The sequence below is a fragment of the Argiope bruennichi genome, chromosome 4 (assembly GCF_947563725.1).
Source record: "Argiope bruennichi chromosome 4, qqArgBrue1.1, whole genome shotgun sequence".
NCBI lineage: Eukaryota > Metazoa > Arthropoda > Arachnida > Araneae > Araneidae > Argiope > Argiope bruennichi.
Window position 1 is genome coordinate 127014041 of NC_079154.1, and position 243793 is coordinate 127257833.

The 243793-nt window shown below is 30.6% G+C and overlaps 3 protein-coding genes and 1 long non-coding RNA gene across 4 annotated transcripts; 2 read left to right on the forward strand and 2 right to left on the reverse strand.

Annotated features, from left to right (window-relative positions):
• Window positions 1-14799: 14799 nt before the first annotated feature.
• LOC129966928 (serine/threonine-protein phosphatase 5-like) lies at window positions 14800-39539 on the forward strand. The gene is made up of 14 exons (XM_056081543.1): window positions 14800-15001; window positions 20644-20813; window positions 22847-22918; window positions 23751-23898; window positions 26208-26329; window positions 29095-29160; window positions 30718-30816; window positions 31518-31623; window positions 31707-31767; window positions 32741-32822; window positions 36146-36233; window positions 36635-36854; window positions 38154-38235; window positions 39315-39539. Exons 1-14 carry the CDS (start codon window positions 14932-14934, stop codon window positions 39369-39371), a joined length of 1443 nt encoding a protein of 480 aa, XP_055937518.1. The 5' UTR covers window positions 14800-14931; the 3' UTR covers window positions 39372-39539.
• A 966-nt stretch (window positions 39540-40505) lies between these two features.
• LOC129965735 (nidogen-like) lies at window positions 40506-97851 on the reverse strand. Its single transcript, XM_056079869.1, has 21 exons — window positions 97549-97851; window positions 81873-82009; window positions 79255-79396; window positions 75027-75235; window positions 73862-74124; window positions 71667-71900; window positions 70281-70481; window positions 67842-68051; window positions 63894-64037; window positions 61321-61443; window positions 60454-60687; window positions 56335-56560; window positions 54495-54651; window positions 52251-52627; window positions 49758-49933; window positions 47203-47442; window positions 46167-46338; window positions 44962-45119; window positions 44658-44781; window positions 42103-42218; window positions 40506-40759 (listed from the first exon to the last, which is right to left on the reverse strand). Exons 1-21 carry the CDS (start codon window positions 97759-97761, stop codon window positions 40626-40628), a joined length of 3990 nt encoding a protein of 1329 aa, XP_055935844.1. The 5' UTR covers window positions 97762-97851; the 3' UTR covers window positions 40506-40625.
• A 30737-nt stretch (window positions 97852-128588) lies between these two features.
• LOC129965701 (potassium channel subfamily K member 4-like) lies at window positions 128589-233159 on the forward strand. Its single transcript, XM_056079812.1, has 6 exons — window positions 128589-128878; window positions 191876-192026; window positions 207962-208138; window positions 212841-213173; window positions 226236-226462; window positions 227401-233159. Exons 1-6 carry the CDS (start codon window positions 128864-128866, stop codon window positions 227917-227919), a joined length of 1422 nt encoding a protein of 473 aa, XP_055935787.1. The 5' UTR covers window positions 128589-128863; the 3' UTR covers window positions 227920-233159.
• LOC129965702 (uncharacterized) lies at window positions 232648-243109 on the reverse strand. The gene is made up of 4 exons (XR_008784231.1): window positions 242336-243109; window positions 239829-239949; window positions 238615-238723; window positions 232648-232785 (listed from the first exon to the last, which is right to left on the reverse strand). It is a non-coding gene; the product is annotated as an uncharacterized LOC129965702 (long non-coding RNA).
• Window positions 243110-243793: the final 684 nt, after the last annotated feature.

The following is a 243793-nucleotide window of genomic DNA, read 5'->3' on the forward strand; positions in this document are numbered from 1 at the left end:
TCAAAAATAGAATTTAATATCAAAATATTTCTATATTTATTCGAAATTTTACAAGTCTAGTTCACGCACATGCGCAGAATTCATTCGTATTCTTAGCATTGTGCTTTTAGACCAGATTGTCACCGTATTTAAAATTTTACTGGAGAGTCGTAATGAGACTCTTTGACCCTTCAGAACCTCTCGAGTTACGAGGCTTGGTGGCCGGATCGGAAGACTGTTCTGCTTAGTTTTGCATGTCTTCATTTCGTGTTTCGAAGCCTACAAATATTTTTATATATTTGTCTTTATTTTTCATTGATTTTATCCAGTTTTCTCCACCATTCCTAGAGATAAATTCAACAATTCCAAATCATATACGTCAAAAATAGAATATAATATCAAAATATTTCTATATTTATTCGAAATTTCACGAGTCTAGTTCACGCACATGCACAGAATTCATTCGTATTCTTAGCATTCTGCTTTTAGACCAGATTGTCACCGTATTTAAAATTTTACTGGAGAATCGTAATTAGACTCCTAGACCTTTCAGAAGCTACCGGGTTACGAGATTTGGTGGCTAGATCGGTAGAGTGTAGCGCTTAGTTTTGCAGGTCTTCCGTTCGTGTTTCGAAGCCTACAAACATTTATATATATTTTTATTCTTTTTTTAAATTTATTTTAGCCAGTTTTATCCATCATTCCTAGAAATAAATTGAATATTCCAAATCATATATGTTTAAAAAAGAATTTAATATCAAAATATTTCTATATTTATTCGAAATTTTACAAGTCTAGTTCACGCACATGCGCAGAATTCATTCGTATTCTTAGCATTGTGCTTTTAGACCAGATTGTCACCGTATTTAAAATTTTACTGGAGAGTCGTAATGAGACTCTTTGACCCTTCAGAAGCTCTCGGGTTACGAGGCTTGGTGGCCGGATCGGAAGAGTGTTCTGCTTAGTTTTGCATGTCTTCATTTCGTGTTTCGAAGCCTGCAAATATTTTTATATATTTGTCTTTTTTTTTTCATTGATTTTAGCCAGTTTTCTCCATCATTCCTAGAAATAAATTGAATATGCCAAATCATATACGTTAAAAAAAGAATTTAATATCAAAATATTTCTATATTTATTCAAAATTTTATGATTCTAGTTCACGCACATGCGCAGAATGCATTCGTATTCTTACCATTGTGCTTTTAGACCAGATTGTCACCGTATTTAAAATTTTACTGGAGAATCGTAATGAGACTCTTAGACCCTTCAGAAGCTCACAGGTTTAGAGGCTTAGTGGCTAGATCGGTAGAGTGTAGCGCTTAATTTTGCAGGTCTTCAGTTCGAGGCTCAAATCGGACAAACATTTTTATATATTTTTCTTCTTTTTTTAAATTTATTTTAGCCATTTTTATCCATCATTCCTAGAGATAAATTGAACAATTCCAAATCATATACCTTAAAAAAAGAATTTAATATCAAAATATTTCTATATTTATTCGAAATTTTACGAGTCTAGTTCACGCACATGCGCAGAATTCATTCGTATTCTTAGCATTGTGCTTTTCGACCAGATTGTCACCGTATTTAAAATTTTACTGGAGAATCGTAATGAGACTCTTAGAGCCTTCAGAAGCTTTAGGGTTACGAGACTTGGTGGCTAGATCGGTACAGTGTAGCGCTTAGTTTGGCAGGTCTTCAATTCGAGGTTCTAATCGGACAAATATTTTTATATATTTTTCTTCTTTTTTTTTAAATTTATTTTAGCCAGTTTTCTCCATCATTCCTAGAAATAAATTGAATATGCCAAATCATATACGTTAAAAAAAGAATTTAATATCAAAATATTTCTATATTTATTCGAAATTTTACGAATCTAGTTCACGCACATGCGCAGAATTCATTCGTATTCTTAGCATTGTGCTTTTAGACCAGATTGTCACCGTATTGAAAATTTTACTGGACAGTCGTAATGAGACTCTTAGACCCTTCAGAAGCTCGCAGGTTACGAGGCTTGGTGGCTAGATCGGTAGAGTGTAGCCTTCAGTATTGCAGGTCTTCAGTTCGAGGATCGAATCGGAAAAATATTTTTATATATATTTTTCTTCTTTTTTTTTAAATTTATTTTAGCCAGTTTTCTCCATCATTCCTAGAAATAAATTGAATATGCCAAATCATATACGTTAAAAAAAGAATTTAATATCAAAATATTTCTATATTTATTCGAAATTTTACGAATCTAGTTCACGCACATGCGCAGAATTCATTCGTATTCTTAGCATTGTGCTTTTAGACCAGATTGTCACCGTATTTAAAATTTTACTGGACAGTCGTAATGAGACTCTTTGACCCTTCAGAAGCTCTCGGGTTACGAGGCTTGGTGGCCGGATCGGAAGAGTGTTCTGCTTAGTTTTGCATGTCTTCATTTCGTGTTTCGAAGCCTACAAATATTTTTATATATTTGTCTTTTTTTTTTCATTGATTTTAGCCAGTTTTCTCCATCATTAATAGAAATAAATTGAATATGCCAAATCATATACGTTAAAAAAAGAATTTAATATCAAAATATTTCTATATTTATTCGAAATTTTACGAATCTAGTTCACGCACATGCGCAGAATTCATTCGTATTCTTAGCATTGTGCTTTTAGACCAGATTGTCACCGTATTTAAAATTTTACTGGAGAATCGTAATTAGACTCTTAGACCCTTCAGAAGCTCGCAGGTTACGAGGCTTGGTGGCTAGATCGGTAGAGTGTTTCGCTTAGTTTTGCAGGTCTACAGTTCGATTCCCGAAGCGGACAAACATTTATATATATTTTTATTCTTTTTTTAAATATATTTTAGCCAGCTTTATCCATCATTCCTAGAAATAAATTGAATATTCCAAATCATATACGTTAAAAAAAGAATTTAGTCTCAAAATAATTTTATATTTATTCGAAACTTTACGAATCTAGTTCACGCACATGCGCAGAATTCATTCGTATTATTAGCATAGTGCTTTTAGACCAGATTGTCAGCGTATTTAAAATTTTACTGGAGAATCGTAATGAGACTCTTAGACCCTTCAGAAGCTTTAGGGTTGCGAGACTTGGTGGCTGGATCGGTAGAGTGTAGCGCTTAGTTTTACAGGTCTTCAGTTCGAGGCTCTAATCGGACAAATATTTTTATATATTTTTCTTCTTTTTTTAAATTTATTTTAGCCAGTTTTATCCATCATTCCTAGAAATAAATTGAATAGTTCGAAATCATATACGTCAAAAATAGAATTTAATATCAAAATATTTCTATATTTATTCGAAATTTTACGACTCTATTTCACGCACATGCGCAGAATTCATTCGTATTCTTAGCATTGTACTTTTAGACCAGATTGACACCGTATTTAAAATTTTACTGGAGAATCGTAATGAGACTCTTAGACCCTTCAGAAGCTGTCGGGTTACTCGACTTGGTGGCTAGATCGGTAGAGTGTTGCGCTTAGTTTTGCAGGTCATCAGTTCGAGGCTCGAAGCGGACAAACATTTTTATATATTTTTATTCTTTTTTTAAATTTATTTTAGCCAGTTTTATCCACCATTCCTAGAGATAAATTGAACAATTCCAAATCATATAAGTCAAAAATAGAATTTAATATCAAAATATTTCTATATTTATTCGAAATTTTACGAGTCTAGTTCAAGCACATGCGCAGAATTCATTCGTATTCTTAGCATTCTGCTTTTAGACCAGATTATCACTGTATTTAAAATTTTACTGGAGAATCGTAATTAGACTCTTAGACCCTTCAGAAGCTCGCAGGTTACGAGGCTTGGTGGCTAGATCGGTAGAGTGTTGCGCTTAGTTTTGCAGGTCTTCAGTTCGATTCTTGAAGCGGACAAACATTTTTATATATTTTTATTCTTTTTTTAAATTTATTTTAGCCAGTTTTATCCATCATTCCTAGAAATAAATTGAATATTCCAAATGATATACGTTAAAAGAAGAATTTTATATCAAAATATTTCTATATTTATTCGAAATTTTACGACTCTATTTCACGCAGAATTCATTCACTCTATGCGCAGAATTCATTCGTATTCTTAGCATTGTGCTTTTAGACCAGATTGTCACCGTATTTAAAATTTTACTGGAGAATCGTAATGAGACTCTTAGACCCTTCAGAAGCTTTAGGGTTACGAGACTTGGTGGCTAGATCGGTAGAGTGTAGCGCTTAGTTTTGCAGGTCTTCCGTTCGTGTTTCGAAGCCTACAAATATTTTTATACATTTGTCTTTATTTTTCATTGATTTTAGCCAGTTTTCTCCACCATTCCTAGAGATAAATTGAACAATTCCAAATCATATACGTCAAAAATAGAATTTAATATCAAAATATTTCTATATTTATTCGAAATTTTACGAGTTTAGTTCACGCACATGCGCAGAATTCATTCGTATTCTTAGCATTCTGCTTTTAGACCAGATTGTCACTGTATTTAAAATTTTACTGGAGAATCGTAATTAGACTCTTAGACCCTTCAGAAGCTTTAGGGTTACGAGACTTGTTGGCTAGATCGGTAGAGTGTAGCGCTCAGTTTTGCAGGTCTTCAGTTCGAGGCTCTAATCGGACAAATATTTTTATATATTTTTCTTCTTTTTTTAAAATTTATTTTAGCCAGTTTTATCCATCATTCCTAGAAATAAATTGAATAGTTCCAAATCATATACGTCAAAAAAAGAATTTAATATCAAAATATTTCTATATTTATTCGAAATTTTACGACTCTCGTTCACGCACATGCGCAGAATTCATTCGTATTCTTAGCATTGTGCTTTTAGACCAGATTGTCAGCGTATTTAAAATTTTACTGGAGAATCGTAATGAGACTCTTAGACCTTTCAGAAGCTTTAGGGTTACGAGACTTGGTGGCTAGATCGGTAGAGTGTAGCGCTTAGTTTTGCAGGTCTTCAGTTCGAGGCTCTAATCGGACAAATATTTTTATATATTTTTCTTCTTTTTTTTAAATTTATTTTAGCCAGTTTTATCCATCATTCCTAGAAATAAATTGAATAGTTCGAAATCATATACGTCAAAAATAGAATTTAATATCAAAATATTTCTATATTTATTCGAAATTTTACGACTCTATTTCACGAACATGCGCAGAATTCATTCGTATTCTTAGCATTGTACTTTTAGACCAGATTGACACCGTATTTAAAATTTTACTGGACAGTCGTAATGAGAGTCTTAGACCTTTCAGAAGCTACCGGGTTACGAGATTTGGTGGCGAGATCGGTAGAGTGTAGCGCTTAGTTTTGCAGGTCTTCCGTTCGTGTTTCGAAGCCTACAAATATTTTTATATATTTGTCTTTATTTTACATTGATTTTAGCCAGTTTTCTCCACCATTCCTAGAGACAAATTGAACAATTCCAAATCATATACGTCAAAAATAGAATTTAATATCAAAATATTTCTATATTTATTCGAAAGTTTACGAGTCTAGTTCAAGCACATGCGCAGAATTCATTCGTATTCTTAGCATTCTGCTTTTAGACCAGATTATCACTGTATTTAAAATTTTACTGGAGAATCGTAATTAGACTCTTAGACCCTTCAGAAGCTCGCAGGTTACGAGGCTTGGTGGCTAGATTGGTAGAGTGTTGCGCTTAGTTTTGCAAGTCCTCAGTTCGAGGCTCGAAGCGGACAAACATTTTTATATATTTTTATTCTTTTTTTAAATTTATTTTAGCCAGTTTTATCCATCATTCCTAGAAATAAATTGAATATTCCAAATCATATACGTTAAAAAAAGAATTTAATATCAAAATATTTCTATATTTATTCGAAATTTTACGACTCTCGTTCACGCACATGCGCAGAATTCATTCGTATTCTTAGCATTGTGCTTTCAGACCAGATTGTCACCGAATTTAAAATTTTACTGGAGAATCGTAATCAGACTCTTAGACCCTTCAGAAGTTCGCCGGTTACGAGGCTTGGTGGCTAGATCGGTAGAGTGTTGCGCTTAGTTTTGCAGGTCTTAAGTTCGAGGCTCTAATCGGACAAATATTTTTATATATTTTTCTTCTTTTTTTTTAAATTTATTTTAGCCAGTTTTATCCATCATTCCTAGAAATAAATTGAATAGTTCGAAATCATATACGTCAAAAATAGAATTTAATATCAAAATATTTCTATATTTATTCGAAATTTTACGACTCTATTTCACGCACATGCGCAGAATTCATTCGTATTCTTAGCATTGTACTTTTAGACCAGATTGACACCGTATTTAAAATTTTACTGGACAGTCGTAATGAGAGTCTTAGACCTTTCAGAAGCTACCGGGTTACGAGATTTGGTGGCTAGATCGGTAGAGTGTAGCGCTTAGTTTTGCAGGTCTTCCGTTCGTGTTTCGAAGCCTACAAATATTTTTATATATTTGTCTTTATTTTTCATTGATTTTAGCCAGTTTTCTCCACCATTCCTAGAGATAAATTGAACAATTCCAAATCATATACGTCAAAAATAGAATTTAATATCAAAATATTTCTATATTTATTCGAAAGTTTACGAGTCTAGTTCAAGCACATGCGCAGAATTCATTCGTATTCTTAGCATTCTGCTTTTAGACCAGATTATCACTGTATTTAAAATTTTACTGGAGAATCGTAATTAGACTCTTAGACCCTTCAGAAGCTCGCAGGTTACGAGGCTTGGTGGCTAGATCGGTAGAGTGTTGCGCTTAGTTTTGCAAGTCATCAGTTCGAGGCTCGAAGCGGACAAACATTTTTATATATTTTTATTCTTTTTTTAAATTTATTTTAGTCAGTTTTATCCATCATTCCTAGAAATAAATTGAATATTCCAAATCATATACGTTAAAAAAAGAATTTAATATCAAAATATTTCTATATTTATTCGAAATTTTACGACTCTCGTTCACGCACATGCGCAGAATTCATTCGTATTCTTAGCATTGTGCTTTTAGACCAGATTGTCACCGTATTTAAAATTTTATGGAGAATCGTAATCAGACTCTTAGACCCTTCAGAAGCTCGCAGGTTACGAGGCTTGGTGGCTAGATCGGTAGAGTGTTGCGCTTAGTTTTGCAGGTCATCAGTTCGAGGCTCGAAGCGGACAAACATTTTTATATATTTTTATTCTTTTTTTAAATTTATTTTAGCCAGTTTTATCCATCACTCCTAGAAATAAATTGAATATTCCAAATCATATAAGTTAAAAAAAGAATTTAATATCAAAATATTTCTATATTTATTCGAAATTTTACGAGTCTAGTTCACGCACATGTGCAGAATTCATTCGTATTCTTAGCATTGTGCTTTTAGACCAGATTGTCAGCGTATTTAAAATTTTACTGGAGAATCGTAATCAGACTCTTAGACCCTTCAGAAGCTCGCAGGTTACGAGGCTTGGTGGCTAGATCGGTAGAGTGTTGCGCTTAGTTTTGCAGGTCTTAAGTTCGAGGCTCTAATCGGACAAATATTTTTATATATTTTTCTTCTTTTTTTTAAATTTATTTTAGCCAGTTTTATCCATCATTCCTAGAAATAAATTGAATAGTTCGAAATCATATACGTCAAAAATAGAATTTAATATCAAAATATTTCTATATTTATTCGAAATTTTACGACTCTATTTCACGCACATGCGCAGAATTCATTCGTATTCTTAGCATTGTAGTTTTAGACCAGATTGACACCGTATTTAAAATTTTACTGGACAGTCGTAATGAGAGTCTTAGACCTTTCAGAAGCTACCGGGTTACGAGATTTGGTGGCTAGATCGGTAGAGTGTAGCGCTTAGTTTTGCAGGTCTTCCGTTCGTGTTTCGAAGCCTACAAATATTTTTATATATTTGTCTTTATTTTTCATTGATTTTAGCCAGTTTTCTCCACCATTCCTAGAGATAAATTGAACAATTCCAAATCATATAAGTCAAAAATAGAATTTAATATCAAAATATTTCTATATTTATTCGAAATTTTACGAGTCTAGTTCAAGCACATGCGCAGAATTCATTCGTATTCTTAGCATTCTGCTTTTAGACCAGATTATCACTGTATTTAAAATTTTACTGGAGAATCGTAATTAGACTCTTAGACCCTTCAGAAGCTCGCAGGTTACGGGGCTTGGTGGCTAGATCGGTAGAGTGTTGCGCTTAGTTTTGCAGGTCTTCAGTTCGATTCTTGAAGCGGACAAACATTTTTATATATTTTTATTTTTTTTTAAATTTATTTTACCCAGCTTTATCCATCATTCCTAGAAATAAATTGAATATTCCAAATCATATACGTCAAAAAAAGAATTTAATATCAAAATATTTTTATATTTATTCGAAATTTTACGTATCTAGTTCACGCACATGCGCAGAATTCATTCGTATTCTTTCCATTCTGCTTTTAGACCAGATTGTCACTGTATTTAAAATTTTACTGGAGAATCGTAATTAGACTCTTAGACCCTTCAGAAGCTCGTTGGTTACGAGGCTTGGTGGCTAGATCGGTAGAGTGTTGCGCTTAGTTTTGCAGGTCTTCAGTTCGATTCTCGAAGCGGACAAACATTTTTATATATTTTTATTCTTTTTTTAAATTTATTTTAGCCAGTTTTATCCATCATTCCTAGAAATAAATTGAATATTCCAAATGATATACGTTAAAAGAAGAATTTAATATCAAAATATTTCTATATTTATTCGAAATTTTACGACTCTATTTCACGCACATGCGCAGAATTCATTCGTATTCTTAGCATTGTGCTTTTAGACCAGATTGTCACCGTATTTAAAATTTTACTGGAGAATCGTAATGAGACTCTTAGACCCTTCAGAAGCTTTAGGGTTACGAGACTTGGTGGCTAGATCGGTAGAGTGTAGCGCTTAGTTTTGCAGGTCTTCCGTTCGTGTTTCGAAGCCTACAAATATTTTTATATATTTGTCTTTATTTTTCATTGATTTTAGCCAGTTTTCTCCACCATTCCTAGAGATAAATTGAACAATTCCAAATCATATACGTCAAAAATAGAATTTAATATCAAAATATTTCTATATTTATTCGAAATTTTACGAGTCTAGTTCACGCACATGCGCAGAATTCATTCGTATTCTTAGCATTCTGCTTTTAGACCAGATTGTCACTGTATTTAAAATTTTACTGGAGAATCGTAATTAGACTCTTAGACCCTTCAGAAGCTCGCAGGTTACGAGGCTTGGTGGCTAGATCGGTAGAGTGTTGCGCTTAGTTTTGCAGGTCTTCAGTTCGATTCTCGAAGCGGACAAACATTTTTATATATTTTTATTCTTTTTTTAAATTTATTTTAGCCAGTTTTATCCATCATTCCTAGAAATAAATTGAATATTCCAAATGATATACGTTAAAAGAAGAATTTAATATCAAAATATTTCTATATTTATTCGAAATTTTACGACTCTCGTTCACGCACATGCGCAGAATTCATTCGTATTCTTAGCATTGTGCTTTTAGACCAGATTGTCACCGTATTTAAAATTTTACTTGACAGTCGTAATGAGACTCTAAGACCCTTCAGAATCTCTCCGGTTACGAGGCTTGGTGGCTGGATCGGCAGAGTGTGGCTATTTGTTTTGCAGGTCTTCAGTTCCATGCTGGAAGAAGACAAATATTTTACTTATTTTTCTTTTTAATTGATTTTAGCCATTTTTCATCATCATTCCTTGAAATAAATTGAATAATTCCAAATCATATACGTGAAAAATAGAATTTAATATCAAAATATTTCTATATTTATTCGAAATTTTACGAGTCAAGTTCACGCATATCAGAATTCAATCGTATTCTTAGCATAGTGCTTTTAGACCTGATTGACACCGTATTTAAAACTTTGCTGGACAGTCCTAATGAGACTGTTAGACCCTTCAGAAAATTCCGGGTTAAGAGGCTTCTGGCTAGATCGGTAGAGTGTAGGGCTTAGTTTTGCATGTTTTCAGTACGAGGCGCGAAGCAGACAAATATTTTTATATATTTTTCTTTTTTTTTTAAATTTATTTTAGCCAGTTTTATCCATCATTCCTAGAAATAAATTGAATAGTTCGAAATCATATACGTCAAAAATAGAATTTAATATCAAAATATTTCTATATTTATTCGAAATTTTACGACTCTGTTTCACGCACATGCGCAGAATTCATTCTTTTTCTTAGCATTGTACTTTTAGACCAGATTGACACCGTATTTAAAATTTTACTGGAGAGTCGTAATGAGAGTCTTAGACCTTTCAGAAGCTACCGGGTTACGAGATTTGGTGGCTAGATGGGTAGAGTGTAGCGCTTAGTTTTGCAGGTCTTCCGTTCGTGTTTCGAAGCCTACAAATATTTTTATATATTTGTCTTTATTTTTCATTGATTTTAGCCAGTTTTCTCCACCATTCCTAGAGATAAATTGAACAATTCCAAATCATATACGTCAAAAATAGAATTTAATATCAAAATATTTCTATATTTATTCGAAATTTTACGAGTCTAGTTCACGCACATGCGCAGAATTCATTCGTATTCTTAGCATTCTGCCTTTAGACCAGATTGTCGCTGTATTTAAAATTTTACTGGAGAATCGTAATTAGACTCTTAGACCCTTCAGAAGCTCGCAGGTTACGAGGCTTGGTGGCTAGATCGGTAGAGTGTTGCGCTTAGTTTTGCAGGTCTTCAGTTCGATTCTCGAAGCGGACAAACATTTTTATATATTTTTATTCTTTTTTTAAATTTATTTTAGCCAGTTTTATCCATCATTCCTAGAAATAAATTGAATATTCCAAATCATATACGTTAAAAAAAGAATTTAATATCAAAATATTTCTATATTTATTCGAAATTTTACGACTCTCGTTCACGCACATGCGCAGAATTCATTCGTATTCTTAGCATTGTGCTTTTAGACCAGATTGTCACCGTATTTAAAATTTTACTTGACAGTCGTAATGAGACTCTAAGACCCTTCAGAATCTCTCCGGTTACGAGGCTTGGTGGCTGGATCGGCAGAGTGTGGCTATTTGTTTTGCAGGTCTTCAGTTCCATGCTGGAAGAAGACAAATATTTTACTTATTTTTCTTTTTAATTGATTTTAGCCATTTTTCATCATCATTCCTTGAAATAAATTGAATAATTCCAAATCATATACGTGAAAAATAGAATTTAATATCAAAATATTTCTATATTTATTCGAAATTTTGCGAGTCAAGTTCACGCATATGAGAATTCAATCGTATTCTTAGCATAGTGCTTTTAGACCTGATTGACACCGTATTTAAAACTTTGCTGGACAGTCCTAATGAGACTGTTAGACCCTTCAGAAAATTCCGGGTTACGAGGCTTCTGGCTAGATCGGTAGAGTGTAGGGCTTAGTTTTGCATGTTTTCAGTACGAGGCGCGAAGCAGACAAATATTTCTATATATTTTTCTTTTCTTTTTTAATTTATTTTAGCCAGTTTTATCCATCATTCCTAGAAATAAATTGAATAATTCCAAATCATATACGTTAAAAATAGAATTTAATATCAAAATATTTCTATATTTATTCGACATTTTACGAGTCTAGTTCACGCACATGCGCAGAATTCATTCGTATTCTTAGCATTGTGTTTTAGAGCAGATTGACACCGTCTTTAAAATTTTACTGGACAGTCGTAATGAGGTTCTTAGACCCTTCAGAAGCTCTCGGGTTACGAGACTTGGTGGATGAATCGGAAGAGTGTTCCGCTTGGTTTTGCATTTCTTCAGTTAGAGGCTCAAAGCCGTCAAATATTTTTTATATTTGTCTTTTTTTTTTAATGTATTTTAACTAGTTTTCTCCATCATTTTAGAGATAAATTGAATAATTCCAAATCATATACGTCAAAAATAGAATTTAATATCAAAATATTTCTATATTTATTCGAATTTTTAAGAGTCAATTTCACGCATTTGCGAAGAATTCATTCGTATTCTTAGCATTCTGCTTTTAGACCAGATTGACACCGTATTTAAAATTTTACGGGAATAGGAATGAGACTCTTAGACCCTTCAGAAGCTATCGGGTAGCGAGGCATGGTGGCTGGATCGGAAGAGTGTTCCGTATAGTTTTGCAGGTCTTCAGTTCGAGGCTCGAAGAAGACAAATATTTTTTATATTTTTCTTTTTTTTTAAATTGATTTTAGCTAGTTTTCTCCATCATTCCTTGAGATAAATTGAATAATTCCAAATCATATACGTCAAAAATAGAATTTAGTATCAAAATATTTCTATATTTATTCGAAATTTTACCAGTACAGTTCACGCGCATGCGCACTATTCATTCCTATTCTTAGCATTGTGGTTTTAGACCAGATTGACACCGTATTTAAAATTTTACTGGACAGTCGTAATGAGACTCTTAGATCCTTCAGAATCTCTTGGTTTACGAGGCTTGGTGGCTGGATCGGCAGAGTGTGGCTTTTTGTTTGGCAGGTCTTCAGTTCGATGCTGGAAGAAGACAAATATTTTATATATATTTTCTTTTTAATTGATTTAAGCCATTTTTCTTCATCATTCCTTGAAATAAATTGAATAATTTCAAATCATATACGTGAAAAATAAAATTTAATATCAAAATATTTCTATATTTATTCGAAATTTTACGAGTCAAGTTCACGCATATGAGAATTCATTAGTATTCTTAGCATTGTGCTTTTAGACCAGATTGACACCGTATTTAAAATTTTACTGGACAGTGGTAAGGAGACTCTTAGACCCTTCAGAATTTCTCGGTTTACGGGGCTTGGTGGCTTAATCGGTAGAGTGTGGAGCTTAGTTTTGTAGGTTTTCATTTTAAGGCTTGAAGAAGACAAATATTTTTTTTAAAAAAATTATTTTAGCCACATTTTTCTATCATTCCTAGAGATAAATCGAATATTTCCAAATCATATACGTCAAAAATAGAATTTAATATCAAAATATTTCTATATTTATTCGAAATTTTACGAGTGAAGTTCACGCATATTCTCAGAATTCATTCGTATTCTTAGCATTGTGCTTTTAGACCAGATTGACACCGTGTTTAATAACGATTACCAATTGGACACATTTGAGCACTCCTAAATAATACTTTTAGTCAACAGAAAATGTTGATAATCCAATGTACGATTTGTGTCTTTTTTAATTTCCAACAAATTTTTTAGGCCAACACGTAGTAGTGAAATATAAAAGTTTAATTTTCATACTTATAACATCAATACCATTTAATAACGAATACCAATTGGACACATTTGAGCACTCTTGAATAATACTTTTAGTCAATAGAAAATGTTGATCATCCAATGTACGATTTGTATCTTTTGTAAGGTCCAACAAATTTTTTAGGCCAACACGTAGTAGTGTAATATAAAAGTTTAATTTACATATAACATCAAAACATTTCATTCAAAATTCGATGTGTATACCCTTGTGTTAAGAATTAATGAAACCTAGATAGAGTGCATCATCTAATTATCATTTAATTCCTATGTCAAGGTTGGAATTTTAAAATTTTTACAGAAATGTTTACTTACTTATTATAATTCTGAATTATAATAATTTATTTTTTATAATTCAGAAAACTAAATATATTGGACCTTATTAGATTCATATTAAGAACGATTTTCAGAAAGTATAATACAAAATTGAATTATTTTCTACCTTGTAGGTTCGTCGAGGAAGATGATAGGTAGGTTGGAGAGTAGTTCCTCAGCAATATAACCATCTCCTTTGCCCTCCAGAAAGTTGGCTAATTTTATTGTTTTGTCGCTCAGTTAAACCTAGAGCCTCCATGCATTCGTCAAGGTTATTCAGAAAATCCAATGAAATTTTTGATTTGTTCAAAATAGAGAATTTTTGAACCACCAATATCTGAAAACAATTTTTAAAACCCTTAAACCTTTATTTTGAGAACTGAAAAGATTTTCGGTATTTTATGTTTACTTAAATGATAACAATCAATATTAAGATATATATAGAAAGAAAGTAAATCGGGGACTCCGTAAGATTTATGGTTTAATACAGTGACTGCGTCGTGACTCGCCTTTGAGTCACATCCAACTGTGTCGAATAATGTACTTTATTAGATTCTTTTCTTCTCTTCTTCAGGTATGACGAGCTTCATAACTCCGATGTACCCTAGTGATCTCGTCTGCCTTCCAGATTCCCCTCCCCTCAGTCTGCTACTTTGAGCTTTAATTGTTCCTTCCCTCTATGACAAGCGAGGGAACTCTCCATAAGAAGCTATCGCCGCTCTGTTTGCTTCTGTCTTTTCACCGACAGCTATTGGCACCCCATTAGATGGTTGGGGCACTGTGGTACGTGGTTCATCAATCTTCCGGTAGCTAACAATTTGAGAGCTTAGTCTGCTACGAATAAAGCGAAGGAGTAATTTTTTGAGCTTGGCGTTAAGGGTGATCACTTTCTCCGGGGGTGAATCTCAGCATATGTGTTCCGGCTAGCGCTAAGATAAACGGTGGGCTGAGAATGGTCAGAGCCGGTGGCTGCCTTCCCGCATTTATTTGTACATATTTAGACTAAGTACCGAACGATTGCAAATGTTCACCTCCAATAGATAAGATCGGAGTTGAAGCTGCAAAGCATTACACCGGAAATAAAGTTGAATCACTTGAAAAATGTGATATTAAAAATATAAAAAAGTGTTAAATACACCTTAATTTTGATTTGAAATCGTATAATATTTAATTGGGTATGCATTCATTCTTTTATATTGATGATTCTAATTATAACCACATAAAAAAAAAAATTTCTAATTTGTATCAGAAAGTAATTGTTAAATGTAGAATGGCAACATTATGATGCAATGGCTCAATACATGCCTTTTGTAAAATCAATCTAAAATATCGCTATAAAGTCTCTAAATGTATTGCTCATAAATTATTATTGTATCTTAAGAGTTTTTAATTTCGCACAATCAAACGTATTAAAATGTCTGTCACAGACGACTCAAAAAAGAGAGCGGAAGAGTTGAAGGAAAAGGCTAATGAACATTTTAAGAGTAAGTGCCGGCCTATTTTACCGGTCAGATAGAAATATTTTCCTCCCCATACATTGATGATATTATTATTATTATTTTATTTTTTTCTGTACTGGGTTTCTTCAAAGTTTCTGTGATGTGTATTCATAATTATCATTGTTTTATATGTAGATCTCTCTTAAATGAATAGGCTTTCTTCCTGTTTGATAGTTAGAAATTTGAACTCTTTTTTTAAATTCATGAAGAGTACACGTGATTAACAAATGATATATTTTGATTGTGAATTATTTGTTTTGTAAAGAATGATTCAATATTTATTTTAATAACATTTTTTGATTTCTTATGATATTATTTAATTGTAATCATAAGAATGGAAGTTATGTAAAATGCAAAACGATTTCATGCGATTTAGTATGTTTGAAGATAATTTTGTTCTTTCTTTTAACACTTTAAGTGCCAAGATTATTTTGGCGTCCTTTCTATCCTATCCGCAATATCCAATTTCTTTGAAATGATGATACAAATTTTTGTAAAGTTGTGAAAAGATTGCATGCATTATTTTGTTATCTCTTGAGTTGAATTTATTAATAGAATATAACTTTAAAACTGTATATCATCAATTAAAAATGCCTAATACAGCTTAAAAAAATTATATTGTTGTCTACAGTGACTGGTGTTGCCTGAAAAAAAATGTACAAAGTCAGGCACCATAGCCTGATGAAGTACAAAATGAAAATTTATTGTCAGTCATCAGTATCCGTCACTTTGTGTGTTGAATGTAAAACTAAAGCACTTACTTATTGGACAAGGTAAAATCTTTTCATTACTAGCAAAATTAATTTGTTAAGGAATGTTATTATTGAACAAATTGAATGCGACGAATTGAAGTTGAAAAAATTAACATGATTTTTATAGCCTAGATTTGTTTACTTATATTCTTAACCTTTTCAAGGAACTGGAATATTAATGAATTAGCAGTACAACCCCTTCCTCCTGCCCTTGTACTATTAGCTACATTATTATTAATTGATTTAAGATATGCAATGAAAGTTTTTTAATAACATTTGTCAAAAGAAGTATTCAATGATTCTTAGTAGTATTTTATATGTATATTTGTATGAAATTGAATACTTAATTAATGCCCAACTTAGTTTGTTTCATTCGAATTTATAGTTCTATAATAATAATAAAAAAATATTAGTTTAAGGTTGGTTCTTATTTTTTCTTTAAAGGTGTTTAAAAAGTATTTATAAAGTGTTTGATAAAATTAGTCTATGCACCCTGATTGAAAAATCTTTGAAAACAAAGCAAGTGAATTTTTACATTCTGTTTTGAAATCAAAAAAGGAATGACACAAACCAGACATATGACTTCAGTTTTTATGGACCATTCAATAATTGGTGACAGATCATGAGAATTCTTTAATTATGTGGTAAAATTGGATTTGAGAAAGGATTGGTTGTCAGAATAATCTAGCAATAAATGGGAAAATCTTTTGAATTGTTGAATAATGAAATGTTAAAAGGATTTTTCCAACCTTTTTAATAAATGTGACAATAAATGCTTACTACAATAATTGTTGATAATTTTAGTTTGCATGATGTTAACGATTTAATTAGAATTGTCAATAATTCAGTCAGCCCTGGTGAAATAGTATCTACATGAGATATTGATCAGTTTTTATATATTGGTATCATTTATTCAAAAATTTGCTTGTGAAAAAAGAAAGCTACCTAAAATTTTCAAAAAGCGTGTATCCTTTTCAAAACTTTTTGCAGAACTAAGTGGCTAGGAAATGCAGCTGGTGCTGAACAAACAATTAAAATGTGAAACTAATTGGTATGACCATATTGTTATGAAGAATGTATTGTGAAGGTTAAAAACAAATTCATATACCAGAAGCTAAATAATATAAATTTGTTACAAATTGTAACTAAGATCCAGTCCTGCTTTTTAAGCTGATATTTTTCTTGTAATTGACCAAAATTATTCTATATATATTTAGAATTTTATATCAAATTTTAACACAGGATATTAAAAAAAAATTATCAATAGCTATTTGGAAACATTTAGTATCATAAAATATACTGTTGAAAACTTTAATGACTATATATAGCAGCTATAATACAACACATAAAATACTACTACGAATCACTGAATACTTCTTTTGACAAACTACTTCAATACTTCTTTTGACAAACCTTATTAAAAGATTAGCAATTCAAAGTAAAAAATTTTTAAAGATTTTTGTCATTATCAGTAGTGTTAAGGTAAGATTCAATGGAGACAGAAATGGTAAGAAATAAGTATCATGAAAAATGAAAAACAATGAAAAGTAAATAGTTTGATGATTAAAAGCATGAATGTCTGGACTTCTTATATTATTTCTCTCATAAAGTTTTGAATGAATCTCCTGCCAAGAATATGAATTGTTTGAATTATGAGAGAATGGCGAAACAAGTCTAAAAACGATCCTGCTATAAAAAAAGATAAAAAGCCATTTTATTCTGTTATTTTTAAATGTAAGCAGTTACAAAAAATGCAATTCTATTTTATTAGAATGTAACAATTTTTTTCAGTGATATGATGTGCAACTCTGGAGAAACTGAGGAATTTGACATATTCATGAATCAGATCTATCCCATTGTACAGTTATAGTTAAAAGGAAATTTTATTTAAATAAAAATATTGAGGTTGAAATTGTTAATAAAACATAAAATATTTGGTTTTAGATGAATTAAAAAAATATCAATAAAAGATAGCTTTTTTTTCTTTTCTGGATAAATTTGGAATCTAAAGTATATAAACAAATTGAATAGGCAGACAAGACTATTTTCTGGTATGTAGCAAAATCAAATATTTTTAAAAATTAAGGTTTCAACAAAACAATTAATGGAGGGCTGCTTGCAATTCATTTATTTAAATGCAAGAGATTCATGTGTAATTCATAATTTTTTTAATGAATTTTGTTTTAGTTAATATGTGTGTCTGCAAAGTGAGATTTAGCAATAATTTGTACAATCAGCATCTAATAATAATCATGTGATGCTATTATTCATTTTGAATTTGGAAACCTTCTGTGATTTTGCACATGTGTTGTGAGGCATTTATTTTGTCTAAATAGGAGGAAAGATGAAAGGGGAGAATATTTATATTTAGCATTAAGGTGAATTCAAATGACTGCGGATTTACAGGCATAATAATCATGCACCTTTTATGTGCATCGCTCTTTACTGAAGTACAATCTTCAAAAAGTGCTAGTCTTTCAATCCTACAACAAATAGTATTTTCAATAGTGTTTGTATTTTGGTCTTGAGCTGTAAATGTTGACTTATTAGCTGCAAGATTGTGGATTGTGCGTAACAAGTACTATTAATATTTTTTATGTAAACATCTAGAAATAACAAGCAGGAAAATAATGGTATAATTGAATGCTATTGGTAAAAATATTTAAATTTATTTGCACTTTTATGTCTAACCAGGATTTTATGGTTGAATTCTTTTAGAGACATCCCCCATTGCTTTTATAAAAGTTTAAAAACCCTGTAAAAAAAATTTGAAAAAAGTTTTTAAGAAATTTAGTTCTTTTTGCAGTTTAAGAATAAAGACTGTTTTTATACAAAATAATCTTATTTTAATGAAATGATAAAAATTTTATAAATGTAAAAATTATCTTTTGAATGATACTAATTTTAAAATCTTGCAAATTTTTCTTGAAATTTAACAAATTTTTAAAAATATTGTCTTGCTTTATTTCCAACAATAGATTACATTCGTACCCTAGAATTTAAACTGCTTAAGTTTCTTCCATTTTTAAAATCTTGGCTTTTAAGAAGGATTCTATTTAATATCTGTACAAGATGGATAAAAAGAAATGTAATAGTATCATAAAATTTAGAAGATAAATTGCACATTTAAATTTTTAATACCACCATGATGTCTTAGGACCAGGCTCGTTTAGAAAAGTTTGTGAAAGCACCAAACAGAACATATGTAAGGCAATTAAAATAACACAGCTTTAATGTCTGACAATTTAATGGAATCAGTGGCATTAAGTTGTATTTAAATGATTTAACTGAAATTAGATTTAATCAATATCCCTGGAGAATTAGCTGGTCAATAGAAATACCTAATCTTTATTAATAATAAAGATGATTGTAGTTGATACCATTCTACAGGCCAGTCTGTTTGACCTACAGCTGCCAAACTTAGCATATATATATCCTAGAGGATGAATATGTGCATTTCATTATAATGTTTTTGAAATTTTAACTTATTAATTACAAGGGCAGGCCCATACCATGTCATATGAATTTAAACTTTGCTCTTCTTTCTGGTAATTGAAGTATTCTATGATTGAAAGTATAAAGAATGTGGGCTGAAAATTAGAGAAATGCTTAAACACTGAAGAGAAAATTCAGGCTTCTAAAACAGTATAAACTATGTCTTTTAAATCAGGGGGGGGGGGAATTGATAAAACTGTTAAAGACCAAAGTTACAGAAAAAGTTTATTGGAAATTTTTAGCAATCATTAATTATAACCAACTTACTGGTCATTGAAGGCAGCAAATAAAAAATAATTTATATGCTTTAATAAAAATATGTTGTATTCTATAACTATTGGCAAATCAGCAATACATAAAGGAATTTGAGTGATCTCATGGCTGATGAATGATATATGAATTGCTGTGTGTGTGTATATAATAGTTAAAAGTTCTCTATGAAATTAAACAACTTTTGCTTTAAATATAGAATTTGATTATATGCATTATTGGTTATGAACACTTTCAACGCTACCGACGAGATATCTCGTCTTTCGGATACTTCCAATTACAGATTTCTGCCAGCTAAAATTTGTCTCTTGTGCCAGTTTAGGTAGGTTGAACTTTTGAAAAAAGTAATCGTATTCTTCAGATATGTATTAGAAAGTTTAACATAATTAAGCTGGCATAAGAGACAAATTTTGGCCCACAGAAACCTGTATTGGAAGTATCTGAAAGACGAGATATCTCGTCGGTAGTGTTGTAAGTGTTCATAACTAGATTTAAATTTAGATGCATTAATAAGTAATTATGTTTTGAAAAATGTAAACAAACTTATTAAAAATATCAAGATTGTTGTTAAAATGAGCAGTAGAAGTCTAAATCCATTTGAATTTTGAAGTAAACATGCTCTATTGAATATATCTTGCGGTGTTTGGTTATGATGTTTCAAGATTGATGCAATAGTCAATTTTGAAACAAGATTTTAGTGCAATGATAAAGAGCACAAAAAATCTGATGAAAATTTCAAGATAAAGAAAGGGAAAACATACTAAAGATTTTTAAAAAAATCAAAATGCATTGGAATGTAAAATAAAGTTATTTTTCAGCTTGACTTTCTGACTTCATGACATATATGTTGAAAGATCGGGTAATGAAATTTTAGAAGAACTTCTTATTTTTGTTTATATGACCCAATACTAATCGCCCTTCATGTGTGGTACCATATTTTGTATGAGGATGCCAAAATTTAACTTGATAACTATATTGTTTGGAGGCTCTGAAGAGTAATTTTCTAGTTTAAATGTTTTGACTTAATCAAAATGATGTAGTTATATTTGGGCTCTGAATAATTTGAGTTTTAATGTCTTTCAGTATTAATATAAGTTTATTTTTTTTTAGAACAAGAATTTGATAAAGCCATTGATATGTATACTAAAGCTATTGAGGTTAATCCAAATGTAGCAGCTTATTATGGCAACCGAAGCTTTGCATACTTGAAGACAGAATGTTTTGGATATGCATTAAATGATGCTTCAAAAGCAATTGAACTTGATGAATCTTATGTCAAGGTATGTGTTTATATGAAAAAATGTGAATATTTCTTTTATTGAATTTGAATGCTGTCAAGGCAATCCTTGATGATGAAATTCTTTTTTTTAAAGTGATAAATATGTCAATAGCAAACAAACCTCTTGGAAGAGAAAAATCCATCAAGTTGTGACTTAAAGCTCATTTTCAGGAGTATTTTGTAATTAACATTTAAATTTCATTTAAAATTTTCTATTTTTAGAAAGTAATCGCATACAGGTACATTGAAAATAATGTATCAATAAGGAAGAAAGGTACAATTATGAAACTTCGCAAATAAGTATAGTGAAATCCGATATGCAAATTATCCAAGTGCGTATAATTGCACTCTCTCAAGAAGCGGGTCCTATACAAGATGGCACATAATATTTCAACTTGAGAAGGACTTTAATAAGTGAAGAATGCCAGGTAAATGTGTGAGAAAACATTTTTCACAGTTAAGGGGGTTTGAGAGAAACAACCCCCTTATTGTCATTAAATTAATCATTATCATAATCTTCATAAATAATTCATTATTGTCATGAAAATTGCAAGCTTGCTGTCATACTGCATTACTTGTCAGATTAATTGTTCAGAGTGTGTCATAGGATCATGTTTAGAGCTGTGGGCATGACCAGGAAGTTGATAAGGGTGAGAATCGTGCTGCAAGCACTCATGGTTCCCATAGTGAATTATTCCACAATACAATCAAATGTGGGGCTAACAGTTCCTCAAATTATTTCCAGAATGCCTTGCAGAAGCAAATTAGATAAGCATCCTGTTCGTGTACTGTCTTTAACACTGACATTGTGACAGCTCTGTCTACAGTGGTGCCAAGCCAGAACGATGTGGAGAATGCCACAGATTGACCAAACATGGCATTTAATGAAGAATTGTTCCGGGGGGAGGGTAACAGCATATGGGTGTGGAGGTGCCCTGGTGAATGATACAGCTCCATTCACGCTGCTGTAAACACTGCCCACATAATGGTCTGGGAGATCATAGCCTAGGATAGCTGCTCATCTTAATTGTGGTATGTGGAACTTAACACATCAGCATTTTATTGGTGACATTCTTTGAAATGTGGGATCTTTCCTAAATTGTCTTTTATGGGCAATTGTCCAGCAAGATAATGCTTGTCTGCATACAGTTTGACTTGCTCATGACTTCCTATGCCCTCTTCTATAGCTGGCCAACACCCTAGACTTACCACTTGTAGAGAATTTTTTAGATCAGCCGAAATACCAGGTGCCGTGATGACACTATTTGCGAGTCCAAATGCCTAAGGATAACATCAGACGTCTAATGTACACATAATTATACACACTATTGTATAATTATACATACTATTTAAGTATCTTGATTTTATGATCAAGCAAATCTGTATCATTATGTGTATTAAATTTCATTTCAATGTAATGCTCTCTTCTTGATTCCCTATTTCGAATGTACTCGTGTATATTGTTCATAATTTGTTACACAATAATGAAAGAAATGGAGTTATTTTCTTCAAAATAGCTTTCTTTAAAATTGTATAAAATATAAATAAAGAATATAAATAATGGCTTTAATTTTATAACATTATTTACATATATATATATCTGTATGAGTACGAAAAATCAACCAAATATGAAAAAGATCTTAAAATAAAATTTATTTATTCATAATTTTTTATCAACATATAAATTTAATAATCCACTTTAATTGAGTATGATCTTAATTTAAAGGATAAAGATTTCTTCAATCTAAAAGATTTTTTTTAATTGAAAGGCGAAAGTCATCTTTCCTTATATATTGCCTTCAACTGATTTCAATAATTCATAATTATTACTCCATTAAAAAAATATTACTTTGGGGTAAATCTGTTTGTTTTTTATATGTATGATTGAATCTAAATATTTTTTAAAAACAAAAGTGTCGAGAATTACTGTTTTCATGTTCTTAAATATAATCTCAAATTATTCTGATATTCTCTATAAATGTGTTTAGGTATGTGATTTAAGCAAGGTCAATAGTATTTTGTGTATTTTTCTAGGGTTATTATAGAAGAGCTGCAGCTTACATGTCCCTTGGAAAGTTCAAACAAGCATTAAAAGATTTCAATGCTGTGAGTATTATGTATGTGCATTTTTTGAATGAATCATATTTTCTTGAACTGTAGATTACTATTTTTTCAATGTGCAGTTAAATCTAAAACATATTTTATGATCAAGACTTTTGAGCTTTTCAAGCTTCAAATTGGCTTTTTCCATTTTTCATGTTCATTTCTTAAACAGGTAATTTATATATTTTAGTGTATTTATTAAAACTATTAGAATTAAATGTTCATATGATTCCGAAGACTCAATTATATATCTAAAAGATTTTTTATCATGCGAGAACATAATGTTGTTTTGGTTAGAGGATTTTGAAGTTCGAAATAGCATAGGCAATGAATAAAGCATAAATGGCAATTGTCATCATCATCTTTTAATCCCAGATAGCTTTTTACCTGCTTTTGCCAGTCTTGCATTATTATTATGTATGCTTCTGTAAAAGCAGATGCGTTTTTAAAAGGTTGACATAGAACTATGACATCATAGCTGTTATTTCATCTCAAAAATGGTCTAACTCCAAAACTTCGTTTGCCAGCTATTTTGTGTGCCTATGTATGTGTATAATATATTAAAATGATCAGGGAAAAGTTATATTTAAATATAAAAGTCTTCATATATCATGAGATAGTATTTTAAGTAATTTTTATGGTATTATTTCTAGTAGGTTGTAAGGTACCTTTCTGAAACTTCTGCATTTCTTTTCATTTAGTTGAATAATAACATAGGCATGCTTATGTAAATGTTTTACTCTTAGCAATATTTACTTATTTATTAATTTTTGATCTAATTTTTGATACATACTTGGCTGTTATATGCTTTTAATTTTGAATGTGTATTTCTTAGGTTACAGTTGCCCGCCCCAATGACAAAGATGCAAAGGCAAAATTCTTAGAATGCTCAAAGATAGTTAAAAGAAAGGCATTTGAAAATGCTATTGCTGTTGAAGAAACAAGAAAATCTGTTGCAGATTCCTTAAATTTAGAAACAATGAGTAAGTTAAATTGTCTAAATTTAGTTTAATATGTTTTATCAGAAAAATAATACTCACACAAAATATACTTTTTTATCCATGATACTCATATAAAATATCCTTTTTTCAAATTATGTTTATTTAATTTAATATTTATCTTCTTTATCTTGTATAAAGTAGTTAAATTTCATTAATATATATATAATATTAATACATTGTTGTCAGGAAATGAAAAAAGTCTTTGAAATACAATTTTATATTTGATTTTTTTTTTTATCCTTTGTGATATACCATATTTTTTAAAGGGCTTTTGTCTAAATTAATATAGATAATTTTTATTAGTTGCATGTGATAATTTCTCATCATGTAGGCTTTAAAATGTATGTATTATAAAGCATTCAAGAAATTTTTAATTTTGTTTTAACTTGAGCACAATCCAGAAACAATATATGGTATTTTGAAGGTTTTGTTGTTTAATTTTAGTTATTTTATTATTAATTCAATTATTTGGTAATAAATAATGATTACTTTATATAATACAATGCAAAATGCTAATAATTAGACATGCAATTTTTCTCTATTGGAAAATTTTTATTGATATTTAAATCTAATTTTTAATTCTAAGTATGTTAATTGCACTAAATTCATGATTGCCCATGTTATTATTCTCAAAATGTCGTTAAAAATCATTAATGAATGTGTTTGACATAACAGTAAAGAATAACTTTTTATTAAGAAAAATAAATCAACAAACTTACAATTGCAACAATCAACTGTTTATTCACAATTGTATGTATTGGCCCCAACTATATGTAAATTTGCATTAAAGTATTTTCCTGCTAATTTCTGTCCCTTCCCCCGCCTCCCCCTATTTTATGGATTAGCTGAGTTTTTCTTATCATACTTACCAACATTTTACAAATCTGAATGTTGCTTCCCAACATGGGTAGTTAAATCACGGAAAAGACCATTTTACATTGAGCTTTGTTTGTTGATCAGATGCCAAGTCAGTGATCCCAGAGCTTTGTGACAAAATAGATAATACTGGAATCTTCCAGAATTTTGGTGCTAGAGCCAATTTCTTAAAACTCAAGCAATTTGAGAATTGAGCTGTGCGCCAAATCCAGGTGTTTATTGTAGAAGTAGCATCAAGTCATGTGCGAAGTAGCAATTGTGTAGTGGTGAGTCGGTGGTTGGATACAGCTAAAACGAGGTGAAAGTAGAGAATTGCAGGCATTTAGAGAGACCGTAGAGTGAGGCTACGTAGATTCCCTCCTCCTGCTGAATTCTGTTTGGCAACTTTGTGCTCTGGTTGTTATTATTACCAATTACTACTTGTGGGTTACTGTTTGTCGTAATGTGTTACTTGTGTGCATCTCGGCTCTGTATTTGTTGTCTGCATATTCTTATCTTCATGTTAATAAAAGTCGTTGTTTGTTACTAATGTCTGTTGATTGTGTTTCTTCACCGACTAAAAAATTGAAATAACTCAGAATTCATAACAGTATGTAAAATTTGTACTAAAATATTTTCCTAATGATTTCTGTCTTTTTTTTTTTTTTTTTTTTTTTTCTAGCCATTTTATGGATTATCTGTGGAATATCGTAGTTTCAAAAATTTTAATTCCATGATAATTGAGAGTTTACTACAATTTCAAATAGAATGTTTAATTGCAATATATTTAAATAAGCGAAATGGTGCGGTACTAAGCTGTTATTTATACGACCAATTTAGATTAACAATATTATTATTTATTACCTGGATAATAATTCTTTATTTAGTTTACTTTCTGTAAGAATAGAAAATGCTTTTTTTTATCATATGTTAATGAAAATAATTATTTCATCCTCATTTAAATTGATATTTAGTTTTTTATCATTATATTTGAATAATGATACAAACTACAGATAGTTTCCTTTTATATATATAAATAAAGATAAGTTAGGACATAAGTAACTTTATTATTATCATTATATTTATTATTATGAATTTTGAGTAGAAATAGAAAGCAAATTTTGGAAGTGATTATCTTGAAAGGTAGCACTAAAGTCAAATCATAGTCTGAGATCTACAATTATTTCCCCTTTGGATTAAACTGCAAATATTTGCAAATGGGGTGTCATTCTAGGTTTCAATCCTTTCCAATTACAGAATCAAATTTTAAATATACATTTTGTTTGATCTTTCAGTAAAATCACTTGAAATCTAATATGACTTATGATTAGATTTTAAAGAATAAGAAAATTGCTAGTTTAATCAACATTTTTCTTAAAATTTATTTTTGAAATTATGGTGCTAAATATGTCTAATACCTTTGTACTTCATCTTAGCCATTGAGGATTGTTATAATGGACCTAAGTTAGAAGATGGCTTTGTCACATTAGATTTCATGAAAAACCTAATGGAAACATACAAGGAAGGAAAAAAATTACATCGAAGATATGCATACCAGGTAACTTTATCATTTTCTAAAGTATTTATTTATTTGACTATATAAGTAAATTATTACCATTAGAAAATCTCTGTCCTAGGGATTTTGAAGATGCTATTATCTTTTTCTTTATTATTCGTGGTTTTGTTTCAATCGAAATTTTACCATTATTTACATTTGGAACAAAAATCTACATTAATAAATCATTACAAATTCACTTCCCTTATATTATTTGTCTTTGCTACAATTCTTTATCTAATTATTTTACTTTAATTTTTTGTGTTAACTATGTCTATGTAAAGGATAAATTGACACCTAATAAGGAAAAGAAAAACTAGTTATTCTACTAATAATAGAATGTATCTGACAACTTCATTTGTCAAAATTTTATTTGCAAGACTATTTTAGTTTCTTAAAACCAATAATCTTGAGTTTACTTGCTAAAAAATATATGCTTGTTTATATATTGCTACATATTGAATATTTTTTACTTTTAAATTTTATGCCCCCTCCCTTTTTATATAGTAAACTTTTAAATTTTAATAAGAGAATTGTTTTATAATTTTAATTTTTGAACTCCAAAATATTTATAACCATCAAATATTTTATATTTTATCTTAAATGGATTTGTTTCTTAATTTATATGGCACCATTAGTATTTTGGTAACAAAAGATATTCTTGTGTTTCTAATTTGAAATTTTTTGAAACAAGTTTCTATACAAATCTATACTTATAATAAAGCTCAATGTGTGTGTGTGTGTGTGTGTGTGTGTGTGTGTGTGTGTGTGTTGGCGCTCTACAGGTCAGGTCATTTGACATACAGCTATCAAATTTGGTACATGTATACCTTAGAGGTCGGGAATGTGCACCTGGGGTCCCTTTTTTTGAAATTTTAATTAGAATTTTAACTATTAGTTAAAAACTAACTTTCCCGCCAAAAAAATCTTCCATTTTCCCCACCGCCAACTTTTCCGCCAAAAAAATCTTCCATTTTCCCCACCGCCGACTTTCAGTTATTTTTTTCTCCCAACAGAATTGAGGCTAGGGTTAACATTTTTCGGCGGATTATTTCAAACGATTCTGTTTATTTTCTTAATGTTTTATGCATTTAAAATTAAACATTGTTAATTAATCCATGTTTCACATTCATTCTGAAGTACTTTTGAATTAAAATAACACAGAATAAAGGAAATTAAAAATGTATAATCTGCATAGCGTTACCCCAACTGGCGTAGAAAAATTCACGCACTTGCGTTAACGTAACTGGCGAAGAAAATTCACGCATGCGCATTGTTTTCTGACTGTTGACATGGCAACCAACGGATGATTTAAATTATTTTTAGGTTAGTTGCATGCTTTTTTAAGTAAATTGTAATTATGTTAGTTATATATTTTTTGTATATGCTTATAGTTTTAAGTACATCGTTTTTTAAGTAGTTTTTTTTAACCTATTTTCAATGATTTAAATTATTTTTAGGTTAATTGGATGCTTTTGTAATTAAATTGTATTTATGTTAGTTATATACTTTTTTGTATATGCTTATAGTTTTAAGTACATCGTTTTTTAAGTATTTTTTTAAACCTGTTTTCGACCGATTATTTTAAACGATTCATTTTATTTTTTTAGTGTTTGATGCATTTAAAATTAAACATTGTTAATGAATCGATCTGTTCATGATGAATCTGAGAAATTTTTGTTGACAAATTCTTGAGGTATTACATAAATTAAGAAAGATATTCTTTAGTGCCCATAAAGTGTAAACGCTCAGTGACTCTATTATCAGTAATCATAGTATTAAAAAAATGCTTTGTTTCAGTAAAAAATATTATTATATTAATTGCAGATTAATCATTTACACTTTAATTTAAAGCATAATTTCTACGAGGGGTAACAGAAAATTAGAGAGATACATATCAGGCTATGACTGAAGGCCCTTATAATATTATGAGTGAATTATATGACTATCAAAATTTGAAGTTTTAAAATATTTTGCCGAAGAATCTATTAAAGTTGGAATTGCGTAAAATATTTAATGGTACGACCGGAGTTTAACCTCCTGCTTGGAGCAATTTTTAAAAATCGCCAACAACGACCTTGCGAAATGTTCAAAAGCAAAGGAGCAGATGTTCAATTATAGTGCATAATAAAGATTGCCAGCTTTGGAGCGTTATCGCAACTTGGCGAAGAAGGGGGTTAAATTAAAATTTAAACGAACATTAAGATTGGCGAACCGGCTGGTCGCCAAAGGCGGCTAGTATAAAATAAATTCATAGTTACAATCATATTGATGACTTTTTGTAGTATAATGTCAATCTAAAAGATGTAATCTTATAAAAGAGATAAAGATGTAATGTTTATATTCATGGAAGCATGTTCATGGAAAAATGGATGCATGTTCATTTCAGAATTGTTTTGTCATGTTAACAAATTGATAAATTTTATTTAATGTTTTCCCTCAAAGTATTTATCATTATTTAATTTTTTTAATCTTAATACATACTTTATTTTTAATGCTTGTTTTTTATTTCCAACCAAATATCACTATAGGTGGTTAGCTATTTTTCAATTTATTTTAAAAAAAAAATGCTACATTATTGAATTTCTTTTTTTTTTTTTTTTTTCTTCTTTTTTTAAAGAATCAATTAATTTTGTATTCTTGATAAAAGTTTTAACTATGATTATTGATATATTATTTCATTTTAATCCTGTAATAGATATTTTGAAATAGCAAATAGTGTTTAATGAGTTCAGTTTAGTCATAAAATTCTGTGCATGTCTTTACAGATTCTCCTTGACGTAAAAGCTCTTTTTGAAAAGCAACCTACAATGGTGGAAGTAACAATACCTGATGTAAGTTTTTTTTATATATATTTATTAATATGGATTTTTTTTGTTGCTATTTTTGTCATTAATTCTTGTAAAAGATTAAGAAATTCTAATCTAATGGTCTTAAGACCTATTCTATATAAAACATACACTATTCATGCATTGTTGTAAATAATTGCTATATTAATTTTCATTATTTCAAATGGAAAGTTAGAAATAAAATTATTATTTTTATTACTAATTGCAGTAATGTTATTTTAATGAATATAATTAAAATAAATTTTCATTTCAAATTCAAAGCCGCAATTAACATTGACATATTATAAGCAACATATTTATTTATCAAGTTATTAACCATTAATCTACAATATGTGATATTTTCTTTTTCCATCACTATACTGTTTAGGATTCGAATTTTATTTGCTACAGATTCCTTTGACTCTTTGTCACATTCTGCATTGTAAACCCCTTTAATATGCATGGTAAATTCTCTGTATTTATTGTATTTTAATGATGAGATTCTTTTTTGTTACTTCTATGTGTGACTAAACTTTTGTTTTGCTGTCATTTTGATTGACACATAATGTAGTTGCATTTAGATTAGTAATCTTATGAATGAATCTTCATAGTCAGCTTAAATAAATATTTAAAAAAATAATATTGACTTGGCTATAGGATTTTCTAGGAGAGTTTATTAAACACTCTCTCCCCCATAAATTGTTGAATCACCATTCTTTACTTTATATCTGCATGGAATTTCTCTAATTCAAAGATTTGAATTTGAAATTGCATATAAATTATACTGCTTTATAGCTGTTTTATTTGAAGTAATGTATATTATTTATTACAACTTATTTAAATGACAGTTTGTTATTCTTAATTAGGTTTATTAAAATTACCAACTTTTTTAATTTTAACTCTTACCATATGTATTTCATGTTTTTTTTTTTTTTATCTGTTATGATCTGTTTTCTTTAATTCAAAATTTTAGATAGTTTGATTCACAAAGTTTTACTATCTTATGCTGTTATCTATTTGTCATTTAAATTGTTTTAATTTTTTTTCTTGGATATTAGATTTATTCTTAAACATAATAACTGTTCAAGATTTTTCACAAAATATGGGTGTGATTAGTATTGTGTATAATTTAGATAAATATAATTTTTTTTAATGAATTTAGGTATTGGATTATTGTTGAACTTTTGAAGTTGTCAATTCTTGAAATTTGAATATTGTTGCATTGCACTGAGAAAAAGTACCTTAGCTTGTTACTGTTCTTCAATATTAGTGAAAACAAAAATTGGCATATACTACTTAAATTTTTAATTTTGGCACATAAGAAAGCTATAAAAGCTTTTTTCAATAATGCATTTTATATTTCAACAAATATTCTGCATAAATGTCTTTTAATATGCATGCATAAGAGTTCATGAATTGTACATTTATTTTGCATATTTGATATCATCTATACTCTGATCTACTAATAGTAGTTGAAATTTTATTATTGTAACTCATGGAACATTCTAGCATTTTAATGAATCTGTAAAAGCATTTTTATTAATAGTAGTATTTTTGTTTCAGGATAGTAAATTCACTGTGTGTGGTGACATCCATGGTCAATTTTATGATCTTCTAAATATATTTGAATTGAATGGTTTACCATCAGAAACTAATCCTTATGTATCCTTTAAAATTATTTCACTATCATAAAATTTGCTTTTAATTTTCTTTCCATATTAAGAGAAAAGAAATTAATGAATTAGTTTGGTTTCAAGTACTAGTATGTTAAAAAAAGTTTTTGTATCTTAATGATGGATACACAATTAATATTCTATGATATATATTAGTTGAATTAACAATTGTAATCGTTATAAAATGTATATTAATTTCAATTTTGGCATTTAGTTTTGTTTAATTTTTATCTGAAGATATTCTCTTTTACCCTCCATTTTCATATATTTATATATCATAACGAAATACTAGAATTTTTAATCAGTTTTTTCAGCAAAAACATAAATGAATGGACTTTCCATGATTTTGAAAGAATGAGAGGACCTAATGAAACTATAAAGGATCATCTACAACAGTTATTCTTTATTTATTTAATGGCACATTTTTGTACATATACTCCTTTTTTTTTTTTTGTTGTTGTTGTTGTTATCGTCTTATAACATTTCTCTAGAAAATAATGAGATTTAATGCCTTCAGTACATTTAATACTTCCAAACAGTTTACATTTTTTTCTCATTGTTGCCAATTTGTTCTTTGTTCCATTATTTTTTAAAACTAGTATTTTTATATAGTTATTACTCTCTTATGTCTCTCTTTATATGTAAGTAGAAAGAGAGAAATTTCATGCTTAAATTTTCTTAACATATCAGTTATTTAATGGCGATTTTGTCGACCGAGGCTCCTTCTCTGTTGAATGTATATTTACTCTATTCGGTTTTAAATTGTTATATCCAAATCATTTCTTCATGTCCAGAGGTAAATAACTTTAATGAAATTTATATTAATTAAATGAATTTTATATTATTAATGAACTTTTATTTGATTTTTTTTTCTTCCAGGTAATCATGAGAGTCAAACTATGAATCAAATGTATGGTTTTGAAGGCGAAGTAAAAGCTAAATATCCTTTTCAGAATTCTTTATACATATTTTTAAAATAGAATTTTTAGTTTTTCTGAAATGCATTTGGTTCTTACAAATTTTTATTTAGCTATATTTTTGACACATTTTAACATGAAACAGCTTGGTAAAATTAATAAGGTAAAAAAATTATCAATTTTTACAAAATTGTGTGATATAATATTTGTAAAAAATAAAAACAAAGCATTAAACTTTTTATATACAAAAAAAAATGCAGCATTTGTTTTATTTGAATTTTTTTTAACTATTTGTTATTAGTCATTGACTTAAAACTCTTAATTTTTTTTTTCTATTTTGTATTAAAATAGAAAAAATGCCTTTCTATTTTGTATTAAAATAGAAAGGCATGCAAATTTAAATATCTTCTAGCAATTTGGTATACAATATAAAATATTTATCTATCCCAGTTATTTGTACTTAATTATGAATATTTGCCAGATCTAATGCTGAAATTTACATTGTCCTCAAATATTTAGTATTTGTTTTCTGTTTAATAGAACCTATTTATCTTATGTATATATTGGTAATTTACAATTTTATTGAAGTGTTTAAAAAAGAGAAAATATATTTTAGGTTATAAATAATTTTATAGTCTTTTAAGTACTGGAATTATTTTGTATGTTGCATAATCAGGTTTAAAAACTTTAAAATTATTTGGTATATCTTCCTAGGTCCTATCATATTTTGACATGAAGTGTGACAATGTATTGATAGCTAATAAGCATTTTACTAAAAAGTTTTTTTTTTCATTGTGAATTAAAAATTTGTTTGAATTATCTTAAATAAGCAAGGAATTGTGTTTTTATCTAGAGAAATGTTGTGGTAATTCATTCTTTTATTTATGATAACTTAAATGTTTCATAATATTATCTTTATTATTTCTCTTTATGACTTTAATTCATTCATATTATCCAAATGTATTTTTGTTGAAGAAATTTCTTTAATGATCACACATATTCTTCACAAATGGCAGACTTATTTACTGAAGTATATAACTGGCTACCGCTATGTCATTTATTAAATAAGAGAGTTCTGGTTTGTATTTCTTTTTTATTATTTAAATTGTGTTTTGTGTATATTTATTTTTAATAGGTGGATGAATAGAACAATAAAAAAAAATGGAATTCATCATTCTATTTAAACATATTTCAATCTCTGGCTTAAAGCTTTGTAGAAGAATAATGTTTTAGGTTTTATTAATGTATGTTTATTTTATTTTTAAAATTTGCTCTTAATTACATATCAGTAATAATACATATACGTAAAAATTTATTTAATATTCCCACAACACAAATTAGTATAAATCTACTTATTGCAACAATGAAAAAAATTGTTGCAAAAAATGTATTAAAGTAAAAGAAAATGTACAAAATTGATATCACCGGAAAACTTGTTAAAGGTCAAATTTGGCTTTTGGGCTACTAAGATATTGCACAGTTGTTGGAAGGAAAAAATATAATAATTAAAATGAAATTTTAATTAAAAATTAATTAAAAGATTGAAAAATCTTTTCTTAATGATTAATAAGCAAGCAGATAATCCAAGCAGTTATGTATTCTAAATTTGATAATTAAATATCTAGCACTCTACCTTGCAGAGCAGATTTTTTGATCATGCATGCTACTATTTACAAATATTATGCCAGTAAACATTATGATATTATAATTATTATGTGTGCACTTTAAAACTTTCCATTTATTTATATATTTTTTTTAAAATTTTCTTGTTCTCTAAATGAATTTTATAATACAAATGGTTTATCTTTTATTGTTTTATTTATTGAAATAGTTTTTAGTATAACATATTTGATATAAAAGAATATGGTTTATTACCTTCAAAAGCAATGCTTCAAACAATAACCTAAGTTCCACTAAATAAACAGATTGATGAATTTTCTCATTACCTATTATAACTCACCATTTTTTAATATATATTTTTGTCTAAGAGAAATAAATATTCAGTTGTTCATTGTTAAATAGTGGTCTTCACTCATGTGTTGGAGGAAATTAATACTCTAATAAAAAGGAAATTATTTTATTCTTGTGATAAAAAAAAATTGTTAAGATGATTTTCTCCTATTTTAATGCACAAAATAAATTGACTCTGCTAATCTAGATTTGAATATAAACTGTGGGCTGTTAACAAAAGTGAAACCATTTAAATTATTAGAATGCTTAAAGAATCATTATCTTTAAAATTATTGTATATTTTTAAATAAAAGTGTTCAAAAAATTATCTAGGATGATTTCATGTAGAGTTGGGAAATATTTTTGGATTGTCTTTTTGTATTAATTGATTAATTTTACAAAACTTAACTTTTTATATTTCTTGGTGTTACAAGACAGTATTTTGCTATCAGTCCTCTCTTGTTCGTTTTATATGATACATTATATTAGAATTTTCATATATTTGCCAGAAAACGTACAGCATTCAAACACATGGCAAATATCCAAGAATAAAAAAGGCACATAGTAAAAATAATATTAATTTCCTTTCTTATTATATATTTCATTTTTATTTATTTTATTGTAATTATTGTTTCCTTATACAATTCATTAATCTTAAAAATTACAATAATAGTTGTCAGAAAACGTTTGCGTGCAAATACAATAAAGGATATACATTTTTTTTTTTTTTTTTTCCCCTGTAAACACTTATTTAAAGCAGGAAGGTAAACTTAAAATATTGTACTTTTGGGGATTTTGGAAGATAAAATTAAAATGGATTTCAATGAGAAAGAAATTACTCCTGAAGTAATGAAGATTTTCTTAAAATTAAGGAATTAAAGCAAAACAAATTTGAGAGATATTTGGAAGAACTTATTCTTCTGTCTGAAGATTTATCAGTTATTACAATTCGTTGAAATCTCTTATTTCAAAACCACGAATGTCTATTTAAGCTACTGCACATGAAAAGATATGCATATTTAAGTCTGTATATCTAAGAATTACTGAATCTTAAATTGAAAATGATATTAAAGAGAAATTCAAAAAACTCTTTATGAAAGCACCATGCATACAATTTTGAATAAAAGCTGATTATCGTAGCTCTGCAACTCATAGAAAACCACATTTATCATCTGCTTGTAAGAAAAATTTTGCAAATGAGTATATAGATAAGCTTCTATATTTTGGGGAAAAGCTCTTTTCCATTTTGAGTGCAAAATTCTTTATCTTAAACGTCAAAAGGCATAAGCTGGTGTGGAGAAAAAATAAAACTTTTTTGAAGTGGAATATTGTGCCTACAGTTAGGCTTAGGGGAGGAGGAGTAATAGTTTGGGCATATTTGGCTGCTAGTGTTGGAGGTCATGTAACCTTTATGTTTTAATTAAAATCATATAGAGTATATAAACATTTAAAAAGAAAATTTTAAGCAGATTGCATAAAATTTGAAGTTTGTCTTGCTTAAACCAAATATCATCTCCAAAGATCTTATACATACTACTCTCATGTGTGACTCTGACTGCTATACAATATCAAAAATCAATTAGTCTCCTTCACTATCACTGGATATGAATTATATTGAACATTTTTTGGGGCTATGGGAATGCAAGATTTGCCATTGTGACAGAATCTTGAAAGATGTTTTAAAAACATTCTTATTACAAAGTAGAGCAATATATGTATATTTTTTTCTTCTGAAAAACATTAAAATTATCTCATTCTATGCATAAACAATTGAGTAAGGTACTTATCTAATTAACTTCTAGAATTCAATTTATAATCTTTGGAAATGAATACATAGATTTTTTATGTGTATGTAAATTTTTTCTTGTGATTTTAAAGTTTAATTAATTTTTATAAAAAATGCATATTGTATTTCTGAAATTACTTTTAAAATAAAATGAATTGTGTAATCAATATATAAATAAAAATGAAATTAATATTATTGTTATAGTGTGCTTTTTTAAAATTTAATATTTACTATGTGTTTGCATGAAGACTTTTTCTGACAACTGTACTTTATTCACATAATTGTTTGTGATGACATTTATTGTTTTATTTTCATATCTTTAATATCAGTTATTCAAATCATTTCAATGAATTTGTCTTCTCTATGTGTGTCCACTGTCTTAATATGAGTATGAGTAAAAAGAAATTTCCGAGATCCCATTTTATATATTAGTAAATATCATAAGTTGGATTTTGAGAAGCTCTTCATCTATGCCTACTATTGTTAAAATAAAAATTTTATTTGTTTTTCAATTTTATTTAAATGCTTTATATTTTTCTGTCTAAATTTATATTAAAACTAAAAATGCCTAAAGAAATTATAGTCTAAACAATTAATATTAATTGAAGATGAATAGAATTTTCAGTGAAAAACTGCAATATAATCATATTATTTTGATATTTTAGGTCATGCATGGAGGCTTATTCTCAGAAAATAATGTAACTTTAGATGATATTAGAAAAATAGACAGAAATAGACAACCCCCTGAAAAGGGTAAGTGATTTTTTTTTTAATTTTTTTTTCCTTGATCGAAGTAGAAATGCTTGCAGCTTGTAAAATCATTGAGAATTACATCAAAATTGAAATTTAAATGTGGCTGGGCTCTGTTATTGTTTTTATTAATGAAAGAAGTTAACTTAAAACAGACTAATTAGTTTCTGCAAGTATCATATTATTGCAATATCGTTTTATCTGATTATGTCATTGTTATGAAATTTCTGAGTTGAGGAATTCTCCATTAATTCTACAAACCTAATAATTCTTAATATCTTTTTTGAAAAATTAATAATGTAATTGACCTTATATTAAAATAAAATTTAGAAATTGTATAATTACTATATTAATATGTTATTTAATTATTGTATTTGTAATATATAAATTATTTTCTGTTCTAGGTTTAATGTGTGAATTACTGTGGTCAGATCCTCAACCTCAAACTGGTATTTCTCCCAGCAAAAGAGGTGTTGGTATTCAATTTGGGCCAGATGTCACCAAGAAGTTTCTTGCTAAAAATAAATTGGACTATATTATTAGGAGTCATGAAGTGAAGGCCAACGGATATGAAGTAACACACGATGGAAAATGCATAACTGTCTTCTCAGCACCAAATTACTGGTAAAGAATTTTATATTTAGTAGTCATTACTTTTTATGTTCTCCATGGTCAGGATTTATTGTCATAGGTTTGGGGAAGGAAATTTAAAGTTTTAAAATGTATATATATATTTTTTTAAGTTAAGATTCTTTTATTCTGTATAAACTATAAATTTGTAATATTAAATTCAAGGCTAAGTATATTTTTTTATTTATTTATAGATAGATAGACAGATGCTAATATTACACTTTTAAATAAGTTTGGTTCAGTGTTTCCATTTTAAAAAATTAACTTGAAACTAGCCTCAACTTATTAGTTTAATTATTTCCCTCTTCATATCCACTCATTGCAACTTTTGGACTCTCTCTAAATTTAACGAAATATTCTCTATAGAGAATCTTTCACATGTTATTGAGATGAACTATCTCTTCTGCACTGTCCATGTGACCATAAATGACTGCACAAAGTTTTATTTGTGTATACAAATGCACAAATAAAATTAAAATTTTGGACTCCTTCATTATGTTCAGATTTTTCTTACTTGTCATTGTTAACAAGCAAGTGTTTGTTATTTATAATCAGAGCAATCATTTTGAATTATTCTGCATTTTAAATTTTGACATTTATGACTTCAAGTTATGAGGGTGACTGAAATTTTTTAAAAACATCAGTCTTTCTTATCTGAAGAAATAAAGTCTTGATATATGCAATCCTTGTTATTTGAGGACATTCTGGATTATTGTATTTAATTTCTACTATTTCTGAGTAGTTTTAAAATGAATTTGTAATCAAATATATAATATCAGCAATAACAAAAATAGTGAATGAAAATGTACTTTTTGCATTATATCTGTTAAAGCACTAACATATTTACTTTTGTATCATATTATTTTAGAGTTTTATTTTTAAACTTTTTTGCTCTTGCATCTCTCCTTATTCTTGTATTAAAAAAATTCATGAATTCTTGTATAAAAAACACTAATTCTTATATAATGAGTTCAGAAAATAAATAAGAAAATAAAGCATCTATTACTGAATAGCAATGGTAATAATTATAAAGAAATTTGAAAGCAATTTAGCAGATTTCTATTTTAAGGATTATTTATTGCTTTCTACAATCTTTTTGTTATAATATTGAATAATTTGAGAGAAAGTTATGTAATATTTTTAACATCAGTATTGCTTTGTACAGTCCTCATTATATTGAGAAACAAAAACAACAACAAAAAAAATCTTTATCTAACATGCATATTGGAAAAGCTTTGATTGTTTCCCAAGTTATGAAATGATATATATACATTAATTCTTTTTATTTGCTAGTGATACCATGGGCAACAAGGGGGCCTTTATAACCATGAACGGAAAGGATATGAAGCCTAAGTTTGTGGCATATAATGCTGTTGTGAGTATAACAAATATTTTAAGAAAATTTATTTATATGTAGGATTTTAAAATTAGTTGACAGTTTGTTTGTTTTTTAATGTCTTGTCAAAGATGTGATATTATATTTTGTGTAATGAATATACTGTTTTAGTTGAGTCTTAATTCATGTGTGATAGATGTAAATAAAGAGGTCTCAAATCGGGTATATAAATTTTCATATATGTCAGTTTTGCTTTTTATTGTAATGAAAAGATTATTAAATTTTATTTTAATCACTGGAAAGAATTGGGGGATTTTCTAAACAAATCTATTAGTGATGCTTATTTTTATTCTGAATATGTATGGCAAAGAGATTAGCTCTCGAGTGATACAGCATCTTCATAATTTAATAAATTTTTCTGTTGTCTTATCTATAAGGTATTGTTTAATAAGTAATATTTGCATGTAGTCAATCAATCAAGAAAAATATATCTAAAATGTTTCATGAGCAAGAAATTTTTTCAATTATTAAAAGTTTTATATCTTGCATTATATTAACACCAAGTTCTATACTATATTATATAAAGATCAGTTTTACTTGTTTCTATTTCTAACTAATGATTTTTAGCATCAAAGCCCTTACATTAGCTTTAATTGATGACAGGATTGGTGAAAAGTGCAGTTTTCGAGAGCATTAGGTGCATCTGTAAAAAGTGTTCCCCTACTTTTTTTCCCCCTCCAAACTTTGAAAATGCATTAGAAAATGGTGAATAATTTATGATGAATATTAATAAAATGAAAATCATTTTGCCCCCCTTTTTTTTTCTTTGTAAATTGGAAACTGTTTTATTTATTTTAACCTTGCATTGAATGATTTTTTTTAATTGTTCAGCTACAGTTATGCAAATTTTTTAAAGATTAAAATGAGGAATGTAGAAAAAACAATTAAGAATTTTAAAAAAAAAAATTTTGAAACTTATTAAAACTTTTTCTATGTTAAGTTGAATCTACTTATTAACTTTCATTGACTAATTGGGTTAGACACAGTTGATGAATATTATTTTCACAAATTCTATGATGTTGCTAGAAAAACTATACAAATGCTTTTGTTAATTTCAGCCCCATCCAAATGTGAAACCCATGGCATATGCAAGCAGTCTGCTTGCTTTCATGTGACAGTGGCCACCTTAGATAATCATAGTTTCTCAGGAAAATCAACTCTGTAAATACAAGAGAAATTCACTCCTTGTTACTCAAGCATCTATACATAAGAAATACCTATAAATGGTATTTATATTTAGATGTATACTACTGTTTTAATAAATTACTGTATATACTTTTTATTACAGTGCCCAATTTTGTCATATTAATGAATCCTTCCTTTTATTAATACAGTACGTGTGCTAGTATTATTTGATGGCTTCTACTGAATTAGCTTTTATAAACTTTCATGTATACATTTTAGGGATGGGTAAATTTGGTAGTTAATGTTTTGAAAAGTTTTATGGAGGTGCAATGAAATTTTGATTTGATTTCATAATATACAAGGTGCATTCTAATCTTAACCCTGTATCCAATTTCTAAATTGTTAGACATGGGCATATACTTTCAGTTAGAAAAATACTTTAAAGGACATAAATAATTATACATTATTTCAGTAAATCAATGTACTTATGAACAAAAATTATAACTCTTTCATAAGTTTTCTTGCCCTATTAGGTAATATATTATAGCATTTTAAATTTTTTAAAAATGTTCTATTTTTTGGAAAGTATTATTTATAAAATAATAAAACCTTGCATATAATTATTTAAGTGATTTTAGACTAACTCATTTACCACTTTTAGGATCCATCAATCAGTAGGCAATATTTATTCCCATTATTGTTAATTGACTTTAAAAAAATGAAATTGAAAACTTCATAAGTCAACCAGTTGACATACATACACTTTATTAAAATATTTTTGATAACAAACTTTTTTGTTTAAATATGTCTTATAGGATGAAGAAGGGCCAGTTGTATGCTATTTATTTCTTAATTAGTAATTTTTCTGCAGTACACTTATTGAATGAAATATATGCTTTAAATAAAAATTATTTATTATGTTGAAACAAAATTTTAAAATGCATTAAAACCTGATTTTTATTAGACTAATCTAGGAAATTAACTTTTTTAAAACTTGATTCTTTTAATGACAGTGTGTCAAACTTTGTTAGCTCGTCCATTGGTCTATGGTGTAGCTAAAGTTGCATTTAATTAAAATTTAAGTGATTTCAAAAATTTATACCATTTTAATTAGATTTTTATGATAATTAGAAAAGATGAAATTTTATTTCAGAAAGATAAATGGTTCATGAAAAATGATTTGCACAAAACACGACATTATTTAGACAAGATTCATTGATGATTTTTAAAGTTCAAATATCCAATCAGGAGGTTGAGCATTCAAACTCCGTTGTTCCATCTTCACTAAAATCTGGGCAGACACATGAACGGCCACCTCTTCCGGATGGAAGACAAAGATATTTGCAGCCACCATTTTCTACTGCACAGTAACTTGTCACTAGGAAAAAGAAGTCTATTAAGTTAATTGTTCATGATTTTTTATATGATACAACTTATTCCATTTCATTATCGAGCTGCAATTCTTGGATGTTTCCATTTATTTAGTTTGATATTTCAATCAGTAGTTACCTTTAATGTATTTTTGTATGAGATCCCACTAATAAGTTTAGCAAATACACTTATACCAGTGAAGTGTATAAATATTGAAGGATTTCAAATGAAATTCAGTATAATTGAGAACTACTTCTAAATTACATTTTTTTGAAAAATATCTGCTTATGCAAAAAAAGAATAAAAAAATGTTTATGCCATATTTTTCCCCAAATTTTTGTATTAGTTAGAGCATGTTAGGAATGATTACCTCTTTCTCCTCCAAAGAGAGAATTCAAAAAACTGAAAATCAGTGTAATAGAACCAGGCTTATATTAATGAGAACTGTGCATCACTATCTAATTTTTTTAATACCTTTGTTAAAGGTGGAATCTTTGTGCATCAATTTATTTTTGTTTGGGATATTGAAAAAAAAATTCAGGGCTGTTAATGAGGGCTTTTGTAATTTTATTATTCATCAGTGTAGTAATGATGAAGTCTACCATTATTTTTTTAGTAACAAAATAAATAAAACTTTTAAAGTTGGACAGCTCATCTGATAATTTAGATCAGAATAGTTTGCTTATGCCAATAAAACCTCCTCCTGAAGAAATAAAAGGTGAACTGGAATGTGCAAACAGTTTACTTGATAAAAGAATGCCACAAGACATTCCTAATTGCATATTTTTTTCAAGATACATAGCAATGTAGATATTCTTATTTAATGGAGAACATTCAATAATTATTTTTCTTTTTGGATGATAGACCTATATCAACTAATTTTTCTCTTGTAAATTTCCAGTTTATTTGTATTATGGCAGTCTTTTTCCAAGTAAATATTACCTAGTTTATGAAATATATAAGTCATTATATCCAGTCAAATTGAGTCTGAAAGTCCTGCTTTTCAGTGTAAATTAATGAAAATTTCTTTGTTAAATATAAAAAATATGGATGTATTGTATGCTTTTTTTTCCATCAATATTTTGTTACTTTCTTTATTTGCAAATTCTAATGTGAATTTTTGGAATTTGATCAAGTCAAAGAGTGGGCATTTTTTCTTTTAGAAAGTCGGCAGTTTGGTGCTAGAGAACTAGTCATCATCTGGACTGTTAACCTCTATGATTAGTTTGTGTTAATGAGATTTAGAGTTAATAATTTTAAGTGTCAAACTTTATATATATGAATAATGAAGCTTTGTCCATATCGAGCAATTCTATGAAGGAATCTAAACGAGAAATGGTTCTAACTCACCTGAAGGGCAGTAGGAAGGCAAAGATACTATTCCATACATTTTTCCACTGCCTCCTGCAGGAATTTCGAGAGGTTCAGCTTCACCACCATTCACATCCACTCGGTGAAGAAATTTACTAAAACAAAATACAAACCACTTCAAATTATTTCTTTTTGTTATGAAAAATTTACTAATACCATCTACATGCATATAAAAATTATTTTTCCAAGAGCTCAATAAGAGATTTTATTGAATTTGTATTATGTTTGTAAAAATGGAGTTGATTCTAATTGAATAGTCGTGCCATCAAAAATAAGCCTGGTAATATGTAAGGATTGGTTTTGGAGAAGTTGCTTTAGAAGAACTTCAGGAAGAGGCATATGTATTATTTTTTAAATTGTATATGTGTATATATTATATTTCTTTTTATTTCATAAACTTCTATGTATTTTCAAAAATATTACTTCAATGCTATTTCATAATATATTGTTTAGTCATTTATTTTTAGTGATATCAAATGAGGAGTGTGAATTAATCTAATTACTTAAATTTTGATTCTTGTCAAATTTGATCCAGCGTTTAATGCTGATCAATCTTTAAAAAGCATAGAGAATTAGTCCTGGCAATATTTTGCAATGTTTCTTTTTTCGTTTGCATGATAACAAAATTGGCTCTATATTGATAAAATGACAAATATTAGTGGGAATATGAGGTGGAATGATAAATGCTTTTTCTTGAACTTATTTTTGATTATATGATTGGAAAACATAATGCAATTCTTTTAGACTAGTTCATAATGATTTTCCCCCCCTTCAAATATTCAATCATTTGAATTATCCCAAAAAGTCTCCTATTTAAATTATTTAAAACATTTTAATCAGATTATTTTTATAGTTTTTTTTTTTCAACCAGTAATTGTCTTTTATATAATACTTTTTAATATTCTAGCTTTCAGTTTTATTATGCCAATGTTGATAGAATACCAGGAAATGCAATTAGTGTTCAAAAACATAAGGATTCTGTTTACGATTACATATATGGAAGCATTTTTCTTTTTATTTGTCCATATATTTTTTATTGCCTCAGAACTGAAAATTTAACATAATGCATAAATATGTAAATAACTCTTTAATAGTTAATATTCATACACATTTTGAAATCTCTGAAATTTTTTTTAATCTAAATTCTTTAGGTGTAATCATTTTATATACAAATTGAGTTTCTTTTCTAATTATATATTTAAACTAAATTTGCACTAATATTTTTGAAATAATTTATATTATTCATATACTGAATTAATTCTTCATGAAATTAGACTTTAGATTTCGAATTCGCGATTTCTCAAAACTACTTAATTTAGCATGCAGAATGCATAAATGTTTTTTGTGTGTATGTATGTGAAGCTAAGAGAATCTAGATTTAAAAAAAAAAATATTAAGAAAATAATCTTTTAAAAATTGCTCCAGCATTGAAAAAATAAAATATTGAGAAATATAGACATAGCCAACACAAAATGCAGTTGCAATATCTTCTATTAAAAATATTTTCATATCGTTATGTTTTAATTATTTTATTAGATGGAAAAATACAAATACTTTTATCACACAGATGAAAATTCCTCTTTCTTTGAAGAAGTCCTGATAAATCGATATATTAAAAGGAAATTTTTTAAATTTATTATTGCAAAAATAATATGTATTGAGAAATATCGATTTATCTTGGAAGATATATCACGATGATGAACTTCAATCACCACCCAGCCCTTGAAATTTAGCAACTTGGGAACATTTTATTTACCAAAAGCTTAAAGTAGATGCAATATTTCAGTCGGTCTCTATTAACTTACTTATACACAAAGTTATCATAGATCGAACCAATAAATAGATGAAACTGTGAAATATTTTCTAGTATATGAAATATACAAAGAGAAACTAATGAAATCAAACAGTTCGAACTCAGATTTTGACAAATCTTCACTTTTCAGACATCCTTGAATAAGAAAAAACACATTTTGGGAAGTTTGTCTATCTGAATACAATAATTCAAAAATACTTTGAGTCAGATTGATGAAATTTTGTATATACACTTTGCCCCATATACATTCAGCTGAAGTCTGTCTGTCAGCTGACAGTAACTATAAAACTAAAATAGCTTAGATGGATCAAATTTGACTTTAGCATCTGAAAAGATGTAGATCCGTTGCAAATCTTCAATCAAATTAGTCTGGAGGTTGATTGTCTATCGGCTTTATTTTCGCAAGCATGTAAACGCCATAACTCTAGAATGCAAAGACTTAAACAAATGTGCGAAATTCGATCAATAATTTTGTAACTACAATTATAGTTATATTCAAATTTCAGTTTTAATCGGTCCAAAACCAAAAAACACCCAAATGCAAATACGTTTATAACTACATCTTTAGAAATGAATCGCCAAAGATCGCATGCTGTTTAGTCTGTTTCATAATCATTGTTCGTTAGTAATATACTAGTCCATTTATCAGTGAATGTGCAAGAAATTTTGCGGGGATAATCCCCCTGGTTAATAACAAAAAATTTGATTGAGATAAACTTACATTTCCCAATCTGTCCAGTAAATAAATCCTTCGTGAATGGTTATTCCAAAGGGATAAGGGGCGGGTGTGTATACAACTCTTCTGCTTTGTCCATTCAAGGCAATGCATTCTATTCTTCTGAGACCTAAGAAAGTAATTATGTTTTATTATTAATGAAAGATAATCTATAGTGAAAATGGTAGATCCTTCCAGTTGAGGTTAATACTAAGACTCCACTTCTTTTAATTATCACACTATGTATTTCTTTTTCAAAAAAAATAATACAAAGGAATCGAACTAAGACAATAAGCTAACTGAGGTTTACCCGAATCGGTCCAACAGAGATTGCTCCTGTCGTAATCGATGACGAGCATGTTCGGAAGACCGAGATTTTCCTTTACGAGTTCCGTCCTTCCAGATCCGTCCATGTTGGCCATCTCTATTTTGGGGGCATTCCTATCCCAATCTGTCCAGTACATCTTTCTGCAATAAAAAATGATTTCGTCTTTTTCCTGATCATTTTTTCTTTTCTCATCAAAATACACTTAGAGAAAGTATGGTGATCACCGTATTAATGACACCTCGAAATATTGAAATGTCTCATGTTTTAAACTTCCCTTGATTTTGAAAAAGATTGAAATGATTTCTTCTATGCATAAAGTTGCAATTAGCAATATGTTAGTAGGTGAGATTTAATACGTGGTTTTAACATCAAAGTTGTGGAAGTATGGACGAAATTCTGGCCGTGTGGGTATGAATATAACTCAAAAACAACACCCTCTAGATTAGTGATTTTTTTTATTTCAACTACACTTGCAGGTGTGTGCAAAATTTTGGGCTAAATATGATAAAGAATTTTGTGTATAATGTTGTAAATATGTGCTTTGTTGTAATCAAAATATGTGCAAAGATTTTTCGTGGTAATAATTAATTGGTCAAAGTGAAGAAGTGTAATATATAAACTCGATTTTCTTTACAGTAGCACGGAGTTGAACCAATTCCATATTATATCGGTAACTAACTGGTATCCGGCGCAATGCTGCTGCAGAAGAAAAAATTTTGGAAATATCATTTCAATCGTTATTTATTTTGTTTAAATTAGGAATGATACGAGAGAATGATATTTATTTTCTTGTAGACAATGAATGCATTCATTGAAACTAAATGATATATAAAGGAGAAATATAAATAAAATTTATTCTATTTTTTTTTTTTTTTTAATTTACAGGCAATTATTATATCTAATCTTCGCGTAAGTGAAAGCAATAAGTTGGCAAAGTTTTAAGCAATCGGATGAATCGGATCGCCAGCGCATAAAATACGAACAAACAAAAATTCATTTTTATATATTAGATTATATATTACAAGAAAATCAAAGAAAAACACTTCTGTTCTACTTTCCCCTCTTCCTTTTTAGTTTTCTATTCCAATACTTGCTGCTCTTGCAATAAAGAAGAAAAAAAATTAGAACTTAATGTTTCATTGAAGCGAAATCCTACACTGAATAAATAAAACATTAACAATTCTTACCCAAGTCCAGGATGGACGGCGATACCTCTGGGATTGCTCAAACCCTCCGAGATGAGTACTTTTCTGTACTTCGTCGTTAGGCTTGCAACTTCAATCGTATCTTTTCCAGAATCAGTCCAATAAATGTTTCTTGCCAACCAATCCACAGCAACACCTTCTGGTGACAGCATATCTGGAGTAACCAATAAAATAGATTGCGTGGTGTTATCCATTATAAATTCTGGTAATTTTTAGTTTAATTTAGTCTTCTAATTCTGTTATTTATCAAAGACTTGATTCAGATGGCTGATATCGCAGACGCTGAGGATAAGTATTAAAATGTTTACTTCTAGAGCAAGAGAAAATTTAAAAGCAGTTATCTAAGGTGTGTTTTTTTACACCATATATAATTTTATATAAATATATATTTTGATTTAGTTCACATTCGCTGCGAGTACTTGTTACTTTCTTGTATATAAAGGAAAAGTATGATAATCACCATCACGAATAAAACCCTACATTTCAGCTTCTTTAAAAAAGCATATATTTTTAATATATTTCTTTACAAACATGGTAATTCAAGAGCGAAGAGAAAAAAATGAATTTATTATGTGACCTTTTCTCTAAATTTCCAGGTTTTTATCGAGTTTTGGATTAGATTCTTGCATGAGAAGTCAACTCCAAAGTCAGATGGGTGAAATTAATTATATAAAGATTTATCGGTAAAATTGTAGATATGAATTAAATTTCGGATTAAAAAAAGTCTGTCGGTCTATATGTTTTTGAATTATCACATTCACATATTTGCAATGATAAAGATAAGCGGAATTCGATATGTGGTCTGGTCACTCACGTTATAGATATGTATGTATCAATGGGAAGCAGGGATGTAAAATCTATACACTGTTTTTTTTCACTGTACAGTAAAGTACGAAATGGTCTGTATTGCAGTAATTTATAAGAATGTCTTAGGTATCATAATCCTGCTGGTGCAGTTTGATCTTCAGTTCTTGATACTTTCTGATAGAATAACATGATAAATAAGTTTACTAGGTACCATTCGAGATTGTCATAGTGACGTCTGATCCGTTGTAATTTGCCCTTCTTATGACTTTCAGAGATGCATCAGCCCAATAGAGATGTCCCATCTGACAGTCGGTCGTCAAGCCCACTGGTGTCTGATTGGGTTCCATTAGCAGCAATTGTCCCGGATTGCTTTTGGTGGGAAGTGTCGGCACTCGAAGGAGGGACATTCCGTGAGCAAATACTAGATACCCTCCGCTGTGTTGTGGCGCAGCTGCAAATATGAAATCATTATTGAATAAGTGTTATAATTATCCACTGGGTAGATAATTTCTGAAAAAGAAGTCATTTAGAAGAATTCATTTCTTTTCTTTTTTTTCTTTTTTTTTTCGAAACATGACTCATGCTTATTAAAAGTAAAGTGGATGGGCTTCATAACTTAACCGTATTGGCTTCATAACTTAACCCTTTTATGGGCCATTTATTTCTCTTTTGAATCTTTCCCAGTTTTTTTTATGTTTTGTTAACAATTAAAATATAGCATTTAAGGAAATATATTTTATTTTGCCAAATTTTATATTTACATTTAAATTTCTGGGTGAGAAGCATATTTCCTATGGAACCATTTGCAATCACAAAGGAAATGAAATTTAATGTTGATTGTTTGCCATGAAAAGATGAGAACCATATTACAATACACAAGAGTATATCACATTATGTACACATGTAAATGGGTTTTCTTTTTTTGTCCCTTTGTGCTACATTTCCTACATCGTCTGATTTTTGGAAACCATCTTTGCTATATGATTTTCCACACTGGCTAAGCATGCATTATCCGGAAATGCAGAATTCTTTGCCTGAAAGTTAGCAAGACGTCCTTTCTTTTTTCTTTGAGAAATATCCATCTATTAGTTAACAAGCTAATGCTACATGGAATGTTAGCTGTAAGATAATGTAGGTGGGAAGTAATCTTCCCAATGCCCACAAAAGGGTTAACATAGAATCCAGATTTTCGCTCAGGAATTTGAGCGAGGCGGAATGATTGACCACGACCGATTGTAAATTCGGGTCGAATTTGTGCCGAAACAATTTTTAGGAAATTATCGTATTGTTTTAAATTAGATAAAAAGCTGAAAAATCTTCAGATTTATAATGGCTTACATATTCTATTCTTATTTAGTTAAAACTGAGAGGACTCTAAGATTTAAGTTGAAAATAACTTGAAAATTTGAGTCCGTATAGGATTTCTGCTATGCTGCAAATCGATCAATATTTGGTTGGTCTGAAAAAAATATCTGGAATTGAAGTAAAGCAAAATGAAAAATCATTTAACCAAGCTACATAAATTATTATAAATCAGTTAATGCCTTCTTTGATTTTAATTTTAAAAATCTCGGTTTTAATTTTAAAAAAAATCATTAATTTTTTTGGGAGGGGTATTATTAGCTTTTTAGGTATATTTTAAATTTATGAGATTAGTTTTAAAATGGAATTTATCTGAATGTTAAAACTTGTTCTGAAGGTTACAATAATTTTGCATTGCATACCCGCTATTTATTTCTGTTACGATATTTTCTTATTTTTAAAATTCCTCCTTAAATTCATTCCAAATTCCTGATGAAAAGGACAAAATAACCTTAGTGGAATCAAAGTTTAAAAAAATATGTTATATATATTTGAAACCGAAAAGTCTAAATTTATTTCTTAAACTGCAACGATTGCTTATGCTTTTGTCTGTACCTGTAACTATCTTCAGCTAACATTCTTTTGTGTTTTCAACTTGTCTTAAACAATCCTTTGGGATTTTTAATGGAATTCCCTTCGGAATATGTTCGAAGGTTTACCTGCATCCGTACCAAACGATCTGTTCAATTTTCTTATAAAAGTCTAATCACAAATTGGCTATTTTGTCCCGTCTTGATTCACACGGATAAATCTGAATGACCGAGCAGCAACAACAGCATTGGCGGGAACTAAAGTTGGATCCTCAGGTGAATTACCGACTACGTTACAACCCCTCACATAGGAGACACGTCCCGCCATCGGTTGGAGGTGAGTAGCCAGATCCACACCATTTTTGTACCTACTTGGATGTCAAGAACCAACCACCATACCGGAAGATTCTCATCACCATGTCTTGAAGTGCCTCCCGGTGGGAGTATCAAAGTCTAACGTTTCGTTTCTTATTCTTATTTTAATTTTTTGTATTACAAAAGTCAAATGTGATGAGGCATGAATTAACGTTAACACGTCAAATAATATCTGTATGAGATATAATTGTACCTTTGGCGCCCCTTTTCCGGACCCTAGCTGGGAAAGTGGCGCAGAAAGTAAGTAATATGTGTGATTTCTTTTTCGTCCTCTGTCAGCATCAGTGATTAAGTAAATATAAATGGTGCCAGAGTATGGTTTTATTCTTTCACTCTTTATATCTATATTTGAAAGATGTAGTAAAGTTTTGTTTCCATGTTTCCTCTTAAGACCTACTTCTGTAGAACCTGCTATCCCACTAAACTGGGATCATTTCTTCAAAGAAAAATTTACTGTTTTGAATGCCATGAAAACAATTTAATTTTCCCTTGTACTTACGAGCGCATGTGTTGCCATCCCCTATAAATCCTTGGTTGCAGCGACAAACGTAATCTCCAGTGGCCTCGTGAGGTACACATTCCGCATTACGGTCGCACAAGTAGCGGTCCTCTCGGCAAGATCTCTGAGACCTACATGTGTGACCATCCCCATCATATCCAGGTAAACAACGGCACCTGTTAGAAAATATAAATACCGTGAGATAGATGCATCATTTGCATTTCTTAAAAATGTATTATATACATAGTGTTTCATAATTGTTTTTGAAATTTAAGAAGACAGCAAAAAAGTTCACACCACCAATACAAGATTTGTAATCGTTCTTGGTGATGCGACATATTTTAAGCACTCGTTATATCACCCCAGCATATTACCATCAGTGTTAATGATTGCATATGTGATCGATAGTTCCTTGTAACCGTCTAGCGATTCCTTATTTTGAAATTTGAAATACTTCACCATTCAGAATATTCAAATGATCCGCCTATAGAAGATTGTGAAAAGAGGCGGAAAAAAAAAAAGTGTAATTTAATATGTTGTAGCACGTTTAGTCAGTGAAACTCGCAAAAATAAGAACAAGCCTCAACGTCACGTAGAGATGATGAAACGAACAAAAATAATAATTTAACAACATATTAGCTATACAATCTCGTGGTATATAGTATACAGAGTTGGAAAGGGGGTGATAGGAGAAAATCTTTCACAAGTATACGTAAAGACGTCACTGTTCGGTCTCCAATAACAAGAAATTACTCTCAGTTAGCTTGGAATAATAATTTAAAATCTCTGTTAATATGTAACATCCTTACAATCTCTTGGCATGTGAAAAAACCATCAAGCCATGAACAAGGATGACCGAAAAGAGTCGTCAGCAACTTCCTCTTCAAGGGAAAAAATTCATAGGATAATTAAATTTATCAGTGAAAATAGATATCTTTTCTTGCCTTCCTAGCTTTCAACATTAAGTGTCATACTCACAAAGACTGGAAGGGGGGGGCACAGTAGTTCCTTCACATACATTTGTATTCATAAATATCAATCAAACAGAATAACATTTCTTTGTTACCATTAGCCAAATTACTTTCCATTTGATTTTTATAACAGCATCCTCATCTGCTATGTCATGATAACAAGTGAACGCTGAATTCATGTCTTTTTTCTTACATTTTATCTTTCTGCATGTTATTATTCTTTGTAAACTGTTTCATTTTATTACCATTTCTTAAATGTTTGTAAATTGTGTACATAGGTATTTTTGGTTTTTTCTACTGTAAATATCTAGTATTTCATAAAATTCCCATAACATGCGCATCAAACCGTTTAGTGACCAGAATGGTTACAGATACGGGGGTATGAGACGGCGTTCTGTTAATATGTAATATTGAAGCCCGTTATGCCTAATCAGGTAAATCCGAAAGCGCGTTCAGAGAACAGTTAATATCAGCCTTTCCTCTTCAGCAGAATCATTCTAGTTTCTATTTTTCTGCTGCGCCTCAATTTTAGTTTCTTTTAAAATCTACTAACAACCGTCTAAGTGCATTTCTGGGATATATGAATGCACGGAAAATTTTTATGCCTATAATTTTTCTACGAATCTTTTTGAACTGAAGATGATCCTAATAGTATATGAAAATATTTGATATATTTGGAAATAAATATTTAGTGTAATGAAATTTTGTATTTGAAACGAACTTATTTAACACTTTCATCGCGACAATGGCGCGCATTTGTCTCACCCACTGCGCTAAGATATATATATTTAAGATGCGCTGTAAAATATAGAAAAACTTTGAGTAGAGGACGAGTTATCTCATCACTCGCGCATAGTGAATATTCCTGGAAGACGAGTTATCTTGTCTCTCACGATGAACGTGTTAAAAATGCAGGAAAACACACACACTTTAAAAAAAAAAAAAAAGATTTGATTGGACTCACTTTGCAAGAATGGCTTTCGATGTCAGCATTTCACTGAATTTTTATGATTTTTAAGTTTGACTTCGACAGAATCGGCTGCAACTGCTGTACGGTATCATACGGTTTCAATAGAAAAATTATGTTAAATATATGATATATCTTGGAACGTATGCTGTATATATCAAAAGATAAACAAAAGGATAAAGGTCAATAATAATGTAATTTCTTATAGAACGACAAGCATTTTTTTTATGTCGAATTACACTGAATGACAGGTAAAGATTTAAGAAGAAAGTTTAATCAGTCAACAACATTTTTAGAATCAACTAACATTGTAAAATTAGAATTCATGCGATCGAAATTTTTTATTTATTCAACCTGAGATAAAAATGATGTATGGTTAAATAAATTTGAAAATATTTACACCCCTCCCTTCTTCCTTCCATTTAGTATTTGAACTTCATCACTATGGCACTAGTTTTGCAGTTACTATGCTGCTGAGAAATATCACCTATTTTGTAATATTTTCGACCATTTAATTCATTTATAAAGCATACTTCCAGTATTAAATTGTCTTACTTGTATCCTCGAGATGGTGGATCGTATTGGCACTCTGCCTTCACATGACAGCTATTGATGATATTACAAGGAACTTCGGCCTTCTCGCATCTGTATCCATCTCCGTTGAAACCTGGTTTGCACTGGCACCTATAAGTCAAGTCCACTGCGTCGTACGTGCAAGTGGCACTTTCGTGGCAGTTGTTGCGAACATTACAGGCGACGTCTGGATCGAGACTGCACGTTCCCTTGGTGCCTCTGCCCCTGAATCCTGGCAGGCACTGGCAGTGAAATCGTTGCCCATCGCCGTCGTACAGACATTCAGCGTTGTTGTCACAATCGTCAGGACTGTTGCATTCATCGAGGGATGTGCAAGTTAAGCCATCCCCGTCGAAACCCTGGATTATTTAAAGAAAAATATATGCACTTTTTTATCAAAAAGTTTTATAGACTGGATTTCAATGAAAGTTACCATGTAGACATTTTAGGTAATAATACGTGATATTATTTGAATATATCTCTATTAGCACACTATATTGTTGCATTTTCTTCGCAATATTACCTGGCATTTAGACTATCGCTCAGCATCGTGGAAATATACAATATTTTATGCTAACTTGGATGTTGGATTTCCATTTTTAATTATATTCATTTGATTTTAATAGTATTTTTTTTTCTTTATGGATAAATTTTTTACTTTCCTTATAAGCCATTTATTGCATTATCATTATAAGCGTAATACATTTTTTTCACTATTCTAATAAGTATTTATTGGCGCATAACTATTTTCTAAGATTGAATTGTGATTACTGCTCATTTTATTGGACACTTGTTATTCCAATGATATTTATTGGCTGCACTGAAGTAATGCTTAAGTGGAAGTGAAGTTCCAAAATCGTTTGGAATCAGATTTGGCGTTGTTCAATGATTGATAAGAAAAATTGCGAGATTTTAGCATTATCTTGTTACCTTCAATCAAAATGAAGCTTTTCTGCTTTTAATAAGCGGGGTCTTTTTTCTATAACATTTATTAATTTTTTTTTTTAATTTTCTGAGTTCTCTCACTCGATAAAAAAAAATATTTCACTAGTCAAAAAGTATACTCTCAACTTGAACGGGAAATTCATATTCCATTTACTGATCTTCAGAACAAAGTGGTAGAACAAAGAACCAACATTTTATTATTGAGATTGTTAAAATTACTATAGATATAATTAGTGCTCAAGGTAAAACGGCATTTATTGATGTTAGTTAAAAAAATTGCCGTTTTGTCATGTCAGAAGAATGTAGCAGTTGGTTAATCGTTTCTTCCTCACTTAACTTTTCATATTCTTCATTAAACTATTATGTCAGAAGAATAGTAAATATCGATAATTAAATATTAATTAATTAATTTTGTCCTTTTCATTATTCAGATAAATTATTAAAAGTGACTGAGTGTCCAGTTCTGAAAAGATTTTAAATTTATAAAGCCTTTTCTGTAGCTCAATAAAAGAGTATTGGACTGTATTTTTATAACCCTTAACTGGGGAGTTGAAATTTTAGGACTTAACTGGGGAGGTGCGGTCTAAGGGACCGCGCGCAAACAAATAACTGAATTATTTAAAAAAACATCTGCTGAAATCGGTTTAAAAAGTGCACATGTATTGAAGGTCACAAAACAGGAAGCTACAGGGTTAATCCATTCAATCGAGCTAAAAATAGAATAGGGGTGACCGAAAATTGATCGCTAGCGGTCTCACAGACCGCACGTCCCCAGTTAAGAGTTAAAACAGTTTATTGTGAAACTCAACGCATTAATCAAATTATGATTTGATTAATGCTAGTTAAATTATCAAAAAGCATCACAAAATTGCAATATTAGATCACACCCTCGCTTAATAGTAGGTATATGTAAACAATAATAGGAATTTCCGCTCCTGCTTAGTAGAAGAGCATCTGTCTCTTGATCCAGCTCGCACGAGAACCCAGTCTCAACTGAGGGGTTTCCTTTTTCGCCACCCCAGGAGGGGCTGGCGCTACAAGTAAGCGTGAACAAGGATGAAAATATCTCATTTTCAATCCTTGGAGAGTAACTATAGATTTTCTGCTATTTTCTGTATTAATGGGATGCAACTTTTATTTTTTTACTCAGTTGTCATAAAACATAATTCTATATTTAGTTCTATATAACATTTTAACTAATATAAAATCAAATTGTATAAATAATGAAAGTTAAAGAAAATTGAAGCGATGATTACCTGTTAAATCGAGACTGCAACTTACCTCATTACACTGGCAAAAATGTCTTCCCGTTACGTCATCTCGGATACATAAGGCATATGGCGAGCATATGTTTGCTTGGTCGCATGTCAGTTCTTCTATAACTCTGTTGCACGTTTTGCCGTCTCCTCTATAACCGGGGTTACATTGACAGTGGTATCTAAATAAATACAGAAAATATATAATTAAATTTATAAGAATCGTTCAATATTATCAGTTAGGATGATTGACTATCTTTTATACATAAAAATTTTAAATGGTTTACTAAATTTTGCAATAAAAGAAAATTATTATCATACTTGAAAAGTAAATATTTAATTGTATTCGAGAGTCAGTTTGATTTTTAAATATTCAGTACAATAAATATTTAATTAGTAAAATAGTATTATGTACATTTGCTAAGGTTTTGTCATTTTCAGAGTCTTGAATGTTAATGATTGATATGCATTTCCAGACAGTGAAACTGAAGCAGTTGCTTCGACTTCTCTGTATTCCACAGGAAAACAATGAACAATATTTGAAGCAGGCTGAATGAAATAAATACAATATTCGCAAAAATATACAGTACTGAAACTTGGGCATCTCGAGCACATGTTGCGTTTGTCGACGAAGTATTGCTCTCAAGAGAAGTTTAATAAGACGGCATCAAGTAACACAGTTATGCTGTCTATAGTTACGATATTTCGCCGTTCTGGCAGTGCACTGTGTCAACGGAAGGGGAATGTTAAAAGAGAGTATGTTCAATTGTGAAGATCCACCAAGAACTGTACTTGCATTACCTGAGAAAATCAAATCTTTCTGCAGGAGTATGCAGAACCTTTGAATATATTTGAGAATCTGCGAGACAATATGAAAACAGTCTACAGCGATACTTACATTATGCACTCCGTAATAAATCAACACGTAGTATACATAATAGTGTGTATATGTGTATATTAATTTCTTCTGAGGGAAAAATAAACTCACAGATGACAATAACGTAATTTTGTTCATCTTTTAATTTCAATGCTATGTAATTTTGTTCATCTTTTCATTTCAGTATTGTCTATTTTGTCGCATACTGTATTAGTCCACAAATGCCTAGTATATGCCTATAATATCTGAATGCCATGTATATTCAGTGCATGGCATGTTTAGGTGACTTCTAAACATTATAAAGTTTTCGAGCTCTTGTCACATTTGGTGTTATAAATGTGTGTGCTACTATTCTGTTTTCAAGCTATTTTCAAGATTAGTCATCGCATATCTTTACTTTTTTGTCCTTCTATTACTACGTTTCTGAGTACATCGGCTTTTAGCTCAGTTGCTTTCAATAAATTCAATTCACACTTATTGAATACACTTTAAATACGCCTTACTAATCAAATTTTAGTATATATTCAATAATTTGCAAGCTAAAAAAGAAAAGACTTAACAACTCAGTAAATCTTGGTCTAAGGTAATTGCGACCGCTCACGAGTTTTCTTGTGTTTCGTACGCCATCTGTTAAAGACCACTCACGAGCTTTCTCGTTTCCACATTTTAATTTCGTTTCTTAAAATGCATTATGATCTGTAGTTTTAATGATTTAAATAATGAACAAATTGTCTATTAAAATGCGGTCACTGGCATATGCTTTAGAGATTTCTTTGCGATACGCAATGTGTTAAATCGAAAAATTAGATTTTTAATGACATGACTTTGAAATGAGAAGTTGCTCCTATTTACTTATTCTTTACAAAGGAAGGAATCTATGGATGTTTGATGCTTATCGCATATAGTAGGTATTAAATCCACTTATATCTCAGAGAAATGTCTCAAGTTATAATATACATGATGATTATAAACCCTATCAGCTACTCACCTCTGTATCTGAGCGTCGTAGATGCATTGTGCCTGTGGATGGCAGTTGTTAACCACGTCACAGCTTTGGAAGGTTTCTTCTGGCAGGCATACGTAGCCATCACCGGAGAATCCCGGTCTGCATGCACAATAGTATGCCTCTCCTTCGGCGTCGTACAGGCAGCTACCGTCAGGGCTACAGTTGTCGGCCACATCACAGCTGTCCTCCACGCATACAACGCCGTCGCCTGAAAAATAATGATATACTTATTCGTCAAGTATGTGATAGATAATATTACAAGTATGTGTTACTAAATAAATAACTTGGGGGGACTCATCTAGAACAATCCTTCCCCTCCTTCATGAGCAATAGCTCAGTTCCTGATGATCACCATAAACCCTGTAACCTCCTCACCTTAGCAAAAATCTGTCAGACTGAAAAAATCATGTTATACAGCAGGGGTGGATATTAAGTCGATCGCGATCGACCGGTGGACCACTAAGACATTTTGGGGTGATCGCCTTTAAAGACCTAAGACGCGCATATTTATGGAACATTGTATTCTCTTTATCTGACGAAAGCAAAGTTTTTCTCCTTCAAAATGATATAATTTTAAAAGCACGTTGTTCAGAACCTAAGTATTACTTTTGGAATCTAATGGAAGTACCTAATTTTAAAAAAGTTGTATATCATTTAAAATCGTTCCTTGGCTCTACCTACCTGTGTGAATCTGCATTTTCAACGATGAATGTAATGAAGATAACATATCGTTCCTGTCTCACAGACGATCACTTAGAATCCAATGCAAGATGAACAGTTAGTAATTATATATCGAGATATTGGCGGACAGTATGTAGCCGAAGTATGTAACGTAATGTATGACAGTATGTAATGAAGAGAACTGCTTTAGACGAAAATGATTTATTTTTTAATGCATTGTCATGTTTTTGATATTAAATGCATCGTTTGATATTATTATATTTGTCGTTATGTAGGTAAGTATATATTCCGTATTTATTGTTAATTTATAATAAATATTGTAGACCTATGCCACTGGGTCTTGACACCTGACAACTCCTAGAAAAAATTAAAAGTAGCCCGTACCCTGAAAAAGTCTGCCCACCTCTGTTATAAAGAATAGGAAATTAAATTAGCTCTTTGGGTAATTTGACATCAGAAATTTATGCATTTATTTGGATTTATATATTTCAATTTTTTAATTGCCTTAAATAATCTTAATATCGTATAGAAATACGTATCATAGATAATATGAAATAAACGAATTCATGGATAAAATTTATAACTTTTATATGCCCCAAAAATTAAATGTGCTCCAAATGTAAAAATAACAAAACAAACAAAAAAAATCAGATAAATAGTATGTATCCAAAGTGTTATCTTCACTCTATTCATAAATGCATATAGTATAAATGACGTATTATTTACTTAAAGATCACTTTAATTCGAAGTCCAAATGTTCAACTAAATCAGTTTGAAAACAAAATGATACAAAATAATGGAATCAGTCAAAATATTACTTTTTTCAGACTGTGCCGCCATCTGTGGATGATGCTCACAATGAGTTGTTATTTTATAATCTGCGAATTTATATTAATGGTTTTAAGACTTTATAAAACTGATGCAATTCAGACAGTGTTACTTTAAGTTGGATAAATTCTTGAAAGATACCTTCTTTTTTTCTCCATCTCTGTATACTGAATGATGATATGAAATTCATATGAACAAGATTTTAAATAAAATTCATATGAACAAGATTAAAAATTAAAATAAAAGAAGATTTTAAATCCAACATAACGTACCCCATTAAGTTGATTATATTTATATATACAAAGGGAAAGGAATTAGCTCTTGATTGCCCTGTTTTAACTTTTATAATTAATATTGATCTACTAACGTAATTAGAACAAGGATGGAATTTCATCATAATGGTTCCTTTGAGCATATTTTCTGTATTGTTAAGAATATTATATCTTCACAATCGTGCGGCGTTTAATGTGGTGGAAATATCGTAATATGGGTGCTTTCTTTCGCCACAGAAAATCCCCAAACTTGGAATCTCTAGGATTCCCTGTCGGTAAAAGTATATAAGTGGAAAAATTTATTAAGGTGAAAACAAATTAAAGTTTACATATGGTACGTAAAAAGATAACTATATACAATACAATGATGATGAAGGGAGAGTTCGGTGGGAACTATGAGTTGAGGAATTCTTCTGAAGTAAATATTTCTCGGAGAAGGACTTGATTGAGGTACGAGACGAAAATTTATTCAGGGCTTGGGTTTGGGGGGATCATTTCTTCGTTGTCTTGCAGGAACCGCACAAGATTTCTGATTTTGACTTTGAACGCCTTGTTTCCCATGACGGTGATCCACCAAATTCGTTCGAGGTTGTGGGTGGGTTTGTTAAAATGGAAAGCGGTGGTGAGCTAGTGACATAATGAAGAGGATCGCCTACTTCACCGCAGCCACATTTATCTGATCTTTTAATTTTAAATCGCGTGAAATACGAAGGAAAAGGCCATGTCCAGTTGTAAAGATGATATCTAGCCTGTTACTAATATGGGTAGTTCCTGCGGAAAGAGAATTGAAAGAAAAAAAAAAATGCAAAAACAGAGGAAAAAATATGCAAACAATAATAAAATAAGCAAATTGTTCACATGTTGCGAGAGTGTATGATAGCTTATATGACGATGTCTACTCTCTTTTCGTGAAAAATCTTCATTCTGCTAATTATTCGTGGAAAAAATAAGCGTTCTTAACTTTACAATCATTATAAATACTGTGTTTCGTGATGTAAAAGTTTTTCCTCCAAGGGAACAATAAATTTTGAAAGATCTGGAATACCCTCATTTTCTCAGGAGCTTCACTCAAGCTTTGTATGTCGTCTTCCTCAATGAAGGAACTGTTCGACTGACTCACTTTAACTCTGGACCTTCCTATTTGGAGTAATCGGATCAGACTGTTTTTAATTAAAGTTGGGGAGAATTTGATAGGGTCTAGATGGCAACATGATCTAGTTATAAATGAATAATGAGTGAATAATTTTAATTAACCGATCTAGATATAGTTAACAAAATTAATTATCCTGATTTTTTTATTTTTTAAACTAATAAATAATAATTTAAAATGGAAGGTTTTATGTGCTTCTAGTTTTGATAAAACAGTGACATAATAAATATATTTTGCCAAGAATGATTTAAATTTTCAGGTTATGAGATATTATCAAAATGAGAAACCAAAAAGCAGGTCCATCGTAATTCTTTTGAACATTTCCACTGACATCTTACAGTACCCTAAGTTCATAACTGAGAAGTCTGTCTTCAGAATAAATAGAAACTGTAAGAGCTAAATAGTAATTGCTTCATTCTCTGCTAATGGCACACAAAAAAGGAAAGATAATAGACAATATTGGTCGACTTATACTCTTAATACAGCTCTTCAAACGCATAAAAAAATGTTAATGCATAATAAGACCTTTTTAATGATAAGTTGCACATAGTTAAATAGCAGGGAGAATTCAATAGGCATAAAGAGATAGTAATTCCCCATTAAATTACTAAATAGTAATTTCCCATAGTGTCCAAAGAAACACTATGGGGAATTTTATTTTGTTTTATTTCAAGAACTAAAATGTCCTTCGTTAATTGAAGATCTTTATTCAGAAATATTGTTGCTTATGACACTTGTCGTAGACAAGCCCATTGACGAAATCAGTGATTTTAAGCCTAGTTTTAGCGTCTCTTGTTTCAGTAGCGCCACCCAGGGAAAAGAATATGTCTTAGCTACTCATGCGTCACAGCCCTTTTTAAGGGACGGACTTCATTCATACATTTCATTTATAAATGGTAATTAAGACCTGAATCAGAGAAAGATCATCTCTGATCTAGTACCCCAATGGTATTGACTCGATTTGGAGGACTTCGTGGCTACGACAGATTTAAATGTGCATCAGCCACCATGTACACGGAGAGTCTTCGGCTGGCGGAGTTCGAACTCACAATACAAGGGATGAAAATCCAATGCTCTACCAACCATGCTATCCCGGCCTTTTCATTGAGAAATAAGAATATGAAGCCTAATAATATTCTTAAAAAATTGTGAAACACTTGTAAAGTGTACCTGTAAATCCTCGCCGGCACTTGCAAGTGTGTCTGTGTGTCTCTTCGTCGTATACACAGTCAGCTCTCCTGTCGCAGTAGTTGACACTCCTGCAGTCATCACCCTCCGCAGACTCACAGGTCTGTCCGTTACCAAGGTATCCAATTCGACAGCGACACTGAGGGGGCCTCTGCAATGTACCCTCGATGCAATCGGCGTTGGGGTCGCAGTTGATGTCAGCACAAGTCTGTTTACCTGAAAAGGCCATTCGAAATTAGATGGATGTTTAACAAGGAAACTTCAAAATTATAAAAAGTGAAAAAGATGTCCTGAAATATTTTATCGTCACTTCCAAAAAAGTATAGCAGAAGCAGAGGGCATATAATTTTAGATGTGTTTTTTTTTTAAACTACGTTGTTATTAGGACACAAAGAAATTGTGAAAATTTTCTTTTTATCAAACATCATTTCACTAGAAAGTCAAAAAAAAAAAAAAATCGCTAACTTTAAAGGCTTGAAGAAATACTGTACTGAAATTGTGATTTTAATAACATTTGTAATATATTTTAAGCTTTAATGGAGGTTTAGAAATATTATAATGTCTCTATAATAATCTACGTTTTATGTTTACACAATTTTATTTTCATGTTTATTTTTTTATCAAGAATTATTTTTCTATAGTTAAAAGTTCATTAATTAAAGTAGGTTCATAAAAAAAACTTTATAATAATGTATTAAGAAAAACGAAAATTAAATACATAGCCCGAAATCACAAAAATCAATTTTCTTCTAAATTAATTAAAAGTGTATTAAAGTTCAAATTTCCTTTGTGGGGATAGAAAAATTATTCGAATTAACTATTCCAGTGGGGGACAATTGATGTACTTACGTTCGCAGTTTGTTCCATCCCCGAAGTATCCTGGCTGGCATCTGCACATGAACGACCCAGGTAAGTTCAAACAATCAGCAAACACATGGCAGTTGTCCCTACCAAGAACGCATTCATTCACATCTGTCGAAGTAGAAGTACCGAATTAGAATCATCGGTAAGAACTAAAATCAATCAATTTTAGATAAAAACTATCAGACTAAAAATGTTATTCTATTATGGGTGACAACATGATATAAATGACGGGGAAATGATTCTCCAATTCAGAGAGAATGAGATACTATCTTCTGATAAGTATAGCATGAAATGCAGCCTTTACACAATACTTTAGAGATTTTGACGTCATCGTATAAACGATTAATAACCATCCCTCAGTGTACCAGTGATTTGATTTCAAAAACCTTTCGAACATTCCGATTTCTAATTTAACTCCTTAGCATAGCCCGTAGTACGATGATCGGGAAAAACGTAAATATCACGGGCGTAAACCGTAGTACGATGATCGGGCCAAACGTAAATATCACGGGCATTGCCCGTAATACGATAATCGGGCCAAATGTAAATATCACGAACATAGCCTGTAATATGATGATCGGGGCGGAATTACAAATAAATGTTATTGATTTATGTTAAATTTTAGAGATTGATAATAGTTCTTTTGAATATCTACCACAATTATTATATCAGGTTGTAATTATCTATCAAATATCCCACAAAATGAAACCAGTTGTGTCCACAATATTACATTATGTAAGTCGTACAACTTAGGACTGATTTGCCGAACCGTGGAATGGCTCGAAGTCATACGACCTTGTTTACGTTTTTGGCCCAAACTTTTGGTACTCAAATCATAGGTTAAGGGGGTTTAAAATATCAAGAATAGGACCAGTATATATAGATGTCGTGATAAAAAAAAAAGAATAAGAAGACAAACTGCAAAGATTAAACAGGCCTGATTGATTATGATATTTGAATATTCAGTTGTATCGAAGGAGCCAGCTGTACTAAACCTTTTCTGAACTTATTAATATTAGTCTCTAGCCGATAATGATTTTGACATATCTCTGTCTTTATACACAGAGAAAAATGTTTTGTTCAATACAGCAAGAATATTTGATTATCAATATTCACGAAATTTACCAGGAATTATGTACTGCATAAGATACTTCTGGGTCTCTTGAGTTAGGTATTACATTACCTCTGTTACAGGCTAATTGACATAATGCCTGCGGTGTCATCCGAATTCGGATGAACGCAAGAGCTCTGATTCAAGGCAAAATTTGTTGCGAGTAAAAACGCCTATGTTTAGTTTAACTTTTTTGTTTTAATATATTGTTCACAGAGTGAATCCGTCTGTGATACACACCTAATATCTAATTAGATATTATCTTCTTTAATACAAATAAGGGATAGCGAAAAAGTAAGCATCTTATTAAATAATGGTCCGATTTCGCAGGTATGAATCATGGCAGATAATCGTTCAATCGATTATAAAGGAAATAAGATTTATATGCATGGAATAGATACACATGCCATGATAATTGTTTCATATATTTAATATACGTCTCTGTTTATTGTATGCGATATTAATTTTTTATGCATCTATAAAGCAGTTTTAAGCCAGATTCTGATTCTATTTCCAATTATTCCTATAAAACAGTACTTATATACAAATGTGGACTTTTATTTTAAGGCAATACATTAAAATGCCTTACAATCAAATCTCCAAAAGTCATTTACAGATTAGATGGAAAAATTCAAACCCAGGGAAAATTAAATCAGAAGATATGCTTGGTGTGGTCTCCAGGACATTCACAGATACGCTGGAATGAAATGGCGGGCGTACTCGCAAAAATGGTCAGTGAGTCCCACCCATTGCTGGAGTGGATTGCTTCAGAAGATTTAATTTCTCATTATCAGGAAACTTAATTATATTTTCCAAAATAGCAAATATCAAGAATCTATTGGCGATGTTCCCACCATGTTTTCCCTTAATCCATGGCTCAAAAATAGAAAAGAAGATATCATAACTGCACTTCTTTTAACCCGGATGATTATAACTCCAGCTCTGATCAATAGATTCGATTTACACGATTATCCTCACAGCCAAGTTTGTGATCTTAAAAACAACATTGAACATATCATCTTGTTTTGTTCTAAACACGAAACTCATAAGTCAAATCTTTTAAAAAACTTAATATTGATCTTCATTCAAAGCGTTTATTCAACAATCTGTTTCTAATAAGCAGCATCTTCGGATAATTCTCCAATCTCTGAATTTTTAAAAATATCTATTGAATGCACTCTTTCGTCATTAGCGGATGACCTTTGTTGTCAATAATCCCATTCTCTTCCAATTTTAATCAATCAATCAAGGCAATACATTCAAGAAGTAGGCATGATATTCTCATGCCTACTATGTTGAGTACAATTGGATTTCCAAAATATACATGGAAAATTTTTTAAATAAAATATTTTTCGCTTGAAAATATTGAAGAATATGACAATTTAAATTCTGGTTTAAGTGAAAATAGCTATGAAAGGAATTACCTAATGACTATTCAGAAACTTACCGACGCACGTTGTGGATCCATCTCCAGATTCGTCATAAATTTGTTGGTACCCTTGATTGCAAACGCAGCGGAAGGCATCGCCCTCAACGACACAGTTGCTGTTGGGGCCGCAAGATTGTCTGCCTTCCTTGCATGGATCATCACCTAGGCAAAAACATTCTTTTTAGTGAAAAGCAATGCATTTCGATTAATATCTTTTTCATACATCTACATAAAGGATCTCGTGATTTTAAGATTGTAGTCAAATGATGATCTAAAACCAGAATTTCCATTTCTGACTTAAACGATGTATTGCATTTCACCACGGCTTCCTATTTCGTGACCTTCACTACACGTGCACTTTTTCAATCGGTTTCAGCGGAAGCTTTTAAAAATATTTCAGTTATTTCTTTGTCCGACGTCTGTGAGACCGCACCGCTTTTTTAGTGTTCCAGTATTATATAAGGCTTAGCAGATAGCTCTAAAACTTAGACCTAGAAGTATCATCCAACCTACTGATTCTCGTTATGAAGCAGAGCCTTAGAGACTTATAAATGAAGCAGAAAGTGATGCTTGTGATGAGGATAATTGTACAGAAGATTTTTCCGGTGAAAGTTTGCATTCGACAGATTATGATATGTCAGTTCGAATATAACAATTTTTTTTAGTGAGATTTTGAAAAATTTCTAAAACATATTAATATATCAACAGAATTATCTACAGAATTTACAGGCTGATTTTTATGCTAGCACTTAACCTGTATGTTTAAAATGCCCTCGAAACCTTTGCTGTGATGCTCACAAGCTTCAGTGAAGAAATGATGCCGATAAAAAAAGAGGGTTAATTTTACTAATTTTTTTTATTTTTCAAATAATTGTTGAATTTTCCATTATATTGTTTTCTATATACCTTTGTATACTGGAAAAATAAATATGATTTCAAAAGTAAAAAGTAATATGTTTTATTAAGAATATTATTTGTTGTGGCATATAATTTCAGAAGAAAATGTATGCTCAAACGCAGTTACTTTTTTTCAATGATAATATACTTAGAAAAATTTCTAAAACATATTTATATATCAAAAAAAAAATTGTAGAATATATTGGTTGATTTCTACACTAATATTTTCATTAGAAAATTTAATTCCAGTGTAAAGAAAATGTGGCGTCGTAGACCTCACCTCCCCAGTTAAGGGTTAACAAACATGAAACCCCATTTATAGTGAATCTTTTGGTAGAATCAAACTTCAAATCGGCAACCTGCTGTTACGAATACTAAAATTCTATTATTTGGCCATCAATGCTAGACGATAAAGAAAAACTCACTGGAAAAGAAAAATGTACATCGTTCTTGAATAAGTTGGAAATTACAATATTATTTCTTGGTGACCTCTCTCTTGTTGTAAGAGATTGATAAAAATGCGAATATGCAATCCAAGTTCGTTCAATTGGAAGAGTACTCAAATTATATAATGTTTTTCCATGTTTGAAAAACTCTCGAAGAACTTGCAGTCTTCGTCAGTTTTATGTTAGAAATTATTCGTTATTGATGCTATAAGCGATCTCTGAGTCTCTTTCCGAATAAATAAAATTCAGGACTTTGTTCACTCAAATAATATTATATAAAAGTGTAAGTTCAATGAAAAAGTCACCATAAGACAATCCGCAACATTGGAATATATACATTATGAAGGGCTGATCAGATTAGCATTTAAAATAAATAGGATCATTTTTATCATTACTGTTGAAAGTAAGGGTTTTCCTGCATAAAGCATCTTGGAAAGAGCACACGAGAGAGAGTTGTATGAATATATCTGGGCAATAAGGAGCAACAGGTTACCAGAATGGTTGCGTCTATACTAAAAACGTTCCAAGGAACTATGTAAGTATGGCGCCAACTTTCTTGCTAATAAAATAAAACTCAAGAAATATCAGTAAATGAATAGTGAGAAATTGTTATACATCTTTTTGCCAAATTAGCGGCGATATCCTTTTTCCCGATGTCTAAGAAAGAAGTAGTCCATTGTAGATTAACCTCATAGAAGAAAATGTATACTTTTATTAAATTTTCACTATGTTAGCCGTATCACCCACTTTTTGATCGAAAATTATATATACCTTATTGTGGTCGGTAAAACACAAAATAATTCCCGAATTCAAGATGTTATAGTAGAATTTCTTTATTTTGGTAAAATTTCTTCACAAAGCTTAGTTTTTTCCTTGCAAAATCGTCATTTGTGATTTCAGTAACTAGAGGAAAGTGACATAAAAACGGTGTTCATTCAGCAGTAACGAAGTTGAATATATTTTATTTAAACAACTATGCTTAAAATTTGCAGTATATTTTTAAACAGAAGATTATTGTTAATTACACATATTTTCATTTTGAAATAATATAAATTTGTCAAAAAAAAAAAAAACATTTTTGTGTTCAAACTTTGGGCATTCTTCAAACTTTTCATAATTACCAGAGGTGAATGTTTGTAACTTTTACATTCAGAAATCATTAAGAGTCATGTTTGTATAACTTCACTACTCACAATCGTAAATAATCTTCAGTAATGAATCAGAATGAACTCTTTCATAGAGGATGCAATGCTATATTACTCTCTTGGTATTTGTTGAATATAGGGGAAATTTCCCTTACGAAGTATTTCTGCATTGTTCGTGAACACATACCCTGTGCTCCTGTTTGCAAAAAAAAAAAAAAAAAGATTCTACGCAAGAAAAATCAGCAAACAGTTTTCTTAGCTTGTCATCCATTTATTCAAATCGAGCCACACTTTAATTTTATACAATTTTAGATAAGCAATTCCATACCACAGTTGCGAATATTTCTTAAAGACAAAATTATTTTCTTCATAAACAATTAATTTCACAAGTAACTCGCTGGGTTTCCACGTGATCGTTAAAAAAAATTTGCTCTACTTTTCCTCGCGAGCTACTGATCGCTCACACTCTACGTGACCGTCTGCTTTTCTTGATTGCCAAGCAAACAAGAAATATTTTCTGCATAACTTTCAAGACAACGGGAATAGGCTACCATCTAGGGTTAGGAAGGAGAACTAATCCCGATAATATCTACGACGTAACAAGTTATGCGCACTTCAAATGTTTGTAAATTCAGTCAACACCACAAAAAATTTTATGAGTTGATACAACTAGTGAAAATTCGAGGAGATCAATGCCTTTCATAAGAAGTCCAAATCATTTGCGAAATCAGTGTATTTCCTAAGAGTACTTGCAAGTGTAAAAGGAAGAGTAACTTATGACTTTACTCCGAACCCAGAAATAAAAATAAGAAGATACCATCCACTGATAATTCAAATTATATCAGGACAGGGGGGATTTCCCGCATATTTCCAAAGATTTGGAAGAATGCAGGAAGGTAAATGCATCTGCGGAGGAATCAATACTTTTTACCTTTATTTAAACGAATGTATAGAAGTCTCTGAACTAAGAAAGAATCTAAAAGTTGGAGCTAATTACTTAAGCTCAGTATTAATGGTGCCAGAAAATCTTAAAATACTGAAAGACATGCTGTTGAAAATTGACAGTTTCTTTTGCGAAATTTAAAGTTTAAAGGTGTTTGTCTTTCTTCTGTTGTGGGATGCACATTTGGAGGAATACAGAGAATTTTGTGAAGGTTTTCTCAAAGTGTTGACCTGCTGCTCGTAAAACAGGATGATAAATGTACGGGAAGATGAAGAGGAAGGTCAGAGATTAACCACCTGTGGCTTAGGGCCAACCGCCTTGAAGAGGATGCCAGTTCGGTGAATTTGTCAGTAATATGCATGAATTATGTTAAAGCCAACAGTCGGTCACAACAAATTCTGTCGATATTGTCTCGTTCAGTGGTTGCGGGATGGTCGGCTGTACACAAGAAGAAGTACATGCAAGTGATCTTTCGAAATCAGAATATCTCGCAGAATAAGCGAAGAGGTAAAATGAGTTCGTAAGATGCACCTACCTGTTAGAGGCGATATCTTATTGGTCATGGCGTATCTGACTATTTGTTCCTGGGGATCGTAGACAATGAAGTTTCTGGCCACTTTCAACCTGGTACTGGTCATATGGGTGTTGCATTCGGAATATGTGATCGTTTGGTCAAGAGTGAAAGGAACTTCCAGGTTGTTGCCCTCCAAACGGTAGCTTCTTGAGGCACGAGATCGAATAGTTCCTGTAAAAAAAATTTCTTTTTTTCAGAATTGATAATTGCAAGATATATTTAATGATTGGATTGACTGGTATGAAACATTTTTCCAAACATTGAGTTCAACATGTGACAAATTAACCACTCGGAACACCTTTAACCCTAGGAAATAAAATGGAAATGCCAAAAAAAAATGTAAATTGATTTTCATTTTAATTTTAAAATTGATTTTGTTTAATAATTAAAATAAATTTATGATAGATTCTAAATTGGTTTCTGAAAATTAATTTGAACTTGCGTGGATTTAATAAGTAAAATTAGATTTCAAAAATAAAAAGCTAATTTTCCACACGATTTTGTTTGAAATGATAGAGAGAAGATAGGTGACTAAATTTTAGTAACTTTGTCAATTTTAGAATTAAGTAATTCAATTTAATTAGCGTTATGTGGGATTTATTAATTGGATTGTGGTTTAAGAAATCATTTCTTTTTAATGAAATTTATTAATGTATTCTATTATCATTAATATATGAATTGATTAATATATTGCATTGCTGATTTGTGATTTCACTATTTATAGCATACACTTCCATGCAAATTAGGTAATTAAATTTTTGTTGATAAATTATTTGGCCTGCTCATTGTATCTATTAATGTCATCAACTCTCTCATGAAGTTCGTAAATGCTTTCAGCAAGGATAATATATTATTTGAAGTAATGAGCCGTTGTAATTTTATAAGTACAAATTATATATTATTTTTGATGACGTCATCTATTATATTAATATGGCATTGAAATTTAAATAAAACTAAGTATCGTTCTATATGATCTCAAAAAAATAATCAGTTCATCATTTGTTATTGAAACAGTTATGTTACGGAAAAATAAATGAATGTGAAATTTCAATTCATTCAACGTTGCAATAAATTATTCTGAGTAAAATACGTGAAATATGTAGGAATAATATCTAAAACCGGAGAATTATTTTATGTTTTATTAAGATTGCTCAATCTTATTCCTGAAATCTCTATCCTGCAAGGCTCTATTATGCATTTGTGATAAACTACATCTGTGGAATTTAAGATAATTCGTCATTTTGTAAACATTAACTTATGCTAAATTAATATTAATTAACATTAAATTATACTAAACAAAAAAACATGTCATTATTTTTACTGTAATTTTTAGTATATAGAATTGAATAAATAAATGAAAAAAAACTTTTTAATATGAAATATAGTTGTATCAGTGAGGGATAATCTATAAATTAATAAGTAAAACTTCGAATTATCAATTTTCTAGAACTTTGAAAATTAAAATAATCAGTGGACAATCATGAGATCAAAACATACTTTTCTTACACATTTTCTTTAATAAAGAATGTAGATTCATTGAATCACAGGAGTTCAAATCGTTTATAAATTTCTATGTTTAAATCTAAGATCAAATTTTAACTTGCTTATACATTAGATCTTTGAAACTCCCTAAGGAAGAGATTGAAGAATAAATGGGAGATCGTAAAATGAAAAGGTGACTTTCTTTAGTCAATTTTTTTAAATGATAATACTAAATTTTTTTAATTAAAATTCGTTTTTTGAATAAGAAAGTAGTGTTGCAACATATGCTCTTCGTTTGTTATGGATAAAGGAACTGCATATTTTTGTCTTTTGTTATTAACAATTAAATTATTAACAATACGTGTCGTCATGCTATAAGACAGGAAAGTAGCTCTCTCCACAGGCTGGTTAAAGATTCAATAGTCAACTCGATAAAGAAGTGAAATACTAATGGCGTAGTAGTACAGCATCTTCTGAAATGGTTTTTCAAATTTGGTGGTGGGAGGGGATCGGAAATTTATAACAAAAAAACACAGAAAGTATGATCTGAAAAATCATCTGAGAAGTATTTGAAAATGATTAATCAAAAGGTATTCTTGTCTTCATCTTTATTATATGCTTACAACAGATACCCAAAGCATTAATAATCGAACTCGGGGGAAAAAATTCCAGTATTTCACAGATGTTGCTGACATAAATAGATATTAACTCAGTTATTTATTTGTTATCCACCCAAGTCCATCTTGCTGTCAACATAAGGATATTTATGTCTCTTTCCCTAAAAAAGAAGCCGCTGAAAGATAAATTATGTACTTACATTTGATTCAGCGATATTCGGGAGTTAGGGTAATCTTCCTCATTCTCTTTCATGTTATATCATTTGTAAAAGAAAATATATGCTGTTAAGGTACAACATACCTGGGGACACTCTGGTGTACTCTTCCTCATAGTCTGGAACTTCAATCTTTGAGCCCACGGGAACTGAAGGCACGCTTCCTCTTAATCTCACCTGCACCCTCATGTAGTTGAAAACATCCGGACCGAGAAAGGATTCTTCGATGTATACGTGATGTCCAGTTTGCGGGAAATCGACTTCGACAGTTCGGTTGAATGCTCCTCCTGTGGAAAATTTAGTCAGTCTGGTTATTGAAAAATTATATTTGCCGTAACAAAATCACATACCAACTTTGATATATATAAGTCATCGAGTTTTTAAGTTATTGCGCTTACATGTTTCTTAAAATACAAACCTAGAGATGGTCATTCCCTCGTTGGATTTGGCTGAAAATTTGATAGGTGTTTCCATTACAGATGCTAGATCTGTGCCCTGAATCTTATCCATTTAATTATGTTCGTTTTGTAATTAGCTTGTTAACTATATTGTAACAGCCGAATAGAAGACTAAACGGATTTTGCTCAAAGTTTGATAGAAATCCACAAATCTGGTAAATACGTACCAGACCAAATTTTAAGTCAAAATCAAGATATGCAAAGTAAACTTACGGTTTCAATTGTTGCATGAAATGTCTCTTAGTACAGCTTCTGTCTGCTACAGTTACAGAATTTTGCATAAAATCATGTGCACTGTAACCTGGGAATGTCCAGTGCTCATAGTATTGAGCGGTCAGTTACAGTAACGTTGGAAGAACATGCAGATGCTTCAGCTGTTGCAAATGCAACTTCCACCACAACTGCTGACTCTGTTAAGCCCCGTTCCGACTACATGTGGCCTTACGGATTTGGTCATAAATCTGCCAACTGACCCATTGTTGGATCGCCTATGTACGGTGTTCGGAAGCTTCTCGCAAATTGTCAGTAAAATGAACAGACATTAAAGAACCCCAGGAAACCACAAGAGAGGGAAAAAAAGGAAAAATGTGCCAGACTCAAGGTAGGCACAGATAGTTGGAATAGGGCTTTACAAGTTCCCAATGCAATGTGATAACCGGTTTTATCAAACTTGCGCATCATGCCTTTAACTGCATTTACGGACTTTAAATTTTGCATGCTTCGGGAAGCACGGAGTGCTACTGGTAAGAGTCTTACGAACAATAAACGTTCATTCTTGGTCAGCAGAATATTCACTATGGGCGAATGATTTCTTCGAACCATATGTATTGTTTTTATAGCGAAATTAAATGAGGTGTTTATTAGCATATTATTTTATACAGTACAACGGCATTAACTGACAAAATTTCAAACTATTTTGTTCCGACAGAAACCACAGCCCATAGTCTAAGTAAAAATTTGCCTAATTTGAATTTGAGCTAAAAAAAACTCAACTAATTACTATTGCCATCTAACCTGTTATAGTGAATCCATTTGGAGCATCGCTTCTAGATACGGCAAATAGCCATCCCACAATGCCTCCGAGAGGGGTGAGCACTTGCAGGTCAGATCCGATCCCTGGGGGCACGCGACTAACAGCTGTGTAGGTCCGGCCGTCCTCAGTGACGATGTAGGCATGCAGGTCTGCGTCCTGTAGTTGAATGTCATTAATGCTGCCACTCACTTTGCCGTTCATGCGCTGAGGAGAATCTGCAAGAAACGGCCGATTTACATGTAATTACCATTAACAAAAATTCTATAAACAATCTTATCAAATATTGTTTTTTATGTTTTAAGAAGCTATTTTCTAAGCAAAATCTTTAAACTGTGAGTTAAAGAAATTCGGGGCAAATTATAGAATTATATAAATCAATGAATGTATGTAATTACGTTAAAGAAAATCGATTTTTGGCAAAAATATTAATTATATTAATTATCTATTTTTATTCAATATTCTTACTTTTTGAACACTTTTCTTTATAAAACTTTTTGAATTTGTTTCGAAATTCAGTCTGCGAAAAACTAAATAAAATTTTTTTACATTAAAAAAAATTTAAATAACTTTAAATTAACTTTATAACTTTATTTTACATTTTTAAATGATATATTCTCGAGTTTTAAATTTTGGTAAAAGAAAATTTCTTAAATTAAAATGTAATATTATATATATATATTATGTGTGTGTATGTAATGATATCTCGTAATGTAATTTAAATCCTAATTAATTTCCTAATTTTTTATCTTAATTTAGTCCATTCTAACTTCATTCTTAAATGGTCTCTTATTTCCTGATCCAGTTCCTGCTTTTTTATTTAATTAAAGCAACAAAAGCTCCGTAAAAATGCTTAAATCGGCAATTTCCACACTCCGAGTGAAGGGATAAAAATCTATCGATCTAAACTAATTCTTTTAAAAGATTCTAAAATTCCCCTTCCTAAATCGACACTTGTAAAGAAATCCCTATCAGAATCTCTTAGTAAAAAACGAGCGGGAAAACTATTTCTGTCTTTTGTGCTGTAGATTGACGTACCTCGTCGCTTCTTGCTTGTGCATAAATTATGCCTCCAGGCCTGGAAAAAAGCGAAGTTTAAAAATTCAAAAGTGTCTTCTCTGTCTTCGGCCGCGAAACTGCTCGAAAATATGTGTTTTACATATATATATATATATATATATATATATATATATATATATATATATATATATATATATATATATATATATATATATATATATATATATTTCGAATCTGGCAGAATAAGCAAACTGATAATTTAGAAAGATTTTATAATTGTTTTAATGCTTCACAATGCGAAAATATAATATTATTCAGTAATCCGACACTAATATTTAAAGACGATAGAAGTGCAATTTATATCTTAGTTCAGCATTTAAGTAATGCTATTTGCAAGAATTTTAATAAATCATTTGATAAACTAGACGAAAAGTAGCTCTTGCTATGCACATGTTTTTAACCCACCTTCCCAAAAAACCCTCTTTTATACCTTATTTTTTCCAAACTTTCATTTTTTAACTGGCATAATTTTGTTTTACAAGTGCGGGGTTTTTTTTATATGTCGTATGCAAAAATACAAACATATAAATTTTTTATAGCATTTTTTATTTATTCCGAACGCAGTCACCGTGCAATAGACTAAAAATGGTAAATGCCAGAAAGCATTTTTTTTTTCGCATCAAAATGTCAAATGGTCTTACAAAATGGTAAACGTGAAAGTGGTTGGTAGTCCTTTAAATAATTCAAAATAATGTATAAAGAGGTCGCTAAAAGAATGTTCTCATAATTTCCACTATTAGCACTTATAGCGCTTATTATTTTTACCTTCAAATCATTCTGCTTCCTTAAGCATTTTTATTTAAATTGAGTTATTTCATTTTAATAAAAATGGAATTTTGCAATATATTTTGCATTTATGCACTGAAGCGTTTTATAAAATTTTGTGAAGTCGTTTGTTCTCTATGACAATGCATTACTACTGTTTTCTGGACTTCATTATAAACTAATCTATTCTTTTAATTAAATATTGTTTCTCTGAAAATGGCAACAGCTAGCAATGGATTTAACAAAAATCACTTTGAAGATCGCATTACATTTATGAATGTAATACATAGTAAATTAAAGATAAAAAAAAGTACAGAAAATTAATTTTTCTTACTCTTTTCCACGCAGTTCCTTCCATTTCCAAAATAGTTATCTTTACAGACACAACAGAAGCCTTTTCCATCTTGGTGGTCCACGCAAGTCGAATGGGGTGGACATGGGAGCAAAGTGTCCGAGCAAGTGGCAACTGTCTGACCACTTGTCCTGTCATCAGACCCATCTGCAGATTCCATATCAGGTGGCATGACGTTCCTTTCCGTTCCTGTAGGACGGCCAACGTGAAACAACCACATGCCAGCTTTCTTGGCATTCGACATCCTATTCAGTAAAATAAGATTCAACTTTGTCTTATATATCGCATAAAAAATATTTAAATATTTAAAAAATCGCGACCTAAAATTAAATTTCCCAAAATTAAAAATAGGCAATATGATTGAACGAAGCTAAAACTTAATTCATTTTTAAGAGCATCACCGTAAATTAAATAAAGAGATTTAAAAAAATGAATCATAGTGTGCAAAACATTTTGTTATTCATAATTCAATAACGTGTTTATCGTAGAATTTTTAAATATTTATTTTAATTATTATTTATAATTTCTTAAAGTTTTTGTTAAACTTGTTTTCAGGTTTCGATGCAAATTCGTTTTTGGATTTCAGGCATTTTTCCTTTCACATCTTCATAATATGTTTATGTTAAATGGTGCTTTTTAAACTATATTTCGGATTATTTGAACAGAAAACACATCTTAAAATAATCTCTACTATAGCTTTATAAAATGATCTAGTTTTTATAGCTTTTAATCACTACTTTTTGTGAAGTCATAGATACAAATTACTTTCAGTTGTATAGTTTCAATGGCAGTGCATATACATTCAAGTGCAAATGAATTGCAACATCCGCTCATTCTTGTGCTAATATAACATTTTTACTTTTCTTACAGCAGAAACTATTTAAAAAAATTAAAATACTGAATTAAAATTAACTATTTTCCTATCTAGTAACTTAACATACAGTCTCCGAAATTAATTCAATTTTTCATTAAAAAACATTTTCAGCGACAGTTAAATTGATCCAATTCAATAAACTGTTATTTAGTCCTTAATTCCGTATTTGCTTTTGTATTTCTGCATATAAATTTGTACATCTGATTGTAAGCATAACAACATAACAAAACTATATAAACATAATAACATAACAAACAACATAAAACAGATTACCTGTCAAAATTTCTCGCCTGTTCAGTGCCTGATCCCCTGACTGTGTATAATCTTCCATCTCCGGACATGAATCCGGCTTGAGCCCGAGCATCTGGCAAGTTCGGATTCTTTCCCTGACTTTGAATCCATTGTACACCATTAGATGGGTATAAGAAATAGACATAACTGTCTTCTCCGTCCGAGGCTATGATGACTTGGAAAGTATTCACCTGCGAAGGAGGGTTAATTTATATTCAATTTAGACATACGTCTTAATTTCTTAGGCGATTTCATTTATATTCAATTTAGACATATTTGGCAATGAATGTCTTAATGTCAAGCTATACATGGACTATTTCAAGATGGATTTCGACATTTTTAGCCGGACAGGAGCAAAAATTGAGCTGAATGCCCTCTCTCCAAATTGTTGTAAATTTAGTTTAGTTATATATTAACGTCCCGTTTTAAAACCACACTAGGCTATTTTGGGACGGATCTCGTAATTTTTAACCGTGGTTAGATGACGAGGACGACAGTTGAGCTCACACCCTCTCTCCAAGCTTCCACACCATATTAACGGGAGGGCGTTTGGCTCCGACGGATTTAACAGGTACCAAGCCCTCTTACAAGACGGTTCTTCGGTGGAATCGGGTCTCGAACCTGAAGACCTCTGGTTCCGAAGCCAAGACCTTACTACCAGCCCCCCCCCCCCCCCTTTTTTATAAGACCTCTACCAAAGGAAAATGGATGAGACAAAGGTCTTTGCTGGCGTCTTCCAGATTACTTACTGAAACTTATCAGGTGGCTTTCAGTTCAGTTTTTGCCAAAGGTTGAAAAATTGTCTTGTGTCACATATCAAAAATTTTTATACAGCAATTAAAGAGATATTTTCAGTATCGGAAGCAAAAATACTTGTTTGTTGTATTCAAGAATTTTAAAACTATTTAATTTGTTAATATTTTGTCAATGATAGAATGCATTTGTTGTAAATACAATGTGCAAATTGTGAATTTTTCGACATTCTGTCAATTAGATATTTTCTTCATTGTATACAATGGATAGAAAAATTAATATTTTTTTATCTAAAAATTAAATAAATCAAACTCATTTAAAAATAAGGTATTCGGTAAATACTAGTATTTACCAAAATTTTGTATTTGGTAAATACTAGTATTTAAGCTGATGTTTTGCATTTAAATAAACATGTAACAAAACTATCGAAGAAGTTAATTTTCATTTTAACACATTATCTCAAATATAAATTGTTCCTTCTATTAATATTATTTTTATATTTTATATAAAAGTTCTGCAGCACTATGGTTTATAAAAGAAAGCAAAATTTCATTTTCTGCATTAAGATCTTTTATCTCCAAGTTTTCATGTTTTCTAGAAAAAAAATATTATAAGAGAACAGTTTTTCAAGATCTTTCACAAGTTTAATAATTTGCAGAATAAGTGTTCGTAAAATCTTCAAAGACCTAGAAGACATATTACCTGGAATAAACTACGAGTATAAAATAAATGGCGTGGATTACAACTATAATTGAGATAAATAAATTGGAGCTTGAGAGAACTAGTAATCCCGATTGCTTGAGTTTCGCGAACTGCTTCAACGCACATTTAGTAATATAATATTAATTAAATATAGTATGCGCCAAAATATAAAATACTGGAATGAAAAGATGAACAAAATTACATTATTGTCATCCGTGAGTTTACTTTTCCTCAAAAAAAAATTAGCATACATACATATACGCTATTAGCTGTTGATTTAATACGTTATGCATAATGTAAGTGTTGAAAGTATGCACTGTGGTATGCACCGCCACTGTAGACACTGTATCGATCACGCAGATTCTCAAACATATCCCGAAACAGAAGTTGCCGCAGACTCCTGCGAAAAGAGATGGTTTCCTCACGTAATGCAGCCACAGTTCTCGGTGGATCTTCACAATTGAACCCACTTTCCTTTAACATTCCCCACAAGTAGGCATTTCCTTCCGTTGACACAGTGCACTTCCAGAAATGTCGTAACAATAGACAGCATAACTGTGTTACTTGATGCCGTCTTATTAAACTTCTCCAGAGATTGTTCTGCCACCTTTTTCAAACTCGGTCCACCATGACTGCTTCCGTATGAGCAGAAATAATGCTCAGCTACAAATACTTTTTACTCCGTCGAAAGACCCATTTCCAAAAGCAACTGCACAACATAACTTCCTTTTCACTACTGCTAATACGTGTAGCTGGAGCTATGCCTCGTCGACAAACGCAACCACGTGTTCGAGGTGCGCGAGTTGAGCTTCATTACTGTATATTTTGGCGCATGCTGTATTTAGCGTATCATATTGAGTAATCTTAATATCAGCATTGTGATCTGGTTTCAATTAACATCTTCATTTATAATTGACTGAAGTACTTTCGCCTCGTGATCTAAATATCAAACGAAAACAAATAAATACAAATTGGCCAAACTTTTCTTCATATTGAAACATAAAAAACTCATTTGAAGTGAGAAATATTTAAATTTTGCCATGTTGCTAGGTAAATGTCCGACTGAAAGACTTCGTTCTATAAACATTTTACTCGGTGTTAACCCCTTAACTGTTTTATTTTCTTTACCTAGATGACACCTTCTATTTTAGGAATATTTTCTTATTTCGATTCAAATGGAAATCCATTGAATATTTGACTTTTCTATGTATTCGAAATCATTTTAATATTGAATTATAATCATTATGAATGGTTTATTTTTCGCTTACAACTATAAGAATTCGATAAATCAATGCACGTAAGGCACTCGGGCAAAATAGTTAAGCGGTTAAAGAAGCAATTAACATAACTAACCAGCGTCTTTACGGTAGAAATAGTACACCAGTTAAGAAAGAGAATGAAGAAATTTAAATTAAACTAGTAACTTTAAACGAATTGAAATAGATATTTTGGATTTCATACAGTAATTCTGTATCTAAATTAATATCCTAAGTTTATTATAATTTTTAATGCAAGCGGTAAGTATTCCCAAGCTTTTAAACCTTATGATTCACTTTTTAGAAACCACATCTACGGCGACTTACTTCACCGTCAGATCATTGAATTTTTTCAGAGATATACAGAACGTTCTTTCAGTAAGAGACTTTATTACCGAAAAGGAACTTTTGTGGAGAGATAAATATACATTATTAAATATAATAAATATTGACACAAATAATAACAAACCGCTTCGAAATCAATGAATACTCATTATAAACTGAACATTCATAGCGAAAATGAAATTCTGATTAAGTAGGTAGGGCCTGAGATATGGTAAGCAAAGTCATAGATCGTCGCAACAGATGCATCATGCATAAAAAGCGGGTTCTTGTTGTTGTTGCTTATCCTCAAATGATCTGACATATGTCAGATCAGCTCCATTAAGTTGTTGACCGCCAAAAAAGCTATAATAATAAGGGGATAGGATGTTAAGTTTCCCTTAGAAAGTCCGATCCAACCCAGAATGTGATCCGGTGATGTCAGATGGTCATAGCATTTTTTTACAGGTAAGATGGATTTTTCTATCACTTTCAAAGGAAAGACACTTAAGGGGTCACTTTTTAGTCTAGCCTGAACAGTCTGGAACCCATGGTCACATTTGATTTCCAGCAGAGTGCCAGAGATATTCCCGAGTACCATTCATTCCCACCATTCCCCCTCAAGTTCTGCAGGTCGCCTGAAAGTGTGCTCTTAGCCGGTGAGAGGGTGTACTTGGGAGGAACGGGCGAAGCACGTCGGGAGAATAATCTCTTGGTAGGGTCACCCAAGGCGTGAAGGCCGTTCCATCATGCTCATCTAAGGCCTGCAGGTAAAAGAGCAAAGACAGACTTCTATCCCTGTCCAGTCTTTTTGACTAACAGAAGCTGTTCACTCCCTCCTCCTTATGGTCTTGTTTAGCGGGTTCTTTATACATGATTATCTGCACGTTGTAAAGATATTTTTTTCTTCTACTTTTCTTGTTATTCAACCAGAGCTAATTATTAGCGTATTGCGCTACCTTTTCGTTTTTTGTTGCTACTTGTCCTGTGACTTGAAGAAGATTTTTTTAAAGCCACATCACAACTATATATATTGTGGAGAAATAAATATACATTCAAGATCTTTTTTCTACTCCCAATTTTGGAACAAATAATGTAATATATGCGATAAAAATGATTCTTAATTAGCAAAAAAAGCAATAAAAATATGATGCATGAATGAAGAGTATAAATTTTACCTTGTCAGTTGCCCTTTCATAATAGCCAACTTCATCCCAAGTGGCGATGAATAAGCTTCGCGGATGGAAGGACCCGGCATTGGAGAAGTGGCTTCGAATGTCCCTCGCTGCTCGCTCCAGAAGTGCATTATCCTGCGTTTCCCTAAAGGCAAGGAGGCAATAAGTTTTTAAAATTTACTTTATATGTGATTTGCTATAATTTATTACGATGTCTTTGGAATAACATTTCAATGGCGTCTACAAAAACAAATGACTAACAAATGAAGGTGTGAAACCTTTTCTAGATAATGGAAAAACTGAATACTTCTGAACACATTTGCAGAAGAGAAGATAGGAAACATTATTTAATGAAGACTTGAGCAAACTAGATTCAGTCAAATGGTTTAGGTTATGAAGCATTTAAAAAATGGTCATATAAGTATACTTATCATAATATCAGTGAGTATTCTCAGGTATTCAACTGTTTATAGAAAAAGCTTCCATGCTTCCAATATGGTGCTTGATTCTCGTTTTTCTGACGGTTGTAGCACTGGTGTGGGGTCGAGTTACCACGGCTCTGACGTTGGACGCACACATCCTGGTCACAATACAATACCTGCTATGCGTGATTGTATTGTGACTAGTGATGGCCATTAGGATTTAGCCTTAGTTCACACCTCAGAGAAGACGATTATTCAATTTAAGTTTCAATGCCTTTGGAAAGAACATTGTGATTGGTATTAAAATTTCGAGAGAGGCACCTGGAATCTGTACTTACAATGAATATTCTTCTTTTCTTTCGCTATAATAATTATGATGAAATAGTCAACACACACAGAGAGTTTCATTTCTGAAAACAGAACATACATTCTGAATATTCGATGCTTGTCAAGCTCCTAATAAGGTCTAATATGAGTGGCCCACAACATCTGTATCGAGTTTTTTACTGTGGCTTGCTATTCAGATATATTTGTGATTAGATAGAACGATTCTTTATAATTATCAAGCATACCCAAGAACATAGTACAAGAATGGTTACATGATAGTCTGAATTTTGTTGAATCTATTTTCATTTATTTTGCAATTGCTTTTATTTGATTATTCCAGTATGGCATTATTCAATTACAAAATTTCTTTTGTATTTAATTTGTGCTTTTAAATTGTAATTAATTGTCCCAGACTGCGATAAAAAAACTTGCAAAATATTCATTTACCATTACCTTTCTTAAATCCTTCACCACCAATCACCAAATCATTTAAATAATAGCAATGTGGTTTAGCAAAAATAAAGATACATTTTGAGAAGACACATCAGGATGAGTATAAATGTATATTTCAAATCAAAGTTAAATTATAAATATCATCTGAGACTGCACATCACAAGAGAAATTTAAAACCGAAAAGATTCCGAGAAGGATAATTTTTAAATTGTGTTTAAATGTACCATCTTAAGCGACGGCAGTTCTTTAAAAGAAGTTAAATTCAAAACCATCTTATTCCGTCATCGTGCCGGTGTTTATCACGAGAATCCAAATACAATATACAAGGAAGGATATTTTAAATTTCAAAAATATTCAGTTAAAACTTTTATTATCTTTATATTTTTATAATCGTATCATTTCAATTGTTTATTTTGAAAGTAATGATAAAGCTATTATTTATTGTGCAGTGAGAGATTTTCTAAATTTAGGCGAATATCATTTGTTAATATTTTATTTTATAAATCAAAAATAAAATCGCGTAAATCCTTATTTCGTGTACCTTAAGTATGTATTAGACGTTAACAGTAGTAAACTAAAAAAAGATGAATTTAGTTTTTCTACTTTAATCCTTTTAGAAATTTCCATAAAAAGAAATTTCTTTTATTCTTCTACAACCAATTTCAAATGTTTTTATGCCAATATTTACACGTTTCCAGATATAAGTTTAAATGTACATCTTGGCTTATCTTTCATTAAGCATCTCACACTAATGAATAAAAATACATGATAGAACAAAAAAACAAACAACTTAAGATCGGATGTCAAATTTTTTTATAACGATTTAATTCTCTTTATAGAGTTATAAATGATACAAACATCTTACTAAATTTCTGTGATTTTCTAGAACGACTTATGAAGATGAGGCTTTAGTTTGTCCATTTTTTTTCATTTGCATGGACTTTGTAAGTGCTTTAAAAATGCCCACTTAGCTGAATTATTAAAAGCTATATCTCTGTTTTCGCGTAAAATTTTCGGCTAGATGGATTATTTCAGTTTAATTATATTTACATCCCGTTTTAAAGCAACACTAGGGCTATTTTCGAACGAACCTCGTAAGTTTGAACTGTGGGCAGATAACAAGGACGACACCTGAGCTGCCACACCCCTGTCCAAACTTCCACTGCACTTCAGCGGTTAGATTTAGACCCGGGAGGATTTGATGTATCACTCCAGGGGATGGACATTAAGCCCAGACGGATTTAACGTGCTCCAGACCCACTTACACGAGGGTTCTTCGGTCTAATCGGGTCTCGACGATTGAAGCTCTAAGGTCCCGAAGCCGAGACCTTACCACCAGGCCATCGCAGCCTATCGACCAGATGGACGAATCACTTTTTTGTAAAGCTTCATTGTTTATTTTAGATAGTGAGGGCTTACCTGTAGTAAATTCTACCAGCCGCCCTTGTATCAATATCGGAATAGAGAGGAGCGATGATTGGATAAGTGAGAGGGAACTGTGCATTGAAGAAAGACGGGACTTCCGTCAGGAACGATAGCAAACCATTATCATTTACCTGAAACAAAACGGAAAGAGTGAGTCATAAAGTTTTTTTTAATATCGCACCTTATCATATTAGGGTAATTTTTTTTTTAATGTAAAACATTGTAAAATGTTTTTGTATAGTTAAAAAATTCTGTCTTTTGCATTAATCATGGGTCTAATAATGAATATTGACTTTTTAATCATGTTACCAATATATATGTTACGGTCATTCTGAATAATCGGTTATTATTAATGCTAACCGGTCATTATTAATAATAACCGCTTCTTTTGGTCAAAGTGAGAAATATCTGAAATTATTCACTTTAACCTGTTATTATTATTATTAATTCCCAATGAAGTTTGGCTAATTTGATTAAATGGTTTATATAAATGGTATGGGTGTGCCTCTTTGTATATGTTTTTTAAACTTGCTATGAAGTTTTTCTACGATATTTTTTTCTAACTTCTTTTTCTTTATTTCATAATTAATTATAGTCTGTGTATTTTCTGCAGGCGGTTCAAGGTCACATTTTCTACCTCGTTACTATTACCAAACAACCAATAACGAGGTATAAAATATGACCTTGAACAGCCTACAGAAAATACACAGACTATAGTCTCGTCTTTTTTTGAGGGAGTAGGAGATTAGTTAATGACAATCCCAATATCTATTCTGTTGAAAGGAAAATAACGATAGACATTTTAGATTATTCATGAATTATTAGAAAATTCTCGTTCAAACAAGTAAAATAAACAATCTGATCTTTTACATTTTGCACTTGAACAATGAGTTTTTCAACACTACCAATTCTAACAATATCATATATCGATACTCGTTGACAATCTTCTGGTTTTTTTGTTTTTTTTTGTTTTTTTTGACACACGTCTTCTCTTTGCTCTCCTTAACTTTTGCGAAAAACAAATTATATTCTTCTCTTGTAAATAACTGATGGTTTTCCCCCTTTCTTTGATTTGAGCATGTCTAAATGGTTGTTGAAACGTCACTTCACGACTTCTCAATCATCATCCATTGTGTCGCAGTAGAATGAATTAAAATAACTATCTTAATTTGTGAAAACAATAATGTAAACTCCAAAAGCTGACAATGAAAGAATCGGGAGCCTAACTTGTAAAATAAACAATCAACTGATATTGTCTAGCTGTTGCCAACACATAAAAAAAACTGACATTTGCCAAACTTCATTGGTTATTATTAATAATAAATGGTTAATGGGATAAATTCTCCTAAATTATTCACTTTAAGCGACTTATTTGTTCATTATTAATAATGATCGGTTAGATAAAGATTAGAGATTATTAACATTGACCGTAACATATACAAATGGAAATACGATGGTGTATTTCAGAAAATCTTAAAAAATTTACTTCAATATATGTCAATTGTCAAGCACAACGGATTCTAAACTCTTTTCATTTAGTGGCTGATACTTTATCTAATCACTTCGTGGCATAAGAATTTTGATAGCCTTAATAGATTAATATAGGAAGAATAGGGCAAAATCAACTGACATCAAAGGATAAAAAAATCCTTATCTCAGGATTATCTATCATTTGTTCCAAAAATAATTAAATAAATTCCTTTACTGATGTCTAATGAGAATTATTCCTTAACAGTTCGCTTATATATTATTCTTACTCTTATTTCTTGCGTTTGTTAAACAATGCTGCAAGCCAGGTTTCAAATTAACAGATGCTTGACTCTTCCGTTAAAGATTTTTTTTCAAAGATTCTTCCCAGTCGGAATCATCAATATTTTTTGCTTCCGACTATTAATAATAATATTTTCTGCTTTGCTTGGTAAAAAGGTAATGCCTTTTCAAAATTTTGTAAAGAAACTGAAATTTTCAATTGCGCCGCAGGACAACGGTGTTTGATTTTAATTAAATTTTCACGCATGTTTATGAATTCAATTTTATGTTTAATCCTCAAATCAGTTTTTTAATCCATTTTGATTTCGTAACTTAATCGCCGGCAACAATGGTTTACGGCTGTACAACAGATTTCAAATAAGAATTGTGCAGACCAAATAAAAGAATGTGAATTCTATGGGGAAAATACAGGGTGTCCCACAAGGTATGTACCATCTAAAATTTACTGATTCGGATAGAACATGTCAAGGCGAGAATTTAAATGTATAACATGTGGGGTCACCAAATATGCGTCATACTTTAATTAAGGTGTGAAATATGAGCTATGAAAACCTCATAAGACTTATTTCTAATAAATCAAAATTTTTGAAAAAAGTAGTTTCAATGTTATTCAAATATCGAAATCCAAATAATACTGCACGATTCTAAATATCATTATCAGAAACTTTTCTATACTTTCTTAACTTAACATTCGGCGATTTTTACTTAATTAAATGTGGGCGTAATAATTTTTTTAATTTTAAATCTTTCTCATTTAACATTTTCTAGTGGTTACTCTTCGCTCGTTGCAGAATTTGGTCTGGAACGGAGCAAATAGAGTATTACTGGTTCTTTGAACGGTCTTTCAAATAATGCACAGGAAAACATATATTCTTGAAAATCACAGTCACAAAGGAGACGGAAATTTAGTTTAAATAAAGAATATACCTCATTTAATGGCTGTTTGCAGGTCATTTAAAAAGGTAAATATCAAAACTTTTCTAGAAAAAGGAGAATTGGTTATAAAAATGATTATAAAATCTTCAACGAAAATAGAGCACCTTTCTCCAAGGCTGAAAGTATATTTAATGAGGAATAAAAATTCTTAAGGTCAAGCATTTTGAAAAAGATTAAATTTAGAAAATTTGACCTTGGCCAATATAGTAACTCTGCTTCTAACCATAGCATTTTATGTCAATTTTTTCATATCCGAATTGTTTTACTGCTGTTTAGTTATATTAATGTCACGTTTTAAAGCAACACTAGGGCTATTTTGGGACGGATCTAGTAATTTTGAACCGCGGTTATAAAAATTTCTTCTGAAGTTTTCAGGTGAAAAATCACAATTTGAAGAAAGATAATAAGTAAAAAAGACATGAAGGCTTCAGACACAATCAGATGATTTTAAGAAGATTTTACAATTGATCCCACACCGACAAAATTTATTTATTTTATGAAATAATTCATTTAATCTATATACTTAGAAATTGTAAATTATATACTTAGCTAATCAAAAAATAATTACTAATAAGGATGCTTTAAAGAAGTAATAGGTTTTATTTTTAGTTTGTCTCTTTAAATTGTTTAAGACGTGTTATCATAATGAAAATTTATACTTTAATGCATTTAATTATTTATTAAGCTTATACATATTTAAAAGTTTATCATGAACATATATTCATTATCATGTTCAAAGTGGTGTAAAACGCTGTAACATTCCCCGTTTCCCAGTACTGATAAGACATTTACAGCCTGCTGTGTCGTCGCTGTTACTTACTAAACTCGAGATAGCCGGATGGTGGATCTTTTCACCTGAGTGGTCTCGCATCTGTTCATTAGCTACTACAATGAAAGACCACATGTAGAATTCCTCGTCCAAGAAGTATTGATAGTACCTTAAAAGAGAAAGGAATGTTCAAACATCTATGTACTAGATGTTTCTCTTTGTGAAAGGGCCTTCCCACTACCCACTGGCGCCGCTGAGAGAGCATATTGCTGAACCGCTATTGGCCGAAAGAGAGCTCAAATGACCAATGTAAATTAAGAGGTGGAGATTGTCGCCGAAATAAAGTGCGGATATATTTTATTTTTTTTAGGGAAGAGAAGAAACAAATTGCAGGAGACGGTTGGACTACGCCCACGAGTTTGGAGTCTGAGAAACTACCCTTGGAGTGGTCGCGTTGACGTAATGGAGAGCTGTGTTTCAAGAAAAACCTTCGACTTTGACTGTTGTATCTCCTACTATAGGTGTAAATAACTACTTATTTAACCAAGATTAGAACAAGTTGTTCTTTGTATATATAAGGCTGTAAAATAAAGAATTGTCTGGAAATTCTGCTTCGTTATTTGATCACTCTAGATCAGGACATTACAACGCTTTGTATAGTTTAGTTGCACCTGCTGTCAATTTATTGAATGTGATCCGTATTTGTTATATGCTGTCAGAAAGTTCTATATGGCGCTATATATTTCAATTTTATATCATAATTTCATATTTTGATGGCTCTAGATTCCGTTGGTGAAACAACAAAAAAAAAAAAAAAAAAAAAAAAAAATTGGATATAAAAGAAAAAGGTGGTGAGCTTGGTGTTGAAATGATTTGAATCAGAGCTCATCAGGAGTATATTGGAAACAAAAAGACAGACACACTAGCCAAGGAAGCTTTAAATTTAAGAAATATTTTTCCATGAGTCCAAAATCCAACTCAGAAATGAGACTAAAAAAAACTAATAATTAAGGATTGGCAGGAGAGATGAAACAATTCCATCAAGGGGCGAACAACCTATCAACATTTTAAAAACATTTCATTTAACCGAATTGAGGTTGATTTTTATCTTAACCAAGTATGCACTAGCCCTGGTGTATTTTCTGTGCATCAAAGTCGTTTCTTTGACCAAAGTTCGACTTGTCAGTGTCGCAGCTCAGAAAGTTCTATAATTCACGTGATCAAAGCCTGTGCACTATGGCGAGAACACAGACTCAGATGGCCAAGAAATTGGATGCCTCTTGAAGTCGAAGAACTCATAAAAATTCCAGGTATTAAATCTTCTATTAGGGACATGTTGTCAAATCATTTGTTTTTAGATCTTTCCTAATGTAAAAGTTAATGCTCATTTAATGTATTTTATGCCTTTTTAATGTTTCACAACTTAATATGTAACGTAAAATGTAATGTTTTGGTTATTATTCTTTTTCTGTACCAATATGCGTTTTTTCTAGCGTACGTCATCAAGTGTAGTTTGTTTTTTCGTGATAGGTGGAGTTGCTCTTCGGCAGCCAAATTAAGTTTCCCACATGGCCTCTGGCTAGGTCGCCGTATCGCACAGTATCATAATTTCATACATTTTGTTATGTTTACTTTTTTGACGTACGACATTTTAGTACCACGGCGATAATATATTAGTTTTTTCACATTTCTGAGAATATAATATTTTCTTCAGTCTATTAATTTAAATCGATATCATTAGATTTATTACATTTTTAATATTTGTTTTTATGCTAAAATAAAAATATTGTTTTTTTTTTCAGTATTCGTTTTTATATATTTTATATAAGCTGTTTTTAAAATTCAAAAACTGATATTATCTCTAATAAATTATTTTTTTTAAAACTGCTTCTAAATAGTGATTGAAAATATTCTTTCATAACTACTGTTATAGAAGCAGAAATATTTGAACATATTTAATACATTATCAAAATGAATTTTCCAATTATTTTTAAAATTCTAAAACTTAATTGGAATTAAAAATCAAGTTCTAGTAACTTTTTTTTGAAGTTGAAAAGGAAAAATAAAAAAAAACGTGCTGATTATGATTTTAATACGTGGGTTATTTTTTGCTCAATAAAATATTTCCACATTAATAGAAAATAAGGTGTGCATAATTTAAAGAAGGCAATCGCTACCATTATCTTATTTTTCAACATCAGTTTTATAAACTGAATTTGCTCAGAAATAAAATCTTACTCCATTCAGCAGATGATCTCATAGTTTATGGCGGCATTACTCAGAGAGCTTTATCTAACATTCCTATGATAAAATGGAGAGTAAGAAGTAAAAATGACATAAAAGTGACGCAGAAAAACCACAAAGTTGGGAAAATTCTTCACTTCACTTTTTCTTATACCATCACATAAAGTTGTTACGTGTTTTCAGTGATAAAAAAAATATTGCGCAGCTAAATATGTCCGATTGACATCTAAAGAAATTTCATTAAAAAGAGGCGGAGTTACCTTTTCAACGCCATAATATAATTAGTGCTTTTTTCATTTCGTATCTTTTACACTTTTAGGAAATCATTTTGGAATTTACTTAAAAATAACAATTTTTAATTTATCTTAAAATTTAAAAAAAATTATATATTCAATGATATTAGGTTTATTATTAACATGTTTAAAGCCACAACTCTCAACTGATAAACGGACCACCTATCTAATTAGATGATCCCTTTCCTATTACAGTTAAGAGACAGTAAAGAAGGAATCATCTAATTAGATAGGTGGTTTGCTAAAATTAGGTAGTATTTGTGAGACATAGGTAAGGCGTGGTAAGATAGTTTTCTTTCATTTCCTCATTTTAATTAACAACCGTGATATGAATAAATTTATTGATTATTTTTAAGGCTTATTATTGTGGTGATAACACACTGTCAGGTACAGATTTCCGCGCGAAGAGAACAGACATTTTTTATTATATTAACAGACAAGTCAGTCATTTTTATTATCACTGTCAAGTACAGAAGACAGTCATTTTGATTATATTAGCTATTAAATTTGAAATGAAAATTTATAAAGTCAAAAATACGAGTGTATAGCACTCATAATTAAGATAAACTTGTGGAATAGTTTGATAGAGGAACAAAAATATTCTTTAAAGATTGAAAAATTAAAAAAGCTATTTTTCTATTCACTTTTATTTTTTTAATTGATATAATTTATGAATATAAAATTTAATTTTATCAAATAGTGAAATAAAATTATGAATGGTACGAAGATTTAATTTTTAATAGCTTTATAAACAGATTAAATTAGGAGAAGTTTCAACGTGAAATTTGTATCAATTACGTAAAAAAAAAAAAAAAAAATCAAAGATTTGATTTAGCATTGACATAGAACAATGCTGAATCAAAGCTTCCTGTTTAATGTAAGCGAAGTTCATTGTTAAGGGATAATAACCAAATAAACATTTCGTATTTATATTCTCGCATTAATGAACTAAACGGCAGTAAATCTTTTAAAAATTTGAAACTGATCAACAACTTTGGCGATTATACCATATGTACCGAATGCCTACTGACTTTCTCATGGCACTTGAGAAAGCCAGAAACAAGTCTCGAGGAAGAATGGTACAGGAGAGTTGCATCGAATACCCTTTCACGGGTATTCACTCCATAGTAAACCATATTCATAAATACCAAGACTCTTCAAGACTACACAATAGCTGAGACCAAAATGCCACTTGTCAAAATCAGCCGAAATTATAACTTCAAAAGTCCCTTAAAAGTGCAGTTCTCACGAAGGCAATCAAAACCACAGGACTCAGACGGACACTCTTCAGTGATTATTTATATACTTATACATGTCATACAGATGTTCTTAATGTAATTTATCATTTTTTTTAGTTAGTAATCTCATTTCCCTGTGAGTTCAACTCAAAGTCGCCATTTGTTTAAGTATTCTTGTCCCTTCCATCCAGTTATTACTTCACCAAAAAATGAAATACAGTCGTGTAGGATTTGACACCGATGGGATTCTCTCTGGAGAACTCTGGATGGTCTGTCGTCTCTTTCTTTCTATCAATAATTTTGTTTCTTTTTCCCCCTTCCATATTGTGCTCATTCAACTGGTTAGATAACTTAGTGTTAAAGGGCCGGGGGCACAGGATGGCGTTATGTTATGTTATACCATATGTACTCCATGTATCTGATTCATTGCGCTTTTGAGATATCTTGTTCAAATATAGACGGCTAGATAAACAGTTTTCCTTCAGTTCAAAATTTGACAGGAATCTATAATTTTGATATTAGATTTCATATTAAATTTCATCGGTCCAACTCAAACTTTTGAATTACGATTTTGAGAAAGAATTCTCGACATTTTTTCGACCTAAGGAAAGTATAAAAGGAAAGGAAATCCTGAAGTCTAAATAGAGAGGATTTAGATATTTTACAGCGTGCCTTATGAGGTAGCTAAGTAACTTAAATTATGATGCTCCTAGGCAGAGTGCATTATGAATTCTTCGGAATTCTGGTGTCGAAAATGAGTGGATTCAAGTATTTTGTAACTAACATTTTAGGGACTTAGGCAGCGTAAGTTATGAGGTGTCTCCTTGAATAAACTGTCCAATTTAGGTCCCTTTTAAAAAAAAAATGTATAGTTTGTTAAAACAACAGGGTACCATCTAAATAACTTTTTTTAAAGTTTTTAATAGTTGGAATTAGATTTTAATTGTATTTTATACAAGCTAATAGTCTAACAATTCTTTATAAAAAAAAGTTGGGATTTATTTTAAAGTGTTTCTTAAAATGTTTTAAAATAAATTTTCTAAAAGTATTTTCACTATTTTATTATTCCTAAGACTTTTTTTCAAATATACATATTTTTTAATCACAAAAAAAAAATCCAAAAGTACACTAATTTTAATTTAGAAACTTTAAAAAAATTACTACATTTTTTAGAATATTCTTCCCCGTGATCTGGGAATCCTGCGTTCGAATCCTAGTTCGGGCATAATTATTCTTTACCCTTTCTATCTGTGAGGTGTGTGAAAGAGCCCCCCCTCCCCCCCCCTGTAAAAAAGGGTTGTGCAGGCGAGTGTGTAAGTGTTATCTTCATATGAGATAGAGTCAAGAGTTCTGCCCTCGAGTGCTCAGGGGTCTTTACCCTCAGAAGCTACTGCACCCCTCTCTCCCCGATCTTTTGGACTTGATATGAATAGGTATTCACCCCAAGGGGGATAAGCAACAACAACAAATTCATAAAACATTTCACACCTTTGTTTAAATTGTTTTAAGAGATTTAGGGATTCTAAATTACAGTATGTGAACAAAAATACAGTATGAAATAATATCAGTTTAAAGTTATTATTCCTCCAGTAGCATGATTTAAAATCTATAGAATAATCTATCACTTAAAAAAATATTGTTTAAATTATTTTATTATTAAAAATGCTGGAATTTAAGATAATAAAGCAATACTTTTAAGTAATGAAGGCATAAAAGAAAATGACTGTATAAAAGATCAATATTCATAAATTATCTTGATAATGATTAAAAATTAGATATGTATCATTAAAATGATTTCAAGCACAGTTCAGCTATTAGCCTAAATTTACAACACGCACAAAAATACTTATAATTATTTCTATTATTTAAAAGGTTCTGATTGTACATATGCAAAATGCAAAAGAATCCTAGAATTTGAAACTTTTGTTGTTATAAAAAGGAAAATTCGATATATAAATTATGCCAGAATTCAAGAAAACTATCCATATACTTGTTTAAATAAATAATTTAGGCTTTATTTAAGATATTTCTGAAATATATGCATATTTGTAAATAGTGATAAATATTGAAATTCAATATTTATCTGACACTTTTTTATCAAAAAAGTGGGTGTGGTTTACTTTCCTGTTATTTATCAAAAAATGTTAAATGGCAATAAAAATACATATTTAACTCTGGAATTGAACCGGTATATACCAGATATATGATTCAATAAAAATATCGATATTTTGATGAATTTAGGGTTCCACGTCGTCTTAATTTATTATAAGTTAATCTTTCTTATTTTACTAATGTTATGAAAATATATTTGCTTTTATTTATAGTTTATAATTCCAGCTTCCTTGGTATCCAGGTTTGTATACAATATCACTGAAGCAGAAATTCGATGAGCAAAACACAGAGATTTACCTAAATTTCGAGGTCAGATGGTTAATGATTATTATTTATGTTTTTCTTCATGTACGAATATTTGCAACCAATACCGCCATTCTTAGATAGCATAAGGATCCACAAATTGTCGCTACGCAACCGCAACAGCACACGACCCTTTTACAGTACCGGCTCATCGGCTGGAAAATAAGTCATCCCAAATAAATACGCTAGCCTTTTATTCACTAAAAAAATTGGTAATGCCCGATCTAGCCCTATCCAAATATTCGACCATCTCGTCCCCTTTGTAAATGAGTACAAATAGGGTTAATTTTAGACGCTAAATTAAGCTTTAATAGTCATAAAAGTGGCCCTCACTAAAACTACCAATTGCTCCATGGAATAAGTTCTCGATTAAGTTCAAGCTTCTGCTCTACAAAGTAACTTTACATTAGTGTTAATACATGGTAGAACATTAAGAAGGTGAAATAAAACATTAAGAAGTTGAAAGTTTTTAAAAATAAATATCTGATGAATATTGTTAATGCCCTCTGGTACGTCAAAAGTATAATACTTCATAATGACCTCAAAATTGAACCTGTTTCCGAATTTATCAAAATAACATCAATTAAGGTCTTTGAAAAATTACCCCAGATTCGTAAGGAGTAACTTCACATGTCAGCATATGATCCGGTTGTGCCTAGCTCTAGGAAAAGACCTAGGACAAAAACTGACAATATTTATGTTAATTTCCCACCCGTAAAAAAACTGAGAATTCACTAACTTTGTTACCAATCTGGTAGATTAAAATCTCTCAAAATCACTCCAGTTTCAGCCTTAAATAGTTACGATGGGCAACAAGCGTGAAATTTCTGAAATTTTTCGAAAATAACCAATCAATATAGTTAAATCAGTCCCCATAGAAAAAGGCATGTGCAACGTAGTTCCATTAAAGTTCTATTTCCCCTACAAATGATCAAAATATTATTTTATATTAATAATTATATCATAAAAGTTTTAATCTAACAATTCTACCAAATTTCATGATGCTAGAGCCTTATGCGTTCGTTTAAACTAGTTTCAATTCATTTTAATCTTTCTCTAAACTTACAAATTATAATAACTATTCCAAATTTTGATGTGGAGGTGCTCGTGACCACTTTGTCGTAGCACTGAACTCTGAAATATCTCGACGTTGTCGTTCAAGTACGAGAAAAACAAACATAATAATTCATTGGAAGAAAAAATTTGAAAAAAAAAATTGAGTGGAGATGGGAGATGGGAGTGGTACAAAACGTTTCTGGAAAAACGGAATTGAGGATGGAAAGATTTCAACTGCTCTAGTTTAAAGGAGTCCAGAACTCCTCTGAATTTTTCCCCACGTGTGTTCGCCTGTTTTTTGAATGAATGTGCACCTGCGAAGCCTTGGATTTACCAGATCCGCCAGCACAGCTGACAATGCTATTAATCAGACGAATTAACTAGAGCAAGTGAATCAGGAAGGAAACGAACTCGTCATCTTAACCAGCTCCAGCGCGTTAGCTTCGATTGTTGTCGTCGATCCCCCCATCCCCCCCTCCACTCAATGAGTTATAAAGCTTGCCAATTCGTTTCTGCACAACGACAGCAGTTTAATCTATTTTTAATCCAATGTCGCGTCGAGGCATCAAAATTGCTTGAATGAAATCTAGAATGTTGACAAAAACGCTCTAGCCACTCCCGTTATCGTTTGCTCTCATTCAAAACCTTGGGGGGGGGAAATCAACAAGATGATAAGTAAACTAATTTCTCACAAACAAGTAAACGATGTTTTGCATCCATCACGAGTTTATGTTAATAATCAGGCGAGAAATCTCTTGTCAATCAGGGTGTTGCGACATGTTGTAATCATTTCAGATTAGAACAACTGATTTTTAACAAGGAAAAAGAATTCTTGTAAGGTAGATAGGGAATGCTCTTTCTAAATTCAATAAACAGATAAGAGGAGCACGTTGTCGATAAGTGCTCTAGAAGATACTGGTGCCGCCTCACGGTGGTATTTTTCAATAAGTCAAGGAACTACGCATATCTCTTATCGATAACTTCGGCTCTCTAAGAGGCAGAGATGTAAAATATCTCTTCACTTATTTTTGCCGTGATTTCGATCCTAGAACAATTAGCATTAACAATGATCGAAATGAAAGGAAATGATCATGAGTTCTTAGAAAACAATAAAAAAATTTTGAGAAAGGGAGCGATTTTTAGAAATGAAATTATACATTCAGTTAATAGAAAATTCGGTTGCCAGCCTTATATAAATAAAGATCAAAAATAACAATCGTAAAGGTGGTAGAGTATCAATTATTTAAAATTCCAAATTTTATTGATAATAGCGCTTCACCTCTTACCACTACACTTTGAACTTTCATTAATGCGAGAAATTTGGCCCACGATGAGAAAGTTAATGTTTACGAGGCTCATAAGTTCGATGGATTTTCAATTGAATAAAATACCCAGCTGAATTCATAGCCTCTTAAAACATCACCAAATCACTACAGCCTAAAATATTGAAAAATGTTGTGTGAAAAATCTTGAGATACTAAAAAGAGTAATTTAAAGCAGAGACTTATGACGGCGATAAGGCCGTGAAGCATGTTCTATCATTTTATACGTGCAAAGGTTATAAGCATTGTGCCTCTTTTTTAAATCAACTTTTTGAAACTGGAGCCCAATGCCGAGACCTTGCCTCTAGGCTAAGTAGTTCCTAATTATACAGGGTGATTTAAAACTTATTATTCAAACTTCATGGGTAAGTAAAGAGGGAATATCTCAGGAAATATATTTCACATAGGAAAGTATGTCCGCAAATTTCATCTACATGGACAAAATGGACAAGTGAAGTGAACACAAGGAAACAGTACAGTTAAGTGGTAACGAATGTGACCTTTATCCCAATAAGGTAAAACTCATTCGTTGCCAGTAAGTGCTTGACTATAGGTGTTTAAAATTGCGACCATTTACACGAATACAGGATTCACAGCGCCGTTGTATCGATCACCGAACATTTTCAAAAACGCCTGGAATATTTCAGAAAATGCTCGCGGCACATCCGCCGAGATATGTGGTATCAACATGACGGGACTCTAGATCATAACACAGTTGTTGCACATGATTATCTGAACCGAACATTCTGAGCTCGATGGATTGGCAGAGGTGGACTGATCGCGTGGCCGCACAGGTCACATGACTTATCGCCCATAGATTTCTTTTAGTGCAAGTCTATGAAAGACCCTGCGTACGAGACCCCTGCCGACAGTGAAATGGACCTTGTTGTACGAACAGTAGCCGCTGCAGGCATTGTCTGTGATATGCCCTGTGTTCGTGTAATTGGTCGCAATTTTGAGCACCTACTGTGAACTTGTATTTGACCTTGCTAAAATTAAAATCACATTTGTTACCACTTAACTGTACTGTTTCCTTGTGTTCACTTCACTTGTCTATTTTGCCCATGCAGATGACGTTTGAGGACATACTTTCCCATGTGAAATCGGTTTCCTGATGTATTCCCTACATCCCTATGAAATTTGAACAAAAAGTTTTGAATGACTCTGTATAAGACAAAGTTTAAAAAAATTTGGACAAAATACTTCAATGCTGAAATGCGACACGGAATCATAAAAAATTGCAGAGTAGGAAATGTCATCTCAAGTGTTAGTGTGAAGAATACATAAGGAAGATGTAGAAGACATCTAAAAGTGCATATTAGATCCAGCTATTATACATGCTAGACTATAGGACCACTAAGTCGCTCCACATTTATTCAATGCGTGCAATAACGTTTTAATATTGAATGAAGTTTTGTCTCAAATCGACCTTGGTTTCACCTTGTTCGCATCATACTTTATTACCCAGTGACTGCTAAACACTTTGAGCATTCGAAAGTTTGGGAAAATTTCTTGCAAAGATATTCATTACCTTTGCATTATGGACAATCTCACTGAGATGAAGGCCAAGTGTCCCCAGTATCAAGATAGAAAAAAAAAAACTTTCTTCTTGTCAAGAATATTTTATTTTTATCCGTGCCATAAGAAAGCCGGCACGAAAGCATATTTTTATATTTATCTTTTCATTTAAACTCGGACGTTATCATTGTATTAATAAAATTTTTTAAAAAGGTGATTAGAAATCAGATTTTCATAACAATACATGATATGACCAGACAATCATATAAAAGACTGTTGCCACAGATTAGTCACCACAGTTATTATGCCAGATTTTAAATCGCGACATAAAGAACCCAAGAAAGCTGTTCTACCCATTTATTGCTAATGAAATTTCATATACCATTATAGATGGTTGTTTTACATTAAGTCTGGTTTATTTACATTTATAGGCATATGTTTTAATATGTGAAGGCAGTACCAGAATTACACTTGATGAAACCTAAGCTATTTGCGATATGATGTCCTTTACAAGTCCATTTAAATAAAATATATATATCACTCGGGCAATTTTTTGGCCTTTCCTACCAGAAAGTGGGGTCCTAAGCTATAACTCATAGGTAAATCTGACCTAAATGCCATTGCTTTGTTCCAAGGCCTGGCTTGCTTCTCTGTATCCCTGCGTGCATTAGATGTACTGGCATGAAGAAGGTCCACTTACATAACCATTGATATATTTTACTAAATACTTACTACGAGACACTTACTGTTCTTCGAAAACATCCACTATATATGATAATATTTTTAACATGTGCATGTTTATAACTTCCATGTATCTTTGGCATTTAAGTCATTTTAAAGCGATAATGAGATAATCTAAAAGTCATTTTTTTCTCTCTCTTTCTGGGCACTAAGAAATTATAATTATTGAATCTGAAATCATGAAGAAGTAAGGAGATTCTTTAAATATAAAAGAAGAACAGTCGTTTATGTATATAACATATGCATACACATAAGGGATAAAATTCAAAATTAGTTTGTATAAGATGGAAATTCAAATTACGGTATATACTTTTTTTTACAATTTTACTCACAATTGCCAAGGAAAAATAAGGAAGAGTTTTAGAAAAATGATTGAAGTTTTGTATAAGAAATTAGTAATTTCTGAAAGTGTATATAATTATTATGTTGTTAATATGGTATAAGATTTTTATTATAAAAAATATCACATGGGCCGCTGAATGAGTAATGCTTTATTTTCAGCTGAAATGATGATTATAGCTTTTCTAAATACATTTGGTTAAAACTTTTCACATCGGGAGCATTTACTTTGTTGAATTCATCAATAGAAAACTGGAAAGAAATTTTTTCCTTTTCCAAATTATTTAACTACTTTAATTTTGCATTATGTGAATATGTTTGAAGTTTTGGAAAGAAAATCGTTTAGACAAATTTTACAAAATTTCAATTTCGTTCTCTAAATAGTTGAAAATAACGTGTAAAAAATGGGAACTTCCCACGGTCAATATAAGCAGTTTATTGATATTTGCCAACATTTACGCTGTTGGCATTTACACGTTACTACATTTAGTTACCACTTCGATTATTACATATTTTCTTCAGTTTCTCATTTAGTCATTTTACGAACTTAGGGCCTTCTTTAAAAAAACCCGGCTATTTCAGTTTAACAATAAATATTTTTAGCTTAAATTATATTATAATAATGTATTTAAGCTATTTTTTTAGAAATTTTTAGGAAAGGCACGTATTTATTTATTATGGCTGCTAATAATTAATTAACCTTTCATATATAAAAAAATAACTATATTGATAAGAATATTATCTAAATATTTTAGAATTCAAATTATTTACATTACATTTATTGATGGGGCAGTTACCTTAATAACAATTTTTTAATCGATCCACTTAGGGTCACCTCCACCCCCTTTCCCTTTATTCCAGCTGTTTAATCTGTCTATGATACTTTACTATTTTTAGTAGGAATAGGCGATAGAAGAAAAAAAAATGAAAATAAAAATGAATATAAAAACATGGAAACAATTTTAAAAAATACATCACTAGGTCACAGGAACAATGCAAAGTTTGACATAACTAAAGAACCATACTCACGTAAATGGTCCGGTACTCATTTCCATAGAATATAATTGGCACCGTCAACGGTACTTCAGGGGAACTGACATCATCCTCCGCCGGTAAATATTGTTCCCTTCCAAAGGGAAATAGCTCCGATTTTGGTAAACCAAGACCACCCCCCAAAACACAAAAAATTATCGCCGCGATGCGCAGCAACCTTGCGTCCGCCATTTTTGTCACCACTTTCATTGACTCTATCGCGAACACGACTCGACACCAGAGAAAAAGATCTTATCCACGGAGAGAGAGAAAAGCAAAATCGAGTCGCGACCAAAGGTAAAAGCTGCTGATAATCACACTTCCTGTTGTTTGCTCTAGGCTCGACACACAAATCAAAGTCTACTTGAACTCGGTGAACTTATTGAGGATAGGGCAAGTGTGTGAAAAATGAGGAGTATTTCGAAATGGTTTACTTCTGAAATACGCTGTGCTCCTTATTTCAGAAACGTGATTCGAGGCATGGAGGAAGATCAATCATCAGATCGACTCCGCGACAAAACTCAAGGAAGGGCGTGATAGTTAACTAACAGTTTATGTTCTTATTAATAGTAAACATGAAAGTGTACATGAGTTTTTAGCACCCTACAGGCCAGACCGTTTGACTTAGAGCTGCCATATACTTTAGAGGGCAGAAATGTGCACCTCAGAGGGAGTTTCTAAAAATTTTAATTAATTAAAAATCAAGCGAACTTTGTACGTTTTTTAAATTTATTTTTGCTATAACTCCAATAAATATTATTGTATAAAAATAAATTTTACATAATTTTAAAATGAGATCAATTGAATAGTAGTACGAATTTTTCCAGGTTATAGGCAATTTTCTAAAAAATATTTCTTTTTCCTAATATTTAACATTGGATTACATTGTTCCCCTGAAATTCTAACCGTTTTCATTTTTCATGAAATATTTAATCACGTGATTTCCTTCCATTGTTGAAAGCTAAGGAAGAAGAACTCTGTTTAATATTTGTGTAGTTTACAAAGCGAATTTTTTTTAAAAAAAGGGAAGTTGCAATATCGTGGAATTTAGAAGAACAGATGAACATGGCAATTACTTTTTTAGAAACGCTTTTATTTTAGGTGATTGTTTCCATTAAAGGTTCATATATGCAATAAATAGAACTCAAGTGTAAGATAATTAAAATAACATGGCTTTAACGTCTGACAGTGTGGCGGAATTTCGGACGAAATTATATCTAAACAATTTATCTGAAAACAAATATAAGTAATAATCCTGGCGAACTAACTGGTCTAATCTAAACTAATTCTGTATTATTTTAATGATTATTTTTTTTTTCGAAAACTATAGTAGCTATCATTACTATACCAATTGTTTTATAAATTACATCAACAAAGCATTTATAAGTTTGATCCATATTACTATACATCTTTATTATCTTCTAATATACAAAGTATCTAAACAAAAGGTGCTGCAAAGGTAAAAAATTTCGATCTCGTTATCTTGACAAATCTACATATTTCAAACCTTCCTTAAGGTTGAGAAACATATTTTTGAAACTGTATCTCTCTGTCTGTGAACACGAGAACCTAAAAACCTGTAAACTTAAATCGTGAAGTTTGGTTTGTGATTTAAACATCAAATTTTCATATTTCTATCCAATTTTGAACCAAATTTATTCGCAGAAGTCTGTCATTAAAGTGAGCATTTTAATTACAAAATGCAAAGAACTTGATAGATATAATTTGGTTTACAATTTCAACATTTAAAATTTATCTACATCTCAAATTTTGTCGTTGGTCAATGAATTGTACGTTCTATCAATCTATTTGCATGTATATAAACGAGATGTATGACTTAGATAATTTGGTATGTGATCTTGTTACTTCAATTTTGATTCTATGTCAAATTTCTGTTTTAATAGAGAGAAAAAAAAATGTTCCGAAGTGCATATTTGATTTTCTTTATTACACTACAAGACACGAAAAGCCCATGAGCGGGTTTTGAAAATAAAAATGATCACTCGGGACGTTCACGACTTTCCTTAATATCAAGAATTTTTATGAAATGAGGGATTTGAGGATGCATCAAATATGCCCCATTATAAGGGATTATATGACAAAGTTTGGAAGTGAGCATTCCCAATGGTTTAATAGGTTTCATTTTTATAAAGACGGAGTTTATAAACCGATTCTTCACTCACTTCTTTACATGCTAGAGTTATGAAATTTGATATACTTGTCGATTCGTGGTGACAATATATTCTTATATTTTCAGAACATAAAACAATTTAATCAATAAATTTAATTAAATAATGATTCTTTGTTCAGGAGGCTATACAGCTGTTATTTTCAGGAATTTTAATAATCAATTTTTTTTCTCGATGTTTAAAATAAGGAATTATAAAATTAAGACAAAAAAGTTATTAAAATAAAAAAATCCTCTTTTAATTACATTAATACATAATAAAATTATGTTTTCAAAAACTATTCTTATAAAATTTGCATCTATCTTTTTATGCCATTTCAGACGGCATCGCTCACCAAAATTTCAATTCTTTTTCTTTGCCGTCCACTATCGTTTGATGCAATTTTCTTGCACGCTCTCTATTTTCGAGAAAAAAAAGTTAACGAATCCAAAAATATACATAAATCTTTTGCGATGACGTTGCATTAATCTCCACAAACTCATAATCGGTAACTGTATTAAAAGGAAGAAAATACCCAGGTGATTTTACAATAGTTTATTTCAAAAATAAAGCTTTCGGTTTTTAAGAAGCTACAAGAACAAAAATAATTCCTAAAATGCCACTGAAAAAAAAACCTTTCTCACTGTACCACGGTAATTTAAAATACTACAAAGCGATTAGATCAAAATCCGAAATTGCTTCTTGGTAATAGATAGAATTAAATTTATTACTGTGTTAATATCTGTTTTAATTTTTTTTAAAAAATCGACCAAAATTTTCTGTTTTTCAATAATTTGGCATAAATTATTATACAAAAACTATTGATTTTAATGCTTTTGTTATTAATTATTGAAGAATATCATTTTTGGTAATTATTTGAAGAATATTGTTATTATTCTCTGAATAAAGTATCGAATTTCTAAAATGTATTTATTTTCAATAATTCAAAACTATTCTTATAAAATTCTCATCAATATTTCTATGCCATTGCTCGCCAAAAGTTCAATTCTTTTTCTTCCACTATAATTTGATCAATTTTCTCGCTAATTAATAACTAGAAACTAATAAAGAGATATGATTGTATTAATATAAAAACATAATTTATATCTCCATTTACATTTGATAAGAAGTTTACGTATATATATGTGTATAATTATATATTTCAAATAGTATTTTCTTATAATCGTTTCCGGTAGTATTTTTCCAAGAATCAAGTACTTCATTGCGGTATTTGTGAAAAATCACAGACTGACTCTCCGACCCGCTCGAAAGGACACGGAGAAGCCAAAATGACCGCACCGCCGAGACAGCAACACTGGCGAGAACTGTGGCTGAGTCTTAAGAGCCATCACCGGGCACGATACAACCCTTCCCTAAGGAAGTACGTCCCGTCATCTACGAGAACCAACCGCCATACTGAAAGCTTTTCATCCTCAATTACAAGGCGCCCCCGGAGAGGGGGGGGGTGGAATTTGTGAAAAGCAGATGTAAATAAAGAATTTTCCACATTCCTCATTCTTTAAAAAAGCAGACATTTTACTACAGAATTATTTTTCAGTTTCTCAAAGCATAAATAGTTAATTCATAGATTCTTTTCAATCAAACTTTAAAAAATTCAAATAAGTCGTCTAGAATCCAAAATATTAATAACTACCATACTAATAAAAATGATGCGAACAAAACTAATAACGACAATTTCAACTAATAATCCATTTCAAATTCTAAATTTGAGGCACCATCTATAAATTTCAAAAGTCGAATCCAAATCGTTTCTAAAATCAGACGAGACGCTTTAGAAATCTATTCTACAGAGCTGTATATAAACCTCTTCCACAATAAAAGTTATCCAAGGCAAACGCATTATTTTGGTAAAAAAAATATGTAAATAACTAGTAAGCATCAAGGTAATGAAATCATTAAGTTTATGAATAAACTTAAAGGATAATACTTTTTGATAAATATAATACATAATACATATAAAAGGATATCACTTTTTTGTGTATTTTATTCTATTTATTTATTTGACCTCTTGAATTGTTATTAATGCAAAATGAAAAAAACATCAATTTTTTTTTTTTTTTTTTTTTTTTTTTTTTTTTTTTTTTGCATTTTGGAAACATCTTCTCAGAGAAGATTTGAGCAATTTTCTCCAAATTTTAATAGAATTGTTTAACAAAAGATTTTTAATTTTTTTTCTGAAACAATAAATAAATAAAAGATCAATCAGTTTTTGCAAAAATTTTTTCATCTAACGGTGTAACACCTATTAAAATTCTATTGAATGCGTATGCAAAGCTACAAAGACTTTAGAAGCAAGAATTATCAGAACGTAAGAAATCAACAATAAAATATAAATTCCAGATTATGTTGTTGGCATTGCACTGCCCTAAGTTAATTAGAATATCTTTCGCATAGAATATTTTCCGAACATCTTGATTTACCGGAATCGATAGCGTGGTGATAGCTATTCAACTGCAAAGACATGGAGAAAATGTGCTTGGTAAGCATAAAAGTTCAGTTTATCAAAGTTTCAAAGGATTTTGATTTACTGGAAAGATTTGTCGAAGATGTGGTCAAGGGCATCTAAATGCAAGTGGAAGGCCGATATCTGTTCATAATATTCCACTGAAATATAACACATGAAATGCCATTTTTTTCTTTCACGTATAAGTTGTATAGACGAATTATAGTAATCCTAAAAAAATTCGAACTCTAGATTTTCACGAGTATCCAAGTATCAGACTTCCATGCGTTCGAAAAACGCACTTTTGGAATATGTTCGTCTGTCTGTCTGTGACAAAGATGTTAAGATATGCTTTGAGCTAGACTGTTGCAATTTGGTATACGGTCTTTACACAAAATTTTTAGATTTATATCAAATTTTGAAAAAAAAAATCCATTTAGAATTCTTTCCGGCTGTTCGAATGTAAATTAGCAGGATAATTACTAGATAACGAAGAGATCTAGATAGATAATATTCAGTGCACAGATTTAACCTCTACAGTGCAGACTCAGTCCAATTTTGAGCCAAATCCAAATAGGAGTTGACCGTCTGTCGGTCTGTACTTTCAGAAAAAAAGTAAATGCGATAATTCAAAGCTGCAGTGACATAAATATATTAAATTTTGTATGGGAATTTGTGACTACAAGTGCAGTTTTGTATCAAATTTTTGTCTCAATCGTTTGGAAAAAGTGTGTTTAAAACGCAAATTTGATTTTTGGATACTTTAGCGCATGCCAAAGTTTAATCACCAAATGGCTCGCCAAGGATGACGCTACAAACTCAGTAAAAATGCTAAATTAACTCCAAAGGTTCATGTTACATAACTCTTATACGATAATGTCATGTAAGGAGTTCTCTGGTATGATAAGTTAATAAAGAGGGTAAGCCAAAAGGTTTTAGGGAGACAACTTCCATTGATTTTGTAAAGGAAATTTTATCTTTTTACATCATAAACGACGGTTGTTGATTCAAATTTGGGAAATCACGTTCGAAAATATATTTTGTAAGCATGTGGACGCTTTGTTTTCAGATTTATAATTCGTAAAATGAAATGAAACTGGCAGACAATAATTAAAGGGGGAAAGATAATGATGTTCAATTCTCTTTTCCAAAAGCACCTGTAAAGAAAAGAATTTTTGCAATTTTACAATTTTTTTGTTTAAGATTCTGTTATAGGCCAGAATATCATCACATTTTGAACTGAAGAAAGCATGGTATGAGGAATAATTCCAATTTTATCTGCGAAAACTCATTTAATTGCTGTTGATTTGAATACAGAAAAAACCACACACATATATATTACTGGAATGGTAATTTGAAAGCAAAAGATATAGGACGATTGCGCTTTCCAGAAGAGTGTAAGACATAAAATGTCACTGAGGGAGAACCAAAGTCCTAACATCAAAGATAATCCCCTCACCTGGCACTCAGCCCACTTACACTGTTTATTAGATTTCAAGGGGGCGGAAACAAAAACACCATATAAACACACACACAGGGTGATTCAAAACGTATCGTTCAAATTTCGTGGGGAAATAGGAAATATCCCAGAAAATCGATTCCACATGGAAAAGTATGTCCTCAAATTTTTTCTGCATGAACGAATTGGACAAGTGAAGTGAACACAAGGAAACAGTAAAGTTAAGTGGTAACGAATGCGACTTTTATTCCTACAAGGTAAAGTAGAATCGTTACCAGTAAGTGCTTGACAGTAGGTGCTCAAAATTGCGAAAATTTACATGAATACAGGATTTACAGCAACGTAGCACCGACCACCGAACATTTTTTAAAATTCCTGGCATATCACGGACAATACATGTGGCACGTCCGCCGATATATGTGGTATCCACATGACAGAGCTCCAGACCATAGCACAGTTATTGCACATGATTACTTGAATAAAACATTCCGAGCTCAATGGATCGGCAGAGGTAGACCGATAGCTTGGAGACCCAGGTCACCCGATTTATCACCCATGCATTTTTTTTTCCTGGGCCATGAAAAACCATATGTACGAGACCCCCGTCGACTGTGAAATGGCCCTTGTTGCACGAATAGTGGCCGCCTCAGGCATTGTCCGTGATATGCTAGACGTTTTTTTGAAAATGTTCGACGTACACTGCAACGACGCTGTGAATCCTACTTTCGTGTAAATGACAAATTTCGTGTACCTTGTAGGAATGAAAGTCACATTCGTTGCCACTTAACTGTACTGTTTCCTTGTGTTCACTTCACTTACCCGGTTAGTCCATACAGATGTCGTTTGTTGATATATATATATAAAGGAGAAGGAATATTATGAATTTAACAGTAGAAAATAGTTGGATATTTTCTTTCCACGAAAGAAATACAAAGTTGTCAAATCATTCAATATTTTAAGTCCACTCACCTGGAATTGCGTTATGCAAACTGATAAGAAATAATAATAAAAAAATCGAATGACTGTTTCTTCTTTCACATGAATGAAGTCAAAGCTGCCTTTTATTTTTTATTTACGCTTGAACTTATCGTAGTTGGATTATTTTGAATAGACAAGATAACGTCTCATTTTTAAATCAGCAGTAATTCTGAAGTAATGGCATTGATCGAAGGACATTCAATTGTGTCACAGATTGTTGAATCGTAATCTATGATAAAATCCTTCACAATTTTATCAAGCATGGAAAATATGTACTTGTTTGGAAATTCTTATATTACATGTTCGACGTCATTCAGGATAAATTTAGAAACAACGAGGAGGAATCATTTTCCATTGAATGATTATTAGCCAAATTAAGGTTCTTTAAGATCTGACAGGGATTTTTAGTAGTTAGACTGGCGGTTAGTTTTAAGTTGATCGAGAATTTCTTAATCTGTTCTATTAAAATGTATCAATTAATTATGCTAAACAGAAAGGTAAACCCCCACTCTGTATTAGCATCCGAGGCCTTTGGAGATTAATCGAGCGAGCTAGCTCTAACGCTGTCACCGGACGGACAAGTTGAAGAGAGAAGATATCCAACCTTAGACCACAGACAACTACAAAGAAAAACCACATCTACTTCAACACTATATCCGTTTCTTCATTGCTATAATCATGTGTCAGAATTCCCCCAAAAGAGAAACGCTTTCAAAAATTTGGAGACAGAAAACAAACAAACTTGATAGTAGCTTCTAACATCAGTATAAATATTACGGTTTATGTGAATAATCGGTTTTTATTAATGCTAACCGGTCATTATTAATAATAACCGAACCGGTTATTATTAATAATGACTGGTTAATATCTATACATAGTATAAAATGAAGTCTCCTGAAAGCGTCTGTATGTTTGAACTTTAGGCTTTAGTATATTGAAGTCATATTAAAATAAAAAAAGGAGTTTTATAATTGCGATTTTAATTATTTTCCGACTACGATTCGCGCATGCATTAAAACAGCAGTATCTGTGCATTGCACTTATCAGCACATGCGGAAATAGCAAGAGCTGTGGTATGCATATACGATACATTTTTTTTTTGTTTACGTCAGATTTTAAACAGCGATTCAAATCTAATTATCCTCAAAAATTAACTGATATTGGAGATATTTGTACCATTTTGTAAGGCATTTATTGGGGAAGGTTTTAGTATATTGATGTCCATGGACAACTTTATGTGGCACTTTCTAGAGTTACATCCAAGCACAATCTTTTTTTCTTGGCACCAGGAGGAAAAACATCGAATATAGTTTACCAAGAAATATTATGAAGCAAGCTGAATTTTATTTTCATATCAGATTATACAGAGTAGATAAACAAGTGTGGAACAGTGGATACAATGAGTTATTTGTATATTTTAAAATTTTAAAACAGCTTTTCTATTGTATATTTTTAGTGAATCTGGAACAGCTTTGATATGCAGTCATTTTCGCTAAAAAATAGTTTATCGCCAAATTTTAGCGAGATGGCCAAATGAGGCGCGAACGGCAGCAATAGCGTAAAGGTAACAAAAGCGCCACCGAAAAATTGCCAACCTCGCAAGGCGTCAAATAACTGCATATCAAAGTTTAGCTAAAAATTGGTTTGAAGTTATTTTTGATGATTTCTAAATATATTTTGATGTTTGTTTGCGTTGCGTGGCATGTCCATGTCATATCGGGTAGAGACTAGACTTGAGTTTAAAGCTAATTTTTCCTCTTAGATATTATGCCACGGGCAACGCTATGCCGGTACTGATAGTTAATAATAACCGATCGTTCACATTGACTGTAACATTTATGCTATCCAAATATACATAAAGATTCAGTCCCATTACTTGAATTATCGCACATTCGAAATTTATAGAATATAGTAGTAATTACTTCCACACATTGGAAATAATAACATATTTCCATTTCTAAAATTTGTGGCCTCTGGGGATATCTTGCATATACCTACTCAATAGTTCCAATTGGCGTAGTTTGGCCAGATATGGCTCTGGCACCATAAAACTCCAAACAAACAATCAATAGTTATGATCTTCCAGGTTGTATGGACCATCTGCTGTGTAACAAATATTTTGAGGCCCACTAATTAATTATACAAGTAAAAAAAGTCAAGCATTATATTATATAACTCTTATTATAAAATGTTCAAAAGTACATTCTTTCGAAAACAAATAAAAGATAGCATTGTTATTGCCTTTTAAATCACATCAATTCACACCGTATTTTTTAAGAAAATTTAAAAACATCCTATCAATATTAAAAAACAGGAAACAATCAGAGGAATTTTTTAGTAATACTTGTCCATCACAAGTGAGCCAATATATTATTGAAAATTTCGGTGTCAATCATTCTTTTACATTCAGTTTTGTTTCTATACTTACATTTTAAAAAATTAAGTTAAGAAAACATGTTCACAAAGATATAAGTATTCGATAACCCTATCTACTGTTGTAAAACAAATTCGATCATTGCTTGATTTTATAGCCGGAATATTTACTCAGAATGGGACTAATGATGCTGTTATAAAAATGATTTTAGAGGCTAGCAACATAATAGTTCAATTAACGGGCTTCCTTCGTTTGATGTTACTTACACTTTCATTTTGTAATGTTCTCGAAAATTTCTGATCCATTGGTTTTAAGCTTAAATTTTCGAAGAGTAATACTAAAACAAACAGGAAAAGGCCGTTTCATGATCCACTAATACACCATTCGCGGCTCTCAAATAGGCCGCAGTTCATAGTTCAGTCCATAGTCTAAATGATGTACTAGAGAATGTATAAGTATGGCACTTCAGCATGTCACAATCTCGTTTCGAAATATTTTTTTTCATTGAATAATTCTACCGTGAACTGTCGACATTTCATGTCACCTGTGATGCATGAGGATTGAAGAGGTTAAGAATCGTCGCATTCGACATATCACAGAGGCCGACCGATAAAGCTCTTTAACATTTGCAGTGAACTTTCTAATAATGTTTCCGAAACAATAGAGAGGAGCATTTGAAGTCGCAGCTGTCACTCATTTATCTTAGTCGTAAGAATTAAACAAGAGAATGCTAAGCACACATTCGGGTCAAAAGGCTTCTTTCATCAACAATCGTTTTCTGAATTCCTTTCCACGCCTTGTTTGGGTTCAATAGATTGCCAAACATTTAAGGCTGTTTTTCCAAGAAAATAGGCCATGAATGTACTGGAATTCAACTGTACCTATTCAGGACATTATAGGGATAACGCGTAGTGATCATGGAAATACTGAATTTTAGTGCAGGGGCGGCCAGACTTTTTCAGGATACGGGCTACTTCTAATTTTTTTTCAAGGTGTTGCGGTCCACCCAGTGGGGTATGTTTACAATATTTATTATAACTTAATAAATACGGAATATGTACTTACCTAAGTAAGTATAAACATAATAATAATTGCCACATATACAATAATATTGAATGCTGCATTTAATGACAAACAATTCAAAATACATTAAAAAATAAATCATTTTTAAAACTAGTTTCGCAATTATAGTTAGTAGAAGACTTCTACTACATACTGCCCGCCAATATCTCGGTATATAATTACTAACAGCTAATCATGCACTGGATTCTAAGTGGTCGCCTGTGAGATGATATGTTGTCTTACTTATATTCATCGTTGAAAATGCGGATTCACACAGGTAGGTAAGTCAACCTTCTAACTCTCCGACCCGCCCTAAGGCACACGGATTTAAACCATAGAACTGAATGACCGGACCGCCGCAACAGCAATTGGCGGGAACTGTGGTTGAGTCCTAAGGGCCGTCACCGGCCACGGTACAACCCTCCCCAAAGGAAGTACGTCCCGTCATCGATGGGGGGAGTCAGATCCCCCACCTATTATTGTACCCTCCAGGGTGGCGAGATCCAACCACCATGCCGGAAGCATCTCATCCTCATTTCGAGGTGCCCCCCCGAGGGTCCACACAGGTAGGTAAAACCAAAGAACGACGTTAAATGATATGGAACGTTTTAAAATTAGGATACGTCTATTCGATTCCAAAAATTATTCTTAGGTTCTGTACAATGCACTTTTAAAATTGTCATTTTGAAGGACAAAAACTTCGTTTTCCTCAAGAGATAAAGAGAATACAATGCTCCATAAATATGCTTCTTTTAGTATGCTCGTCTTAGATCTTAGTAAAAGTGGTCACTCCAAAATGTCTTGGTGGTCTACCGGTCGATCACGATCGACTTAATTCCCACCCCTGTATTTGTGGTATGCATTTCCATACACGGGATACAAATCCTCGTCGAGAAATTTGAAAAAAACATTGAAAAATAACCCTTTTTTATAATACTTTATTAATCAATACAATGACGTTCATTAATTAACATTTATATAATTAGCACCACTGTGGTATGAATCAAATATGATTCGTGCTATATTAATTCCATGCGCGATGGATTTATTGCTTCGCTCTGACATTTTTGTTTCAGATTGCTTAGTTCACTTGTGATTCATTACTAGGCAAATGAAAGGTGAGAAACCCTCTTAAATAAATTCATGTTGTAGGTGTATTAGAATTCCAAAAGAATTATTAGGACAATGATTAACAACAGATCTAAGATTTTACATATAAATATATATCATTAAATATATCGGATTATAACTCCTAAATATTAAAAATTTATTTACAAAAATGTCAAAAACAAAACAGTGAAACTATTTATAACTACATTAGATAGAATTTCACACGTCAGTTATTTTAAACAATGTTCTTTTTCGTAGTCTTCTGTATTGCAGTAATTCATAATATTTTTCGCCGGCGTCCGGGCATAGGGGTAGTGCGTCTTCCCCGTGATCTGGGCGTCCCGGGTTCGAGTCCCGGTTTGGGCATGGTTGTTCTTCCGTTATTCTATCTGTGAGATGTGTGAATGTGCCCTCCTGTAAAAGGGGGTTGTGCAAGCGAATGAGTGATGCGTGAGTAGCAAAATCGTACTCTTGGCCCTAGTTGGCCTAGAGTAAAAAAACCTAGTCTAAAAAAACAAGAGCTCCCCTACCGGCTTAAAAATCGCTGACTTCGTAACAGCCGACTTGTTCATGGCAAGTGCCATAAGAAACAACACAATATTTTTTTTTTATTAAAAACAAATTTATTCCATTGGATAAAACAATGAATGCTTATAATCATTGTTTAAAAATGAACACACTTGGTGTCTCTATGATTCATCTGTCAGTGCGAATTATATAAGATCCTGTCGATACTGCTACGTTCAGTGGTCGGCTGTACGCAAGAAGAAGAAGTGCGACTCAATCAAATAAAGTCTGCAATGCAAAACTGGCAGCTCCCACCCAATATCTCAAGTTGAAGTCGTGAAAATCGAGTGCTCGAGATTCAATACCATCTGTTTCTTCTAACCCTTCTTTTCAAAATATTTTAACAGTTCATTCGGGGAATATCGACTTGCTGAATTTAGTGTCTATTTCGATCTTAAATTAAAAATTTGTAGCTTAATTTTGTTATATTAACGTCCAGCTTTAACGCTAGGGCTATTTTGGGACGGACCTCGTAATTTTGAGCCACCTTCAGATGACGATGACGACACCTGAATTGTTTCCCTCTCCAAGCTTCCACACCATACAAGCGGGAGGATGTTTCTCCCTGACGGATTTAACGTACACCAGAGCCGTTTAGTCAACGGTTCTTCGGTGGAATTGTGTCTCGAAACTGAAACCCTCCGATTCTGAAGCTGAGACCTTACCACCAGGCACCGCGGCCGGCCTAAAAAGTTATAGAGTTTTCAGAAATTAACGCATATAAACATCCTAGCGAGACCTAAAAAACCTAAAGACCTAAAAAAAGAAATTTAGAAAATATGACTTTTTGGTAAATATCCAAAATGGCAATGTTTGGATTGAATCTTTGCTTTTTGAGAACGAGAAATAACAAACTTTATCCAACACCTATCTTAATGTTTTCCTCAAAAAAGGAATAGTGGGATTGCTGTAGGATTGAATAGTAGGATCTATAAAAGTGTTCATTGCGAATCTAGAGCAGTTTTTCAAATAATTTTTCCGATTATTTTGATAAATTTAAAAACAGGTTGGATTTTTTGGTGGTGATGGTGAAAACACATTTCCCCTTACTTTAATAGCTTTCTGCACGCGACTTTAGACTCACTTCCTTCAATAGTCTCTGGACACAGCACAACGTCTCTTTTGAAACAAACAACTGATAATTAAAGTCAAAACATTTATATGCAATTAGAAAATATTCAAAGTGTGCACAAAATACAGGTTTCAAATTGACTAAACATCCAGCTTTCCTGATCCATCTCTTTACTACTTTTCAGTGTTTTGAACGGACTAAAGTTACTGTGTTTTTTCCCCTCACACCGATTTAAACCACCCAGTAGGTGAAATGCTTGATATGAATTAGCGTGAAGAGAACTGAAGTTTAGAAAATATAGTCTCCTATTTAGCTATATCGACGAGGTCTTTACATTGAAGTTTCCAGCTTTTGGTAGGCCCGCGGTGGCCGGTGATAAGATCTCGGCTTCAGAACCAAAGGGCTTTAGGTTTGAGTCGATTCCACCAAAAAACAGTCGTGGACGCAAGTCTGGTGCATGCTAAGGGGGTGCCAGTTAAGATGTCGTCCTCGTCATTTAACCGCCGTCCAAAATTACGAGATCCCTCTCAAAACAAAGCAACATAGTGTTGCTTTAAAGTAACATAGTGTTGCTTTAAAGCAACATAGTGTTGCTTTAAAAAGGGACGTTAATAAAACTGAATCCAGCTTTTGATTGAAAGTTTTGATGCCTTCTGTATATTTCCGAAAGCAAAAATGTTTAATTATGAACTCGAATGATATTAGCTAATCATAAAATTATTAATAGGTGACTGCAGTAGAATCCTGAAATAATTAGATAATTCAAAACGAATGAATTTTTTATACATTTACGCTTAAAATTATTGCAATTAAAAATTATTAAATTATTTAAAATTATGGAATTTAAAATTATTGCTTCGTTGAAAAATATGACGAGGAAGCATTAACAGCACATCAGGAGAAATAAAAATGAAAGAAGTCAAGTTATCAAAAATGTCCATCCACACTCGTGATAAGTTTCATTTTATAACGCCTCTGTTTATCAGGCATCATTATTACATTGACCTATTTGCTTCCGATTAACTTATGGCACGCTTTAGTTTTCTAGGAAAGAGATTTGATAATCTTACAAAAATCGTTATCGCATCCGGTGCGTGAAAAAAATGCTGTTCGAAAAAAATTTAAAAAAAAAATTGAAACAAGAATAAATAAAACATTTATAAGGCACTCTTTTATTAATATTCATTAAAAAGTGTGAAACAATTTCCTTATGAAAATCACCCGACATTAAAGCAATATAAAGCAAAACGTGAGACTAATAGATTTGCTCTAATTATAATGGATTTTTTAAAAAATCACGTTTGCAGTATATTTCTATTTTTTTAATAAGAATTTCTTGTGAAATTCACCGTGCTTTAATTTATTATCTTATATTTAATTTTAACTTATAACTTTTTTTTTGTAAATTAATAAAATTATCTTTTAAAAAACTTCATTCTTCTTGTTTTCAACATTTTATTAAATATATTTCCTAATACATTATTTGACCATATTATTCATTTTTTAAATATTTAACCTCGTTCATTATTTATTCTTTGGCATTTTTTCCCGAATTCCCTCATACAGAGACACATTTTATTAAAATAAAATGATTAGCATAAGTAAATTCTTTAAATATTTTACTAATTAAATATACAACTAAATAGTATTGACAAATAATCTTACAAGAATAGTATAAACAAGTATAATTAAATTATTATAATTAAACAATTATAACAGTATAAACAATTAATCTTACAAGAATATTCTAAGCACATCAATCTCATCATAAAGTCGTATGAAGGTTTCTCTTGAGCGGAATTTTAAAAAAATTGATGCATTAAATTAATAGTCATCTGCATAAACTGACCATCAAATCTCCAGCATAAAGTCTGTAAAAATACAATAACATTATATTGTAATGACAATATTATAAAGGGTATACCAAAATTAACGCAAGATTTGAATTTGTCACCATTCCTACAGTAAAGTTTTGACAACCCTATTAAAAATATTTAACAGCTGATAGTTTAAGATTAGTAAAAATGAAGCATTACACAATAGAACAATATTTCAAAAAAGAATGAAAATCTGACGGCCACAGTTCGAAAAGTTGAGAATTGGTCCCCTAGATTGTATATTTAACAACACTGGATTTTTTTATGGAGTTATTTGATGTCAAAGATCTATGCCAACAAGCCCACAAGCGCGAATGTATTAAAGGAGGAAATTCAACGCTGCATCAATGAAATTCAGTCACGTTTATGCAAAATGGTCATGGAAAATGTCGACAAAAAATTGCGTATGTGCCAGCAAAGCCGTGGAGACTATTTACCCTATATGCTATTTCATGCATAACCCCATCCTGTGTACATTACAATTCATTAAAAATATAACAATGTGAAGAAAAAACTGTGTGTGTGTGTGTGTTTTATTAAATTCAGATCTTGCGTTCTATCGTGTAACGATCCATTTTTACTAACCTTAAACTATCAGATGTCAAATGGTTTTTTTATAGGGTTGTCAACACTTTACTGCATCACGAATGGTAGCAAATTCAAACCTTGAGTTAATTTTAGGACACCCTTTGACATTAAATGAAACGATAAGTAAAGGTATCTCGAAAGGATTCAAAAATTTTTAAAATGCATAAATTTTGAAAAGACTTTGAAGTACTTAAAAAGCTTGATTCAAATCCATTTTTTATTCCTTATAAGGAAATTTTCTTTTTGAAATAAAATGACATTATAATTAATTAATTAAGTATGAAAAAAACTGAATCTAGGATTTGCATTCTATCCTATTAAAGCCGATGTTTTTAGAACAGACAATTTCGAAAGCTTCATATTCTGCGTCTCCCAACAATGAAAGTTAGTTGTCTTTATTTTCGTTTTCATTTGGCTGTTGTCCAGTGTTATGTTTTATTTCTGTCATCCCCTCCCCCTCCGTTCCCCCACTGTCATTGACGAGGGAGAGTTTTGTATTTCATTTCAGTTAAAAGGGCGTCAAGCGTTGACTTTTTATTTCGTTTATGTTTATAGATTCACAGCTGAGTATATTCAAACTTCAGTAATTGTTATAACGACGTAAAAATTATACTGACCTTTATTTACTCTATAAATCAGAAAAAATGGAATCATGGATTTCTATTCAACTGCAAAATGAAACCATTTCTTACGTGATAAATATGAAATGATTTCTTTCCTCGCCATATGCCAGAGACGAGACAATTTATTTTCTTGCGGAAGAAAGTGGTGTAGATTTGTTTGACAGGATTTTTCAAATTTAATAAGAGTAAAAACATTTGTTACTTGCCTCGCGGAATACGATACTGTTATTTTAATGATTTAGTAAGCATTTCGATAGTACTGTTGCTTTTATAAGTCCTTTTTTGGAATTATAGGAATCCTTATCCTTCATATATATCCTTTTTTGGAAGTAATGTTAAAATGATCCGATTCCGAATTGCATGCCGGATCTATCTTTTAATATGGATATCTAAAACTGCGGGAATAAAAATTATATCACTTTTTGTTAAAAATAATTTTATGACATGCAATTAATAATTAAATAAATATTGTATTCATTATAATTTTTGTTGTTGTTGTTTTAAGCATTTTCAGAAGTAATGCATCTTCCAATATTAGCATCAAAGTTCGTTGAAGCATTTTATAAACTATAAACTATGCAATTAACAAGCAAATTTCTTCAACAATATTCTGAGAAATGTCTGTAAGTAGCACAATCTTGTCTTAAAGACCAAGAAATCCGAAAATAAAAATTATTTGCTCAATTCTGCCAGACACAGATAAGTGACTAACACCCGTTTGTCAATGGTTTTTTTCTATTTTGCTGTTTAAAAGTACAAAAAGAAAATAACGTATAAAAAGTTTGTGAAATATTTTATTGAAAGTTAAGAAATTACTTCGCTTGCTAATTCCCAAACTAATTCATTAATTTTATGCTTTCATGCATAATCTTAACGAATTGCGTACAGCGCTGTGCACGCTTAACGCGCTCCCAGAGCCTGCATATTTTTGAACACTCTAGAAGCAGGTTTCGAAAGCAGTAGAATGCATATATGCACATTGCTTTTGGTATTATATTTACATAAAGTATTCTTAAATATTACTATATATGTACATGTATACATGTATTTATTATTTAAGATTTTTTTTTTTTTTTTACACATTTTAACTATTATTTATTTCACAGGAATAATGCTTTAGAGTGTAATATTTGGTAAAGCATAGTCCCTTGTGCAAAAGTGTTCGGCACGATTTACAGCAGTGTCTTGTTTTAAGACATTAAGGACCGCTCACGAATTTTCTCGTATTTCGCGTCCCATCCGTAAAGGACCGCTCACGAGTTTTTTCGTGTTTCCCTTCCCATCTGTTATTTCTTCATAAATAACATAATGATTTTTGAATGTACAAGTTTGCTCAAAAACGTATTGCCCTAGGCTTATGTCTTATGGATTTCTTTGCAGTTCTTGATGTGTTAAATATTTGCCTCTGGTTGGTTATGCATCGATTTAGCCGGGGGGGGGGGATGAAAACGAGATATCTCGTGACCCGGCCACAATGTTCGACCTGCTAAAAATGGGAAATCTCGTGGCCCATACGCAATGTGTTAACTACTCTTGAGCAACCAAAAAAATTTATATTCGTTTTCCAAAATCACTTTAGCATTAGCATTGTTTGAAAAGCGATTGCGCAAAGATTGCTAAGGCAAATTTACAGAACAAAATATAAAACGAAGACAAAAATGACAATTCCCTTCTCCGAAGAGAATTCTTTGTTAAAATAGAACCGAAACAAACACAAGGATAAGTGGGTGGGTAACATAATTAAGTTATTAACTATACTTAGCATATAAATAATATTTTTTACTCTCAATTATACCAGGAGAAAGTATTGTAATAATTAAAAAATCGAACTTGGGAATTTGATAAATTTCTTCGTTTTAGTCTTGAGCTTGGGAAACCCATTGTTGCTATTACGTCCTTCTGTAAACATAACTCAACAATGCTTTGAACTAGACAGATGAAATTTGGTATGTCAAACCTTCCATCAAATCCTATGAGTAATCCTTTTACAGGCTGTCTTGTTGTCCGAATATTCGAGAATAGGATAATTATAAAGTGAAAATAACTGATAGATAAAAAATGCCATACAAATTTAGCATCTAAAGTGTAGAGCCTTATGTTTTCAGCCAAATGTGTCAAAGGGTTGACTGTCAGTTGGTGTGTACTTTTGCGTGCATGTAGACGCGATAGCTCAAAAAATGCAACGGCTCAAATAAATAAAATGTGATCTTGCTACAAAAACTGAAGTTTTGCATAAAGTTTTGGTGTTTGCATATTCCATTTTCTTTATTATACTGCGAAGAGCCACAGTGGTGTGGAGTAAGGTCTCTGCTTCAGAACCAGAGCATTTCAATTTCGAGGCCCGATTCCACTAAAAGACCGTTGTGTAAGCGGGTCTGTTGCATTCACTTTAAATCCGCCGGGGCCGAACGTTATCCCACTAGTGTAGTGTGGAAGTTTGGAGAGGTGGTGCCAGCTCAGGTTTCGTCCTAGTCATCTGATCGCGGTCGGTCTCAAAATAGTACTAGTGTTGATTCAAAACTAAATAAACTTCTTAATGTAACTAAACTAAACTTATTATATTGCGAAACACTATACTCATATGCGGAAGTCTTAAAATAAAACTCAGATCACTTTCGGCCTTGAATAAAACTGCCAATTTTTTGCGGGAGAGGGAGGAATAACACTTTTATTAGAAAATAAGCAAGAAAATTGAGGGAATCCTCTCCTGCTGGTTCAAAAAAGGGCTGAATGAACGATAAGGATCCACGGCGAAAGGGGAGAAAAAAATGAATTATTTCCGCTTGCAGACGAGTAGTGACGTCTGTCGAAGTCATGTCTGACACACTTAACATAAACAGTGCCACGTCCGAGCGCACAGTGCACTCTCTCTCTCTCTCTCTGTCGGAACATGATGCGGGGGAAAAAACTAATTATTATTCAAGGTAAAAGATGCGGGTATTCCGTCAAGGGATTGCAAGAAGATGTGCAACCTTAGGGTTAGCTGGTATCACTATTCTCAAGATACGTGTTACCCAAAACCGCAACTGTTTTATTCAGATTTGGCCTACTAATGGTCTTCTTCCAATTAAAGTGTATATTTTAAGAGCTTTCATTGAAAAGGGGATTTCGTGTAAAAATTTTGAAATCGCCAAATTATTTGGCAGATTTACATATTTCGGTTTCTTCAATAAATGATGTAAATACTTTACTTTTAAGAATTTACTAGCCAAATGTGGCAAGCAGGTGGTTATCCAAACATATCGGTTGGATTTAATTTCACTTAAATCTTTTCTGCAAACTTCATGATATTCTATCATAATCTATCCACAAACTACTTTTAAGCATTAAGTGGCCTTGTATATGCTGTATTCATAAGATACGTGAATTTTTTTAATGGAGCGTGGATACGTGAATTTTTTTAATGGATTTAATTTTTCATGACATCTTTGTGCTAATAATAACCTAATTGTCGGTTCGTCTATCAAGCGATGCTGTAGCCTCACTTTTTTTTTTTTAATTCGCCATGCAAAGTACATAGATATTAAAAAGAATCCTTCTTCTATAGCTTTCAACAATAGAAGTAAACCACGCTATTAAATATTTGACGAAACAATGAAAATGGCTTGAATCTCAGGGCAACTATTAGTGTTGAAAATTCGCAGTTTTTTTTTAATTGTGAGAATTCAGAAAAAATTTGCATGGAAAATGTGTGTCATTGGAAGATGATTTTTAAACATTTTATTAAAATGTAAAAGTTTTTTTTTTTGTTCTGCAATATTTTCGGATGTCATAATGGGAAAAAATGCTTTATTTTTAATGAAGTAAAATTTTAAACGAATTTGCAAGAAACTCATTCCAAGATGCGCATTCTTACCCTCCTAAGTATATGTGCGCCTAATTCGGCGACTCCAGGTTGAGTGATATAGTCTTTAGAGTGCCAACGCATATACACATAAACATTTATCTTATTTGCAGAGAACTGCTTTGGAGGTCACTTATTGGCCAGAATTTATAGATGCTAAGTATTTTAATTAAATATTTTGCATAGCTTAGTTTTAATAATTTTCTAAGCAAAATATTTCTAAATTTCCAATTTTGTTAGACATATAACTCATGCTATTATAGAAAACTTACACCATTTTCTTCATTTGCTAATTTTCTATCAATATCTCAGTATACCTAGTAATATAATATGAAACAGCAGCAGTGTTTAAAACTGGAAGCGTTTCAATACATCTTTTTAACCATTGTTCGATTATCGATGTAAAATTTTATAGTAGTATAATTTTTTTTAATGTAAGCATGCCTTTTATTAAAACCTATTCAACACAGAAAAATAAACCGCATCTGCATATCTTGACTATCAGCAATCAAGCAAAAAAGCTGCCTTGAAATATTAGTAGGAAGAATTAAAAACGGTTTAAGTTTCCTTTCGACAATGATATATATTGTACAAAATATCCTTAAAATATTTTTTTATTTATAACAAATAAAGAAAATTATACTTTAAAAAATTGAAATCATTAAAAAGATGGTTCATGAAATTTTAAAGCGATATTAAAATTATTTTCGTGCAGTATTATTTTTGGAAATTACGGTGAAAAAACTTTAAAATTTAGACTAATTTTTAATTATTTAAAATTTGCATTATATAAAGTTGCACGCTTCCACCTTCCAAAGTAAGTATATGCCAAGTTTCATACCCTGATCTGTAGATAGCCAAATCACACACACATATATCTTTCTTATTAATAGAAAATAAATATTTTCACCATTATAAATAGCATGACATTTTGAAACTAGTTTCTTTTTCTGAAATTCTCAGGTGGTGTCACTCGAAACAAGTGAAAATTTAATTAATTGTTTAATTGATAATCAAAATATTATTGAAATGCTAGAACTCTATATTTTTAGAAGTGCATCCTCGGTGACGATACAAAGTGTGCGAAATTTTAGAATTTCAGCACAGAGTGAAAAATTGATTACAAAATTTCATCACTGCGGTTATGAATAATGCTTTTTTTAGTTGAAGAATTTAACTTTTAACTGGGGAGGTGAAATTTTAGAACTCAACTGGAAAGGAGCGGTCAACGAGACAGCATTTCATTTACACTCAAATTAAGTTTTCTAATGAATGTATTAGTATGAAAAACTGCCAATATATTTTGAAGATATTTTTCTTGATATATAGATAAGTTTTAGAAATTTTTCAAAAAATATCAGCATTGAAAAAAGTAAATGCATTGGAACATATATTTTCTTCTCAAATTAAATGCTACAATAAATAATATTCTTGAAAAAATATATTACTTTTTACTTTTAAATCACATTTATTTTTGCAGTATACGAAGGTACATAGAAGACAATATAATTTAAAATTCAACAATTATATGAAAAATAAAAAAATTCTTCCCTTCTTTTATTGGCTTGTGTGACTTTCATAGAACGGGTTTCTGGGCATTTTAAACATACAGGTTAAGAACTAGTATAAAAATCAACCTATAAATTCTCTCTATATATATCTCTCTTGGTATATTAATATATTTTATAAATTTTTCAAAATACATTATCACTAGAAAAATTAATTATGTTTGAACATACATTTCAGAATCAGTTGAATGCGAACTTTCATCGAAAAGTTCTTCTGTACAATTCACCTTATCACTAAAATTACTTTCTGCTTCATTTAAAAGTGTCTGGAGCACTGCTTCATAATAGGATCAGTAAATTGGATGATATTTCGGGGCTCAAGTTTTAGCGCTATCTGCTAAGCCTTGTTTATCACTGGGACACTAACAGGGAGGTGCGGTCTTAGAGACCGCGCTCAAAGAAATAGCTGAATTATTTTAAAAAGCATCCGTTGAAAAAATGCACGTGTATTGAAGGTCACAAAACAGGAAGCTACAGGGTCAATCCATTCAATTGAGCTAAAAATAGAATAGGAGTGACCGAAAATCCATCGCTAGCGGTCTCACAGACAGCACGTCCCCAGTTAAGGGTCAATCTACTTTTGTCGAGCAAAGATGATATTGTAAGTATCTAAAAAAATATGTTAAAATTTGATTTCCGTTTAGGCCTCATTTTTTTGTTGAGAAAATAAGGTATAATCACTAAAAATATTTTTAGAAATTAGAGTTAAAATATATGACATTTCAAGACAGATGAACAGAGAGAATAAGCTTGTTCGTTGTTATAAATGTGATGATAATCAATAACTTTAATATCATTGTACAAAATTTTAACACTTTCGTTGGAAATTTCTTTATCGAATATCTCCCATAAATTCGAATTATTATAAAAACAACTTTATTATATGAAACAAATTCCTCGTATGATATTGTATATTCTTATAAGCACGACGACAATGGCTCGTGTGAAGGGCCTAGTATAGATCTTAATGCTACTTAACTTGAATCAGATATATCAAATTCAAGAAATTTTAAAGAAATGATTTCCTATGGTAAACGTCTCACGTGTGGCTCATCTACTTTGATTTTCTAACATAATGGCGCATTTTTTTACTGACTTTCTTAGCATCAGAAAAAAGTTCAATAACCATTTTATTCTTTTTTTTGTTTGCTTGTTTGTTTGGTCAACTGCATCCAAAATTTGACTCAGATCTGCACATCTGATATACGGACAACACAATGAATTTCATTTGTATAGGTTGCCGATATGTTGTGTTATTACACTCAAATGCATATGAATAGAAGGAACGGACAGACAGTTACCCTTTGCAGAAATTTGATACAGATCTGCAACTTTACCTATAAAAATGTGTGCTAAATTTCGTGTTCCTAACTCTTTGGGGTTTTTTTATTTATGTTGTCATCTAGATAAATTTGAATAGAAAAAATTCCTACCAAATTTGACTCTTTACCAAATATCATCCAGCAAACTAATTGGGCTTTTAAAGTATAACGTGTTCACAAACATATAAAATCCAAAAATTGCTTCCTTTTTTTTTAGATTCAGCGAGATTTTAAAAATAAAGATTCACTAAAGTCTCGAGGTCTAATTTTTTTTCACAGTTGCAGTACTTTCTCTTTATGTTCCTCGTATTCAAGAAAGTAAAACTGAAGAAAATTCATTGGCTATCAACTATGTTAGGATCACTCACATTCTCCCCCCCCCCATTTGTTTCTTTACAAAACTGTCTATGATCATCAACAAACAAAAGATGTGAAAAAATTCCCCCAAACTTCCCCCGGCCCAGTTCGTTTGCACTATCTATTGAACCATGTGAACTACCACAATCTCAAAATATCTTCAAAGTACCAAGCACAAGTAATTATCCATCTCAAGGACTTGTTAATTTTAGATCCTTTTCTCTTTTCTTTCCACCATTTGAGCCGAAGATTCGGTCACATCAACTATTGAACTAAAGCAAGAAGGGTTCCAGAAGTGCTGCCGAGCCATAAAGTGTTGGTTTTCCTCGCCAACGTCATCTAGGAAAGAAAGGGGGAAAACAAAAGAAAGAAAAACACAAAACAAAACACCGAGGCTCTGTTGAATCATATTCAGAACAACAGCAACTGGTGTCTTCGGAAAAGACACAGCTAGTTCCAGCTGGCTGTTGGCCAAAGGCGTCAAAGCAAAGCACATAGCGAAGCTTAATCGTAGCACAGAGAAAATTATCATCGCTAGAATCTTTACTAGAGACAATAGATCAGCCCTTATCTCAAAAACTTAAGCCATGTTGATCCATTTAACGAATAGAGTAATTACTTAGATTGGCCAAGCTTTCCAACGTTGGAAATGGCTGACTGTTAGTGGTGTTAACGCTGTTAAATAACACTGTTACTGACCTTTTTATTTTTAAAAAAATTGGAATTTGCCGTCGTGAATTTCAAATTATCTTGTGTCGATATTCGCTTTTTATCTGGAACATCTTTGGATACTCACCAAGAAGATCGTCATAATAATTTCTATTCCAGAAATTCACGATTTTTTTCATTTGTGAGAGAACAAAACAATTAACTAGATAGAATAATTGAGATCCTAATTTGAGGAAATTTTTTTATTCATGTTCAAGAGAAAGAAAAAATGTGCACTATTGGCGCTAACTATAATTCTTTTAGTGTCTGACGAATATTGATAGACTTACCAATCACAATTGCAATATTCCAGCTATATTAACAATTCTTCTGGAAAATTATTTGCACTATATTTTACACTTTTTTTATCATTTGAAATATTACAATAACATGAAATTTGCCATTGAGTGGTAACCATCAGAACAACGAAATGAAGTTATCTTACACCGTGCCCAACTCCACAGTACTTTTAGTTGTATAATATGTTAGAATATAACCGCAAACATTGTACTATGTCTCCAACAAAAACTTAAAAGTTATCATGAGCTAAAATGAAGTGTTTAACATGACATTTTTAGTGAATAATTATTATTCAAAAAATAACTGCCTGTGAAATTTAGTAATTCTTGGTCAAAGAATTTATCCTGCATTGATTATAAAGCATTTAAACAATTTTTGTATCCCCATGCTGAATTTTCGTTAGTCAATATTTATTGATTGCATCCAAATTATGAACATCAGCATGGTATATCGCTTAAAAGATCATTTATTCCTTACAGCACTGGGCGATTTCAGTAGAAAAGGAGAATAGATACTCTTTAACCTGTTACAAAGGGGAAAAGTTTCATCTAAGTGAATCTTGGGGCCATAACTTGAAAATCTATATTTTCTGATTTTTCGCACTATAATTATAAAAAAAAATCCGGTATGGTTTTATTATTTGAATGATATCTGTATGAAATTTCAGATTAAAATAGACTTAATGATTTGGACCATAAAAAGGGAAATAGTCTGTACATGATTCAGAAACTTTCGAAATAAAATAATGAATTTGATTTTTTGCTTCAAATTTTGGTTTCTGTAGATCGATAATGGTGCTTTTAATATGCACATTCGGTTTTCTTTACTATACTAAGAAACATAAAATGCACTTGAGCGGTAAGTAAAAATCTAAGAACTTGAACAGTTTTACGTTACAAAGGTCCACAATCCTGTTAGGCGATGGGAATAGTTTAGTTCAGTTTAATTATATTAACTTCCCATTTTAAAGCAACACTAGGGCTACTTTGAGGCGGACCTAGTAATTTTGAACCACGGTCAGATGATGAGGACGACACTTGAGCTGGCACTCCCCTCTCCAAACTTACACATCACACCAACGGGAGGGCGTTTGGCCCCGACGTATTTAACGTGCACCAGATCCTCTTACGCGACGGTCCTTCGGTGGAATCGGGTCTCGAACCTGAAACCCTCCAGTTCCGAAGTCGAGACCTTATTACCAAGACATTGCGGTCAGCGGCGATGGGGATAATGCCTTTATTCAGGTGTATGCAATCAAGTTTCGGTGTGAACCTCTCACGCTGATTTGAATATTAATACCATATTAATTGATCATCAAAAATCTTCATCTCATCTCAAAGATATCTCATGAATATTATAGTTCATTCCTGTTAGAACTTAGTTGTAACAGAAAAAAGATCATGTGTCACAATTTCTGTTGTTAAAGAATACCGAACATTTAGATTTGAAATATTAAAGTACTGAATGCAAAATTTTTCTATTGTGAATTCCATTCTGAAAAAAAGCTGTCATGTGCTTGCTGAGCAATGTCACTTTTTTTTTCTTTACAGAATTATACCAAATTACCCTGACCTTTCACTCGGAGGTTACACTGAAGAAATTAGCTCACTTTGTCACCTGTCTTTCCAGAAACACTGCTCGCTGTTGTTCTGTTTATGTTTGAAGAGCACCCGATGCTTTGTTTAGTTCGTTTGTCTTCCATTTTGCTGCCTGTTGGATGGTGGGCGAAAAAAAAATGTCATTAGTAAAAACTCGGGGAGTTGCAAAATTAACTCCAGTCTCTTTCGTAGCAAAAATTTTAGTAAAAAGCTTCATAACTCAACACGTACAATAATTTTGAATTTTTAGAAAAAATTTATGTTAATGTAACTTATGTAACATTTTGCATTATTCTTATGTGATTTGAATTAATGCATCTGCTGAATGTGGATATATTACTTAAAAGTTGATTTTAAATTAATAAATAATATAGTGAAAATATTTATTGGCTATCCTGTAGCAACTAGAATTTGGGAGGATTAAAAATTGGTTAATATATTTTACGTGTCCATAAATTAATTTTTAAACAGCACCATAATGTAAAATCACATTTTAACCTCCCAAGACTATGTTGTAAGGAGAGTAAAAACCTTTGATAAGTTCTTCGAGGGACCATCTAGTCCAAAAAGGGTGGCAATAGTGGAAAATTGAAATATTCGTGTCTTTATAATATCTTTACGCCTGAAGGTAGAAATATAAATTAAATTAGTGCCACATTCAGACGAACAACTTGAGTGCTAAGAGTTTTTCAATAGCTGCAAGTGCATAGTAATTAGGACTGAAAATTGATTTTCAATCTCTAGTTCCGACTATTTTTAACATGATTTGTATTGCCACAAATTAATAAAAATTTGTGAAATTTAATTGAATAAAAATTCATTCGTTTACATTATTTCCTTAATTTGAAAATGTTTAAAAGCACATGGACAAAAGCTTAAGTTTCAATAAAAGTAATTCAATAAAAATAAAGAACATACTTTGAACATATTCCCGTGCATTGTCCGACGAATTCAATCGTATATCAAAGAACAAACCTTTAAAGCAAGTTCACTTTCAGTCATCAAGACATTTCGTCTCTTAAAATTCTGATCCAAAAAATTGTTGTTCATAAGGACTTTCTATAAATCTCTCTTGGTTTATTGAAATTTTTTGATATTTTCTAACTATAATTCTCTGGTATTAGGGGATGACAGACTTTGCTGCTAAAAATTCCAACAACAACAATAAAGAATAGGAATATTTGTTGAAAGCATTATTTAAAAATTGTCAGCTTAGGAAAGCTCAGTAGCTGCGCGTGCTTTAGTTCATTTGAATGTATTTAATTATAAATTTTTAATCCAGTGATGCAGATCATTTCAAATATTTACTTTCCAATAAATGCTTAATCATGCGATGTCAATAAAACCATTATCTACAGTCGCTTCAATAGGTAGTTCATGGTTTCTGCTTATTGATTGAAAAGAATATGAAAATATTAATTTGTATTATAAAGAATTTAACTTTACCTTTCAGCTTGCCGAGAGAATTTTTAAAAAACTTGCCGATAAAAGGATTTTTTATTGTTATATAATGAAACCTCGCATAACGAACAAAACAAAATGTTAAAAAAAATGACTCATTAATGAACGATGTTTAGCAGAACAAATGGCGAGGAAGCATGTTAGATAGGCCTATATCGGACTGCATTGAGAGTTTTTTTAAAGAAAATATCTATATAGAAGAAGTTTTGATGGATAGCGCTGATGCACTCGACTTCTAGGTCGTGTCTGTGAAACCTTAATCGACGAGATTTTGTCTCTAGCTATAATCACGAGCTATGACATCGATGGACAGGATAGCAACGACATAGATGGGTTGCACATCAAAATATTATCTTTATATTAACTGATTCATTAATTTTCTTAATTTTCAAAAGCGCATTCATTAAAATTTTCCGTATGCTTTGCAAAATTTATAAGCAGAATGAAAGAAATCATTTCAGCATTTTGTATTTAAACAGGATCTATTAAAACGTCTAAGCGCTTCATTTTTTATATAATATATTATGTTATTCAAATTGAATTTTAATGTCAGATTTAAACTACATACAAATAAAAAAATCCTTTAATAAAAATATTTCTTGTGGTTTTGACCAACTTTTAGATTCATTTTGTGTTCTTTTTATTTTCATCATCCGTAGGATTTGTAACTGTCATCATTATTTCAAATCGCAGGATTTCTAATTTTTTAACAGCATTTTAAATTAACAAATTGAGTTTACGAACTTCTGCTAAATCATCATGTTATATAAACAAAAAGTACAGCTACAAAAAGAATAAATGTTGCCCTATTTTTCAGTAGAATAAAATTTTCCCTTACAAAAGTTTTCCAAATAAATAGCATAGAGAAGAAAGCCTTTTTTAAACACTACCAAATCCTTACAAGCCATTGAACCGTACTGACAGATAAATAGCAGTTGAAAACCGTTGAGTAGCTTACCTGAGCTAATGGAGAAAAAAGTTATTTTCTTTCTACGACTTTCTCATATATTTACATATAAGGATGCCGATCATAACAAGATCAAATATTATTTTGATCAAACGCTAAAAAACTAAAAGTTTTCTACTGATTTCAATAAAAATTCTCCAAGAGATTCCAAATGTCTTTTTCACTAACAGTTTATCAATACCGTGTTTTGGTTTCAATTTTCAATAGTTTTTTTAATTTTAACTATTTTATTATTGTTAAAGCTAAAATGCATAAATTATTATAAATGTCTCGAAATGCTGAAATCTTATGTGTAGAATAAAAATAAAATGATTTAAGTTAATTGATTTACGAAAATCTCCAAAATTATTAAAACAATATAATGGCAAAAAAAAACCATACAAGTGTACTCCAGTTCATTAGTATAGCACAGCAGAAAGTCAATGAAAAATCGATCATGATATTCCGTCTTTAGAAATGCAAAACAAATTAAATTAAGAATTTTATATTCTAAAGGAGAAAGTAAATTGTATATTTTCCATCTACTTCGATAGTCGTGTTATTTTTTTTTTCTTAATAATTTTCAAATTTTTTATTTTTAATCACAAATGTGATAGCCTTACTATAAATAATTATATTAAATAATTTGTCAGTAGACGTTATAAGTAAAAATTATTAATATATATTAATTTGAGAGGCAACACACAGGGAAATATATAAAGCAATAAAAAAATGCATGTAATATTCTCAATCAAACAAATGGTAAATGAAATGAAAGAAATCTTCATATGAATCATTTTTAGTGGTTTTTCTTCATACTAATATGAATCTCATGTATGAATTTTTAAAAAAATTACTACCAATTTTATCTAAAATATAATACAAATATGCACTTTTGATGGAAGATCTACATAGTCAATTTCGTAGAATTAGTACTATTCGATTTTGAATCAACAGCGAACACTCACACACAAATGAACAAAAATGCGGAATTCGTTTTTAAGAAAAACTTAAGCCTAATAAACTGAAATTCGGCGAAAGTTTGTGATCAAATTCTGCAATCTTTTCTCTCTATATATATTTTTAAGAGTAAATATTTGTGAAATGTTAAATAAGAATGTGACAATTGTAGAATTAATGATTCGATATAGATTATTAAAGTATTCCATTATTTCGTTTCATTACAAATTTAAATTTATTAGAAATGATTGAAGCGAAACGAACTCATTGGTCACATAAATCTTCACTGATAATATACAATAACTCCATAAAAATTATTATTACTACGGCATAATATATTTATATATCTTATTATAATATAAAAGTTTCTCTGCAAGAATATAATTGAATGATATGAATTTAAAATGCTTTATTCTTTGGTTCTGAACATTTTCTTTCGGTTAAATCGATTTTTAATCATAAAATTTTAAAAATAGTACACAGTGCTTATGTATGAATTTATGGTTATTATATGTATGAGCTATGCACGGAATTTTAAAAATTTGGGAACTCTTACTCCAAAGGAAAAATTTAGCATGAACCAATCACATTTCTTTGTTACAGCATATGGAATCAGAAATGCAGATTCTGAAATAAAAACCTTTTACCATCAAAATTCTGCAGATGGCGCAGGTTGAAAAACTTAACGACTTTTAATGTAATAAAGCTCGCCAATTTCATATAGGTGGTGCCATTTCATGCAGATCAAAGCGCAATTGTGTGAAAGAATTGGATTTCCATATAAGTCATATTATAACTTAGGGACTCTACTTTCTTGCCCCCCCACCACCACCGCAAAGATTATCCAAATGAGCCAATGTTGTATATGTTAAATATACAACTTAAATAGATTTATAAAGAGTTCCATATCCGAATGACTTTAGGCCTCATCAAATCTAAATCCAGCATTGGGAGAGGATAAACACGTCTGCGGAAATAAATAAATAAATAAAAAGAGAAGGGAATATCTTAACGATGCGAGCTAATAAAAGTGTCTACATTAAAATGCTGGGTGTCCCACAAGCTTACAGAGTTTAATACTTGATGTATAACATATAGGTAATTAGAGTATAACGCTATATTCAGGGATCCCACACATTATGCATCAAAATACTCATCTTAACGTGTTCTATCTGAATCTTTAAATATTAAACGATGCATACTTTGTGGGCACCCTGTAAAAATAATAGAAAAGCAATTTCTAACTCGAAACTCTGATACTGCTAAATTCTTACACTCAAAATCTCCAAAATGTGTCTAAGAAAATGATAAATATAGTTGGGGGGAAAAATTGAGGACATTTTTTATTTATTTATTTATTTTGCATCATGTCGTGTTGCTAAAGATATGGATCTCTCAATATGAATTACATAGAAAAAATGTTTTTCTTAATATTAAACTATTAAAGAAAATCTTATTTTTTGCAGGCGCTTTATATCTGTGCCAATGAACGACAGAAGGCGTGACAAACATCCCACATCAATAGCTTTCTCCTTCGAAAATATTCAACCCTTCCAAAACAACATTCCCATCGCAGTCGCTTTAAAATCGCGGTGCATAACAAAGCCTCGCATAAAACGTCGGTAATGTCGGAAAAGAAAAGGGTAGGTCTTGCAAAACAAGCAAACGAAATGGAAATAAAAAACAGGGGGAAGAAGAGAGGAGGGGGATAGGCTGCGACACAGAAGCAACTGGTGTCGTCCAACTGGAGTCGTTCCAAAGGCAGCAAATTCGCGCGAGAGGAGTTAGAGACGGAGCAAAAACTAAAAATACAGTCGGTGTACAGTGAGGCGCGTGCGGGACATGACGATGCGCGAGGATCCGATGAGGACTGCGGAGGACAAGTCTTCGCCGACCCATCGAGAGGATGATCCCGAGAACGGTAAGAGCACCCCCTCTCTTTCTGTTCGAAACTTGTCGATTGAATCATCGCATATCCCCTTCCCTCCCCTTATGGTGCAAGGTCAAGGTGCCAGGTGGATTCTGTGATGACTGTCTTCCTAACAATATCATTGGTGGAACCGACGATGACACTGAAACAATTCTGGATAGATGATGGATTTTACCTTGAAAACAATTGTTTTGTCTCTGCTGATGAAGCGATATTTGCATCATCAATGGTGATATGCAAGATGAAATTTCGATGAATATTTCATGTCGATGAACAGCTAAATAGGATATTCATGCTTCTATCATCATTTTCTGAATTCTTTATCGTTTATCATAGCATGTAGGGATTGCAATACCGGACCAAAATTTCAATACCGGTATTCGGTATTTTTTAGATCTTAATACCGTGATACCGGTTTTAATACCGGTATTAGAAATTTTAGAAAAAGAAAGAAAACAAAGGCGTTTCTTTGTTTTATTTTCTAGTTTCATTAGAAAGGGTAAATATCAGGAAAAATAATTTGTAACTTATAAATTATAACAGTATATAAAGAATCACAAAAAAGTAAAGGAACAACTTATTTATTTAAATCACAAAAAATTGTAAATATCACTATTCAGTCTGTGGTACTAATACAAATTTTTGAAATGTGTTCTTAAAAAACATAATGCATCAATTGTACTGTCATTAAGCCTGAAAAGCAATTTTTGCAAAAATTACTAGCTGTTGAAAACGCTCTTTCGGCATCTACGATAGTTAGTGGCACTGATAGCAATGCGCGATATACTTTTCTCAAGTATTTACCTCTAAATCCCCCATCTTCAAATAAATCAATTTCTTATCGGATGGTTTTGGATATAGTTGATTTCTGTATTGTATTTTGGTTCGTTGAAATTTTCTTATTTATCGTTAATTCTATTTTTTGTTCAAGAGACAATTCCTTTTCACTATCGACATTAGTGTCGTCATAATCTTCGATAACTGAACCGAATTCTTTTGAATGTGGATAGGTTTGTGGGTAAAATATTTTAAGAAAATTTACTATAAACTTAATCAGATTTGAATTGGTTATTTTCTTTTCATCTTTTTCATTTTCATTTTTAAAATCATTATAATTATGTAAATATCATAAGATATTTTCTATTTCGATATGCCTTTCTTCTGTGCGATTTTTTCAATGTAATATATAATCTTCAGATAATGATGTGTGCTGTTAGGAGTAAACGGTTTCCAACGTGTTTTAAAATCTAATATTAACATATATTCTGTTTGATTTTCAGTTAGTATGTATTTTAGTAATATGTCATCTTTTTTAGGGGAACGTTTAAATATCTTAACAATTTTTCGAACTTTATATATTATAGGAAGCAATTCTTGATGGGTTAATATTTCATCCTCATTAGGAATATCTTCTTCAACAATTACATTGTCATTATCTTCATTGTCAATATCACTTTCACTCAAACTCTTTTCAAAGTTGGTATCCGAAGTTTCTATATCCACAGTATTTGGATTCTTCTGTTTATTTTTTTGGTATAATACATCTATTACTCTTAACTGAATTGCATGAGCATAGCACAATTGCTGATTTGCACCAATCAACTTTCCAACATTTTTCATAACTGTTGTTCCATCAGTCATTATGGATACAATTCCTTCTTTCAGGGATAATCCATGTTTCTCTAATTTAGATTTAAGCAATTAATTAAGCCATTAATTAGTTAATTCATTTCGCCCATTAGGGAGACATAAATACAAAAACGTATACTATTTTGTTATGTTGGCAATCCCTGAACATATAGTGGAGACAATTTAAAAAATTTCTAGTAAATACCGAAAAACCGGTATTTAAACTTGCGAATACCGGTATTACAAAATTGTACAAATGGCTCAAAATACCGGTATTCGGTATTCCGGTATACCGGTATTGCAATCCCTAATAGCATGTGATCGCTTTAATTCCCATTAGCACTTAATGGATATGTGACATTCATTTCTAATTAGCTCTTGTTGGTGATCGATTCCATTGGGGTTGACGATTATATTTGCATTCATTCTCCTATGCGATCAAATATCATTCTGAAAAATCACGTTTTTATTAGGATTCTTATGTATGATGAATTTTTCCTTCTGATAAAATGATTTGAAGGCTATCTTGAAAACAGCCCTCTTGAGTTTTCCAATCCTACGACTTGAATAATTAGTTGCAATAAGCAAGCTAAAATGTAGATGATTATTTTAATCTAAACCATTAGCTAAAAGGATCACGAATGTATACTTGTTTCTACGTGTATTTCGATCTAGTGCTAATTTTTTTGCATGTTATCTGTTCTATTTTTGTGGTATACTGTTCAATTCATTTAATTATAAATAATATCAATCAGCAATTAGTAACTTTTGTCTGAACGATACATTCTTGTCTGCTTATCAACAACATATTTTATTTTGATTAGAGGTTCTTAATTACCTATTTTTTTCATCCTAGTAAAATTATTTATGATTCTCCCACACACCATTGATTTGACATATTCTTAGAGATTATTGAAGTATAGTGTTTCAATACTTTAGATGGCATATCTTAAATGAGCAATGTGGTTTGATGGTGGTTAAAATATTGTTCTACATTATTTAAACAATATCATCAGTTTCGCTAATGCAAAATTGCTTATCCAGTATTGTTTTAGATTGGAAGGCGTTTTGTTAAGTTACTCTTATCTCTTGCTTATAAACATTTCCCTGTATTCTTTACAGCTTGGATTATTAAAATTTATATAGAAATAATTGCTCTTTGGATATGTTTTATATGGAAGCGAGCACACGGTGATTAGCGTTCATATTCTGATTACCTTCAATTTCAAATAATTCCATTCTCTATAATCTAATAATTCCATTCTCTTACATGCGATTGATTTTGCATTTAAATAAAATTGCATGCACATGGTATTGCATATAAAATTCAAGTTTCGATAAATATATTTTAATCATAGGTACCTAGATTTACTGCATAAATCTATTTGTATGCCCTGGTATCGACAAATAGTATGCTTTTGTCAGATAAATTATATAAAAAAATCATTTTAGTTTCGAAAGATATCATGAAAGTATTACATTCTAATAGGCTTTATTAATAATCAAGTCGTTTTTATCGGTAGCTTTCATAGATCGCAAAAACAATACTGCAGGCATGTAAACAGAATATTTGATGTCAGTTATACCGTTGATTATATTAATATCATAATTTTTAGTCGGATAATTAACGCGTATATGAGATAAATTACATTGTGAATAACACTTTTACGAAACTTATTTTCTTTTGATTCGCAATTCTATTCAAAACATCGATTAAACTTTCATAAGAGCTCATTTCGATCGATTTTTCCTTCTCTACATTTTCCATTAGAAATTTGATTACGATAGACATTTTCAGCTTTCAAATGTAAAATATTAAATAAAAAAATCTATAAAGTTTCAACGCTTTGAAAAATGCAATAACCCTTTCATTTATAAATATGTAATATTGCTGTATTTTGAATTTAAAACTGTTGAGAATCTTGAGAAAATATTCTTTTATGATTTTTATATCGTTTACAATAAATATACATTAGTTGTGATATGCAAAGTCGCGCATATAATGTTATGCACATCACCAGTTATAGGTTATTTTTGTTTAGCATGTTTATGCGACACATTTTGTTATATCGAAGCCTAAATCGTCAAAGTATCGCCTAAAATATTAATAACAAATTTATTTATTGTTTCATAAGGCAATGGGCAAATATTCCATGTATGTAATGTTCTTGTTCCGATTGCAGAGAAAAACGGCATTCGAAATTCCGTAATGGTGCTAGAATAATTACCATTCCTTATATCAGAACTATTCTAAATAAAAAAATTGTTTAAAAAAATCTGAAATTTTCGAACTATACTATTTATTCTATTTTATAAGAATGCATGTTTTGAATGAAGAAGAATTTTAAATATAAATTCCATAATGAAACAGTTATCAAAGAAATGTGAAACTCTCTCTATTTATATAAATCTATAAATTTAAAAACAATTTTGGAAGAAAATACACGGTAAGCAACAAAAACTTACACATATTTTTTTTAAATATTTCAAAATTGAATTTCTGATAAAAAAAATTTTAATTCTTTTGAACAATATAAATATGATTCAAGGTCAACATCCATAAAATTATATTTAACATAATTACAGATAAAAGTAATATATCTTATCCACCAGAAATTATCACCAAACTGAAGAATAGAGACTTTAGATAATGAATAAGTCAAAATAATTATAATCAATAAATAATTTCAGCCATTGTTCTGAAATGATTCTGGAATTTCATTATGATTCTAAAAGTGGACGAAAAATTCGGATAAAAGTTTTAATGACTTAGATTTATATCCAAAATTAAAAAGGAATTAAAAGCTTCAAAATTTAAGACATGTTGATTTAAAAAAATTTTTTTGTATTAAATATTAATTTTTTCTGAGGGTTTTTTTTTTGTTTTGTTTTACTTAGTTCATTTTTGTCATTATATATTTAAGATAAAGTCATTCTATATGATCTTATCATATATGATAAAACCATTCTTTATCATATATTAAGATAAAATTTTCTTCTGTACTAATCTGAATGATTAGTATTTAATCAATATGAGCATATTAAAAAAATAGGTTTATAATAAACCTGAATGCGCCTGAAATTTTTTTATTTGGATTAAGTGTGTTTATTTATTCTGCGTGTTTGTCGAAATGTAAAGTAATGAATGTACCTCATTGCCGTAATAGTGCTTATTTTTAATGGAAAACCAAGGATAAATATGAATTAATAATTGAATTCGCTAAAAATAAATTCTAGGCTTTCATTACATTTTCCAGTCGACAACTGGATTGTATATATACTTGTTTGATTGCAAATATACCGCCAATCTTTTATATTATAACTAACGTCAAGAATAATCGTGCATCAAATCGTTAATGTGAGATTAATTCCCAACACCGAGATGCCGGATACCGAAGCTGAGTGCTCAACCATCAAGCAGTTGCAGGGATTCTGAAGCTGAGTTCTCAGCCATAACGCAACTGCAGCCTTTACCTTTAAAGATAATCATTTTGAATATTTGAGAAAAGTTCGTTTTTCACTTTTTTATGTTTTCGTATACGAAGTTTAAAAAGTGAAAATATTGTAATTGTCAAAAAATTCGAATTCGAAATTTTGACGAATTTTCACTCTCCGGAACTCTCTAAATCCATAAAACACATTTTTGGAATTATGAGTTATTCTATTCCTGTTTTTGAATACAATAATTCAAAAATGATTTGAGCTCGATGGTTGAAATTTGGTATACGGTCTTGATCCCAAATTTGTTAATTTTTGTCAAATTTTGTGCAAATTGTATTTACAGGAAATCTGCCAGATTCTTCGAGAACAGGTGAATACCATAAATACAAAATGTAAAGGACTAAACAAATTTGCAATCAAACTCGTCAAGGAATCTCCCTCCTGCTAAGGTGTATTTTTACAACTATGTAAATATGAAAACTCAAAAAGGCAATGATTTAGATTAACTAAAATTTGATATATGATTTTATGACTACAATGATAGTTCTGTGTCAAATTATTCTTTCAATAGGTTGAAAAAAAGATAAAAGATGTTAAAAATGCATATTATTTTTTCTGGTACTTGTATAAAAATTCCATTGCAGCGATTCATCGTCAAAGATTCATACGCCAACAGGCTTTTTCGTAACTATTGTTCGTCAACGGTATGTGGTTAATAATGCCCAATATTTATTAGAGATTATGAGAGAAAGTTCTTTTTTTGGAGGGGGAGGGTGCATTCCTGCCGGATTTTTATTTGTCTACTTACAAATCACACAAAAATGGAAGTACTGTATTCAACGAATTAATTTTACGAATCTCAACATTTCATTCTCCCCGGTACGCAAAAAACATTTTTGGAATTTTGTTAGTATCTGAATGAATAGGATAAATCAAAAATGGGAAAATCTGGATTATCAAAATTTGGCGTGTGACATTGTACATCCATAATGTGAATTTTGTGTCAAATTTTGTATGAAATGTGTCCTGGGAAAATATATCTGCCTGTCTACATACGGACACAATTACCCAAAAACACGAGTCTAGTTCGTTGATGGATGGTTCAAATTTGGCATTCGGCCTAAAACATAAGGGCAACTATTTATATAAGTTAGGTATATAGTTTTATAACTAGAATTTTAGATCGATATCCAATTTTTCTAATTGTCCTTCAATTTGTTTATTGGGTACTGATTAGTTTTTAGGTTAGTTTAGTTATATGAACATCCCACTTTAAAGAAACACTAAGACTATTTTAGAACGGACCTAGTAATTTTTAACCGCGGTCAGATGTCGAGGATGACCCTGCAGAAGCAGGTTAATTAAATAACAAACCATATTGAATAATTATTCAAAAGAACGGGGGAAAAGGCATTCCTATTGGGTTTTTGTTTTTATTTTCAATTAAGACGTATCTGGAAAATGTTATGAATGGGAACTGCTTGTAAAAAATAACTTTTTATTTATTTATTACGCATTTATAAGACAAAGATAAGGGGACAAAAGAATGATGTACACACATGTCGGATTCGCGTATAACTTCCTAAGTGAATTTTATTTAATACGAGGCAAGTGCTAAGAAAACAGCTATTTGGAAGAAAGGTAATAAAAAGTCCAGTTGTAACATATATATGCAAAAGAGTACGCATTAAAATTGTTACACAAATTGAGACTGTTTCGATAATAGCTTCATCTAATGCACTCATTTGATCAACTATAGACCACCTATATTTTTCTTAGTTAAAATTCTCTCATAGTAAGTTAATATATATATTTTTATTCTTTAACTTGTATCTAGAATAGTTTCATAACTAAAATTATTGTCTTGAAAAATTAAATTGATTTTTGAGAAGGGCCGAGATGATCTATTAAACTTGTAATTATCGTTTGTTTTTCCATTGTATCTAGACCTGAGTAATCAGCTCCTTTAATAGTATTTTCTTAGCATATTTGCCAGATTATTGTCAGTCCGCTCTTTGTTATGCAAGTTCAAAAGCTCAAGGTCGCCATTATCCAATCGCTCGAGCTCATTGTTCACAAGCATTCATTATCCAATCGCTTTGACTTGCTCAAAATTGTGACAATTTATTCTATTGCATGAGTGATCTGATCTATGGAAGGTATTTTTTCCTGTTCATTTTTGAAAAAGGATCAGATAGCTTTTCACTTTATTTCTACTTATAGCCCAGCGGTCACATCTATTCCTGTAAGCGACTTAAATAAGCACACTAAAAGGCTTCTTTATTCCAAATTGCAAGCTCAGTGGGACCTTGAAATTAACAATAAACTACATGCTATTAAACCTTATGTACAACCGTGGTCTTCATTACCTAATCGGAAAGCAGACACAGTATTAACCCGTTTACGTATTGGTCATACGAGATTCACCCATCTCCACTTGTTGCTAGGTGAACAACCACCTCTATGTTCACAGTGTGACTGTCAAATGTCTGTTAAACATATATTGTCAGAATGTCCAAATTTCAATGCTCAACGTTTGCACTTCTTTCAAAATACGAATACTCCATTACATTTCTTACTTGGTAAGACACCACATGTTCAAATTTTTGCATTTTTGAAATCAATAGGTTTTTATCCACATATTTAAGTTTTCTTCATCTTTCTCAAGTTTTCATTTTTTTTGTTTGTTTTGTTTTTGTTTTGTTTTGTTTTTATAGCTGAAATTTTATAATTTAATCTTGAAAAATACAGTTTGGCGCAGCATAGCCAACATCATGGCTCTTGTGCCAATAAAATCCGCAAAATCCAAAATCCAAATCTACTTATAGCGTTTATTTCATAATTTTATACTTGCATTATATTCTAAAACTTTTTATGTCAACTAGATGGCTCGCCAAGATTGATGGTTGCTGAAATGTTCAAATGAATTCCTTTTCGTTTCATTGTTTCCTCAATAAAATACATTCAATTTTGATATAGATGCAGAAAATATTTTCAGAAGCCTTATATTGATTTATTTATTTTGTGCTGTGGCATCTTCTTCATTTTCTATCTTCTCAACTAAAATTTGAGCTTTCATTTGAAATCGGAACAATTAAACTTCAACTATTATGAACTTTCCTGCTGAAAGCATTTCAAAGTTCAAAGACATATTTTAAAAATCTTTTACCATTACTTACTTGTAAAATCATAGTTGTAAGTCCAACAAAATTTCAAAAAGTTTTTAAAGGCATATTTTATTAAGAATCTATTCATCATGAGAAAATAAACTGTGTCATCGTACTTCACCATCCATAATGGAAGAAATATACCAGATGAAATATTTGTGGCATGAGTGAAAATGAATTGTGTTTCTTTACAGCAATGAAATGTATTAAAAATATTTTTAAAATTTTATTGAAAATTGACAAAAAAACCCTTTACAGCAATTAAATTAGTAACATCCTAATTGCTTGAATTTTAAGATGTAAAATTCATTTTTGAGCTGTAATAGTTTCGAAGATTTTTAGGAGAGGGGAGGGGAGACTTCAAAATTTTAAATTAAAATATTAAAAAAAATGCTTCTTAGTGTGCATTCTCAATCTCCAAATTGCCTCTGCAATAAATTTGGTAGCTTTAAGTTTGGCGGTCTCTAGAGCGCCAACATTCACATTACCTCTATTATTAGTAGCGATGCAAAATATTCGTAACTTAAAAAAAAAAAAAAAAAGTGAGAAACCACGTAATTTTGAATTTATGAAAATAACGGTAGCATAAGTCGATATATTACTGTATTATTATAGCGTGTTGAATCGCACAAAGTATTCTCAATAATATGTAAAAATAATACTTCTCATTATATTTATTCTCATGAAATTTGTAGATTCGTTTTTGTTTATAAACCGCGATGTGCCATTCCCTAACTCTTAATAGTTTTATTATACATTTTTTCTTGTTAAATAATAAATATTTAAGAGTTTGATCAAAATGCCTTTATATATACTAAATGCTATTTTAAGAGGCTTAATACATGCTCAATAAGATGTCAAAATGCATTCCTGAGCCTATAGAATTCAGGATAATACTTAAATTATTGAATGCAACAACTTTTTCATTTGTTTTTCTAAATATTCCATCATATCTCTTCCTTCAGATTTTTATCTGTTTTAGAATCCTTATTTTCGTTTCAGTTCTTGTTTGCTTTAAAAAGTTATACTTCAAACTGACGAAAGTTAACTTCTATCAAATGTTAAAGGAAATCCACTCGTATGATGTTTATCTGTCTGTTAGTACGAGTGCAGGTAAACACGATATTTGCTAAGTGAAAAATTCGACATACAGCTGTAGCATCTAAACTGTAAATTCGTATCGAATTTTGAATCAGATCTGTCAATGATTTCGCTGTCTATCGGTCTGTACATTCGCGTGGATGTAAATGCAACAATTCAAAAACCCAATGACTTAAATGAATGAAATTTCGATTGTCATCTTGTTACTAAAATTGTAGGTTTGCATCAAATTTTGATTTCAATTTGTCATATATAATGTATCAAAAATGCATATTCGGTTTTCTACTCTAAAAACAAAATGACCATGTGTTGACTCATGATTCATTTTCAGAATTCTGAAAATAAAAATCTGCGTATCCATGGCGTTCTCAACCCCACCGAATCTCAAAGATTTTTATGGTTTAGTTTAGTTAGATTAATGTCCGGTTATAAAGCAACACAAGGGCTATTTTGGGACGGGCCTCGTCATTTTGAATCATGGTCAAATGACGAGGACGCCGCTTGAGCTGGCAACCTCCTCTTCTAAACTTCCGCATCATATCAGGGGGAACGTTTGGGCCCGACGGATTCAACGGGTAACGACCCGCTTACACGAACGGTTATTCAGTGGAATCGGGTCTCGAACCTGAACCCCCCTTTCTGGTTCGGAAACCGAGACTTTACAACTACGGCTCAAACATTTTTATGGAGTATTTATTAGTTAGTGGCCGTGAAAATTTAGAGTTACGAGTTGCTCCGTGAGTAAAAAGTTGCTCCGTTAGTTAAGAGTTGCTTCTGAATTCTTTATCTTATATTAAATTAATTTTTGCTTTATATCATATAAACAAAAATCCGTTTTTTTTTAAATTATATTTCCTTAGTTATTATTCTTTTTCTTATTTAATTTCCAATATTGTGGTATCGATAAAATATTCATACTGGACGAGAAAAGAAATGTTTCTTTGGAAAAGAGACGTCGAATAGATTGAATGAGAGAAAATCCGCCTTAAGCAAATCGGGATAATACTGCAGAGCTAGAAGCAGGTTGGAAATAGCATATAAATAAGTACTCTTTAAAAACACAAAATATTAACTAGTTCCCAATTTAAAAATAATAATCCCTCAAGGATAAACTATCGAAAAGTGCTGATGAAGCTTCCCTTAAGAAAATGATGGTCATGGTTTGTAAACTCTGATTCAAGTTGAACTTCAAATTTACTTAAACATTCTTAGAAGGAAATGTTTGAAAGGGACGATATTGAAAAACAAACATGGAAAATTTTTAGTTTTAATTTTGCACGTGAGAATATAGCGAATTGTTATTTTTTTAAATTCATTTTGCTGTTCTAAGTGAAGTATTTTTTGTTCTTTGGGCAGCACTTTGTTTTGTCTGTAAAATATTTTAAACGTTGATGTACTCGAACGAGTCATTTTAACTCTTAAAAATTAAATAGTCACACACGAATAAATGGGATTTCAGAGGCAGATATGGGAGCAGTTTCTACACTAAAATTTCAGAAAATGCAAAGATTATTATATATTAAAAAATAAATGTAAAAATAAAGTAAATGAAAAAAAATATCATACATTTCTTTTTATTTTCCTTATTTTTTTATTAATTTATTTATTTGAAACAAAAAAAAACCCGTTTTTAACTCATTATTAAGTTAACACGAAACAACCGTGAAATATTTAGAAAATAAATATTTAAAAAATCATTTGAGAAAGAAATAAGTACACAAGAAAAGAAACCAATATTATAACAAATTTAAAGACAAACTCTAATAACATTTGTTAATTTTATGATCTCGAGAAGATAATTTTAAGTATAATGCTATAAGGATATCACTTTTTTTTATCCCATTTTAATCCTATGAATGTTGTTACTAGTAAATAACTTTAAAACTCATATTTCAATACTCTTTATCGTATATATGCTTAAATAAAGTTTTTTTTTAAATAAAATTTTTTCTTTCAATTTAAATTTACATTTTTCCATTGTAAATTGTAACTAATTTCCATTAAAATATTTAAATATATATATATTTATTTATTAAATATATATATTTATTTATTCCAATTTTTTTTTTGTCGTAGAAAATATTAAAAAGCAGAAAGAGTGGTTCCCCGAAATTTTCTCCTATTCCCCCCAATAAAGATCTTATCCCCCCCCCACCTCGCACAAAAATTGTGGACCTTGGGTAAGGCCAAGAATGCTTTGCATGGCATTGGCGAACAATAGCTCCAAAATATAGATTTTTGACATGAATTTAGCATTTAATCTAAAGCATGAACATTGTATTTGGACTTTTTCCGACCCATTGAAACCAGAATTTGACACAAATATATGACACAATATAGTTGTGGTGACAAGATCACAAACTGAATTCTACTGATTAAACTCATTGCGTTTGTAAGCTATTACATAATGTATATGCGAAAATACAAACTCTTTCACTCATTTGTTTTAAAATTTGATAAATACTTAGATTTTAAGATTGTACACTAAAGTTTATCTATCTAGTTCTTCACAATTTATTTATCTTCTCTTGTATTAGAACAGAGAATACTTATCAGAGTTATCAGAGACGAAAAAAAAAACCAATGTTTTCAAAAATGTATTTTCCGAACTTAGAAAGATAGAAAACACGGAAATTTCTCAAAATCTCGAGTTTTGCTGGTTTTTTTTTTTTTTTTTTTTTTTTTACGATTACAATACTTTCTTTGTACATCGTACAAGAGAAAGCAAAATTCCACAAGTTTTTAAAATTACTTTTAAGATTACAATGAATTTATAAGCATTTATTAAATAAGAATGAGATGCTTATTTTAAAATACAAAATATGGATAAAGTTACATTAAGAAATAAAAAAATATTTCAAGTCAATCACAGACGTTTCGACGTCTTTATCCTTAATAAATGTCAATCAAATCAACAACAACGTAACCGTTTTGATCCGCCAATAGTTAGTTCAATAAACCATTTTGAAATGCTGGTTAAGAAAAGTTTATAACAGAATAAATATCTGTTAACATTTAAAAATATATCAATGTACCTTATAACTCTAATTTTCTTTTGCGCTGAAATTATTTTACTTTTACCTGTCATCTGAATTCGAACTAATTTTCGTGTACAGATTATCTCAGAAATTTAAATGGAACTTTCAAAGAAATAATTTTAAAAACCTTGGCGCACTTGAATGTGATTTACATCTTTTTTTTTTTTTTTTTTTTGAGACGTACACACGAAAAATATATTGCCAATAATTAAAGCTTTAAAGTCTTATTTCTTGCCAATCTTTTATCATTTCAAAGAGGATAGGAATTATACATACAACAATAAGAATTTTAACAATATTTGTTGTGCGAAAAAATTTATTTTTTGGCAACCCAACATGTGTAAATTGCACACTGACGCAGCAATATCCTAATTTATCATACTTTTTTAAATGTTATTCAAATTTATAGGACACATAACATAATCCTGAAGAATGAATTTTGAAGTGTATGTTTTTAAAAGAAGCTTATATATAATAACTTAATTCCATGATAGTTTATTAAAAAAGTGTATTAAAGTATGCAAGTATATAAATATGAAAAGTAATAAAAGTATTTTACTATTGAATTCTTCATTCTGTTCTATTTTTAAAGCATTTTTGGTTCCAAGTTGAAATTTAAAAAATTCTGATTTTTTTTTTGTTAGTTTTGGGTTATTTTTTATTTGTTAGAAAATAAATTGTTTAAATAATAGTGCGAATTCTTTCATACTGATCTCATAGAAAATGCGTTAAATACTTTTTCACATCCATTACATTATATTATGGCAAAATTATTACAATGGGTCACATAAATAAACTGCAAATACCGGATTTTTGTTTTTGATTTGTTTTCTTTTCTTTAAATATTTTTTTCCTTTGTTATGTTTATAACTTATTTAACTTCATTTGAAATCATTAAATGATTTAAATGATTACGATAACGATTAAAATATTCTTCCTGTATAGCTAGAAAGCAATCAGCTCAATTATTGAAGTGATATCTTTTATTTACTGTAATGGTATGTAATTCATTTCCTGGTCATTTACTGTAATATTTTCTTTTACTGTAAATGCATTGTAATTCATTTCCTTCCAATATAAGTTTGAATTCAATTGAATCAAATTCCTTAAATCAATTTAAATTTAAAAACAAATTTCTCTATAATGGATAGTCATGGTAGCCTAATGATAAGAATTGATCGAAAAGTTCCAGAGCCGAGACTCGATTCGTCCAAAAATCCACTAATTTAAATGATGCACACACTAAATCAAATGATAGAATCAAGCATCTTTTCACTGGTATGATGTAGAAGTTTGGAGTGGAAAGATCGGAGTCATCGTTCTGAACTTTATAATTCAAGCCAATCATCAAATATAATACGATAATATAGCAAACTGAATAAAAACGAGATGATTTCTACATTTTAAGCTATAAGGATTTTTAGCGATAAAAGTATGATTAATTGTAATAATGACAATGATTTTTATTGAACTGATTAAAATTTTAAGTTTTATTTTGTTACAAATTGATATTCTAAGCTTTAGTTTTTAATAAATTAACTATGAACTAAAATCTCTTCTAGAAAAATGAATTCTTAATTTATTAATTTCCACAGAATCGCATGAAATTATTTAAACATGTCTTTAACAATTGTTTTAAAAACAAAAATATTTCAGTAATTCTCAGTTATTTACTTTAGAGTGAGAGTTTCCTGATTACTTGAGTGTTTGCTTGATTAGGGTAACAAATAATGCAATGTACCATCGATCGGGTTCCGAATGATTAATTTTTTAAAATTATACAATTAATTATGTTAAAATGATTTGTGCCCATTCTGTAATTAAAACCAAACATTTGTGAGTAAACTTTTGCTATCTTTTAGTAATTTATGTAATTTGTAGAACATATATTTGTTGGCATTTTCATCACATTTTAATTAGAAATCTATATGGATTTTACTTAATATTACTTTGTTGTACATCGCTTAAATACGATAATACTCTACCTAACATTTTGTCAACATAACCCATGGAGGAATAACGAATTCTTCAATTGTTTTTATTTTTAAAAAAATATGTTTTACATTCGATGAATCAATCGTATGAAAATATTAAAGAGGAGGTCAGATATGATCAATAATTCAGTCATTTTATAGCATTTAATTGGTGCTAAATGAGCGTATTTAAAAAGTCGAATATGCTCCAGTGCTTTTAGTAAGAGAAAATAAGTTCATTAAACATAACTATATCATTAGAACAAAAATAACTCCACTAATTATCGCTAATTTCGTATCCAATCGAATCATTTTACTCTTTTTCATATATAGAGAAAATTTTAAATTCGAAAAAAAAATCGATTTAAGTAATTAAGGAAATGAGATAAATAGAAGCAATTTGAAGCTGTTACTTTTAAACTCAAATCAAACTATAATAAAACTGCGGAAAAAAAATTCGCTAATTTATAAAAAAAAAAAAAAAATATCAGTTCTTCAAGAATGTAAACATTAAATACATTGTTACCCATTCTGAAAGGAAATATCATATTCAATCTCAGTTATTACATTTTTAACAAAGCAAACTTGAAGTAACGGAAAATCATAAAAATAATCAAACTTGTATTTTGATATAAGAGTGCTATTTTTGAATATTAGGATGTTGTAAAATTTAATTTAAATTTCTTGTTCGTTTAAATGTTTTCAACCAAAAATGTTGAACATCGATAATAAAGATACTCTTGTGATTTTTAGAATATTTTATTAATGTCAGCCAAGAATAAATAGTTTCATGTTCAATAAGAAAATGATACTTCTTCTTTACGGTTGAAATGCATAATGGAATGTGCAACAACAAACTTTCTTTCATATAATTCTTATAATTTAAATATTTATGTTCGAAAATGTTCTTTGTTTTCGGTTAAATTCATTATTTTGGATTTTGTCCAATGCATAAATCAAACTCATTTTTTGATCACACTTGTGTGTTCTAATTTACTTTCAAATTCATTTTGAAGACAGTTTGTTGATTTTGATAATGTTTGTTTCGTTATGTTACAATTAAGATGCAAGAATTAAGATTAAGAATCGCAAATTTAAACTATCACAGACATGAATCTCTTATTTTTTTAAATAGAGACGGTGTCATTCGTTTTTCTGTCAGAAGGTTTGTGTTTTCATTCTGCGATAACCATAAAATAGATATTTATTTAATTATTAGAATTGAGTGAAAAAGATTGTATTTAACCATTTCAGGAGCACTTTTAATAATTTGTTTCGATTCTATATATGACATTTGTCTAAAAACTTATAGAAAAAAATACTAATTAATCATACATATCCACATATTTTCTAAACACTCATTTTTGAATTTTACGATTCTAATAAAAATTAGAATAAAAAATTGAAACTTGCTTGTTGTATATAGAATCAAAAAATTTGTATGTTTTTTTGTATTTGTACATTTTGTATCATATTAAAAATCGACTTAATATCCAGGCTTTAAAGAATATGCTCCATATGTTTCTTGACTAAGCAAATTGCTCAAATTGAAACTATTTATAACTTAGACCTTTAGAAGAATTCACTTTTCGAACTATAACTATTATTAGAACATAGCTACTCTATTCTAGTCAGTTTCATGCCTTAATTCTTTTGAATATTATTAAACTTTTATGTATAAGCTCATGACTGCATTATAAAGTGCCAAATCAAGGCATTTAGATAATCTAAATTTTGTCTTCAAACTTTCAAAACAAAATATTTTCTATTGATTTTAATTTAATCATAATATAAGTAGTTTTATGCAGAAAATTTTGTGAAAAAAAATAACAAAATGAAATGATAATTTGTAGATCACTTTCTAAAAAGTTGATATCTTTTTATAACGTGTAAAGAATGCTTAACTGAAATTTAAATAAAATGTTAAAACGACTACACTTTTTTTTTTGCCGTTTCCTTCAAATTTCAAATCTATCTAAAAAAATATTTAATAATAGAACTAGACATGTCTTTACTTATGAAGACTTTAAATTATGAAGTACCGTAATTTTTAGAATTATAAGATAGTATAAAATTTACAAAATATAGGAAATAAGATTGCGATTAGAATTATGTTCCAAAATTAATTTAATCTCTTTATCTTCGTGACCTGCATCATATGGTTTTCGAAATATCGCTTTTCAATTTTATAAACTAAAATTAAATCGTCAAAAGATACTATAATTCGATACAAAAATATATAAATAATCTAAAAATATTAGACAGATTTATAACTGAATCAGATAAGATAACACATTTCCGAAACGAAATGCGTCATCTAATTGTTATATAAAAAGAAAACAGTTTGGGTATAATTAACGATAGAAAACAATTAAAACAATATTTGATTTTGAAATCAGTTGCATAATCTTTATAACTAAATGAAAGTAAAAGATGTAATAATTTTCAAAATAATATTTAAAAAATTTTGACTATTCAGGACCGGAAATTTGGAAAGTCCGTAGGCAAATACAAGATATACCGGAATTTTGAATAAAACATCTTTGTCTATAATTTATCCAGCAATGGACAGCAAAAAAAACACCAGTAAAAGTAAATCATGCTCATGGTATGCATATCAAATTGTAAAGCAACCGAAAATTACTTAAGACTGATTTCCGTTTCACATCTGAGTGGTTATCGACTCCTTCGTTGAAGTCCAGAAAAGTCTTACATCCAGCATTTATTTTCTTATAATTATATTAACATCCCATTTTAAACGAACCCTAGGTCTATTTTGGTACGGTTTTCGCAATTTTGTACTCCGGTCAGATGACGAGGACGACACCTGGGTTGACGTGCATTCACCAAATTTCCACACCATACCAACGAGAAATCTGGTTTCGAAGAATTTGATTCGTACCAAATTTTACCCGGCAGTTCTTCAGTAAATTCGGAATTCGAATCTGCAACCCTCCGGTACCGAGGTCGAGACCTTACCACCATCATCCATAAGTCTACTAAATTGTGATGTATCGTAAGATAATTGAAAGATTATATTTATAAAATTAATGATTCATCAATCGATTTATTTTCAACAATGGCTGAAATTCGTGTACATTTCGATTCCACATATGCGATTTCCTTTTTTTCCCACTACACTGTGTTAACTACAATATGTTAAAAAGTTAAAGTAGTTAACAACAATAAAAAATTAATAAAAAGAAATAATTTTTTTATTAAAAATTTTTTTTGTATTATTGTATATTAAAGATGCAATTTTCCAAAATACGGCAACTTTTCTCCATATTCTGAAACAATTGCCATTCAGTTTTCTTGTTCGTGTGAATTATTTTTTTTCTGTATTTTTTCTAAATAGGGATATTTTAATACTCTCATATAAATATTATTTATATTGCTCTTTATTCATAAAACCAGCGAGAGTAGTCTCCTCAAAACATTCTCGCATATTCTCTAATAAAGCCGCGAATTTGTGTTTTAGAAGTGTTTTTTCTTCAAGCCGATTAGAGCCAAAATTTGAAATGGAACTAGAATGGCAGTCACTTGTTAATAGGTATCCACAATTTAAATGTTAAATCCTTGTACCGAATTTTATTCATTTCATTCTCTTCGTTTTACAGACATCGCCTTTACTTAGATTCGAATAACCGAATAGACAGATTTACTCTAATAGGTATTGTTCAAAATTTGAAAAGGTATTTGAAATCTACAAATTTGCTTTAAAGACCGCATACCGAATTTCATTCACCTAGCTCTAAGCGTTTTTTATTTATATCTGTCATGGACAGATAGACAGATAAACATAATGCCGAAAATGTGTTTTTCGGATTCATAGAGGTCTAAAATTTAAAGATTCATCAAAATTTCGAGTTCTTATCTTCTAACTATAACAATAATTTCTCTATATTTCGTACACGAGAGAGTTAAATTGTTGAATTAAAGAAATCTGACGGATCAAAATCGATACCTTACAAAGAAAACTTTTCTGCTTTAATGACAACGAGAATATGTTTTGGCAAAGTCTCTCATGATTGATCGCCAACACAATATGTTTGCACATAATTACTAACAGACACTTAAAAAACTCCAACCAGTTCACCAATACCTTTCTAAAACTCCACTAATTCCGATGATTCACCACAAACTATCTTTAAACTGCAACGATCAGCAATTGCCAGTACATTCCTTACAGTTCACTAATTGTTATTCTACCTTTAGCGACTCCCATGTCAGTGTACACAACCGCTCCGCCAAGCAGTAAGAAGCATCGACTAATTGTAGCTGTAATGCGTCTTGTATGCTGTAACTCTTTTAATTCTAACTTTCGGTTTCTCAGAATTCAAACCTTTTTTTTCTTTGTATGTTGGAGAGGCGTAACCAAAAGACCTCGGCGGGTTCAGAATCTACGTCAAGAGAGACCCTGAGCCCTAGTGTGACAAGATCAACGTCATTCCCAGAAGCTGGGCTCTAAATTTAGTCCATTCCCAAAGCACATTTCTAAATCTATTATTACAGGGAAGCGATTATTCCAGGGTAGTTTTCGAACCATTGTTTTTCAGACTCCATTAGTTACATCCACAATGTTTAACTTGACAGACGATTTTAAAGAAAAATCACTGTTTAAAGGTAATGTTTGCAAATCAAAAATAATGCGGACTTTTACGATATGTTATGTGATAATGACATGATATAATTCAAATCTGTAATAGTAAAAGATGTAAACATTATCCCGTGATAATAGCTAAATCTAGGATAGTTTTCGGATCATTGTTTTCAGACTCCATTAAATTTTATGCAAAGCTTAACTTGATAGTCGATTTTTAAGAAAAATCAAAGTTTAAAGACAACGTTTGCAAATCAAAAATAACATGAGCTGTTATTATATATAAACTGATAATGGTATAATTCAAATCTGTAATAATAAACGATGGAAATATTAGCCCGAGAAAATAGAGAGATACAAAGGAAAATAGACCGATTTTCAACCGCGAATATCGTGTGAAAAGCATTGCAAGGCTAAATTCAAGTGCAAACACGAAGTTTTTACCGGAATTTGTATCAGCCTCATTCCAAATTTTCCATCAAATTAAGATTACTTTATATAAGCATAAAAACCCTCGGGGGGGGGCACCTCGAAATGAGGATGAGATGCTTCCGGCATGGTGGTTGGATCTCGCCACCCTGGAGGGTACACTAATAGGTGGGGGATCTGGCTCCCCCCATCGATGACGGGACGTACTTCCTTCGGGGAGGGTTGTACCGTGGCCGGTGGCGGCCCTTAGGACTCAACCACAGTTCCCGCCAATTGCTGTTGCGGCGGTCCGGTCATTCAGTTCTATGGTTTAAATCCGTGTGCCTTAGGGCGGGTCGGAGAGTTAGATGGTTGACTTATATAAGCATAAAACGATAAATATCTGGCACACAAAACAGCAAATATGGAATGTTTCAACAACGATCTATCGATGGGGTGCTTTCTTTGTTTCGTTACGTTCTTGGCTTCATTCATAGCGATACAATTTTCCAAATAAAATTATCCATTATTATGATTATAGTTTTTGTATAATTTTGCAACTCTCTTTGGTATTGGCTCTAGAAAAGTACAATGAAAGTTTCTTTTTTATACATTCCGGTATAAAAATTATAGAAAGTTTTGGAAAAAAAATTTTGACCCTGAGATTTTAATGAATCTGTCGAAACCTTTTCATGGTTTTAACAGAAATTTTTGTAATCATATCTGTTTGAATAATCAGAAACTGGACAAGTAAAAAAAGTGAAATTGGAATGCCAACATTCCAGATTTTTATCAAATTTTGGGCGAAGTTCGAGAAGAGGAAAAGGCAAAGATATAAATGGGTGCAACTTTATGCATGATTTTATGAATAAAACTTTAAGAATATGTCAGATATTAGAATGAAATCATCAAAGATTTAATTGTTAGTTGACTTATTATTCGTGTACATATAAAAACGGGAGCACAAATTATAATTCCGCATACCTACAATTGATCACATTTTCAATTGGTTCTCCATGAGCCCGAACTTTTGTAATTATATTGTGATACAATCTGTGATTTTATAATTACATCTGTATGTGATAATATAATATTAATCATAATTGCAATATCATTTTTTGTATAACTACAATTATATACAATATATTATTACGCATTTTTATTTTTAATGTCTTCGTTTTCCATACCTAGTCGTAAGTATCATATAACATCAAATTGCTATCTAGTAATCACTTCGTTAGTATTATATATCTACTAATATAGTGTTCTATAACTATTTTGAAAACTAATATTTTTGGAAACTAATCAAAACAAATATTCCGATAGGCACAATTAAGGAAGATAAATTTTTATTTACCAGAAAAAAAAAGGATAACTTTGATACGAATTCTTTTTAAACCAGAATATTTTAATCCGAAGAAAGGGAAGAGTTCTCGAAATGCTGCATATTCTCTAATAATTAACATCCCCTCCCAGCATAAAAATTGCGGACTTTTTATTTTCAGTCTCCTACATCAGCGTTCTGTGCATAATAAAGGATGCTTTTTGAATGACACATTTCAATCTAAACTTGCAATGTATTTAATATTAGACTATGATTTTAGTAAGAAGATCACATACCAAATTTCATCTCTTTAAGTTGTTTTATTTTTGAGTTATCATGATATAGGCGTAAGAATGTATAGACCGACCATCTGTAGGATCATAGATTTGGTTCAAAATTTGATATAAATCTATACTTTAGATGATAAAACTGTGTATCGAATTCATCACTTTAGGCAGGTCAAATTGTTTTTCAGGTATCCTGTTCACAGGCAGACAGGCGTAGTTCCAAAAATGATTTTTTTTTCTTCGGATTCAAGGAAGTCTGAAACGTAGGGATTCGTCCCAATCTCGAGGCCAAAATTTCTTTACTATTATAACGCTTCGCTTTGTATACTCGTAAAAATGGAAGGTGAAACACTCCTGTTTCTAGTGTAGTTTCTGAATAGGTTCAAACATTATTTCTGAATGCTCAATATTCTTAATAATAAATACTTCAGAAATTCAAATTTACCGGGTATTTTAAATAGAATTTATGTTGTTTATCACGCTTTTCTATTTTGTTCTTCAGTTCCTGGTTTTCAAAAAACTTTTTAAACAAGAATGATTTTTTTAATTCTTTTCTTCTATCAAAGAGCTCGTTAATTGTAAAACTTGAGACTCGAGAAATATGTTAGAACTTTTAATATTTAAAAAGAAATTTCCAGCTTAAAAAATAAAATTTTCTTCATAAATGGTCTTGTACAGTGTGTTCTAGAAATTTGGCACAATTTTAAAAATCCAAAATTATCAAACAAATGAAAATGAAAAGAAATTATTGTCCTAAAAATACGGAAATGAAACCGAAGTTTTAAAAAATAAATATACTACAGTTGCATATTTTTTTCAAAAAATCTTATAAATTAATTAAATTTTTGAAATTTTGTATCAAATAGGTTACAAAATCACTTATGAAACAAAAGCTTATTAATTAAAAGACAAAAACGCTTTGAAAGTTAGATGAAATATGTTTTTGTTATTGCTTTTAAAAAGAAATATAATGGAAAAATAATCTAATATAGAAGTTTATCAATTGATTTATTTAATTTTTTCAAAGGCCTTTAGAAAGATACTGACTTATTCCTCAGCTAAGAAATGGACCTTATTTCTGTTCAGTAATTGTTTGCAAACGTCTATAATAGAAAATAAGATATTTCCAAATGCTTTTGCATTATGAAGCATAAAAACAACTGTAAAATATTTCTAAATGAACAGATTGCTTATTTTGTAGTTCGGTATTACTTATTTAGTAGTTCAGATTGCTTATTTAGCAGAACAGATTATTATGCGAATTTTGAAAAGTAAATAGCATTGGTTTGAATTTATGAGGTTTATCTTAAGAAGATTTTATCAAAATTTAGAATATGAAACGACAGCATACAAAGATATAAAATAGATTTAAAGGGTAAGTTAAGAATGCTTATCTATGCAGCTTCCTAAAGAAAAAAAATCAGAAGTAAAATTGTACCTATTTTATGAAGAAAACTGTTTAGAAATTAAGATTATTCAGTAAAACGTTTTTCAATATTTTCGCTAAAAAATGACTTTTTAATAAAATCACCTATCTTAATATGCAATTTAAATCACCAGTACTTTACAATTTAGTTTTCCCTGCATATTTTGATTGAAAAATAGCTTTCTATTTCGCCAGTTAAAGATTTCTTTTTAGAAAGTTGTTCGATTTTCATTTTAATAATTATTTTAATTATAAATCAAAATTTGAATCCTCTACAGAATTTACAAAAAAATTATTATGTATTTTCAGCCTCAAAAAAATCCCAATCCGTTGAGAAGATAAAAAACATGACAAAATGCAAAGGCTTTCTTAAAAACATTTTTCATCAATTTAAAATGAACTGTCTGCAGTGACTTTCTTAAATAGTCTATGTCCTACTTTGAAAAAAAAACTTTTATGAGTTCTAGTAGTTAAAACCATAAATTATTCAAAATGTGATTATGTTTAAGTTGATTTACGATAAAATGCACAGAAGGGGTGTTGTGCAAATGCCGCAAAGTGAGCCCGACAAAAAGATTTCGAAATTCTTACTAGTCAGAAACGTGGATGTTCTATATTTAGAATAAGAATGACAACTTCTGTGGTTTATCTGCGTTTGTAGCGACGTATTACATTGTCAACAAGCACAGACAGAGTATTCTGCGCTAAGACAAAATGGAAAACAGGAGTGCAGCCTCTGAATTAGATAATAGCAACTTTTGAACGGGTTTTGGAAGAAAACCTTTTAATCTGTATTGGTTTCCGAAAAGAATGAAATTTTTTTGTGTGATTTATAAAATTAATCATCGTAAAAGTTTACAATTCGCGAATGAATGAAGTTATTAAATTGTAATTTATACAAAAAGAAAGTGAATGTAAAAAGGTTTTTACTTCTCGCATGCGAAGAGAAAATAATGTAATCATCATCAAAAAAAGAAAGAAAATTCGACCAAAAGATTTTAACAAATTTCAACATTTCAAACCTCCTTTGAGTCTGAAAAATACATTTTTGGAAATATATCTGTCTTTCTGAATTTGATAACTCAAAAATACTCTGAGCAGATGAGATTTAGTATGCAGTCGTCTTTACACCAAAATTGTAAATTTCTCTAAAATTTTGAACGAAATCCATTTACAAGAAGTTTGCTGTCTGTCTCTCAGAGTGCAAGTGTACGCGATAGTTATAAATCAAAGAATTAGATAAATACATTTGGTGCACAGTTTTAGTATCCAAAATGTAGTTTTGTTTGAATTTTGAAAATATCCGTCAAGTCGTTGATCATCCGTCAGTCTGTATTTCCCCATACATGTAAACATAATTCAAAAACACAAAGACTTAAAAAAATGAAATTACGTATATGATCTTGTTACTAAAATTGCAGTTCTGCCTCATATCTTGATTTCATTCAGCCTACGAAAAGACATCCAAAACGGATACTCAACTATTTCTTAAAGTTATTTCCTTCTGTTACAAATCACAAAACATTCTTGTGAGGATCTTTGAAAATAAAAATTTGAAAACTGTTTGTTTTCACAGATTTGTCGGACCCTAAATTTTTGCGAGGAGAAGGGAGACAACATCTTTTTTAAGAAGTATTTGAAAAAATTTCTAAGACCATTACTGAATATTTTTGTGATGAAATTGAACTTGCTAATGGCTCACTTTAAAGTGTAAATCATCAGATGAACCTACCATTTTCAGAAAGATGCATGACATAGGTTACGATAACTGGTGAATTCGCAGCTAAAAATATTCAGTGAGTTGCTCTCGATTCTAGAACATAATCAGCAGACAAGAAAACTGTTTTCTTAATAGAAAAAAAAAATTTTTTTCGTATTTTTTCATATTATGATGTGGAAAAGGGTAGGGTTTCACTCTTTAGTACGTCTAAAAGAAATAATAATATAAATAATTATATTTATACTATAAATAATTATATTTTAGATGAATTATTTGTCAATCATTCTATATAAAAGATTACCAAAAAATAGATTAAACTTTTAAAATGAATTTCCTTTTAATTGATATGAAAATTTTATTTTAAATGCAGTAGACTTTTTCTCAAAACAAATTGTTTTAATGCACACAAAAAAATTAGTAACCTATAATTTCATGCATAATCCCATTTTGTTAGGAAGGGATAAAAAGCGTTCATTGCGACGCCTAAAATCAGTAAAATAAATCGATGGATCATAATTTTTTTACTACACGAATTAATGAAATAAATCATATATTAACTTCGTTAAACGAAGCAATTGCATATAAAATGGATTGTTAAAATACTGTTAGAATGTTTCTAACCCAAACCGATCTATTTATGATAAAAATCTCTCGGTATTTATTTAAAAATATGTCCAACTCTGAGAGACGATTTTCTTTCACATTATTTACGCTGAGTGTCAGTGTCAAACTTTTCTGCCAAGTTAGCAAAAATAAATCGTTCATTTCAAAGAAACCGATTGACACTGTAAAAAATGCCATATTTTTATTATTATTAGTTTTTAAATAAAGTATCTCGCGTGCAATATTTGTATTATTTAGGCAGTTTTTCTTATCAAGTTTTATCATACAAATTGTTTTTTAAACGTCTACATTTTTATCATAAAAAGAATTTTTTTTAAATATTTAATCCAAAACAAATTATTTTTGGTGACAAAAATTTCTTGGAATTTGTTATTTTTTTCAAAGATTCTACCCCTTTCCAATTACGTACATCAAACATTACATTATTTAAATCGTCTGGAATATTTAAACTAGTGAAAGCCATAAAAATTTACAGGTAATAAGTTAAATTTTTGTTTTGTATATGAATTATATTATTGTTATATCCATCCTGCTTGAATTGCAAATTGGAAGAAAATAATAGAAGTTATTAAATTTGAAGAAATCAGAGAACAAAAATTAATGATTTCTTCTAAATGCTTTAAAGCATAAATTATCTACTGAAGTGATCTATCTTCTATTTTCAGATATTCCCATATATATCGTTTCTCTGATTAATTTCGCATTATTGTGAGAGAAAAAATCGAATACTTCTAAAAATTTGATTTTTTTTCCTTCTTATATGGATGTGTATTTTGTTTTGCTTATAAATGGAGTTGCGAAATATTTTTGTTGCCAAAATGGGATTAAGAAATAAAATATTTAACGAAACATTAAGATATTTACTATATATGATAAAAAACTTTTGACCAAATGTAGTTAAAACGATAATTTATGAATAGTTTAGTTTTGTTTTTCGATTTAAGGAGCTATAAAAAGAACATACCAGGAAGGCTTAACATTTTAGAGAAATTTGAAATTATTATGCATTTATTTTAGAAATTTTTATATAATTTTATTCAAATTGTGTTGAATCCGATCGCCAAGAAATTCGATTTCGACATTTGTTGAAATTACACTAAATTTAAGCCATTTCGTGTCCGAAAAATGCATTTTTGGAATTGTATCTCTTGTCATGAAATTTTGGAATTGTATATTGTTTGGAATTGTATCTATCGTTGTCATGAAATATGACAACGATAAAACAAAAAATAAAAAACTAGATAGTTGATTTGTACACTAAATTCTACTGATATGCATTAAATCTCGAGTAAAATTATTGACGAGAATTCTTTCGATCTATCTAAATGTATGGGAACAAGGGTATTCAAAAATGCGACATTCTAAAGTGATTAAAAGTTGGTATATACTTTACATCTATTATCATCAGTATCGAATTTTGGAACCAATCGGTTCTTAACCCCTTCCGGTAAAATGATGAGTATAGCTCGTCACTGGTTTTTCATATCATATAGCACAATGGCAAGCTATACTCTTCATGCGACTAAAGTTACAGTTGATATGCTAATAAATTTGGTTTAAAATTTGGTATACTGAATATGGCAGCACTTTTATTACCTCCTATGTCGATATCAAAGATCTCTAGCACATATTGTTTTCCGTTTGATTGTCTTGGTACAAGTTACGGCCCAATTGTTGTTAGTCAGTGAACTTCATTCTTATAAACAGTGTGAACGTCTGTCTTACTGAATCAAAAACATGCTGTGAAATAGACACTGTAACAAACAATAAAAAAATAGGTACTAATCTGAACTCATTGGTGGTTTTTGAAAAAGGGTTAGATATGAACTGACAAATTACAATTATATCCATATCAATAATATAATTTTAATTAACAACATGTAAAAGTTATAAAATGAACTAAGTTTTTCTAATAAAAATTAAATGGTTATTTCATGCACAAATGTTCATTATTAAATTTTACTGAAAAGGATTAAAAAGAGTATGTTCCAAAAAGACACTAGATAGACACTGGATTCTGTTGGCTAAATGATGAAAAAGGATACCCTTCCCTTACCCTTCCCCCCAAAAAATGTTCTGTTAAATGGCATATTTTTCCTCCTGTAAGTTGGAAAGTAGATTCCAATATTAAACCATTATTAAAATATTATTTAATCATTATTTTTTCTCCTGTAAGTTGAAAAGTGGATTCCAGTACTAAACCATTCCAATATTACTCCGATTTCATTCATACCTTACCATAACCATAAACATGAAGTACCATAGTAACTGAAACTGTAAAAGAACTCAATGGATAAAAACTGTGTAAAGAACCATTTTCAAAGGATTACCAACGTCTTCGACTTAAATTCATATATTTACACAATGATTCAGGTCATTAGTGATATTATGACGTCTTTTTTTCCCTTCAATCTTATACTGTGCACTATAAAAAGAAGAGATGGCTATTTTTTTATCCCGAATAGTCGCCAAATCTCCCCTTATCCCGTTTCTCCCAGGGCTTCCGCCGTCAATTTTTTTTCTCCAGCTCGGTGTCAACTTGACAATCTTTGTAGATGACAGCTCTGAAATTGAAACATCGCGGAGGAAAGTGTTGCTTTTCTCCACCCTTTTTGGCTTTTTGCGAAAGGGTTCTCTCGAAAGGCGTAAGGGAAGTTCACTGACTCCTCTACCCCTTTTGTTAAGGGATACTTTTTTTGCCAACAGGTTTGCGCAGTCATGGGAAAAAAAAGGGGGGGATGGCACTTTTATTTTTGACTTCAAACGAGCGCAATCTAAAAACAGATACTAGACAGTAGGATATTTGATAATGTTGTTCTTGGGTCTCTAATTAGTGGAAGTTGAAATTTTCTTGATCAAAAGGTAGCATTCTAAAAGTAAGATGAGATCAAAAGGTAGTATTCTAAAAGTAAGCAAAGATCAAAAGTAACAAATGATGCAACTGCCAAAAAGATATCCAATAACGTATTCATATTAAAATGCAAACTTAGCAGAGCTTTATAATTTAACTCTTTGATTGCAATTTCTTAAAATCTTTTTCTCTGCAATCACGTAGAAAAAGAAGATAATAGCTTCTGTAATAGACAAAATTATTCGATTTTTTTTCCTTCATATGTTTTTAAACCCCTGCGGCATAGGACATGATGGCCAAGTACATCCTCCCTCTCTCCCACTAAAACAAACTGTTTTTATTTTAAACTATTTAAGCTGATTTTAACACGCTTGTGGGATGCACATGTCCCGTTGGTAATCAAAGGGTTGATAAACATGAAAAGCGGCCGGTAGTCTTCTAATTAGTTTTCAAAATAAGACATGCAAAGAGTTTACTAAAGTGATTATTTATACTGTTAGTGTAAATAGTTGTTTGTTTGTTTGTGTGTGTGTGTGCGTGCGTGCGTGCGTGCATGCGTGTGATTTTTTCAACATTTCCGATTTTGGCACTTGACTTTACCACTTTTTAGTTTTACAAAACCCGAATTTTCTCCAATAGATAATTACCTATTTATACAGCAATTTCTAAACTACAGATAATATACTTTTTAATGAAATCAGAATGAATTAATCACGATAATGTTCCAACATTATTTTAGTCATCTTTAATTCATTTATAAATCCTACAAAGATGTTTTACTTAGAATGCGCAAAATAAATATTAATCGGAATTATCATAGCACTTTTCCCATGTATTCATAATATAGGCTCTTTTACGTTCGGATTCGTTTAAAAAGATGCCAAATTACCCATAATGCACTCTCTTGGCAATCCGGCAGGTATCAAACAAGAGAACAATCGGATTAACGAAAGCGTTTTGGTTCTTTCGGTTCTTTCAAAGAAGTGCTTTTTAATAACTTACCAAAAAGATTCCCAAACATTTAAATATTGCAATTTACCTTTTATAAATCGAATCTATAGCGAAAATTGAAATCAGAGATGAAAAGCACATGTTCATTATGAAAATGTTTTTATTAACCAAAAAGAAAATCTCGTGAAGAAAAAAAAAATATTAATCATCATCTGTTCATACTAATGATTATGAGCCACTTCAAAATCAATGTAAACTGATTTGAAGGCTCAGAGTGAAAGTTTGATAATTTTCAATGAAGTTACAGATTAGAACAACAGATGACAAGACAGATTTAAAAATATTTTTTTAAACCAACGGTTATGTGTGCACTTCTTTCGCACGTTGAAAAATCTGTTTTGTTTCTTCATCTCTTGGAATTCGACATAAGTCGCTTGTTTGCTTGTTACACATTTCTTTTTATTTATTTATTTTATTGTCACTAAAGGGCTTGATGAACATTTCGAGTTCACTTCACATTTATATAAAATGAAGAAATATATATACATATTCGAGATTTTGTAGCGACCCTACAAAAATTGATTCATGGCCCACAATTTGGGAACTCCTGACGTAATCTATATATATACATTGTACACAACATACAAAATTATGTAAAAATTATTTTTCACAATAAAGATTGCGAAATTATGAAAACATGAAACCTAATTGAGACATAGCGGATTATGCTAAGCCCATTATATTTTTTATTAAGTTTTAAGTTATCGGACAGATGGACTTCCACCTATAGAAATGCATAATTTTAATGTAAATAATACATAACCATTTTCCTATTTTAGCTCTTTCCATTGTTTTAGTTTAAGTCGACAGTCAGACATTGTACTAAAAATTGTACAATTATCTTGAAAAAATATTATCTTGAGATAATTTTTTAAAGAATACAAAACTGACTTTTTATATTTTGAATAGAAGAATAGTAATGTGAGAGAAGAAGAGAAATCTGGGATATTTTTCTTCTGAAATAAATTTATTAAACGCGGGGAATAAATTAATCTACAGAACTTCAGTTCACAATTTCTGAATAGAAGTTTGACGGAAAACGGAATAAGGATGTTGTGAAAGATTAATGGCCAACCTCCCCTCTATCTTTTTGTTTCTCTCAAATACGTGTAGTTGAATCCTGCAAATTTTTAAAAGATATCGATGATTTGAAATTAAAATCATCTCAAGAAAATAACACTTGAAAAAATTCGTTGTTGTGCTCCGTTATTGAAATGGATGAATTTTATTTCTAAATCCAGTGTGAGGGCAATAAAGTAATCAAATATTTATTGTCACTTGGGTTTTTCTTATGTATTAAAATTAAACTTGACAGATAAATTAAAAAATTTCATGTGCTGTAAATGAAAACTAATAAATTATAATTGGTATAAGTTAAGAGTTTTTCGTTTGATAATCCTAGAATTTTAAAATATGCTATATGGTGTGGAAATCTTGGAGAGGGGGTTGTCTTCGTTATTTGAATGTCACTTAAAATAGTCAGGGACATCCCAAAATTGAGTTAGCACCAAACATTTAAAAAAAACATTAAATTAAGGACCAACAGTTATTTAAATAAAAGTACAACAGAAATTTTGTTTTTGTTTGCGGGTATGATTAATATTATCATTTTATGATTTTCTTTTCAGTAAAAAAAAATAATAATAATCGTTAAGAGACATTAAATACTTTTGAAAAAAATATAAACAATATCTGACATAAAAACAAACAACAATTATTATTTTTAGAAGTTATTTCTACCTTATGTGTTTTGTTTTTATACTCGTTTATTTTTATCGAATTATTTCACGGTTGAGAAGATAGAATCTCTCACTTCCTAGTGCGCCAGAGTTATGAAACTTTTTTTATTTGTGTATCCAAAATGATAATACACAAATTTAATGTTTTAAAAATTAAATTATCAATTAGTAGATCAATTAAATTTTGATTTCATGCATGTGGCGCCAATTGGTAGTGGTATTGAGAAAGAAAAGGCTATTTCAGGTTTTCAAATTTAATAAGGAATTATGAATTAAAAACTGCAAAAATATTTTTTTAAACTGTAAAATTTAAATAAAATGAAAAAAAAATAATTTTAAACTTATTTTCTATAATTTGATTACTTTTCATTAAAACAAAAACAAGTTGCGATTTCCTTATTAATTTTAAAATTGGTTATAATCCTTAATTATTTCCTTATTAATATGCAAGTAAATATAAGCAACCATATACAGTATATGACAATATTATATATTTTTGGTATTTATTTATTTTGACGAGGGTTTATTAGAAATTAACACTTTGTTTTTTCGTTACGATGTATACAAAGATAAAAGTATCAAAATCATCGAAAAGTTTGAGGCATTATAGCAAACTTGATAAATGATAAACAAGAATGGCTATTAATGTAATAGCAGCACTTTTCACCCCTACATTCTCCATGTTACTGATAATCAGGCTCGAATTAACCCCTCTAGGCAATGCGTCTTCGGAGTCCTCTTTTCCAATCTCTACCTTCCTACTTAAGATTTTTTTAGTGATCTTAATTATTTGTGTCAACAATTTTATGCAGTAAATTCTGATTTCTAGCTAAATATTTAATTACAAGACCCTTTCGAGATTCAAATTTAAAATAATTTTAAATAAAACAGTAGAAATAAATCCTTACACAAAATCTTAATATTGTTTAATTATAAAAACTGACATTTTTAAAAAAATATAAAGAATTATATATATTTTTTTAAAAATTAGCAACAACTTAAAACTTAGTATCAACGTCCAAAGCTATGTTACCAGAAAAGTTTTGCAGATTAAAATTATAAACTTTATTCGTCAAGTCTTCAAGTTCATACATTATTTTTTGTCAAGCTCGGCCAATTAACTTTGAAATGAAAAAAAATCTTATATTTTTATGACAAATCATATACGTGAAAATAAAACTACAGTTGCATGATTGAAAAATATTTACTTTTGATATTAGGCATAAATAACAATACTCCTGTCAATGCAAAAAGTATAAATAATTTTAATAAAATGTTTAAATACTTCTTTAGCATTAACTGCAAAGTATTTTTGTTTACCCTTTTAATGACTTTATGACATTTAATTAATTTATAATTCATCAGTATAAACAAGCTGAAATCTTGGAATAAGATTTTCTCTGATTCATTAATTTTGAATTAACTGTACCAAATGGTAAAATTTTATTAAATTGAACAATAAAATGATAAATAATATAATAGCTATTAATTAGGATTATTAGAATAGTTTTTAGAACTTAAACAATTTGAGTACATAACCTTAGTAAATTAAATGAAAGCATAATATGAATAGTGCCAAAAAATATAAAAGAATATGTCGACATTTTGGAGTCTCCTATTGTTATGGGTTCACTAGGCAGTTGTATGATTTGCCTGTTTGATAATCCGATCTTTCTGATGACATTTAAACCGATATTTTTCAACTACTTAGACTGGGTTAGATCTTACATTGTTTCGTAGTTGAAAACTTAGATATTTACTTCATTATAACAAGTAAAAAAATTTTTTATAATAATGCATTTTTTAATTTTTTTTTTTTTTTTTTGCAGTCTTCAATCGTTTACAAACAAGCAAATAAATAGCAGCATCACATAAAACGATGCATTCCCCTTCCCCCCCTACTCATAATTCAGTTCCTTAAAAGCACCGCTGTTGACTTCCTAAACTCTCTGGATGAAGCGTGAATTTTGACTACTGTCCAATGTCAACCCACCACATTTCAACTCGGTTTTGTCCAAGAAATATTGAGCGGCTTTATGATAAATATTTGTCTCATTTTCTCACTAAAATGAGGACTGCCTGACATTCATCATTCTAAAGTAAACAACGCCCAGAAATTCGATGCGGTACATTTCTTTTTTGCTTATAGGCGCTCTTTTAGGAGGATTTGTAAGCTTTGACTGGCAAAGCTCAGGAAATTAAAAAAAAAAAATGTCAAGGCTACCAAGCGAATCAAATTAATAAAACAATAAGTAAGAAGAGGGCAATTTTAGTTATTTTCTTAGCGTTTACTTTAACGATCTTTACCGGTTTAGGATTTTTTATTTGTTTTTTGAGTCACAGGATGTATGCAGTGCAGCTGAAATAGCAGTGCTTCATAACATTGGCATGGTTCATCTGAGCGACTGAAGTTCATTGTTTTACTGAAAAATCTATTTGATGATCCAATAAACATTGGATAAAAATTTTTCTCTTCTGTTTTAATTCCATTTTTTTTATTACTGTAAACATTTTAAAATCCTAAAATAAAAATTTAGAAATTAAATCAAATAATAGAAACTAATTAAAATATATATAACTAATAAGAATATTCAAAGAAAATTTCTCTGATTCAACAAAAAAATTTTTTAAAAAAATTCAGGGCACTGAAATAAAAAAAAACAATTTTCGAGTAATAATAAGAATACTTTTATACATCCAATTATAACCAATTAAAAACAGTTTTAAAAATAGCCGCACTTTAAAAAACTTTGTGAAGTAGGAAAGATAATAAATGTGGAAGTATATTTAATACATACTTCAAATAGAAACATATTTATTATGGAAAAATAAGCAGCAACTTCATACTTTCATCATCAATAATAATAAAAAAGCCGCCTGAATAAAATATTTGTAGCAAGAAGGAAAATCATAGGAGTTTTACTCTATCAATGAATTATATTGTTGTACAATATGCTTAAAATAATTTTTTTAAAAAAACTGAATAAAATTGAATTTACTGTTGCAACATTTTCTAAAGCTATCGTGGAAAAGCTTTAAAATTTTGCTTAGTTTTTAAATAAAATTATATATAAAATTTTTAAAAAAAATCGCTCCATGGTGCACATTTCCACATCCAAAGTATATATATATATATCAAGTCCGGTATACTAAATCAAATGCTAATATACACACAGACACATGTTCATTCTCCTTATTAGTAGTAGAGATCATTACCAAGTTTTTATATGAAAGCCCAAAATAATATGAAAAATATTGATTGAGATCCAGAAATACTGTTGCATCTAACCTGGCTTTCCATATAAATAAAATACGAAAAATTAGATTCAAATAAATTTGTATAATGAATACAAGGACTATAAAAACTAATATTAATTCTGTTTTATTATTATTAATGTGTTATAAGTATCGCTATTTAGATTTTTAAACAAAACTATATGTATTCCTTTCTTGCATTAAAAATCAACGATTTTATTCTTTTTTTCACTGGAGGCCACATTTTATGTCTGTATTAAAAAGTAAAAAAACATGGAATAAATAAACGATATAAAATTCAATTAATAATTTGTCTACACTGTCACTGTAGATATTAGACCCAAGGTAATATGACAGTCTAATCGGTTAATAAGATCTGTTAATGTGCATCTTGTTAAACTGTTCCGCGCTTGACTATTGTACTAAATGCTCTTGCTCAGCGATTGTTGTGATTTAACCAAACACATCAAAATAAAGCGACACAGAACAGTGTGAAAAGTAACGATGAGATATCCCAGTAACCAACTTAACTGCAGACGACAATAATAGCTACTGCAGCGTTGTTTGCGGCGGAGGGTTTTCGTGAGATGTCAAAAATAGGCCTTCTACAACCTGGGATCGACTAATAATACAACTCTGGAAACGCTCGCCCCTCCTCTCCTCCCCATTGAACTGAATCTTTATCACTGCGATTATCTTTCAGCAAACTGCTCTTTGTCGGGAGCTCCCTTTTACTCGAATGTTGAGAAAACAGAAAAGTTCGTTATTTTAGTTTTTTTAAGAGTGTTTGGGTAGTTTAAATGAATTGCTGCCATTTGGTGCAGGCAGAATATATTTTAGAAAAATAAAGATATCTGTATAGATTTCTTTCGTTATTTGCAGTCATTGGCTGATATATATTTAACTTCAAAATTTTCTTTTCTTTTTCGGAAACATTTCGGGTATGAATGGGAATGTAGTTATGAATGAAGTTGCAAAATGAGAAAAATATTGTAATCACCGAAAAAATTCGAAAAATCTACATTTTAACGAATATCTAAGATTCACATCTCCCCAAATTCTAAAAAAAAGAAGAAGAAATTAGATTTATGTCTATGAAAACACTTTTGAAATCGCTATGAGATGGAAGAATAATATTTACTATTGTCCAATGTTTGCATCAAAATTGCTGATTGAACGAAATCTTTCCGCTTTCAGAGATGAATCGAGGAGTACTTGAACTTGAAGTTTTTAACCTCCGTATTAAACAATACTGAGAGAAAATATCAAACAAATGCAGTTACATAAGAAAAAGAGGATAATTGCAGAAGAAAAAAAACCCTTCAAAACTTGTTTTTTCCAATAAAGTTGATTTTTAAAAAAAAGGAAGTATTGATCTGAAATATTTACCTGCTATTTCCTTCTATTTAAAATATGTTTTAGTGCAATTAACAAACATTTCAATGAAATTTAAATAAATAAATATATTTCCAAAGTGGCACTTTTTAAAAGTTGTTCCTAATCTAATTAAGCAAACATTACATTTCACAGATCATTGCATAGGCTTATTAATATATGCACACTTTTAGTATTAACCTTTCTACTTGGATTAATAACTTTTTATTTAAGCACAAAAGCACGGCATTTAAATTTCTTCCTTGTCCTTTTATCCTATGACATATCCAGGTGTAAACTTAGAGATTCATTTTGGGTGATCAGTTCAATAATTTTACTCTTTTTTTTCAATAAAAATGTTATATATATATATATATATATATATATATATATTCCAGGGAAAAAATTGTTTATATATTATTATTATTATTACTTCTATGATTCTACCAACTTTAATATTCATTTAAATCCTTTTCCTCGAATAATAAATCTAAAGTGACTGCCGAAAAATTTAAATCTACGAAAATGCTTGCATGACACATGATTTTTTTAAGAATGCTATTTGAAAACACATTTTAACACACAAGCACAATCATTTTTATTCGCACAATAGAATAAAACAGGAGTACACGAGAGTACACTTAAATTTTTGAAAAGGGACAAAATGGACGTCTTTGTCACAATGAGATAAAAACTGTTGCAATGTCTCGTGTTAATACTTTTAAGTAACCATATATCTCATTTGGAACGCTGCATTTTTAACATTCTTTGTAGCTTATCATTCAGTCTGATTTCTAAATAAAAAGTTTCGTTTTTAAAAGTTTTTTTTTTTTTGTACAGATTACAGAAAATGGGACTTACCTTATCTTTCTACTTATTTAAATTAGCGGGGGTGGCATTTAAGAAACTTTCTCGAAAATTGCCTCATAAATCATTACCCCCCCCAAGTATAAAAATTTTTAATCCTAAGCAAAATCGATATTTCACTAGTGTTCAATTTAGTTAGTTTAGTTTAGTTATATTAACATCCCGTTTTAAAGCAACACTCGGGCTATTTTGGGACATACCTTGTACTTTGAACCGTGGTAAGATGAAGAGGGCGACACCTGAGCTGGCATCTTCCTCTCCAAACTTCCATGCCACACCAGTGGGAGGACGTTTGGCTCTGATTTAACGTGCACCAGACCCGTTTACAAGACAATTCTTCGGTGGGATCGGGTCTCGAACCTGAAACCCTCCAATTCCGAAGCCAGGACCTTACCACCAGGCCACTGCTGTCCATACAGTGTCTAAAATTTATGTAGTTGCATCTAATCTGAAATTCCGATTATTTGAGATGTTTCTCTTAAGCTTAACCTCTTCTTGATGAGCTATATGAATCTTGTGATATTTCTCTAAAATCAAATGTTAATTATTTAACTGCCAGTACATTGAGTATCAAACCTTTCTGCGGGAATTCTGTTTTTACATTCCGATGCATTTATTGGGTTGAAATGTTGTCCCAGCAAACTGCAGACATAGCAATTATTTCAAATTGTTAAGCAATAGAAGGAAACAGACATTTCCTTAAAACATTCTAACAACTGGTGAAAGTTCACGTTCCTCGAGTCTGAAGCAGGTTGAAAAATATCTTGATGCTGTTCAGATGCCTAAGAACACGAAACATTGAACATCTGACACTTTTTTTTACAGCTATTGGTATAACGTACTATGTTATTTTCCAGAATTTTTCAAACCATTTATGAATCTTAAGAGCATTTAATTTTTGATGTTGTATGAATTAGAAACTTTTTGTTTTTCAGATGAGTGGCTGTTTATAAAACGTTTAGTTTTATGTGAAGAAGTTTTGAATTACTTTCACCTAAAATATCCCATATTATGCGAAAGATATTCATGTTCACTTGATAAAAAAGAGTATAAGAAAACTAATTATGAACTAATTGTTTTGGCAGCATTTATGCTGCATTTGTTAAAAAATATTGAATCGGGCAAAAAACTGTTGTTCAGATGTTCTTCAGATGCCTGAGAACTCGAAACATTGAACATCTGACACTACAACTATTGGATAGAATATATTATGTTATTTCCTGAATTTTTCAAACCATTTAAGAATTAGAATAGCATTTGATTTTTGGTGTTGAATCAGTTATTGGAAATTTTTTTCCGATACGACTGATTCTTTAGAGAACGTTTGTTTTATGGGAAGAAGTTTTGAACTATTTTCACATAAAAAAAAATTCGACGTTCACGATATTTGTGTCCAATTGATAAAAAAGAAAACAAAGAAATTAATTATGAACTAATTGTTTTGGCAACATTTTCGCTATATCTATTAAAAAATATTGAATTGTAAAAAAAAAGTTACATAAATTCCTAAAATGTACAAAATTATTGTGGCGAGATGTGATATAATAAAAGGCTTTTCAAATCACAAAAATTTACTTTTTTCCTTCATTTCTGTACAGAATAAAATAGTTGCAATTAATTACAATGAGCTAACTGAAAACATATCATTTAATTGCTTATATGCTGAAGTCATGAAAGCGTGCTGCAAAATTATTAAGCAAGAACCATAGCACAGTCTTCAACAATTAAGTTTTTTTTAAGATTAATTATTTTTGAGACTAAAGTAACTATTTATAAGGATTACTTTGGTGCTATATTCATTTTTGGAATAAAATGCACTGAAACTGAATGAAAGTCTTTAAAACTACATCCAGTAAATAATTTGAAAATAAAATCCTAAACTGTTATAAATAACTAATTGCTGAGACAAAGAAGTGAATGAGATATCAAGCATTTTGTCAGCATATAGAAATTTCCTTGATAAAATCAGCCGTTTTTAAATAAAGAAAAGTTTAAACTGACTTCTGCCTAATTAAATATAGTAAATCACAAACGTCTAAATTAAAATTTTAAAGAACTATGTATAAAAAGATAAACATTCAAACAAAATATGTATCGCTGACTTCGTCAACGGGCTTGTCTATAACAAATGCCATAGCAACAACAACAAAATATGTCGCAAAGTCAAAGTATGTCCACAGCATTTGCAATCAGTTGCAATTTGTTAAAAAGTATTGTGAATACGGATGCATTCGGTAGGAAATGTCATTATATGGGAGCAGCGTTATCGGAAGAAATTTTGCAAGTTCAACATGCTTCTAAAATATGATAACGATATTGCTAACGAAATCGTATTTTTTTCTCATGAGGTCTCATTAGGTTTTTTCTCAGAATTAAGAGAAAAATATTGTAATCGTCTGAAAATACAAATTCGACATTTTGTTGAATTTCCAATTTTCAAACTTGGTTTCGTCTGAAATATTCATTTTTGGAATTATGTATGCCTGTGAACATTATAGCTCAAAAATATATTCGTCTATATGGATGAAATTTGCCATGTAGTCTTAACATCAAATGTGTAGGTTTCTATCAAAATCAATGAAATCTATTCAGGGGAAATATGTCTGTTTATATTAGAGCAATTGCTCAAGATAATTATAAAACATATAGAGCTCAATGAATAAAATTTGTTAATTTTCGTTTCTAATATGTAGATCCATATCAAATATCGAACACCATCTGCTGTAGTGTTATTCTGAACATTTGCACGCATGTCAACGATAACTCAAAGATGCAGTGACGATTTATTGATAAATGAAATTCAATCTTGTTAACTGTAGTTCTATGCCAAATTTCAGTTTCAGTCGTTCAATAAAGTGGTTTTCAAAGTGCATATAGCGTTTCCGTCATTTTAACATGAAGTACAAAACGCTCATGTGTGGTATTTTGAAGATAAAAATTTGCGTACTCTTGGCTTTCATGGTCTCGTTCAAAGGAAATAACCTCTTTATTAGGGAGTATGGGAAAAAGTCTCGTTAGTTTATACAGTGAATTTTAGATGTTCGTTTTTACATATTACGCATGTTTGGGTCTTTTTTTACATTAAAATTGACCAAAAATTTTCCATACTGTTATACGAATTCAATAATATGGGAGCGAGTTATACGAGTATACTGTATATGCTTTTAATTAATTTCTGGTTTTTGATTAGCAATGAGAACATTTTTTTTTCAGATCAAAAAATAGTTTGGACCTATAAAATAATTATTTTAAATTATTTTGCATTTGGATCATTTTGATGATCAATCAAATATTTTTATACGATTCTATAAAACAGTGACATCAAGAGCATCAAAATCGGGTGGCTTGAATAGAAACTGAAAGCAAATTATGGAAGAATATTCTATTTTCTTATAAATATACATAAAAGTATTTTTCTCTTAGGAACTAATGAAAAGAGCTTATTTGGTTGGGTTTGTACTGTCTGTTTTGCACATTCAACTGCTCCTTTGTAAAAGGAGTTACGGTGAATTATAAATACATTTTTGTATTATCGGTGAATCGCAGGTCCGACAACTTATTCAACCGACACACTGTATAACACTGGTTGTCTTTTATGCAAGTTAAATCCATGGAATTCAAATATCCGTGTATTAGTATGTTGTATGGAGAGGATATTGGATCAGGTGTTGTTCCCTTTCAAAACATGGCTAAAAATTACAAAATCTTTACTAAAATTGCTATCTGATAATCTCGAAGTATACCATTAATGTAAATGAATTAAAAGTTCGCAAAAAAATTAGGAAATGTATTGTTTTTTAAAATTCATGAATCTTTTACAAGTATTGCAACGAAAAATTTTCAAAAAGAATTTAGAAAAAAGTTTTCTTCATAAACTTCTATTTAACTTGATTTATCTCATATTTTTAATCATATGGAATTATCTTTTTGATGAGCAACAATTTTCATATTTTTACACCTCTGTGTTCGCGGTGAAAATACAGTATCGAATTAAATTTTGATTCTATGCGTGAGATGTTATAAGTAGATTTTTAAAAAATACTTAGTTCAAGTGTCTATGCTATGTATAACAATGAATTAAAAGGTACTAAACATTAAAAAAAAAATGAAAATAATTTACTTTCCAATACTCCTTAAGAATGTATTTTTTGAAAACTGTTTTCCTTTCCCTTCAATCATTTGACAGATCAAAAACATTGTGTCAAATATTTTGTGACATAGTTGGGAAATTAAACTTCAAAAAAAAAGCTTTCATTAGTTATTATTTTATTAGTTTCATTTAAAGCTTTCATTAGTTATTATTTAATTAGTTATTATTTAAAGCTTTCATTAGTTATTATTTAATTAGTTTCATTTAAAGCTTTCATTAGTTATTATTTAATTAGTTTCATTTAAAGCTTTCATTAGTTATTATTTAATTAGTATTAATTAAGTATTTGATTAATTAGTATTTGATTTCTGGTTCTTTTTTGTTTTTTGTTTGGATTTTGGATTATATTTTTGAATAATAATTCAATTACGGAAAACAGTTCTCACTGTTATTTATAAATAAATGGAATCTTTAATATTTTTACGTCAAAAAAAATCCCAAGAAATTATATTATGCAAAATCGTGTCACGCTAAGACATCGAATCCCCGAATTCCCCATCCTACTACATTATGCAGTAATTTAAATATGAGAGGCAGTCTCCTAATCAAAGTGAATAACCTCCATTATGAGAAGGAGTTCTCCCAAATAAATGCAGATAGGGTCACGATTTATTAATTATTTTTACTGAAAAGTTATCTCAAGTACAAAAAAGTTCCCTAAAGCTTTCCCAATTTACCAACAAACAAAATTTCACAAGAAAAGTAGATCACAAATACACCCTCCACAAAATCCCTGAAAAAAGTCACGGCATGATGGCGCATTAAATCAGTTCAAACTCTCTTTGAGCGATACCGCCAACAGACATCCTATTTTCTCTGCTATTATTCTCAGCCTGTCTCATATCCTTTCCATTAAAACCTGGCAGGTATGGAATTGCTTAACACCGGCTTGGGCTTTGATAGAGCGCTCAACAACTCGGTTGACGGGAGAGGGGTTGTTGGGTCAGGGTAAAAACTCGGGAAACTGGAGCAAAGGGATTTCGTTAATTATATTTTTAGTAGTAATAATAAAAAGGGTCGTACAAGATGGAGTGATGTCTTCGGGTACGTTCTGCTCCAGATACTGGATTAAAACGATTAAAAAAGAGCAAAGAACTTTTCAGTAAGATGCAATGAAGCCCTCTTTTAAATACGACTCACAGAATTAATTTGTCAAAGAAGCAGACAGACGGAGATTAGAGCATGTATTTTTATGCATGGTGCGTGAAATATGGCAACTACAACCTTTCGTTGCAGTTAAAAATATAAAAAAATATTATATTTTTGACATAAAGGCTAGGCTTGCATATTTTAGATTAATTTCATATTGCTAATCTTAGTAAACTATAAATAACTGCTCGAGCACTCTAGTTATGTATATATATTTATATCAGAAACATGCAAAATAAACACTCTTTGAAGAATGAATAAATTATTACTTGAAGACTTGTTTGACTATTCTTTACTGCCAGATTTTTAGTTAGAAATGTCTGGCAAATTAGAATTTTCAGTTTTAAACTTGTGGCTTGCTTGCCTTTAGATGGCACAGGAGCCAAATTCAAAATTTGGAAGTAAAATAAAAAGAAATTGTATCCATTTTTAATGGTTTTGTTTCATTTAAAAGAATTCATGAAATATTAACCCTACGCCAATAGAACATCAGTTTTTTAATTTTGCTTTTATATAGGAAAATTATTATACATGTAGTGTATTCCTGTTGATGCAATATTCCTTATCCAAACAATACAAACATCTGTAATTCGGTGTTTTTATATGTCAGTATATATTTTATAGAAATTCTGTTGCACCATTCAATTTGAATATTACTTTCACAAGTTTCTGATTATCATAGCAGCGGAGATAGAAGTGTGGTTTAGACTCGACTTTGGGAGCAAATGTCTGTTTGAAACTCAATTGTGCTATAGATTCGCCATTTCCAAATGCCTGGTACACGTTAATTTTATCAGAATTAAGTATTCGGTTGCTTTAGTGGTTAAGAAATATATGTAATGATATTTTAAACTCTAATTTCAATTTAATTAATTTCCAAGGTTTTATCATAGTTTATCCCATAGTAACTTCATTCTAAAATATTCTCTTATTTCTTCATCCAATTCCACTGTCTCTAATTAATTCAAGAGAAGCTTTATAAAATTGCTGAATCGGCTTAACGCCGACACTTTCTCACCCTCTGCGTGAAGGGATAGAAAAATGTCCAATAAGCGAATTCTTTTTTAAAATATCCCTGTATTTCCCTTACTTGTGATTGACATGCGTCGGAAATCCCTATCAGAATCTTATTAATCTATTAGCACTGTAAAAAAATATTTTTCCTATCCATATCTCATGTTATATAAGACGAGGGATAATTTATTTCTCTCTCTTCCCCACTTCTGCTTTTGTGCCGCGCTATGGCGGACGTGCCTTGTTCGCACCTTCTTGTAAAATGGATTAAAACGAATTTAAAAACGCAAAATGTCTCTTCACTGTCTTCGAAATTGCATTCTGCTTTACATAAAATAATGCTTACATATACATATTTGTAAATATATCCAATATAACTAATTATGGTTTAGAGATATGAGGAACATTTCACAATTATCTTCGTTTTACTTCAGTATAAGACATTAATATTCTATGCTTAAAAAATCCCAGATAAGAGTCTCCATGATTTTCATTTGGCAAAGAAAAGCATTTTTACAAAGAGTATCTGCCTGTCACCCATTTTTGTTTTAATGGGAAAGTTGTTAAAAGAAAATTCTAAAAAGAAATTCATGTGCCCTCTCCAATCTTTGATTCTCCCTTTTTTTTAAAAAAAAAATGTGTTGTTTGTAATACGGCAAAAATGTCAAACCCAATCATAATTTATCAGTTTCCTGTTAAGTTCGTAGATTGCAGTTATGAATTTTACATTTTGGTCACATTTCTGTATTAAACTTTTACTAAGAAACGAAACTTTTCAAATGAAAAATTGGAATTACCAAAGCTCAAATCAATTCATTTATCATTTCAATAAAAGGCTGGAAGAATATTTTTGGTTACGATTTTGACAGAAAATATTTTTAGGGTAATTTTAGGATAACAAATTGAATAGTTTATTAATAATGCTACAGAATAAAAGTATATTCTATTCTTTGCTGTTGATGTATCGAAATCGCTGATCTGAATTTGATCCCTGGTACCTTATCAATAGGATTAAATAAATATAATGAAATCAAATTTAATAATTTTTATGAATGAACTAAAAATAAAGGCTTATTATTTTAATTTAATTATTTTCTACTGCTAATTTATAATTTTATGTACTATTTCTGTTGTCAACATCGATTTTTATCAATTAATACTAAGCTCACAATATGCCTCAAATTATTTATTAATTATTTTTTTTACCGACACCGTCGATAGCGCAATCATTATGAGTTTCAATGCATCGTTTGTTTAAAAATTCGAACTGAATATTAAGTTTGAATAATTTGGTCAAAATTTCTTGAATATGATGAGCCGAACGCCGAGAACTTAATCGAAACTTTTATTTACTCAACATATTTCAGTAGGAAAAAATTATTTAGAGAACTTTAATATTAACCTCATGCCATTGGTGAAAATAAGTTACGAAAGAGCCTATTTGTGTACAATCTTTGGCAAATAACCGCTGTCGTGAGGCTTATAAACAAGTTCTAGGAAAAATTTATCAAAGCCATACATCTTGTTTGGATCGAATTTGTGCTGCTTATAATAACATCACACTCTGAATTATTAGATTTTAATAATCGTTTACAAAATAATTTTATTTTCATAATTTTTTTCTAATGTTCTTAAAATTTCTACTTATTTCGTTTTGCATATTTCTCAAAAGATCTTTGGGTACTATGAACGAATTTCTGAAGAAGGTCTCATTCAGGTCAATTTATTTTCAATAAAAAATAATTTACAGTTTCAAAATGAATTTTAGTTTAAATTTCTTTACATGTTCCGGACAGTATATATTATTTGTGTTGCGAAATAATTGAAGTCATTCCAAGCAAATGAGCTCTTGAAGAATTAAGAGGGACTTCTCTCCAGAGATTGAGGGCAAGCCAGATAACAGGCTGAAGACAACAATGATTTGCAACTTTGAGACAATCTAAAAGAGCACCGCATCCCAGGCAAAATGATCAATGATGGCGGATTTCTAATTAGGCAGAAACCTAGGGATCATTAGCCTGAGAGGGTTGCACGTTGATCAAATAAACTATATTTTCCAAGTTGCGAATTAAATTTGTAGAAAACGTTAATTCGGTAAATGATAAAATATTAGAAAAAAATTAAAACTTTATCAAATATAATTGATCAGATTCTTTACATATGTTTCATTAGATTCATTTAGTCATCAGAATATCTGTTTCAATAATATTGTATGCAGACAGGGATTCAGAAGTCATGTTGTTGTTGTTTCTAATAGCACTTGCCATAGACAAACCCACTGACTTTAGAAGTCAGTGATTTTAAGCCAAGGGTGCGTCTCTTATTTTTTCAGTAGCGCCATCTAGGGCCAAGAGTACGACTTAGCTACACACACGTCACAACCCTTTTTACGGGGCGGACTTCATGCATGCATTTCATTCACTCATTCACAGATCGTCATTTAGACCTGAATCAGAGAACGATCACCCCTGATCCAGTACCTCCAGTGGTATTACTCTCGACATGGAGGACTTTGTGACCACGACAGATTTATACGAGAGCCAGTCACCACACACGCAAAGAGTCTTCGGCCGGCGGGGTTCTAACTCGCAACCCAAGGGACACGAATCCAATGCCCTACCAACCAGGCTATATCCCAGTGTGCAGAAGTCATAATAGATAAAACAATTTCATGAAGCTAATACAATATATTAAGCTTCAATAAATCATTTACTTGTTAATAACTCATTGCCCATTGTCAAAATCTATATATTATTTATATCATTATAAATATAGGAATAAAACCGAACGTCATTTTGAATGATATGGTGTACAAATGTGGAGCCAAAAGCGTAATAGATCAAACAAATTCACAAATACCATATATTAAGCTTCAATAAATCATTTATTTGTTAATAACTCATTATTCATTGACAAAATCCTATATATTATTTATATCGTTATAAAAATAGGAAAAAAAAACCCGAATATCTTCTTCAGTGATATTGTATAAAGCCAGAAGTCGTAATAGATAAATTAAAAATTTATAAAGCTAATAACTTTCCATAAATCTTTTACTTATTAAAGATATGCTGAAATCTAAAACTTAATTGACCAACTTATTAAAAGAAGTTCATCACAAAGAGCACCGACTAGGGTCATGAAATACTTAAAAATGTTTATCGATTAATAACAATATCACACAACAATCAGAATAGGCAACGAAGCAGTGGAAGTTGATAAGTTCGTCTCAAACTAAATGAGCACTTCTTCAGAACTCTACCGCTGAAAGTAAACATTAGAAGAAAACGAGAACAGGACAGACTCCAAACATATTATAATTTAAGGAAAGGAAATTAAGGATTTTGCAAATGGAGTGTGAGGTGACAAAACTTTCTATTCCCATAGCCAAAAACCTATATATTATTTATATCATCAGTATTTTCTTCCTTACTCAATGTAAAACTGGCATCTAAGTATAAGGCATTCATTAATAGAATGTTTTTTCCGACTGCTGTTTCACTCATTTTGCGCTAAAACATACTAAGCTGCCAACAATGTCAGCAACTTCATTAATGCAGCAACAATGCAACAATGTCAGCAACTTCATCAATGCAGGCGTATGTTGTGCGAAAAAAGTTAAAATATCAACAAATACGTTGCCCAAAACATAAAACGGAATTTTATACGAGTTAAGTATATTTTAATTATTAGTTATGTATATGAGTTAAGTATATTTTAATTATTAGTATACTCTTTAAGTGCAAAAATAAAATTATTAAAAAGCTAAAATTCCTCTAAACGGGTGCACTAATGAGAATAGCGAATCCAATAGCTGAAGTAAAAATCATGAAAGAAAAAAATGAATTCTAAAAGAAAAGAAGGCTATTATAAAATTCACGGCCTTATTAATGATGGCGAATTCACCTGTCTGTTTACATTCCCCCCAAATCATAATATTACCACTCAACTGAAATAAAAAAAATAGATATTGACAAAGGAAAATTCACAAGAAAAGTGTTTCAAAATAATGTAATGAAAATATTAATTGTGTACAAAAATCACATGAGTTCGAGTGCCTATTTGAACCTGTAATTTGTTTTGAATTCATTTCCATTTATTCAATGTTAATGACAAAACTTTCAGTAAGAATGTCTGCTTTAGATTGATGGAAAGGCATACAATCATATCACTCGAAGACGCTTGCCAAAGAGGAGTTGCGACTCTAATTGTGATCCCGTGCAATAGTATGATAAGAGGGCTAATAGATATCCAGTGATAACCCTTAGATTTCTAATGTTAATTTCTATACTTTTTTCGTCATGAAACTAGAATTTACTACTAGCAGTGCTTTGTCATATTAACTACCATTGTATGACAGAACAAGAGCAATAGAATTGCGACTAATCACTATAAAAAAGTGCGGTTTTTCATTTGACAACTGAGCTCCTGAATGAACGAAAACGGAAAAAAAAAAGTTATACTGAATATTTATAAGCGGTCTTAATGAATAATAATGACTTAATAATAGCTGATCCTATGTAATGTGTAGTTCCATCACGTGATGGAATATCCATTTGTCCTAAATTTAAAATTTGTTACCTAAAAATTCCGGTTTCACTTCCATTCAATCTGAATAAAACATATCATTTTACGAATAAATTCTGTTTAATATTACAAATAAGTTTAAATTTCATCCTGTTTGCGCATATCCGGCTATCCTTTTTCAAAATATTTTTGCTTCATGGCACAGATAATTTAAGGTTTTGGTAAAAAATAAAAAATAAAAATGATTTCATTCCCTCCTATTAATACAATCCATTTTTTTAATTCCTTTTTATCTTTATTAGATTGCAGATTATGGATATTTAAGTTGCTACGGATTTCCAAATTACCTGCTTCTATTGAAAGATGTATTGTGGAGGAATTGACTTCATAGATTTTGATGCTCTCACATAAAATTTTTCTATGTTTCGAATAAGTAAAGCAGCGGAGTAGTCACCCCAAAACGTACTGGCATACTCTCTAATAAAGGTGTTATCACAAATAACTCCCACGTCATTAGCAAACAGCAGTCAAGAAATATCAACCTTTGGCGTGAAATTAACTATATTTTCACGCCAAATTGTCTATAATTTCGTGGCAAATCCGGTTATATGTCTACGAAAATCGAATTTGTGTTTTACACACGTTTTTCCCAACCAATTGGAACCGAAATTTGATACAGAACTTCAATTTTAGTAAAAAAAAGCACAAATCAAATTTGATATATTTAAGTCATTCAGGTTTTGAATTATAACGTTTACTTGCTTCAGAAAGTATAGGTGGACAAACGATCAATCCCTTGTGGAATTTGGCAGAAAATTGAAAGATGTCTACTTTATATACATTAAATCTGTCTATTGAACTATAGGGATTCGATATGCGCGAGGATAGAACCTGGGACCTTGCGGTTCGCATCCCATTAACATGACCATGATACAAAAGCAATTGCTCGAGCAGCGTAGTTGTTAACTGGCTTATATACTATTCACTACAGACTCTCCCTCCAGTGAGTCGGAGGTGAGACGAACGATATGGCTGTTGAGTGGTGATGTATTTGCTGTTGATTCTAATGCACCTGTATCCATTTGAGTAGCGCCAAGCGTTATGGTGAGCGTGTGTGCGTCAAGTGAATCTGACAACTTTTGGGTTGCTGCGCCAAGTGAGTCTGACGACTTTGGTTGCGGGTAGATGGTGCCACAACAGCTGTACGAAGGTTGAAGATTTATCGTCCGAGATCACCAATATGGCGGATTGTGATGAGCGAGAATAGAACCTGGGACCTTGTGGTTCGTATGTGGTTCGTATCCACGTGGTTCGTATAACATGACCACGATACAAAAGCAATTGCTAATTGTAGATATGCATCAATTTTTGGATTAAATCCATATTCCGGTTTATTATTCTGTTACTTCATTTGTATGTGCGCAATCATTCAAGCGTACAAGAAGTTAGTATCCGATTTTTCGTGTAAAATTTTGTACCAAAAAAATAAACGAATAGGATAGCGCTTTTTAAAATCCATATACGAATCTCTTGAATGTACCAGAAAGTTCCATCATGTAAAGAAGAAATACATAAGAACAAATACGAAAATTAAATCGAATTGGTTATTTTTATGCAATAGCCGGCAATTAAAAAAAATCAAGATCTTAATATAAATAGCAAGTCATGATTCTGTTTTAGAAAAAGCGCGTATATCTTCTTCCATCAAAGACTAACCGCAAGATCGCAATCAAAATCATAATTTCTGTCGTTATCAAAGCCCTCCTGTCAAGATGCGGGATCTAAAAATTGGGTTTCAAAAGGTTTCTGAACTCGTCACTGCCGTCATTTTCCCAAGAAAGCAGAAACTGACGACAGAACTTCGCCACAAATGCGGAGCAAAATCTCGAGCTTTCTCGGAAAGCGAACATTAGAACGATTCGTGTTAAAACAGTCACGCAAACTCACACTTAATTAACTCTATTTCTGGCTCACAGGGAAGATGAATTTTGAAGTTAATTTGAAAAGAAGGGTTTCGCTGTTCCAAAGTAAATATATACGTGAAAATGAAAAATCTTCTTTAATTTGATGAGACAGTTGCAGCATTGTTCACGCTTTTTCGGCTTAAGTCGGCAGGAGAAGGGGGGTGAGAGAAGATTTTTAGCATTTAAAGTTTTAATTTTAGAAAAAAAAGGGGGGATGTTTCTGCGAAGAAACGGTCGAAGACGGGGGAAAAAATTAGTATTATAAGATGAATCATATATCTCAAATGACAGTATTCCTTCTATAGTCCGGCATTTGGCAAGTGAGAAGCTTTGTTAAAACAGAATCAAGGCACGTTAATGTCAGTTACCTTGAGAAGACAGCAGTACATTGCTGCTCATGAATACAGTTATAGTATAGTATGCGTTGCAGAAATGTATACTGCAATATTTGCTCCATACTACAGTTACCTCACCGAGCATATAATGGCTTGCATTAAACGGTTGACTTTAAAGTTTTTATCTTGTGAAACAATTTTAATTGGTAATGAAAAATCCTTTTTTTTGGCATTTTTTCGAAGGCTATATATTAAATAAAAAATAATTTTATTCATAAATATATAATTAATAAATAGTATAATTTTTATAAATATAAATTTATTCGGTTTTTTTTTTTTTTTTTTTTTTTTTTGCTAAAGATGTTTTGACTAAGCTGCATCTTACTCATGCAGCTGAAACATTTATATCAATTTATTATAAAATCAACATAAGAATTGTGAGCAAACGACTCAAAATACTGTTATGGCAAAAAGATGATGCAGAGAAGCTAATACTAGAAACCATTTAATTACAATAAAATTCTACATTTTTTTTATAAAACGGAAAAAAATGGATATAACAAGTTTTAAGCAGTGTTCACATGAGGCCAACTGTTGCGTGCAATGGAGGGTCGCTCCAACCTCAGGCAAGTCATGCGACTCCAATCAGGACAATAGCAAATGGTTTTCTCATCGGGACAACGATTTGTCATTCTTCCATTGTGATCACGTGGTCTTTCTGAAGTAGGCGTGACCTTCTATTGCAGCCTCTTGTGAACACTGCTGTAGGAGCAAATCACACAATTTAGAATGAAGCATTTGAAAAGATTATTGGACGTTTTGAAGCAAATTGTGGGCACTCCTTAAGACAATTTTAAACAGAATAGCAGTTACAATTTGAACAAAAAAAAGTTCAAATTCTCTCAGTAGTAGTTATTAGTGAGTAAATTGCATGTGACTAAGAAAATAAATTTTCTTTACGATTTCGTATATCTTGTGCAACAAATAGGTTTTACTTTTAACCACTTGCAAGTGGTAAGCAATCTACAGGCGCCGAAACAGTGCACTGTAACTCACAATCAGGCTATACAAAGTATCCATTACCTAAGAAGTCGGGAAAAGATTTACATCTTCTAAATGAATTAATTTTCGACCTACGAATGTTTTCCTGTAAACTGTGTTCCGGCAAACAATCTCAATCGACGGGTTGCGAATATCGTTTTTAACCGAAGGTTTACGGGACGCGCCCTTTTGACGCATTTCGAATTTTTTTAGGAAAATTACAAAAACCGTACGCATTTTTATTTTATCTTTTGTGCTGACTTTTGTCCTTTATATACCTCTCTCTCCGGATGTGCTTCAATTTGACGTGATCGCAATGTATATAAAATTTTTAGTAAATTAGTTTTACAAATGCAAAAATTACAACAGTAATAAATATGAATGTACCGACTAGACCTCAATCCCGTTATCTCAAATCAAATGGAACAAGCCCGATAAACAAACAGTAGGAAGAACGGAATACAAAATGTGAATTACGCCAGAGTGCGAAAATATTTTGAAAGTTGAAGTTGCTATTAGTTCGATTATTGAAAAATAAAGTACTATTTTTTGAATTAATAATATTATTGTAAAACTCAATTTTAATTTATTTTGACAAAAAGACCTTCTTTATCGTATATCATCTATATATGTCTAGAAGAGAAAATAAAATTTTGAAAAACATAGTCAGTATTAGATATATGTATTTGTTCATGCGTCAAATGGACGCGTATTCGTAGAGATAGGTATATAACAAATGTCCGTAAACCTAGTATTAACTTCTGTGACGCCTGCCGACATGTGTAATACGTCAGCAGGCAGTTGGCGATTCTGTGCCACAACCATCTCAACGTGTGTGGTACGCCTTTCCCCACAAGTGGTTCATCTCACGATTCTCTGGTCTAATACTCGCCCGTTAGAGATCATTGTATAAATCGAAGAGAAAGGTAAATATTAAATTGTTTCCTACACAGACTACAACGATTCTTCTATTTAATGAAGATTAAAAGCTAATGAGTGTCTGATTCACCGGTCTGGAGGAAAGGAGCAGAGCTTTAGTTATCTCCTTTATAGTAGAATTTTTACCGTTTATCAGTTCAATACTGTTACTTCAGAATTGTATCAAAAATTTCCTAACTTTCACGCTCATTTTATTACATTTCCTTCCTTCACGTTGTTAATTATGCGGCCTAAAGCCCAGATTGTTATATTATTTTCATAAAACAGGCAATCAAAATTTCAATATTTATTTTTACTTTGTCGTATATGAAGTATGTAATCATCAAAACATGCAATCTCGAAATTTAGATGAAACTTCACGTTTTTTCTTCCTAAAACGCAAACGCCGGGGTGGACACCTCGAAATGAGGATGAGATACTTCCGGCATGGTGGTTGGATCTCACCACCCTGGTGGGTACACAAATAGGCGGCGGATCTGACTCCTCCCATCGATGACGGGATGTACTTCCTTCGGGGAGGGTTGTACCGTGGCCGGTGATGGCCCTTAGAACTCAACCACAGTTCCCGCCAGTATTGCTGTTGCGGCGGTCCGGTCATTCAGTTTTATGGTTTAAATCTGTGTGCCTTCGTGGTGGGTCGGAGAGTCAGATGGCTGATTTCCTAAAACTCAATTTTGGAATTGTATTTGTCGGTCTATTAGCAAAATTATTCAAAGACGCAACGTGTAACAACCATTATCAACATTTCAGATTTCTATGAAATTTGAATGAAATCTGATCATATTTTGCCAGTCGTCTGGTCACGTTGATATAATTAAAACAGAAATATATAGCTAGCTGAATGAAATTAAGCATATTAAATTCTTAAATTTCCAATATCTTTTGAAATTAGTAAATCTATTCAAAACTCCAACGACTTAGCATATGAAATGTGAAGTTGTCAGCAACATTATATTACTTATTTTTCATTTCAGGATCTTGCGACTCGCACTTTCCGACCATTGTATTTTTCCTAAGGGGTGGTACGCTGAAAGATGAGTAGTTATTACATCTCCTAATTCCGTGAAGAATCTGCGTTGATTCGATTGATAAATGCATATATCTCCTCCTTTTATCTTTCCTCTCGTTCCTTTTTTGACGAAATAAATACCTCCTGACGCATGCGCAAACACACTGCGAGTTTCCGAATCCGGGAATGAATAATACATATTAATCGTATGCCATCGATAAATAGCCAAATATCGTACGTTTATATTATATGTTCTTTCATTTCCAAACTTTGACAGCGTTCTTCAATGTTATGCGATTAATTCGTAGTAAGAAACAGGTGAAATTTGTGCCATTTTTTTAATTTATTTAATCGGTAAAAAAGAATGTATCCAAAATGTATGAAGTAGAAGAGAGTATTTCGTATGCGAAAATTTCTAAGAAAAAAAGCATTCCGGCAAGTTTTAATTTATTAAAATAACATTTAACAAGGATCAATGGGATTTTATGGAATGGCATTAATTTTTTAAATATTAATGATAATAATTTCTGCTCATTATTTTATTTATTCATTTTTATTTTATTTACTTCTGCACGTTATTTCTAATTATTGCTTCTATTTTTTTCTAATTTATTATATATAATTAATTTATTTCCTTACTCTTCATTGTTATATTCATTTTTTCATAGTACTTTTTGAAATGAATAATCTGATTTTAGGAATCAGACCTAATGGTTTTAAATAAAAATAAATAGTTTATACATAATTACTATATATATTTTTATATGAATAGTTTATATATTTTTATAAATATAAAAAATGGAATCCAGTGTAGATCGATTATCTAAGTTATTTTGCATGTGGAAGATCAGAAAGAATGATTTATGACAAAATAAAGGAAATGCTTTTAAAAACATATCCGATTTAGATAAACTCAAAATATTAACTACCAATTTCTATGCATTTTTTTTTCTTACTGAATTTCAAGTGAAAGGAATTCAGTTCAATAAGAATGTATATAATTCTAAAATAATATCCGCATATATTCCATCATTTTTTTCGAAATGAGAGTTGTTTAATTGAATTATCTGGTGGGAAAACATTTTTTTCCCCTGGGGAATGGTTATTTTCAGCACTTTAAGGGATTTTTTTTTTATATTTATAACTAGCATAAATAATTTTCGTGTCATTTTTAGTCCATCCAATGAAGTGACTGAAATTGAAAATACTCTTTGTTGATTCATGCATTTTTTTTTTTTTGGAATATAATCAAAAACTACTGAAATCGTATTCGAAAGATGAAGGAGTTCAATACCTTCTTGAAACAAACAGCAGCCATTCAAAAGCGAAATGGAAGTCATTTCGAAAGAATCCCCTTAATGCTACTAGAATGCAGGAAAAAACAAATGAATTTAAAGATGTCGAAATGTAGAAAAAAGCATAAACATAAGCAATATATTTAAACACGATCGCAATGAGGAATTTGAGACAGAATACATGGAAGAAAGAATTGCAAAATGTTCAAATTAATCACGTCTAAGCTTCCGAACACCGCTTAAAGACAATAATTTAAAAAGGCAAACGACTTGTAATAAAAAAAAAAACATTGATGTTCAGAAAAAAGCAAGAATTTTGGTAGCCATTAGACTGGTACCAAAATTGACAGTTCGCCAGGCGCGTGGCAAGTTTTTGCTTCAGGCACTTAAGCCTGAATTTTTTTTTTTTTTTTTTTTTTTTTCTTCCCAGATGGCTTTTTGGTACTGATGGCATTACAAAAAATTCTTACAATTTCCTCCTGTTATCCGCAAACTTGTTCGCAAAATTGAAGAAAAATCTCAAATAAAGATGCTGTACTATTTTGCATTCCGGAACTCAACAAACTTATGGAATGAAAAGGCGGATTATATGGCAAAATCGATCGCAGAACATATTTCATACATTATATGGATTGGGAGAAAATTACTCAGGAAAAATAACTTCCCTCATCAAACAAATTTCAAAGAAAAGAAAACCAGAAAATTTTAGGCATGATTAATACAATACAGAACTTTGAGAAATTGTAGAAATAAAAACAATCATTAAATGAACAATGAACAAAAATATTATTAGAGCACAAATTTTCAATATAAGAGATATTCATTATTAACATGAGGCCTTTTAATAAATTTAATCTTTCGAATAACTCAGTGATATACACAAAGATATTGATAATTTTGACCGTATTTTCTCCACTGCTTATGAAATTCAACCAATCAATGTTTCCTTTAAAATAAACAAAATCAGTTATCTTCAGGTTCTAGGAAACCAAAAGCAAAATCTTTAAAAATAAAAATAAAATCTTCATATTTTCCTTCAATATCTGAAATTTTCCGAACTTTGTATGGTAGAATTATGATAACTATTACATTTAAAAATTTCATCAAGAATCAATTAAACACAACGATTGAGCAATCCCAGTCTTTTTTTCTGCCAATTTCTTCTAGCTTCTTTAAGAATCGTAGAGTATGAAAACAAAAGCACTAGAATTAATGTATCTACTTCTTTTAGTATATCCTCCATAAACTGTACATAACAAACGCATAATAAGTTAGGAAACACTTAGCTTCGGAGCACTTCTGGATTTTTTTAAACTGGAGTTCCGTGGAAGTGGTGGAAGCGTTAACAATTCCCCCTTACTGCGGTTACTTCCTTTTATCGGGCTTTAGAGCCTCCTTCACACGCGTTGAAAACTTTTCAAGTAGCTCAACTGGGACCCTCCACGTGATGGCTCCCGTCCAACGCTAAGTTCTGGGTAAAAAGGCGGAAATTAAAAGGTAAAGACGCGTTTATTTCTTTTTTTGAGAGTCCACAACCCCCTCTCGTATCGCTTGGACTCGCTCGCAGACGCGTTTCGGAGGAGGATTCGGCAAGGTAAATAACCGTTCATAGAGTGGATTGGATACATTAATAACCGCGAGGCCGCTGCGCGAAGAGTCACTCATGTCTTCCAATGGTAAAGCGGTGTCCCTTACACTGTTTATTTTTCTCACGTGTGCCTCTGCCTGTGAAGTGTTGATCGTGAATATGGTTAATTACGAATCCGTGTTGAATTTCTTGATTGGTGAGAGTCGTGGAGAGATGTGCGTTGGATGAAAAATTACCCATGACTTTCAATGGTAATGCTGTTTTTCTCTGTGCTTGATCCATGCTTATAATTTGTAGCAGTGGCGGATTTAGACATTTTGTGGCTTTAGGCAGATCCTTTTTTTTTAATAAATTGGCTAATTTATTTTGAAATTTTAATGCATTTTTATCTTAATCAGCCCGATTTCCTTTAATTGACTTACTTTGCAGAAATATGTATGCTTTTATTTATTATTTATTTATCGCTAGTGATTGCGAGATATCTATATTTATACACAATATTTCTTCAGCAGTTGCTTGATGTTTATATATACTATAATGACAAAGTGGATATAATGAACTTGATAGTTTTTTTTTTGAAAAAAATATTAATTTTATTCTAATATTTCATTATTTACAGAATTTGTGTTTTTTAGAAATTCATTTCATTTGGCAACAGTCCAATAACGTTCTTTTAACTAACCCTTACTTGTGGTCACTCTTAGAACAGCAGTTCTGCATCTTGTTGTGAAGTCCGTGAAGTATGATGAACAAATAAGAAAGAATAGTATCAAATATGTAAAATTCAAATTTCAAACATTCGAGGAAGTGAATCAATCGTAAGAGCTTCATGGCGCTTTTCTTGGAACAGTATTATCATTAATGTCCATCAACTGGGTGCATTTCTGAATCACCTTAATAGTAACTTTAGCATTTGCAAGATTATGGAATCTAAGTTTGTTTTCTGTATTCACAAGATTACAAACATGAAACCTTTCTCATTTTAAATATAATGCTGGGAATTTTATTCCGGTAGCCACGTTTAAAATAAGGGAATAATAAACTTAAGATCCAAAATGGCAAAAAAAAAAAAAAAAAAAAAAAAAAAAAAGACTAGCTTAACACTTTTTTCTACAAAAAATAAATTATGCGAAACATCGGATTTAAGTGAGGGGATGGATAAATTTAGTGAATTAAAATTAGAAAACTTTGTAGTTTTATTTTAATATTAATGTGATGTAATTTAAGTCATTATGAAATAAGCAGAAAAAAAGCAATTACGTTTGATAGAATGAGAAATTTATTTATGATGCATTAAGTTAGTGAATACAAAAACAATGCTGTTTGTATTTTTGGGTACTTTACATATTGTATTGAAATATCTCTACTTCAATAAATCAGAGAAAGTCAGCTGTCTCTTTGATTGTACTCGTTTTTATTTGAGAAAATTATGTTTCTAGTGTAACTTTCTCCTGTCAAATTGGCATAACTGAAATTGGGATAGTTTGATTACAGCTGTATTACTATCGATGTGAAAATAAACGCCCTGTATGTTCCTTTCTTGCATTAAAAATAAATGATTCGATTTACCAATTCTCTTTTTTTCCCTTTTACGTGTCACCTAACATATAAATCTGGACACGTCCAAAAATTGATATTTCCTAGCCTCCGCGAATATTTTTCTGCAGTTAATTTTCTCCTATTTATAATTTGAAACGGTAATCAAAAAGTATTGTCTTCGTGAAAAAAGGTAATGCAGAAATAATTTTTATTATTTAATACATCCAAGCATGGAAAAAATCTACAAAAAGTCCAAGATTTTAAAATACCCAAAAGAAGCATTTTATTATGTGCATTTTTTGAATGATTATATGGGTGTATGAACTCGGAAACTTGGTATCAATTCAGCAAAATTAAAATAAGGTACTAAGATGTATCCTTTACACTTGGATCAGGAACCCTCTCTCTCAACACAGTGCATCATTTTGACGTTTTATTTATTTATTTATTTCGAATATTAAAAATATTTACAGAGTGTAAAAAAATGTAGATTAATTTTTTCTGGGGCATTCAACTAAAAAAAATTATATATTTATTTTTCTGAGCAATAAAAAAATCCTTGTATTAAATGAATAATCGTGCATCGAATTACTTTCCCAAGTACAAAGGATAATGGAAATATAGAATTACAACATTGCAACTCTATATCGATTTAAATAAAGTTGTAATTCTAAATTAAATCTACGGGAAATGATAATTTTCCTAACATACTCGGCATTCCTTCCTGCACTAAAACTACGATGGCTATAATTACAAAGATTTTTTTTTTTTTTGCAAAATATATATTGCATTGTTCACTGAAAATATTATGTCTTTTTAATTATTTATTTATTTGCACGTTGTTTCTTGCATACAAAAGATATCACATACATTTATGCAAATATTACCGTTTCTATATATTTTAATTTTTTTTAATTATAAAAACATAAAAATTTATAAATTATAATAATAGTATATAGCAAATATAATTAAGAAAGCGCGAGTGTAAAAAGAGTTCAATTTAATAGTCGGTGTCTATCCTAATTGCTTGAATTTTAACTTAAAAATGAATGTTTTTCTTGTATAAATTTCTGAAGTTATCTTTACAAAATATCGAAATTTTGCTCCTCCATCTCTGATAATATGATAAAATAGAAGTAATCGAAGTGGGTTTAATAGAAGGAAAAGTAGAATTCTTCATCCGAAAACATTGAACTTCTGTAACACGTGATTCGGATAAATTTCTTATCTATATATTGCATCGTTCCATCTATTGCTAAGCTATTTAGTGATATAAACTGAGAAACTATTGAGCAAATAAATTTGTTTTTGCAATAAAAAAATCCAATATTTTTTTCCTTTCATTGAAAATAACATCTCTCTATTCTATGTCACAGCAAGAAAAGGTTCGTCGTTACAAATAAAAAGAACTTATAGAAAAATGTATTTAAAAAATTCATCAATGAATGCTTAGACGATTTTTAATGAAAGGCCTTTCATTTTAAACTACCACTTTTCTGACTGTTGGGTCGTCTTGATTATGGTTGTTAAAAATTATAATGACATATTTTGCTTAATTTCATTTTTAATAGTTTTCTCAACAAAATAAACAAATTAACTTATACTATTTTTGAAGCCTTACTGCGTTCAGTTCCTTATGCTATGCATTTCCCAAATTTCTTATTTATATTCTTATGTATCCAATCATATAAAGAAAAAAGTGGCAGTGTTTAACCCTTTGGGTCTCACCGTGACATATATATCTCGGTGATATTTTTAAATCATTCAAAGGGGAATTTATTGAAGTGCATGTTTACATGGTTTTCTGTGATTAAATTCATATGTAGTGTCATTTTTAACTACATCTTAGCAATAAAGTAGTAATAAAGAAACCCGAAAGAAAACTGTATGTGCCATGAGTAAAGTTGCACTCTGCATGCATCATACATAGAAATGTCATGCATAATGTTGGTTATGTAAGAGTTTGCAGAAAAGTTGGTTGATAAGATATAAATATGCAGAAGAGTTGGTTGATAAGAGTTTTCTTGCAATAAAATTGTTTTAATATATTATAAAAACTGAAGACCCAACTTTTTACTGTATTTTATAACCTCAATCCCTCAATTTTATAACCTCAACTCCAATGGGACACATGTGTCCCACTTAAAAAGACCACTGGGACACATATGACCCACCTCAAAAATTGCACCTTTAGTTAATTTTTTGTTTTTATTTTAGCAGAATATAGCTATTTATACTTCATTTGACCCACTAGTGCCCAAAATTATCCTAATTTTGGAAAAGAAAAAACTGATATTGAAAGAGTTAAAAATGAGAAATACTTTTTGAAAAAATTCACCATTGCTTGATTCCGAAATTAAAATATAAGAAGAATGAAATTTTAAAATTTTACCGAAAGAAAGCTTTATACTGGAACATACACAACGTGGAAGAATGAACTTCATTTTTATGTCTTGATCATCAACAATGGAAAAAAGCTAAGTGGAAACATCAGTACAAGTAATGAAACAAATTTGCTTCATTAATGAAATTGTTGTAAAATATGATTAAGACACTTGTTAAAATTGGTTTAAAATATAAACTAATAATAGGACAAAAAATTAATATAATTGAAAAGATAAGCTGATGAATTTTACGATGACGTAAAAATGCTTTTTGTGCTGTAATATTTTCGGAAGTTATGGTGAAAAAACATCAAAATTTTGACTATTTTTTTATTAATTAAAATTTTGAAAATGCACCTACGTGCGCATTTTCAACTTCTTAAGTAACACATATGTATGTATATGTGCCAAAGTTGGTCACTTCAAGAAAACGACCAGGCCTATAAAGCACCAAGATACACACGTACAATGCAACTTTATTATTAGAAAGAGAGATGTTTTTGCACGAAGCATTTTATACAGCGTGAAATGTTTTCATTGCAATTGTATAAGAGTTATGGCCTAAAAAAATCAAAATTTTTAAATAATCTAATTTATTGTGTCATAGATTCAAGATTTTCCTTGTAGTATTGATATTTCCTAAGAAATAATGTTAATGATTAAGGCATAAAATACATTGTGTTTAAATGCTGAAATTGTTTAGAATTTGCTTCCATTCTCGTCCATCTTTAAAATCTAAAGAATTTAACCCTTCGGCTACGTATCCCGCAATTTCCGCTGGTTGGCAATCAGTCCATTTTCTGTTGCATCCCGCGTGTTTCGCAGTTAGAGTGTTTATTTTTACGATTACAGATTTTTATTATATTATGTAATTATCTTATAACATATAGTATCAGTTCACTTCCTTTGAAAAATATTTTAACTTTTTTTACAAACATCGCATCTAAATAGTGATTTTAAAGAATTACGCAGCTAGAGGGTTAAGAAATCGAAATTTTTAACATATTTTTTCGTTATTAATGCATTTCGAATGTATTTTTGGTAACTGATTTTACACCAACCAGTGTAAAATAATTTGTTAAACTAGCCCATGTAATCCCAATTTTAAAATTTCCCATTTTTGACTCCTTATCCTATTTTTAATTCTCTACCAAAACTAAAAGCGTCCAGGATTAAAAATATAGTAAGTTTTTATTATGATAGTATCTATTAGCGTGCCATCATTGACTATTTGATTGTTTATCTCTGGCATATAGTTGGTTTCCGTTAACCTTGAAATCCTTGACATATTTTTCGCAGTTATTCATTTGCAAGCGATTAATACATATATACCAATCTGATCACTTTAAATGTAACCTTAAACTTCAAAAATACGATGGTCTTTCGGTAATTTCATACTTTTCTAATCTTATTCTTTCAATTGACCGTGTTTCCTGAAAAACGAATTCAACGCATTTAGAGGGGAAAAATCATTACATATTGATGTTATTGACCTTAACGCGACACAAACATCTACGCAACTACTCATTCAACTATATAAAATTTTACGAGTAATATATTAAAAATTTAATCATGAAAGACCAAAATTGGAGAATGTTGACACATACCAAATATATCAGTGAAAGACTGAATATAGTTATATTTCTATATATGTAGACCATCACTAGCATATGTCGACATTCAGCATGTACTGATGGTGAATGTCGAAAAAATTATTTTTGTTAATACAAAATACAATTTTTTTAAAATCTTATTTCATTATTAAAACAGTGCTTTAAATATCAAAATAAGAGAAAACGAACAGCACAATACAATAATAAACTTTTGAAGTGAAAACGCACAGCACATTTTAAATGAGAAGACAAACTAATGCCAATAACAAACTCGCACAGAAAATATGTTATTAACGTTATACAATCTTATTTATTGTTGCAGCTTAAAACAGCTGCAATACATTCGAGGGCAAGGGCATACACACTGTTATTGCAAAAAAGAAGTGTTTTCCAAGATTGAATGCAGTTGTAAAAGCAAGGGACTAAAGAGCAATTTACCATGCCATAATAGTTTAAAGTTGACTTAAAATTGTTGCAATAAATAAGATTCAATCAAGCTAATCACGCAATTTCTAGGTAAACATATTATTGGTATTGCTTTCTTTTCTTTATTATAACGAATCGCCTCAGACGACCGGCTGATTCGCCGAAAATATTGTTCATATTTTATTTCATGTAAATAGTTTAGATATAATGTCATGTTCAAGACTTCTCCAAGTTATCTGAATTTAAGGTCATATTATTTTAATTGTCTTAAGTTTTATTTATTGGGTACATGAACTGTTTTTTAATGCAAACAATCCCATAAAATCATAGCTCTATCAAAACGTACAAATCTGGTTCGTCTATCTTCTAAATTCTACGATCTTTTAACTCCGCTTTTTTTTATTTGTCTAGACTACCTAGATATTAATACTTCTTTAATTTTCCTCAATGGAAAAAAAAATCACGCTATCATATAGATGATGCAACAATGAAAATGGCTTTAATTTTATACCAACTTTACAATCCATTAGAAATTGGTGAAAAAATATATTTAAAACCTTTCCAAAATGCAAGAAAAATTGAGCTCACGTTTTTTTCTCACGATCTTTCAATTCGTATCATTAAAAAAACATTTTTTTAAAAAAATCTTTGAAACTGTATTAATTTTATTTTCTACCTATAAAATTGTCGGAAGTTTATTGTGGGAAAACGCAAAAATTAAGCTTAAATTTTAATTAATTTAAATTTTAATAAAAAATCTTTAAATCGTTTTTCGAAGGCATACATTCCCAGACATCCAATATATATATATATATATGCCAAATTTGGTGCAACACAATGCCAACACAACATTAATTGCAACGCGATACTCGATTCTAAAAGCCGAAGGGTAAAAATTCGAGTCTAGAACACTGGCCTTTATTTTAAATGTTTATACAGGAACTAATAAATCGGGCACATAAAATATGTTGTGTATCAAGAGCATGTGAAAACATAGACAATACATTTCTGTAATCGAAATGTAGTTGTATCAAAACGCTTTCTCCGGTTTCCCAGCTGTCATAGCACATTCCATTTCGAGCAAAAGTTTAACGATGTCATCATCCGGGTACAAAAAACACGTGTTAAACTCCTGAAAAGAAACCAGACAGGCTGCGAAAGTTTGAATTTAAAATCTTTTCCGACGAAATATGAATGACAGTAGAAAAGGTGAGCTAGCATTGTAATTTTCTATGTAATACAACAAGTGTCAATTAAGCGTTTAAAAACGAAATTTTAAATTGAGAATTTGTGACAACAATTTTGTCAGGATACAAACAAGAATGTTTTCCTTTCTGTTATGGCGTTAAACATGGAAACTGTTGAAACGTTTCACAAGTAATACGAAGAAATGTGCAAGATCTAATAATATATATTTTCATTTAAGCGTTTAAATTTTAGAATTCGGATATAACAAAATTCTACAATCCACAAGTCTTCACATCCTCATAAAAGGAACAAAGGTCACAGTAAGAAATTAAATATGATATATTTAACTTCCCTACTTATAGTTTCAAGTTGGTGATCTAATTAAAAATATTACATACAACTGATGTTAAATATTAATTAATTATTCCGCTAATCGGACAGAATGTGCTTTAACTCCAATTTGCGAATTATTAACTTTTTAAAATTTTATATCGCATAAAGCTATCATGCATACGATTTTTGCAATAAACTACAATAAAAAATATTTGAATTCTTAGGATTTAACGATGATATTTTGCGCTTGATATTTGCTTCAGCATATTTATTTTTTGACAAAAAAATTTGTCCTTTTGTTAAGTTAAAGATCTTGAACTTTCATCGCAATTTAAATAATTCAACTTGAAGATGGATTGAAGTTGAGAAAGTACCAATATTTTTAAACGTGGTACATAAAAGATATCCATTAACAATAGATCCGAAATTAAATTGTTTAAACTAAACTGAAACTGAAACCAACGAAGTAAAGGATACTAACGACTGAGTTGCATCTTTTGCAAAGTATGACTCTGCCATCAACAACAAAAGATCGAAGGCAGAGGGGGAAAACTCCCATGGTATCATTTTTTTTTCTTCAGTATAATTAAAATTCTTTTTGTCAGAGTGAATGAATTTACTACTTTTCTTCTGATACTTTTTTTTTTTCATTTCAGGGAATCATCGTCAGCAAGAAAGAACTATTTGGACTTTTAATTGTGTTCATTGGTTACGTTCTGCTGGGCGGCCTCGTCTTTATGCTTCTTGAGAGCCCCCTGGAGGAGAAACTCAGAAAAGAAATCGAAGATCTTAGAAATGAATTCCAAGGTAAGCTAATCATCACATCAACATACTATTATACTCTAATTTCATAAAATGAAGTACAGAATTTCTTCATTATTTAAGTTTTAATTTTTGCATGTTAATTTTGGCCATAATGTATGGTAAAAAATATAGAATCGAATGTGAAATTTTATATTATAAATCATTTTTATGAAACGAAATATTGCATTTCTTAACATTTCTTATTCTGTAGGATATATATAAATCCTTCAACTGCATATTCAAATTAAAAACACGCTTCCTATTATTATATGTACATTTTGTTTTAAAATAAATGTTTTGTTCTGCTATTTACATTTAAGTTTCAGAAAGCATTGCATTTTCATTTCTTTTCTATAAAATTACTTGCCTTTTTTTTTTTAACCTTATGAATAGGAATTGTTGCCAGGTTGTATATGAAATAATTCTTTATATATTAATGAATATTATTTAAAATTGAATTTTCTCAACACATCGGCTTGAGTAAAAATTTAAAAAATAAAAATTAGTGATTAAAATTAAGTTTAAGTTTGTTTTCATTAGTACTCTAAAAAGTAGAAAATAATATTTGATTAAAAATATGGAAGTGAAAGCAAAGAACAGAGACTTTGCAAATAAGCTAAAATTTTATATCACTTTTGTCATTTACTTATGATTCTTTACTTATGTTTTAGAATCTTTCTTACGGAATAATTAATTCTTTCATCCATTCATTGTCGATCAATTTCTTTATAATATTGCTCTTAAACACTGTCGCATCTTTTTTTATATGTTTCATAATTCAATATTCTATTTGTTGTTGAATCTTGTAATTTTTTTTCCTTACGATAACTATATGAAGCCTCTCAAAACAAAATAAAAATTTAAAATATGCGATTAAGTTATAATTATTTTATGTAAATATTAAATTATTGTATTTCAGTAGGTAACTCGCATTAACACAAAATTTAAAAAAGCATAAAACATCAGGAATTGAGTGAAGAAACGGTTAAAAGGTTTCTTGAAAAGCAAAAATATATAAAATCCGATAATACTGCCTTTAATTAGTATTCAATTACTAAAAATGTCCTAGTTGATAAAGAGCAACTATAGACAGCTACTCAGACTCGTTCTAAGCCACACGAATAAATCTGAATGATTGGACGATAGCATTGGCGGGAGCAACGGTTGAATCCTGAAGGCCATCAACAGCTATGGAACAGCACCTCCCGTAGGAGGCATGTCCCATCATTGGTAAGGGTTAGCTGACCCCACATCATTTCTGTACTGAGCTGGTGGTGACAATCAATTATCATTTCGGAAGCTTCACATCGCCCCCTCCCCTCCCCCCGGTAGGATACTGTGAAAGAAAAAATCCATCCCATAAAAATGATATCTTTTCTGGATGATAATGAAGGTCATGTGATAGAATATAAAGTTAAAAGACTTTCTAAATTTAAACTTACAACACTTACTTAACTTTGCGGAAAACCGGGACAAAAAAAAATAGATGGAGCATCAACTCTCTTAATTAGAGAAATTCGTTTAAAAGATGTATAATTATATCGATAAACATGTTTAGCATTTTATAATAATATTCTGATGATGATTAAGTGTATGCCAAAAGTGGCGTTACACCGATAAAAAGCTCATTGTTAAAATTAAAAACAAAAGAATTTAATTAGTTATCAAAGTACTAGATATTCAAAAAAACACTTTCATATACGTGTGTATTAGATGCAAAAGAAGCTAAAGACAGCCAAAGTAAAAAGTAAAAAAAAAGAAACAAAAAACAAAGGAGCAGGCGTAAAAAGAAAAAGTGGAGAAGGTTTAAATGGCTCACGCAGAACATAATATCCACAGCAATAGTATCATTGAAGCATCATAATTAGTAAATAATAAAATTTACCAAAAATAGGCAGTTTAAAAAAATTAAAGCAAAGTGAAAAGTTTAAACAAATAAATGAAAAAATAAATAAAAAAGAAAAATAAATATATACATTGGCACAGTCTAAGGTAGAGTCCATGATCAGGAACAAAAAGCTTGATATCAAGTTCTTTTTGCAGGTTTATTTTATATATATATATATATATATATATATATATATATATATATATATATATATACTCACAAGATACTGTCCACTTTTAACAGTGCTTCACTTTCTCTAAGCATACTTTGAAATGGCAAACTTCCATTTAAAGTTTGCAACTGTTAAAAAATCATTAACACTTGAAGTACCAAGAGGAATGCAAAATTACTTTATCACAAGGTATAACGGACAAAAAGTCCTTTTCTTTCTTTGTAGTAAAATAACAATAAACCACTAGCTACATGACTGTCTTGTTATTAAATAAAATGGTCCATAACTTAATGAGTTAATAATAAGTTTCAATTTTACTTATTTAAATAAAATTAAATAAAAAATTATTAATTATTTAAAAAATTAAATTTAAATAAAACTTTACTTATTTAAAGTTTCAATTTCGTTTTATATATATATATATATATATATATATATATATATATATATAAAAGTAAAAGAATTACGACTGACGATTACGAATTTACGACTGCCTTTCAAAATATGAAGGATTATGATACATGTTGATTTCTTCGTCACAGCTTCCCTTTCATCCCGAGTTTATTTAAATAAGAATTCACCGGAATCAACGGAGGGTTTCCCTCACTTCAACCCTTTCGCAACCCATTGACCAATTGGGCCGAGACGCCGCGTAACCCTCTATTTATAGCGGCCGGGAATCGTCATTGAAGGCGAGGTTCGTAAATAAAAACTTCTCGCGTGTAGTAAAAATGTTATTTATCTTTTCTTTGCGATCTCGCAGACATGACACGAACGGCAGACGTTGCACGTGAGTTCCTCCTCACCCTGAAACCGAGGTGATGCATGGATGTTTATTTTGCGGTTTGGGTTGCTGGAGCTTTTTGCAAGCTTCTTTTTTTCTCCTTTCCCCCTCGGGAGCTGTCGTTACTAGCGTTCGGTGATTAGGAACTAATGTACTTGTCATGGGCTATCGGTAAGGGAACAAATTTAAATGTTCGAATTCTTTCGAATGTACACACAGAGGTAGATTTGGTTATTTAATTGTCCCTGAGCAATGCACATTATCATCAATTTAATTTCGCACCCTTAACTTTATCATGTCAATGTTACACTTTAGTTTATTTTCTGATTTTGTGAAAATATATAAGTAAAACATATTTTTTAAGAACTTTCGTGACCGAAGAGTGGGAAGACACTTTGAATTTTTGAATTTCGCATTTATTCCATCCCGGATTAGTTTAGTTATCTTAGCATCCCGTTTTAAGCCAACACAAGGGCTATTTTGGGATGAATCTCGCAATTTTGAACAGCGGTCAGATGACGAGAACGACGCCTGAGCTGGCACCTCCTCTCCAAACTTCTAAACCACACCAGCGGGAGGACGTTTAGCCCCGACGGTATAAGCGTGCACAAGACTCGTTTACACGACGGTTCTTCAGTGGTATCGGGTCTCGAACCTGAAACCCTCCGTTTCCGAAACCAAGACTTTACCACCAGGCCACCACGACCCTCATTCCATCCCATAATTTATCTACAAGTGACGAGGTACGTCAATCTACAGCACGACACAAGAGCGAAAAGAGACAGAAATATTTATCCCCAATGATATATACTATGAGATTCTGATAGGGATATCTTTACACTTGTCAATTTAGGTAAGGGGAATATTGATGCCTTAAAAAATCACTTAGCTTGTCAAATTTTTATCTCTTCATTTGGAGCGTGTGAAAGTACGGATTTCAGTCATTTTACAGAGCTCGTATAGCATTAATTAACCGCTTAACTGTTTTGCCCGAGCTCCATACGTGCATCGATTTATCGAATTTTGTTAGTTGTAAGCAAAAAATAAACCAATCATAATGATTATAATTCAATATTAAAATTACTTCGAATATATAGATAAGTCAAGTATTCAATGGATTTCTATTTGAATCAAAATAAGAAAATGTTCCCAAAATAGAAGGTGTCATCTCATTAGATAGTAAAGAAAATAAAACAGTTAAGTGGTTAAATAAAAAAGGTGGAATTGGATCAGAAAATAAGAGAACATTTTAAAATGTTGTTAATATGCTCTAAATTAAGATAAAACTTTGGAAATTAACTAGGATTCAAATTAGACTTTAAAATATCATTGCATATAAGCTTATATTTATTTATTCTTTAATAAATATATCTTAGTACGGTAATAAAAAAAAATCTTGAAACATTATCTATATTTAAAGATTTACTTATTTACAAATTTAAAAAAGTCACCAGATTATAAAGGATTACATGAAAATAAATTTCAAACAAATATAACATCATAAATTATTTTATTAGTCAAATCAAATATAATGTACTATAACTAGTGGATGAATAATTAAGATATTCCTAGATATTATAAAAATGTAATTCTTGATATTTTAACTAACGATTTTAATAATTCTATATCCTTGTACTTTAGTCCTAGTATTTCATAATTCGAAAAATTGTATTATTTATAAATTTATTTTATGATAACCAGATTAATAGCATTTTTTAAACTTCCTTCAGTTCAGTGGCCTTAGGTAGCTACTTAATACATTGGCCAAGCAATATTAATTAATTCCATCAGATGTCATTGACTTATTTCGTCCCACTTTTTCTTTTTACATGGTTTGTTTTCATAAGTAGGATTACAAAATCTTTTCATATATTTCTATACATTTATATAAGAAAAATAAAGAACAAAATCCGCCCTAATATACTATATTCAGTTAAGAAACGCGGTAAATATGTTAAAGGATGCATTATCAACTATCTAAACTAAGATTTTCTATAAAACTGCGCCCTTTTGAGGAAAAAAAATGCAATTCGGAAGACTGAAGTCGAATGGAGGATTTTTTTTAAATGGATGAATTCTCATCTCTATTAATTTCAATATAAAATGTGAAAAATAAAATATTTGTTTATAACACAATAGAAAGCATCTTTAACCAATAAGAAAAAAACCAAAGATAAAAATAAATTTCCGAACTATATTTCTAAAATCAAAGAGTTCATTTATATTTCACGCATTAAATGAAAAAAAAACAAAAAAACCTACAGCTTTCTGTAATTTGTGAAATCAATACAGCTTTATAATTCTAAAATAAACTGGATGCTAAATTTATGGATAAAAATGAAATTCTTACCTTTTGTTGTCAACTACTCATTTTTTCAAAAAATAATGAACAAATTTTCTTTGATTTTGTGTCATCTTATTTCAAATAAAAGAAATATAATTAGAGTACTTACAAATCACTGCTGTTTGCAGATAAAAAAAATCAGCTCTCCTCTTCACTTGAATTGAATATTAACAACATGAGAGATACAGCAACAAAGTTTGATTGCCAAAAAGTTACAATTAAAGAATTTCAAAATAGTTGAGAGTTAATCGACAACCTTCTGATTTAGAGGCTTAGTTTCCTTATATTAACATCTCATTTTCAAGCAACAATAGGGCTATTTTGGAACGGATCTCATAATTTTAAATTGTGGTCAGATGACGAGGGCGACACCTGAGCTGGTACCCCCTCTCCAAACTTCCACACCACACCAGAGGGAGGACGTTTGGATCCGACGTATTTAAAGTGCACCAGACCCGCTTACGACGGTTCTTGGGTGGAATCGGGTCTCAAAACGGTTCCAAAGCCGAGACCTTACCACCAAGCCACTGCGGCCCTTGCTGAAATAGAAATGTTTTAAATTGTTCAGTTTTTTTGCCAGTAATTAAAGAAATAACATTAATACGTTAAAATAAATTATGGCTTTTCTATTTTTTAACTTTCTAACATTTTCTTAACCTTTTTTAAAACTTTGGAGTATAGTTTTTTTTTAACTTGATTTCTTTATTTAATCGAAGCCGCACTGAAAGGAACGCAAGAAAATTCCAAGTTTATAGGTAGCAAATATCGTAGTTTACCTTGGACACGTACAAGAAATAATCTTTAATTTCTATTAACTTGCAAAAAGAACATGCTGTGATTGTAACAAACTTACAACACTTGAATAATCTATTATTGTTATGTAAGATTGGGATTCGAAAACATGTAAGGATTATGTCCATGTTTCTATTTATCGGGAAAAGATATTAAAAGATGTAAATTGATAGTTAAATTATAAAAAATTCATGTAAAAGGATTATTTTTTCAGATATCTTTGTCATAATTACATTTAGCAACGGAATTCGAGTGGATTCACGATGGAAATTTAGCTTTTTCTCAAAATGTTTCTCACTAGCTCATTTTTTTCAATGCCTTTATCACTACTATAGATACAAATTATTTAAGAAGCAAAATGACATCCGTTTGTTGAAATAGCTTTCAAGAAAGTTTGAAAAAATTGGATGATAACTTGTAGAAATTTGTAATTCAGATTTTTATTATTATTATTTCTCTTAAAACGAAAGATTTTCGTAAAAACTTATATTCAGTTATTTTTTGTGGAAATTATTTTCGTACCAAAAAAATAGTAAAGCTTTGCAAATTGAGTTATTATTAAAATTGAAGACCATTGCTTTCGATGTGGAGAGTATTGTTCTTCACATTTATTTCCTTGTTAATTTTTTGAAGCATCCTTAGGAAATAAAACATAGTTATTCGAGTGAAACTGAAACAGTTCTTCATGTGCCTAAAATAAATTACATAAATGTTTTTAGGTTTCCTTGTAAGTAATGTGCTAAAGTGGAACAAGATTTTGAAATGCATTTTGCTAAAAACAAAACCGGTATGTTCTGCATGTACATGCTCTTTCGCATAAAACCACTTATTTTTTCTTTAATTCTAATATCTCCAAATTAAACAAGGGTTGACCGTCTGTCGACCTTATTTCCAGAAACATGTAAACGCAATGACTTTTAATATTTCGAATTTGATATATGATTTTGTGACAAGTATAATTCTCTGTCAAATTTTTGTTTCAATTAGTTGGAGAAACAACATCTAAAACACAAATTTGATTTTCGAATATTATTTACCCTATGCCAAGGATTAATCGCCAAAAGACTCGCCAATGATCGCAGATAGATTCAGTAAAAATGCTAAATTCAGGCCAAAAGTTATTATTTTGTAACTGTTGCACGCCAGTGCCATACAAAGCATACCTTGGGTTAAGTTTAGTTATATTAACGTCCCGTTGTAAAGCAACACTAAGGCTATTTTGAAACGGACCTCGTCATTTTAAACCGCGGTCAGATGACGAGGACGACACCTGAGCTGGCATCCCCCTCTCCACACCACACCACACCAGCGGGAGGACATTTGGCATGACAGATTTAACGTGCAACAGACCCCCTTACACGACGGTTCTTCGGTGGAATCGGGTCTCGAACCTGAAACCCTACGTCTCACAAGCCGAGACCTTACCACCAGGCCACCGCGGCCTTAAGCATACCTTGGGATAACAAATTTATTAAAGAGTATGCAAGAAAGTTTTGAGGATCCCTCAAGTTTTTTAACCCTTTCCAGGGCCGTGGGAAGTATGCATCCCACCAAATTTATCAATCTTTGTATGAAATTATGTAGGCTGGCATAAGTTCTGACAAATTTTTTTAGTAAGTCAGAAACTTAGATGCTTCAGTTCTTTATCTCAGACAAAATGAGGTGTCTTGATTTGTTACTTAATTATTAATTAACCAAATTAATTAATTAATAAAATTAAATTATCTAATAAGCTAAATGAATCCCTTTTCTTATTCTAATTTCAAGCCTAAAAATATTTTTACATAATATGACTAGAAAAAAATGGCCCTTTAAAGGGTTAAGTAATGGTGCTGGGTTGAGCTGGTGAGTGGACGCTTCTAGCATCGAAGTAGAATTCGGTAGTGAAAAGATACAACATCCTACAATTCATTTTCCATGTTTCTGATTCAATTCATTACTAACAATAACAACTTTATTTTGTTTTCAGATAAGGAACAAAGATACAAACAAAATAAAAGTTGGGATACACAGCATACATGTTTACAGAACCCCTCGCTTATGTAATCCACGCAAACATGTCAACGTTTAAATGCTTCTTTCAATACACCCGAAAATAACAAGTTACAATCGTTAGGAAATTTCGTGAAAATAATAAATTTTACTTATACATAAAATGCATTTTACATACAAACCCAAATATTTGGAAATAGCATAAAAATAAGTTAAATGCATCTGTCTATAATTCAACACCGAAAGCAAATGTTTTTGCCCAATCCAATTGAGTAAAAATTTCACAAAGGATTACAAAGTTAACAACAACTAACTGAATTAATTTTTTCCGCTGTTCTATATCAGCAAATATAAAAGATGAAAAAAATAATTGTTTCAAAATATTAACTTTAAATTTAATTGGATTTATTTTATTAAAAGCAATCCTTTTATTAAAATCACTTTACTTCAAATTAAAGACGATGCAAGAAAATCATTTCATTAGTTAGTTATTGATGGATGAAACGATCGTACTAAAGTAGTTTTGGGATTCGCAAGTAATTTTGAGAAAAGCGAAATTGCCGGCAAAGAAAATATTAATTTCTCTGCAATGTAGAGATAAAACAGCAAATTTTATTAGTAAAACTCATTAACAAAATTATAAATTTATAAATGGACTATCCGATGTCCAAAATTGCATTTCAGTTTTTAAATGGCTTGTTGTCAAATAAAATTAAATCTTTTATGCCATTTTTTTATTGGCAAATAATACTTTTTAATACTTTTTTTAGACTTTTGTAATATTTTTACTATTTATCGTAATAGGCGAAAGAAATGAATCATATAAGGAAATCAAAAAATGACTCCGCACAAAAATATCACCATGAATATGAATACAAACAAATGATGAAAGAAACCAGCGACAGAGAGTTCTCTGAAATTTTCTTACATTAACTCTAATAAAGATTTATGCCCCTCAACCACATAAAAATTTTGTATCTTAGGCATCGCATCTCACCTGAAAGTGAGTACTCAGAGTTTTATGGTAGAGGAATCGAAAATCCGGACAGGGTATATGGGTAACAATACAAGTGGAATGCGCCTTCTTTCGATGCCTGTATAGAATGACTGAGTTCCACTATATCCTCATATTCACTGCGATGAAATACTAGTAATAATTTTGGATACCTTCTTTTAGAACCGATTGATACAAAAATTTGACACAGAATTGCAATTTTGGTAACAAGATCTCATACCAAATTTCATTTATGTAAGTCATTGCGTTTTTGTGTTACTGCGTTGGCCTGCAGACGATTAACAAGCTAATGGATTTCATTCAAAATTAGATACGAGTCTGCGCTTTAAATATTAAGTTTGTATACTGTATTTTATATATCTAGCTTTTTCTACTTTGTAATTATTGTATTCACTTATATTTGAATAGAGAGAAAAGCAAATTTCCAGTAAAAAAAAAAAAAAAATTTAACTAAAATTTGGTAAAAACCTGCAAACTTGGTGTAAAGAACGTTTCATCTATCTAGCTGATTTTTGAATTATTGCATTTACAGATGAGCATAATTACAAAAAAATATATGTTTTCCGAACTTATGGAAACCTGAAATGTGGAGATTCATCAAAGAATCGATATCGAATTTTTTGACGTTTACAATAGTTTTTCTTCCTATAGCAGAAAATATTGGTGTTAATGCTTATAAAACGAAAGATAATCTGTGCCCTTTTTATGCGAATCCAGTATAAAAGTTCTGCTTATTATGTTTTATTAAATTGATAAAGACAAAGAGACGTGAGGCATATCAAAAGCGAACACGTTGCAAATTCAATTCAATGTGACGTTTTGTGGCAAAGTAAATTTATTATCATTTAACCCTTTGGGCCCCACCAGGACATATACGTCCCGCTGATATTTTTAAATCATCCAAAGGGATAAATAAGTGGAGAATTTATTGAAGTGCAAGTCCCAATGGTTTTCTGTGATTACATTCATATGTTAGTGTAATTTTTTCCCGTATCCACTGCATTTTATATGGTCACTTCCACCTCAAGAGACACGCGCCCCATTTAAAAAGACCACTTAAACGCATATCACCACCTCCAAAATTAAACCTATAGTTAATTTTTGTTTTTATTTTAGTGGAATATAGCTATTTATACTTTATTTGACCCATTAGAACCCTAATTTATCTTAATTTTGGAAAAGAAAAAACTGGTATTTAAAGGGTTAAAGCTTTTTCGCTTCAACAAGATATTTTATAATTTCAGCACTTAGATTTTTACCTCCTCATTCTGTTACTGAACATTAAATCGAATTCTTTTCATTGTGAAATTCATCGTGCATCTCGCAAGATGTAAAGTGTTTACTTTACTTTTATTATATTAAACTCCAGTTTTGAAGCAAGAGCAGAAAATTTCGGAACGGATCTCGAAATATTCAACTGGCAACATTTCTCTTCCTCTAAAATTCTATACCAAACCAGTGGGAAGGTTTTCGATCTGTGACAGATTTAAAACAGCAAATTTTATTAGTAATATTCGTTAACAAAATTGTAAATTCATAAATAGACTATACATGGTATATTGACCATACATATAAATCGACTGGTATACATGATAACCAATCAGCAAAATAGAAGAGGCCGAGGAGGCCTAATGGTAAAATTTCTGCTTAAGGGTCAGAAGGTTTTTAAGTTAGAAACCGGACTTAATTTCCTAGTTGTCAAATGAATAAGTTTGTAAAAAATGCGTACTTTAAGAATCATAAATATTAGGATAATATTAATACTTTATCAAATATAATTTGTCAGATTCCTGTATATTTCATTACGTTAATTTAATTATAAGAATAGTTATAAAATCAAACATCTGCTTCAATAATATTTATCAATAACATTTAGTTTAGTTTAGTTTAGTTATATTAACATCCTGTGTTTTAAAGCTACACTAGGTCTTTGGGACAGATTTCGTAATTTTGAGCCACGATCAGATAAAGTGGACGACGCCTGGGCTGTCACCCCTTTCTCCAAGCTTCCACGCCACACCAGCAGGAGAGCGTTTAACGTGCACCAGATCACAGCCCCACTTACACGACGGTTCTGCGGTGGAATTATGTCGCGAAATTGAAACCCTCCGATTCCGAAACCGGGACCTTATCATCAGGTCACCGCGGTATCCAATAACATTTAAAAAAGTTGACGAAATGTAAAACTTAACCATCTTGTTAAAAAAGAGTTCCCCATAATGTGTTATAACTAAAACCGAAAAATATCTAAATCCGCCACTGCATCGATACCATTCCATTACAAATTGGCTTATTGTTCACGAATTCGGACTAATTGTGTCATCTATCCAACTATAAAAATTCTTGGAGCAGGGATATACAATAATAAAAAAGATATATAGCGATTTCCAAAGGTCATGTTAGTCTACCTTTATAATAAACAGGAAGAGACCTTGTACTCGCCCTGTATTTTCTAAGCTTTATTGCTAATAGAATGTTTTGCAATTTTGTGATGTTATATAAATACAATACATTTTTATTGGCAAAGTAAAAAAGTTATCGTTGCATTTAAGCTCAATGGGTTTTCATAATATATCGAATTACAAAAATTATAGTAAATGTCTCAAAGCTCCAGATGCAATTTTGGAAAAGAAATGGCTTCGAATATGAGCTGTATTCTTAAAACAAGCTCTACAGATAAGCAAACAGGAAATGCCTTCTATTTTTCTACTGACAGAATTCATTTCTTTATATAATTTGGAATATATCGATTTTTCAATGTTTTATCAGCTTTACATTTTACCTTCCGATTATAGTTTATTGATTTTTTATTGCTTCTGTAAACTGGACTTTTTATAAAATCTAAATTATGAAATATATCTAGAGCGCCCCCTGTTGCAATGCTCTCAGGAGCAAATTTCAACTCGGCGGAAAAGAAGTTCAACTTTATCAGTTTCAGCCTTTGCATTCAAGCTCAGAATCGTGGCGCAGTGAATGAATTATAGTTAACATGTGCATGAACGTAAAGAAATGAACAGGTGCAAGTGATCTAAAACACTACGAGTGTGAAAGCAAATCACAAAATCTGAATCTTAAGAAGCTCTCTAAAAGAAAGGCAAGAGTAGGTACATCCATTGACATGAAATATCACCAATAATCGCGGATGGACACTGGAATAAAAAAAAACCGTGCCAATTCATTCAAATTTGAATTTTGATCATCTTTTTCATACAATGTACTATATCTCATCCTAACCAAAGCTAGGGCCACGGTGGCCCTGTGGTAAGGTCTGAACTTCGGAACCGGAGGGTTGTAGGTTTGAGACCCGATTCCACCGAAGAATTGTCGTGTATGCAGGTCTGGTGCACACTATATCCTTCATGGCCAAACGCTCTCCCGCTGGTGTGGTGTGGATGCTTGGAGCGGTGTCGACTTCGTCATCTGTCCGCGGTTCAACATTACGAGGTCCGTCCCAAAATAGCCCTAGTGTTACTTTAAAACAGGATGTTAATATAACTAAACTAAATCTACGCAGAACTGTTTGCCATTACTCCCCCTGTTGTTGCATATATATTTAAAATATAACTCTCTGATTAACTTACCAATCAATCTCTCAAATATAAATCGTAAGAATATGCAAACGCTTCTTGGATGTATTCTGAAACTTTTCTTATCTCTTAAACTTCTTTATTAATTTTAGTCTTGCATAGACATTTATTTTGCACTTAATATTAGCATGCTTTTTTACAAAAACAGGATTAAAAACAAAGGGAATGGTACCCCTTTTATTAGAGAATATTTTTCGAATATTCTCTAATAAAGACGCTGAGCTCCCCACTTACTCCGTATAAAATTATAAACTTTGAACCCTACTAATGATCAGGTTTTTATTTTCGGAATCCAGTACAATGTGTTTCAGTAGTATAACAAAAAAAAACGATTACGGACTTAGAGACATATTTTTTGTTAAAGAACTGAAATCAAAATTTGACTGTGAACTACAATTTTCATAATACTGAAGTACATTGGTTTAAATCCTTCCATTTAATAGTTATTGTGTTTACATGCATACGGATGCACACATCTACAGATGATCAATCCAGAGACTTGATTCTGTGATAGGATCTACTCCTTAGATGTTAAAACTGGGTACCAAATTTTTCTATCTAGCTCTCCACATTTTGTAGTTATTGAATTCACTTACTGTCAGTCACTCAGGGAAAGATGCTTCTAGTAAATAAATTTCGCTCCAAATTTGACTGAAATTCACAATTTGATATAAAGGCCACATGCAATTTTTTTTTCCTCCTAGCTCAAAACGTTGTTGAGTTATTCAGTTTACAGACAAACATAAAAATACAAATCCAAAAATTTATTTTTTGGATTCAGAAAGATCTGAAACATGGAGATTCATCAAAATCTCCAAAATTAATTTTTTTTTCTCTTAAAAAAATCAATTTTTAATTTATTTATTTCCAGTTTTATCAAACAAGAAAAGAGAAATTTTAAGTAAATACACTTCTTATTAATAGTTTAACAGCAAGGAATGCTGATATTTCATGTGGACCAGGTGATTGCCGAAGTAGCTAGTTAACTACAAAACGGAAGAGGAGCAACATCTTTCGTTTAAACGTCGAGACACATTTAAAGTAATAAGGGATGTGTTGAACGATGGGAAAGAATTGCTTGGCATTGCACATCGAGTGTTAACTGTTTTGCTTATATACTATAAAGATTGCAAGATCTTAATTTGAAAGTCATGACGAAAGAGTTCAGAATGCCCCGTTTAAAGCGAAGAATCTGAAATCGTGTTTTTAAAAGAAAAATGTAAAAGAAAGCTTAATAAATGTCTTAGACAACTTTTAAAAACTTACAACTTAAATTTAGTTTGGCTTTCAGTCAAATACACTATTAAATGTCAGTCATATTAAGCATGTTTTAAATACATTGTGTGTCTTTAAGGGAACAATGGACTCGATTAGGCACTTTTGCGAATTATTAATTTAGAATTATCACATTTTTTATGCATTTGTATTAAAATATATATAAGTCAAATATTTTACCAAAAAAAAACTCTTTAAACGAAATATATTATTTTAAAAAAATTAAATGATATATAATTTTTACGAATTTCAAAGCGACTAAATTTTTAATTATTTCTGTTACACTATATAAATTTATTTGGAACAAAACTGTTTATGATTTTATAATTCCAATTAAATTTTAGTTTTTAGGGGGATTTTTGTACATTCGCTCTGAATTTTCATAAGAATTTTATGCTTTTATGAATTAAAATTGACTTTTAGATATCTAAAAAAAACTCGAAACATAAAATGCATACCTTGTTTCTTTTTCATGTTTAACCGAAATTATTATTAATTACATTTAATTCCTTTAAAAATAAGTCACCTGGAACATTTTAAAGATATTTTAATCTAATTAGAATATTATTTTGAGAAAATTCATTCAAATGCACCTTTGTCCCTCTAGGATAATCAAGTCTCCATTTGATTGAACTTTACATTTTATAATGCTAATTTAATTGAATATAAACGTATATTTGGGTAAAGAAATAATAAAAATAAAATTTCATATTTTTGTTCATTTTTTTGCTTATTTGAAAGTCCACTGTCTCTATAAAAGGAATTAATTGATAGGAGCATAATAAGAATGTGGTGCAACCTCTGATAATCAAACTAAAGGGAAGGGACAGACATTTCGGATAAGACATGAGCTTCCATAACTCTTTTATATCTAATTGCAATACGTAATTCTGAAATGTTTTAATTGTAAAATGAATTCCTCTTTGTAGGCTATCTTTATTAAAGTTAAAAATATATTTTTAGGATTACAGTAGGTAATTCTAAATAACTATTACTAAATAGTATACTAAATAATAGTTGTTATCTTATAAACTGATGATTAAAAAAACAGCAGTTTTTGTTTATTTCCTGTGTTCCTTCAAACAGTTATCTTCCGTCGCCTTTTTTATTGGAAGGACCTTAGTAGGTGTTGACTCTCTGCAATACTCAGAACGAGTTAATCATATAAATAAAATTAAATGAAATTTTACTTTCAAGGAAGTTTAATTTATCAATTAGCATTATTCTCATTATTATGGCATCATTGTAATATGCATTTGCAGAACAATCGGTTCGCCGAGATTTACACGAGCTAAAATTTTCAATTAAGTATTTTATGTAATTCGTCTTAATGGCTTCCTCAGCAAGATATTTTTAAGGTTCAAACTTCCTTAGTCATATAGCTCAAACTATTACAGTAACTTTACACTTTTCTATTCATTGTACCGTGCATCCCAATGATATTCCGCCATCTTCTCTAAAATTTGAACTTTAATCTGAAACATAAGATTAAATTTCAATTAATACAAAATTGGTTGTATCAAAATTTTTGCTTTGATAAAATCAAATATGTTTTTTAAAACTACGAGTGCAGAAAACAGAATCGTTGAGCATCGAACTAAATTCATTTAATTCATCTCAAAGGAAGTAAGTGGTGTGCAAACTTGTTCATTCTAAATGCGAATCGTAGTTGTTGTTGCATATGGCATTTTTCATATACAAGTCTGCTTACGACGTCAGTGATTTTAAGCCGAGTTTTAGCGTCTCTTGTTTCAGTAGCGCCATCTAGGGCCAATAGTACGTCTTAGTTACTTATGCAACATAGCCCTTTTCACGGGGCGGACTTCATTCAGACATTCCATTCACTCATCCACAGATAGTAATTTAGACCTGAATCAGAGAACGATCATCTCTGATCCAATGATATTGTGTTGACTTAGAGGACTTTGTGGCTATCACAGATTCGATCTCACAACTGAAGGTATGCGAATCCAATGCCCTACCAACCAGGCTATCCTAACCGGTGAATCCTACTAATCATTATTTTTACTATTAGAAGCTTAATAAATTAATTCATGTGAATTATTGTGCATTTATAACTCTTTGACAGATAAGTTGGATCGCCTGGGCGACGGCAACGTGACGAGAGATGAAATGGAGAGCTTAATGCTCCGGCTGGCCTCCGCCCACAGAATGTCCTTCACTGATGAGTCAGGGAATGACACGCACAGCAACTGGAGTTTCGGCAACTCATTCTTCTTCGCTATCACAGTCGTCACCACCATAGGTAAGTGCATATTCAGTTGGTCTCGAGGTAAATTACATCATTATGTGACGTGGGCGATTTAATTTTTAAATATAAGTAACATATGCCATTGAATTTTACTCACTCTGATGTTGGGGGCAGTGACATAGCGAGGTTCAGTAGTCCGTTCTAAAATATGATTTTTTTTTTTTTTTGCCCCCTCCCAGTCACATCTGCGGTTAAACAAGAGTAAATGGCCCCAGCAGCACGACATTGTCTTTTCGTCCCCCTCTTGATATTTCTATTTAGAAAGTGACATAAATGCACTAATGTTTTGCCTCTATGTCACCTCCTTAAACATTACATCCCGCGCATCTATAACCCCCCCCCCCAGCCGCTACACCACCGGTTAGCTGTAGACAACCAAGCAACAGCGTAGAATTGGCGAGGTTTAAATAACACAAATAAACAAAAACATTTTTTGTAATCTTTCTGAAGAGATGGATGTCTTTATGTTCAATAAATTAAACGAAAAAAAAACATTTTTGGTAGTTTTAAAGAACATTTTAACTAGTATTCACTAGATTATACGACCAAGATTTAATTAAAGGAATCTAATAACTGAAAATTAAGTTATGAAAATATAGATTTTTTTTTTTTTTTTATCACCGTGAAAGCACATGTGTGCGAAATTTGAAAACTCTAGACCACAAGGAAATAAGTAAAAATTCGATGGCAGAATTAATTCTTTTCAAATATAAAAAAAATATTTCAAATTAAAGAAACATGTGTGATGAAGGCAATAAAAATCTCTCAAGTTGGCTTTATTATTCTTTCAGATTATAAAATATTTGTATAAAACTAGATCACACAATATAATTATTTAAAACATCCTCATCTCAGAGGTCTAAATCATATTTTTTTTTTATTTAGGGGCATCCACTTGTTTTCCTTTATCAGGTGACTAACGCGATCGATTTACTATCCACACACTTTACCGATCGGTGGGCAAAATGAAATTCAAATCCTCAAATTAAAATGTCTTCAGCTCGGAGCTAGTATAGACTCCATCATTCACAATGCACGTAGAGAGGATTATTTTTTACTTTTTCGTATATGCAGTACAGAGAGTGTATAGTAACCATCGAAAAATTCGAACTGGAGATTTTGACGAATCTCAACGTTTTAGACTTTCCTGAGTTCGAAAAACACTTTTTGGAAAAATATCCTTCTGTCTGTCTGTCTGTTTGTTTGTTTGTCACAAAGACAACTCAAAAACAATTTGAGCTAGATGGTTGAAATTTGGTACACGGTCATTACATCACATTTTCTGATTTCTTTCAAATGTTGAGTAAAACTCCGTTCTGGGGAAATAAGCCTGTCCGACTGTTCGAACTACAGACTCTTGTTACTTGGTTGTTAGAGAATAACTACAGAATGAAGAGAGCAAGATAGATAAAATTCTGTGCACAGATTTAATATATATAGTGTAGACATCTTTCAAATTTTGAGCGAAATCCAACTACGGGTTGACTGTCTCTCGGTCCGTTTTTACAGAAACAAGTAAACGCGATCATTCAAAACACAATAATTTAAATACATCAAATTTCGTATGGGAATTTGTGATTACAAGTGCAGTTTTGAGTCAAATTCTTGTTTTAAACGTTTGAAAAAAAAACGTGTCTAAAATACAAATTCGATTTTTGTATACTTTTAACCAATACCAGGGATTAATCGCTAAATAACTCGCTAAGGTTAACCCGATAGATAAAAAAAAAATTAGTAAAAATGTTAAATTCACGCCAAAAGTTAACATTTCTTAACTACTGTACGCCAATAAAGCAATCTCTGGCGTGACAAATTTGTTAGAAAGTATGTGAGAAAACCTATCCCGCTGTTTAATAAATTAGTTTCACATTTCAACTCATTTTTAGCAAGTTAATGATATATTTTAGCCTAATTACTTTTATGTAATTAACTCAGTGAAAATGCATTAGTTTTTATTTATTCAGTCTATCCGGCATCCGTGCTTTTTGTACAATATTACGGAATATTTCATTGTTTATTAATATTTTAATAATTCTGAATGAATGATATATGAATATGGCCAATTGACAGATTACTAATATTATAGTTGTTGCTTTTCGATAAGATCTAGTCACGGTTCTTTTAGATAGCACCTTATTATACATTTACTAACACACAGAGAGATATATATGTATGTGTATACATAGGAAAGACAATAATAGATCACACAGCATTTTCAGTTCAATAACAGAATCATACAACAGGAAGGTAGAATATGTAAATGCGTGGAATAATGGAAGAGAAGTTATCCCATTCATCTGCACAAATATATTATTAAAAAAAATAGTTCATTTGGTCCATTCCAACAACTATTTCGATATTTTATAACTCATAGAATTCTCACTTTTTTGCACAGATTTATGTGGTAATTATGAATATAATTCTTATAATTGCATTGTTTACTGCATCTCTCAGCCTTGAGGCCCTAGACTGTTGCTAGTCGGAGATCCGACATTTATTATACACGCTTTTATCTAAAAAAAATCGTAAGCGTGGCTTTGAAGGGAATAACGCAACAGTCTGGAAACTCACAGACATTGCTGCACGTTGGGAAAACGAATCGATGAAACTTTGAGAAAAATACTTCATTTTATAGATACCCATTTTCACAGCGTGGTTTAGATAAGTATTTCTATCAGTATTGTAACTCTGATAGGCCATCAGGGTGTTGCAGAACATCTGCCAGACGAGTTCCTATTAGTTATTCTTAAATTCATTTTCGCATGATTTCATCAAAGTTGATTTTTTATAATTTTTAGCTATATATATAATATTCGTTTAGAAACTTTACTTTTCACAGACGATAATAAAAAATTTTCAATAGTTTCAGACAAAGTTAAACATTACAGTTATCAAAGTATTCACGGCAGGGATAAGAGTTGCTGTGCAATAGCAATAATGTCTGGTTACAGTTTGTTCAACAAAGAGACTTTGATAATAGTTCATGACTTTCTATCAGTTTTTTTTATAAATAAATGGATACAATGCACGTGATGCTGTAATAAAATGAAAAAAAAATATACCTATATAATATTGTGCAACAATAAAATTTCATTTTGAAATTTGATGGGATTCCTTTGTTTGTTAAAAGATGCGCGAAGAATTTCAAAATTAAATGGCGTTGATTCGCATGCCAAAGAACACACTCATTGAACAAAAATAAAACACATTAATTATCTTATTTCTAGCGAATGAAATATTTCATGAGAACACAACAAAATGTGCACCTATGTAGTCTTTGACATAGTATCATGCTAAATAGGTTTACATAATAAATTCAACAACGTTTATATGCAATTAATAAATAGTTGTAAACTTAACATAAGTTGAATCAAAAGCCCATTGTGAAACTTAATCTCTCTTAAAAATAAAAGAGAATGTACATGCGTGTTTATATTCCATAGGATAGAGCGTTTTCTGGAATAACCAATCTGCCAAAGATCTACTTTAGAGAGCAGAAAGCACACTTCAAAGAATTTTTTTTAATATTTAAATTGAAAATTAATCGAACTTTGTATGTTTTCCCTTTCAACTGCCAAAAAAAAAAAAAAAAAAAAATGTGACAGAAAAATAAGTTTCATACCATTTCAAAGCATACAAAAAAATTATTTATTCAATAATAGTAGTTTAAATGCCGTACAATTTATGTCTATTTTTAATAATTTAAAAAAATATATATTTAAACTTATTTTACATTAGTATATATCAGTGATATATACTAATGTAACGTTATTGATATATACGTGTATGTAATATATACGTGTAATGTAACGTTATATACGTGTAATCAATACGTATATAACGTTACATTGCACCAGAAAAAAAATAATATATGTATATATCAAATAGTGTAATGTATATATCAATACATTACACGTATTGATATTACACGTATATATCAATACATTACACGTATTGATATTACACGTATATATCAATACATTACACGTATTGATATATACGTGTAATGTAACGTTAATGATATATACTAATGTAACGTTGTTGATATATACGTTAGTATATATCAACAATAACAATCTTTTTCATTTGTTGCCATGTATTTCATCCTGGATTTTTCTTCCATTGTTCATAATGAAAGGGTATAAAGATATGGCTTAGTTTTAGATAACCAATAGGTTCCCTTTTAAAATATGCATTTCATAAGACTTTTGAAATTGTGTTGTAATAATACTAAAGGATCAACTTCGTAAGTAAGGAATGGCTAAAAAAATCCTTTCTTTTTAAAGTTTATCCATTTTTAAATAGTTTCAGAATTTGAAAGTTTTTGTATTAGTTGAAGCTTTATTTCTTCAGTTTCAAACTGTTATTCAAATTTCAGATAGGATCATAACAAAATTAGAAAAATAAATAGCACAATGAACAGAAATTTATAAGTTTCTAAGAAAGTGCGTGTTACATGCCTATCAAAATTTAGTTTTAAAATACTTTACTAAGGAAGCTTTAAGAGCGAACTACACATTTAATTGAAAATTTTAGCAAATGTTTTAGTGGCCAGTGGAAGTTATTCTTTAACAATTTTATAACCTTAATGAATCTCTACATTTATGTTTCGATGCTGAATTGTTTTTTCATAATAGAAAAAAAAAGAATCCTTTTTTCACTTTTCATAGATATAAACTTCAGATTGTTTCCATAGGTTATGGTCATCTTTCACCCTCTACCACAGAAGGTCGTCTCTTCTGCATTTTATACGCAACCATCGGGATACCTCTCACGGGCATCGTGCTAGCGGCCATCGGCGGCCACTACAGTCAAAGGCTCGTCAAAGTCTTCCAGAAGGCGAGGAAGTCCAGAAACTCGAGACTGACCCTCGTCTTCTCTGCAGCCAAGTGCCTCATTCCGTGGCTGTTTGTCTTCCTCGTGGTACCAGCAGGGTTCTTTGTGTGGCTGGAGCAATGGTCATTTGTAGATAGTTTTTATTATTGCTTCATCACCTTGTCCACAATAGGATTTGGAGATTTCGTAGCTGGTGAGTATACATGGCTTTGTTATTTATAATGTTTGCAAAATATTTATATAAAATACTAGGTACTCCGGCCTCTGCTCGCCAACCCCGATGATGTCCTCAAATCATGCTTGTTCTCAGGTTAAATTCTATTCCGACGATCTGTTCCCGCCTTGAGTCTGGCACATTTTGCCCTCTTTACCCTCTCTTGTAGTTTATCGGGGTTCTTTGATGTCTGTCTAGTTTATCGACAATTTGCGGGAAGCTCCGAACCGACGTGCACAGGCGGGGATGATCCAACAATGGGTCAGTTAACAGATTTAAGACCAAATCCGCAAGTCCACAGGACGTGGAAAGCGGCTGTGCGACGACCTGGAGCACTTTTCCTTGTTTCTCCTTTCTTGCAGTTTTCCAGAGTTCTTTGATGTCTGTCCAGTTTATCGACAATTTACAGCATTGCTGCAAACTCCGTATCGCATCCACAGACATCAAAGGACACCGGAAAACCGCAACAGAGGGGAAACACGGGAAAGTATGCCATGTCTGCAGCTGCACAGGTCGTAGGAACGCGGCTTAGCAGTCACATTATCATTTATTACAAGGTTGAAACATGTTTTGCTTTGGTATTCAGAAGATTGCTAGCTGAGAGATGAAAAATTTTGGTTATTTGAGAATGGTAAACAAACTGGGAAATTATACATTAGTGTTGCCACAATAATTTCTTTTTTTTTTGTCGCTATTTTGTCGTCATGTGATATCAGAGTTGATGAATTTTTGTCCCACTATTTAACAAGAGGTTTTAAATGAAAAGGGAGCTCGTGATATAATCTAACATTCTTTGAAAATCCCGCCCAAAGAATCGAAGCGGACTGATTTGGGATGCCTTATCCTTTTAGGTAGTAATTTTTTGAAGCTCGCTAAATTGTGCATCCTTAGCCTATGTTTGTGCAAATTTTCTCTTTTTGTCATTAAGATTCATTAAATTCCAAAATTTCCCCATTTGTCATTAAAAGAAATGAAATAACCCAAATTCGGATTTTGCTATTTAAATGGCATCGTAATTGCTGGATTTTCATTCTAGTACTTAACAGAAGCTTTTAAATGACAGGAGAATTTATGATTTAATGAGACAAATCTTGAAAATTTGAAATAAATCCGGTGCAAAAAAATGGAAAATGGTTGATATTAGATTATTAACAACTTTTGGTAAGCTAGCTCAACTGTGAGTTTTTTAACGAGATCTGAAGTCGTAAATTTATTCAATCTCCCTTCGTCCCCCATTAAGGTCTTCAGGCGAGAATGTAATAAATAGGTTTTGGATCCCCTTATTTACCGAATTATTTTACCATCAATTTTTCAACTTTTTTTTTTTTCACAAGTAGTTAATTTTCCTTGCAGAATAATCCCAGGGAATCCAAGAAAAAAAAATTAATTAATCAAATTTCTCAATTAACTCAATTAATAATTAAATATTTTAAATTTCTACTTTTAGCTTATATTAACTAGTTGCTATCTGGATGGTATTCTCCGTGTTCTTTTGAATGCCATCAGAAAAAAATAGTCATACCACGAAGATGTAACCCAGATTTAAATGGTACTTTTAAGTACCGTCAGTAAATAAAGGGTTAAATGGTATTGCAGTTGATAATGTCTAAGAACTTTTAAACGTCAACAAAATTGGCAGTTTCATGTAATAATTATTCAAAATTTGGAGTAAATTTAGCATAAAGAATCGAAACTGTCTAAGTCGGGATATCTCACCACTTTTGGTAATGAATTTTCACCTGAATTGCGAATCCTTAATCTAAATTTCTTCTTTCCGCCTTTAAAATACACTAAATTGAAATTTTGCTATTATTTAAATAATATCAAGGGGCTAACGGATTTTTTCTCTTTTTTATTCCAGTGTCTGACATGAGCTCTTAAATGACACGCGAGTTAGCTTTCACCTCCTCACTTACGCATTCTGTCCCGTGAGTCACGCTCGGAATTCCGCCTGGCGTACCTCCAATTCCGCCGAACAGCGTTTGTGGGTGACAAGTCTCTGTTGAAAATCCCATAAAATGTACCCCATGGGAAACCTATTTCCTTCCCTTGAGTACAATGGTATTTTAGGGACGGCGAAGCTGTATTTTTAGAAAAGGCTATTTCAAGAAATCTTTTAGTCTAAATAGCTTTCAAATATGTTCAATTGATTTCTGAATCGCAGCTGAAATTCTCCGTTTTGTTTTAGAATTCACTTTTTTAAAAAAAAAAACATTTTTTATATCTGTTGTGTTTCAAATCTTAATTAAAATTAAAAAAATATTTTAACAATTTTGTGTAGCTGTAAGGAAAAAAAATCATGATAAATTAGTTTATTTATCATTAACTGTAGTATATTAACTGTTGTAGACACTACAAATCAATCCTTTATCTTTTATTATTATTTTAACTATTCTTTTTTTATTTGCCAAATATATACAGAGAGAGAGTGTTGTAACCTTTAAAACATTCTCTGTCGAAAATTTAAAGAATCTACAAATTTTAAGTTTGTAGTCCGAAGTTTAGTTATACTAACGTCCCGTTTTAAAGCAACACTAGGATTATTTTGAGACGGACCTCATAATTTTGAACCGCTGTCAGATGGCGAGGACGACACCTAGACCGTTTTTATCTACCAATCCGTGAACATGAAAGCAACAAATAAGAAGGATGAAGTTAATGGTGGTTAATTTTTACACAAAAATGTTAGATACCAATTAAATTTTGGGTAAAATCCGTCAAAAGGAAGCATATATGTGCGTGTGAACATAAAAAATACATTCACAAAAAAAATGAAAATTGCATATAATTTAATCATTAGATTTGATTATATGTATCAAATTTTGGGTGCAATACATCAAAAGAAAAAATATATAAAACTAGCCACTTTCAGCTACAAGCTTATTCTCCCAGATTAGTGACTTTTGGGGAATAAAACCCTTAATATGAAATGTTTCTTTCGTTCTTTTTCTTGTTGTTGTTAATTTTCAATGTGTTATTTGGAAAGACCGAATTACATGTATTTAATTGACTCAATCTACTATAAGTTACTAGGGTAGCAAATTAATATATATACTATGTAGTAAAAGTGGAAAATCCTACTTCCCTACTATGTCCAAACAAGACATTTTTTTTAATCTTAATTTTAATGCTGGCAAAAGGATGCGATTAAATCCTTTGATAGGAGAGTTTAAATTTCATCATAACGTTGTTCACCTTGAAATCAAAGTAAATCTTAAAAAATATTTATTAAAAATAAAGAAAAGAATTTATAGAAATAAAATTGATATCATTAAAAAGGTGGGTTTTTTTTATTATTATTATTTTAACGCAAAAACCAATTTTTAGGAAATAATAATTTCGGAAGATATGAACATCAGTTGTCATAGCGATTATCCATCTGGTAAGGACTAAACCTATCTTTCCCGCTCAATTAAACTACTTCCTCACATCTTACTTCTTTTACATATTCTTTCCTTTGACTGAAAGAAGTTTTCAGTGAAGCAGCAAGCCCACATCAGAGAATTTCAAATAATATTTTAAAACTCCGTTACTTAGTTAAACGAACTGTTGCATTAAATACAGCTATAAAATAAAGCAGCATGGAAAGTTTATGTGGCGCTTTGTTAACATTTGGCTGTCGCCACCATTCGACAATAAATAATAAGAGTGATTTCTGTCCCATGCACATTAGGGTAATATACAAAATTATTGCCTCCATAAATTCCGAAGCCGGGAGTGAAGAAATAAAAATCTTTAACACCTACGTATCTTTTTGAATTTTACCTAATATTCCCTTATTTAAATCCGCACATGTCAAAGAAATCCCAATCAGAACCTCATAGTAAAAACACTGGAGGAACAAAATTCTCTCTCTTTTGCTTTTGTGTCACGATGTAGAGTGGCGTGTCGTATTATTGCTTCTTCGCTGTACATAAATTGAAATCCCGTGTAAAATAATTTGAAGTTCATTTCAAAAGTTTTTTTTTCAGCCACGTACCTGCAAAATCAGATATATAAGTAACCAATCTATAGTAAGAAATAGTTTGAAAACGAAACTAAAATGAAAACGAAACAAAACAGTTTCGAAATCGCAACCAAAAATTATTACCTATTCAAACTAAAACCAAAAAAGAACTTCGTAATATTTAGAGAGCGCAACTGCAGCTACTTCTAAAACACAGATGAATTGATACAAAAGTATTAAAATCAAGTTAATAGGAAAATAAAAAAAACCAAATAAAAATTAAACCAAAAAAATATATCTCTTGGGCCTAATTTCAGGGGATTTTCGGGTCACGAGGAATCATTATTAGACTAATGTCTGCATTTCCTTCACAGAAAAAATCCCTTTCTTTGAATCCCTGCCTGAGTGTGACCCTTGAAAAAGTCTTCAGGCTGGATTCTTTTTTATATTTTTTTGGTTTAATTTTTATTTGGTTTTTTTTATTTTCCTATTAACTTGATTTTAATACTTTTGTATATATATATATATATTGTAAATTTGTAAATGATCGCACTAACACATCCTTCAAATAGTGCCAATGAACTCAATAAAAAGTACAAGTTAACGAAATTCAAACTCAAAATTCTTAAACATAGCAAACAGTTGTGGAAAAGAGAAGAGCAGTCTGTATCTGCCTTTATTTAATGAAGAAAAGTTACGCAGGCAATGAGCAGGGCAAGAGGTGCGAAACCCAGTGCGAAAAACGATGACGATTCATTGTATGAATTGCCACAAATGTTTTGAAGGATGGCATATTGTATAAGTAAGAAAACGCGACATATTGTATAAGTATACATAGCATAAAACAGATAATTTTAGCGACGAAAAAAAGCAGGCTGATTTTTGTAGTTTAATTTTAGAAAAGTTTTATAAAAACGTAAAAAATCAAAACTCTTTAAATTATGATATGGGACAATTATAAACTATTTGAAAACTATATGTAAAATTGCAAAAAAAAAAAAAAAAAAAAAAAAAAAACATTAGAAGGTGTTTGCCCGAAACTTTCTCGCATAATAAATGATGGTATCCCCCCCCCCCTGCAGAAAAATTCTGGATATATAGGAGGCGTATTAGAAAAATAAGTACTGTTTTGAAAAGAAAAAAAAATCTAGTAAAAAATTTATTTTTCCAAGCCAATCTTATTAATTTTATTTTTACATGAAAGAGCATACCTTAAACTATTTTTCTGCATAGTTTCCACTAATGTTCAAACACTTATCGTAGCGGGTTACCAGTTTTTCTGTATCTTCTTCATAGAAACTTCCCGCCAATGACGATAACTTCGCCGGGAACACAACTTGCGATAACCTAAGCGGTCTATAACAATTTCGCACGAAACAGTGTGTGAAATTTGCAGAAATACGTCAAAAAGAGTCGTCATTGTAAAAGGTCTATTCTCATGGATTTTTTTTTCCTTCAACTTTTCTTACTATATCATCGCTGACAACAGAAGGCCGACCACTCCGAACCTCATTGTGCACATTTGTTCGACCTTCATTAAACATTCTAACCCAATTTCTCACCATTCCATCACTCATTGTGTCTTCACCGTAAACATCTTCCACTTGAGGATAGATTTCAGCCGGTTTCACATTCTTTGCGTTCAAAAATTGAATTACAGCACGAATCTCACAGTCGGCGGGATCGGTCATTGTCTTAAAAATTTTAAATGTGTACAGCAAACTGAAAACACAACATACAGCAACCAAAATGGCGTCAGTTGAGAGCCAGTAAACAAGGAAGACTAGTGCGAATGCGCGGAAGTCATACGCAGCGTTGCAGCGGCAGTACAATGAAACGGTATTTACTTTCTGAATATGCCTCGTGTGTGTGTGTGAAAGATCGAAAGTAAGTCTCTGTTTGATTTTACAGATTTCAGAAAATGAGATCTGCCATAGAAATCTGCTCATTTAAAGTAGTGGAAGTAACCTCTTGGAAACTTTCTTGCATATTCTGTAATAAAAATACTATCCAGCCAGCATAAGAATTTTGGATCCGATGAACTAATCTGAACAATCATGAAGCAGTCCAAAAGCTGACTACTTCACGATTGTTCAGATTTTTATTTTCAGAGTCTCGTTCTGTAGATCGCATGCCGAATTTCATTCATATAAATCATTGCGTTTTGGAATTTTAATGTTTACATACATAGAAAAATACAGACCAAAAGACGATCCATCCTTTGACAGATTTCGCTCAAATCTATACTTTGCTATAAACACTTATCCAAATTGTTGAGGTTTTTTCAGTTATCATGTTTGTATACATGGAAAATACTGATCGACACTCGGTCAAACCTTCACTCAAAATTTGATAAAGGTCTACAAATTTAAAGAAAAAAAAACCACATGCCAAATCCCCCCCCCTCCCCAGGGGAAGCACAAAGCATTTTTAATTTATTATATTCACAGATAGTCATCATTCCTTCGGACTCGTGAAGATGCGAAGCGTGGAAATTAGTCAAAATCCCAAATTCAAGTTTTTTGACGTTTGCATTATTCTCTTTTTGTAACGCCAAATACAAGAAAGTAAAAGTAATTTATGACAGGATTTTTTTCACTTAGAGATTCAGAATGGAAATTTAAATATTTCTATGACTACGATCATTTCGTGGGAGCCTTAATTTTGGGAGGAGCAGAGTTTCAATTTCATCAACTCATCAAAACTCCTGACTTTGACAGCACAATGCCGTTCTCTTCATTTGATTATAGCCTAAAAAAACCTTGTCTATAATTTTTTAAACCTAAATATTAATTTTAAAATAGAAAGAAATAATAGGAGGAATGAATAATTTTTTGGTTTAATGATTCAATGGTCTTTTTGTAGTTTGGTTTGATTCCATTTTGCTATGGTCTTGCTTAGATTAATCCTTTCTAGGGCCGTGAGAAGTATGCTTCCCACCAAATTTATTAATCTTTGTATGAAATTATGTAGGTTGGCATAAGTTCTGACAATTGTTTTTAGTAAGTCAGAAACATAAATGCTTCAGTTCTTTATCTCAGACAAAATGATGTGTCTTGATTTGTCACTTAATTATTAATTAACCAAATTAATTGATTAATAAAATTAAATTTATCTAATAAGCTAAAAGAACCCCTTTTCTTATTCTAATTTCAAGCCTAAAAATATTTTAACATAATATGGCTAGAAAAAAAATAGCCCTTTAAAGGGTTAAAAAAAATGCGAAATGATATTTTTCTTGTTATTGTGTAATTTATTGTTTTTGATGTTGCGATATTAATTCATATCTCTAAAATCTCAATTTCTTGGGATTTTCGGGTCACGAGAGGTCAATATTTTGAACGAAAGTCAGACCCTTCCCAGAAAAGCTGCCTGGTTTGAATCCTTGCCTGAGAAAGACCCTTGTAGACGTCTTCAGGCTGGATTTATCATTTCTTTCCTTTTAATTCCATATTTGCATTGAAACTTAATATTTACTTCTAATTTAGTTTAAAATATGATGTTAATTCAGGCAAAATCCAAAAATTCCTAAGATTTGTTTCCTACTTTAAGCACAAGTCATTCGGATTTCAAAGTGCTGAAAATGACAGTGTATAACTCTTACGGCAAAAATGGTTTTAAAATTCATAATGACACAAACATTCATGAGGTAAAAGTTAAAATATTTCTAAACATCGGATTGTACACTGTGGTTTAATGTATAAACTAGAGAGAGTGTTCTTCCATCAGTTTTCCGAATGCTTACACAAAATAACACGTTTTGTTTAAGTTCCGCAGCACAATAATAAAAAGTTCGAGAATCCAGCACATTTTTAAAGTTAGGCAAAGATCTACAATTTTCAAGTCAAGACGATGTACCAAATTTGATTTAAATAGTTTAATGCGTTCTCTAGTATCCAGTTCACATATGCACAGATAGACAACTAACCCTCTGTGTCGATTTGGTCCAAAATTTGACACATATCTATAAATTTTGTAATAAAATCATAAGTCATATTTCATTCATCTAGAGTATTGTGTTTTTAAGTTATGTTCAAATACACAACAATAAACAATACACAGATTTCTCGTAGGTGAATTTTGTTCAAATATAACAGAAATTTACAATTTCGGTTTAAAGATGCAGCACCAAATCTTATCCGTCGAGCTTGTTACATTTTTTTATGAAATCCGTTAATGAAAATGAATAAAAGTTCAATTAAAAAGTTAAAAAATTGATTTCATACTTCCATTTACTTTTAATTCGAATTCAATACCATTTTTATACTTACAGTTGCTCCTTTTTTAAATAGTTTTCTTTGCTATCCAATACTGAGGGAAAATATAATATTATGCAAAGGAACCTTTCTATTTAAAAATAAAAATAATTTCGCACCAGTTAATGTCATGATTAATAGTTAATGAATTTTTATTTATTTGCATACTGAAAAAAATGGGTAAATTTGTTATTTTTTTTTTCCCCTGAAAAATTGTTATTTTTTATAATATTTTGAAAGTTTGTTTTTGTCAGTTTCTAATGACTTATATAATCAACAACATCTTAAGGTCACTCATAACGTTCATTAAATAATTCGTAATATGATTCCAGTATATTTAATGAAAAATAAAGTTGGAAATTCTGTGACTGCTTCAAACTATCTGTTATTTTACATTAAATTCCTGGACACGAAAAAATTTTCGTATCAAAGTATTCGAAAAAATTTTCGTATCATTTTTTAATTGTATTTTGGGAGCATTTAGCAAATTCTGTAACTTTATTGTTTCTTTTGATATCTATATGCATCAGTGTGTATTTTTCCTAACTTATTATTTATCTAGCAACAATATAAAAATATCCAAATTAAATAAACTTTGGTATTGCATGTCCTTAAATGTAAGAGGATTCAAATTTCAGAACAACTGAATATTTATTGTGCATGTGCATGATGACAAGACCTTCATCAGGCATGCGCAGAATCCCAAACGCAACCATAAATTAAATCATACCAGAATTTTCGATGTCACTCCATTAATTCTGATGTGATACTGAATTGTTATTATTGAAATCTACAGCATAAAACAGTCTTGTGAATTGTGTAATAGCAAATATTATTGCAATCATTTCTTAGCAACCTTTTAGTTTTAATTTCTTCAATATTTGTTAGCAAAAATAGCTAAGCAAATCTTCTGATCCAAAACGTTCTATCAAAATTTACTGAACAACATTTCAGTTTAATTCTTCTTTACATATCATATCTTCATTACTCGGTGGTCCGCTGTGGATTTGTCGGGTTTCTCTCTTTCTAATATCAATTATGGGGCTCGTTACATGCTTTTTCGGATGATTTCGAAGGTTTCCAAAGGTTTAGGAAACCAAGTTGCAGTCAAGTTTTTTGTCAAGTTCAAGTTACTTTAACTTCGTGAGTATTGTGTTTTTTATGAGAGCTAAAAAAAGCAGAAAAGTAAAACTTTAAATTAAATTACTATTAATAATAAGAAATTTATGCATTAAATAATAAAATCGAATTAATCAAACTAGATTCTACAGAATCGAACAGACCAGAATCGACAAAATTCATATCATGTTTTGTAAGAAAGAATGATTTGTTGAAAATTACGTCTGTTCTTTTCTCAAAATGCGGATTGCCATTTTTATTGTTAAATCAAACTATCAAATTGATATTTTTGCAACAAAAGGTATTTGTTGTTTAAAAATGAAACGATTTTCTTCATTCTTCTTTTCAAAACAACTCTTCGTGGCCTTCTCATATAGATATCTTTTAATTGAGCCGCTCAGTTTTCTTGAAGACGTTTAACTCGTAGAAGACAAGTAGCTGAGATCGTACGTCGGTAAGGCCATGCAGGATTAACGCCAACTTGGCAAACGACATCACCGAATTGTGCCAAATTTTGTGTCGCATTCGACACAAAGACGGTTGAAATAAAGATGTCCTTTTGTTCCTAAAGGTTAAGAAGGGGCTACAGAAAGACAGTCGGCGCCTGCTGATTGGTGAGACAAGGCTCGATTCGACGTCACGTGTTTACCAACACGAGATGGGGCCGTGTGGAAGCTAACGAACAAGCTTTTGGTTCCACGAATCACTATTTGACTTCTGCCCTTGACGTCAATACGAATTTTCGAATTAAGAAATGCAGACGATTCATAATTAAGGTGTTTCAAATATGCTTGAACTTCATGTACTTGGGTGCAAGCGCACTCGTTTTGGGGTTGTTGACGTCAGGGTTAATTTCATTCTGGAATAAAGTTCCAAAATCTCTTTTTTGAGGCCAAAAAAAATCGGAACATTATTTTATAACTTTGACTCCCCACGCTTTAATAATAGAAATAAATTTTGTACATTTTTTGATCACATACAGTTTCAAATGTATTTCGAAATTTTAATTCTTTGCAAGCGATAAAAAAATATAAAGTTTTACTTCTCATTAACACTAATTAAAAGCAAAGTACAACGATTTTTAAAAATCTGGAGATATTTATTACATGTTCATGAAATAAATCCTTTTGTTCAACAAATTTGCCTCCATTCTTACTAACGTTTAGGTACTTTCCTTTATTCGAAACAATAAAATAGCTTAGAGCCTTTATTTTCTATGCATTCCTCTCAATAATCTCCTGCCTTAAGATATTTAGTAACGGTCCGTCGACAGGAGAAATCGGTTCTTAATAGTGCATGAAACATTGTGCTAATCCCGCGATTTTGCTCGAATCACGATAAACCAGATTATATCTTGAAGATATCATAACGATATTGTTCGACATTTTATACTAATATGAATTACAACGGCGGTTCCTACTTTATTCCTTTTTTACTCTTGTGCCCCTTGTAAGGTCTTTTTATTTTTGAATATTCCTACTATTATAAATCTAGAGGTAAAAAGCATTTTATTAATAACGTTCAGGAATCGGATAAGCTGAAGAGTAAAGTGACTCGTAACAATAAAATGTATAGGAGTCATTTTGAATTTCACACTTTATTCCATTTTTCATACTAAGATTAATTCTAGTCAAAAAACGAAAGCTAACGATTAATCATCGCGTTAAACACGTATTCGTGCATACTTTTAATAGAGTCTTGTAGAAACCTAATCAGAGCAAGAAGGAACAAGCAAAAAGGACAAAAACACCAATCGTTAATGCCCACGTAGCCCCGAAGTTTACCAGAATTGGGTGTAAAACCTGCGTTAGGAAGCACAGGGAAGAATTCTAGCCCAGCACGCCGAGTATTCTCGAGTCGATCCAGCTTTCGGTACATATTTATTGGGAAAAAAATTCAACGGTTACAATCATTGCTTAAAATAAGGGCAGTATTTAATTCCATGCACTTGCTGTATATAAATATAATTTTACAATGTTCTCAACCCACTTTTGTGGGGAGGAAGTATATACAAACCCCCGCTATTGTTCAAGAGTACTTTATTATTTAAGCATCAATGGTCTAACAAGGGTAACAAGCTCTTGGAGTATAATATAAATTTTTTTCGCCCCTAGTCGTCATTCTTGGTTTAGTAAATAAAGATGGTGCCCACAACATGGCATTATGTTTTCGTCTTTTTTTTTTATCAATACTATATTTTAGTATACACTAATGCACCAATATTTTTTTCCAAATGATGCGCCCTATAAAAGTGGCATCAAAGGCATCAATATCCCTCCTTGTATCCCGAACACTACGCTGTTGAAAAGCGCTTATCAATTCTATAGCTTTTATAAAGATATCATGGTATGAATCGTGTATCATCTTGAAATATAATTGATGATGGGAGAAGCTAATAGCAATCAATTGCAACCGATTACTAAGTTTTAGTAAAATTCTGACTTTTTTTTTTATTTCGTGAATCGGTGCACATTTGATGGTCACTATTTGACCCGAATTATATCCTACTGAGCGCACGGAAATGAACTTTTAAATATAATTCCAGATTCAGATAGTGTTCAGTAAAGTTTCCGATTTTATTCAATGTGTCTTTTCTTTTATTATTGAAATTTTTATGTATAATCTATTATTTGTATTCATATTGGTATCCAGGTGATAGCACATATTTGTTTCGTCTGTCATGCCTTTTCTTATTTAGTCCATTTAATGTTTTCAATGTGATTTATTAAGATAATTATGTGTTGTTGTGTTTGAATACATAATAAAAGGAGAGAGTATTCAAATCCGACCTTAATAAAACTGATTTCCCCATCAGAAAATAAAATGACGCTTCTCTCGAATAATATTGGCAGAACGGTAAAGTTATCTATCATTTTCTAATCTCTATAAAATATTGTCAGCTTTAAATAATGTTTGGCGAAATTTTGGAATGTTTCTTCATTATCTTATCGCAGATGTACCTCGTCTTGTTACCACCTACAAATGAAGCCAAAGAAGAATGAGACTAGGTAACTCAGCAAGTATTCTTAGTTCAACGACCATTCGAAGTACACAGCTGTAGAATATTACAGTCATAAATACGATCAGTCAAATTAATTCTCGACTAAATAGGTAACTATTTTTATATAAAGAGTAACTGATAACTGATATGAAATGGGAGTTCATTTTATCAGTTCTAATTCAATGCATCCATCGAATTTTTGCTCTTAAACATCCCTCATTTCCAAGCGAATCAACAAAGTACTAATACCCAGCAACCTGTTGTGAGTCGCAAATTCTAGAATAAATCCCAGAATTCTCAGATATCACTGTTACGGGTCATCATGTCATAACTGGTCATTAAGACGCCAATATCCATTTTCAAACTGCTTTCAAGAAAGCTATTGCATTCCATTTCTATTAGATAGTCAATAGTGTGAAGGGGGGGGGGATTAAGTTGCCGATACTTCACAAATCATAATATTTTGTTAAGCTCTCAATCCCAATATCACATATATATTGCACAATATTGTATAACATTATATAATATTCGCAATATTGTATAATATTGTTTAATATAGAATAATATACTATAATATCCACAATACTGTACAATATTGCACAACGCGCTGTGCTACCTGGGAATTTTAACAGCAACAATCATATATTGGGGAAACAACTCATATTGTTCACATTTTCAAGACACGATATCGGACTACTTAAGTTCTCTTTTTTTCACAGGGAACTTCGAGGGAGACTACGTGGGTTTCTACAAAACTTTCGTTGTGCTCTGGATCATATTTGGACTGGGCTACCTCGCTATGATTCTCAATTACATCTCTCGCATGATGAGATGTAAGCAAATAAGAAGAGTGGAAAGGAAACTGTCCTCCAGCATTTACCAAACGCAGCAGAGGATGGGACAGAGGTTGGACGAGGTTTACCAGATTTTGCATGATGTGTCCAGGGTATGTATTAAAATGGTATTCAGTCGAACATGTTTGAACAAAAAATTGATAGTTATTCTCAGAATTACTTGCTGAAGTCACATAAACATGGCTAAGGATTCTTTTAATATAAATATTTGAGGCAAAATCTATAATGATTTATAATGCTTTGGAGCAAAATTCAGTGTTTAAAATTCGGCACATATTGTAGTGCAATTCTGATGGTTAAAAAAGATCACAATTAAGTTACTAAGCTGGTATCAACCTACTATTAGTTCATCAATGGGTTTTTTTAAAGCTCAAAAGTTTATTTGTATTTATCTCAGAAGAGTAAAGCTACTGTGCAACATAATCATATGTCGTCAAATAATATTAAAAATATCATATAATAAAGTAGAATACAGTTTAATATTGTATAGCAATGAATAGTATTGTACAATGTTGCAATTATATTATGCTACCTGATTATATAAAACGCCAAGACAATGATTCCGAACAAGGGATGAGAGTACCATTTGGGATACATATTATTTGATAAAAAGCAAAAGCAAATCAGAAAAGTTTGAGAAGTATAAAAAAGTAAAAATTTTAAAAATGGATATTGAAATGACAGTTAAGTAGATATTATAACCACTGATCCGTATGGCGTTTAAAACGTTAAATACATACGTTAATACGCATAAGTTTTGGGCTGGGTCTTAGGATTCTTTTTTTTTTATTTAGAACATAGCTTAAAATAGTTTTAAAAAAATCACGGATACCAAAATTGCTTTTAATTTCAATATTTGTACTTAAAAATTACATTGTCTCTAACGAATTGCTTAAAATTTTTAATAGAAATGCACAATATGAAGATATCTTTTTTTTCACTTCACTTTTTTAAACATTTTCTTCATTTCTTTTAATTTATTATAAAAACTTTTATTATTCTTAATCATTTCTTTCTATTTTCATTGCAGAATCGGACAAGCAGGCCACGCAACAGGGTAGCAATCAAAAGAATGCAATCTTTCCCAGCTCCAGAAATCAAAGACCAAAACCACAATACTAAAATTCAAAAACTCCTTACCCTTGTCCAAACTCTAAAAGAAGAACAACCTCCTCCGAGACCACGTCGCCTCAGTCTGCCCCTTCCAGCCACTTCTGGACTCCAGCCCGCCATTTATGGCAGAGGTTCCCTCCAAGTGTTCTCCTCGTCAACTTTGATCAATGGACAAAAGGAAAAAGAAAAAGAACAAATGGGGAACGGCTATCAGAAGAAGCCCCACAAATCTATGAAACTTATGGTTCCTGTGGATCCCGAAAAGATGCGTATAAAATCAGATAAAAAGAATCTGGATTCACACAAAGACAGGCACCGCCCTCGGAGGCCGAGTGTATCAGTGATTGATGTGATATCTGCAGAACCTCCCATAGACATCTCTATTACCGGCAGGACGATCATAGATATGGAAGGCCTGCAGTGCACGCGTGTGTGAATTTATTTTGTTTTCTCTGTACATAGTTTTTATCCTAGAAATTACTGGATCCTTAATAAAGGATCTTTATGAACATTTAATCGATCCTTAAAGGTTTTCTGTTTGACAAAATGAAAATCTTGATTTTCATGTAATTGAAGGATTTTCGGCGAGGTTAAGTCTGGTATCCGTTGGCGAAATATCTACAGAACTTCCCATTGATATTTTCATGATGAAATATAGATATAGAAAATGTGCAGTAACATAAATTCTGAAGTAATCTGTGCAGATTTTTTTTATTCTGGGAACATTTGTATCTTCAAGAAGATATCCATCAGGATATCTTATCGATCCTTATAACGATGCCTCATAACAACCAAGAAAAAAAATCTTCATTCTTAATGAGATAGATGTTGCCCGGAATCTGGCAGTCATTGGTGCCATATCTGTAGATTTTTCCAAATATAATGTGAAGATCATAGGTGAAAACGGTGCACATAAATATGAATATATTTCACGATTTCTGTACATAAAACTTTCTACTGGAATCATTTGTGTTCTTGATAAAGTGTCCCGGTGAATATCTTATACTTCCTTAAAGCTGTGCCTTTATTACCTCAAAATGCCACATGGAATGTCTTAATTCGAGAAAGTTGTATTCATTAATAGTTTAAGAACTGACTCGGTGGTACAGCCACCGAGATTTTGCGAGCTTTTCATTAAAAATGCAACAATGAAACAACATCCATTTCGAATCTAGATCGGCTGAGAATAATATCAAAATTTGACATTTCTATCCTTTTTATGAACAAACGTTTTATAATCTATTTTACAATTCAACTAGTATAGAAATATTGAATTTAAATGTTGATTTTCTATTCCTTATGCTCATGATTCTTTTTCCTTTTTAAGAAAATATTAAAACAATATAATAAGGTAGGCATAATAGTGATTTGTATATAAAAAAAATCAATCAAACCTAAATAGAGAAAAAAAAATTATTTGACAACTCAATACTAGAGCCAATTCCCGACACAGAATGAAAAACCTATCAGTATTATTTTCTTGTTTTCCTAAGTCATTGATGACTATGATAATCATTTCATTTTGTTTTGGGAATTAGTACTTGAAATCTAATCAAGTATTTTATCTGTATAAAGAGGTGCAATAATTCAAGAAACAATATGCTGAACAAATTTTTAAAAATAATAATAATAATAATTCTAACAAAGATCAAGGAGGAAAATTTTTTAAAGATTTTTCCTTTACTTTATTTTATTTTAAATTTATTTATTATTTCCTTTATTTTATTTTAAAATAATTCTCGAATTCACCCTGAATAATCCTTTTGTAAAATTCATATTTATCAGAAGTAGATGCTGATTGATTGTTGCCATTAATTGAATGGAAAATTGTGGTATCGCTCGTAAGTATTACTGGATCTCATCTAGTGTGAAATGAACAAATATGTTTTTCTGGAATAGAATTTGAATCATCTTATATATAGAATTTATGGAAGTGTCTGCATCATTTTGGAAAGACATCGTAAATCATCTATTATTTATTTAGGAGATCATCAGATCATATTACAACGAACAGGTGCTCATCATTCATCCATAAATACCGGACATAATTCAGATAAAATATGCTTTGGGTATATGAACTGGGAGTTTGTTTGTTTTTTGAGTGAACAAAGATCTGACATTTTCTCATCATTGTAGTTAAATCATCATTCAACTTTCATTATTCACGGTGGTATATCATTGTGATTATGACACATAATCACGATAACAAATATACATTGTATAGTTGTCGAAATGTGTTTACATTGTGTGGAAGATTGTAATCTGTAGTTCAAAAATTTTATATGTTTATTTATGATGCTAATATTATTTGTGGTGTGAAGAACCTTCTTCCAAGATTTTCTACCCGATGTAAATGGAAATATACAGGATTATTCATAAAAAAAGAGGCAAGTTTAAAACATTTATTTATAATGAACGATATTAGATGGAGACGCATGCCATACATCACTGGATAGAGGAAAGTTCAAAGCTTTGTTCTATGCATTGAACATCGATTATATTTTTTATGCGACAAATATCGAATTAGATGTCCATTTATTGCCACATGTGAAGTAACTGTGTTTTTCACATGTGGGGGTGAAACCTGGGTTTTTCACTCATTGTTGTACCAATTCGATCTCGAAGAACAGCAGATGCTGTAGCATTTGTTACGAAAATTCCAGTTTTCTGCTAGTGGATTTCCAATGATTAGAATTCGAAGGCAGCTCGGATACATTCAATATTTCCCCATCTGGTGTGCGAAGACAATCACTGCTTTCCTCCTTGATTACGCAATCATTTTCCAGTAATTTCTGGCTTCATCTGTAAATGGGTTTATGATGAGGCAGCTCTTGAAGAAATGTTCGCTGCAATGCAACAATTGATTCACACTTTGCATACTGCAGCCCACAAAGTAACTCTTTCTGAGGCCATTTTCTCAAAAATAAATAAAAGTGGAATAATAAATACCAGGATTATCCAGGAATGCATAAAATAAAGCTTTGATCTTCCCTCTCTTCATTGATGTAATATAAGTGTTTCTCTCTATTGCCGTTTATAAGAAATAATTATTTTAAATCTACTTCTTTCTTTTTCTCTTTATGAATAACCCTGTAGATAGACTAGAGTTAGTTATGTTAGTATCTTTCCACTGTGCCTATTTGTGTGAAGGGATTATTCTTCAAAAGTTGCAGCGTGGTTAGCTCTATTATCAATAAAAGGTAAGACAACACGTTTCTCATCTAAAAAATTGACAAGTCTTGTTCATTTAGAAATAACTCTTATCTATAGCTTTCACATGTCTACTGCTCGCTCAATGTTTTCTCGTGCATTTAAGATGTAACAATCAAATTAAATTTCAAGCATATTCTGCATTTTTTAACTAGCATTACATAATGTGCAGAACCTATTAATTAAATATTTGAAACCTCTGTCAACAAAAACTATTCTAACAACAGTGGAATAAAATACTTTCATAGACCATTTCAAAGGAATTTTTTTAAAAAATTAGGCCTCTTAAGATTTATGTTTATAATTTTGTTAATTCAATGTTAAAAGAAATTTACACAAATAGTTGAGTTATGGATAGAGAAGACTCCACTGCAAGGAAACAAAACTTCTAATATTGTTATACGTTTACATCTAAGGTGTATTGCATATAAGATTATATACATATATACATAAGCACTCTATCTACATACATGAGATTTTCTAATACCACTTACGTTAGTTATTTAACGACACTTATATCCGAGATATTGTTAACAGAATAAAAGTCAAGACGGGAACATAAAACATAGCTAGTTATAAAATAGCAGTACGTATTTATTTCTAAGATGATTTCGTTTGACTCTGTTCAAGCAATAAAAAAATGTTTAATCAAATTAAAACACCCGATAAGTATACTTACAAAATGAAGGTTCTTCATGACAGAGAGAAACTGAACTTGACCACGATGCAATTCTGGAAATCAATTGAGGAGATGAAATTAACTATTGCAGAGTTAGTACTAATTTTTTCTCAATGAATATATGACAGTTAATAATTAAGATTCTATAAGAATCTAAAACATTGGATATTTGAATTCAAGTTTGATGACCAGTCAGGTCAAAGGTTGTGCAAAATAAAATTGGTTTGAAAGAATCTAAAAAAATACTACTACTACTACTTATTAGCATCTTTTGGTGTTACATTTGTTACCGGTAATGCATGAAACGATTAACATTTCACACATTTCTTGGAAATTCTATGGAATGCCAAATGACAAACTGGCAAAGTATAAAGTATATCTCCAATTTGTTTCAAATATCAAGTGGCCAAACTCAACACTCACCTAAGCCTCAAGGTTTGCCATATGCATTTTATTCAAGAGTGTCAAAACACGCTACTTTATTTAAAATATGTATTTAAAAAATTAGGGTTTTTTTGTTTGCTGTGTCAAAATAGAAAATCAAATTGTACTGTTAGACACTTGGTTAATAGAACATGTGACAACGATTGGACGATGAACTGCCCATAGTTCGAGGCAATACTGTAAAAGAAAATTTGTTTTCAACTGAAAATACTCATCGGAAGGTAATGAATAATGTAAAAAAAAAAATCAAAAGAGTACTAACAAGGAGCTCTTGGATTATTGGTTGTTAAATCTTTATTGCGTGACGATTATGGAAATTTTATTTTTGAGAAATGCGCGTCTTTTAAAGAATAGCTTTAACATTATCTTATTTCATACTTTGCCTAACTAGCATATGCTTTTCTATAGAATGTTTTATATATTATATATGTTACGGTATATAATATATAAACTGGTAATTACATAGAATCACCGGATTAATCACATTTACCGCAGCATATATGTAGGACTCAGAAATCACTACTATTTTAGAACGCACATTTAATTACATTTAGGACGATTAGGACATTTAGGATATATATACATTAACATAAAAGAATTGAACATTCAGTAGATTTCGTCGAATACGTCGCGTCTCGTCTCGTCTAGTCTCGTCTTTACTTCGTCCAGATCCGTCTGATCTGACACGTCTTTACTCTCGTCCAGATCCGTCTGATCTGCCACGTCTTTACTTCCCTCCAGATCCGTCTGATCTGCCACGTCTTTTCTCTCGTCCAGATCCGTCTGATCTGCCACGTCTTTACTTTCCTCCAGATCCGTCTGATCTGCCACGTCTTTTCTCTCGTCCAGATCCGTCTGATCTGCCACGTCTTTACTTTCCTCCAGATCCGTCTGATCTGCTCTCCGTCTAACCAGTGTCAACTCCGTCTAACAACCAGCAGATGGCGCTCGTCACTACATATATAATGGCTAGAAAAAAAAACAGAATTCATATTTCATACTTTGCCTAAAAACGTCTGGCAGTCTATAAAATACCAGCGTTTCATGCAATACCTCTAACATATTTATTGAAATTACTGGCATTATAATTTTGCGAATGGTATTAATGAAACTATCTCGATAATAACAAATTTCATATATTTCAGAAATACGACATCTGGAAATAATAAAGGTCGCTGATTAAACCATTATTCTTTTCTCTTTTTGCTTAAGAAAAGATTGAATTTCATATCACCAGGAAACATTAATTTCATATCACCAGGAAACATTAGGATGTTTATAATATATCCGTTGTCTTCCCAGAATGTGGAAGATAAAGTATTTTCTTATATAGTTCCTACACTTAACAATAAATATGAAATTGAAAGAGAGAAAAAGAATGATTTTTCAGTCTACTTTTGCACGAGACTTTTAAACAAATGAATTTTAGATTATTCTATTTTTTAATCTAGTCAAATCTGTGTAAATCTTTGTGTGTTAAATAATTTTATAAATCCATTATGTTAACAAAAATATAAAAAATATATAAATAAAAAATTATGTGAAATTAGATATTATTGTGAATCGTCTTTCTATGTAAAGATCGTCCTTTTTTTTTGAATTGTATGTTGTATACCTGTACCAAAATATAAAATCTTTCAATGAAAATTTTATTCGTTTATTATTCTTTTTATTTTTATTACCACATATTTTACTCTAGTCTGATCGATATAAAACATACACGTATTTAGTTAAAATTCTTTTCAGAAATTAGTCGCAAGCTATGATTTTATATTATGCCTCAAATAAATATAAAACTATTCTAATTTCGATGCTGAATCGATTCATTTCTGAATTTCAGATTTACTTCTGAAAACTGAACTAAAAAGAAAAATTATCTGTGCAAAATTGATCGAAGGACTTAATAACACAACAAATTATATAATGTAATAAATTACTAATAATAATAAATATGGCATTGAACTTTACATTAATATTTTTTAAAAATTATCTCAAAATATGTATTTTAAACATAAAAGTACAGATAGTTAAAGATAGTACAATTTGCATAATGGAATATAAGAATGTAAGAGAAATGCATGAAAACGAGCTCTAACAATTTAAAAGAATTTAATAGACAACCAATTATACAATACACTACACAACAACAATTCTACATTTAGCCAATACTTAAATTTACAGCTTAATATAATTAATTTCCGAGGTCAGTCTTGCAGCTCGCATCGTACTGCCATACTTTCGATTGGCGAGGAGGTTGGCGCTTGGTTGATGGACGAATATTAATAGAGAGTGTTATAATTCGAAGGAATTGGCACTTAGTTGGTGCATTGGCATTATTAGAGCGTGTTACAAAAAAACAATTTTAGTCTCAAAAATCAATTTTCCTCGAATTTTTATGAAGAATCTAATATTAAAGAGAGAAAAAAATTGTTCTCTCATATTTAATTTCTTAAAAACTCATCCCTCTGGGGAAAACTGCAAAAATTTGACAAACATTTTTCAGAGATAGGATAAGTATGCCAGAGCTTGCAAGCATGAGAATTTTTTATCTCTCTATCATATACCAAATAACATCGTAGATCTAATTAAGTAGCATCAATCAAAAAGTTATTCAATCTTTAAATTAGAACCACGGCTCATTCTCCACTAACAGGCCAAAGCATGAAAAAAATGACTTTCATTTTGCATAAAAGGAATGAACAAGTTTAGCCTATCCCCTTGAATTTAAACAACTCATAATTCTGACAAAACACACATCTAAACTTGCCGCATGAAGGTATATACTAAATTCTGACATTCAAGTTTCGGATTTGAATTAGTTATGCAAGATACTAGATTAGAATAAGCTGCGCCAATTAATTGTCTTCCTGAATTATTTATTTGATTATTAAACTTTTTTTTTATCATCCTGTCTTCCGTTTGAATTTCGTCAATATCGTATATGAATATCGTATTGAAAAACCAAACTCTGGAACGTTATTTACAGTCGTTAAGTCTTCAAGAACATGATTTTTCATATAATATAAATGTTTTCAAATAACCAGTGATCAACTTTTTTCATATTCTGTATCGAAAATGGCAAACGTGAACAGTCACCCTGACAGAATACTGAAAAGAATTGGATAATTTTGGTCCATCACAGAAAAACACAAATTTGGAAAGAAAAAAACCTTTGAAAGAAAATGTATGAATTTAGATTTTCCCTATTAGCATAAAATGTGCGAACAATTTGATACGATATCTTCACAATACTTTAGGGTATTCAGAATATCAAACAGCAACCTGAAAATATTATATTTTGTGCTAACAGGATAATGTAGAAAACTTGCGCTTTTCAACATTCTCAATACATTTTTTACATCATTGATAATAATGTGAACATATTAATGTTGCTGCTGCTTATGGATTTTAAGCCAAGTTTTAGTGTCTCTTGTTTCACAGCAGCGCCATCTAGTGCCAAGAGTACGCCTTAGCTATCATGCGTCACAGCCCTTTTTACGGGGCGGACTTCATTCAGACATTCCATTCACTCATCCACAGATAGTAATTTAGATCCGAGTCAGAGAACGATCACCTCTGATCCAGTATCCCCAATGGTATTGTTTCACTTGGAGGATTTTGTGGCTACGACAGATTTATACGTACACCAGCCACCATATATACGGAGAGTCTACAACAAATCTATATCTATTTTTGAAATCCCTGGTAGTTACAAGTGAGTTATTATGTGAAGTCAGTGCATGGCACTTCTCTAAACTCATCATGATGATGCCAAATTCCTAAAGAAACTATATAAAAACCTTCTCACATATTCTCTAATAAGGGTCTTATCCATCTCCCCTTGCATAAAATTCGCACCTTGGGTAAGGCTGCGGAGGCCTAGCATGGTATCGGTGAATAATACTTATTAGACATGAATCTAATATTCTTACTGAATCTATTGTTCAAATATGTATTTTGAATGCCTTTTTTCTGTTTCAATGTAACTAAAATTTGACTAGAACTACAGCTGTAGTCACAAGATCACATAGTGAATTTCACTGACTTAAGTTATAGTATTTGCATGCATTCGGACGTACTGAACAACAGATGGTCCACCTCTTTGGCAGATTTGGTTTGAAATTTGACAAGGATTGACATTTTAGATGATAAACCTGCATACCTTACACTATCATTTAAAAAAGTGCATAGATGCTAGATAAAAAGCATTTATGATCAATGATTAATAGCAAAATATCAAGTCCAGTGTTCGTATTTTGCTGAAGACCAAGAAAAATTTGCAAAACCAGCTTAAACTTTTTTTTTTTTTTTTGATTAAAGAGATGACAAGAATATAATCATCATAAATATTTTTATTAATTATTTAAAAATCTTTCTTACATCATATTAATTAACAGACATATTTAAAAACAATATTCCTCCCCTTAATCAACTATCATATAACAAAATATAAAGAATACATTTGATATCATTTTAAAATAAATACAATAAGTTTCAAGACTATAAAAATGAGTCCTGCAAATTCCAGGTCAAAGGAATAATTTGAAATAAATTTGTGAAGATACTGGACATAAAAAAATTATTGTATTAATATATAAATAAAAATCTTCATGGCAGAAAATAGATTAATGGGATCCAAGACTCTATTGTTACAAGCTTTACAAGAGGCAGAGAGGCTGTTTATAACAAGCCACAGAGAAATCACATGCTTAATCATCCGTAAAATGATCATAAAGCAATTTTATTTGCAATGCCACATTCTCCTTAGCAATAGAAATGTCTGAAGATGAATATAATTTTAAATTCAAACAATCTGTCAAACCACTGTACATTCATTATTAGATTGATAGTAATGTAAACAAAATAATTGATAAATGAACTCTACATTAGAATTAATTAGTAGAGTACATTCATTTAAGTCTCTGATATACACATTGGCCTACAAAAATAAAAGTACAATCTCAGGGGTGGGGGTCTAAATTAATATAAAATTTATGACACTTGTGTATTAAGCATTTATTAAATATTACTTAATTTTAGCATCAGGCATAATTTATAATTAAACATTAATCTTTTTATAAAGTGCAATGTTAAAGAAAAATAATAGATGAAAGATACCTGCATAAAAATAAATAAGAGTTTCAATAAGGAATATGTCCACCCTTAAATGCAATGCATTGATAACATCAATTTTTCATACTTTCAATTAAGTTGTCAGATAATGAAATGGGAAAAAGAAAAGAACATTTATGTAACAAGACAATTCATGCATAAGCTTATTTAATTACTTCAAAGGAGTATCTGAAACATTCACCTGTCTTCTGAAATAGCCCCGAAGATGCTCTATTGGATTAATTCTGGGGACTGAATTGGACAGCCCATTGGTTGGTTTCAAGCCTCAATCTTGTACAAGCTTAGCTCAATGAGGCTGAACATTTTCCTCCAATAGGATGAAGTTCACACCAATAGCACCAAGTTATGCTTTGGCACGATTCTAGCAACAATGAGTTTCTTTTGAAGAATTTCAGAATAAAATCTCAGTTCGAAATTTCAGAAACTTCAGTTTTTCAAAGAGTTACAGACTGTTCCAAACAATTGTAAAAATCACAGGAAGCCAATTTTTTTTATAAATTATTCCTAATTTTTAAAAAATACAAAATTAAATGAAAATTAAGAGTGATAACTTAAGTTTGAGTTTGCAACATGAGATAGATAAGCAGCATTTTTGAAAAGTGAATTTAAACCTCCATTGACTTTTAAAAATACATAGTTAAGTTTTGAACATTTTTTTTTTAATAACTGGGAGCCTCAAAACAATTTTTAAATGTAAAATCATTCCAATAAGGTTTAAATCAATTAAGTTTCTGCATCAATAAGGTGAAGTAAATATTGTTCATATGTTCCTTTTTCCTATATTTTGGCTATTTTAAATATCATTACTACACAAATCTTAGATGCTGTCATGTTGTTTGGCGAGACAATATTATACATGTATAAAGCAAGAAAAGCTTTTCAATAATAAAAAAAACGAATTCTTTCATTGATTATCTCAAAACTGCTCCACATTGTTAGAAAGAAGTATTTAAAAAATTCTATGCAATTATTTGGATCTTTATATGCAACAACAAGAAAATGGAATTTCAGTTATATTTATATAGATCACATCTTAACTTTTACTAGTTGCACTGATTGTTCATTGCATTTACATTTATAAACATTTAACTTCCTTAATAAACCACACTTGTATATTTGAAAGATGCAATAATCTTTCATAGAATAGTGATCTATAGAGAGTTCTTTTATACAAATAAGAAGATACAAAATGAAAGAAAAATATTAGAATTGTAGTATTGATGAAAAAGTTTCTGAAATTAGTCTTTTCACTTTCAAGCTTGATGTGTTTCAATGATTGTTTGCATTTAGAAATTTTACACTGCCTTAATAAATAATGTTACCACATTGTTTAGAAGAGCTGATGCATATTATTGAGGATGATGAAGGGCTGTATACCGACTCTCTACTTTCCTTCAAGAAAATACAGAAACCATAATAGCTAAGACAAAGATTTTTTTTAAAATTTTATATGCTTTATTTCAAGAATTTGTTGTGTTGCATGGTTAGTGATAATGAAAGCCAATATCTGATATGTACTGCAAAATAATTTTGAAATTAATTTTTGTAATAAGTTCTTACTTAATTTTAAAATAAGTTTCTCTTAATTTTTGTAATAAGTTCAAAAAAGAAGAACTGATAAAGTCCTTTTTAAATAACTTTAAAATTTATTAAATTTTATCTTACCAATGATATACGATTAAATGAAATTGGTTACAGTGCATGTTCTTCTTTCATTCTTTCCTCTACTTCAGAAATGTTTATGCAGGAGTATTAGTTTTTCTGGAAATTCAACCTGTCATTAAAAGCAAAACATTACTCATACAATAATATAAACTATGAAAGATTTTATTACAATTCTAGAACTATTTTATTTGAATAAATGAGTTGCATACTGTGATGAAAAGCAAAAATTTCAGCAGCTTCCCCGAAAAGAAGAAATTAATAACTGTTGCATTTACAAGATTTTTTTGTAAGCTTTTGCTTATTATATATTTTTTAATAACCTATTATATGCCAGAATAAATAAATATTCATAAAAGAAAGATAAAAACAGAATCTAAAAATGTTTTCAACACAAAATCATAAATAAATCTTACTATAAAAAAATTGTTTTTGACAGTTATCAAGATCATAAATTGGAATTTTCCTTCATACAAAACAAAACAAGTTATAAAAGAAAAAAGAAGCAAATTATTGAATTAAAAATGTTTACTTCCAAAATAGTTTCTTATTTGGATAACTGCCAGAAAATTTATACATAACCACACACACAAAAGTTCTTATTAGGAATCTTAGCAAATCTTTATAGAGCTGCTCTGAAGGGTTTAGAATGGAGTGGACTCATATGAATCACAAAAAATAAATAAATTGAAAGAAAAAAATAAAAGCTTTTATGCTTATCAATTAACTAAAGAGCTTTGTTTTATAAATTAAATGAAGTGTTTTTATAAATTAAATAAATCCAAGTACATAAGGGGTCTTGAAATAATGCATGAAAAGAAAATCTTGGAGCCACAATATCTTTCAAAAACTGTAAAACCTATACAGTTATTGCTATGCCTAACCAGCCTTGTATATAATTCATTTCACTTGTAAAATTCATTTTCAAATATGAAATTTATTAAAAATTTGAAATGTATATAAATATATTTTTATTTAATTAAAATACAATTCAAAACATACGAAATCATATATTTATTAAAATATGCATTAAGAATAGACAACTCTGAGCACATTTAATTTGTATATTCTCTGATAAATGTCGTTAAAGTTACAAGAGTACTTTGAAATAGCCTACTTTGCTACTATTATCTATAGAAAATTATTTTTTTTAAAAATCCTAGATGAAGATATATTTAACTATTCAACAATTTTAATGAAGAAAATTCGGTACTTACATATTATAGCAGTCCCCGAGCTAACTTGGAAATCTTAAGATTACAGTAAGTTCCATCTTATGTAATGCGTCCATCTTGGTGATACATATCTCAGTTGATTGGTGATAAAATCTAGAGGCCACTATACCAGAGTACCAGAATATTTTATTGTTACATAGGTAAGTATATATCATATGATGAAGTAAAAGATCTTAATGAAAAACAATGCATAATATTACAATGCCTTAATTATTCAAAAAATATTTATTTTTCTATAGAGCTGAAAAGTTTCTCTAATCCTAAAATATATAATAATTCCTCCATGATAATTTATACACAATAAAAATTTTTATTAAAAGTTGTTCCAAGCCCCCTCATTTAATCTACTTTTTTCTAAATTACTTTCCATATTATTATAAGTATCCATTTGTAATGTTTTTTAAAGTATTATCTATTGATTATAATATAATAAAGGATAAATACCTTATGAATTATTTTTGTTTTCCTTTTATTAGAATGTTAAAAAGTGAAGAATGCCCTACATAAATGCTTAAAGAATTACAAGAAAGTTAGGTACAGATATAGTACTTCTATATATCTACTTGTACTACAATTTTTTTTTCAAAAAGTAACAGAAACTACAAAAGAAATATTCTTGGATACAAAGTTTAAAATATTTTTGTCATACAATAGTTTGTAAACACAATTTAAAAATTACTCACTCTAAATATAGTAAAATTCACAACAGTATTTTTGATTTCTCATAGTAAAATGGCCAAAACATGACTCCAAAACTTCTCTCATCAGAATAAAATATTTTTTCTTTATATAATCCTTTATGTTAAAATAGAAAATATTTATAATTATATTTAAAAACCTTGGAGCATTTCATCTAAGTTTAAATTACATAGAAGTTGTGACTTCTGTTATAAAAATATTCCAAAATAAGCCTGATTTATCACAATTTAAATTCAACTTAGTCTACTCTTACATGGGCAACAAAGGCTCAAAACAAATACATCAACATGTATGGTAAATTGTGAAGAGAAATATCAAATGATATAAGTTATGCTTCCCCGATGCAATGTGTTAATAAATTTGTTTCTTCAGGATTAATGAAGGTCCATATAGTTTATAGATCTATTATAGAATGAGAATTGTTTTTCCACCAGTGATGTGAATATGGATCGAAAGCAAAATGATGAAAAGTAATTTTTGCTATGAAAATTGTTAATATTTTAGATCAGTTGAGTATCGTTTAGCAACTTCTCCATTTGTTTTCTAGGATTCAACAAATTTGCATTGCATATAAAATGTTCTTTCTTAAGCAATAATTAGATGTTTTGTTTAACTGCATTAAAATTAGATTATATAAAAGTTATTAGGCTTAATTTTAAGTTTAATATTGTGAGAATGCACTTAATTTTTATGAAATAAAGTTATTTTACATACATTTACAGTGACTCTGCAAGAAGTATATATGCAATAAGTAAACTGAAGGATGTATGAAATCAGTAGAAGCCTTATCGCATACATAAGACCTCTATTTATGATCCTGCGGCTAACTTAAAACGTTAAATTTGTGTTAAACTGCAGTAGTATGAAAATTATGATGAATATCATCAGTAACAAAATTTCAGTACATCTTGATTTCCACGGCGAACACTATTAAAACCACGCCCCAAAAAATGCTAAGCTAAAAAGCCAAAGTGAAAATGTGAATAGTTTCTCTTAATTTGGCTAGCTTTTTTACATGATTTGTCAATTTATTGTGGTAGTCATCGAAATCAAACTGTACCAAAATTTCTTATGAAAACTTTATGTGCCTTTTATTACAAAAATGTAATTTGGTCATATGATATATAATTTCATGAAATGGTCAGCAACCATATAATAATGTTGTATGTAAAAAAATTATATGATAATACAAATACCTTTAAAAATAAATGTTTATATATATATTTCATCAGTAAATTTTATAACTTTTTCATAAATGAATAATGACACACTTTTGATATTAAAATAAATCCATAAAAATCCAAGAACAATTATATACTATGAATGTTATTAACAAAACTATCCAAGATATTGCATAAAAGGTAGCATTTACATTTGTTAATAATTATGCTTTGTTAATAATGTGAAACCAAGAATGATCAAAATTAGGGACAATTGCAAAGTTATATGGTTACAAAATTCGAATGGTTTGAAATATTAATAACCTTCTGGTTATCTTAAAATAACTCACTTGTAATCGATTATTATTGTACTTTATTATATATAAATATATATATATTCTATGTACTATAGGTTTAAACGTACAAATACAAGAACCAGACAATGCTATAAAAGACTGCAAATTTTATTATGATAATTATGATGATAACATTTCCTGAAAAATTGCAAAATTTTACATAAAAATAAACAAAGCATAGATGAAATAAATTCTAAACAAAAATATTGTTCAAATTACACATGAAAATTTATTCTAAAATTTGTTAAGAAAGAAAATTATATAATAACAAAACCTGCATTTTTATAAAGAGATTTTATCCCAGCTTTAAAATGGAGAAAACTTTGCACAACTATATTTTCGCAAATGATTGCCAAAACAAAATGTTGCATGCTTTTAAATTTCTATCCATCTCATGAAGATTTAAATATTCACTTTAATTATAAGTAAAGAAGATACTATAAGTGCATAATGAATCGTAAATTAAAAAAATCATCTAAATATTGATAAGTTTTTATCTATCATTACATTCGATTATGTATGTGTCAAATGCGTTTGAAAATGTTAGGTAATCCGAATGCGTGTGTAAAACAAAAACATTACACATGTCAGCACAACCAAAAGTTGAAAATTGAAACAACTAATAGCGCCACCTGGAAGACATCACAAATAACAAAAGCACGGAAGAAATGTCCTCCGGAAGTGTGAGTAGGGATGACGAATATTTTACGAGTGGTTATTACGTAACCAATATCATAAAGTCACAAATATCAGTGATCAATACTTTTCAAAGACGGGTGTGATTCAAATCCTTGATACGATCTTACTGGTGATATTTCGATTACAGGTTTTGGATCACGATAGAAAGTAACAATCGATACGATATCACTGAAATTTACCGGAGCGGTGACTTCACTGGAAAGTAACAATCGATACGATCTGTCCAATGGAAGCTCTCGAACAAAACAGAAAAGGAGAAATCTGTGAAGGGATTGAAAAGTGAACGGACCGGTTATTGGAATTATCGTATCATTAAATTGCATATCACTGAAATTTATCTGAGCGGTGACTTCACTGGAAAGTGTCCACTTCATGCGAGTAACCTTGACTTTCCGATATTCGCATTTGATGATGCACTATTCCATACAAATCCTTTTTAATTGCTTGTGACTTAACTGTGGATATATTCCGTTTACTGATGGCGCCATCTATTGGTTAAATATAGAACTAAAGTAAACATTTAAAGGAATGATATATATATTTAATTCAAATTTTGCAGAAAATGGTTTACTCCAATAAAGAAATTAAATAAATAGTTTTGAAAAAAATCAAATTTAAGAAAAGCTGAAATAGATAAATTAATTCAATCACACGTTACTTAAATTAGTAAATTAAGTATTAATTACAATTAATAAATTTTATATTTAATATTAAGTAATAATTTTTAATTAATAATATGATTGAAATAACAGATATTTGGAACAAATATTTAAAAATAGAAATAGCAAAATTATTTTTTATTCAAAAAATCGTGGATTATGCATCTCTAAGTGTGAGAATTTTCGCAACAAATTGTTGAATGATATACATATGATTAATGTCTAATGATATGTTTAACGCAGCGCCTAGCCCCTAGGGTTGGGACTTAATCTCCGGTAAATGAAAAGACTTGTCGTTAACCTTACTTTCAATATTAGCCGTGATCATCTTCGAAAAATATCCAAGGAAGTCCCTTATGTAATAGGAATAGCAA

Bases quoted from the DNA above. Each gene is read 5' to 3' on its own strand.
- LOC129966928 (XM_056081543.1), top strand. From the start codon at position 14,932: ATGTCTGTCACAGACGACTCAAAAAAGAGAGCGGAAGAGTTGAAGGAA. The intron at 32,823-36,145 runs GTTTGTATTTCT...TTGATATTTTAG, and splicing joins TATTAAATAAGAGAGTTCTG to GTCATGCATGGAGGCTTATT. The intron at 36,234-36,634 runs GTAAGTGATTTT...TTTCTGTTCTAG, and splicing joins TAGACAACCCCCTGAAAAGG to GTTTAATGTGTGAATTACTG.
- LOC129965735 (XM_056079869.1), bottom strand. From the start codon at position 97,761: ATGAAAGTGGTGACAAAAATGGCGGACGCAAGGTTGCTGCGCATCGCG. The intron at 49,934-52,250 runs GTAAGACAATTT...ATTTTCTAACAG, and splicing joins CCACCATCTCGAGGATACAA to GTGCCGTTGTTTACCTGGAT. The intron at 40,760-42,102 runs GTGAGTTAGAAC...TCTTTTTCCTAG, and splicing joins GCCTTCCTACTGCCCTTCAG to TGACAAGTTACTGTGCAGTA.
- LOC129965701 (XM_056079812.1), top strand. The intron at 208,139-212,840 runs GTAAGTGCATAT...TTGTTTCCATAG, and splicing joins CACAGTCGTCACCACCATAG to GTTATGGTCATCTTTCACCC. The intron at 213,174-226,235 runs GTGAGTATACAT...TTTTTTTCACAG, and splicing joins ATTTGGAGATTTCGTAGCTG to GGAACTTCGAGGGAGACTAC.